At 39.4% G+C, this 288,358-nt stretch overlaps 1 protein-coding gene across 4 annotated transcripts; it reads left to right on the top strand.

The window, feature by feature from the left end:
• Nucleotides 1–62,681: 62,681 nt before the first annotated feature.
• EPHA7 (EPH receptor A7) lies at nt 62,682–232,152 on the top strand. 4 transcript variants are annotated; one of them, XM_038395248.2, is made up of 17 exons: nt 62,682–63,072; nt 67,893–67,957; nt 72,425–73,094; nt 125,551–125,706; nt 126,596–126,931; nt 195,841–195,965; nt 199,154–199,322; nt 204,668–204,776; nt 205,511–205,566; nt 209,974–210,087; nt 213,023–213,208; nt 213,768–213,829; nt 214,808–215,017; nt 215,964–216,113; nt 223,564–223,757; nt 227,642–227,797; nt 230,565–232,152. In XM_038395248.2, exons 1-17 carry the CDS (start codon nt 62,976–62,978, stop codon nt 230,677–230,679), a joined length of 2,970 nt encoding a protein of 989 aa, XP_038251176.1. In that variant the 5' UTR covers nt 62,682–62,975; the 3' UTR covers nt 230,680–232,152. The 4 variants fall into 4 exon arrangements, with proteins under 4 accessions (XP_038251176.1, XP_038251175.1, XP_038251179.1 ...); XM_038395247.2 differs by having other exon boundaries at nt 62,724–63,072; nt 209,962–210,087; XM_043510664.1 differs by lacking the exons at nt 209,974–210,087; nt 213,768–213,829; nt 214,808–215,017; ... (2 more) ...; nt 227,642–227,797; nt 230,565–232,152 and having other exon boundaries at nt 62,765–63,072; nt 213,023–213,160.
• Nucleotides 232,153–288,358: the final 56,206 nt, after the last annotated feature.

The raw sequence follows: 288,358 nt of genomic DNA, 5'->3' as shown, positions 1-288,358 counted from the left end.
ATCCAGAATTTCCTTCACTCCATATTCCTCAGTGAGCCATGATGCTATAAGGGGGGCAAAGGTCCTATCAAACCAAGCAATATAGAAAGACTGTGGAGACTCCAGGGTCCTCAGTGCAGTGGCATGGTTTTCTATGGATTCCGGTGATCCAAACTCCTCACACTAAGAGGAATAAACTGCATTAGGGAAGAATTTTAGCCTTTCTGTACCTTCACACGGTTGTTTTCAGAGAAGGGTATGATATGACCCCTATTTTTCCATTTAAAAATGTTTATATCCACCTCCTTTCTTCTTCCACTCAAACTATTCTTAATTGATTTATTTTAACTGGTACCAGTAAGGGTTGTTTAGCTGTTTCTGCAATTAGTATCATAGAATCATAGAATCATAGAATATCAGGGTTGGAAGGGACCCCAGAAGGTCATCTAGTCCAACCCCCTGCTCAAAGCAGGACCAAGTCCCAGTTAAATCATCCCAGCCAGGGCTTTGTCAAGCCTGACCTTAAAAACCTCTAAGGAAGGAGATTCTACCACCTCCCTAGGTAACGCATTCCAGTGTTTCACCACCCTCTTAGTGAAAAAGTTTTTCCTAATATCCAATCTAAACCTCCCCCATTGCAACTTGAGACCATTACTCCTCGTTCTGTCATCTGCTACCATTGAGAACAGTCTAGAGCCATCCTCTTTGAAACCCCCTTTCAGGTAGTTGAAAGCAGCTATCAAATCCCCCCTCATTCTTCTCTTCTGCAGACTAAACAATCCCAGCTCCCTCAGCCTCTCCTCATAAGTCATGTGCTCTAGACCCCTAATCATTTTTGTTGCCCTTCGTTGTACTCTTTCCAATTTATCCACATCCTTCCTGTAGTGTGGGGCCCAAAACTGGACACAGTACTCCAGATGAGGCCTCACCAGTGTCGAATAGAGGGGAACGATCACGTCCCTCGATCTGCTCGCTATGCCCCTACTTATACAACCCAAAATGCCATTGGCCTTCTTGGCAACAAGGGCACACTGCTGACTCATATCCAGCTTCTCGTCCACTGTCACCCCTAGGTCCTTTTCCGCAGAACTGCTGCCGAGCCATTCGGTCCCTAGTCTGTAGCGGTGCATTGGATTCTTCCATCCTAAGTGCAGGACCCTGCATTTATCCTTATTGAACCTCATTAGATTTCTTTTGGCCCAATCTTCCAATTTGTCTAGGTCCTTCTGTATCCTATCCCTCCCCTCCAGCGTATCTACCACTCCTCCCAGTTTAGTATCATCCGCAAATTTGCTGAGAGTGCAATCCACACCATCCTCCAGATCATTTATGAAGATATTGAACAAAACGGGCCCCAGGACCGACCCCTGGGGCACTCCACTTGACACCGGCTGCCAACTAGACATGGAGCCATTGATCACTACCCGTTGAGCCCGACAATCTAGCCAGCTTTCTACCCACCTTATAGTGCATTCATCCAGCCCATACTTCCTTAACTTGCTGACAAGAATGCTGTGGGAGACCGTGTCAAAAGCTTTGCTAAAGTCAAGAAACAATACATCCACTGCTTTCCCTTCATCCACAGAACCAGTAATCTCATCATAAAAGGCGATTAGATTAGTCAGGCATGACCTTCCCTTGGTGAATCCATGCTGACTGTTCCTGATCACTTTCCTCTCCTCTAAGTGCTTCAGGATTGATTCTTTGAGGACCTGCTCCATGATTTTTCCAGGGACTGAGGTGAGGCTGACCGGCCTGTAGTTCCCAGGATCCTCCTTCTTCCCTTTTTTAAAGATGGGCACTACATTAGCCTTTTTCCAGTCATCCGGGACTTCCCCCGTTCGCCACGAGTTTTCAAAGATAATGGCCAAGGGCTCTGCAATCACAGCCGCCAATTCCCTCAGCACTCTCGGATGCAATTCGTCCGGCCCCATGGACTTGTGCACGTCCAGCTTTTCTAAATAGTCCCTAACCACCTCTATCTCTACAGAGGGCTGGCCATCTCTTCCCCATTTTGTGTTGCCCAGCACAGCAGTCTGGGAGCTGACCTTGTTAGTGAAAACAGAGGCAAAAAAAGCATTGAGTACATTAGCTTTTTCCACATCCTCTGTCACTAGCTTGCCTCCCTCATTCAGTAAGGGGCCCACATTTTCCTTGGCTTTCTTCTTGTTGCCAACATACCTGAAGAAAAGTAAGCACCAGGGAAGGAATTTTCAAAGTGTAATGGAAGAGCTATCCCACTGAATATTTCCAGCGTCTACTTACTAATTAATCTTTATTCAATTACAGCACATATTTCAGCACAATTATTGTTATTCATTATTTCAGGTTCTGGCAAGTTTACAGATAACAGAAATGTGGTCCAAGAATACTTTTCAAAGTCAATATTTTTAAAAGGTTTGGATATTACACTGGTTCTTCTGCAACTATTAATTGTCAAAGCACGTTATTGTAAGAACAACAAGGACAGTTGAAACTTAATCCATTATTTAAAAACAGCAGCAAAAAAATCACATAGCTTTGATTTCATGTATTGTAGTTGCATGCTTGTGCCCTTCTAGACTTGAGTATGAAGAATAAGCTGCATTGACTATGTAGGAGGTTAATTTGATAAAGTATGTATGAAAAGATAGTATTTTAGTGCACTAAATAGTGCAGAGGAAAAATATTTTTTAAGGAATAGGATTTAACAAATGTTAAAGACTGGGAACTGGCTTTTATGTAAGACATTTAAGACATTACTAGTTTTACTGAATCTGTAATTTTGGTTCTGCTTGTGTGGCTTTTATGTAAGACATTTAAGACATTACTAGTTTTACTGAATCTGTAATTTTGGTTCTGCTTGTGTGTCTACAGTAAGAGACCATCTTTGGGAAGACAGAAGTATACTTTGGAAGTATGGAATGTATGCTAAGGAAGCAGATAGGAGAGCTTAATGTACAGAGGAAGAGACTGGTTTCCAGCAATCCCCAAGCTACAATGCCATATCCTACCACCAATTGGTCTTGTGTAAATCATAAGGTAGACCTCTATTTTTCCATCTGGGAAATGGGAATAATACTTACCCTCATCAGAGTTTTGAGGATTAATGTTGTAAAATGCTAAGTATTTAGTTCACTTAACATTTTTATTAAACATCTATTAAGCCTTTAATTAACCATTATGGCCCTGATCATTCCTGAACCTAAGCTGTTTGTGTTTAGGGGAAAGGACTGGGAGAGCCCACCTTCTGTATAGCTTCCCCACACTTTTCATTGTAAAGCACCTTATTTTCATATGTCACTGCAGAGCATCGAACAGCCAATAGGAATGACTGAGCCCCCTGTTTATCTTTCTGTGCATACAGCTTAATGCCATTTTTGGAACAACAATATGGAGAGATGAAAGACAATGAAATAATTGTGTTTAATACAATAACACACTTAAGTGAAGGGAGCTGTTCACAAGTGACAACATAAGGTGACCATCAGCTATAGAAAACTGCACTGTACACTCTGCCAATGCAGCATGATAAATTGGCTGCAGGCATACAACTTTCTATAAGAAGGACATCATATGTCAGTTGCAGTGAATGATGTGTTAATGTCTGAAATTATAAGACAATTATCACATTTTCAATTACATACCACATTTGGCAATTAACATTTTGTTAATCATCTAGTTCCCAATTTGACGTGACTTTCTACAGTAAGTAGCTTACCCTCTACCTGTGAAAAATGACTGCTTCGTCAGTGAATACATAATCAGACTCCAAACTTTGCATCTGGTTTAGATTTGCCTTTTGGTTGTTAATTCTTTCACATCTGCTGAATTGAGAAACTATTTCCTCACCTTGCTTTAGTAGTTTGTAGATATGGGCCCACATTGCTAAGATTCGGTCCTGATTCTGATTTCAAACAGCCCACAAATATGTTGCACCTCTGATCTGGAGTTTTGGTTCCAGGCCCATCTCAAATAGTTTGGGCAGGCAACTGTTGTGGCTGCTTCAAACATTTTGAATTGTTTTCTTCCCTCATAGTTTTCTTCTGCTGTTGGTTGTCTATATTTAATATTACAGCTATTAATAACAACTTACAATCACAGAGTAATAGTATTGTGGACATATCAAAGCATCAAAATATTTTAAAAAACCCAACTAATTAAACCTCAAAATACTCCTGCAGGAGGTACAGCAAATATCATTTTACGGACAGGGAAGCTGGTCTTCTCTGTTGACTTAATCAGGGCTGTCAGCCATCTTGTGACACACTTGTGCACTTCGCATCCCTTTCACACATTCCCTCAATCCAGCTGGATTTAGAGATTCATGTATCCAAACTAGGATCAGCTCTTCCCCAGTAAGTAGGGCCAATACAGCACCTATTCTGCAAGATGTCAGGTGGCCTTTCTGCTGCACTCTTGCATGTCCCTCTGCTGAAGCACCAGAAATTAGAAGCCAGAAGGAGGTGGTGGCTGCAGCAGCAGGGACAGAGCCTCTCAATATTGGCCAGCTCCACCTCAAGCCAGGTACAGCACACAGACATTCCCACCCAGCCTCCTCCATCCTTCTACCACCCATCAATGCCACCCGGTGCCACTTTGGACACCACAGCACCACCCACACCTGACAACCACTCAGATATGCCCAGAAACTCCATCTCCCCTAGCCACCTACCTCACTCATCTACTCCACCCACAGCTACCAAGTTTTGCCATATTCTACCCATCCCACTGCCTAGGATAGGTTATGTGGGGAAAATCTATTACTCTTACCTGTGAGGCATGTCTCACATAGCTGCTGTTTCACATGGCCCTAAAACCCAGTAACACCGTAAATCAATATCAGAGCTAGTTTTATCACCCAGTTCTCATGGCTCTGCACTCCAGCCACAAGACTATGCTGACAAATTCCACTTGCAACAAAAAATTTACATTTCACCATTACCTATGAGACAAATGCTGCAACGTCCCTGGTCCCATCTGTTTCAAATGTCACACTAAGCCACATAGATACAACAACCAGACTTTCAGTGCCCAATCTACACAGGGGGTTTTGTGTGTCTGAGACAAAAAGCTCAGATACTAGGAGCAACTGAAATACTTGAACAAGTCTGACATCCCTGACAGCATAGGACAACTTAATTTGTATTACCATAGCACATAGAAGCCCCAGTCATGATGAACCAGGACCCCATTGTGCTAGGAGCTGTCCAAACGCAGAGCAAAAAGATGATCCCTCATCCAAAAAGCTTACAGTTGAAGTATAATACAGGCAACAATAGACTGACGCAGAAAGATGGAGGAGCACAAGGAAGCCATGAGACATTATTGTTCAGCATGATAGGTAGTGGTATCAATGCACCGACAGCATAACTGTCTTCAAGTTTTTGTAGGCATCATAGCAAAGGAGAATTTTATGGAGGCATTTGAAGGAAGATAAGACACTTCTGTGGATGCTTATAGGGAGCTCGTCTGAAGGGCATAAGGCAGCAGTAGAGAAAACGCGAAGGTGCCTATTTGAAAATTTAACAAATGGGTGATTAAGGCTGGCATCATGGGCTGATCAGAGGCAGGAGGCAATATCTTGCTAATTAATGAGATAATAGATAGGGTAAGGATAGGCCATGAAGGGCCTTGAAAGAGAAGACAAGTAGTTTATGTTTGATGTGATAGAGAAGGGGGAGACAGTGGAAGGATGCAGAGAGGGGTGACATGATCAAAGCAAAGCGCTAGGAAAATGCATCCCATTCAGAATGGATATGAACAGGGAAAGATTTCTTTGTAAAAGCCAGAAAAAGGGAAGGTGCAGTATTCAAGATAAGAGATGATGAGAGCCTGGATGAGAGTTTTAGCTGTTTGGATAGATATGAAAGACTGTATCTTAGAGATGTTGCACAGGAATAATCAGCCAGACTTAGACATAGCGTGGATGTGAAGGCCTAGAAAGAGATCAGATTTGAAGATGATGCTCAGTTTATGGGCCTTGGATGATGCCCAGGTTACAGCATCTCGCCCCAACAACAGGCAGGATAATGGTGTTATCCATAGTGATCAAGAAAGGAGGTGGCGGAAGGGATTGGGAGTGGGAGGAGATTAAGAGCTCTGTTTTAGCTATGTTGAGCTTGAGCTAATGGCTAGACATCCACTAATAGACTTCAGAGAGACAGGCTGAAATTTTAGTAAGACAGGAGACAGGTCTGGGATAGAGAGGCATATCTGTGAGTCATCAGCAAAGAGATAGTAGTTAAATTTGTGTTTGCAGATGAGATGACCCAGGGATAACATGTAGAGGGAGAATAAAAAGGGCACCAGTTTTGCAATAACCATAAAGCATGCCCAGTCACCCCACATTCTGCTCCTTTTGCCGTTGCGGTTCCCAATCTCTGGAGAGCCCTGCAATTCAGTTCAGCAGCTGGTTCCTGGGAGCGGCGAGCCCATGTTCTGCTCCTTTCACCGCTGCAGTTCCCAGGAGAGCCCTGTGGTTCAACAACTGAACCGCAGGGCTCTCCTGGAAACCGCACGGTGAAAGGAGCAGAACGTGGGTCTGCCACTCCCAAGAGCCAGCGCCCTGCACCTGTAGCTCCTCCTTCACAGCTGTACCAGTAGTGCCCCCAGCCCCTCCCTCTGGCAGGGCTATACAGACCCCAGACAGGAGACACAGCTGAGTGGAAGGGCTGGGGGCAGTATAGCCATGCCAGAGGAGCTTCCAGCATGGGGCTGGCCTGGTGGCAGCACGTTCTGCTCCTTTTTCCGGTACAATGTTCTAGCAATAAATATAATGGTATGGTGTACCATACTGTACCGCCCTACTTGCACCACTGTCAACAGCAAGTATGTTATTCCTGGGGGCATTCTGCACCAAAATATTAAAAGTTCTGCACACAATATTTTAAAATTCCACAAAATTCTGAAATGTTTATTTGTCAAAATAACAGTACATAATCACATAAGTTTCAATTATTTTGGTTATTTATTTCAAAATATCTGTCAGCTACTATGTCTGTAACAATACAGACACACACAAAAAATCCCCCCAAGAGTAGAGAGTTAAAGAAACCGCTATGGCAATCCAGTTCCTGTTTCTCTGCCCCTTCCAGAGCCCAGCCGGAACCCCTCCCCGCAGAGTCTAGCCACACACACCCAATCAATACACCCAACCCCCCTTCCCTCCCAGAGCCGAGCCATGGGCCCTTCCCTTGCCCAGATACCCACCACTCCTTTCCCCAGAGTCCAGGGATTCGGAGGGAGAAACAGCCTAATGCTCAGTCCCAGGCTTGCATGAAGTTTCCTGCATGCCGCCCTCTCCTTCCCTCAGGGCATGCTGGGTACTGCAGCTGCTGGGAATCCTCTAGCTGCCCCCCCCCACTGGCAGTGTCTTCTATGTGCAAGCAGGTCTCTTCCAGGTCAGGTGGCCCCTAGTGGTGGCTAGCAGCACTGCAGCACATTTCTGTGGGGGAAAGGAAATTCTGCATGCACATTAATTTCTGCAAAATTCTTCATTGCACAGTGGCGGAGAATTCCCCCAGGAGTAAATATGTGGCAGAGGGAACAGAACTCCTATCTTTTTATTCCAAAACACAGATCCTTATATGCAATAGGCTAAAGATACAATGCCACCAACAGAAATAACTCACACTTTACTAGGTATGACATTACGTTCAGGAGAGATCAACTGGTACACCTACATTGTATTCATAGTCCAATGCATTACCAGTGGGACACAAACAGTCAAAAGCAAACTGAAGGCAACATATATGATTACTTGCCTTGTGGGCAGGTGGCATATATGTGTATTTGGTGCAAGCAATCCATGGCCCTCAGAGACCAAGTATGGGTTCTTGAGACCAGAGTGCTGAACTGGAGGAGCTAAGGGAGACAGAGGTACACAGATGAGACTTTCCAGAACACAGAGCAGTCCCACTCCCAGCCTGACAGCCTCTGTGCCACTGAGGAGGATGAAAGGCTCAGGAAAGGAGAACATCAAGCTGGAGTGGAGGGAAATGATCCCATAGTTTGGATCCTCCCTTCAGATGATATTATGGTATCTTCTCACACTGAGGATATCTCTCCCAGAGAGGGAAGGTAATAGTACCAGGGGATTTGATTATTAGAAATATCAATAGTTTGTGATGTCCAAAAGAACAGTGTGGTGAATTGCCTGCTGGGTACAAAGGTTGTGGACATCTCAAGACATCTAGATATACTGGGGAGGAGCTGGTGCTCATGGTACATGTAGGTTCCAATGACATTGGGAAGGATAAGAGAGAGAGATCCTAGAGGGCAAATTTAGGCTGCTAGGTAAGAGATTAAAGTCCATGACCTCCTTGGTAGCATTCTCTGAAATGTTTCAAGTTCCATGTGCAAGGCCAGTTAGACAGGCAGAACTTTGGGGTCTCAATGTGGGGATGAGACAATGGTGCTGGAATGAGGGATTTAGGTTTATTAGGAACCAGGGAACCTTTGGGGGAAAGGAAGAACCAATATAGGAAGAATGGGCTCCACCCCCCAAAAAAAAAACAGAACCAGATTTCTGACATGAAAAATAAAAGGTCACAGAAGCGATTTTAAACTGAGGGTTAAGGGAAAATGGAGGAGCATACAGTTGCAGAAAAACACATCCTTAGGGGATTATTTATGAAAGGGGATACTCTATATCAACTTGTAGCCTCTCCTCTTTACTCTGAGAAAAGTGCAGGTAGAAACTGAAGAGAAAACATTCAAATGAAAGTGTTCCATTCAATTATATCACATGAAGACAGACAACTAAATATTGATTAATTTTATTAATGCTTGTATGCAAATGCTAGAAGTTTAAAACACGAAGATGGGTGAACTTGAGTGCCAGGTATTAAATTAAGATATTGATACAATAGGCATCACAGCAACTTGGTGGGATGATGCTAATCAATGGGACATGGTAATACCAGGTCACAAAATATATAGGAATGACAGAGTAAGTCACACTGGTGGAGAAGTGTGTGAAAGAAAGCATGGTCAAATATAGTAAAAAGCTTAAATGAATCAAACTTTACCATAGAATCTCTGTAGATAGAAATCCCATGCTTGAATAGTAAGAATTTACTAAAATCTAACAGTACCAGGCAAATTGGTTGAAATTATAGCAAAGAGTATTATTAGCAAAGAGTATTATTCACCAGAACCAGATGGTATTACCCAAGAGTTCTGAAGAAACTCAAATATGAAGTTGCAGAACTACTAACGGGTATGTAACCTATCACTTAAATCAGCCTCTGTACCAGATGACTGGAGAATAGCTAACATAATGCAATTTTTTTTAAAAAAGGCTTCAGAGGCGATCCTGGCAATTACAGGCCAGTAAGTCTAACAGTACCAGGCAAACTGGTTGAAACTATAGCAAAGAGTATTATTAGACACATAGATGAACACAATATGTTGGGGAAGAGTCATGCTTCACCAATATATTAGAATTCTTTGAAAGGGCCAACAAACATGTTGCCAAGGGTGATTCAATACATATAGTGTACTTGGCCTTCCAGAAAGCCTGACAAAGTCCCTCACCAAAGGCTCTTAAGCAAAGTAATCTGTCAAGGGATAAGAAGGAAGGTCCTCTGATGGACCAGTAGCTGGTTAAAAGACAGGAAACAAAGAACAGGAATAAATGGTCAGTTTTCACAGTGGAGAGAGGTAAATAGCAGGGTCCCCCAAGGATCTTTACTGGGACCAGTGCTGTTCAATATATTTAAATGATCTGGAAAAGGGGGTAAACAATGAGGTGGCAAATTTTTCAGCTAATACAAAATTATTCAAGGTAGTCAAGTCCAAAGCTGACTGAGGAGTTGCAAAGGGATCTCAAAACTGGGCAACTGGCCAACAAAATGGCAGATGAAATTCAATGTTGATAAATGCAAAATAATGCACACTGGAAAATAAATCCAAACCATATATGCGATGATGGGGTATAAATCAGCTGTTATCTCTCAAGAAAGATTTTGGAATCATTGTTAATAGTTCTCTGAAAACATCTGCTCGGTGTGCAGAGGTAGCCAAAAAAGCTAACAGAATGTTAGGAATCATTAGGAAAGGGATAGATAATAAAACAGAAAATATCAGAATGCCTCTATATAAATCCATGGAACACCCAACCCTTGAATACTGCATGCAGTTCTGGTCACCCCATTTCAAAAATATATACTAGAATTGGGAAAAGTACTGGAAAGGCAACAAAAATGACTAGGTATGTGGAACAGCTTCCATATGAAGAGAGATTAAAAAGCCTATGACTATTTAGATTAGAAAAGAGATGATTAGGTGGGATATGAGAAGTCTAAAAAATCATGAATGGTGTGGAGAAAGTGAATAGCAAAGTGTTATTTACCTCTTCACATAACACAAGGGGTCTTCCAATGAAACAGGCAACAGGTTTAAAACTAACAAAATTAAGTACCGGTACTTCTTTACACAACACAGTCAGCCTGTGGAACTTAGTGCCTGGAATATGATAAAGGCCAAGAGTATATCTGAACCCAAAAAAGAATTAGATAAGTTCATAGAGAATAGGACATCACCAGCTATTAGCTAAGATAGTCAGGGATGCAACACCATGCACTGGGTGTCCCTGAACCTCTGAGTGACAGAAGCTCAAACTCGATGACAGGGGATGGATGACTTGATAAATTTCCCTATTCAGATTATTCCTTCTGAAGTATCAGCACCAGCCACTGTCAGAAGTCAGGATTCTGGGATAGATGGACCATTGTTCTGACTCAGTGTGACCATTCTTATGTTGTTATTAGAGAAGGTTTATAGTTCAGAAAGAGAGAGAGAGACCATGAGTGGAAATGGTTCTGCATTTTAAGATATCTTGACATATTACGATTAATTTTATAGTCGATGCACGGATGTTTAGTTAGTGAAGGGCTGTAGATAGCCAGTACAATCCATCAAGATGGTAGGAATAAATGGTCACTCCCAGTCTAAGATGTGAACATGTTTATTTATAAGCCATTCTGCTGAAATAGGAAGAGGGGAATCTAGACAGCAATGAAGAGAGGGATATCTGAAATGTTGTATGTTAAAACAGCAGCTAACAGAAAACATGCAACAAAAAAGACACTCAATCTTTTTTTCTATTTACAAAGAGAACACCATCAAGTAGGTGTTTAGGCCCAACATTTGATGAACTTTAGAACTGTTACAATTGGGGTGGGGTAGGAATATATTCTGAATTCAAAATACTAATTAGGTTTGCTTTGTTTTTATTCAAATCAACAGCACTGTTTGTAAAGACAATACTCATTACACCATGTTTGGTCTATTCTTGCAGAAATAGCAATACAACACAAGTTACAATCAAGAAAAACTTCCCATGTAATATAAAAGATTTTCTAAACTCTACATCTAATTATAAAGAGTTATGTACTTCAAAGTGCTTAAATATATTATAGAGCTTTTTGATTAGACACAAGTACAGCCAACATGATTTTAATAGTTGAGTCAATATTTATAGAAGAGCAATAGAAGAGAAATAAAACCTGATGGTTTCTTCTTGGATCATGAGGGTAAACCGCATTTGTAGGGGCAAGGTTCATATTTCCATCAGAATCATAAGTATAGCCTTGTTTAGCCTGGGTCTTTCTTTTAAAATGTTATTACCAAGTGTCTAATTCTATTTTCATCTTTTGACTCAGGTTGTAATTTTAGATTGAACTTTAATAAGAAAACCTCCATTTCTTAATATTGAGGGCAAAATAATGCACATTCTAGGAATCTTTATAGCTTCATAACTTACACAGCCATAAGACAAAGGTAATTTTATCCTGTACAAATGAATACCAATCTGTATTTAACTTGGAATCTAAGGTATTATGAATTTTACACACTCACAAATTGAAGTAACATTAAAGGTTACCTCTTCCAACCACTGAATATTGTTTTAGTTACATAGCTCCCACAGACTTTAAAGGGAGATTCGGGACTAAAATACCACATGATACTTTCAAATTTACCAATAAGTATTAGACTTTCTGGTGGATAATTCTGCTAGTTAATTCTGAAGCTAGAAAATTCTGTCTGTACAGAGTAAAGGAATAGCTTATATATCTGACCACTCTTCTCATCCACCTTTCACTACCATCTCATCCACTTGTCAGTATCAATTGTTGTCCCCGGAATTCCCTTTTGAAGTCCCCATCACTGGATCATCTTGCATGTACTGATCTGTCTCTCCTTTATGTTCATTCATCTCTCACATATTAGAGTCCATTCACACACCAGGGTGAGATTTTTGCTAACGTTTATACAAATGAATCTTTGAATCAGAAGTCTTACCTGGGAAGAAAGTCACATGATTATTGCTTCACAATCACCTCTTGAAGTTTCCCCCAGCCATCCTATCTTCAAGGCTATCATAAGCCCCGTGAGTTTCATTTATTTAAATATAGTGATCAACTTTTAGTCTGCCATTGTTCCATTCTAGAGGAGCTAGCTCATGCCTTCAGATGAATATATACAATCTCCATCACTGATGGTCACAGAGGAAGCTTGGGTATAACCCTTTTAAAAGTTTATTTTACTAATTTCTCTTACCATAAAACAAATTTACAGACCCTAGATCCTCTGCCATATCTATGAACACAAAAAAATCTTCTATGGCACAGGTTGATCTAAAATGCAATGGAAAGGCCCTTTACAGGAAGCCACATCTATGTTCACAGCATTCACAGTTCAGAATGGCCTGGAGAATCATTGCTCAGTATACACATGTATAGTAAGCAATGCATCTCAGTGCTCTGTCAAAAGTTTCTGTGTCTAAATTGAATAGATGAGTCACTTTTCACACAGACATATCTATGCACTATATAAGAAAACACCAACATTGCACAAAACATCACATTATGTGCCATGGGTACATGGCTGAGTGGTTCATATGAGAAACATCTCTTAGCTGTACTGCTTAGGGAGGAAACAACTCAGTTACTATCCTATAGTTGTCACACATATCACAGTTCTGAGACTAGATGCTAATATGTCACAGCAGGAATGCATTTTTGACAGCGCAGTTGCAACCATTGTGGAGATACATTCACCAAGTGCTGCACAGGTGCCTTGTCAATCACTGCACACAGTCCACCACACATCTTGATGATGCCATGTCAACAACACTCATTGAGAGAGGACATGTAAAGATTTGCTGTCATCACATAAGCACTTATATGTGAATTACAAGCTGTGAGCTGCCTTGGCAGTCATTCACTGTTGTCAAGCAATTTGAGAAGTCTGTTCTTTAGGTCTGATACGTGAAATATAAATATACTATGGGAGTAACTGGAGAGTAGACAATAACATGACTGTCATACACCCTATTCATGCATGCTTATAATGTGGTAGTGTCTATAGTTATGTCTACCTATAGGTAGATAGGGGATGTTCCAATGCAGGTGGAGCATGCTATGGCAGACTCCTTGTAGTGACTCTGAAATCTGGTATTACAGGCCAATCTAAGGCTTAGAAGCAAGTTTAGGATCCCAGTGGGAAATTAGGAATCTCACCTTTTCCAATAGCATAATACACCACTTACTACCTTTGTAGGTATTATGTCAGACAAAAAAAAGAAAGATCACGGATGGTATGGGTCTGCTGCTCAATGGAGAAGGTGAGCTGGTAACAGAAAATGATAAGAAGACAGAGTTGTTCAATGCCTATTTTGCTTCAGTCTTCACACAAAAAATAACATGTGACTAGGTGACTAGTGAAGTTACCAGAGACAATAAAAGGGAAGGGATGCAGATCCGGATAAGTAAAGAACATGTCAGAGGTCTTCTGACGAATTTAAAAAAATTCAGTTCAGCAAGGCTTGATCCTATTCACCCCAGCTTGCTGAAGGAATTAGCTGAAAAAATCTAAGAGCAACTGGCAATAATATTTGCAAATTCATGGATGAAAGGAGATGTCCCAGAAGACTGGAGAAGGATTAATGTAGTGCCCATCTTTAAAAATGGGGGAAAGGAGTAGCCGGGGAACTATAAACCTATCAGCCTGATCTTGATACCTAGGAAGCTATTAAAGCAATGTATTAAACACTCAAATTGCAAATATTTGGAGGATGAAGGAGTGATCACTAGCAGTCAGCATGGATTAATTAAGAATCAATTATGCCAAACCATATTGATTTCTTTATTTGACAAGGTAACTGGTTTGGTGGAGAGTGGGATTGTGATGGACATAATATACCTGGACTTTAGTAAAGGTTTTGACACAGTCCAACATAACATTCTCTTAAGTAAGCTGGAGAAATGTTGGCTTGGTAGAACTACCATTATGTGGATACATTATTGGGTAAACAACCTCAAACAAAGAATAATGGAATTATGTCAGATTGGAAGGAGGTCTCAACTGGGGCTCCACAGAGATCTATTTTGGGTCTGGTGTTTTTTAACATCTTTATTAATGACTTGGATGTAGGAATAGAGACCATACTGATCAAATTTGCAGATGGCACAAAGCTAGGGGGTTTGCAAACTGTGACGGGGCATGCCTCACCACTGCGGAATCTCCTGCTGGCTGTCCGGGGAATTAGCACTGACCCCTCTTCTGGTGGTGTCTTGCCTGCTGTCACCTTTGTTCCTGGACCCACATCTCTCCTCAGGCCATGGTGTCCTCTTCAGCAACACTGCCCTCCGGCTGTGCCACACTCCATGTCCCCCTCCCTTCCAAAGGGACCAGCAGTCTATTGTCTGGCCACTCCCTCCAGTGGCAAACTGCAGTCCACTGTCTAGCCACTTCCTTCAGTGGCTCCAGCACTCTCTTAGCCCTTGCATCAGGGCCTCAGTCTGCAGATCCCTGCAGCCTGCCAGGAGCTGCCTTTAGCTCTCTGGGTCTCTGCCTGTAGCACTGTTTAGTCCTGGGTGCTTGCTGCCTTCTGCCTGTAAGGCAGCGAGTCCTCCTCCCTTTTCAAGCTCCAGGGAATCACTCAACTCTGCTCTGGCCTGCAGCCCTTTTTACATGAGCCTGCCAGGCCATGATTGGCTACTCTTCTCGGCCCCTTTCTAATTGGCTGCCTCCTGCGCAGCCTCCCTAGGGCTGCTTTTAACCCCTGTTCTGCCAGTGATGGGCAGCTGACCCATCACACAAACACACTAGAAGATAGAGCTAATATGCAAAGGGATTTTGATAAACTGGAGAACTGGGCTATAGACAACAAAAATTAAATTAAGAAAAAGACAAATGTAAGGTATTACACATGGTGGGGAGGGGGGATCAAATGCACAAATACAGAATGGGGGATAACTAGCTTGGCAGCAGCACTGCTGAGATGGATCTGGGAGTTGTATTGAATCACAACCTCAACATGAGTCAACAAAAAAAAAAAAGCAAATGCAGTTTTGGGTTCCATTAACAAAGGCATAGTATGCAAATCAGGGGAGGTAATAGTACCACTCTACTCAGTGCTGTTTAGGCCTCAGCTGGGCTATTGTGTCCAATTCTGGATGTAGAGAAACTGGAAAGGATCCAGAGGCAAGTGACAAAGATGAAGAAAGGGATGGACTGCAAGCCATATGAGCAAAGGCTGATGGAACTGGTTATGTTTAGTTTGGAAAAGAGGAGATTAAGAGGAGGATATAGTAGCGGTCTTCAAATCCTTGAAAGGCTGCCATAAAAAAAGATGGAGAAAAATTATTCTTTCTTGCCACAGAGGGAAGGACAAGAGGCAATAGTTTCAAGCTATAGCATAGCAGATTTAGATTAAATCTCAGGAAAAACTTCCTGACTGTACAAACAAATTGACTAGGGAAGTCGTGGAAGTTCCTTCTTTGGAGGTTTTCAAAAAGAGGCTGGATAGCCATCTGTCTTGGATGGTTTAGACACAACAAAGCCTACATCTTGGCTGGGGGTTAGACTAGATGATCCTTGTGGTCCCTTCTAACCCTATGGTTCTATGACTCAATAATTCTATTCTATGATTCTACTTGGTACCTAATTTTACCGATGCTGGTGTCAGGCTGGGACAGATTGTTTACATAGCTCAACTAAAAGCCTGAAAAAGTCCATATGTTATACTTAAAATATGCATGCATGCAACATAAAATGGGTATCACACTACACAATGTACTACCCCCAAAACACACATGTGTACACCTCCGTTGATTCCCATCAAATCTATCACTTACTTCCTAGTACACAAGGCATCAATCCACTAATTCTTCCTCTCAGTGCATCCACCCCTCCTCTCTCCACACAATAACATAGAAACTCCTCCCAGCTTCTCTCTCCTTCTGTAGCAGTAGTTCTCTGCTCAGCTTCCTTTAAGCCGCATTAAGTGGCACTAAACAAGTAGCAGTACTATTATGCTCTATAGACTTACTTTACCAGTGTTTCCCCAGCCTCAAAGGCTGTCTTCTTGGAGAAAAGGGATGGGCTGAAGCTGGAGAACAACCTGATTGGCAGGAAAACAATAGGAGGGATTCTCAGTGATTGACCCCATCCATTCTACCAAAAAAGCCCAAGACTCAGCAGGGGAGCCAAAAAGTTGTTAAAAGTTGGAGAGTTAGACAGATAGGTGTTGGAGTAATGTTGGGTGAAATTTCCTATCCAGGAGAAAAAGAAGAAGCATTTCTCTGGTAGGTGATTTTAAAAACAACAGAATGGTGGCTGTTTGAAGCTACTCAGGAGTTTGGAGAGCAAGAATAAAATGCAAGAAGATGTACTGGCATGCAGACTGGTGGTCAAAAGTATATAATGATTTACTGTATAAAATAAATCCCGTATTCAGTGGCTTTGAAATCTCAGAAATCTCAGCTACAACTACCACAAGACTTTGTCTCTCTCGACATAGCTATCGAATCTTTCCCTCAATTAATATTATGCAAATGATTTTGTTTTAGTTAATTAAAAGCTCTGCAGCTTCCCTACAACCTAGGAACCTGTTCCTGCAGACACTTCATCATGAAAGTAATTGCTCTTAATGGGATTACTGGCATGAGTAAAGTTTTTCAGGATCAGGCCCCAGATTTGTTTTTAAAATATCTTGGAAGTGTAAAACAATACACTTATAGCTAAGTCACTGACTAAGTCTCCTGTCAAGTGCTATGGGGAAATTTTTGCATTGAGGAAGAGCCCCATATTATAACAGATATATAAATAAGTGTTTAAAAAGATAAAATATAACAATAACGGATCACACACTCATGGAGGCCAAGTGCTGTATGTTATCCAACTTTTTAACTGCAAATGGCTTTTCAGGTTTAATGTCCAGGGGTTCAGAATCTTAGCTTGTCTGCCCTCAGAAACTGAGAATGTATCTGTTGAAGTTGAGGCTGGAAGAGTTGTGACAGGAATGAATTCTCCATTAGAAGAGAATGGGCAATGTCAGTCCTAGCTAACAGATTCCACAGAAACAACAGAAACCCTTCAGGTTCCTTTTGATAGCATCCCCTCTCAGATGGCTGAAGAGAAATTGAGCAAGGAGGGGAAAGGGCCAAAGAAATTTGAATGGGAGTAACATTGATTGGGATGGTGATGTGGAAAAGTCCTGTGTGGAGAAAACATTATATATAAATATGTAAGTAGTTAAGTTTGTGTTAATTGCTGGCATTAATAGCAAACTTAGTTAAAGCTGAGGCGTGTGTCTCCCAATACTCCCTTTCCCTCCCCATACCAGGTCCCCCATTCCTCCTATCTCCTATGCCAAGGGCTCTGTGTATCCACACATCTCCCCCTCCATCCCCATGCCAGGGTTCCCCATTCTTTCCCCTGCGCTATAGATACCACATCCCCCATCCCCACCCTCTTCCCTTTTCCCTCCCACGCCAGGACCTCAAAACTACTTTTCTTCCCCTGGAATTGGAAGGGATCAGCAGACAGTTGATGTCTTCTGGCTTCTCTTCCCTCCATCCCACCATCCAATATGCTTCCGGGAGGCAGCACAGTAAGAAATGCAGCCTTCTCTTCTACCTCTACAATCCCCTGCTGGGTCAGCAGCCATCCCACAGCAGTTAAAACAATTGCCAGACATACAAGCAAACTCACATTCAGATAGACATACAGAGAAGTGTAATTAAGTTGAGTGTCGGGCCTCACTTTGCTCACCCACTTAAACAGGTTAAAAATGAATTCTCCAAATAGTTATAATATAAGATGAATTGGCAAAGTGGCACTGTATTAACACCATGACAAACTGGAAATATTAGTTATATTTAAAGGATTCATAATCCTATATATTTACAGAAAATGTATACAAAATTATGTAAGCATCACCTTCCAATATTTCTTCAGATCTCACACCTTCAAAGATACCACACAATCTAACATTAAGACAATATTTAGGATTCTTGTGGGATTCAATCCACACTTATTTCAGAGAATTGTTTTGGAAGGATCTGATCCAAAGCCTATTGAAGTCACTGGAGAGACTGTTATTGACTATCTGGATCAGGCTATAAGGCCAGATATTCTCTCTCTGACTTTGTCTCTTCTGGCCATTGTGGAAGATCATTTTTTGAATGGTATAGTGCTGCTAGGCTGAAAAATATAGAACTTAAGAACTTTATCCTGCAAAGCCTTATGCCAGTGGGTAATTGTTACTTACCTGAGGAATCCCATATTAACTTCAAAGATGACTCATATAATAGTTGAGCCAGATGGTTTGCAGGATTTAGAATTTTGTTTGTGTTTAATTTGGATGAGGACAGTGAGGTAGTCATTGGGGATTCAGAAATGTCCTTCCTATGGGCCCAATCCTGGGGACCAGGGGGGTGTCTAAGAAATGCTTGGCACTTTCAACTCCCATTGGTATTTAAATGAGAGTTAAGTGTGTACACCATCTCACCCAAAATTATGGTGTCATGGTCATTTTATATATTCAGTAGTAGGCCCACTGTTCTCAGTGTTTCATTCATGTGCTAAACTACCTGCCTTCTGTTACAAAACTCCTTCCACATGGAAGTTCTCTTGGGTCTTTAATTTCAATCCAAGCTCAGACCACTAAACTCACTCTGTTATTTAGCACTTCAAGCTAGACAGCAACTTGGCTGTAGAAAGGAACAGACAGTGTTTTATTCACCATTAAACACAGACACCTTTTAAACTGTTCACTGTGCATTTTTATTAAAAAAATGGCATTTTACTGGCATAGAGCCATTTTACATAAATATTTCTCGGTCAAGATTTAATAACGTAGAACATCCTGAATAACATTAAAAGAACTATATAACAAGATTTGTATGTCAGATTATATTAAAGTGAGAAATTTAAGGTAGCTTAGTTTGAAAATTATTGTAGTGTATGAACTGAATCTTGCTCAAATATATAAAAAATAAACCATAAATACACACATGCAGAAGTTAGTTATCTATTCCAGATGTATGGTTTTCTTTTCAGTGTTCATAATTTCCTTCTGGTAAACCCAGTCACTTTCCCTCTATTAAATTCTGGAAGGGGAAAGGAGATATATTCACACACTGACAACCTTGTAACTATTAAGTTATCAGTATAATTCAGGATGTCCTCTTGTCATCATTGTGCCCTTGCTATGAGCTGTTGGAAGCCTGTAGATCTGAAGTAGCAAAACATTGAGGCCTGGTCTACACTACAAACTTAGGTTGATGGAATCCGCCTTATGTCAACCTAATAATGTATGTGTCTACACTACCAGGTCCCTTCTGCTGACCCAATTCACCTGTTACATTTGACTTAATTACTCCACTTCTGTGAGAGGCATAGCACTTAATTCAATGTTGATGGGTCAACAGAGGGGCAATTTAATGCAGTGTTTTGTAAGTCAACTGAATTGGCCTCCAGGAGGTGTCCCATAATGCTCCGCTATGACCGCTCTAGTGATTGTTTTAAACTCTGTGGCAGAGCAGTCAGGTACACAGGAAACAGCCCCTCCCCTGTTAAAGCCCCAGGCACTCTTGAATTCCCATTTCCTGTTTGATCAGCATGGAGAGCTCGCCAGCCCAGCTGGTCATGATGACTCAATGCCCCAAACGTGCTCCAGCCTGGCATACACAGGAGGTGGTGGATCTTAGTGATCTGTGGAGAAAAGAGTCTGTGCAGGCACAGTTCTGATCTAGCCATAGAAACATAGACATCTAAACAAAGATCAGGTGGGACATAGGGGAGAAGGGGTACAGCAGGGACACGCAGCAGAGACACATGAAAATCAGAGAACTTTGGCAGGCGTACCAGAAGACAAGGGAGGTGAACACTCATTCTGGTTCTGTACCACAGACATGCCGCTTCTACAATGAGCTGCATGCAGTTCTTGGCGGCTATCCCACCATTACCCCCAAATACAGCGTGGACACCTCCCCGGAGTCTAAGTCCCGAGGTACCTCAGGCAACAATGAGGAGGACATTTTGGATGAGGAAGAGGAGTAGGAGGAAAATGGGAGACAGGCAAGTAGGGCATCCTTTCTCCCTGAGAGCCAAGAACTATTTTTAACCCTGGAGCAGTCCAGCTGGTGGCAGGACAGTATCGTGGCTGAGCATGATGCCAAAAAGGAACCTCTGGTGAGCATGCAACTCCAATCAAACTGCAGGGGTTACATGCTCTTATGTTTTATGTTTAATATGAAGAAAAAGTGAGGTGCAGTGGATATCTGCTTCCCAATGGCTACTCCAGCTATGCGGAGGGTGCCCCCTGGAAAAGACTGTTTATGTGCATTGGGATAGCCTGGGAATCCTCCATGGAGATCTCTAGGAAACTTTTATGAAGGTACTCTGCGATCCTTTGAAGAAGGTTTCTGGGAAGGGCTGCGTTATTTCTTCCACCTTGGTAGGAAACTTTCCCACGCAACTCCAGTATTAATTCTACTGTTATCATTGCAGTATGCAGCATAAGGATCAGTCTGCACCCAGACACTTACAGCATCTGCGGCCTTGCTGCCCTTTTTACCCTCCAGAGACTGATATCAAATAGGGTCACCTACGGGAGATGATGGAAGTTTTCATTACAAGTGCTCATACCACAAACAATAGACGATGTGATCCCAGGTCCCCAGGTTCCTCAACCACAGTTTCCCTAACATGCCAGAGGTTAGGGGGAGGGAGCATTTTTCACCTGCCCACCTGTGCTCCCAACACAGATTGCCCACAAACTGCAACACAAGGCCTGTTGTGCATGCCACTGAGCCATGCTCACCGTGGCTGGAACAGGAAATTGGTTCATTGAATTGTTAGGGATAATGATTATGTTCTGGCTTGCACTTCTGTGCTTTCACAGATAAGCTGACTTGATTTCTCCTCTCCCAATTTTATCATTTGCCCAAGATTAAACTATTTTCCTGGTCTTTCAGTTTCTTTGTTTGTGCAATAAAGTCAATGTTTGAGAATAAAATACTCTTTATTTGTCCCAAGCATTGGAGGGTCGGGGAGGGCAGGAGAGGTACAGGGAAACTGATGCAACCAAGGGGATGGTATGGGAAGGCACAACACAGATAAGCAGTGCACGTTACTGTGGCTCATTGCTGAAACAGGTTTTCCAAGCCTCCTTGAGACACAGAGCTCCTCACTGGGCTCTTCTTATTGCCCTGGTATCTGGCTGCTCAAAATTAGCTGCCAGTCCATCCATCTACACCCCACCCCTGTGGAAATGTGGCCAATCTCATTGCTCAGATATCAAATTCTGAATACTCAATACTTGCAAGGAGTGGCTTGCAAACAAGCTACAGGAAATATTCATTGAAGTTATTAAGTCAATAATTGAACAATACATTTTTAAAAATGTGATCTGCTCATTAACAATATGTAAACATAAGAAGGTGAAACTCATCCAATAAATTAATCAGTACTCACTATTCTCTTACTCTAGTAATTAATGACTCATTGTCAAGTTGGCAAGAGATAGTAAGTTGGGACCTATTCTGGCTCCAGTATTTTTCAATATTTTCATAAATGACTTGGAGGCTGGAGTGGGAAATATGCTAATTGCATTTGTGGATAAATCCAATGCTGACAGGAATTAAAAAGTTGGGGTTGTGGGGCAAGGGCAGGATTAAACTGTATGTTGATGTTCTTAAATTACAAACTATTTTTTGGACAAGGACTGTGTTTACCTTTGTGTCTGTACAGTACCTAGCACAATGGGATGCCAACCCTGACCACAAACTCTGGGCAGGACCTTAATATATTAATATTTAAAAAAATGATAAATTTGTGTAAGTGACTGAAATAAATAATACTCAATTCAATAAGTACTTCAGATAAGAAGAAATAATCAAATGTCCAAATACAAAATGAGAGAATTCCCTAATTTAGGACTACAGCAGAAGATCTAAGCATTTTAGGGTGATAAATTAAATGAGTCAACAATATGACAATTTCAAAAATGGTAAACACTATCGTGGGTTGTAAAAAAAGTAATATTGTAAAACAAGCAGGGCAATTATGCTATATTACATGGTACCTCTGGTTGCAGTACTGTTTTCAGTTCTGGATACAATTCAGAAAAGCACATAGAAAAAACTGAGATATTAGGGGAAGCACCGATTTTATCAAGCTTGGAAAGGAAGACCTAAGTGAAAAGATTTAAGAAGTTGGGCATGTTCAGTGTAGAGAAAAGTTGAGACACAATAAAAATAACAATAATCTGGGAAAGAGGTTTATGGAAATTTATAAAGAACTTAGTACAACAGGACCCCAATTTTTAACTGAAAGGCCCTCCAACAGTAAATAGCAATAACAGAATAAACAAGCCCAGAGATTAATATTAATTATTTATATTACTGTAGTGCATAGGAGCCCTAGGACCATGACCCAAATGTTGTAAGGGCGGCACAAATAAAAATAATAGATTATCCCTGCCCCAAAGAGCTTGCAAGCTTGTGTAAGGCAAGAGACAACAGATGGAGACAGACACTAGAGAATAATGAGACAATATTAGTCAGCATGATAGACAGTTGTATCAGCACACCAGAAGCCTAACCATTGTCAAATATTTTGTAGGCATCAGGGCAAAGAAGAGTTTAAAAGAAGGATGTAAAGGAGGATAATGTGTTAGCTTGGCAGATATTTATGGATATCTCAAGCATGGGGGGAAGCTTGGAAGAAAGCATGAAGGTGCTTGTTTGAAAATTTAGCAAGTGAGCGAGGGAGGATGGCATCATGGGCCAATTGGAGGCCAGAATTGACATATTTATAGTAAATTAGAGATAATCTGTAGGGTGAGAATAGGCCATGAAGGGCCTTGAAAGTGAAGACAAGCTACTTATAATTGATTTGATTGATTTGAAGAGAAGTGGGAGCCATTGGAGGGATACAAAGAGAGGGGTGTGATGGGCTGGAAGAATGATCTTTGCAGCAGCATTCAGAATAGGTATGAGTAGGGCAATACTGCATTTGTTGAGGCCTGAGAAAAGGGTGTTACAGTAATCAAGAAGGTAGATGAGATCCTGGAGGAGAATGTCAGCTGTGTAGATGGATAGGAAAGGCCATGTCTTAGAGATATTATACAGAAAGAATCAGCAAGATTTAGACATAGCCCAGGATGTGAAGACCTAGAGAAATATGTGATTTGAAGATAATACCCAGGTTATGCACCTGAGTGACAGGCAAGGTGGTGGTACATTGATTGAGAAAGGAGGTAGTGGGGAGGACTTGGGCAGGGCAGGGGGGTGGGGTGGGGGAGATTAAGACTTCTATTTTAGCCATATTGAGCATGAGATGATGACATTCTAGACAACAGCTAAACATCCTCTATGAGATGTCGGAGACAGGCTAAGATTTTAGTTTGGAGAGGAGGCGACAGGTCTGGAGCAGAGAGGTAGATCTGTGGAGTCATCATCAAAGAGACAGTAGTGGAATTTGTGTTTGTGAATGAGATAACCCAGAGATAAGGTGTAGAGGGATAAGAGAAGGGAACCAAGGCCAGAGCTCTGTGGAACTCCCCAGAAAGTTGGAAGGTGGATGAGGAGCATCCTCTGAGAACATGCTGAAGGATTAGAGAGGTAGGAGAACCAGGAGAAGAGACTCTTAGAAGCCAAGGGAGGACAAGATTTCAAGAAAAAAAGCATGGTTAGCCATGTTGAAGGCATCTGACAGATCAAGGAGGATGAGGATAGGGTACTGGTTCTGAGTCTTGGGTAGAAGAGGTCATTAGAGACTTTGGCAAGAGCAGTTTCAGTAAAATTCAAGGCATGGAAGTCAGATTGGAGAGGTTCTAGTATAGAATTGGAGGAAAGGAACTCCAGACAGCAGTTGCAAACAGTACGTTCAGTAAGCACTGAAATGGAAGAGAGATGGGGCTGTAGCTGAAAAGGCAAATGGGGTCATGGATGGTTTTTTTTTAAGATGGGAGAGATTAAAATATGATTGTATTGTGAGGGGAACCAGTTAATCCACCTCTCCAAGAAGCAGTATCTAGAATGGAAGAATTCAGTCAACTTCACACTGTCTAAACCAGGAGTTAGGTTGGCTTAACTATCTCTCTGGAGTATGGATTTTTCAGACCCCTGAGAGACATAGCTGTGCTGATGTAAAGTTTTTGTGTAGACCAGTCATTAATCATCAGTCCTCAGCTGTGCCCAATATTTTTTGGTGATTGGGGGAGACATTTGTGGCTGCTTGTTAGGGTGGCTGATTTGGCCCCTACTATATTTTAGAGCAGTCCTCACGCTGCTCTTAAATATACCTCACTGGTGTTGTAATTGGGCCTACACATTCACCTTTGAGCTAAACTGTGAATGAAGTGAATGAAGATTCATAAAATATCACAATAACCTATAACAAATGTTGATGGGAAAAGTTGCAAAAAAGAGAGAGAAAGATAGAATTAGTACAAACAAAAGGGCCTACTGATACAATTCAAAGATAGTGTTGAAATCATCCCTGGTAAACAAGAACAGGATGAGACTAGAAATCAGTGAATCAAAATTTGGAAACTAGTCCTAACTAGCAGACAAAATAATAAAGGGATGAGCTATTCTACCCATCAGTCCTTTTGAGGTCCTTTAAAGAAAGATACTTTAGGAGAAAAATTGGCTACTGGAGTGAGCTTCACCCTCATGACTGCCACCCCCACTACTTCCTGGGACCACAGGCTTTCAAGATCCTAGTCCTGAGAGGCCCTGACCATGCAGAAAACAGGTACCAGATGACATCACCACCACTACTGCCTCTGGCTAAATCCCAATCACCACCAGGAATGTGAGAATGTCTCCCCCACCTAAAACATATACTTTTCATCACTTACCTCATTTCTTCTCTTTCCTATCTCTCTCCTTTTTTCCTTCTATCTAATGAGTGTGTCTTAGGTGGCCAAGGCTGTATATTTTGCAACATTACTGTGTGCCTGTGACCAGAAATACAATGCTGGACAGGGATGATGTCCCTATTCTCTGTTTGACAGAAGCTGGGAATAAGCGACAGGGGGATGGATCACTTGATGATTACCTGTTCTGTTCATTCCCTCTGGGGCACTGGGCATTGGCCACTGTTGGAAGACAGGATACTGGGCTAGATGGACTTTTGGTGTGGCCAATCTTATGTTTGCCTTATATTCTTAATGCTGTAAGCAGCCTGATGCTGGTACAAGTTTGCCAGGTCTTGGAGTGGCTGCTAAGACCATGTGCTGTGCGTGTGTTTTTCTAGCAGCGAGGTTGCAAGTCAGAGCCAACAACAGACACAGAAGCTGCATTTTCTGTCTTTATTATTCTTTTCACCCCCTTTTGTGTGTGTTCATCTTGTTTTGTCTTTTAGGAAATGGGACTGGACTTTAACAACAGCAACAAAGACAGCTCCAGCCCATCTCAACCAACTTCTTTCCCCCCCAGAAAAAACAGTTATTACCGTCTTTAATACCATCCGAGAGACTGCCAAACAAGGGGGTTATTCCTTTTAAAAATTCTCCCCTGCTAAAGGGAACAATTTTAAAATGTAAGGCTTATTTAATAATTTACATTTCAAATACTTCAACTGTTTTTTCCTTCTCGTCTGTATTTTTAATAAAAGGTTAAAGATGTTAAACGGTGTTTTTGCCATGATACTAAGCAGGCTGAAGTCTCTCTATACCAAACCCCAAACCTTGTTGGAAACTGTTTAATGTTGGACAGTGACTGAGTTATGTTAACACCTTGATGCTTTGGGCTCATATATTCCATCTAAATTAATACAACACTGGCTATGCTTTCATAGAGCCATCCATTGTTGTACACTGGTCAGATCTTTTCTTCACAGCCAACCTTACTTCTCTGTACAACTCCTGTATCAAGGCTGCAGAGGGGGTGGTTAGGAGCTAACTGTGACTTCTTTACTTGACTGGGGACTCATAACATGGGAACTGCTTTCCAGCCCCTTTGTACTACTCGGTCCTGAGCTCTGCTCTGAGCCCTTAATTCTGAATGCCTCTGCTCTGAGTTTAAATTGGGCCTTTGGTGTAAATTTTTAGCATGGGTGCAATGAATTTGATCTGCAACAACATTGTTTAATAATTTTTTAAAAAGCCATTTGTTTGGTGCATTTGTGCGCAGCACCAGGTGTTGAAAATGTACTTGTAATTTTACACTTAATTCTTTGACATTCCTTTCTTTTATCTCAGAATTTTAAAGTCAGTGTAGGGAAGCCCTGTTGAAATGCATTGGGTTTTAAGGCTTCTTCACATGCACCATTTTGTCTAATATCAAGCAGATTTTTTTTCTTAATCTCTGTCTCAGGAGTGGTTATTGCACATACCATGACTGTGTATGCACAATAAAATGGAATGGTTATGGTGGATTTGCATCACCTAATGCAGAGTGAAACTCCTTTATGTAAGGCTGTTATTGAGCAAGCTCAGTAGACACTTTTCCAACATCACCATCTTTTATGTTTTATAAATACAAAGAGCAATCTCTGCTATTATTCCTTTGCATCAGAATGGTAATTGCCCCTCCAAACATGGACTTGCTGTGTTGTAATAACAGTATACCCGTAATATTTAATGCACAGTAAACACACCAGTAGAAAACTGAGTGTGCAGTAGCTGCTTTTAAACCTCAACATCTTGTCCAATTTAAATTACCTAAACCGATTATTCTGCATTACAAGCTAATTGCCTGCAAAATTTCATTATAAAAATCACAGCTGTTTTGGGGTGTCGTGGCTTTTTCATTTGCTTGGAAGAGGAAAGAAAGCATCTGAAACATACATATTTGGGATTCCTTTAACTTGAGTCTGCAGAATCAATGTTATTAGAAAATACTGAAAGTGAAAAACAGGGGTGGCCTATATCTGAAGGCCTTACATGCCAGATTTCAGTACAGGTCCTTAATAACACCGAGGAGTAAATATGCAGTGTTATTGTAGTCACGTTGGTCCCAGGATATTAGAGAGACAAGGTGGGTGACGTAACATATTTTATAAATACAAAGAGCAATCTCTACTCATTAAAAGTTGGTCCAAGAAAATATATTACCTCACTCACTGAAGAATAGATGCTATTAGAATGATTATTGAAGAATATACGTGGGTTTTAAGACCATAAAATCAGACAGAGAGCTTGGGACAGGATTTATACTAGAAATTAAAGACAATCATTGGTTTCACACACAAAGATCCATAGACTGACCCTGATATGCAGTGGAACACCTACTGACATCAATTGGAGTTATTCACATAGATAGAACAGCATATGGTTTAATGTTTGTGAGAGATTGAAAATAAATTCTGGTCTATATCTACTGTTTTGAAGATTTACACAAAGGGCCATAAATTGTCCTTGAGTTACATGAACAACGCCTATTAACTGCCAACCATAGTCAGTATTTAACTCACATATGACTTTATTTATATGCTTTCTGATGTTCTCCTCTATCCTGCCTCAAAAGAACTTCCTAGTCCTTTATTTAGCGTGCATATCATGGACAAGCATAAAATGGTGACAAGCATTTTTAAATAAATTACTACAGATTAATGTCTCATCTATATCAGTATCCTGTCTCCAGCAGTCAGCATGCTTCAAAGGAAGGTGAGGAATGTCCATCATGCACCTAATCATGCAATGCTATCCCTTGGGCAGAAGGTGGTCTTTTGCCTGACAATATTTGGTGATCATCTTGACTAAAATTTTCAAAAGTGCCTAAGTGATTCACACTCCTAAGTCCCATTTTCAAAAGAGATTTAGGCCCACATTTTATAGGCATTTAGGAGTTGCTGCACTCAATGTTGTAATGCCTAACTGATTTAGGAGCCTACATCTCATTTTCAAAAGGATTCAGGCACTTAAGAGCCAAACTCCCATTAACAGTCAATGAGATTTAGGATCCTAAGAACCTAAATGCCTTTTGAAAATAAGATTTGGGCTCCTAAATCAGTTAGGCATCATAACACTGAGCACACCACTGTCTAAATACCTTATAAAAATTGAAGTCCAAGGCATTTAGGAAAGTCGATAGGAATTAGGTCTTAAGCATGTTTGAAAATGAGACATAACCTCTGAAGTCATGTAGGTACTTTTGAAAATTTTACCCTTAATGTTTTAGGATTGAGAACATTTATAATTTTATTCCTGCTGGTGTAACTGAAAATTATGGCCTTAGTTGTGTCCCAGAGGCAAAACTAGTTGCACCATCCCACAGGAAGGCATATGCTCCTATAGTTCTTTAAGTGGTTTAGCATACTGATTCATACATTCTGCCACAGAAGGGGAAATGGGACCGTGTCCTACCCTTTGAGCCCTTATGCTCTTCACCTCCTCCCTAGTCAGTTAGGATTAGATTCACAAAAAGACTTGGGCACCTAACTACCACCTTAAGCACCTAAATTCCAAAATTAGGCCCCACTGACATTTACAAAACCCCTACTTAGCTGCTGCCAAACCCTGTAGGTACCTAAACTTGCTCGGTGCCTAATTTTTTTGCAGTAAAATTTCCCTAGGCACCCATGTTTCCGCCTGTCTACAAACAGCAGGCACCTCACACGAAGCCCTGGAGCAATGTCCAAATTGGGAAAAGATAGGCATTCCTTTTCCTTACTCACTTGTGGGGCCTGATCTAGTAAGCATGCTCAGAACTTGCCTACCAGATCCACAGCTTCAACAGGAGAGACTGAGGGAGCCCCACATCAGATTATCCAATAGTCTGCTGATTACTGCACTCAGCTGAGAGGTGACAGATCCCTGTTCAACTCTTTCCTCCCTCCTTCCTGCTCCCCAGGTGGAGGAGTCGGGGACTTGAACCGTGTGTTTTCCACATTCCAGTTAAGTACCCTAGCCACTGGACTCAAAGTCACGAGCCTCTCCTGGCCTTTTACAAAAACCAAAACAAAAAACAAACAAAAAAAAAACCAGTGTAGGAACCCAACTCCAAGAGAGGGTTAGCAGCTGAGAATCCCAAATGCAGTGAGGTGCCTCCCAAAAGCCTCTATTTAAGTGCTGACCTCCCTGAGAGGAGCAAGACTTAGAACATACCCTTCTTCTTGGCATCTCCCATTGGCTACCTTAGGCAGGGAGCTGCCTACCCATGCTGGCTATTGTGAATCCATTCTGAGGCACCTTTCTCTCCCCTTTCATCGTAAAAGGAGTCTAGGTGCTTAATTCAGGCTTTGTGAATCCCAGTGATTTTCTAGGCACCTAAAAGTTAGGCATGGTGATGCTCAGTGTCGGCAGGTCTACATTTCTTTGTGACTGTAGCCCCTACAGCATGAGGGGCCAGAATGATGTTGAACTTCATACTTAGTCTTATAATTCTCTAACCTATTTTTAAAATTTTATAATATGTATTTTATTTTATTCAGTGTTGTAAATTCATATAGTACTTTACAAATATAGAGTAAGTTAAACATCCCTGCCCTCTAGCATCTACAAAGTAAGGACTAGATTCTGTCACCCCCAGGATGAGAAGTGCCTTACTCAGAAAGTAGTACCATTGAAATCAATAGGACTACTTAAGTAACATTCTACTCACCTTGAATAAAGGTGGCAGAATCTGTCCCTAAGTTAATCAAGATCAACAGTGATAAGACACGAGACAACAGTTGGAAGGGAAAGTGCAATGAGATTGGGAAGAAAGGATTCCTGGAGGAAATGGGTTTGGAGAAGGAAAGAGGATGTTTAGTGGGCAGGAAGTGGGAGTTACTTTTATTCTGTTTATAGAATGTGCAGTCACCTTACTATATATGTGAGTCATCCATCAGTGGGACTGTGAGTTGGTGTAAAGACATGCCATGTCTCTGGCAAACAGGGAGTTGATAGGAACTGAGGTGCTGCAAAGAGGTGTTATAAAAGCAGTGTCTCTAGTTATAAGTGGGAGGAGACTGCCTGGAAGAAGGAAGTTCTCTAAGCCCAGGGCTTTGTGTTTGGGCAGGAAACCCTGAGATGGAAAATATAACAGGTTTGTCTATTTTTTTGCAATCAAGGAAAGAGGGATCTGACTAGCTGACTCCGTGGTTTTTGTACAGATTCGGTTTACCAGCTTATGTGGAAGGCTAGCAGGATTTGGCCTGCAAGTTGTAGTCACCAAATTATACTTTGGAAGAAAAAATTTAGTGTCCTTGCAGGCTCCACTTCTGCAGTTGATGAAATAATAGAGAGCTTAAACTCCATCTGAATTGCTTTATTAGCAAAACAAAGCCTCCTTCTGAGAATTTCCATCACTGTCACCTCCACAATGTATACTTTATTTTTTCCATAAAGTAAATCAAAAGTCATGTAAAGTTACAGTAGAGTTCTGTCAATGCCAGTTGAGGATATCACAGAATTTATTATATGTCCATTTTATAATTCTGCAATACAATATGACTTGAACAACCTCCAGTATTGATTTAGATGAGGTGACCCCCAAAGTTTGTGATTCAAGTGTTAGGAGAACTTGCTGCTAATTATTAGAGTAGCTACTGTCAACAATTTTGGCATATAAATTTGAATCTTAGAGGGTCTATATCCTATCCACATACAGTACATTTATACAAGCACTTCTCTTACTAATCTCTTCATTTGCAAAATGGTAGCTGTGATGTAGACATGTGACTTAGCCATCAACTATATATTTGAGTACCCGAATTCCCTTATACCTCTTTAGAAATGTAAAAATTTACCTTCCAAGTAAATATATATTTTTCCACTAGTACTGGACTTTCCATGTCAGTAAGAGAAAATACTGCATGCAGTTTCCACAGGCTACTATACACAGAAGACTGAGTGTTTGAAAATCATATTCCTTCAATCCTTTGTATTATTGTAAGTACCTTATTGGGGCCAGATCTTCCAAACATTTATACGAATACTTTAAATGGGACTACTACTTCTAATTAAAGTTACTCATATACTCATGAGTTTGCAGGACTGGACCTTTATGTGATATAGCCAAACCTTTCCTTCTGTGGTGTATGTGTCACACATGAAAGGGTTACTTTGTAAAAGCCAGCAACTCTCAGTAGTTGCTAGGCAAAAGATCTTGAGATACAATCAACAAAAATGATCAATAAGAATTTGTTCTCTTTCACAGCTTTGTGGTGGGAGAGGTTTTACTGGAACCTTTGTGAACTGGAATTAATTTTTTCCCCTCTCTAGTTTGCTCACGCAGTTTCAGTTAGGCATCTGAATTTACCTAAATATAATTAATATTTTTTCTAATTATTCTTCAGACTCAAAACTTTTACTTCCAACACACAACTTCTGTATTTTGGTGACTGGAAAAATATGCAGTTTTCATAAATGATATTAGAACTTTTCTCCTGAAAGTGTTAGCATGCTCCTACAATGTAAATGTTAACAGAACGACTTTACATTGTTAATCATATACAGTGTTTAAAATGCATTTTTCTTGTATTCTAAGTTTATCGAGAGTTGGCAAGTCACTTAGCAAGGTTATCAAATGGTGCTGTCTAGGCAGTCAATTCCACCTGTCGATCTATGGCACTGAATAGTGCCATTGGCTTGTGGAAATGTCAATGCTTCTGTCATCTACTCCCAAACAGGCAGAGCTGGGAACTGAGATAAAAATAAATCAAGGGGGGAAAATAGATTTTCTCTCATATAACTCACCAAATGCTATGTGCAATAAATATTATAATATTAAAATTGGTAAAATGAGATTTTTTTCAATCATAAAAATTCTGAGACAAAGATCAAATAATTTTCAGAGAGTATGTTTTATTCACTTAAAAATCCCAGATTTTTCTATGACTTGTATTAAGGACGTAAACATCAAACAAAACATTAAATATGCAAAGCTACAGCTTGACCCTATGATGCTGAGCCCTCAGAGTTCCCACTGAGTAGTCCTTTGCTATTATAGTTTATTGGGATACATCTAATAACTGTGCTAAACATTGTTAACAACATTAAATGCACACTTCCCTTCCCTTTTGTACTTAAACTAGTTACTTTTGTTTTATTAAGAGAAATGTCCAGTCAGCCCTCCATCTCTCTATTACACTGAGTTCTAAATGTATGTGGGAATTATATATGGATGTCCCTTTAGCATTAATTAAAAATATAGTTACCTGTGTGGGAATTTCCCCATATTGCCAATTAGAGAATCATTCACTGTAGCAAAGTTTAAGGCAGTGGAGGTTATTCCATGTATAGAATATAGCATGGAAGAAATCATGAAGGTGTCTATAGGTGAGGCAAACAAATAGCAATGGAGGTTGTCATTGTTGGACTGTACGAATTATGCTGGGGCAGGATGGAGTATGGCTGGATCACTGTTATACACTGGCTAGTCTCAGCTGCCAGGTGGCCCTTGGAACCTGGTACCACATGGCATTGTTTTGAGCAGTTCCATGTCATTCTACACTATGCCAGGACTAGTGTAGAGTCACTCTGAGAATTAGGAATCCGTAACTGGCTCCTTTCTGACCCCCCAACCCACCCCTACTCTGCTGCACCCAGTAAAGACTGGATGCAGCAACAAATCTGGACCAATAACTTCTCTACAAAAATTGGTGTTCTCAGGTGGTAAGAACTGGCCAGTTCAGCAGTGCAAAAGACAGAGAATCTGGCCTATTATCATCTTCAATATGTATGAATATTTATTAGATTTTTATGTTCAGCTAAGATGCAAAAACAGAGTTCAGGTCCATCAGTCTGCATTATAATGGACTATGCAATCATTTGATTTGGAAAAAGATCTCTAGTGACTTACATAATCCTTTTTTCTATATGGTAGCTGAACTGATTCTACTACTCACAAACCACCCCTACTAAAGGCAGGTTTAGTTCAGCCTTGCATAGCTGAAAGATATTCCATTGGCAACTGTTTCCATTGCCACTTCTCATATGTAGCTCCTCCCCTGAGGTATTGGCATAAGCTTCCTCCCTTTTATCTCCCAACTGTTTGCTTTCTCCCTTCTCCTTGTGTAAGTTTGGTCCTGGGCATCGGGTGCCTCCACTCAAAGTGGTTCCTCTCTGTGCCAGATACACAGAGATGCTGTCCCTTGAGAAAAAAATGATACTACAAGCTGGCAAGGAGTATAAAGCCCAGCTTACAGGAGACAATAAGGTAAATAACACAAACCCCAGCAAAGGAATGACACATCAAAAATAACTAAAACAAACTGGGAGGAACTTTATTGGGAACAGAATCTGGGGAAGGAAGGGATTCAGAATAAATAATCATTAATAAACATTTATAAATAAGATAATCTGCCTCATAACACTCAAACTTCTCCAAAGCCCAGCTCTCTCCCAGACATGTTGCCAAGGCAGAAGATAAGCTAAGGATGCATGTCCTGAGATGAAGTGTTGTAGCACTGTGGCATTGGCTGGTTTAAAGAAAAGTCACCTTATTTGTTCTTCACCCATACGTGGGGCAGGGGCCTCTCCTGTCTCCAACCAAGTTCACTGGTTCCCTGGTCTGGAATTCTCCTGGCTGGCTCTTGGAGTCAGTGCCGGGTCAGATCTCTCTTTCTGAATGCTGGTCACTACAGTGCTGGAGCTTCCTCATGCAGCTAAAATATCAAGCAGTACAAAAATTCCTTTTGGAGGAAGGGGTCAATCAGCAGGGACAACCTGAGAAGCACAGTCTCTCCAAATTCAAAACTCTCTTTTTTTGTCTAAAGACAGGCTATCACAACACTGGCTTGTTTTTCGACTAGTGTCCAGATCGTTGTGAAGATCAGCTGGAGTTTCTAGTTCCTTCTCTCTCCACTCCTGATTCCAAGCATGCTGTGTATATCAAAGGGCTCTGGTAGTCATCTTAGTTGTAGTCTTTTTAGTAGGGCTCCTTAGAAACTCAGACCCCATTAGCTGGCAAACACAGTTAAAGTTTTCACAATACTTAGGTTAAATTTCTCTCTTAATCCAACAACTTCTTGTTTAATAATAGTTAACATGAGGATTGTGAGCCATTTCCTGTTTACAGATCAGGTGGTTTTTTTTTCTTCTTTCTTTAAGACAAGGAGTTTCCATTCCCCTTCCCCTCAGACTCACAAAAACATAACCACACAGGAGAGAGCTGAAATAGCTCTCTTGGGCTGGGCACCCCAAGTTAGACGGCACATGTTTCTAAGAAGTAGGGATTTTTAAGTGCAGGGAGACATGAGCTCATATCCATTCATTCTCTTTACCCTCAGGTAGTTCTGAGACTCACTGTTGCAGATTTGGTTTTCTTGGGGGACTAGCCATCTGTCTTAGGTTGACCTATACTGTGAATAGGCCAGCCTGCCACAGAGCCATCGTTGTGGCCTTTGAGGGCCTGCATAGCCCACAAAATTATTGATACTTTGGGCTTTTTATTCCTTCTTGCGTGAAACCTGAAATCCTCCCTAACTTTCAAAAATCAAGTTTTGTGCAAATAACTAAAATAGATATCAAAGTTTTATACAAAGGAATTTTGTCAAAGTATTCTTCGGGAAAATTAAATTGCATAAACCTCTAAAGTATCTCCAAGCACTGTATTCTTTATTTAAAAATGTGTACTGTGTTAACCAATTGTGAGTCCGAATGTTTGACTGATATTTTGACTGATATAATGACAATCTTATTTTTAAAATGTCTGGAATATTACTACAGCATTTTTATAGTTAATCCTATTTACCATTACCAGTTATTGGGGGTGAATTAAAGCTAAATTTGGCCAGACCCACAAACATTTCAAGGATCACACCTGATGACCTTTTCCCACTCAACTCCTTCACCATCCCAGAATGTTTCCTCTAATCATTGACTCCACTCCCTTTTGAAGTCCTGAACATGGGTGCTGTCTCATGACAGTTTGGCATTGTGGTATATTTGCTTTAGTTGTCATCTCCTTAATGCAATATGTGCAACACACTGAGTGGGAATTACTCCACATTATCATTCAAATGTCACCTTCCTAGGACTATCATTTTCCTGGTTATGGAGGTGGAAAGGAGTGGGGGATATTCCCTCCTCGATATTTGAAAGCAGAGGGAATGGAAAATTACTTCAACCCCATCCTCCCATTGTCCAGGCTGCTACTTATCTAATTCACTTTGGTATTTCTATAATGCACATCTCTTTGGTAGTAAGTGCCAAACAGTTAAGTAGAAAGCAAAAAGATAACCAATAAGGTGTTCTGTCTGGCAAAGTTTCCACTCCTGGGACAATAGGTAGGATACTAACTTTCCTTCACCCAGCCTTTCAGCCCTAGGAGGACTCCATCCATTCTCCACTCCTCAAAAAATGCTTCCTCCTCTCCCTATGTGGGGTGGTGGGGTGGTCTTGGTGGCTATTTTTCTCTCATTCCACGTGAGGGGTTCTTAAAATCTCATTTTCCTCCATCCTAATTGATTGTGTAGGAGGGGGATTTCCTGTAGCTTCTCACATGGGCAGAAATACTCCTGGTGGCTCCTAGACACTGTTAGGTCTTCTTTTGGAATCTTCTGGACAGGGCTGTCAGGCAGAGAGAGGTGAGCAATGGTCAGCATGTTCAGTATAAGGAGAAACAGCTCCCCAGCATGAGCTACTGCTGAGTGACCATTAGTACAGGAGTGGTGGAACCGCTCTTGCTGCTTCAGGCCTGCAGAATCTGTTAGTGTAATACAATTTATGTATGGTGGCACATATCTATGGAAATCCTCAGGTGTCCAACACTTTTGTCCTCCTTTGTTAAGTTTACCACTGTTCAAATTTAACCATAATAAAAAAAAAGTAAATTATCCATTGGCAGAGGGGGCAATTGTAGCTTAGCATCCTGGAAACGTGGCATCACGTATTATCTAAAATTGTGTGATCCATTACAACATGTAAAAAATGGCTCCCACCAATGACATGGATAAGCAGTCATGTGCTGACTACATCTTCTATCAGCACATATGGATTGCAGAGGGCAACACTTAACAGCTGTGGCCTATAAATCCCCCTCAAATAATATATAAAAAAAGCAGTACCAGGCCGCTTTTATAAAATAAATCAACACATCTGCTGGGAAGGGGAGGCATTGGAATATGCCCCCACTAAGGCCCATGTTTTTACCAATACCTCTGTGTGTGTTTGAAGGACCACCTACCCCAGGGTGTCCCTTGATTTGCTGTTACACTCTCAGACGAAAAATTTTTTGGTGCATTGGACCACAGTTATGCAAAGTATGGTTAATATCTCCAACTATGTTGTGTTTAATTTTTCATAAATTACACCCAATGTTTTCCTGCCCTTAATGCACACCCAAAAACAACTGACCGTATTCCAGAGAGAGGCCTCCTCCTTTAGAGTGTTGCAGCACATGTTTAATCAGAAAAAAGCTGCCTTTGCCACAGCCATTCAAGTGGGGCATCTATGCCAACAAAATATATGCTATGCTATGTTACTAATAAAGCCAGAAGTCATTATTAGCTAGTGTCTACAATTATTGCTGCCCTAACCATTTTATGTATGTTATATTATTTATATAAAAGGCCAACAGTAACCCTACCCACTGTGTCAGAGGGAGGATAAAAACCTAAGTGGTGACCCCTCACAACAAAATGTTGATTCGGGGTCAAGGGGTGGGGATGTCACACCTCTATGGCCCCCTCCCACAGGGAGTCTCCGGGGAAGGCATATCAGCATTGTAGGTGGCTAACACTGGTGCATTTTGGGGAGGGTCAAAGGTGGGTAAGTGAAAGTTTCCTTTGCAGAATATGAGAGGCCGGGGGGGGGGGGGAGAGAGAGAAAGAAGAAGAGCAAAGAACGGGTTAACTCAACACTTCAGCTATCTCCGGGTGAAGATAAGATGCTGGCCTCGGCCCAAGGTCAGGGGCTCGAGAAGAAATCAGCAGCTGCCCAGCCGTAAGAAGAGGAAAAAATAAGTTGAGCAGAACTGCAGAGATAGCAGCGAGAACAGTGAGAGCAAATGAAACGGTGACAGCAAAGGCCAATAGAAGGGAAAACAAAGTCTCCGGAGCTGGGATGTTTTGTGAAACTGAGGAGGCCACAGTAAGCCGGTTTGGACTGGCACAAAAAGCACCAGAAGCAGAGATCCCTGAGTAGAATACCCACCCCAAGGAGCCCAGGACTTAAAATCCTCCTGAGAGCTGGAGCAACTCAGAGATCAACAGCAGATCCTCAGACTGCCTCGGCCCACGACACCACTCCCGTCCACCCTTCCCCACCTCTTCTTCTGACGTTACATCCAGGCCTGGCCAATCTTGGGTAGTGCATGTGTAAGTATGAAAGTGGGTTAGGGCTTGGGGCATTAATGCTTTCTTTCTTCCCCTGAGTGATGTGGGAGCATTTCCAGCACTCTCTGCAGTTATTTTATTATTTTATCAATAAAGCTTTAAAATTTAGATACTTGGTGTGTTAGTCATCTCCTCCCTTAACGATCCTGTGGAATCAGCCTTATCACCTGATGCCCCAGACAAATTGGTAACTTAAATCTGTCACACTCAGCATTCCCAAATCTGGAATGCCTTAACTCCAGGCTCATAGCTGAAAGTCTGAAGGATCCTACCTTAATTTGCCACTGCCAATTATATTAGCTTTCACAATTTCATGGGAAACAGTCTTCCTTATTAAAGGCAAACTTACACAACATATTTCATTATATCCCACTTACTGTAGCAACCAAAGAGATAATCACATTGCTGTCAGCAAACAACAAGAAAACATGGAAAGTTATATTTTCCTCTTCCTTTTTTTTCTTTGTAATATCCAGTTACTCAAACAGCACTTTCCCTTTCATAGTTAAGAACCCTGGTCAATGACACAGCTGAAGCTAAAACTATTTCAAAGAGAGTGCAAGCTTTTGTTGGGATTTGGATGGAAGTCATAGCTTAGTGGAAGGCGAGAGTGCTCCTTGCATTGTAAAGGAACTTTACAAGGCAAGGAACTTTAAAGAGGGTTGACAGCAAAAACTATTGGAAGATTAAGGAGGATCCCCACAGCCTGGTCTTTTATGGATCACCAGTTTCACTTTCATCAGCTATATGTACTGGGCAAGTAAATCTACTGCTAAAAAATATGAAAGGCAACTCCCACAAGCCTGTGTAAAGGTAAGAGTTCCAAAACAAAAAAAAAGAGTTAACAGTATTCTACTAACAATGAAAGCCCTAATAAAACATCATAAAAATAAATACCGAGTATCATCATCATTGTGCCTGCCAATTAGTCATTTTGCTATTCACTGCCATGTAGCTCTGGGACTGTTTTTTCTCAAACATAAATAAGGTAACGTAGGGTGGTTAATCATATTGCTGTATTGATCTTTTATTAAACACTATGCTAAACCTCTAAGATTGTTAATAAAATTATAATGTATTTATGACACCCAGCATTTAAGTACAGAGTTATGACTCAAAGTATATCTAGGCACTGCCACATATTAATGAGGTGAGGCAAGTTCAGATTATTCAAACATATTTATCATGGTAAAAATGTGTAATATATATAAAATCTTAGGAATAGATCCATAAATGGAATTTAGACTCAACATTGCAGCACCTAGTTTTAGGCACCCTGCCACCCAGTGGAATCCACAGCCTTGAGTTAGGCACCCGGCTCCCTATACAATGCATGGAGAGAGCTAGTCACCTAAGTTGCGATCCAGAAAATCCAGCATGCTGAGCAAGGAGCTCTGCCTAAACTAGCCAACGGGATATGCCAAGGAGAGAGTGGGGCTGTCAAGGTTCCTTCCCCACTCTGAACTCTAGGGTACAGATGTGGGGACCTGCATGAAAGACCCCCTAAGCTTATTCTTACCAGCTTAGGTTAAAACTTCCCCAAGGTACAAACTGTTTTACCTTTTGTCCTTGAACCTTTATGCTGCCACCACCAAAGTGTCCAACAAATATAACAAGGGAAGTGCCCACTTGGAAACGTCTCCCCCCAAAAATATCCCCCCCAGCACTACACCCCCTTTCCTGGGGAAGGTTTGATAAAAATCCTTACTGATTTGCATAGGTGAACACAGACCCAAACCCTTGGATCTTAAGAACAATGAAAAATTAAAGAAAAAGTAAAAGAATCACCTCTGTAAAATCAGGATGGTAAATACCTTACAGGGTAATCAGATTCAAAACAGAGAATCCCTCTAGGCAAAACCTTAAGTTACAAAAAGACACAAAAACAGGAATATACATTCCACTCAGCACAACTTATTTTATCAGCCATTTAAACAAAACAGAATCTAATGCATATCTAACTAGATTGCTTACTAACTCTTTACTTTACAGGAGTTCTGACCTGCATTCCTGCTCTGGTCCCAGCAAAAGCACTCCACAGACGAAAAGGACCCTTTCCTCCTCCCCCTCCCTCCAACTTTGAAAGTATCTTGTCTCCTCATTGGTCATTTTGGTCAGGTGCCAGCGAGGTTATCTTAGCTTCTTAACCCTTTACAGGTGAAAGGATTTTTCCTCTGGCCAGGAGTGATTTAAAGGTGTTTACCCTTCCCATTATATTTATAACAGGGGCCTAAGTCCCATCCTTCAAATATAGTTAGTCAACTAATTTTGGGCTGGAGGGAAGCTCTATCTATCTATCTATCTCTGCTCTGGATTCACGGACATGAACTTTCTCCCATAGTTAAGTGCCTAAGAACTTTTTCTCATGAAAAACAAAGGTGGTGGTGGTGCAGGGCTCTCTGCCTCCCCATTATACCCAAGAACCCAGGGATTTGAACTCAGGTCTCCCACCTTACAGGTGAGCATTCTAACCAGTGGGCTTTGGATGTAAGAGTGGGGTGATACTACCACCATGGCTGTATTTTGTGTAGGCTAGGTGTGCTCTGAAAACACCTATGGAATCAGGCCCAGCAGGTGAGATAGCTGGGGGAAAGTCTAGTTTGAGGGACCCACCCGGGTTTAGGCATGAGTAAGAGGCTGGGCATGCGGACTGAGGCAGCTTTGTTCAAGCCCACAGGGAGGGAATCTAGGTGCTTAGGGAATTTAGGTGCCTATAGGTTTAGGGGGAGACTGCACAGGGATTTTGGGGATGTACATATTGGATGTATAATGACAGGTTTCAGAGTAGCAGCCGTGTTAGTCTGTATCCGCAAAAAGAACAGGAGTACTTATGGCACCTTAGAGACAAGTACTCCTGTTCTTATATTGGATGTAGGCACCTAAAGTGGCAGTTAAGCCCCTAAATCCCTTTGTGAATCCAGTCCTTAATGTTTTACCTAGGTCCCGATGTTAACTCATAATAAATTACATTTGTAACTTAGTACAGCAGATTCAATTCAGAATGTGTTATGTAATAGCCCATGGAGACATAATTATATTGCCAGTTTTCTCATCTGTTATTTTCTTGATGGTATAGCAGTTTACACACTGTTTAAAATGATCATATACTTAGTGCAGTACAGACCCCCCAAAGAGCCCTTTCCTCCACCGTCCCCACCTGCATACAGGCCCACACTAGGGCTGAAAGTAACATTTAACACTTACTAGTACAGGGGATGGCTCCGGCCCCTGGAAGGGGTGGGGCCTTGGGCAGAAGGGGAGGGAATGGGGTCAGCATCCTCCAGCCAGCCCATCTGCGGTGCCTGGCCCATTCCACCCAGGACTCCAGCGAAGATTTAAAGGGCCCAGGGCTCTGGCCCTCTGGCCACTGCCACAGTAGCAGTGGCTGGAGCCCTGGGCCCTTTTCAGTTGCGACCCTGGGGCAGCTGGGGGGAAGAAGAAGCAATGAGTGCTTTAAGCAGGGTCCTTTGCCATGGCACCACTTTAAGGACCCTGCTTAAAGCACTGCTGCAGCAGTACTTTAATGTCAGCTGAATACAGTCCAGTACTAGTGGCCACTTTTTACCAGTACACCATACCAGCTTGTACAACCTTACTTTCACCTCGACCCACACCCATAGTGAACATGGCTGTATTTTTCAGCAACTCATCCAATCACTGAGGCCCTAATTCAGCAAGGTACTTAAGCATGTGCCTAATAGTAAGCACATGGATAATCCCATTGAAGCTAACATGACTTAAATCTACTTAGAGACCTGAGGTTCTGGAACAGCCTCCCAATAGGATTTTTGGGAGCAATCATAATTAGTTTCAAGAGAAAGTTGGACAAACGTATGAGTGGGATCGTATGATAGGGTTGCTATGCTTTTCAGGCAGGTCTTCAGTGACTGAGCCCACCAGCCAAGGCACAGTCCATGTGCAAAACAAACCCCTTCAGGGCTACATAATCCAGGGTGTCCCCCAATATCCCACAGCCCCCCTTGGGCTCAGTCTTCTAAAACAGTTCAACACAGCCCATTGCTGTATCCTCAGTTGGTGTATCTTCCTCTGCAGCCATTCCTGGGCTTAGACTTTAACCAGTTCAACATGGCCCATCATGATAGCCTTGCAACCTAGCCAGGGTACTACTTTGGAACTGAGCAACAGCCCCAGGGTTTCTTTCCTGGGGACTCTGCCTCTACTTGAGTCCTCAGTGAGGCCAGCCTTCCTGCTGAGCTACCCGTCTTGGCCTTGGTTCACTGACCACAACTCCCCACTGAGTCCAGTGCAGCCCTCTTCCCTGGGATACCACAGTTATAATTCCCTTCATTAGGGCAAAGCCACTTCTTGCCAGTGGATTGTGGGGGGGGAACCTGGTCCCACCCAGTGCTCTGGGTCCCAACCCAGGGACCCTTTAAGTATAGTAACCTCATGCTGGATCACTTTATTAATTATTGCTCTGGGCCACTTTTCCATAGTCCATCTTAGTTGAGTCCCAGGGGGCAGCCTGTTATACCAATAAAATAAAGACCAGCAGGATCTTAAAGGGGAAAAGGCAAAATGCCACATTTATTGTGAATACAGAAAGAATCATAGTAAGCAGTTATAGCTATAACATTCCATTCAACTTCATATTTATTCACACATTCACACACAGGTTCTGCAAGGTCTTTATCATAGTTACTAGCCTTAGAGTTGTTTATGCAGGCCACCTGGGCAGTGGCTTGGGACATGAGGAGGAAGCAGGGCCTTGTCAGATGCTCAACTGATGCTCCTGGAAGTTGGTTTGCAGAATCAGACCCCAAAGTTCTCACTTTCTAGAGTCCATTTTTATAGGAATTTCTTCCTATGCCAGTCTATGCTGTTTGTCATGCTGTTGCTGAATCAGCAGATGGCACATGCCTGACGGCTCTGTGCTGCCAGATGTTATCTTGTTCTTTGGTTCTCCCATTCTTGAGGCTGTTGGGTGGATTCCAGTCTGCCCTCCGGGGTTCCTCTGGTTATTTCTACTTGACGCCTTCTTCAGCTGATGGACACTGGATTCTTAGGCTGGCACCTCCCTGATCATTCAGTTATCCACACCAAGCATCCATCCACATACATCCTCTCTCTCTATTTTAATCACAATTGTTAACAAAGCGAGATGAATACAACAAAAGGGCGGGGAGTCTCTGGGTGCTGTTTCTGTTGTTACAGAGTATTGCTTAGAGTCTGAGTAGTTGTTGTTACAAAGAATTGCTTTGAGAACAGACTCTGTCTTAGAATGTACTAACACAATTGTCAGCTTGCAAGTTTCACACAGAGGGAGAGAAACAGTACCAAAAACCAAGAGATCTCTTAATTAGTAATACCCTGGAATTTAAACTATGAGGAATCAAACTCATTTGTGATTTTAATACAGAACTTCTTTAATATGATCCAACAAGCAGAAGCTCCTTCCTCACTCTCCCAGTCCCTGCCAGTAACTACCTGCTTTGGCCCTTACAGCCCCCCACCTTCAGCCAGCTGCACCTCTTACTCCTTGAAGTTTCTGCTAACAAACTTAACTGATATGGGACCAGCATTTCTTTATATGGGCCTGCTGGGCCATGATTGGCTGTTCTCTGCAGCCACTCTAGCCCACTTGGCGGACCTCTCTACTGCTCCTTTCCTAGAGCAGATGTGCCAGGACTCTGAGGCCTCTGGCAGGGGGCCTCTGGGCTTAGTCCACCCAATTACATGTCCCTAACTCAAGCCCTCAATATACTAAAACCTTTCACTCAGGTTCAGTGGTGCTTTTAACTCAAGCCGGCTGCCCCAAGAATGAATATAATCTAAAATTCCAGTGAGCACAACTCAGTTGCTAACAGGAGCGTACTGTAAAGTGGATGCAGGCTAGCCCCACTCTTGTGCCTTTAGTTATCCAATGCCTTCCCATAATACCACCCAGTTGCCCAGAAAGAACAGACAAGCTCTCCCACAATACCCTGTGAAAGAATCAATAGAGTGGCTCAGTTTAGTGCAGCACTAAGATGTGCCCCCAGAAGTCCTAGCACCTCACATGAAGTGAGTGAAGCATCTGTGTGGATGGCACAGTGCATGCATTATTTCACAGTGTGACTGCTCTTGCTTAAGCTAGACTAACTCAAGAGGAAAAACTCAAGTGCAGCTAATTAGAGTTAACTCCACAGTGAAGAGTTATCCTACTTTGCCTATCCTTCGATACTGAAGCAGAGGAGTTACTCCAGCTGCACTGTTTAGCTGGAGCACAGTACAGCAATTACTCTTTGCTAAAGCTGCTCAAACTATTGGTTAACAATATTCCATACAAATCTAGACCTCCATTTGGTTAGTGGATCATTGACTGTTTTTGTATTTGTTACTACTCACTAAATAGAAAAGGAGTACTTGTGGCACCTTAGAGACTAACAAATTTATTAGAGCATAAGCTTTCGTGAGCTACAGCTCACTTCATCGGATGCATTTGGTGGAAAATCTCCCTTCTGTATTTTCCACCAAATGCATCCGACGAAGTGAGCTGTAGCTCACGGAAGCTTATGCTCTAATAAATTTGTTAGTCTCTAAGGTGCCACAAGTACTCCTTTTCTTTTTGCGAATACAGACTAACACGGCTGCTACTCTGAAACCTGTCATTATACTCACTAAATAGTTTGAATAAATAATTTTCAGGCTGTGGGTTGCTCATGAACTGCTCACCTCAGCTAGTCAATATAGATGCTAAGTGGTTAGTCATCTAAACCACATGGTATTGATTCCACTCCTGACTGTTTGATTGAAAACAGAGAATGAAGTACAAGGAATAAAAATGCTTATTATGAGTAATTGTGTGTGTAACTTTTAGGATTGACAAGTATTTCCAGAAACAGCAACTGGTTGTCAACACAATAATATAATCCCAAAATCAGAGTGAACTGGGATTAGAAAATATTTCCATGAAAATATTAATGGAACTGATTGAGGAGATTACTATTTGATCAGCTCTGCTTTTAGTTTTCTGCAAAAACACAAAATGGATTTATTGGTCATTGAAACCAAGTAACCATTCCAATTTTGAAAGTTAGAACTAACTGGAGCCTCTTTCCACAAATTTTATTTCAGTTAAAACAATCACAGTGCTGAAATGGCTTTATGACGACATTGGTTAATGAAAGTTGTATTAAATAATTCTCTATATTTGCGGGACTCCTTCTGACATCAATAATTTAGCAATTTGTATTCTCACATTACCTGCAAGTACACTGCTTTTTTTCTACCCCTGATTTTTATATTTTCAGTTTGGTTCCAGTATCCTTTATGCAAATTTTCTAGTGCCCCCAGGACGATATATGCTGTATAAAGAAAATATTCAAGGAATTAAACAAGAAAGAAGAAGTTTCAGTCCAATGATAAAGTTTGCCCTCCATTTGCAGGAGAGAGCAGGGAGAGTATGATAGTTTCAAAGTCTTATTTCAGAAGAAAATAGAAAGTTTTAAGTCTTTATTCTCCACACCGTATTCTGCACCTATAATCCAGGTTTATCATGTCAGACTGAGTTATAGTTTGTAGCGCTCTCTAATACAAAGTCTCCTAAACAGAAGTGGGAATGAGAGATCATGTATTTTGCTATTCACATCCAGTATCTTTTAAGGAAAGACTATAAAATTCATAACTTTCAGCATAACAATAGTAATGCCATCAATAATAAAGTCATCTAAAACAACCCATTTTAAACTTTCAGGCAACAAAAGTTGTTAATCAAAAAAACAAGCTTTCAATCTTGTGATGTTCATCAGATTGTAAAACCATATTCTCTTCAATAACCAGTAAATAGTTTTCTGAGCACTCTGAATGTTTTATTTATATTGCAGAGTTTGTTGAGCCTCCATCTTCTCTTTACTTTTCACTACTTTAGAAGGTTATATTTGTAACATCTTCATTCTATAAGCTCCCTGAGAACTTTCACTTTCTTCTTGTCACCTGTTCATTTTCAGCCTCTTCAGCTCCAGTTTTAAGATCCAGGATCACGTTTATTAGCCATCCATGCCTGCTGAACATCAAGAAATATGGTGCATGCATATGCTTCCACTAAGTTATATTGTTATGGTCATAAGTCAGAGTAGGCAGGCAGAAAGGCCATTTTCTGATAGGGACCTCTGCCCCATTATTAGTGTTTGGTTGGCTCATTCACAAAGCCCCTTGCTTTGCAGATTGGCAGACACAAGCTAAAGACCATGGCCTAAGAGCACAATTCCTTGAACATCTGTGATTCAAAGGGTGTGCCTTGTACTGGAATCACTTTGATGCAGTAGCCATGGGACTGGACAAAGTAGAGCAGAAGGTTTCTGCAGTTTACCCCGTAATAATGTCAGGAATTTGATAAAGTGATCCACAATGATAAGGAAGCTAGATATCCTACTCTGTCTTTGTTCTACATTCAAATGGCTTAAGACTACCAACTTGAAATCTAAGCTGGTCTCCTGTCCTCTGATGCTGGTTTCCTCCTCTTGGTAAAGGCCTGACAGTCCTTCCATCCTTCCTGTACATCTCAGTTCCATCGGAGCAAGTAAAACTGCCTACGAACATCCACTTTAGTCTCTCCCCAGAGTGGTCAGAAGCATTGTAGAAGGCTTCAAGAATCATGCCACCCCCATTTGAAACAATACAATCTTGATAATTTCTTCATTTGTTCCAATATCCATGCTATTATGTTACCCTGCCTCTGACCACCCAGTTGTATAGCTTCCTAGGGCAGCCTGTTCTGGTCAGTAGCAGAGAGTTGTGTCATGTCAGATGATCTTCTGAATTATAGGGTTCTGATCTTGGATCTGGACCACAGGTTCTAGTCTCTCTCATACTCATTTAGAGGTTCCTTCTATGCTCATCCTCATGGGAGACATCAAAAGCTTGAGAATACATCACCTGGGCCTGGCCCAGTGACAAATTATCAGAATCTGAGTCTTTATGTTTGTTGGGTGCATCTGTAGACATGATTATTTTTAAATAGGAAAGCTTAGATTCTTGAGCACAAGATGGCAGCCACAAATGCAAAGTATCAGTTCACTGAACCACAGAAAACTGGACCAATTCACCTCCTACCTTCACACCTGCAGAGATGGTAGAGATTCTGTTCCAAGATCCTGTGTGGTCCTAGATGTAGAGACATATTCTAGGGTGGGGCTTAAGATCAGGGGATTTGGGTGGCAGGTTTCAGACCCTTGATCAGATGTGAAACTGCCAGAAATAATCCATGGGGGCTAGTGGGACTGCATTATAGGACTGTGAGCAGCAATGATACAAGTGAAAATTAATGGTGCAAAAAAAATGCAGCTATTTGGGGGAGAAGAGAAAGAGCCTGAATCTGACCCCTGATTATTAAAATATTCTTATACCTAGCTTCTTTCTGTTGCAAAATTTATTAGATTATATTTTAACTAATCCCTTGAATTTTGTTTTTAATCTCAAAATTCTTTCAGAGTTATGCAAGCATAAAAATAACCCCCATCTTAAATTTCTCAATTCTGATCTCTTTGCAGTGTTCTAGTTCAAAAAAAGGCAAAAAAGGATTTTTAAAAAGTTTTTTTTTTTTTGGAAAAAAAAGGTTCCAGCCTGAACTCTGAATACCAAATTTTAACTCAGCCTTAATTTTTATGGCCCATTTATAAACATCTAAAAATATAGGTTTGAAATGGAAATACCGACATACCCATAGCTATAGTGCTGCTGTAATAAGAAGCCGTATGTCACCTATTATTAATTGGGGACAGTCTTAAACCATCTTTTCTAAAACATCTCCTTCCATCCTACTTTAAATTCTCATAGTACTGTATCATAAAAATAAGTTGCCCAATTTTGTCGAGGGTCAGAGGCATTCTGATTGTTTATCCCTAATGATAATCCAAGTTTGACATGTAATAATTTGCTATGTTCCACTTCAATCAAACTGATTTTCCTGAAAAATCTACAAAAACCGTGGCTGGAAACTTAACAGTGTGTTTCCAACAGCTACAGTATTGCTAATCTGTAAAATATAACTAGACTCAAAATGGATGCATGCTTAATTACATGATTAAAATAAGAATGCAAAAAATTGGTTTAGCTGAAGACTATTTAAAAAGGTTTCCATTCTAAATGCTACTCTTAGTGTATTACCACCACTTTGGGAGTGCAGTTAGTTTACTCTAGCGTAATCAAATTTGGTGGTTAATCTGTTTCCAAAAGGTGTTTGGAGATGCAGCTGTACAAGCAAATGGGATTTTACACAAAATATGAATATTGATGAAGTTCCAGATTTCTTTATTCCCAAGGGAACTGTGAATTTTTACACTAAATCTTTAAAAAATAATTTGTATTTTGCTTATTTTATATATTAGTGATGTGGGTTTCTTATCAATCAATATTTAACAAATTACAGCTGTTTTTAGTCTTACCAAATAACAGATTAATAAATGACCTGAAACTAGTGAAGTGTGTAGAAAGGGTAATGGATTCTTTCCATCAGCACATTAATTTATTAGTAATAAACAGAGTAAGATGAATTAGGAGAATTTGTAGAGTTTCTGGATATTGCAACAAAAATTTCCAGATGAAAGCATTTAATCATTCAGTTTTCCTTCATTTACTTCTCTTCATGTGTTATAATGGTTTGGGATTTGCCTTTCTGAGCTGCATTAAGCAGCCCATCTAAAGCTCTATTTCTACACTATGTAGGTTCACATTGATCCAGGTCATATTGCTACACATCAATTTTACCTACCACTGAAGGTGGTGTAATTTTGATGTGAACTAATTAAATTCTTTCCATTTAGACGAACAGCTTAATGCAGCTCAGCAAAACGCTGCTGAATTAGCCCTGTCTTTCTAAACTACTTTGCATTCCATTTGAAAAGGATACCCAATTGCAGGTAGAAAGAAGCAACTCTAGAAGTAGTCTGATTAACGTGACCTGGCTCTGTCAGGTAAGTGGGTTATCATACATATCTGCATTTCATAGAGATATAATTGTTAAACCCTAAGCAAATCTCGTTTCTTAAAAAAATTATAACCTTTTTATGAACTCCACAGTCAGATATGGACAGACACCTATTGTATTTAAAGTTGCGTGTGAAAAGTAATGCTCAAAATCAACTAATTTCGACTTACTTTTATCAGGTTTGGGTAAGTGTACAGGACCAGCAAATCACCAGATAAAAATAATAGCTGAGAAACCCTACTGTATAGGATAGTAGGCTGGAACTCAGAAGACCAGGGCTCAATTCCGTTGACCCCAGTGGAGCTATGTTGAGATACACTAGCTGAGGATCTGGCCCCGTTACCTTACCTCAGGCTCTGCAGTTCTATGACCAGCTCCTAGCCTACGGCATGGATGCAAGCAAATCTTCTGTTGACTTCTGTTAGACTTACAACAAGTAAATATTAAAAGATCAGATCCCAAAGGTGCGGTGGCAGATGCAGCACTTATTTGGAAGAAGACTTATCAAAAGGAGATACAGGTACTAGGTTCTTCCCTCTGGGGGCTCTGACAGCACTTACTCACAAGGGCTGCAGATGCAGTATAACTTAAAAATATGTATGAGATTTCACTCTGTTAGAATGGGGTGAAATTACTGTTACCCTAATGGGCCTAAATACTCAAAATCTAGCATAATCATGAGATACATGGACCATGCCTATTTACAGCCGCTAAGGATCTGGCTCTTTTTTTGTATATGGTCATGTATGTAGCTTCATTGTGTTTACATTCCTAATATGAACAAGTACACTATATATAACTAAAGATTTTTAATTTGCAATTTTTCACAACTGCAATATAGATTTCCCAAATGCTCAGCCAACAGACATGTATGGATGGCAGCTAGTCCAGCTCAGGATCTGCAGTTGAATAAAAAGCCTCAATCCTTCTTCCTTTATGTAAGACTTCTATGAATGTTCTGTGGGAATTGTGCATGTACTTTGCATGTTATACACATACTGAAAGATCAGGCCCTAAACAGATATGCTTCCGCATTTTTTCTGAAAGGATAAGAAATTCGGTTCTCCTCCAATTTCTTATGAAGCATCCTTCCCTTTCAGTCTTTGATAGCAGTAATGCACAGGTGCAGTAGAAGCAGTACAGAGTTAAAAGATATGTACTGATTTCAGCAAGAAGGAATGTGACCAAATATGTTAATTTGCTGAGCCTGATTAAACTCCCCAAATCTAGCATACTCATGCTTCAACTTCCTATATGCAATGCACATTATATAGCAGGATACAAGGGCTGGAGCCACACAAATGGCCCTGAATCCCTGGTGCAGGCACTATGGAAAACAGCCTTTTTATCACAAGTTTTGTCAAAAAGGGCATGGTGGGGATGGGAAGGGTATGTCAGGGGCAGAGCTTCCACATGAAGATTGCTGCCAGTGCTGCTGCCCTCAGAGCATCCCCTGAAGGCTGCCTTAATTTAGACAAGCTTCCAGTGCCTTTCTAGCCCCCAGAACACTGCAGGATAGGTGAGCCCAGAAGTGGCTGAAAGCTGTCTTAGCCCCCCATTCCCTGGGCTGCAAGTTCTGTGCTGTGCCTCCACATATCTCACCTTCTGGGTGAAAACATTCAGTGTGAACCTTGTTCTTGTTTCATGGGAAGCAAATTCTCCCCTTCCTAATAGGGTGATTAGGAGGAAACACATGTTAAAACTGTATAGGGGACAGTCTAGTCTAGACTTTTATACCAAGTGTTCAGAAAACTAATGTTTAGTGACGTGTTCCTGACAGATCCATTGAGCTGTAAAACTACATTACAACAAAATTAAAAGGTATGAAAAATCGTGGAGACTCAGTTAGGTTTTAAATATATCCCCTATTGGTAGGATAATTATTGCAACAGATTGGTTAATTTTGCTCAATGGTTTGGACCCTAATAGAATATAATACATGGACAAAATACTCTGTAGTAAACTGCAGTATCTTAATTCCAAATTTCCTGGTTCTATAGATTTAAATCTGCCAATTCAGATTATATGAATTCATATTTTTGGTTTCATTTAATACAACTATTTATGATCATATTTAAAAAGAAAAAACAAAATGAAACTCAAAATGAAACAGGAGAGTCCCTCACAGGAGACTATTCCAGAAACTGAGTTATTGCAGAGTGACAGCTAAAATTCTGACAGTTTGCAAATTAGGTAAGAGATAAGAAATAAAGAGTATTAATAAATATTAAATTTCATCACAGAAGCAGGTAAATTATGGGGTGTGCCAAAGTAATATACTATGTCAAACATTGTTTAATATATTTAGTAGTGATCTCCAAAAAAAAAAAAAAAAGAGTGAACAACAACGTGGAAAAAATTGCCAATGACACAAGATTTACAGTACCTTGCATAATGACAGGTTTCAGAGTAGCAGCCGTGTTAGTCTGTATTCGCAAAAAGAAAAGGAGTACTTGTGGCACCTTAGAGACTAACAAATTTATTAGAGCATAAGCTTTCGTGAGCTACAGCTCACTTCATCGGATGCATTTGGTGGAAAAAACAGAGGAGAGATTTATATACACACACACACAGAGAACATGAAACAATGGGTTTATCATACACACTGTAAGGAGAGTGATCACTTAAGATAAGCCATCACCCACAGCAGGGGGGGGAAAGGAGGAAAACCTTCCATGGTGACAAGCAGGTAGGCTAATTCCAGCAGTTAACAAGAATATCAGAGGAACAGTGGGGGGTGGGGTGGGAGGGAGAAATACCATGGGGAAATAGTTTTACTTTGTGTAATGACTCATCCATTCCCAGTCTCTATTCAAGCCTAAGTTAATTGTATCCAGTTTGCAAATTAATTCCAATTCAGCAGTCTCTCGTTGGAGTCTGTTTTTGAAGCTTTTTTGTTGAAGTATAGCCACTCTTAGGTCTGTGATCGAGTGACCAGAGAGATTGAAGTGTTCTCCAACTGGTTTTTGAATGTTATAATTCTTGACGTCTGATTTGTGTCCATTCATTCTTTTACGTAGAGACTGTCCAGTTTGGCCAATGTACATGGCAGAGGGGCATTGCTGGCACATGATGGCATATATCACATTGGTAGATGCGCAGGTGAACGAGCCTCTGATAGTGTGGCTGATGTGATTAGGCCCTATGATGGTATCCCCTAACATTCAAAAACCAGTTGGAGAACACTTCAATCTCTCTGGTCACTCGATCACAGACCTAAGAGTGGCTATACTTCAACAAAAAAGCTTCAAAAACAGACTCCAACGAGAGACTGCTGAATTGGAATTAATTTGCAAACTGGATACAATTAACTTAGGCTTGAATAGAGACTGGGAATGGATGAGTCATTACACAAAGTAAAACTATTTCCCCATGGTATTTCTCCCCCCACCCCACCCCCCACTGTTCCTCTGATATTCTTGTTAACTGCTGGAATTAGCCTACCTGCTTGTCACCATGGAAGGTTTTCCTCCTTTCCCCCCCCTGCTGTGGGTGATGGCTTATCTTAAGTGATCACTCTCCTTACAGTGTGTATGATAAACCCATTGTTTCATGTTCTCTGTGTGTGTGTATATAAATCTCTCCTCTGTTTTTTCCACCAAATGCATCCGATGAAGTGAGCTGTAGCTCACGAAAGCTTATGCTCTAATAAATTTGTTAGTCTCTAAGGTGCCACAAGTACTCCTTTTCTTTTTAAGATTTACAGTAGTCAATTTTAGAAAAGACTGAGGAACTCGAAAAGCCCTAACAAAGCTAGGCATCCAGGCAACATGATGATAGATAAATTCACTGTAGACAACTGCAAGGTTATGCATTTGGAAAGAAAAATGTGAACTACTCAAACACATTGATGGGCTTTACATTTTTTGCAACCACTTAGGAGAAAGATCTAGACATCACTGTAAACACAGCTCAGGGACAACTGCTCATTGCGCCATCACTGATAAAACAACAAAGACATTAAGTTGTATTAAAAAAGTCATACTGAAAATATAATACATAAATTCATGGTGTGCCCTCACATTGAGTACTGTGTTCAATTCCTGCCACCCCTGCCTCAGAAAAGATATATCTGAAATATATAAAAGATCTAGAAAAGAGCAATGAAAATGATTAGTGGCATAGAATGACTTTCATTTGAGTGGGGATTAAAAAAAGATTTGGAGCGTTCTGTTAGGGCCTGATTCTGTCAGTTTTATTCAGATTGACTAGTACAGGGATCAGCAACCTTTGGCACGTGACTTGCTAGGGTAAGCCCCCGGGCGGGCAGGGCCGGTTTGTTTATCTGCCATGTCTGCAGGTTCGGCTGATGGCAGCTCCCACTGGCCGTGGTTCACCACTCCAGGCCAATGGGGGCCTGTGGGAAGCAGTGGCCAGCACATCCCTTGGCCTGCACTGCTTCCTGCAGCCCCCATTGGCCTGGAGCAGCGAACCATGGCCAGTGGGAGCCACGATCGGCCGAACCTGCGGATGCAGCAGGTAAACAAACTGGCCCGGCCTGCCAGGGGGCTTACCCTGGTGGGCCACGTGCCAAAGGTTGCTGATCCCTGCTCTAGCTCTCTCCCCCCCAAGTAGTGTCTACTATGTGCAAGTTGGGGTCTGCTAGGTCCAGTGGCCCTAGTAGCAGCCAGCGGCACTGCAGCCCATTTCTGTGGGGGAAAGGAAATTCTGCATGCACAACATTAATTACTGCAAAATTCTGTATTGTGCAGAATTCCCCCAGGAGTAAATCTCACTTTATCACTTCTCTGCTGTTGCAGGGGCCCTGGTGCACCTCAGTCCCTCCTGTTTTCTGACTGTGGCACATAACAGTTTAGTCTCCTGAGCTGTAATGCATTGATCTAGTTTTGGTTGTTGAGTTTACTGTGCAGCTGCTGGGTGGTGTTGGTAGCCTGTGGGATACAGCAAGTCAGACTAGATGATCTGCTGTCCCTTCTGGCCTTAAGACTATCTTTCTAAAAGGTGAGGGAGAAAGATTGATTTTTGGAAGAAGAGAAAACTGACTTTGTGGAGGAAGACAACTGACTGTGTGCAGGGGTGAAGACTTCAGGGATTGTAGGAGTGATCTGGAGGAGGGGAAATAGGGAGTTATGTAGTGGAAAGTTTTCCTTGGGGGAGCTCATTCATAAATGATAACATTCCTAGAAGAGGATTTACTTTTGTTTGGAGGGCACAGACTTCACTAAGGAGGTGAGTGATGAAAGGGAGTTAGCTGTGAGTATACAAAACTTATACATATCATGTGAACAGCAAAATTAGTGCTCAAGCTTTTCAATGAATTACTGTGGTGAGGGCTGACCCATAAGTGTAGAAAGTGAGAAAGTAAATGGACTTGAAGGAGGCACAGGTAAGTGGAGTTAGAGTGTCTTGGAAGGGAGCAGGCATAGGTTCAGTGGACAGACTGGGATGTTGAGATTGGGATACTGGTTGAAAAATGGGACATTTCTGCTAAAAAAAGCCCCCTTTTGCTATTTAAAGTTTTGACTTAAAAAAAATCTAAATCTCAATTTTGAAATGTTTTAACCATTTCTAGTAAAGATCTGCAGTCAGGACAGAAGCAACCACTGAAGAAACCAGTTGAAGTACCATAGCCTAGCACACACCAATTCATTCACAGCCCCCCAAACACTCACATTTATGAGCCTCCTCTCTAACAACCAATCACTGGAAAAAACAGACCACCATCACACATACTCATCAAGCTCTCCCCGCCCCCAACACACATTAGTTAACCCCTTCCCTAAGATGAATATTCTTTAACCGCACACATACTAACTAGGCAGTGAATCCAACATACCAAATCAACCCCTCTTTTCACCAACATTCAGACCACCTCACTGATATCCCCACATGCCTCTACCCCTCCCAAACCTAGGGAGGAGAGCACAAGAGCTCCAACCACTGGTTCCTGCTCTCTCCCTCACCTAACTAAATAGGTGACTTCTATCACTTGGATCTTCATACTACCCACCACAGGAGGAGTTCAAGAACTGAAGAATAATTTTCCTCCCCTCTCCCCAGCCTACCAGGGCTCCATAGGAACTGAGGGGAGTTTGAGGATGCCTGCAAGAAGAAGCAGTAAGTGGAGCACAGGGCCAGCTATAGTCACTCAATTAGGGTGAACTGCAAAGAATGGGACAGCCAAACCCCCAAAAGGTGGTGGATATGCCAATACCTAGATTCACCAAGCCAGCATAAAATAGCTTCTTTATTATCTTACTGGTTACTCAGAAGTCCAAACAACAGTTTCCTTAAAGTGATCCAGCCTCAGGCCTCCATCCAGCTACTCACATCAAATGATGAAATTTTTTGGTAAATCTTATTTCATCATATAAAAGAAAAAGGTTCTACCAATCCAAAAGGATCAGACACATTACCTCTCAGGTTAAAGAATGTTTCAGGTCTTACCCAAATACACAAAAGAGAGCATGGTTAAAAGATCAATATACATACAGACATGAGTTCAATTCATTGAGGTTCAGATTCACAGAAGAGACAATGTGAGCTTTGTAGTTGAAAGGGTCCAATGTTTAAATCTCACATTCAGGGAGTACCGGTATAACTGGGACCTCAGTCTTGCAACTCAAGCTTCCCCTGATGAAGTCTAAGCAGATCTGAGAGGACAGAATCAGGACCCAAGGATCTTTTATATCTTTTTCATGTCTTTTGACAAGTTGGGATTTCCTCAGGGAACAAGAGATAATCAGGATGACTTTGAAAGAGGTCCATCATCGATACTTAGCTATACAAATTAACATAAGGCCAGAGTCTATGCAAACACCCTGCTCATTCAGGGTAGTACAGTCTAACAGCCAGAGTCCATGAAACACACCCCTACTGTCAGGGCAGCGGGGCCCAGACCCACCCAACTCCACCAGGCCCCGACCCAGGGTGCTAGTAGCGGTGGAAAGACCAGCTACCAGGGAGTCCCACCAAGCTTACCTTTATGGAGACCAGATAGCACTTGTGAAAAATTGGGACTGGGGTAGGGAGTAATAGTCACTTATATAAGAAAAAGCTCTGAATATTAGGACAGTCCTTATAAATCAGGACATCTGGTCACCCTACTTACCTCAATGAAAGACACCACTCTGACACTGCCCCTGAGCCTCTTCCTACCACAGTCTTGAGCATTGTAGTCCAGGAGGCTTTGGGATCTCTTAGTTCCCCAGCACCAGCCACTCCCTGGGGCTCTGTGAGTTGCTGGGGTCCAAGGCTGTGGTCCACATCTCCACTCCCTCTAGCACAGGCTAGAGGTCACCCATCAGTATCTCTCCCTGACTGAGCTGGGTTGCTCTCTTTTATACTAGTACACCTGGAGCATGCCCAGTAGGGAGAAGAGGGCATGGCTTCCTCAGCCCACAATGTGGCGTTAACCCCTTCCTGTCCTGTGTGAGGTGAGTGTGCCTTGTCAAAGGGTACAAAAATTCTTCCAGTATATAATAAACACAGTATGTAAATAGTTTTCTGCACAGAGAAAAGATTATTTGGATTTGGACTAAAATTACAAATAACCAAACTCTTTTCTATCATTTCTATTAATAGAGACTGATTTCTACGCTCACTCATTGTTTTAAAACAGATCAAATGTGACTGTCCTGGCAACTGGTTTTGTGGGCAGTAGCTTGTGTAGATGGACCTGTATTCAGAATCGTTTTCATAAACCATGCCTGAGGATGTTTTTGAACATCTTTGTAACCACAGTTTTGAATTTGATTTAGCCCTGTAAACAATAGCAAACAAAGCATGTTCAAAATCCGCTGAGAGGGGAGCTTTGTGTGAACTGAATTTTGAAACTATTTGCAAATACAGTTTTTTCTCCACTGTAAACTGTACAACCTCGTAATTTGGTCCATTTTTTCTACTTGGCTGCTTTACTAATTCATAATAAATGATGTGGCCAAATGTGCATTTTCACATTTTCAAAGGGGCTGATTTGAACAGTGGACCAAATTCTGCTGTTCGTGCAATGGGGTCAGTCTGTGTAACTCAGTCAGTGTCAACAGAATGAGGCTACATAAGATATACTACATAAGGTATACTACATATACTGGTCAGACCAAAGGTCCATCTAGCCCAGTAACCTGTATTGTGGCAATGACCAATGCCAGGTGCCCCAGAGAGAATGAACAGAACAGGTAATCATCAAGTGATCCATCCTCTGTCGCCCATTCCCAGCTTCTGGCAAACAGGCTAGGGACACCATCCATGCCCATCTGGCTAATAGCCATTAATAGACCTATCCTTCATGAATCTATCTAGTTCTTTTTTGAACTATAGTCTTGGCCTTCACAACATCCTCTGGCAAGGAATTCCACAAGTTGACTGTGTGTTTGTGTGAAAAAATACTTCCTTTTGTTTGTTTTAAACCTGTTGCCTATTAATTTCATTTGGTGACCGCTAGTTCTTGTGGTATGAGAAGGATTAAATAACACTTCCTTTTTTGCATCCGATGAAATGAGCTGTAGCTCACGAAAGCTTATGCTCTAATAAATTTGTTAGTCTCTAAGGTGCCACAAGTACTCCTTTTCTTTTTGCGAATACAGACTAACACGGCTGCTACTCTGAAACCTGTCATTCCGCCTTAGTCATCTCTTTTCCAAGCTGAAAAGTCCCAGTCTAATAATTGCTCCTGATACAGAAGACGTTCCATATGCCTAATCATTTTTGTTGCCCTTTTCTGAACCTTTTCCAATTCCAATATATCTCTTTTGAGATGGGGTGACCAGATCTGCATGCAGTATTCAAGGTGTGGGTGTACCATGGGTTTATATAGATGCAATATGATATTTTCTGTCTTATTATCTATCCCTTTCTTAATGATTCCCAACATTCTGTTCACTTTTTTGACTGTCACTGCACATTGTGTGGATGTTTTCAGAGAACTATCCACAATGACTCCAAGATCTCTTTCTTGAGTGGTAAGAGCTAATTTAGACCCCATCATTTTATATGTATAGTTGGGATTATGTTTTCCAATGTGCATTACTTTGTATTTATCAACATTGAATTTAATTTGCCATTTTGTTTCCCTGTCACCCAGTTTTGTAAGATCTTTTTGTAACTCTTTGCAGTCTGCTTTGGACTTAACTATCTCGAGTAGTTTTATATCATCCCCAAATTTTGCCACCTCACTGTTTACCCCTTTTTCCAGATCATTTATGAATATGTTGAATTGGATTGGTCCAAGTACAGACCCCTGGGGGACACCACTATTTACCACTCTCTAATGTGAAAACTGCCCATTTATTCCTATCCTTTGTTTTGTATCTTTTAACCAGTTACTGATCCATGAGAGGACCTTCCCTCTTATCCCATGACAGCTGACTTTGCGTAAGAGCCTTTGGTGAGGAACCTTGTGAAAGGCTTTCTGAAAATCTAAGTATACTATACTCCCTGGAACACCCTTGTTCAAATGCTTTTTGATCACCTCGAAGAATGCTAATGGATTGGTGAGGCATGATTTCCGTTTACAAAAAACATATTGACTCTTCCCCAACAAATTATGTTCATCTATGTGTCTGACAGTTTTGTTCTTTATTATAGTTTCAACCAGTTTGCCCTGTACTGAAGTCAGGGTTTGTAATTGCCAGAATCACCTCTGGAACCCTTTTTAAAAATTGGCATCTAGATTCACACTACTTTAATTGAGAGCAGAATTTGGCCTAGTAAGTGTAACTTTTCAATCAACAAAAAGGATTAGCTTAATCAACAAAAAGGATTAGCCTTTTGATTTCATTGTTGCAGTTAACCATTTAATTTGATGGTGTTTTAATTGTAACATACTGAATTGAATGGAATTTCCAGTTGCTTTTTTCTCAGAGATGTGTATGCGAAAATTGGTGCTTATAGTCCATTCCTCTCAGGTATTTCAGTTTACTTGTAAGTAATATTTCTTCTTTTATAATCTGTTCTTGTTTGCAACCACTCAGCACAATGAGACAAAGTAACTCTGTACCATCTTACAGAATAAAAGGAACATTACCAAGAGGCAGGGGAGAAGGAAAAATCATATTAATTGAAAAGGATTTCAACTTCTGTGTACATTTCAATTTCCTTGTGGTAGAACCTGAATTCATTAGCAACATTATTTTCTTTCCTATCCATATGACCATAAAAGAGAGGAAGAACAACAGGGGAACTTTAAGATGTTTTATTATCGTATTTTAAAGTTGCTTCAACTTAACTGTGAATAAATCCATTACTATCTTTAGGGTGCAGTAGGTACTTAAAATGTGTAAAGGATTCTGTAAAATTGCCAGATTTAGCCCAACTGCTGATGGTCAGGCAGGCAGGTCAATTTAAAAATGGTGCTATTGAGGAAAAAATAAGTATTTTTAGAAATACAGCAATTTCATTTGTGACAAAGTATACACATATACACACACAAACACACACACACATATTCTTTTTGTTGCCAAATTTTGAAGGGTTTTATGTTCAGATAATTAACATAATATAACATATGCATAAAATATAGTATAGACAATTGTAAGAATGTTTGTATACTGCAGGTGAGACAAAAACACTTATTTTTTTATTATACCCAGGACATGTATATATCTCTTTATCACCGTCTTCCCTAGCTTTCCTCTAAAAAAGCTTTTACCTTTCCTATGCTTAGCCAACCCTAGTCCCAACCATAGGTACGAGAACTACAGAGCCTGGGAGGGCTGCCACACCCCCTGGCTTGAAGTGGTTTCTAGGGTTTACAGTTTGTTTCAATGGATCTCACCACCCCTCCCCCCAAAAAAATGTTCCAGCACCCTTTGTCCAAACTGAAATTCATATATTGTTCTTTTCTTTTTTACAAATGCTATATAGTGAAAATCATCTTTATGACTTAGTGAATCTGAATTAAAATGTTACCACTCATCACAGTTATGCTAGGAAACTCGAAGACTAGCTGATTAAGGACTTTTTCCTATCTGGCTTTATTACAGTTATAGTGTTTGACATTTTGATGCTATATGAAAACCAAATTTACCTGTGAAAACCTGCAGGGAAATTACAAAATACCTGTACATATGGGTTTAAAATAAAATAGCCTTTTAAAAAAATGTACCAGCAAACTCACTGTTTTTCTCTTTCTCTCTATTTATGTGTGTGAGAGAGACAGCAAGAAAATAATAGCACCAGAAAGCATGTCACTATATAAATAACTGTATCTACAATAGCTAAAAATGCTATGTTCAAAAATTTCTTGAATTTACTGGAAAAATATTCCTACTCTCACCAGTGTGTATCAAGAAAAGGAGTACTTGTGGCACCTTAGAGACTAACAAATTTATTAGAGCATAAGCTTTCGTGAGCTAAGTGAGCTGTAGCTCACGAAAGCTTATGCTCTAATAAATTTGTTAGTCTCCAGTGTGTATCAGTTATTCAGTAGATGAAAGGAATACAATAAACTTCACATGCTACCTTAGTATCATTCTCAGAAGTAATAATAAGGCCGCTGGAAAGTGTTGAAAGCATGGAGGATCTATTCCATTTTGGAGGTTCCTTATCAGATGATGATGCATAGATGATTTTTTAAATGTTTAATTTAATTTAAATGTTTAATGTTTTTTAAATGCATAGATGATTTTTTTGGTGTGATGTCCTTTTGGTATGATGTCCATCTGTTTGCATTTGGAAAGGAAGATGATATCTGTCTGTATCTGTATGAGTTTTTTCATGAAGTTGATCGATTTCCACTCCATACGGCTAAATTCAGTGCCTTGCAAAATGGCAGGTTTCAGAGTAGCAGTCGTGTTAGTCTGTATTCACCACAAGTCCTCCTTTTCTTTTTGGGAATACAGACTAACACGGCTGCTACTCTGAAACCTGTCATATAATCTTGGCATTGAATTGTAGTTACATTCCCTGTGTTTCTTTATAATTATCTGCTTCTAAGATGTAATCACAAAAAGAAAAGGAGTACTTGTGGCACCTTAGAGACTAACAAATTTATTTGAGCATAAGCTTTCGTGAGCTACAGCTCACTTCATATGTTAGTCTCTAAGGTGCCACAAGTAGTCCTTTTCTTTTTGCGAATACAGACTAACGCGGCTGCTACTCTGAAAGATGTAATCAGTTATTCAGTTTATATCCTTTAAAAGGACACAGCCAAAATATTTGTATTTAATTATATAAAAACATTTAACGTAACATAAAATAAATCTGTGGGACATATACATTATAAAATCAAAAATACCAACCCAAGAATTTAAGAGAAGGAGAAAGGAAAGGAGAAGGTCATTTAACTATTATGTTATGGTATCCTGCTGTAATCTCATCTGAAGAGTAGAAACTTCACATTCCTTCACAGCACAACCTTGCATATGGCAGTTGTTGACAAAATTAGGTTGTGTATTCCATTAGACAAAGGCCATCCATGGTAACATCCCCATTACAGTCATCAGGAGCACTTCTATTTTCTCCTCACTCCATGTCCAAATCCACCCTTCCTTTTTAAAATTTTTTAAAGCTTCATTTCAGGAACAGAAACTTTGTTTGTTTGATTCACCTTTTAAAAAGCAAGATATAGGTAATAGACATATAAAGGCGAGGAGGGTGGATCTTCTGCTGGAAAAGCACTCTTCAAGTCAGTGGGGGTGAACTTTGACAAAGGGAGATTTGGCAAGTTTCTTTCTTTTTCTTAAAAATAAAAGAAGTACTTGTGGCACCTTTGAGACTAACAAATTTGTTAGTCTCTAAGGTGCCACAAGTACTCCTTTTCTTTTTGCGAATACAGACTAACACGGCTGCTACTCTGAAACCTTTCTTATTCTTATTATCTCATTGTTATTGGATTACCTTTCATTTTGGGTTACACCTGATTGGGAAAAAGCGTCTAATATCAAGCAGATTTATGTTGTCTTTAACTGGTCTCTTCACAGGCTTGTGAAAGCAGGGAAACGAAATATTAGTGTTATGTCTCGAATAATTTTAATTTTTTTTTTACAGAGACTTGTTTTAAGAAATGAAACACAAAACGTACAAAAGTTCTGAGTTTCAGTACCAAAGCGTTTACTTGCTCTGTGTTATGGGTAGCACCACACAGATCGGAAAATATTGTAAACGATTCCCGCAGAGGTCAGAGAGAGAAAAAAAAAGAAGAGAAACTACTCTCAAGGCGAAAAGAAACGGAGGACTTGTGGCACCTTAGAGACTAACAAATTTATTAGAGCATAAGCTTTCATGAGCTACAGCTCACTTCATCGGATGCATTTGGTGGAAAATACAGTGGGGAGATTTATATACACACACAGAGAACATGAAACAATGGGTTTTATCATACACACTGTAAGGAGAAAAGGAGGACTTGTGGCACCTTAGAGACTAACCAATTTATTAGAGCATAAGCTTTCGTGAGCTACAGCTCACTTCATCGGATGCACTCTCAAGGCGGAATGTGCTGAGGAGTGGTTTCGACTTGGCCAGCTTTTTCTCAACAAACCTTCCCTTCCTCTTGGGCGATGCTCATCGTGGCACGGATGCCGCGATCCAAGGGGTTTTTAAATGATCACGTTGTTGGGGGTGGGGGGGGGAGTTGGTCTTTTCCTTCCCCCCCCCCGCTTCCTTGGTCGGGGCTTGTTTAAAACTCTTGCAAACGCGCTATTTCACGGGGCTCAGTACATCACACTGCGTTCATCACCCACTCTGGGCGGTGCCCACTCTGGGGAGCTAATTTGGAGGCGGCCGCGGGGACGCTGCAGGAAAGACAACTAAATGCATCCGATGAAGTGAGCTGTAGCTCACGAAAGCTTATGCTCAAATAAATGTGTTAGTCTCTAAGGTGCCACACGTCCTCCTTTTCTTTTTGCGAATACAGACTAACAGGGCTGCTACTCCGAAACGAAGTAAGCAGGCGAGGCAGGGTCTAACGAGCCGGTGCCCTGAATCACTTGCCCTAGGGGAACGACCAGAGAGTCTCCTCCAGGGCTGGGGCTTGCGCGGCCAAGTCTCCTTTACGCGGATCCTGAAAGAGCTTGTCGTCTTTTCCAACCACTACTGTTGTTTTGGCTTTATTGCGATCCCCAGCGGCAACGAGCCTGCCCGGAGCGCGGCTCCCAGGCCTGCCATGCCCACGCCACGCTCCCAGCCCGGCCCCGGCTACACACTCAAGCGGCGGGGAAGCCTGCGCCAGCGGCAAGCGGACACCTTCCCCGCTCATTGGACAGCGCCGCCGGCCCCGCCTCCACCGCCGGGGCGATTCGTTCCCCAGCTCAGCCTCCCCGCTCTAGCTTGCCGCTCCTCTGAGGCCGGCTGCGGCTGCCACTCACTTTGAGGGACGGCCCGCTCTCCCGGCTCCGGCTCCGGCCCCGCCCCAGTGGATATTATTGGAGTGTGGCGCGGACGGCCGGGCTGCAGTCGGAGACTCGCAGGCAGCAAATACGGTGTGCGGGAAACGCATAGGCAAGAGGAGCCGGCAGCCGTGGGAGAGAGAGAGAGAGAGAGAGAGAGAGCGAGCGAGCGAGCTCCATGCCAAGGCAAAAATAAAACACATAGCAGAGCAAACCCTTTAATCCCCAGCGAGCGAGTAGCAGCAGGGATCGTACAGTAAATATAACAAATATCCTGCTCCTGCATCATGGTTTTTCAAACTAGGCTCCCTTCTTGGATTATTGTATGCTTCCTCTGGCTGTTTCGCTTTGCACACACGGGGGAGGCACAGGCTGCAAAAGAAGGTAAGGTGATGAGAAGACAAAGTTTGGGCTTATTTATTGCCGTGCGCACACATTGCAATGTTTCAGCGTAGGGTCTATTGCACGCTGCATGCAGCCCCGTCCCCTCGTGAAGCAGCTTCTTACTGAGGTGGGGGAGAGGCATCCACCACGGGCAGTGTGTGTGCGAAAGAGGGAGGTCGGGACAAACGGCATTTCATTTAAGGAATTGGGTTTTGCGAGGCAGTGCACTTGAAGAGCTGATGTATTGGGGAGGGGGCCAGTGCAGGGGATGCTGTCTATTGAATTGTTGATGGTACTAATAGTATTACTACTAGTAAGGTGAGGATAAGAATTCCCCCTTCACCCCCCCCCCCCCCGGGGGAAAGCTACTGTAGTTTGTCAGGGGCACGCAACCCGAGTGCCACAGCCAGGACTGCACCGGAGTTTCACGACTCTGGGCGCCCCCCAAAGGGATGGGGGGGGGGGACTGTCTGTTAGTCCCCCAGGCAATCATAAGCTAGCTAATAAAGTCCGCTTCTCCGTTTCCTACTGATGCGGGCCTGCAGGTCTCAGAAGCCGCTGGGATTGAGACGTTACGGGGAAAGGTGTGGCATAGATCGTGTTGGGGTACGATTATATGTATCCGAGGGATGGATCTATAGAATGCTATATACATGTATTATATTTGTGTATATTATCTAGTAATCTGCAGGCATCTCTGACTAGATGTATATAGACAGAGATTTTCTGTGCCATCTGCATATCACAAACAGGGCTTCATAAATCCCATCGCTCCAGCAGCAATCTATTTTACATAAAACAAACGCATAATATTTCCTACTAAAAGAGAGCACGGGCAATTTTCTATCCGAGATTAACATACAAACCAATTCAGAAAGTCAGTCCGGGCATTTCTTTTCGTAGGGGGTGGGGGGGGATCTAAAAAATGAGACCTTTTCACTCTGATAGTGTGGTATCAGTTTCCATCTTTGGGAAGAGGAGGCTTGGGGCTTTTCCCCTCTCCCAGATATGTCACTATTCGTCTCTGAACCATTGGCATAAAGGTAAAAGTACCTTTCTGAGCATCCCAATGCATCCGATGAAGTGAGCTGTAGCTCACGACAGCTTATGCTCAAATAAATTTGTTAGTCTCTAAGGTGCCACACGTCCTCCTTTTCTTTTTGCGAATACAGACTAACACGGCTGCTACTCTGAAACCTTTCTGAGCCTGTAGCTGGAGCTTTACAACTAAGCTCTCTCTCAATTAAGATGTTCTTTGTCCCTAATAGAAGAGAAAAAAAAACAAAACAAACCCACAACCCAAAGGCCCTTCCTGGACGGCATTTCCAAAGTTTATTGGAAGAGGTTTTCAAACTGGAATAATGAACTGACTCCTGGAAGGGCGAGAGAGGCTGCACGGGGGAGGCGAGCGGAAGCGAAGGGGAGCCGGGAGCTGGGCAGCGGCTTTGTGCGGGCTGCGTGGGGAGCGCGCTCGGGGCGGTGACATGCTGCTCGACGGGACAGAGTCCCACGTACGCCTCGAGTTTGCGTTTCCGCCTGTCGCGCCCAGCCGTTCGTGGGCTGTCGGCTGAGCTGACGGGGGGCGGCGGGGGGGGGGGGGGGGTCGGCAGGCAGGGAGGCATTTCGGATCCCTATGGCTGCTGGCCTGCTGCGGGCTCGGAAATCTGCTGCGCAAAAGTAACTTTCGTTGCCACTGGCCCGGCACCGTCTCTGGTGGTGAGAGAATCCGGCCCTCGGCAGGCCCCTGTTTCTCCGTCGGAAAGTAGCCAGGCAAAGGGGCTGGGGGGAAGGGAGGAGAGAGCCGAGAAGTCCCCAGAGGATGAATAGGCGCCTCAAGAGGGAGAGAAGGGGGTGGGGGTATCAGTGGGGCGACGGGAGTTTGCAGGGGCAGAGGGGACCCAGCCAGGCCGGGTGTGAAAAGCTGGGAAGAAAGGGATCCGGAGTGGGGGGGGGGGGGGAATTGAGCCCGGGTCCCGCCGGGGTCAGGGCGCGGGCTGGTTTACACGGGGCGGGGAGGTCGCGGCTTTCCAGCCCGTCGAGGAGTCGCAGCGGCGTGGCTCGGAGGTTATACGCAGGTTAAACACCACGTTTGACACAGCTCCCTCCTGCCTCCCGTGGGCTGCGGCTCATGGGCTGGGAAAGGCGGCTTCAGCCCTCAAGCGCCAGGGGGAAGATCCTGGCCCCGTTGAAGCCAAGGGGAGCCTTTGCCATTGACTTGAAGCGCGGGGGGGGGGGGGGCGACGGACACGATTGCGCCCGTGAGCTGGGCACGGAGATGCCCTGCCAGCGCGGACTGGCGGCATTTGAACCCCAGCCCCGAATGAGGGCCCCGGCGGTGCTTTAGGGGGAGACCTCAGCTCCCCGGAGAACACGCGTGGGTCCGGGGTGCGGAGGAGGCGAGAGGCTGCCCTTGGCTCTCCGCAAACGGCGCGCCCCTCCGGCGGGGTGCAGAGCCCGCCGGGGGAGTCCCCAGCTCGGGAGCTCAGCGCAAGGGGCACCAGGGGAGTGAATGATTCAGGCCGAAAAGGGCGGATTGAAGCCGCCCATTGACTTCCCCAGCAACTTTTCCCTCTCAGCTTTGTCTTGTGTCCGCTGTAACGCAGTGACCCAGGCAGACTCGCCTTTCTTCAAACCTGGGTAGCGTTGCTAGTCAGTTTCTGCAACAAGAAGTTGTTCCGAAGCTCAGCTCCTGCTCACTTTGAGCGCTGCCTACAAGAACTTCAGAGCTGCCTTGGGAAGTAAATGGAGAATGTTTCCCACCTCTTGGGGCAAGTGTCTTTATCTCAGAAACGGGACATGCTGGATCTGGTCTGTAACTGTGTAATAAAAAAGGCTGTCACCCACATAACTTTTAAAACCTAAGCCCGCACTAGGAAATTAGCATTTCATATAACATTTTACCTATTCACGGCATTGTACGAACGTCTGACTAGGAAAGATATTTCCCAGCAAGTTCTAGTGCAGTGAGGAGTACAACCTATGATTATGTAAAGGTCATCTGTGTGGCACTGGTTTTTCATAGTGCTTTTTTATGAAGAATTACTGCCAGATTACAACATGGTGTGGCCATCCACTATTGCATGGGCATGGTGACGAATGGGTTAAACTTGCGCTGTACCTAAATTTTTAGCTTATCAGCATTGTCCTTGATTAGCAAGCCAACACACGCACCATTAACTCTTCTTTAGATAGTTTTACTAGTTAAAGCCCCTTAGATAGTGAGATTAATTAATTAATTAAGAAGATTATGTAAAGAGAGAAGAGCAAATTTAATTGGTTAGCTCAAGCGTATGTTGGCTTACAGAAATGCAAGTTACAGTTTTATCTTTAACATATTTTAGCTATTCCTGTGTCAGCATGAACCTTTATGAAAAAAAGTGTGATCCTTCTACTAATGTTTTAAAAAACTATTATTTGAAATTATATTTGACATGGAGTCGAACAAAAGATATTGCTCAACCTAACAAAAAGCTAATTATACTGAAATCAAGTTTAAGAATTAAAGCAGAAGATCAAAATATATGTAACTACTTATTCATATACAACCTTTTACATTGGTATTGGTAGAGATGTAATAAATTTTTATAAATAAGATGTATATTATGGTTATTTGAAATTGAAATGTGTTTCTCTTTTGTTAAAAATAGAACAATTATTTGTTAAGCAGTAAATATGACTGTTTTTGTTCCAAAAATGTAGCATATATAGACAGATATAACATATATACAGATATAACATTAGGATTTATTTCTTTCCAGTTTACAAGATTATTTTTTAAAATGCAATCTAACAAGTTATTTCATAGAGTTGCTTAGAAATTTTAAGGTTAACTAATGTAAGTGCTTTTTAGAAATTTTGTGAAAATATATGCAATAATATATTCTGAGATTTAAGACTATCATTAAATATAATCTCAAGATAATAGTTAACAAAATATCAATTGGGGGAAAATATGATTTCCCCCAATATGTAATAAAGTGGACATTTTATATTTATATTTAACAATTTGTTTATTGGACTAAGATTGAGAAGTCTGCATTAAATACTTTTACCAGCAAATCACATCTAATTAACAGCTTTGTATATCAGAACTTTTTAGAAGTCTCATTGGATGTGTATAAACATATGAAAATATTTACTTAATAAAATGTTGCACAAGAATTTGTCCTAACTAATATGCGTGTTCAATATTTTGAAAATGCATGATGCTACATTCACAAAGCCTTATTTTGTGGAAGCTTATTTGTCATATATTGACTTATTTAAATTAAGTCTCATAAATATTAAGGGACCATCTTTCCTTGTGCATTACCCTTGACTTCAGATTGGGGATTCAAGAAGGATGTGTCCAACAGTGTCCAAATCAGTCTGGACAATGTTGAAATATTGCTGAATTTCATTTTAAAAAAATCCTAATTTTAATGAAAATTACATGGGAAATATCCTTTGTAAGAAGGCGCAAGAGGAACAGATATTTACGATTAAACGTTAGAATTTTTATGACACTTAGATAATAAGATGGTAAGTATAAATATGTAGACAGGCATAGACAAAGATGCAGTAAAAAAATAAGATTTAAATATTTCTGCTTAATAAAAAATGTGAATATCATACCTTAAATAATATCAAAACTTTTCTAATTACAAACATGCATATTGTGGTGAATATACATAATATATTTATTCCTTTATTAAATAATTTTGACTGATAAAAAGAAAATTTTATATACATTCTTGTTGAATTTCATCACAAAGTTTTTGATTTAGTTTTTTTAAATTATTAAGTTCTTTAATACAGAGTGGATACTTTTTCTCTTGCAGTAATATTGCTGGACTCTAAAGCACAACAGACAGATTTGGAGTGGATTTCCTTTCCTCCCAATGGGGTAAGTACTCAAAACAAACAAACAAAAAAGCCCATCCTCCAAACATTGCTGGGGGTCTCATCGAGAGAAATTTTTAAACATGCTTTAAACAAGCTGGTATTCCCCAAATTTCCCTCAGTAATCATAGTGAGTGTTTACAGCTCTTAAGTTTCTGTTGTGAAAAGAAGCATACCTCAAGTTACAGTGTACAAAAGCAAGCTAATTACAAGGAAGAGTCTCTTCAGTAACTCACCTAAACCCCTTTATTAGCTTTATGCTTTGTAGTGTAATCCTGTGTGGTGTACTAGAAGGCTTTGTGTTCTTGTGACACTGTATTTTAAATATATTTTTCTTTTTTAGAAGCATTGTAGGCAACAAATATATTTGTATATGGAAACTGCCTCAGAGCACGTTATTTGATACTTTCCAAATAAACAGTGATAAGAAATTTATATACAATATATTTGTTGTAATTGAATAGCATAGTATGAAGTGCTCTAAAATATAAATGTCTTTATTAGAGTTAGGTCTAAACCAAAACCCAGACCTGAGCATCCCCAAATTTTAAGGAGTTTGAAATCTGGCTCTAAGTCCAAATTTTGTGGCTTGGGCCTAGTTCTCATTTATATACTGCAAATCCTTTTAGAACAAATGCATCCCAAGATGTTCTATGAAAACTTATCAACATGCAAATACATCATTACACAAATGATAAACTTAGGACATCCTATGCTAATTGCCATGCTTATTGTCTATTAAAAAGTTATCGAATAGCTCTGTCTTCAGCTCTTAATTAGAAATTGTGAAAAAACACATCTCTCATCTCTTGAGGAAGAACATTTCAAGAGAGGAGATATGGCCAGTTGTATTTACCTTAGCGGATCCTACAAACCTGAAGTCATGTGAGTGGTTCTTACTCCTGGAAGCCATCTCATTGACTTTGTTGGGGCTACTCGCATGAATAAGGGCTTGCGAGATCAGGCCCTTAATCTTCAGCGCCTTACGAAATCTGGGGCCAGAAGAGCGTGACATGTGAGTGAGGATATAAAAGTGAAACAAATCCTTTAAATAAGAAGAATGAAAATCTGAAAGTGTCTTAGTTTAAAAGCAAGATCGTAAAATCAGTACAAGCACAAACTGGAAAGAGTCTGAAGACGTGAGAAACTACATAATGTGAGCCTAATGCTTAAGATGGATAATAACTTTGGCATTAGCATTTTGCATTGATTGAAGCCTTTTAATAGAGGTGTCTGAAAGATTAGTTAGAAGAGAATTGCAGTAGTCTAGCCTGGAGGTAATAAAAGTATGAACTTTGCCAATGTATTTGAGGATGAAAGGTGGAAACATAGTTGACTAATATTGTACAAATGGTAAAAAGATGACTTTGTAAGGTTAGAAATATGGATTCAAAGGAACATTGAGAATCTAAAAAAATAATCGTCAGTGAGGATGGCTAAAAAATAGTTTCCTATAAACTAACAAAAAAATCACAATTTATTAATGGTGTTTAAAATTAAAAATATAGTACAATTTTTTGTTAAATTCAGCTGCATTTAATTCTCCCCTATGTAGTACAAATATCATGAAAACATGCACAAATAGAGGAGAGAAACCAATACATCATCGTATGCTTGTTAAATTTCAGTGGCAAATGTACTCTTTGGCTCCGAGTGGCATGAAACATGTTTTAAATAACTAGGCATGAAACATGGCATGAAACGTTTTAAATAAAGGAATTAACATGTAGTATGGTGTAGGTATACAATATGTATTAGCGGGAGAGAACTTCATGTATTTCACTCATATATATATATATAACAATGGGATAAAGAGAAATAAAAAAAGTTAAGTGTCTGAAAAGTCAAATATAGTGTTCAAATCATTCCAAGACGATTTTTTAAGAAGTAGTTTTTAAATATGGTAGACAAATACAATTATGTTCCGAAATATGTATAATGTGTACCTATCGAGGGGAGGAAGTTTGAACTCTTTCAGAGGAATGTTTGAGTAGTACAGCTATTACTACTGAAATTTTTCAGATAAACCTAAAAAGAAATGCATATAAACTATCCTTGTGATCTTCCCCGTGGTTTTAGAAAGATCGGTAAGGTGAGATGATGGGTGTTAGCATAAGAGATGATCTCTACTGGATTGTTTTTTTTCCATCCAAAGGAGTAATCTGAGCACCTCCAAGATTAATTATATTGGTGTGGTAGGATTTTAACACTCATGGAATCTCTGGCTCTTCTTCTGGTTTGTCTTACCCTACCCAATGCAGAGTTTTGTATTTTTATGGTTATTTTGGAGGATTTGGGGGAGGGAAGAAAGGAATGCAGATGATCAGTTGTCTGTATTCTGCTCTTTGAATACGCTAGCGTAACTCATTTGACTTCAAAGGTGTTACACTATTGTAATTTTGGAATATCTGAGAGCAGGATCTCAATCATGATGGGAAAACTGCTTACATGAGATAAAACATAAAATACTCAAAATGAAACTGAGTGTGAGAGCAGCAGAATGAAACTCTTAGAGTGAACTTAGGCTTTGAGCCCTTTTTGTGAACTGTTTTTTATATTGCAGTAATGCCAAAAACCCTGCTCCATGGCCGTGTTTCTCTTTTGTTGTTGTTGTTTTTTTGCTAACCTTATCAATACTAGTCCATACAGGAAAAAAAAATCTTGGTAGTTAAAATCTACTAAATGTATAATGAAGATAAGCTTTCTTCCTTTCTAAAGAATATTAGGTTTTAAAATGTAATAATTTGTTAACTTTAGAAACATTTCATAATATTTTACTATAAGCTAATACCAGATGTATGGTACCATATATACTATATCTATAGTAATTGAAATACTTTGAAATGCATTTTGATATTTACAACTTCTATATATTTCAAAACTTACAGCCATAATATATTTTGTGGTAATAACTTCCAGCATCAGTTCATCAACATTTACTTTTCTTGGAGTAGTGGAGCAACATTAAATGATCTCATTTGCTGTCAAGTAGGCTCCTGAAGTATTGCATGCTGCATGACTTTTGGTCTGGGAAACCAATGTCTGTTCGTGTTTGCCTTCCCTGCCTGACAACTAGTAACAGCACATTCTTTAGGTGTTCAGTCCTGGCAGGTGCTGTGTGCTCTAGCCAATCCAATAAAGCACATGCTTAATGTTAAGCACATGAGTTGTTCCACTGATGTTAAGCATGTTGTTAAGTGCTTTGTTGAAATGGTCTGAGCACTTAGAGGGATTGAGCTCTAGTTGGCTGTGTTATTAGACACCATTTAACTAATTGAACTCTTTAAAAGATTCCCATTTTATTGAAGTTGTAATTTCTGCTATGAATTGAGCACTGCAATACATTTATAAAAGGTGTAAGAGCCAGATTCTGCTTTTAGTTATACCTGTTATACCTGGGTAAATCTGGAATAAGGGTCTAACCTTAGCCCAACTGATGTCAGTGGGAGTTTTGATGTTGACTTCAGTAGGTCTAGGATTTGTTTCCAACTTTGTAAAGACAGTGGAATTATTGTGCATTTACCATTTTAGCGCCTAGATACCATAGTGACTGAGAAATGAAAAAAGAAGGAAAGCAGGCCCTGAACTTGCAGATCCTTATTCAAATGATTAGCCTTTGTTCAAGTATGTAACCCCATTGACTTCAAATGAAATCCCATTGTAGTGAGATGAGATTATTTTACCATTGGTCAGAGAACCTATTCATATGAGTAGCGGTTTGCAGGATCAGGTTTGTAGCTTGTAAATGGGAGATGAAAATGGCCCTAAATGCATAAAGTGACAAAACAGCTGGAAATGTCATCTTCATGATTTCTTTTTTTCTCCATTTTCAATTTTTTTTCCCTGCAAAATGTGATGATGATCATAATAATGGTAATAAATTAAAGTGTAAAAATAATAATTTCAAATGCAGAGTAGTAACTAATAAAGAGTCCGGGCTTTATTGAGTCAGGGCTCATTGCTTGTGCACCAAAAAGTGCCACTGAGGTTTAGGTATACAAGGACTGTAAGATTAAGGGCTCTCAGTTTCTGAGACTTCTTTGTTGATTGTAGATTCATTTCTAGCAGCAAATCATTGACCACCTTCTTCATTCCTTGCTTACCTAAAATTCTGATTGACGTAAGAGAATGTAGGACTGAACTCCAACTATAAGCAGTATTTGAGTATATTGTACAGTACTTTCTAAAACTTGTAATTAATGTAACTGTAAACTGTTGTAATATGAATAATATATTTTGAAGGTTATTTACTTGCTAAAATACATGGAACACAAACTAGAACACCATTAAAATTTGTGCTTTTCTTACACAAAACGTTAGCATTTTAATAGTACTCCACTATTTTTTATGAGGCTTCACTGTTTACAAAGAAGGAAGACCAGATCTGTGTCAGAGTATTTTTATATATGTACGGATTTAGTACAGCAGTAAAATGCTGTCTTGTATTAATAACTGTTTGTTGTTGTTTTAGTGGGAAGAAATTAGTGGACTGGATGAAAATTACACTCCTATACGAACATACCAGGTATGCCAGGTCATGGAACCTAACCAAAATAACTGGCTTCGGACTAACTGGATTGCAAAAGGCAATGCACAAAGGATTTTTGTAGAACTGAAATTCACTCTGAGGGATTGTAACAGTCTTCCTGGAGTACTGGGGACATGTAAAGAAACTTTTAACTTATATTATTATGAAACAGACTACGACACTGGCAGGAATATCCGAGAAAATCAGTATGTAAAAATAGACACCATTGCAGCAGATGAAAGTTTTACCCAAGGTGACCTTGGGGAGAGAAAAATGAAACTTAACACAGAGGTGAGAGAGATTGGACCTTTGTCCAAGAAAGGATTTTATCTTGCATTTCAAGATGTAGGTGCCTGCATTGCTTTGGTTTCTGTTAAAGTCTACTACAAAAAATGCTGGTCTATTATTGAAAACTTAGCTATTTTTCCAGATACAGTGACTGGCTCAGAGTTTTCCTCTCTAGTTGAGGTACGAGGAACTTGTGTCAGCAGCGCAGAAGAGGAGGCTGATAACTCTCCTAGGATGCACTGTAGTGCAGAAGGAGAATGGTTAGTGCCTATTGGAAAGTGTATCTGCAAAGCTGGGTACCAGCAAAAAGGAGACACTTGTGAACGTGAGTAAACCTACACTTTTAATAATATCCTACAATAGCAGTTGGGTTCTACAGTCACATTTCTCTTGTCTTTGCATCAAAATATGTTATCAAGCCCATACTAATACTTTGAGCATTTGAATCTATACTCTTCATACTGGCTAACTTAAATCAATCAGCTCTTTCAGGAATGGAAGTCAACATTTGCATATCGTATTTTCAGATATAAAACAGGCATTTCAGAGCAAAGTTTAATGTAAATACAGTTGCAGAAATTACAGTTCACCCAGAAATAAGCTCAGAATGACAGTCAATGTAGTTTTTCGTAATGCTACTGAACAGATTGTATCTTGCTAAGAAGACCTTATTAACGTTCTTGTCTGTGAGCATTATATAAACTACTTGCTGTTGTTCCATATGTTTTGTGACAGAAAATTATAAGGAAAATAAAACTCGGGATATATGGAATTTGTGCTAAAGCATGTTTATTAATGTATAGCACATACTCCAAATGAAAACTGAGCTACAAAGTTTTGAATCTGCATTTCATTCTCACTCCTGTGCAAATGCAAATTTATTTTAAATCTGTTTCTTTCAAACAGAATATATCAAAATATTGAGTGGCAGAATTTCAGTCTATTTTTTACATAAAATTAATTCAGCTAGAATCTTAAAAATAAAATTTTTGGGTTATTTATGGATTACATTGGGACTAGTTAAATTAGCAGCAAATCCAAGACTTTTTATTTTGTATTTTCAGTATGTAGTTCATCTGGTAGTGTTAGGTTATTGGAAAGCAGTTACGCTTCTGAGTAACACATAGGATTAACATTTTCATTCTGGCTAGTGAATAAAAATCTCAACGTAGTTTGCTTTTTGTAAACAATCTCTTTAGGTCTTGATGCTGTCACCTGTATTCATAAACTTACTCTGCAAGTAAATGGGGCTACTTGGGTACAAAGGCAATTCTGAGCATAAGTGTGACGCAATCAGGCTGTTTTGTTTACAGCGAAGGTTCTAGGATACTAGGTACTTTGTATAGTGAGTAATGGTTTCAAATATATTTAACACAGAAACTGATGTGCCATCAGACTTTTCTTGTAGCATATGATAGAAACATACTTATCTGTTTGTAGTGCTGCAGAAAAAATGATATAAAAATAAATGTGAAAGTGAGAAAAAACCAAAAAGTAAAACCATTACAGGCATTGAAAAATCAAGGGAGTGACGTATATCTGACTTATTTGGGGGTTTGTCTAAGACTAAACGCTGCAGTCAATGAGTTTAATGAGAGTTTTGTTTGTGTAAAGATTGAAAAAGGACTGTAGAATTTGGCTCATACTGAAAGGAAGAAAGCAAGCAGTGTCTGATCCTGAATCCTTAGTCCTCAGGAAATTCACATGATTGCCTTCAGCAGGGGTTTACAATGGAAGATTTGGTACATAGTTGGAGTGTGTGGAGTTGGTCTGGGATCTTTCCAGCACTCTTTCAGCATTGTGGGGGAAGGGCTGAGTTTCTACCGTGTGGAGGGTGATCTCATTAAGAGTTATAATGTGAAAACTGCCCACAAAAATCATTTCAATACGGTGTGTCTAGGTTCTGTTAAAAGTATTAAAATAATTTTGCCCCCATCATAGCACATTCTGAAACCTTCAAAGGTTTTCTCTGGAGACACTGACCTTTTTTTTATAGCATCTTAGTTAACTCACAGTTGATGTGAACCATGGTTAGGTCTATAATTACAATACTAATTTTCTTTGACTTTCAGTAAAGGAGAGAAAGTGCCCATCCAAAGGGAAAGCAGGGGTAAAAGGGGAGGGGGAAGGGAATCAGTGTTTGGTAATTGGAATTCAAGTAAATTGTTTATTAAATAGGCTTCTTAATTTCTAACCACAGCGACGTTGATGAAGGAATTAAACGATAACTTGTACTTGAGTTCATTTGCAAGAACGTTGCCCATTTTTGGCTCGCTTCCAGAGCAATTGCTAAGAGAATACGCAACTCTGGAAGCAGTCCAGAGGCACATTGATAGGATTTCTCCACTTTTCTTTCAGTGATCTTGTTAAGAGTTTGAAAACAAACTCTGGCTCCATATTGAGGCAAGTTAATACATTGAGGCGAGAGAGAGGGTGGGAGGCAGCCACTCACCGAATGAATGCTGTTACCAGCTTGAAGTCCAAATGATTTGGGTGACTCTGTGGCTCTGTAGTAGTTGCATTCTGTGATACTTGTTAAGATTCTCTGCACTTGAAGATGTTATTAAGTATGATCAACTATATAGTGACTGATAATGCAGCTGACATACTGATACTGTCACTGTTTTTGTGACAGATATTGAAAGAAACTTATCAGAATGCTGACACTAATGCAAGTGGCTATCTGTTACTGTCAAACTTTGAAACAGATCAAGCAGAAGCAGGTCGGTGCATGCCTCCTTAATCCAAAGCTTTTGTGGTCCTTCTTAAGGGCTCAAAGCTGCAAAAACCAGGCATTCTGCATTGACTTCATGCTAGTAAGCACTGGACATAAGACCCTGTCTTGATGGGTGAAAAAGATATATCTTTTTTTCCTTTAATCATGGTAGCTCATGGAGTTAATTTAACACCGTTGAAACCCTGCTAAGATGCAGGCTAACGTGTCTGAAGATGTATTAGTTGGCTGGGTTGTAGCCAAGGAGGATGGTTGGTGAGAGCATAGGCTACAACATAGTCATCTAATACATCTTCAGATGTGTTAGCCAGCATCCTAATAGGGCTTTTCGATTGTGTTACACTAACTTATTTGAGCTACACTGGTTGAAAAAGTCATCTTTTTTGTCTCTCATGACATCCCCAATGAGTAAGTATTTGCAGGACCTTAAGAAACAACGTTTATCTTTTAATTTTAATTTAGACAAATTTCACTCCCAATATGTTGGCAGAGGATATTTGTGTCATGTAAACAAATACTTTGCAAATAGTAGTAACTGATAGTACTTATCAAAGATTAAATATTAAACTTGGGCACTAGTTTTTCCCTTGTGTTCTCTCTCCAGTACCAAATCTTTTAATGTGTATCCATATGTAAATGTCCTCATTTTGGATGTACATTGAATTATTCACATAATAAATGTGCATTCTATTAGCATCTAGATGCATAAACCAAGTTAGGGCTACACTGTGCTAGGTACTGCACAGACGTATAATAGAAACTGTCTCTGCCCCCAAAGAATGTACAGTCCTAGTTTAAGGCAAGCCATAACAGCTAGGTGAAATGAAGTGTGTGTGGGGGGTGGGGGGGGAGGAGGGAGTAGTAGTAATAACATAGGCCACGTCTACACTACCTGCTGGATCGGCGGGTAGTGATCAATTGATCGGGGATCGATTTATCACGTCTAGTGTAGATACAATAAATCAATCCCCAATCGTTCTGCTTTTGACTCCGGAACTCCACCAGGGCGAGACGTGGAAGCGGAGTTGACGGGGGAGTGGCGGCCATCAATCCAGTGCTGCGAGGACGCAAAGTAAGTGATTCTAATTCGATCTAAGGTACATCGACTTCAGCTACGCTATTCTCTTAGCTGAAGTAGCATATCTTAGATCGATTCCCCCCGCAGTGTAGACCAGGCCATAGTCTTAGCCTTAGAAAGCTTACATTCTAGGGCTTGATCCTGACAGTGCTTAGGAAATGGTGAGCCCCTAAAACATCCACAGACATACTGTTTCTGCTACTGTAAAAATGAATGGAAATGTTAGCACTCGGGAGCACTACACAGGACCCATTCCTGCAATTCTCACATAGCCTATGACCTGTGCAGTGGGAATTTCACCTATTTTGCCTATACAAGGACCGCATTTGGGATAATATTTGAATAACTGTGGTTTGGGGGAAAGGAGGGAAATTCTTTGTAAAGTCCTACTATAATCAACTTTCCATATGTTTCACATTATTTTAAAGAGAAACTATACCCATTTGCTCCTGAGCAGCAGTATGATATTTCAGAAGGTAGGAAGCACCTTTCAACATGAATGAACTGAAAAAATGTAGATGAAAATTAATTTGGCACCACGTCTGAAAATTCAGATTTCTGGAGTAAGCCAAACAGGTACAGTTTACTCTTATCTGCTTTGTAATACTATGTGCATTAGAAGAACACAACAGAATACAATTTGCTTATCCAAAAAATGGGAGAGGGCTACAACTTGTTATGGAATGCATGTCACTGAAGTGAAGGGTACTTGCAACATGCTACGAACTGCTACAGGAACTACTGATTTTTTTTGGGACATAAACTTTTGGTGCTAGTAAATGTGACTTGACAGAGAGGTCCAGCCTACGAGATATGTTATATATGACAAATTTGCGATATGTCATTTTTAGTTACATTTTCAGGCGTATTCCACTTCAGAATAATTTTTCTGATCAGTCTGTGTTAACACTGAGCTTATGTCCTAGCTTACTGTTAGGAGGGACTGTACTGCTGGAGGAGCCGGCTTCTGAGACTTAAAGATTGGCCATTAAAAATCTCATAACACTTCTAATAAGAGTAGATTGTATGAACTGTAAATCAATGCAGAATTTGGCCCAGGATGTCTATCTGAAGAGTTGTGGCTAACCTGCAGTTTGGGGTAATTATCTCTCATCTACCTAAATTCCATGCTGTTTCAGTTTTCCCTGTTCCTCTTCCTTTGCACTGCTGCAAAGGCTCATACAGAGCCAAACCTTTCAAGTCCCTTGCTGGAGTAGAGCAAGTAAGGTTGGATCCCGTCTCCCTCCCAGTACTCCCAGGCACAGAGCTGTATTAGGTGGGGCATTTCAGTGTGGGGAGGAGGTGTGCTTGGAACACAATGCACTAGCTGTTCTCACCCGTCTATGGTGTGACTTCAAGCAAGCTGTAGCTAAGGCAGAGCACAGGCAATTTGTAACTGGCTCTCTGATGGCCTCTCTCCTTTCTGCACTCAGCAAAAGCTGGATGCGGCAGACTCTGCCCCATGTTCTTTTTAAAGTGTTCTGTAATGTTTTTGTGCACTGTTAAACAGTTGCTGGTTTGGTCCCCAGATGTGACTCTATTTCAGTGGTGGATGCTTCTGTGTATATCAGTTTGTGAAGAATTATGCAGGGTTTAAAAAATGTGGCTGATACCTACTTGCTGGAGGATGAGAAAGGTAAGTGCAGGGCTCTGACCTCCTGCCATCCCCAGCTGTTCAGAGAGGAGCTGGAATTTACATGGGCTTTTCTGAAGATGCTGCTTAGGGACACCATGTTTTTATATTAGTCTTTGGCTAAAAAGTTACTCTAAATTTGAAGCTCCATCCCCTTTCAGTTGCTAGAAGGTAAAAGGATACTGGTTTGTTTTTCTTTTCCAGAGTGTTCTGGCAGCCATTCATGGAGTGGCTAGGTAGGAGAGTGTTTCTCTGCCCTCTATCTCTTCCACAGCATCCTAGCTGTTATGGAGACAAGGGTTTTTTACTACTCTGCTACATCCTTCTGGTCTAACTGAAGGTGGAATGGGTCTTCAGTACTGTCCTGCTCCTCTAGCCTTTTGGGTGCTTTGAGTAGAGGAAGGAAGGGGGAAGAATTTTATTCTATTTTACTACTTCTCCAGCCTTCTCCTGCTCTTCTTTAACCCTCCCCACTCAGAATTCCATGCTTTCCTAAGTTAAAGGAGGGAGAGGGAGTCTTGCTTGTGGTCAGTGGGTGATAGGTCCCCAACACCACCACCCTTTCAGTCACTCAACTACTTACTTACAGGCTATCCCAGGCCTGTTAAGCTGCAAGGCATAGATAGGAGGTTCCCTGAAGCATTTCTCTATGATATCTGCCCCTGAAACTGGCTACTCACCAAAATCCCAGATCCTCAGAATCAATGTAGCCCATTTTACCAATTTTACCGTAAACTACCGCTCCTGCATAACACACAGCACTTGCAATGAAACAAAAGTAAGCTTATTTAAGAAAGAATAGAGATTCCATTAGAAACGAGAGAGTGATGGGAACAAATGGTTACAGTACAAAACAAAATCATAAAACGCAAACTATACCTACACCTATGAAATAGTTCTTTCCTGTCTAGTAGGAACAGGGGAAAATAATAAGCTTCTTCCCCCGCCCCCCAAGTTCAGTCTGTTGCAGAGCTCACCGGCTTCACAGGAACCAGAGTCCAGCCTTTCACAAAAAATACCTCTGCACAACAAAATGTCTGATCGGTGAATGGATTCAGAGTGCCTCTCCTCACTATGTTATACTGAAAGTCTTTTGTCTTTATTCATAGGCAGGGCGACCCCTGTCTGTTATAATGTTTCTTTTTTGTTTCCAAGTGGTGTTGATTGTTGACAGGGGGATTCTGGTGGTTTTCCATTGACTGTTGTGTGATGGGGCAGTGGTAGACAATTGAACCTTGCACTATGTTGTTACTGGCTAACCGGGGAGGGAGGAAGGCAACTCCCTCCTGCTTGAATAGGACATCACCAAGAAAAAAATCACTGCATGGTGACTCCCTTTAACTTTGAGCCCTTAGGACCATAAACTACAATATAGTTACATTATTCCTTCAATATTACCCTTACATAATGCCATGATTATGAACAAGCTTTCAACAGAGACCTTACATGTTACTCTTTGTGGACAATTATGCTGTGAGCAATGTATTTGATGTAATGAGTTTGTCATGTCTGAGATGAGATCTGTTTGCAAAGAACGGGGGATCCTTTGTCAAGAAACCTGTGCCAGAGAAACCTTCCCTGAATAATCAAAATCAGGTATAAATCCAGATTTGTGTTTAGTTGTTGATCAAATGCTGAATATGTTTTTAAACTATGAGGATCTCCAAAGTACTCCCATTGCTGTTCAGCTTTGAGATCTGCACATTGGGGATACATACTTTTGATGTTTTCCTGAGCCTTTTCCTGCACTGTTTCCCCGAGGCTTTCCTCCTTCCCGCTCTAATCCGGAAAGTAGCCACGGGCTCCCTCACTGCAGCCCTTTCTGGTGACAGCTTCCTGGCTTTTTACTAGCCCTGTCTGTTTCTTCTCAGCTGAGCTCCTTCATAAATCAGGGATTACTTAGGCCACCTGATTCTCCTCAAGTGTGGCCTATCTGCTTAGTTGGCCCTGGTCAGTCTCATTAACCTTTTCCAGGCTAGTGTGGAGTGAATACCACATCACAAAAAGAAAAGGAGTACTTGTGGCACCTTAGAGACGAACAAATTTATTTGAGCATAAGCTTTCGTGAGCTACAGCTCACTTCATCGGATGCATTTGGTGGAAAATACAGTGGGGAGATTTATATACACACACAGAGAACATGAAACAATGTGTTTTATCATACACACTGTAAGGAGAGTGATCACTTAAGATGAGCCATCACCAGCAGCAGGGGCGGGAAAGGAGGAAAACCTTTCATGGTGACAAGCAAGGTAGGCTAATTCCAGCAGTTAACAAGAATATCAGAGGAACAGTGGGGTGGGGGGGGGTGGGAGGGAGAAATACCATGGGGAAATAGTTTTACTTTGTGTAATGACTCATCCATTCCCAGTCTCTATTCAAGTTTAAGTTAATTGTATCCAGTTTGCAAATTAATTCCAATTCAGCAGTCTCTCATTGGAGTCTGTTTTTGAAGTTTTTTTGTTGAAGGATAGCCACCCTCAGGTCTGTAATCAAGTGACAGGAGAGATTGAAGTGTTCTCCGACTGGTTTTTGAATGTTATAATTCTTGACGTCTGATTTGTGTCCATTTATTCTTTTACCTAGAGACTGTCCAGTTTGACCAATGTACATGGCAGAGGGGCATTGCTAGCACATGATGGCATATATCACATTGGTAGATGCGCAGGTGAACGAGCCTCTGATAGTGTGGCTGATGTGATTAGGCCCTATGATGGTGTCCCCTGAATAGATATGTAGACAGAGGTGGCAACGTTGACCTGAGGGTGGCTATCCTTCAACAAAAAAACTTCAAAAACAGACTCCAAGGAGAAACTGCTGAATTGGAATTAATTTGCAAACTGGATACAATTAACTTAGGCTTGAATAGCGACTGGGAATGGATGAGTCATTACACAAAGTAAAACTATTTCCCCATGTTATTTCTCCCCCCATCCCACCCCCTACTGTTCCTCAGATGTTCTTATTAACTGCTGGAAATGGCCTACCTTGCTTGTCACCATGAAAGGTTTTCCTCCTGTCCCGTCCCTGCTGCTGGTGATGGCTCATCTTAAGTGATCACTCTCCTTACAGTATGTATGATAAAACCCATTGTTTCATGTTCTCTGTGTGTGTATATAAATCTCCCCACTGTATTTTCCACCAAATGCATCCGATGAAGTGAGCTGTAGCTCACGAAAGCTTATGCTCACATAAATTTGTTCGTCTCTAAGGTGCCACAAGTACTCCTTTTTGCGAATACATACTAACACGGCTGCTACTCTGGTACCCCATCACAGATGCCCAGAAAAATGGGAGTTAAATGTGAGGACTTCCCAGGCTAAAGAATTTTAGCTTTAGAGTGAGCAATTACAAACTTGATGCTCACCTCATAAAATATAGAATTCTGATTCACTGGATAAAATGATTTCTGTTTTCACTTTTTACATTTATTTAGAGTGATCAATGAGTGAGCTAGGGTGAGGGAGACAGGGTGTGTGTGTGGTAATAATGGGGCTAGAAGGAGCTGCAAGCCAGGAGGAAGGCAGCAACAGAGAGGCTGCAGAAGTGTGGGGAGCAGATAGTAGTTGTTTTTGTGTTTTCTCAGGAGGAATGGGGGAGCATGTGTATATATAAGACCTCTGTCACTTTGGAATCCAAGTGCGGATAAATGTGTAACTGTGTTTGGGTAAATTATTTTTGAAATAAAGATGGGGCAGTGGGGGAGTAATAGGGATTTATGGAAACAAAAAAGAAAAGATGGAGGAGGTGGTATTTGTTAAAGTGAGTCCATACCTGTTATGTGTGGCACAGGAGTTGAAGACAACAGAAGTTCCATGTGCAAAGTTTTTGCATGATTGGGCTAGTGTTTTTAGAGTTTTGTTGTATTTCAGAGCTTCAACAGTGTATGACATGAAATCATGTTTTCACTTTGTCCCAGCTGTCAGTTCATTAGTATTGATTAGCTCAGGCATTCTAAGAATACCTGGCTCTTATTACCTGAGAAATCATGGACGTTTTCTTTCTTTGATCTTTATCTGGGCCTGCAGTTGCTATTGTTTTATTACCACTGAAGATTTTTAGAGTAAAAAATCAGTTATTGCTCCCTCACTTTAGGCATTAATAATATATGATTTAAATGTTTTCCCTCCATTCTGCAAGCCCTGTACTGCAGTGGTAGTCTGGTTTATTTAAAACTAAGATGTTCAGAGAGTGTGAATGTATATTCACTTTACCTGAAATACTATGAATTAAACTATTTTAAACTACCGTGTCTGCAAAAGGCAAACTGGAAGTTTTTAAGTTGATTCCCTTACTGAAATATTTCAATAGCTTTTATAAATTGAATAATTTTGTTTTACATTTTATTCTTCTGTACATATTAGAACTCATGCTTTTTAAATATACCTTATTAATCAGAACTAAATTTTTGTTGAGATCAGAAGAGAACTAAGAACAAAACCTGGATTTAAAAAAAAATCTAATGTCGGTTCAAGGGCTCATAATAAATGTGAGAGACCCCATCACTCATGTAATTGGAGAAACTTCATCTTTGCCATTGTAAGTCTTCACTAAAATATGGTGTTATGATTAACTTTTTCATGAAGCCCAAGAAACAATGGCCAGCTCCTATATATAATTCAGTGTTACCTGTCATTTAATTCCCTGATGTGACCTGCTGTTTGCAAGAGTTTCCTTACCAGACAATGAGTGAACTACCCAACTTCTCCTTTGGCCTTGAGCTGGTGCAGTGAAGGTGGAAACAACATGATTCATAGATTCTATGGCCAGAAGGGACTACTGTGTGACCACCTAGTCTGACCACCTGTATAACTCACGCCATAGAACTTCCCCAAAATAATTCCTACAGAATATCTTTTTTTTTAAAAAAGCATTCTATCTTGATTTAAAAACGTTCAGTGATGGAGAATCCACTATGACCCTGGGTAAATTTTTCCAATGGTTAATTACTCTCACTGTTACAGATTTATACCTTATTGCATAGAGATATTTTGAGAGCTGTGTTGTTCTGAGTTTAACATACACATAGAATTTCATTGATAATTTAACAGCTCACTAATTATTAAAGTTTACATCTCATTCAGGAGCTTTCATTCCCTCATAATTCAAACTCCTTTAATTGTCCATGACTGTCATTGAAAGCATTTAGTCTCTTAAGGCAGTAAAATGATTTTCTTAGTGTGTATGTGTATGTGTGAGAGAGAGACCCTCTTTCTCTTTCTTTCTGTTGTAGTTTATAACAGAAAAGTGTTCTCCGAACTTTTCCTCTCAGGACCCTCTTCAGACATGTGCCAAACATGGCAAAATCTGCCCAGAGCTTAAGGGGGCTCTTTTTGCAGGGCAGAAGAGCATTTTTTTAAACCTTTCCACCAGCAACTGCTTGTGCCTCTGCTTGAACCTCTGTAGTACAAAAATGTTGCCCAACGCATTGAACAAATGACCAACAGTTGGGAAAATATACTCATGGCTTCTTGATGACATTATGATTCCCTCATGGAGGTAATTTATTATATCCTTTGAGCAATAATTTTCCTCATACAGTAAAAGCTTCTGTCTTTGGGCCTAAATCTAATCTCACGTCTAGTGGACTAAACTAGAACAGCCCTACTAAAGGCAAAGAAGTGTAAAACTGGTGTAAGTCAAATCAGACTTTGACTCAGTTTTTTTTTACAGCCCCTATGTATTTGTGTGGGTAGCCTCATTGACTTCATTGGAACAATTTATGAGGGTAAAATTAGGCACATGCATAAATGTTTGCAGGACTGGAACTTAATATTGTGGTTTTTTGTCTTACATGTACTGCAGCTGTAGTAATCCTCTGCTGCTGATTCTGTTTTAGATTATACTTCATGTGATCTTTTTAGATAATAGCAGATCTACTGCAATAATAGCATCAGCCATCTTGAATGAACAGGTAACTATTATTTAACATTACTACCAATTGTTATAGTTTCTGGTGCTTCATATTTACTTCAAAATGTGTTTTATGAGAGCTAGGTTATTGTTAATTTTTTTTGTTTTTACGCAGAATATTACTGTGCATATCTCCTGGTGCATAAGAGTACCACAGATGGTGTGACAAGGGGGGAGTAAATGTTACGGTCAGATTTTCAAAACTTGATTTTTGAAATTGTGCACTCAATTAACATTGTGTAATTTTTACTTGAACAATTTTAGAGAGAAATTTTAAAAAGTAATCCCAAAATATTTCCAATGGATTTTTTTTGCCATATATGGTGCAGCTACAGTGGGCCATAATGATTTTTTTTTTGAGGACATTGGAGTTTTGGGTGTATAATGCCCAATCCTACAAACTCTGTATTTAAAGAAATGTAATGATGGGTCAACTTACTGCGGTGTCTACACTGTGCTATGTTGATGGGAGAGCTCTCCTGTTGACGTAGTTTATGCCTCTCATTGAGTCAGATTACAGAAGTCGATGGGAGAGCGCACAGCCATTGACTTAGCATTTCTTAACCAGACTCGCTAAATCTGTGCTGCTGTATCAGTGGCAGTGACACCAATTTAGCGCCGTAATGAAGACAAGCCCTTAGCCATTACCCTCCTATCAGTAGGAGTAGATATAGATTGATAGGGTAAACTCCTGACCCCAATGACTGACATTTTTGCCATTGACTTCAATGGGCCAGGATTTCACCTCTAGATTTTTAGGGCTAGAGGGGACTATTACAGGGATCGGCAACCTTTGGCACACTGGCCGTGGGTCGCCACTCCAGACCAATGGGGGCTGCGGGAAGTGGCGTGGGCCGAGGCATGTAGTGGGAGCTGCGATCGGCCAAACCTGCGGACGCAGCAGGTAAACAAACTAGCCCGCCCGGGGACTTACCCTGGCAGGCCGTGTGCTAAAGATTGCCGATCCCTGGACTATTAAGTTCTAGTCTGACCTTCTGCATAACACAGGACAACGTCAAGTCTAATGTCCTGCATCAAGCCTATAACTTTGGGTTGAGTTAAAGTATATATCAGGGATCGGCAACCTTTGGCATGCGGCCCGTCAGGGAAATCCGCTGGAGGGCCGGGATGGTTTGTTTATCTGCCGCATATGCAGGTTCAGCTGATTGCAGCTTCCACTGGCCATGGTTTGCTGTTCCAGGCCAATGGGGGCTGTGGAAAGTGGCAGTCAGTACATTGCTTGGCCCACACTGCTTCCCACAGCCCCCATTGGCCTGGAACGGCGAACCACGGCTAGTGGGAGCTGTGATCGGCTGAACCTGTGGACACTGCAGGTAAACAAATCATCCCGGCCCACCAGAAGATTTCCCTGATGGGTTGCCTGCCAAAGGTTGCCGATCCCTGGTATATATCTTGGAAAGACATCCCATGTTTTAAAGACTTCAAGTAATGTAATATCCCATGTCCTTAGGTAAATTGTTCCAGTGGTTAATTACCTTTACTGTTAAAAGTTTGCACTTTATCTCTAGTTTGAGTTTGTCTGGCTTTGGCTTCCAGCCATTTGACCTTGTTTTCCCTCTCTCTGCTAAAGTAAAGAGCTCTGTACTATTACAAATGTTATCCAAATGTAGGTATATATAGATTGTGATCAAGTCACCTCTTAACTTTCTCTTTGATAAACTTTATAATTGACAGGTTTCAGAGTAGCAGCCGTGTTAGTCTGTATCCGTGAAAAGAACGGGAGTACTTGTGGCACCTTAGAGACTAACAAGTTTATTTGAGCATAAGCTTTTGTGGGCTACAGCCCACTTAATCGGATGCATGCAGTGGAAAATACAGGAGGAAGAGAACATGAAACAATGGGTGTTACCATACACACTATAATGACAGTGATCAGTTAAGGTGAGCTATTACCAGCAGGAGAGGAAAAAAAAACCTTTTGTAGTGATAATCAGGATGGGCCATAATTGAGCTTTCACTGTAAGGCAAGTTTTCCAGACCTTGAATCATTCTGGTAGCTTTTTTCTGAATCCTTTCCAGTATGTCAACTGAGGCACCAGAACTGGCATAGAGTTCTAGTAATTGTCTCTCTAATGTATGACCTTTGCCATGGAAGTCAAAGCTAGCAAAGGCCTTGGCCCGATATTTAGAAGTATTTAGATGCCTAAAGATACGGAAGTCAATGGGAGTTAGGCACCTAGCCACTTTTGAAAATCCCACTAAGTGTCTGTTTTTATCTTTAGTTGCTTAAATTCTTTAAAAATCTGGCCCTAAGTGCACCTAAAGCTGATGTTTTCAATTTGGCCATATACCGTCCTATTTGTACAGCTATGTAATATTAACAATACTTATTCCAGACTGGATTTTTTCATTTATTTCTTAAAAGCTCCCCTTTCTTTTTTTGTAAAGCTCTCACATGCTCTGACTTGTTTTAATGTTTCTTTCTTAATTGCTGATGAGATATTTTAGAACATGATCCGTCAGCCATTTAATTAAAGTTGTATGTTAGAGCTGGTCATAGTCTTTCAAGTTTCAAAATTTCAACAACATTTGTTGCTGGGTTTTGCCAAAGAATGGGATTGGACAGTTTTCATATTTTTTATTTGTTTTGTTTTGTTTTGTTTTGACAAGCTATATTGGTTGTGTATTATTATGCGTCTGACCCCTATGCAGTAGAATTAAACACTGATTTTTTTTCATACTGAGCGTACTGTCACTAGAAAATATTCTGAGTGTTAACATTACTTATTTTCATGTTTGCTATATATGAACAATATATTTGTAACATTCAAATGGAAAATAAAAATGATGTCAGGTTGCTCTTGGAACTAGGGGGAATTATTATTATTATTTATTATTATTTTTTGCAAGATTTAGAAAGTGGCATTGCTATTTTAACTGGCAGCAAATTCCAACATTCTGTACTGTCAGCTACTAATTAACTCACCTGTAGAATTTTCAGCCAGATCCAACCTGCAGCTTCTTGGGAGACGAAAAAGTATCCTATATATTTAAAATCTTAAGGAAGATAGAAAATATTGTCTTGGCCATGAACACGATATTCTATTGATGAAACATGAATATGCCTTTTCATTCCACTCACTTTTGCCTCTCATTAGTTATATAAGGATATATATAAGGATGTCATTGGCTGAATACAGAGGGATACTCTTCGGCCTTCCAGGGATCATGGTCTGTCAGTTGTTTCAATGTGTCAATTAAAGTGAATCTGTTTATCTTTAAAAAGAAAAGGAGTACTTGTGGCACCTTAGAGACTAACAAATTTATTAGAGCATAAGCTTTCGTGAGCTTTCATGAAATGCATCCGATGAAGTGAGCTGTAGCTCACGAAAGCTTATGCTCTAATAAATTTGTTAGTCTCTAAGGTGCCACAAGTACTCCTTTTCTTTTTGCGAATACAGACTAACACGGCTGCTACTCTGAAACCTGTTTATCTTTGTGACTGGTCTAATGTAAAAAAAAAAAGAAAAAAAAAGTCTTGTCAGTGAGATTGCTAGTGAATTGGGACAAGAAAAATGAAGAAAAGTGGAAGAATAATGTCTTTCTAACGTGTTTTTTTGGAGTGAGAGGGGAGGAGTGACATAATTCCTTTTGATCTTTAGTTTAAAGATTTCCTATCATAAGTACAGCGTTGCAGAGACACAGTATTATGTGTTAGAATGATTTAAAAATGCATATTCAGAAGTCTGAGATTTAAGCTTGTATAACACAAGCTGAGACAAGGTTGCCTTGTTAGAAAATAAAAACATTCATGTTCACAATAGTTCAAATTAAATATGAATCTTTTAACACAGACTTTTCTTTTTTCTCTCTCCTAATACAGCAGGTAGATGAAAACACAATCTAAATTTTCCCTGATCAAGCCACACGTTTAAAGTCCACCATTTTAAGGAGATATAGGTATATTTAAGCAATGACAAAGGTATTCATCATTCATTAACATTCAGTAGATAGCTGACTGCCAGTTGCCAGTCAAAATGATGTCTGGGTGAGTATTGACATTGATTGATGGACATGCTCTGAGAATATGCACAAACAGGCAGCTTAGGTCATTTGAACACATAAAAACCACTGTAGCTGGGCTCCACAGACACAAAAAGACTCTTTGCTTGGGCTTTCCTTTCTTTCTAAAGCATCCCAGAGTATCTGAGATTCATATGATTTGATAAGGTAAACCTTCTTACTCCCTTGTGCAGGTGTACAATATAAGTGACTTGAAGCTGTGGAGTGCTATATAGGCACTACATTTTTGTTATTAGCATTTTCATGCATCTTAACACTTGGTAAAGTCCACTGGCAAAGTGCTCATATTTTGACTTGCACTACGTGACCAAGGTTAAATAGAAAGTGGGCTGTTTTCATTTGTGCCAATTGCAAATCACATCAGCATGATTACATGACAGATAGGATCTAGCAAGATGTTTGTGACCATGCCTCTTTGCGCCTGGCTAGGGACCTACATTGGCCATGATGGAAATGGCATAGGGGTTGTTACACTGGCTGTACTGCACTGGAGGACCAATCTTTTTCTGTCTGGCTACACTGTTTGTAGGATCACTTTGAACCACCAGTGAAGTACACAACAGATGTAGCACAGCCCAAAATCTGGGGCAATGTATGTAAGTGTTTGTGAGAGGCTGTTTCCACAGCGTGTGTAGGAACATAAGTATTGCTGTGTTGGACCATCCGGTCCATTATCTTTTCTGTGGCAGTGGCCGTCTGTGGATGATTCAGAAGAAGGTGCAAGAACCCTGTAAATCTTTCCTCCTCCCTGAAGCATTCTCTTTAACTCTATTCTTTTCATGTTCTTGTACCATGGCCATAACTATGGTCTCAGAATGCCGGAGGGTTTAAATCTCTAATAATGTTTTCTATCCTATCTAACATAACTGTGGATAGTCCCATTCATCTAAATGCTTACCACTTTTTGTGACTCCTACTAAGCTCTTGGCCTCAATGCTATTTGTGTCAACAAGTTCTACAAGGTAATTTAGTGTTTGTGTGGGGGAGATAAACCTGTTTTTACTTACACATTTGTAGCCTTTCAGTTTGATTGCAAACAGTATAAAATAGAATTCTACTGTGTGGACAAATTTCTATACATACAGTTATGAGATTAATAGCAAGTCCTTTATTTTTTGCTATTTTCTGTCTGTGAAATTAATTTGTCTAGCCATTATGTCTGGTATCAAGACAAACATATTGTTCCTGATGGTCGCAAAATTACAATGGTTGTTTCTTGGCTTATCAGCACTTTATGAGATATGAAAGGGTTAAACTCTCCAGGCAAACCACATATCTCTTTCCTTAAAATGCCATTGGGAAACTGAGATAAATGGTGAAACATTTTCTGTGTTGACATGATGTTCGCCTGTCCGATTGCATCCTTCCCAACAGACAGCAGAGAAGCAATTACAGAAAAAGACATCTGTGCCAAGGTTTGGCTAGCCAAAAAGGGCAAGCTCTCGTGTTTAAAAGGTATAGAATTCAATCGACAAAAATGTCTGGACCTGTTAGCACCAATAAAGCTGAAGGCCACTGGGAAGCTCAGAGAGGGTCTTTTGTTATGGAGAGAGAAAGGAGGCTGAAACTGTGACACTTAGGGAGGAATAGGGTCAGCTGGTATGATCATCCATCTTCCGCTGTGGCAGCTTTTTGTCAGCTTCTTACCCTGCTCAGCAGAGGATCTAAACACCTCTATTGTTGACAACAGCCAATTCTCAGCCAAGTGTAAATGAAGTTAATATTCACTGACCTTATGCATAGCCAATGAAGGCCCTCTGATGACATCCTGGAAATAATGTTATCTGACACTTCAAAAAGCAAATATTGGCAAGTTTTGTTTTTTTGTTTTTTGGCTGAGCAAGAAAACAAATATACATTGTTTAGCCACCTCACATTTTAACTGATTTCCATCATAATCACAAATGTCTTTTTGGCCTTAAATCAACTTTGTTATATTTTCAGTTTGTTTCTCATTATATTTTACTCTGAATCTGTGAGAGGTACCTCGGCTTACTTGCATAAGAAATATAGAGGCCAGTGAGCAAAACTGTATGTATGTTGATAACTGAATAGGAAATTAAAATAGCTTTCAAGAGAACATGTGAGCCAAGAGAATGCCTTTTTCAGAACCCAGTGAGTTAAAAGTCCAGACTAGAGTTTATTTGATTGATAGATGTATTCAGAGAAAGTACAGTATTTTAAAACAAGACTGTGAAAGTCTTTTTGAGAGACCTTGTTAAAATTAATCGCTAAGATCTTCCTTTGTCTCCGCTGTTTGTCATGACCAAATCTTGTTGATCTAACAGTATTTTAATTACAGAAAGTCCAGCAATTCTCACAATCCTGCTTTGCCAGAAAATGTATTTAAGAGAAAAATATCATCATAAGCTTTCACAGAAGGATTTATATTTCAGTAAAATATTAGCTAATGAAGAGCCACAGGAAGGAGCATGTATAAACTGTCTTCTTGAATATGTACTCTTGAGTGTTGATTATTATGCAGATAGCTGTATTTATTTAGTAGTTTTCATCCAAATGGATCCCCAAACACCTCACAGACTTACTAATTGAATGCATGTGCACCATCTCTATATAAAATCAATTGGAAAACAGCTACAATAGTTCAAAATTAAACACTGCAACTATTTTTAAAGTAGAGCAATGCTGCACAGCAGTGTATGGCCCTGATTCAAGGAAGCACTTGTGCTTAAGTGCTTTTCTGAATAGCACCTAGCACTGGAGGTGAAAACTACCTTATCTAACAGAAATGCTTATCGCCCCCTCTAGTCTTCCCTGGAGGTATGCCAGCTATCTGCTGTCTCATGTCAGGCATGCTTACTTTATAAGAGATTAGAAGATCACAGTTCGTGGTAGCAAAGTATGGCTTCAGGATGAACAGTTATAATTAATCAAGTATGTCCAGGTGTGTCCAGCAAACTTTGCACTGCTGCTTTCCCCCTGCCATCCCCGCCATGAACAGAAAACAGCAATAGATAACAGAATTATCTGTAAGGATACTATAGGTACCAGTCTTTTTGAAAATTCTGTGGAATGATGATTATCAATGTTGGCTAGAACCCATACCAGTATCTATAAGGAAACAATCCAAAGCTGTCAGGTTTCAGAGTGGTAGCCGTGTTAGTCTGTATCAGCAAAAAAAACGAGGAGTACTTGTGGCACCTTAGAGAGTAACCAATTTATTTATAATTATTTATTAATTTATAAATTGGTTAGTCTCTAAAGTGCCATAAGTACTCCTCGTTCTTTTTAATCCAAAGCTGTGACATTTTTGGCAAAGATTGGGTTAATGGTTGAAGTGAGTACTGTAATCACAGGGATTGCTGGTAGGTGATTATCGGACATGCTGGCTTTCAAAAGAGAGTCAGTCTGATCATGTTCCTGCATTTATGAAATCGCCGACCAGTTTTGTTTAAAATACATCACTGTGTTGCATTAGCTTTTGGATAGTCACCTACAGACTGAGAGAACACATGCAGTCTATCTCACAGAGCAAATAATTAAAAGGTCCACTTTCAATTTTGGACTGATCATACTGACATAGTCAACAAGACAAATTCATACAGACAGATTAATTAAAATAAGACATTTTCACAGTGGTTTTGGGATGGACAATATTATTATTATTCTCGAGTTACCCGGGGAAGCAAGAGAATTGTTGAAATATAGTCAGCCACTGAACTGTGCAATAGGGGGCCTCATCCAAAGACCATTGTAGACCATGGGAGTCTTTTCATTAATTTCATTGGGCTTTGGATCAAGCCATAAAATTACTAAACAGGCAAATTACTACCTATGAATTACTACCTTTAAAAAGATCTATTTATTGTGCAGACAATATCCAATAATAGCTAGATTCTGAGCCTGGTCTTGATTTCCTAAATCTACTGACTTCTGGTACAGTTCTGAAATTCTGTCCTTTTGTCAGGTTTATCCTGGGGAAGGTGTGGAATGCCAAAAACATACCAAAACTTTTTTGGTTTTGCCATTGCTTATAAAATAAACAGATAGTAGAATATGGTGTTTTGTTTAATATTTCTGGCTCAATTCTGTGTTTTGCTTTGAGGGAGAAAAAACGTGTTTCTCTGAATTAAACTATGGGAAAGTTGATTCATTTCTCCTTTTGGTATTGAATATGAGTTCTGTTTTTGTTGAAAGTTTACAAAATCTTAGCTTTCTATAGGCAAAGAACTGAGTAAGTGATCCAAAAATAATGTAAATTGAAAATGTTTGATTTAATGTACCTTTCTGTTTGTTTGTTTTTTCCCAAAAGACAGAAGACAGGTTCTTTGTACTAAATGTCAGGGGAAGATTCATTAGGCCAATAGTGAACTGTGGGTGTCTGAGGAGGTGGCTTTTTCTCTTTGTAGCTGTTTGAAGGGAGAAATAAGCCTGATAGTACCAATAGCTGGTTTAAAGTTGTCACTATGTCCAGCTATTCCTGTGGAGGAAGCCATGCAAAAGAGCATGCAGGGACTGGGGATATAATATTCTCATTGGGAGCTAGGATGATTTTACTATGATTAATTTAACTTGTTGGGGGTAAGGACTTCAGTGACAGGCTTTGGTCTGCTTCTGTTATTCAGAATAATGGGTAACTTTCACCTCCTACCTCTGGGTCTCTGTAGAAAAGATCTGTATGGATCGGTGTTCATTCTGAATTGCATTGTCAGCATAGCTGTGATTTTCTTTGACAGTTACATCAGTGGGGATGAGAAGAAAGGAATTAGGCATGAAAAATTGCTTTGTTCTCTTGAGTTCTAGACAAGATTTTGAATGTGTACCATGCAGTCTTCAACACATCTGCAGATGATTACTTTTATAAAGAATAAACATCAACAATTATTTGAAAAACTTAATAGTGCAGGAAAAAAGAAAAAAAATCAATTTGAAAGAGGAGGCTGAATATTCTATGGTGAGTAGCCTACCCTATTCAATAAAAAAAAAAAACAGATTCTAAAGAATCACCTTGAAGGCTGAGTCGACCAGATAGTCCATCTCTAATTTAACCAAAGCATATAATTTTACAACAAACAAAATTTGAGACACGCAGAAAGGATCTTGGTTAAATCTTAGATATTATTCTTTAATCCTCACATTAATGAAACAGTCCACTTGTTTCCACCAGTAGGACAACTGTAGCATAATGCCTCCAATTGGTTAAAGGGCTTTTCTTTGTTTTCATACTGTAACATACCTACAGTTCAACCATGGTAATGTCCATTTTGCTGAAGATCGGCGCCTGGGGTTAACCACAGAGAGATACAATTTAGTCAATAGGTTTATTTGAGACATTCTTAGAAGTACCTTTTGGTTTTGATTAGTGACAAGTTGGTAAAATGAACACAAAAAAATAAGTTTGGGACCTGATCCTGCTTCTCCTGAAGTCAGTGGGAGTCTTGTCATTAACATCAGAGGGAACAGGGGCAGGCCCAGTTCCTGTTTGACTGTCCCCCTCTCCCTCCCCATACTATTTCCAAAGTACACTTTGTACCTTAAGATATCAGCGATTCCCTTTTTTTGTTTTGTTTTATTTTGGAGACACGTTTTCTGATAGATACAAAGGCCTTAACCTGGAGAACTAAACTTGACAACGAAGGGCTCAATTATGAGCCTTTGTGCGCACCCAGACAGTGAAGTAAGGATGCATGAGGAGCCACTTTACTGTACCGTGTGGGCTGTGCGCATCACTGTACTCTGCACTGGAGGGTGTAGTAGGCACCAGGGTGCTGCTACTGCCCTTCCTGCTCAAATGGATGGGAATGGACAGGCAGAAGTGGATGAAGCTGGAGGCTTTCTCCACATCCTGCCTGTTGCCAGAACCTTTTCCTACTGCCAGAGCTTTTCACTGCTAAAAATAGTGAAGATGCGGCTTGCACTGCGTGGTGCACAGAAAGCTGTGTAGGATATATACCCTGGGGGTTCAGGCATGTGGGGCACTCTACTCTACTCCCTTGAGCTGTGCCTCACTGTCTACACTGTTATTTGTACCCGTGCTAGCTGGGAATGCAGTGTCTATACTCTATACCCCCTCCCCCCCGTATAGGCATACTGTAAGAGAAGCACCAAATATCGCGAGATCCCCATAAAATCATGTGAGTTGGCAACACTGTTAAATAAGTAGATCTTCTCTGAAATTCCTGTGTAAAAATAGGACCTTCTTCCTGAATAGATGTGTTCTATTTGTGTATTCATAGTCAGACCTGCTCACTCTCTTGCTGTTTTTTTAACACGCTTAGCCCTACAGAACCAACACACTTCAGACAGAGTGAGCTGAGGATGCTATTATATCTAATCATCATAAACAACATTATTTACTGAGATTATTATTATTATTTACTAAGACAAATGGGTTGCAGAGGTCTCTCTGAATACAATGGGGTTGCACAGGTATAATTGAGGGTGTAATTTAGCTTGCAGAAACTTCATTGTGCCTGAGATGGAAAGAAGCCAGTTTGGCTTTCACAGTCCAGAAGTCCGGACTGAGTTTGCATGGTTGGCTGCTAGCAAAAATACCTCTTTACTTGCAAACTGAGCAAATCTGATACAGAAATAATTGAAGGACCATAAACATGAATTCACATAATGCCATTTTTAGAGTCCCTTTTTAGAGTAGAACCATGCTTTAAGCAGTGTGTGCTGAATACCCCCAATGGACAAGCTAAATGGGACATTGAACACATAATGGCATGATCGTGCAAATCCTTCTATGGTAAACATCGGAGCACATGATAGTTGCATTCCTTTCCTCATGTAAACGAAGGCTACATGTTGTCTCAAATTGGTTCAGAATTAGGAATATTTCCTCTGCGCTGAGCAGAATAGGCTTTAGGCCCATGGATACCTACTCCTTTGTACTCAAAAGTGCAGGATAAGAAAGGAATGGGGGAAGGGCTGGTGAAAAACAAGCATATCTGAGGAAACATGGGTTGAAAATTGATCCTCAGTTTGCAGATCAAACGCTCAGCTATGTATTTCTCCATTTGGCCTTAATACTGCTGCAAACCTGGAGTAAGTTGGTGGCTATGAGAAGCAATCTAATTATTTTAGGGTTGGTTTCCACTGCTCTCCCTATCCTGCACATCCTCTTTTACATGTACAACGCTGAACTTACACTGTGCAGATCTAGCCCTATATGTTTAAAACTTCTCTTTTATTGTTCTCGTGTCTCACAACATCCAGCCCTGCTTGGATTTTCAATTCCTGCTTCATTCTAATATTTGGCATACCTTGTCCTGGTAACATCACATCACTCCCTGAATCTCCATGGAACAGTGGGTGACATGTGGGGAGGTGGGCAGGTATGTCAGGTAATATAATTTCCAATTCTCCACTTACCACTTCGGTAAATGTGATGCCGTAGCTATGTATACCAGGGCTGAATTTTATTCACTGTGCAATGAACAGTGTTTCCAAATTGAACAGTTTTATCACATGTTTTGTGATATTGTGTGTGTTCCCCCCACCCCCATTAAAAACCCTGTTCCTGGAGCCATGAATCTCAGCTTTCATTTTTGGTTAAGGAGCAAAGCTGGAAAATGTGACCTGTATGTACCTCAGAGGCTTATAAATCTGAGGGAAAAGAAAAAGAACCTTATACGTATTATTTAAAAATCTCATGACTTTTAAGCCAGTTTTATGATTTTGGGGGGCCTAGCTGATTTTTTTTTTTTAATGCTTGATGTGGGCATTAGTGAACATATCTCCTTTTCATTCCCTTGTACAGCATTCTCCTCTCTCTCTCTCTCTCTCTCTCTCTCTCTCTCTGTATGTTAGTACCTGTCAGTTGTTTTTCCCCTTGGTGACAGTGGAACATGAACACTCGGGGTTTGATTCTGATCTCATATCACTTTTACAACACTAACTTCAGCAGGTTACTCCTATTTTTTATGGGTGTAAGTGGAATCAGAATGAGGCTGTTGACATAAACAGATTGTCCCAAAATTCTCAAGTTCGTTTGTTCATCTGAGAGTTGTGCATTTACTATGTGGGGACTATTCTGTGACAGCTGGTCCAAAAATGTGTTTCCAGAATTATTGTACCCCATACACAGAATGTAGGAGAAGTCTGTCATGGGACAGCGATTACATCCCTGTGATGTGAGATGTTATACCATGCTGTGGGAGAAGCTGCACAGAAGTCCTTCTGCCCAGAAAAAAAGAACCCTAGCAGCCTGACTCCTAGAGCACAGGAGCACAAACAGGTGAAGTTACACATCCGATGGCAGGACTTTCTGGATGACTTCCACATCACTAGGCAGGGGCCAGTAGTGTTTGTGAGGTTTAGGTTGGACTAACTCTGCCTACCTTTTGAGCTTCCAAGAGGAATATTTATGCCCTGGAGGGGGAAAGTAACTAATGTTTTGTGGTATTATATTTTTGGATGGAGAAGGAAGGCAGTCTTGTTTTCTGTGGACTCATTTTCCCCCCTTTTCTTTCTAATTGCCTGTTGTATACTTCAGAGGTGGAAGGGGAAGAAAGTTGATTTATTTATTAATAACAAATAATGGATTATATTTGTAGATAGTGCCTGTCAGCAAGAGTATCCTTGATGCTGCCCAGAAGCATCCCTATTAAACTCATTAAAACCACATAGATATGCTTATTCTTACCATCATGTATTAATAGCACTCAGAGCTATTAGTATCTTTCTATTGTGCATATGCAATAAGTTGCATTCTTAGGTCAGCACATACACTACTTTTCTGTGATAAATAAATAATATTAACTATCAGGGCAAGTACAGATTAAAAAACCTTTAGACGTCAGCTTTTTATTTTACATTTCGGCTATTTTCTTTCTGTTGCTAAAATTCTAAGGTAAGTGCTAATTAGATAGTACGTAATGTTGTTCTGGACAAAATGCACCACAAAAACAATGATATCTGTGAGATTCATGAATTATATTTTTATCCTCTGGACAGACAACTTAAAGTCCCTCATAGATTTCCACCATAAATTCAACCACCACCACCTGTCCTTTAAACTCTCTGGAACGTTCCCACACTTAGCATCAACTTCCAGGACATCAAGATCAGCTTCAGCAATGGAGCCCCACAAATAACTATATACAAGAAACCCCCGGATCACCACACCTACCTTCACAGATCCCGTAACCACCCCAAGCACACCAAGAAATCTGTTATCAGAGCCAGGGACTCAGATAACACAGAATGTGCTCTAAAGAGAAAGTCCGTGATATACACCTTAACACACTCAAAACCACCTTCACCAAACAAACAAGGACACTTCACCAGAGAAGTAGACTGCATCATAGAATGGTGCCACACCAAATACCCTTAGAGAACCTGCTACAATTCAGAAATAAAACCCCCTCTGACCACACACCCTTAGCTGTCAACTACCACCCCACACTGGAACCTATTTGGGGTAATATCAAACTACAACCCATACTTGATAAGGTCCTAATCTAGAAAGTAATCTTTCCTGAATCCCCTTTTCAGACCTTCAAACAACCTCCAATCTCTCCAAGCTCACCATCAGATACAAGCTCCCCGCAGATCAGGACACACCAACTCGAAGTGGCACCAAACCCTGCCAGAGCAACAGATGCAAAACCTGCAGACATATCTCCACTGCTACAATGATCAACACCCCACACAACACACCTTTCAAGATCCATGGGTCCTTCATATGCCTATCACAACATGTGGTATACCTCATTCAGTGCACTAAATGCCCCAATAGTAACTGTGTGGGTGAAACCAGACAAACACTATGCTGTCGAATGAACTCACACAGGAAAACAGTAAAAGACAAAAACACACATCACCTGTGGATGAACACTTTTCACAAAGCGATCACTATATCTCACCTATCAATCCTCATTCTCATAGGAAACCTGCACAACACTCTCAAAGCTGAGCCTGGGAGTTTAAATTCATAACTTTGCTAAATACTAAAAATCATGGTCTTTATTAAGACCCTGGATTTATGGCTTATTATAACAAACTCACTTACCACCCCTTTTTGTCCGATAAATATAGGCGTGTTTAAGGGCCACTTCACCTTGAGTGGTCCCTTAATTTAGCATAAACAGCACATATTATTTCTGTTCAATCTTGTATTTAGCTTTGACACACTTAGTATCTTTCCCAGACCTGAAAAAGAGCTCTGTGTGGCATGAAAGCTTGTCTCTCTCTACAACAGAAGTTGGTCCATTGAAAGATATTACTTCTCCCACCTTGCCTCTCTAATTAGATAGCATATCATGTAGGTGTTGTAATTTTAACTCTTTATATTTTGTGTCTGAAAGAATGACAAAACATTTCCCTGCAAATCTACAAAATGATGTGAAATGCTTTAAAAAACAACAACAACAAAACAGTGCTTGCCTCTCCCTTTTCCCTCCACCACACATTCCTTAATCCAGTTCCTTGGTTCAAGGTTGATACAACCTCACCAGCAAAGTGCCCAACATTATTCAAATAGGAGGAGATGTTCAGAGCAAAGCAGAATAATTTTGGATTCTAGAACAAAAAAAGTAACCTTCACATTTATACTGAATGCCCTCACTTAATTTGGCTCTTTGGAGAATTAGCACATTGCTAAAGTTAGAGGGATTGTACAAAAAAGATGTTCAGATCACTTTAAAGATATACTGGTTCCTTATGGAAAGTCTGAAAAACATTACATAGTACACAGAAATATTTCTTCATGTGTGCTGCCATGTATGTGTGCGCGTATTTATTTCTATCACTATTCTACTTACAGGTGATGGGTCTCCTTGTGCTCCCATAGAAATAAATGGCAAAACTATTGGATTCAGTTGGTAAAGGATTGGTCCAAATACTTGCATGAAAATTGGATCTTTGTTGCTCAGTTCCAGCTGATTATTTCTCAGCTAAAGTCAATGGGTAGAATCCTGGCCCCTATTGAGTGCAATGGGGCCAAGATTTGACTTTGAATATTCTGTTTGTTACTGCATAATCATTTCTATGACAACTAATTGATGTCACAGAAGACTTGTGACTTCAGATAAGAAATATCAGCAAGAGCTGAACTTCTAACCAACATAAGATTTAGGTAAATGTGTTTTGTAAAACCAGACAATAAAAAAAAGAGAAGTCCATGACATGTAAAGTTTTTTTTCAAGGTTTTTGATGAGTCAGCAGCTCCTCAGTGGATTATGATGAGAAGTGAAAAGGAAAATTGTCAACTTTTTGAAAGATGTTTAATAGAGTTAGGATATAGGTTACTTTGCCATGTTGAATTTTGTAACTATGAACAATGCACAGAGTACTTGCCAATACATTCATGAACTATTTTTTATTAAAAAGTATTTTCTGTAGTAACAGGAGAAGTGAACTTTATAAGAGATGTGATTTTACTATGCTTCTGTGCAGAAAGTTATTGGTTGTAAAAGGTGGACTTCTGAATGAAACATTTGTCTTCAGCTTCCTTGTAATCTGCATTACACTTAAGCCTGTTAGCTCAGTAGGAATAATGTGCCGATTTTCTAAGGATAAAGAGAATTTTATCCCCTTTCCCCCTTCTAAGGTCTCTGTGCAGTGTTTCCTTAGATTTCACAGTACCTGTTTGGTTTTAGCAGCTCTAATTTCAGTCTATCGCTTTCCCTGACTGAAGTGTAAAAACTGATATGCTCTTCTCCTTGAAGGGGAATATTCAAGAAATGCAATCCCAGTGAGAGTGCCATTTACCAGCAGCAGGGATTCTTTCTTCCTGTCATTTTCTTAATTCAGGCTCTGTTTCAAATCTTTATCAGCACCTGTCTGTTTAAGGAAACAGATTAAAATGTCTGGGGTAAATGGACGATTGATTTGGTGTGAACATAGAGCTTCTGTGCTTTTACAATGCATGCAGTTATAAAAGGGGAACCACATGTTTTAACACTCTTGCTAGCTGTGTAAAATCAGTCTTCCTTGCTTGCTTACTCATGCTGCTTTTAATTCTGCCTTGAACGATTTAGAATTAAACTGCATGTTGTATTTTAGGGGCCGGAAAGATTTTAGGTAAAGTGTAAGAAGAGTTTCCAATTTTGGTTGGACATATTTCTGGAGGTTTCATTATGACTTAGTCTTTAATTCCTGGGACTCCAGGACAATCTTGGAGGGTTGGCAATCGTAAGTGTAAGAGTGGGGATGTTCTATGGAAATACTGAAAAATTCAATCATTGGTTGGTTTTATCTGTTATAAAGATTAATGAAGTATGCAAATTGCAAACAGTAACAAAAATTATATTCCTAAAGGTTACAGAACTCATTTCTGGTTACTGTACCTCAGAATGTTTCAGTGACTCTTTCACTGAGCTAGAGATAAAAGCTCTAGATATACATTTTGTCTATTTGTTCTCATTTAATTTCACTGGAATGAGTCACATAGACATCAAGATTTATTTGAGTTTAATAAGTAGTTGGAACAGAGCATCCAAATAATGGCTGTAGTACTTTCTGGAATTCCATTTCTCCTGACTTTGGTTGACATTGTGACTCTGAATACTGGAAATTAGAAAGGGGGTTGTGGGAAGATCCTAATTCAGAATTCACATTTTATTCATCATTATTTAGCCTGTATGAACAAAATCATATTTAAGTTGAGTTTTCTACATTGCCATATAGGTACAGTATTTTGAGTACACTGTATTCCTTAGCAACAAATTCCCAAATAAGTGCAGTGTATGTTTATCAGACAGCAATTTGAAGAAAATAATTCATGAGCTCTGATTTAAAATATGGCTAGATAACTTCAGACATTACTCATCAACTCAAAGGAATCCTCCATCAGCAATCAGTGGACAGAGTAGCTGAGTCTTATTGACTCACGTGGAAGAAGTGTGTCAAACGTGATCTGTTTATGCTGATGGCACTAATTTTGGTACAACTGATGCTATGAAACCTGCTGCCTCTGTCACCATTGTTGATACCATTATGAATTTTTTAAAGGAAAGCTACAAGGACTTTTACTATAGCTGTAGTGATTACAGAAGAAAAAATTTCACTACAGCCTGATCCTGTGAGGTGTTGAGTGCCTAGTGGATAGAGCACTGACTGAGACTTGCAGACTGGACTCTATTCCCTATTCTGCAATTGGCCTGCTGGAGAACCTTGGGAAAGTCACTTCACCCCCTCTGCCTCAGTTTCCTCAGAATGCAAATAAGTATTTTAAAATTTCTGGAACTATTTCACCTCTTTTATATGAACAAGGAATCTGTGTAGACCCTGGAAGCTGCCATTTTAATGGCATTTCTAAAAGGCAATGCCTTTTGATGAAATGAATTGAGACAGGAATACCAGAGCTGCTGCCAGAGATACAGAAAACTATACTTAAAGCCACAGGGACCAGCAGGAATTTTTCACGCTCTTTGTAGGTAGGAAATGTAAGTATTTCATTAAACCAGACCAGTCAAAATCAGCCCCTCCTTTGTGTGGACATGCTCATGCGTGTGCACACCCCCAGTTACCTAAAAAGATGTGGCCATTGCTCCCTCTTTACTACAGCTCTGATTTTCTTGTCTTGTTACATACATGGCATCAGGCTGACAATATGGCTGCTTCAGATTCATTTTCATATTTATTTTTAAATATATAGGTATAGTATTTAGATCTGCTGACAAAAAGCACCGTGTAAGATTCAAGTATTAGTATTCTTTTAAAGAAATATAGGAATGATTTTTGTAGCTCAGTTTTTCAGTGGATCAACTGCTTAAGACGATTTCTCTGTTCCACTGACATTTTCCTTCAAGCAATAAAAGTGCTTTCTGGAGCTGTATATATTTATTGAAGAAAATTTTGTTTTTAGTTATTACAGAAATATCTTGGCTCACTGTCCTTACTATTGTATGTACACCAGTAAGAGACAGTCTCCGCCCTGAAGAGCTGACAGTATAAACTGGCAAGACAAAGAGGAAAATGAGATGGCAAGTGGCAAACTCAGTGGCACAGCTAGGAATAGAACCCAGAGCTGTTAGGTCCCAGTCTAGTCCCCTGACCACTGGATCTTACTGCCTCACAGTGGTATCAACAACAGTGACAGAAGAGGCAGCAGCTTTCACAGTATCTGTTGTGTCAGCATTAGTGCCATCAGCATAAATGGACAGTTCTCTAAGCAAGTCAATTTATTGTGCAAAAGCAGATCATGTATAACTTACCCAACACCTGTAATATTTAGCTAGCAATGGCGTCTTGAAAGTGAATAAAGAAAAGAAGGTTTAAGGTTGGAAAGCTGCCCCACATAGCCCAGTGTGCTGCACAGAAACAAATGTTGCTTGTATATGCAATCCAGGTAAGATGGTACCTTAGTAATGATTAAAAATTAGTCAAACCGAAAATGTGAGTCACATTTCCATCTATTCATGGGACAGATTCTCTGTTGCTTCCAGGCTAGATGTTTGTTTTTGCTTGTTTGTTTTGCTTTTTGATTTCTCTTCTTTATCTGAGAATCACAAAGGGAGTGAAACTGGGTGGAGAATATGCTCCTGCATGCTTAAAAAAATAGATGTATATGTATCTTTAAAAGAAAAAATCAGTATTACAACTTGCTATGCTTTTTTGTTTGTTTGCATGATATTTAAACGTCTGTTCTTCACATCAAGGCCAATTGGAGCAAGGCAGAGTAAGAAGGCCCAAACCTATTTTTTTAAGATAGGTGTGATACACCTTCTATATGTAGCTTCTGATTAGCTATATTGCCTTCCATAGAAGTTGAGGCTACTCATCACCTTGCAGTATAGAGACCTGAATGAAGGCACTGATGAGCAGTGGAGGAATAATAGGCATGTTTCAACATGAAGGAATTTGCAGTGCAAACTGAAACAGAAGTTCTGTGAATCTAAATGCCAGCTGGACAGTCTGAGGAAGAGTAGGTAAACAAAAGTAGTCTTAAAAGATTTTGCTAGAAGCTCCACTTATAGAACGGGAAGCAAGGAGGGGACAAATCAAATTATTGTGGTCATCATCTTCTAAGAAATAGGGCATTCAAGAGAGAACCCACTCAACACAACAGCAGTAGCTCATTGGAGAGACTTGTTAGACATCTTCAAAGACTGAGAAGTAAAGAAAATAACTGCAATAACTGTAATGTACTTTGCAATCCTGGCTGTTAAATTGTGGTTAAGGAGAAAATGGAAATGTTTAGGTTAATCAAGGAGGTATACTATCTTTATTTATAACGTTGCTTACCCCTCACTGCACCACAATATTTGGAGTGTCTGTATATCATAATTTAGAGTAATTTAAAACTTATGAAATTAAGACTACTCTCGGAAAGCTTAACAGATGCAAATAGTAAATGGGTCTGCTCAGAAAAGACTGTATGGGCTGCATGATCTTCAGTAGAGCAGAAGAGTACTCTTATTTACTGGATTTAACAGGGGTAGTATAAAACCAGTAGTACCAGTAGTATAAAAACATCTATGCATAGGGAAAGGGATGTGTGGATACATGGGCTAGGTTCCTTTCCAGTACTTAGCAGAGCACACAGACCAATTTCTGAAATTTGGCTTTATCCGTAAATCAAAACCTAAAAGGTAACATAAACCTCAGCCTCATCTTCCTTCCTGAGCTTGACTGACCCTTGGCTTTCCGTCCACCTGTTCTTCTACTCTACTTCCTCCTGCCTACAGAGGGACCCTCCCATCCTACCCCCTTTAAGTTGTGGTGGGAGTTAAGTGGACTCACCTGGCAGCAAGAGTCAGCAGTAATTCCCCTGAATCTTAATGTGGGGTTGTAGTACCTGAGCCTAGAGTGACAGAACACAAGGACCCTGCATTCTTTTGCAGGGTCTTACAATCTGCTGACTTGTTATGCAGTGTTACAAAGAGAAGAGGGATAATTTATTCTCCCCTGCCAGTGGTTATAAATAAAGATGCTATGTGCTTAAACTCCAGCAGGAACAATTCACATTAGTTGTTTTTTGGGGAGGGGGTGGGGGGGTGGGATTATAAAAGCAATAATTAATAATTAAGCTGACAAAAGATGTTGTAGAAACTTCATCTTGGAGAAGGTCAGAAATCTAGACTATACCCCTAGTGTGGTAGACTAGACTATAGACATTTTGTAGCAGCTTCAGTCAAACTATAAGATGGTTGTGTCAATGAATTGAATATAAAAACAGATTCAATCAGTACAGGATCCCCTGTGTTACTTATTTTTACATTAAATTCCATTTATTTTACGCTGCCTCCCATTTTCATACTTCTGTGACAGATTTTTCTGTTGATGATGCACACACATTGTGTGGTGTGTGCTGGGGTACTAGTGTGAGGAGGGAGAGCTGGAGGCTTTAGCAGGCATACCTTTGGAGCTTTGGGCACTTGTGGAAAGGTAGGAGGCAGTTTGTGGAGCAGGAGGAAGACTAAAGTCTGTTTAAGAATTAAAACTGGCTGGAAAACAACTCTCTCACAGTTGTGTACATATTTGGTACTGATCCTGAAAATACCCTTAAGCAGAGTTATTCATGTGGAAAGTCTCATTGTTGTCAAGCATGTAAGAGTTTTCAGGATGAGGCCTTCTTCTGTGTGCTTGAGGATTTTAGGTGAGTTTGATGTTCCTTTTTAATCTTAATCCATGTTACAACTAGCCAAGTGTTACTTGGCAAAGTTATTCACTATATATATATATATATATATATAGTGAATAACTTTGCCAAGTAACAGCAAAAATAAACATAAAAATGCTTTGTGATTTGATCAATGGAGTTAATGGTTGGGCAGAGGAGCTGGTAGACTTTTCCATGCAGAATGTGATGGTGAGCTGTTAATTAGGGATTCTCACAACCTTAGTCCATGCTTCCTGCTTATTGTGCCGCATGGACATGATTGCAGAGTCCAATATGTTGCTGTTGCATCTGAGATTTCACAGATGTCGTATGCCTGATGTGTCTCAAAACTTAAAGGAAAATAAAATGGGGAAAACCAATTAGAGTGCTTTACTTTTCTACAAGTGTAATAGTAGAATAATGATAAAGCCTTGGAAACCTGAACTTTTGCAAGGCCAGTAATAGCTTTTAATGTTTAACTGCTCTTGGCTTCATCTCAGTTACTTACTTGTTCCTGTCACGTACCAGTTTAAAAATAAGACCAGAACAGAGCATCATAGCACCAAGTAAAATAGTAATGCATTTTGAGACTCTGTCATTGCTGATGCGTTTTACCATTATATAGTAAATAAAAGAAAGGGGTCTAATGATAGCACCTCTAAAGAAAATACTAGTCAGCCAAGACTAAGGCCCCGATCCTACAAACACGCACGGGCTTAACTTTAGGAACACATGCAAGGGAGTGTAAATAGTCCCACTGATGTCAATGGAACTTGTGTTTTTAAAGTTTTTCATATGTTCAAGTCATAATAGGAACAGCGTTTATTTTTGCTTGTTACCTTGAATATAAACCAGTGGCTAAAACTTTTTTAAGAAAGTTATTGCATGGCACAGCAGTGTTGGTTCTGGGAATTTCAGGAGATCTAATATTCACTATGCGGATTCCACAAACATACAAACAAACATAAAAAAAACAACCAACAATTTTTATTTTGCAGAATATGTCTATTATAAGTAAAACTAATATCATTTTCTCAACATCACACAACAAATATCAGATAATGAGTGAGGTCTGGAAACAAAGAAAATCTGAAATAAAATTTCAGTTTTTCTTGCTTTCTCTAAAATTACTTATACTCCATATAGAAAATTATCAGTTTTATCATCAGATTCTCTTCTGTGTCTTTCCAGTCCTTGGTGTCACTTTCCACTAACTTTATTTAATTAAAATGGTAAGCATTACATAACACTAATGCAAAGACTTTTTTTTTCATTTTACAGTTTAATAACAGAACTCATTTCTTGTAAGTGAAGAACAGGATTCAGGTGTTGAAATCCCTGATAAATCCTTGCTCCCTGAGTATCAATATCTTGTGATGTTCTCTTTCCTAGAATATCTTTCTAGGGTTTAATTTGTTTTTATGCCAAAAATCACTGTATTACATTCTTTTTGATAATCATTAGCTAAAAGATGCTCAGTTCTTTTAATACTTGGTCATCTGGTGTTATTTTCTATTGACTGTTTTCTATAGTAGGATTGGATATGCTCTAATTTCCCCCCTCTATGTGATTTATTACTCAATTCCTGCATTTTACTTTCTGAAAGATAGATATACTTTCAATTATTGCAAAAGCTCATTAAAGGAAAAAGCAAAGCAAAAACCCCTATACATTTTAAACTGTGGCACATAAGTTATTCCCTATAGGTTCAATTCTTCCTTAATATAACCACACACAGAAAATCCTTAATTTAGCATTAAGGTTGCTCAAGTGCATGTTCACTCAATGCAATCACTGAAAATCAAAAATTACCAGCTAAGCCAATGTTCACATTCACACCAAACTCTGTTTTAGTGCCTTACTATAAAATTTAATACCCCCCCAACAGGAAAAAACCCTCTCAGAAGATTCAGCTCCATAACTAACTCACTATCAGTTCCAATAGCCAGCCAGCCACAATGCATGCGACCAGTTCTCCACATGCACACTCAAATATACCAACCTCAACGGATTAAGATCTGTTCTCCACAGTAGACAGATTGTTGGCCTCATTTTAGTCATTGAGATTTTACTGGCATGACAGAGCAATACAAGTGTTACCAAAGTCTGTGTGTGGAAAAAAAAAAACAGACCCCTTCTGGAATTTGTCAGGGGAAAATATTCACAGGATAGCTTTACACTGTTAGGAGATTGGTCCACTATGTCCATTTGTCCTTACTCTCTATTCTTCATCTAGCGGCTCAGGTAAACTTTAAAAAAGGTGTTGTTTGAGCATGAAAAAGTGTAATATTGAGGGTAAGGTTGTGCATTTGAATGTGATTTGAGGAACTTGATGGGTGTATTGTGGTTGGCTATATACATTAGAAGTGACATGAGAAGCTGAGAAACTAGTCTAGAACCTCTAGGCAGCTTCGTAGTGCAGACCATGGAGTTAGTTGTTAGTCTCTCTGCTCCTGAGCTCCCTTGCATGTGTTTATTCATCCCATCCATGCTTCACCATCAACAATCCCCTCTCCCCCAGCTTTCCTGGGAGTGGTCATTGGGCATTCCACTCCATCTCCTAGGCTTGTTAATAAAGGGGTAAGGAGAAAGAGAGGCATTTTGAGATGCAAGTTTCTCAGGAGTGGAGGTTGCAGATCTGTTATGGAGAGACCCTCTCCCTTTGAGCATCCTGTAGTTCTCCAGTGGGCAAACCCATTCAAACAGAAATGAACACGTCTATTGGACTGTATTCCTGCTTTCAGATGTAATAGACATCAGGGAGTCTTAGGTGGAAAGGGGTGAACATAGATGTAGGCGGGGAACTAATAGGCATGAAGGCCACTGTGGGAGAGGGAGGATGAAACTAGAGAGTCAGACTTCCCACTGGGGCCAGGACACTGACTGTGTAGTGGGACTGGGGACAGATGTATGGTGGAGTCCAGAGAGGCAGCACGGAATGCCTTCTGCCAAAATCTGCACGTTGCATCCTGTCCATGCACCTCCAGCCATGCCTATCGCTGCTTCCTTTGGATGTGTTCTAGCCTTTTGAGGCAGTCCACATTTGAGAATGATTCTATGGATTGTCCCCCCGGACTGAAAGATTTAAGAGATAAAACTAAGTTCAGCCTTAATTTTCGAGCTGCTAGGGAACTTCCATAACACAAGAGTAACTCTTTAGGGAATTGCATTTTTGTGATATGAGGGCAGAAGTTAGCCCCATCTATCAGTTAGGCCAGTTGGAGAGCTTTGTGTACCTGCCTTTAAAAAAACAACAACAATTTTTTACTTTGTGAATCAGCTTTCTTTGCTTCTTTGTGACAATTCCATCCAATTCCTCTCAGTTTTTTTCCCTGCTCAGCAGCTAGCAAGCAGACTGTGAACCAAACAAACGTCTTATTGTGACCTAAGAAATCAAAGCTGGTAAGAGTTCTTGTCTGAAACCAGTGACATGGAGTAGCTAGCTGAATGATTATTCCTAAAAGGACTTATGTGGGGGGCAGATTATTCATAAACAGGGCTCTGAGTCATGATTACATTTGTTAGATAAACTTATGAATTGGCTTGGCAATCAAAACTCATAGATGTAGCATGACAAACCATAAAGGGCCCTCCCCCAAATTCAGAACTCTCATTTCTTTACCTCATTGCAGCGTCTTTAGAGCTTTCTCCTCACTTTTCTGATGCCATCTTGAAGCGGAAGGCACAACATATACAAAAATCAGAGCTTTCAGAATTTTAAGTCTGACACTAAAATATGGTAAATACATTGGATCTTTTTAAAGGAAAGCTTTCCACAGCACACCATACAATGTAGATAGTGTGTTTATAGTGTCAATTATCAAGTAAAATCTATATATGGCATTCGAATACATAGCCCTTTGGATACACTATCACAGGGCTCAATCCAAAGCCCACTAAAGTCAGACTCCCATTGACTTCTATGGGCTTAGATCAGGTCTTTAGGGCCCAATGTACTTTACTTATGTGAGTAGTCCCATTTGAGGCTCCAGACGTGCAGGTACACAACCAGTGAATTGTCCTAACTCAGTTGAACTGCTCACGTGCATAGGGTTATCCATGTTCTGCAGTATTTGAGGGATTAGACCCTTAAATACAGTGTAGTGAATGAGTGTGCAATGAAGCATTTTTAATGGTTCAGAAGATTAGTCAAAGCTAGTCATAGTAAATGGCTAATGATATCAGAAGAAAGATTGCAGTTAATTTCAGAGAAGAAGAATGTTAAGTTACCCTCAAAAATGAATTCCCCTGAAATCCCTAAATTGGTTTGCAATTTTTTCTTACTTTACTTTTCTACCCTCTTTTTTTTTTTTTAGGGTTGCCCTTGAAAAGATTACTTCCTGTAGTCTGTCCCAGAGAATGACATAGTTAAAAAGCTTGATTAAGCAGCAGTATAGAACTTTCCAATCCAAGAAAAATATTCTTTTGTTTGGGTTCAGTGAATATTCTTTTGTCTTGTATAACAGGGATAAAGTCTGTTGCTTCAGAGGATGCCATGCTGGCATTAAAATACGTTTTAAGGCATCCAACTCCTCCACTTTATATTGGTGTTTAATCACTTGAAAAAGCCATGTGTTGCTTCATACTCTTCAACCATGCACATTACATTATCCCTTAATTATATACAACTAAGCCCCTCTTGACTATAAGACATTTTGTTTGTTCAAATGCATTTACAAATACATTTTCTTATCAGTTCTTTGTTGAACATTTACACACAGGAAGCTGTTTAAGTATGAAAATAAACCATTTTTTTTTTAAAAAAACCTTGTTTGACCCATCCACCTGGCCTCCATCTGTAATTGTTCTGTTTTCACAATCTGTCATCTGCTTTTCCTCTGCATGCTTTTTATCATTTCAGATGGGTGCTGTCTTTGAACTGCCTTACTACACCTCCCTATTTTCTCTGAGCTGCTTAGTGTGAAGTGACATTTCCATATCCTCAGGATCAGCCAGGCAGATTTGATACATTATCAGCTATAAGATACAGTTGTGATCAGGGTGTGCAATTAGTAGAGATAGCGTCATTTCACAGTATTGAGCCTCTTGCTTTACTATTTGGATCTGCAGAGTTACGAGATTCTGGGAAGTTTCCCTCATGAAAACTTTCAGCAAATAAATCTATCATAGGGTTATCACCCTTTCTATTATCACAGCCTTACTGAAGCAAACCCAGAAAAAGAAATCTGTTCACATTTTATTCTAACTCCATTTCGTACTATTACATTGCCATGATGTCTTTCTTCCTAAATTTCTTTAAAATGGGGGTGTTAGATTTGTTTTTATGTCTTCATAAAATTCATAAAGTGCTGCCTATTTCTTTACTGCTTTTTTTCTTTAGATTATTAATAAATCCTAATCTAATTTAATTTTTTGATGAAGCTCCTGAATTCAGTGGCAAAAGTTCCATTGGCTTCAGTGGGATTTGGAGTGGGTCCATATTTTGAAAAAGTTAAATGTTTTTATTTCCTTTCCCATACCTTCTAGTCCCCCTGCCCAACCAGACCTAGTTGTGGAGTACAGGGAGCTTGTTTACATAAGTTTTCCACCATAAAACACCAGTCCTAAAAAATGCTTATGCACTTCCTTAACTATAGCCATGTGACTATTCCCACTGAAGTCAGTAAGATTCCTACTGCTTAAAGTTAAGCACATCAATAAATATTTGCAGAATTGGAGCTTAAATCAGGTCCTCCATTCCACAGCACCGAGATGCAGAGAATGATCTGTTTTGCTTTTCCTTGTCACAACAGACTGACCTTTCTCTTAGCTAGGCTGGCCTGCTGTATAGTTATGGGGGACAGCCTGGAATCCCCCAGATATGTTCTGCTGGATCAAGGTCTAGAACATTAACAGTAGGTCACACTATTCAAAGGAAACAAAAATATGATATTAAATTATTTTAATTACATTTCAATTGGAAAGCTTATAGAGATGTCTGCTGCTGTTTTACTTTATGAACAAGCCCTCCAGATCTATTTCTTGCTGGTTCGTCATTAAGCATTATTACAATTAAATTAAAAATCTAATTCAAATAGATTGTGTAAAAGCATTATTTTTAAATCTACATTTACTGCTTTTTTTTTAAATTAAACAAAATAGTTTATCCTGAAACAGTCTACCTTAGTTTTCTGAAGAAAATCCTTGTAATTCAATCTATGACAGATTTCATGCAGTGAAGCAGAATTTTGAGATTGTCCTCTGGAGATCTGTACAGGTATGTCAGGGGTGCTGGAACAATTTGTATAGTGGGGGTTCTGAGAGCCATTGAATCAAGCTGTAAACTCTGTATATAATGGAAACCACTTCAAGCCAGGGGGTGTGGCACCTCTAGTTCCAGCACCTATAATGTATGTTGCCGTTTGCATGTGAAATAAGGAGGTCAACAGCCCTGAGACATAATGCTCAGATCCTGCAGAAAACTCTTTGTAGGGATGGGAATCCAGGACTGAAAAGAAGGGGGCCAAATTTGGGGAGGAGTGGGAGTGTTCATAATGTCCATCCCCCACAACTCTGGAGAAATGTGCTCAGAAGTTTATACCTGAGGGTGCATTAATTCTTGAAAGCACTCGTCTGAGTAGTGGAGCCTTCCTTTGCAAGTTGTTCAAGGGGTTGCTGCCTTTTGGGGAAGCCTAGTGTCAATCTGCCTCTGACAGAGCTGTACTAATAAGAGGAGAGCTGCAGTGGACAAGTAGGATGGAGGCACAGGGCATCTGAACACATAGACCTCTACTGCTGGCAGACCCCAAATTATACAGGGCAACAATTGCTGACCAGAATTTACCACCTGGTAACCTATAGTTTCAGCTCTTGTTATGTATTTCTAGCTGAACTTTCTTCCTTAAATAGAAATATTTTAAAGCCATCCTGGGTGAAATTCTATGTCATATCTTTTGCAGGTCAGACAAGAGGATCATAGTGGTCCTTTTGGGCCTTGAAATCTATGGATCTTTTGTAGCTCACTTCAGACAAATACAACAATTGTCAGCGTTGACTGTTTCTTTCATTTTTTCAGAAAATTGAATTATATTATTACTTACTATATACTATTTATTGAGCTCTGGCAGTAATCTTGGTGCTATGTAGGACATAAAAGAAGACAGATCTTTGCCTAAGCTGCTTGCTATCTAAGGCCCTGATTGTGCTTTGCTCATGGACAGACCTCTGTGCGTGGACAGACACTTGTGCCCGCAAAGACCCACACTGATTTTGGTGGAGTTGGAGTTTAATTGCAGTGGAGTTTTAAAAAAGGAGAACACAAAATGTAGCTGGCTTGTGGATCATTCTCATTGGGATGCTTCAAGCAACTTTGTTCATCCCAGCTACGATCAAAGGAATAGCTGATGAATATAATCTATTTTATTGATTTCCTCACTGGTAATTTTGTTGCCTTTTTGTTTGCTTTTGGAGCTATTTCTTTTACAACCTCAGAATAATACACTGAAACAAGTCTGTGACCTTTTTTTCAGCATAAACCTTTCATGAGTCTGTTTAGAAAATGTTGCTGTATTTGTATTGAAAGTTTGAGTTTGTATAGCTAGTTTCATTTCATTATAACAATGTCTAGTGACTAAAACCAGCATGGCTAAATGATCTGTCAGTGTTTGTGTTATACAGTCATACAACTTCACTGTGAGAGCATAATAATCTAGGAGCTGATTGTTCCCCTGAGGTCCTCTGATGGTGGCAGTTGCCCTTTGCTCATGGAGGAACCATACATGCTGCTCTGAATCCCTTTGAAGAGCCTTCAGCAAGGAGAAGGATGGGCCAGTAGCTGAAATGGGAGGGCCAAGACAAAGTTGGGAGGGGAGAGTCTTAGTACATCATTCCCTCTAGTCATTCAGACTTCTCCATGGATAAACCCTCCCCGCCCCACCGGAATATCAGAAATGTCAAGTCTTGTTGGTGTACTTCATTCATGACTCAGAAACATATAGTGGGAGTTTTTTCATCTGTTATTAGAGCTGACCAAGAACAAATAAAATTATTTACAAAAGTCTTGATGATGAAAAATGTGTCCTCTTTTTAAGAAATTTTGACCAAATTTTCTTGTTGAAATATTAACGTTCAAAAATATACTTTTTGTGATTAGAATTTCTAATTGAGTCCAAAAATAATTTGGAAAAGAATCTAAATTCAGAACACTTTTACCAGCTCAACCTTTTGAAAGAATAGGCATGTTAACTAATCAACAATAGTCATTTTTATACCAGGGTTTTTACTTAGCTAAGTAAAAAAACCCCCACATTTTCCATCTCAATTAATCACATTTTTCTTCCATACTTGTAATGTCATAATACCATTAATTCTCCAGTTTAACATAGAATCTTCAGTGGACTCCAGCAGGGAAAAATAAATTTCTGTGAGGAATTGGAAAAACCCTCAACTTTTAGGCACTTTTTTATGGGTATGATTCTGCAAGGTGCTTGAGTTCTGTGTCCCCGATCAAGCAAAGCATTTAGTGTGTGTGATGAACTTCAAGCATTAGAGTGAGCATCTTGAAGGTTGGATCCTTATGTTTTCATAAAAAAACAAAAATGGAAAGAACTAATCTATTTTCCTCTTTTCCCATCCACACTTGCAGGTCATCATTAACGGAGTTTCAGCCTTTCTTCATTTTCCTTTTTTTGTGAGTTTCACACGTTAAATTTTCAAAGCTTTTCATGGTGATTTAGCTGTGCCATTCACATGAAGGTTAATGTGAGGTCACAAGTCTAAATCTTTACATACTTTGAAAATGTAGGGGGTAAGCATTAGGTACTATGCAACAGTAAAATTTGTCCAAGCACTTAATTTTGTTCAAGACTGCACTAGTGTCACTTTAATTGCCATTTAAATGCATTCTTTATTATAGCCTTTTCATTCATAGGTATTTAGGCTCTGAGTAGTTCTGTTGTTGTACTGCAGTGAAACTGTGTATTCTCTGACTTCCCCACTCAAGAAAAAAAGCTTTTATATTCTGTGATTGTTTATGTATAAACCAGCAAAACATTTGAGAGTATTGCTCTATAACTATTGGATTTCTTTGCACCTAGAGAAGTTAAATAAATGATCTGGCATCTTGCTACACTATTTGAATCTTAGATGTATCAGAAGGAACCTCTGATATTTAAGAGGATTTGTAGGAAGGAGGAATTTTTATTTAATCTTAAAAAAACCTCTATAGTATTATTTAAATGTTCAAAACTGAACAAAGTTTATTTGTGCAAACAGCAATATGTGAACATCTCAGAGAAGACATTAGGAAGGCTTTGGACAACAAGGGTTTATTAGGTATGGGAGGTGAATATGAAGTCAGAGAGGTTCTTGACAAGCAACAGCAAACATTCTGCTAGTGATGGTATGCAGTCACAGGACAGTCCTGTTTAGATATGTCATTCACACTATTGCTGATGCACCATTAAAAGTCTTGTGTTTACTCTGGCTAAACCATACAACATAATTCTTTGATTGAAACATACATAATCTTTAGACACTATTGCAGTTAAAAAAATTTGCAAGATAAAATATCTTTTTCAGCTAGACATTTATCACTGTATAGTAGTTAGATAAATGAAATACCACAGTCTGGGATCCTTATAAAACACTATATATTAGGTGCCATAGAAGGCATAACAGATGCCGTCTCTGACTATAAAAGTAATTTACACTGTCTAACTTAGTCATGACTGGAACACGCACATGAATTATTGGAAAAGGGGATCTGGGATTATAAAGTCTCCCTTTGCTGCTGGATGTCTTCCCAGTCCCCCTTTGCACTGAACTGTGCATTTGAGAGTTATTATAGGATGATCTGCTTTCACTTACCTAAACGTTGCAAATAGACTGACTCTAAAACTACCAGTGCTTAATGTTATTATCTATTAGTCAAGTCTATGTTGTAAAAGAGTGAAACTTTTTCTTTTAAAAATTTCTGTTTATAACCATATTTACTGCCCAGGTGATTACAAATCTTATATGTCCTGTGCCAAATTGTCATGTGTTTGCAGCAGGATAATACAGAAGGGGTCTCACAAATCTTAATATAATCATTACACCATGTTGTTTTCATCCTCCCAGTCTGCTGTTCATTTTCATTGTGAAAAATCATTATAGATCAGTGACAGGAGGTCTGGATTTGAGGCTGACTGTTGTAATTACTCCCACTGACGCACTGTCAATAGGATTAAAATAAAGATTCTGGACCTGTCCATCCTAGATGAGGTCAGCAACACTAGCAGTGGGAGTACTCTTTCTGCAAGCTGTGCTTTCAGTTCTGAATGATAGAACAATAGATATTAATATGATACAGATATTCGAAAGCTCCAATATAGAAACGCCAGCCTTTTTCTGCATTAGCAAAGTGTCCATCTGTAATAATCTAGCAATATCAATCCCAGTCCTGAGTAGATATGTATGTTAATTTTAAAATGTATCCGAACCCCAGAGAGTTACAATTACAGAACAATCCATTTTATGTTTTATAATTAATAAGCTCCTTGCAGCTGCATAACTTCAGCCAGGAAACATCTGCACAAACTCCTAGCATATACATAATTTCTACAAGAAGGGTTTAGCAGAATTACCCTTAATGTCTACCAGCTTAGAAAGTGGTCTTGTGATTTGATTTGCATTATCTGAAGAACGGATGTATATGTTCAGTATGTCCACATCAAAACAAAAATTCTAGCCATTGCCTATGGAAAAATAATAATCACTCAACAGAGCAAAACTAAAAGGTAAATGGGAACCCTTATTGATCAAATCAATTTTTATTCAAAATTTACAGGAGGAGAGGATTAAGGGTGAAAAAACTGGCCCCATTTAAGTCAATAGGTGTCTTGCCATTGACTTCAGTGGGGCCAGGATTTCTCCACACATTCATAAGTAAATTATTAGCAGTTTAATCCTCATCTTCACCAAGGTCCGCTTTTTTGATACCATTGGATTATTAACTTCTTAGAGTAGAGGCTACTGTTTTTAACATTACTTTAATTTGCACTGTGTATAAAATTATGGTATTTGTGCCAGTATGATATGCATATGATGGCAGGGTCAATTAAACATGACATATCAAGAATTAATGAATGAGCTCTATTATTCTGATAATGAATGAGCTCTATTATTTTGATAACATAGTGTATATTTATTCGTTTCCTTACACTGATTATTCCAATATTATATATTGGTGACAAACAGTAATTAAAGTTCCAATGCAACATACTAAGTTTTTTGCTATTTTTCATGCAGACTGAGAAGTTATGATCAAAAAATCATCTTCAGTCAAGCGTCCACCATGCCAAAGTGGTAGAAAGGTGGTTGTATGCCCTTTGATTCTCTAATCTAACTGCTCTCCCTAATCTCTCCACATTTCTTCATAACAATAATTCTCCTGAATGAATGATCATTAACGTCAGTCCTATTTGCCATCTTTCCTCCTATTATCTGAACAAGATTTATTACTAATCTATCATTCTTTCCCATATTCTCCAAATTTAAATCCTAACCAAGCTGTTCTAGCACAAAAAAAACACCTCTCGTTTTCCGCAGTTTTTACATTGAAAAGTTTTTAAAGGTGCATCAAAAAATTTATATTACTTATGTTAACACCTTTCTTTGTCTCCCACAAGTGGGACTCCAAAATGCCACATACTGCTTTTCACATCTGCTCCTTTCCCTCTCGTGGAATTTATTGGAAAACTCTTCCTCATATATACAAAGAAATAAAAAGAGAAGAAATTATTTGATCACCATTGGTCCTCGGGTGGCTGAAGCTTGTGCAGAGCTCACTGCAGAGGAGCTGTCATTTTTGTACATATACAACCATAACCAGCATCCCAGGTTATCACTACCAATGCAGAATTGAACTCCAGATGTGGGAGTGGAATTCACAGTGTCTTGGCTTAACACCCTTCAAATTATTGGAGGGGTTTCCAGCATTAATATTTCCATACAGCAAGCTCCGAAAGGCCCCCAAAGACATCGTCTTTGAAACATGCCTGGCCATACTGTCACACATTATGTATATGTGAGAGAGAACACCATATTTTGTCAATGTTGCCTTTCCATTCCATGCACCCTATCATACGAACGCAAAACATAAGTTTTCAGGCTGTGTATGCCAGGTATGCAAGAAAAAAAGAAAGTTACTAATGCCAGGCCAAGAACAGTTACTTAAGCAACCTTCACTGGCTTTAGCATGTGTACATCAGGGTCTTTCATTATATGTGGACTCCACATATGGATGGAATACAGAATGTTACAGGACATGTAAGGTTATTAGAATAGGAGCAGTTTAAATATATATAATCAGAACCCTATTCAATTACAGACCTCAGCTATGCAGGACAAGGATTGCCTGTCTCTTGGGTGGATTCTGCCCTGCATAGCAGAACCACACCAGGTCCTTTTCAGGAGAATTTTTTTCACTTATGGAGGATGTGGGAGGATTTGCTCTTAAGAGCAGGCAAGGCTATCCTAGACACAAGCCTAGGATGCTAGGCCCAAATACTGGTGAGGCTGAGACAGATTTTAAATGAGGAGTTGTGACTCGGCTGGACTCTTGACTTCCTCTCTGTATTTGTTGCGTGATACACAATGAAGCCCTGGTTTGATAATATAACTATTTCAATAATAAGCACAATAATCTTCATGTATTCATCATTTTTAGGGTACTTTTAAAAGTACCGTTTGGAGGCTTGCTGTAGCCTCTGTGCTGTTCAGCAAAGTGGTCTTGCTGCTGTTGGGTTGGAGCCCTCTTCTTGTAATATGCACTTACTAGCTATTACAGACTGGGCTCTGGAGCAGCTGCCTGAACAAAACAGACCCTTCATCTGGGGAAGAGCTATTCTATTCAATTAACAGCTTTGCATAACACACAGAATTGAGTGAAGGCCAATTTGTTTCACTGTTTTCTTGTTTTTCACACCTTTCTGAATGGGCAGTGCCCTGGATGACCTCGTAACAGAACCCCTACTGGACCGTACTTCGCTTAGCTTTTAAAGTTAAATGAGCTCAGACGAGGAGTGCAATGGCTTCAAACATCATAGTGCTGCCCCTTCAGTTAAAATTTACTGTGGCTTTCATATATTATTCATCCCAAGATGCACTGTTATGCAACTTTAATATCACTATTTGCATTTGTGTTACCATTTGATTTAATGGCTACAGGCTGAAACGTACACTAGGGGTTTTATCTTAAGTGGACAATGTTGCTGAGCAGTGCTCTTCCGCAGCGTTCTTTAGGGGATAAGCTTGCTTAGGAAAGTCTCCAAGTCTTTACCTCACCCTTTTACTGTCCCATCTTCCCAGTTATAATTTCAGTGAGAATTACTGATGGCTACGGGTTGAACCTCTCTAATCCGACACTCCATGGTCTGGCAACATCCGTGGTCCAGATAGGCACCGACTTTGTGAGTGCTCCAGGGCTGGAGCATCTATGGGGAAAAATTAGTGGGTGTGGTGATCCACTGGCGTCAAGCTGCCCCCGCCTCCCCTTGCGCCTCATGCACTGGTGGCCCTGTGCTTACCAACTCCTCCCTCCAGGGCTTCCAGAGTGCCATGAATCAGCTGATTCGTGGCGTTCAAGCTCTAGGAGTGAGGGGGAGAAGCAGGGACAGGGCGCGCTTGGGGGAGGAGGCAGGGCGGGGGTGGAGCAGGGATGGGAAGAGGCAGGGTGGAGGCTTGGGAGAAGGGGTGGAGTGGGGACTGGGCCTGGAGCAAAAGGGGGGGTCGATTCCCCTCCCCCGCAAGATGAGGGGTCGGTGCCTAAGCATGATTTTTAGTTAGCCAGATGTCCGCTTATCAGGGGTGGGCCCAAGTTTCCTGTGGTAAGGCAAAGTCCTGCCAGTCCTGGCTCTCAGTGTACTATGCTGTATTTACCTCCAATTTACCCCTAAATATATCTTCTAAGAAACCAGCAAGCAGTGGCAGTGTTGGTAATGCTGCTAATGGTAAGCATGTGTCAATATCAATACAGCAAAAGGTGGAAGTGTTTCAGAAACTGGAAAAGGGCACATCAGTACATGCCTTGTGTGAGTTTAACCATGTAAGGTCATCTACAGTGTATGATTTGAAGAATCAAAAGAAGCATATCCTTAAGTTTTTGCCAAAAGTGACAGTAAAAAAAATATGAGTATTTGTAAGACATTGAAGGAGGGGAAAAGCAGCGATTTAGATAGCACACTTATATATTGGTTCAAGCTTTGTAGGAACAAAGGTGTTTTGAATTTCAGGCGACATGATGATGGCACAAGCAAAGATATTCCACAAAAAACTTAACCTGCAGCATGAGTGTGACTATTTGCAAGGATGGCTTCAGAAATTTAAAAACAGACGTGGTGTTAGTCTACATCGCATGTGCAGTGAAAAAAGAAGTGCAGATACAGAAGCTACCTCTAAGTACGTTGATAAATTTGCAGTTAGTTGCAAATGAGAAGTTATCCCCAGAGCAGGTATACAATGCCAATGAAACTGCTCTCTATTGGGATTGTATGCCTACACAAACGTTGGCTCGTGATGCAAAGGAACCACCATCTGGTATGAAGGAGTCGAAGGACAGGGTAACTGTCCTTGGTTGTAGTGACGCTCTAGGCACGCAAAAATGCAAGCTCATGGTTATTGGGAAAAGTGTGAATCCAAGGACATGCAAAGGGATGAAAATATTCCCAGTGATATACCATGGCAACAAAAAGGGTTGGAAAATGACTAATCTATGTCTCGATGGTTTGAGAAATATTTTATACCAGAGGCAAGATATTTTATACCATTGCACCTCGATAGGTCTGGATCTGAAGTGCAAAATTGTGCTGATTCTCGACAATTGCTCTGTCCACCCTAAAGCAGAGCTGCTTGTCAAAGATAATGTGGTGGGATTGTATTTACCCCCAAACTGTACCTCATAAATTCAGCCTTGTGATCAGGGTATCTTATGATCCCTGAAGTGTATGTACAGGTATGAGTTTATGCACCAATTGCTAGTATTTCTTAATGATGGGAACAGTTTGACAACATTTAGGAAAGAATTTAACCTCAAGATATGATTTGAACACTAGCTAGAGCCTGGGAAAGAGTAACTCCATCTACACTGAAGAATGGATGGCACAAATTGTGACCATCCCTAATGTTCAAGGACAGTCCTGCTGTCAATGATGAGTCTGAGTTCACTGGATTTGCAAAAAGAAAAGGAGTACTTGTGGCACGTTAGAGACTAACAAATTTATTTGAGCATAAGCTTTCGTGAGCTACAGCTCACTTCATTGGAAGTGAGCTGTAGCTCACGAAAGCTTATGCTCAAATAAATTTGTTAGTCTCTAAGGTGCCACAAGTACTCCTTTTCTTTTTGAAAATACAGACTAACACGGCTGCTACTCTGAAAACTGGATTTGAAGTGTCTGAAAACCAAAAAATTGTTAGAGAGTTAATGGAGTATGCCAGCTGTATGTAATGCTGTAGTGCTTGAGCTGGCCAAGGATTTGGGAGAGGAAAATTTACTAGACTGGATGGAAGTCGACAAAGATGCACCAATTGCTAATCAAATGATAGATGAAGAAATTGCACAAATGTATAGCAGGGGAAAAACAAAGATAACGAAGAAGCCAGTGATGGTGATGAAGATGATGAGGAGTACATCGCAGAAAAAATCGATAAATGCATACAGTTGGCAACAAATTTACTAGAAGGACTGGAGCAAAGACGTTTCATTTCTGAGCAAGAGATCATGTCTCTCTACATGATATGAGAAAACCTCATTAAAGAAAAACCAAAATACATGAGACAAGCCCAGCTGGAAGATTGGTTAAAGGTGGCGAAGAGGAGCGGGGAGCAGCACTCTACAGTCAGAAGTCTTGTTGCCTCCACTCATCTAACTCGGATATACCTACAGCAGAGACCCCAGATGTAACTTTAGTTAGCAGTTATTATCACATCACTTTGGAAGTGGAATTCAGAGATAATTTTAGACGAGCAAATTATAGATTTGACTGTATTATTATCTATTTATTTTTCATATTATTTTATTTTTTATGCTTTATCTACTTATTTCCTTGTGCCAATACAGTAAAATTGGGTAACAACACTAATGCTTTGTTCTGAAGCGAGATGGTAAGCCTTGGCTAGGCAGCATTGCAAGCATTGTTCAGTTTATTCACCTCGGTGGTGAGATAAAAATAACAATTGACCCATAGGCACAAGAAGTAGGGGGCCCAGCGTGGCACTCTGCCCATGGTCCTTGTTGCTGCCTGGGGTCCCGGCCGCCGGCCCCCCAACCGGGGGCTCCAATGCTGGCCCCTCGCCCGCGGTCCCAACCGCTGGCCGCTCTGCTGCAGCCCAGGGTCCCAGCTGCTGGCCCCAGGTCCCAGCCACCGCCCCTCTGCTATCGCCCGGGGTCCCAGCTGCCGGCCGCAGGGGCTCTGCTGCTGCCCAGGGTCCGGGCTGCTGGGCTTCGCTCCCAGCCCCAGCCCTGGGCTCTGCAGCTGCCCCCAGCAGTGGTCTCAGCCCGGGGCAATGAGGGGCTCAGAGAGGGATAAGACTGAGACCACAGGTGGGGGCATCTGCGGAGCCCTGTGGCCAGTGGCTAGGACCCCAGGTGACAGCAGAGGAGCCGGCGACTGGGACCTGGGGCCAGCGGCTGGGCTCACAGCCTGGGGGTGCTGCAATAGCCCCCCATCCCTACTTCCCACGCCAATTGAGACCTGCTGGACTCTGCATTGACCTCCCATGGTTTGGTAAATTCTCTGGTTCGGCATCGGTCAGGTCTCGAAGGTGCTGGATTAGAGAATCCAACCTGTATACCCATATGTGTACTAGGAAATACCCAGAGTTACTGCAGTATGGTACACTGGACAGGGCCTCTGGAGACATCAGTTCTGTTCTCAGCTCTGATGAACTGTTTGACCTTGGGCAATTTGCATTCATTCTGTGTGCCTTTGTTTCCCCCTTTCAGGCTTTTTTCTATTATTTCTCTTCAGGAGACAGGCTGTCTTTTCCTACATATTTGTACAGTGCTTAGCACAATGGGGCCCTGAGCTTATGTGGGGCCTCTAAGTGCTAATGTGGCATGAACAATAATTTTGTTGTTTTGCTTATCATTCACCACGTGCCACATTGAAATGTGACTCATGTTATTTTTTTCAAACACGGCAAATTGTCTTTTTCCCATTTAGGACCACCACATATGCAAAATCTGATATTTTAAAACAAAGCTACTTGCTACCTAGGCAAAGTATCAAAATATTGAGAGATACAGGATCAAAAGCAAACTGGGGGTTAAACTGAAATTGTCTCCTCAACCTTAGCTACAGTGTAGCTGTTACAAAAGGATAATACTATATATACAGGTCTACGGATAACATTAGCAATTTCTTTGGCAAATGGTTATTTACAATTAATGAGAGACACAAGTTGGGTAAGGCAATATCTCTTATTGGACCAACTTTTGGTGCTGAAAAAGGTAAGTTTTCCAGCTCCACAGACCTTTAAAATACCATCTGGAGATGTTAGTCATTTTTTCTCCATTAGAGCAAAATATATATTTTTAATTATTTATAATTTAAAAAAAATGTTGACAATTCTGAGAGCTTGGGCCAAGGGGAAAAACAATCAATAGAAAATTTCCTGTCTTAGCTTAAAAGAACAGAAACTATCTCCGACTTAAAAATAAAATAATATTTAGAAAGGAAAAAATAATAATAAGCTAATTTGTTTCTTTAATTCCAACAGAAAAAGAGGAGCATTGCCCTTTTTAATATAATGTATGATACCTTGAATATATCTCTTTTTAAATTTCTTAAAACCTTTTTGTGTGTGATATTGGTAACAATTTGCTATTAAGACTTTGTGGTAGAATCAGTTGAAAGGACCTTTTTAAGGCTGTTAAGGAATGCATTTCAGGTATAATGTTGCTCTATATTTATGGGGTGCTTAAATCAAAGGAATAGTAATTAAATGCCATCACATGGGCCTCTTATTAGAACTAAAGTTGATGGAGATAGTAGTATGATACAATGAGTGTCTGATCCTGCTGCCTCTGGTATGCACTGCAGAAGAATAGAGACTTCACTTAGACTAGTAGCAGACATTCAAATCCTTTGAACTATAATAAGAAATGCACGCTTACTTTAAATAACAAGTGACTGAGCATATAAATGACTAGATCAAGCCATCAGGAAAAAAAATGTAAAGGGGTTTTCTGTTTGTTTTGTTGTTTCTGTCTGAAATCTCTATTTTCTTTTGGCATCTTTGCTTTGAAATGTTCCCTGCTGAGAGGGACAGACTGGATTCACAGTAGGCATCTCTGCCTTTCAAGTTGCTCTTTGCTCTGCAGAGGGCGGCATGCTGGAAGATGCAGTGTGTTTGTCCAGTGCTTTCCTCATCTTCTGAGGAACGTGACTAGCTAAGACAAGACAGGAAACTTATTATTTGGTCAGGTGGCTGGATCTTAATTCAGTGTGTTGGAATAATAGATGTAAGTTTAATGTATTAATATTTATTTATAGTTCATGTTTACAAAACAGTTTAGCGTCAGTGCTCTTCACCCTTGACCTGGAAATCTTAGAATAATCTTGAAAGAGGATGAAAGAGACTAATTCCGCATTAAATTTGAACTCCTAGCATCATCTGAAAACTCAAGAAGTCAAGTTTATCCAAATGTTTGTTCCAAAATGCTCTGATGAATGCATACTAAGGCATTCTTGTTAGATGTTTGGTTTTTAGTGGTGCTATATTTGGCATAATCATGTGTTACCCTTCAGTGATACAATCAATGAAAGAGAACATATATTTTCAAAACATAGGGCTAAATTCTCTTCTGAGGTAAATTAATGCAATTTTATTGAAGGCAAGCAGATAATTTTGGCTTACAACCCCTACATTTAAACAGGACAAACTCGAAAATGTCATTATGATTATTGTCTTTCGGACCTGCTTTTTCTTTAGAAAATTAAAAAAATCAGAAGTAAATCTTCAGAGAATTTTTCATTTGTTTCATCTGTAATGAACTAAATCAAGAGTGGATTTTATCAGTCCAAGTGAGGAAAATTTGACCTGTATAATTTATATCAGAGTTGCATAGTACTCATGGAATAGTATGGCTACTACACTACAATGCACCCGATATAAACCCACTGATGTTCATCTGACTCTTTTTTTCATTGATTCTAATGGGTTTTGAATGAGGCCCAGTGTTTTTAGACTGCACCCATCACTGTGGTATCTGATCTCCAAAACTACATGTAAATATTTTAAGTATCAGTAACTCAATATCTGCTGTGAGACAACCTCACCAATCAATGTGAATGTTACCAGAGCAAATGCTTTCTCTGTGGATTTATAAGGACTATTTAACTAGCTTTTCCCTCTGAAGATTTTAACACCTGATATTAAGCTTCACCCACAATAGATTTTTCACACACATAAGCAGTGTCTTAGAGGTTAAATTGTCTGTGTTGTGGTTGCCTGCTTTATTGGAGAACAGAACTTGAATGAAGCTGTGCAATTGAAAGAGCCTGAGTTTCATTAGAAGCTTCCAGGGGAATTCTGTACTCTTGCGTGTTTTCTGTTGACGGTGGTTGCTATATTAGCAAGTGTCCCCTGTAACCTTCTTCACTTAAGGTGAAATGGGGTCATAATCTGTTTACCACTGGTGGCATTTCCCTTTGTTTAGTATGATGCAGCCATCCTCCATTTGGAACATTCCATCAGGTTTGGGATCAAGGAGGATTACTTAGAAAATAATCTGTTTAATAACCTGTGCAGGTTGTTTTTCCACCTAGTAGTTAACTGAAGTAAAGATTAAAAATATATCCATTAATCACATTCAGGTAGGTTTTTAAATGTTTTTGCTCTGTAAGCCAGAAAACGCATTGTGGTTTGTTTAATAGAAAATAAATGGTGGTGATTGAAAATGTGTTTAAAAATCACAGTTTAATAGTTAGTACAATAAGCAAGCAAGCAAACAAATGTAACTTCACAATGGGCTAGTTTGTCCATAGCCCTTTAGTGGCTGCACACGGGTGGGAGTAGGGATCCAATGAGCCATTCCCCACTCTTTGTATCCCTGGAACAATTGTCCAGGACAGTCACAGACTGCACATGAGGGGGAATGCTCCTTTCGAGTGTTCCCTGAGCTGCTTGCCCAGATAGAGTGAGGGGTGTGAAGGGAAAGCCAGAAGGACCAGGATCCTTTCTTACTGACTTAAGGTGCTTTTTGGGCTCCCTGGTGAAAGCAGAGTGCTTAATCCAAAAGAATGGGGTAGAATGCACATTTTCTCTGTGTACTAGGAAACCCTGGGAGGAACTGTGCCTCTCCTTGAGGTGTGTAGCTAAATACCACCAAATGGACCACAGTGTACCTATAACACAAGTACTGGTACTGTTTGCAGCTGTGATTTTCATTCTATTCTATTAAGACTTTCAATGTATTTTGACTTTTGCTGAGTTAACTCACCCAGGGGGTCATCATGCCTTTAGATATACACTTGTGAGGCCAGATGCTTAGCTGATGTATATTGGAGCTATGCTGATTATACCAGCTGAGGTTCTGGTCCAGTTCTCATTGATTTCTATGTGTCTGAGTGGAGAATTGGGTCCTAGCTGTCTTATTTCTTTTGTCTTCACAGTCAAAATACTTTGCCGACAGCTGCTGGTCCAATTGTAGTGTATGTTTGCATTGCAGCTTATGCCACAAAATCAAGTTAATGGCACACGATGAAGAATAATATATATTTGTCATGATGGAGTTGAGCACAATGCTTTGCTTTTGCTGAAGTAATTTGATGTTGGCAATATCAGTGCCGTAGAAGTGTACACTCTACATATAACTAAAATGGAAAAGAAAGCAGGCCAGATGCACATGCAAATGTATATCTTAGTTTTTCTTCTTCTCCCTTAGCATGTGGCCGAGGATTCTACAAATCATCTTCCCAAGATCTACAGTGCTCTCGCTGTCCTACTCACAGTTTCTCTGACAAGGAAGGATCTTCCCGATGTGATTGTGATGATAGCTATTATAGAGCGCCTTCTGATCCACCATATGTTGCATGCACAAGTGAGTCAGTCATGAATTTAATAGTGAAGGACGTTGCTTAACCAACTGGGTACAGCCATTTGTAGTTTGTTCTCACTAGTCCTTACTATTGGTCTTCAGTATATTTGCAAAGTAATAAATGAAACTGATAAATGAAATTGAACCGCAATGGGAAAATGTACACTGAATATAGAATCAACATAAATATAATTTCATGTTCGCCCGATGTAACCTTGGGAAAGAGAAGTTACTGGGTAAATACATAACTAGACATAATAGAAAGAATGCAAGCATGGTTTTCCTACAATCTTAAAATTGTCACAGACTGTATGCCTAATATGATACTACACAAAAATGAATTGAATGCAAAATGAAAAGTAACCTGTGTGGATTTGGACTTTGATTGAAATGTAATGGGATCTAGCTTAACATTCCATCTGCAAATAGACTAACCTACACAGGTTGGTGGTTCAAGTAATGAAAGTCTCCAAAATCCAAAGCTGTACCCAAATACTCTTGTAAATCATATCAGATCTGATTAAGGGACATCTAAATGCATTCTGTGCTGTTTGTTTAAAAGGGAAAAAAAATCCCCATACTAAAAATGTTGTAAGAGTAAACTTCAGAGGTGTGTTAACTGATCCTTTTAACTGCACAGAAGAAAAACTGCTAAAGTCAGTTGCAGTAAATACACAGACAATTGTTACCCTGATTGCTTAATGGGAAATAAAATAAGTTTCTTGCCAAGTGAGGTCAAGGAGGCTTTTATGTAGCTTGTAGTAAATATAATGAAATGTTTATGTGAAGAAAAATGCTTCATCTAGTTTGAGCCTCAGTAATTAAAACACTAGGTAAATGTTCCTCACTGATTTCATGTATTTACATTGTCCTTTTTGTGTGTTTTACAAAGGACCTCCATCTGCACCACAGAACCTCATCTTCAATATCAACCAGACTACTGTGAGTTTGGAATGGAGTCCTCCTGCCGACAATGGGGGAAGAAATGATGTGAACTACCGAATATTGTGCAAGAGATGCAGCTGGGAGCAGGGTGAATGTGTTCCCTGTGGGAGTAATATTGGATATATGCCCCAGCAAACTGGATTAGTAGAAAATTACGTCACTGTCCTGGACCTCCTGGCTCATGCTAATTACACTTTTGAAGTGGAAGCGGTAAATGGCGTATCTGACTTGAGCCGTTCCCAGAGGCTCTTTGCAGCTGTCAGTATTACCACTGGTCAAGCAGGTAAGTTTTTATGACTCACTGTGAGAGCAAAACAGACTGTGAACCTGCAAAGTGCGGGTGCAGTTTTTCAGGTTTATGTTTGATTGATTCTATCTCGTGAATCTTTTCGTTTTGCCACCTAATTAGCATATGTTTATATTATATCATGATAACCTGCTACCTTTTCTTGGCATGATAATTGCTTTTGGCAAATAGAGTTTTACAGAATGTATTTATCTTCATCCTTTTATATAGGTTCTCTTGGGTCTGTACAAAAATTCTCTCTCCTACTTTCTACGGCATTGGTGCTACAAGGAGCTGAAGAAAAAATACAGTGTGAAGGTTCTTCTGCACGGGATCCCTTTCTGAGTATTTTAAACCTGTATTAGAATGCTGGGTGCCTGGAAGATGACTTGGGTATCTGACACTGTTTTCAGCATTCATGTCTTCTTCCGTCAGGATTACACTTCCAATTTATTCAATGTGTCCAGATATTTGATGATTAAATTCAGTGAGAATGTGACAATTATTCTTTGTTTCTTATTTTTATCATAATCTGACAGGTGAAATGTCAGGGAAAATAATATCAAACTAGCATAACGCCCATAGTGGGAAAATGTTTCAGTTTTCTGCATGTGGAGTAAAAAAAAAACTTGGAAATCTCATATCAGGATAGTGAAATGGTAAATTGCTTGTTGATAAAAAATGGTCTTATGACTCTACTGTATTTTGCTTTCTGACATGATCTTGGGAGAGTGTAGTAACCCTGCTAGGAAACTAACCACCTGAGGTTTAAGCAGAAGTCTTAACTCAGGCAGTAATTACATTTGCTGGGTTTCTGAAGGAATTCTAAATGGCAAATAGGAAATGAATGTGTATAGACTGGTTTAAGAAATATTAAGTAATGTTTTAAAGTACTTCTCATAATTTATATGTCTTTTTAGCACTTTTTATTGATCATCATGATCTGGTTTTTTTTAATGCAGATATTTATTCCTTTCTGTGGAAGCATTCACTAAAGCAGTGCATTTAATCATAGTCTACCCACTTTGGTCTCAATAGTGAATTGAATTCAAGGGCTGTGGGGAGGGGGGAGGGGGAAGGGGTCTGTGGCGATAAGTAAAAAAAACAGCCTTGAAAATGTAAAATTATTATTATCTTTTCAATAAAAGGGGCTATACTTTTTTCTAATGCTGAGATTGTCTGTGACATTTCTAGGTTCTGTGGATCACAGTCCTCAAATTTAGGCTTTGTCAGGTTCAAGTATCTCCACACTGATCTGCCAATATACCTAAGTTCTTGCCTATAGGAAATCTCTGTCTGCATGTTTCTTCAGCCTTTGGCCTTTCAGTTGGGATTATGAACGTAGACTAATTACTGTCCAAAAGTTACCCAACTTTGCTGCCTTTAAATCACTTGCTTATTTTTTTAAGTTGCCACCAATTTAATTAAATGGCTGTCTCATTTCAAGCAAACAGATGGATGGTGTTCAGACTGGATATATATCTATTCTGAGCTATCCTATGGTGAAGAGAATTAGAGTCCTCTGGTATTTAGCTGGCCAAATGGACTTCCATTATATGTACCTCGGTGATCCAGTAGCACACCAAATATATAAGAGGAAGTGTGGTCTATTGGCTGAATTCATAGCTGAGATGGAAAAGACCTATAAGGTCATCTATTCTATCTGTCTGCCAACATAGGATTGTTCCTAGTACATTTTCTAGTATTTTCATAGTCATGGATTTATAGATTTTTAAGGCCAGAGGGATCATTATGATGATCTAGTTTGATATCCTACGTAACAGGCTTTAGAATTACCCCAACTGATTCCTGCATTGAGCCCATAACTTCTGCAATAAATTCTGTAGCTCATCCAGAAAGACATCCGGTCTTAATTTTAAAGCATGTAAGTAGCGGAAAATCCACCATTTCTCGAGGTAAATTTTTTAAGAGCTCAGGAGTCGAGAGTCCTGGATTCTGTTTTTAGCATGCTTGTTCTCTATGGCTTGTTGTGTGATCTTGAGCACTTCACTTAGGCCAACATATTCAAGTGCCCACTAATTTTGAAAGCTCAAATTATGGCACAAAGAGTCTGATTTCAATTGAAGTTTTGGATGCTCATCACTTCTGAAAATCAGGAGCTAGATATCTCTTGTTGGGCAATCAAATAGTGACACATCATGGGTCTGGTTTTGAAAATTTTGTCTTCAACCTCTGCACTGCAGTTTCCCCATCTGTAAAATGGAAACAATACATGCCCATCTTTCAAAAATCACTTTGAGATCTTCTGATTAAAAGTGCTAAATAAATGTAAAGATTTTTTTCTGTCTCAACGACAGAAATCCTTTTAAAGAAAAGACTAGCTTCCTTTGTACATTTTTCACGAACAATTATATTCACAAAAAAGGAATATTCTCATTTATGTTATTTTATAGCAAAATGTTTTGCTGCATAATGCTGATTTCTTTGGTTAAGTGAGGGGGAAATATTTTATATGGAACAGATTGATTATTATAATTGAAAATGGAGAGACTGGTTACACAAAGGAGAATGTAATGCATCTGTGCTCCTGTTTTATTTTTACCATGGAGAGAAGACAAATGTTAGATTTATTTATAGCCAAGTAAACTAGAATTCATGCAGCTCTTATTAGTGACTGTGACTCTTCTATACTACTTGCAAAAAATATTCTCTTTGTATGCTTCTATTGGTTTTTGTTTGTGTAAATGTGTGTATGACTAAACCCTTTGAACTTTCTATTGTGTTGTCACGTTAGGTGGCTATATATAATAATTGGGCATACCACATGCATGGAAACTTGCAGTAAGATTTGCCCTTTTTGTGACTGGATCCCTGAGGCTATCTTCCCAAAATTCAGATAATTGTGTAATGATAATGTGACATTATTTATACAAGAATGGGGTTACAGAATACTTTCTGCTCATTAATCGGCTTTTATTCTCCCACATATAACAGGATCCTAATAGGACAAAGAGATTATGTCAGGGAGGGGGATGCCAAGTTGGCTAGATGTTTAAGATCAAATTATTTGTTTTTGTGAAATAAATATTAGTGGAGGAGGTATGTAAGTGGATAAATGGCAGCATCACAATGCTCGCAATGTGTATGTGTGATGCACAGCTGTTGGATCTTGTGTTTAAAAACTGTGTGGTGGCTAACGGCAGATGCTATGTGACGTCGTTATAGGCTGTATCCACAGCCATGCAGCCTTCTTTACAAAAACAAAAAAGAATAAAGTCAGAAGTGGAGATGCAAAAAGTATGTGAGCCCACAGGTATGAGCTAGCAATTTCCAAAGAACATGAATCTAAATTGAGGTTTACTGGTATGAAATGTGCAAAATAAACTCTGATCCTGCAAGTTGATCTATGCAGACCTCAGCGGCCACCAGTCTTGTAGGATTGGGACCTATTCCTGTATAAACCCCAGACACAGTGGATGAGTGCATTGGCGAGGGATGCAAAGGAGTGGTGCACTACCCACCTTGTGGGGCCTGTAAGAAAGTTTGTCATGGAGGGTGAAATTCACCTATGTTTTTCATAGGGGCCACACAAGGCTTATGCACCATTTAAGACTCCATTAAATCCTCAAAATGGGGCTTAAATGGTGCCTGGACCTCATGTCATCTGTCTGCATGCAGGCACATTTCAACTTGATTCAGCACGGAATACAGGTTGACCAAAGGAGTTGAGAGAAGAAGCAACTATTGTAGCTTTTAGGGTCATCCTACAAAAGAACCCTTATGGAGAACCACTGTAGGTCCTAAATATTAGTAATTACAGTAATATACCATATAATCATATATAAGATTGAAAATGTTACAAAATCAAAAACGTTTATAATAGGTCAAATATATGAACTATGTATTGGTAATTTGTGTATAGCCCTCAATTTCTTTTGCAAAATACATCAATAATTTATTTTTTTATATGTAAATGTATGCCAGTTAACTAGAATAGATACTGATAGAGAATATTGGACCAAAATTTAGTTGCCTGATTCCTGCAGACAATCCCACTGAAGCCCATACAACCCTCTTTTCACTGTTGAAATGCTATTTGGATCCAGGAGCAGACTTGCATTCAACAGCCTGGTGCCACTGAGGGCTCTGTGAGTGCACTTGGGAATGCATTTGTTCAGATGTAAGTTTCAGTAGGGTTGGTGAGCTTCTTTGTCTTACACCATCCTCTTAGTCCCTTTATGACTTCCTGGGCCACAGTTGGTCTTGCGTTAGTGAGAAATTCACCTTTTTGCATACCTGGAATATCTTCTTTCTGACTGATCACAACTCTGATCAGTCAGATCCTCTTCCCCAACCCCCCGATTTCCTACTCTCCCCACCTAGCACCCACAAGACTATAAGGAGTTAGACTCCTTTTGTGCAAACGTGATATTTATCAGGTGTGCAACTTAGACTACTTTGGCACTTAGGCCCCAATATTTACATCACTGATAATTCTATCCATATAATTGGAGTTGTCATTTAAGGGAATTATATATTTAAGCAGTCATCACATTTTTTACCAATGTGTATCATTACCAGTGTTTTTTAAAATTACCTTATTCTTTCTTACCCAATAAACACTGATGGATCACTCTGTATTTTAAGTGACAAGCAGAAGCAATAAATAAGATGTTGGAATTTTAGTGGCCTTCCCACTCCTTGCACAGGCTCCTTGCCCATGTCAGGAATTACCTGCCGAGTGCTTGCTCTGTTCAACAAGCGAAAGTCACCCGGTAGTTTTGTCCCAAACCCATTCCATGTGGCCAGCCCAAAGCATTTAAAAATCCACGAGTTAAGCCCCCCTCTCCTAAAAAAGATTAACTTAAAACTCATGAAATTTTTAAAACTAACAAACTCAGGCTCTTCTTATTTGCCTTTCAATGTTTATGTTTTCAGGATTGATGTTTTCAAGCTTTTCTCTGCAATCATTAGGGCTAGAACTCCCCCCCCCCCATTTTAAATGAAAGCTGAGTTTCTTATGTAATTATATGATTCCAAGAGCTGGGTCTTTAAGAAAAACAAAAAATATCATGATTCACAATACAGTCACGAGAGTTGGCTATTTGACATAACAAGAAATGAACAAACGGATAAAACAATTAAACTGGGTCTAAAATATCCCTCTTGTAAGGTTGTGTGACATGAACTGTTTCTAGCATTCTTAGATATTTTTGCAGTCTCTATCATTATGGGTATATAAGCCTCTGCATTGTCCTTCACTGCTGCTTCCCATCCTTTTCTCTCCTTGCTTCTTCTGACACTTCCCAGAATTGTTGCCCATACCTTTTCCCCGCCCTTTCCGCCATCCGTCCTGTCTCATCCCCTTCAACCTTTCTTCTGTTCACTTTGGAATATCTGCTTCAGGTATAACTATCTCACCACTATCCACATCCTTTTTTGTCCTCCTCCTCCTCATTCTCACTGAAATCTGACTCTCCTTTTTCAACAATGAGCTGTCTCACAGAAGAGGCAGTAAGCAAGAAAAGGTGTACTAGAAGAGCTATTGGTTTCTTGCTCTCCCACTCCGGTCTGTTGCCTACTTCCCTGTGACTCCCTTTCTGCCTTCCTCCCTAACAATGTTTGCTTGGTTATGTACTGCAAATGGCTTCATATATTCAGTCCTTAACACTTACATTCATCCCTCAATTTCTCATCCACACCTTCTGTGACTTCAGCTCTCACCTGGATGTCCTGTCTGACACCTCAACTTCCAACTTGTTGGACCTTACTTATTCATGTATCTTTTAAGCCTGGATTAGGTCTCCAACAATTAAAATGGCCACTCCCTGGACTTTTTCATCATGCAGTGCTGTTCCTTTTCTACATCTGTTCCCAGTTCCTTTTCTCTGACCACTCTCTGATCTCTCAGTATTGTGCAGTAATCCCTAACCCCTTAGCCTTCCATGCTTTAATCCATCAACATCCCTAAATTTTTTGCTGTGTTTTATCCACTCTTTCCCTCCCTCTGCACTGTGGATTGCTTGGTCAGTTCTTTTCTTTCTTCCACTGTTGATTCCTTTGTCCCTCTCTCTTACCACAAACTCCTGCCCTAGCCCGCACTTCACATCATCTTCCTCAGCTCTGCTTATGTGCCTCTGACCACCTCTGGAGGAAATCCAGGGACTATTCAGACTTTCTCCTCTTTATTTTTTCCCTTTTTTAACACTATTTCTCCTCTCTCGTGTTCAGAACTTTCAATCCCCACCACATATAATGTCTTTCAACATCTTCCTCAAGTCTTTATCCTCCATAGCACTGTAATCCCAGATTTTGCTAACTATTAGAGGTGCTCAAATTTTTCCAAATGTTAGATTTTTGGACAAACTGTTTTGTCAAAAAAATTTCATCTAAAGAACAGCTAAATATTTTTTTCAAATAAATGTCCAGCTACAGAACTGGTGGAAATTTTTCAATAATCAAAGTTTTTTGACTTGTTTCAAAAAATTTTTAAAAACCCACAAATTTTGTGGGGTTTTTTGTTTGTTTTTAACTGGATCAGCAACCCGATCTACTAACTATTTTAAGGAAAAAATTGACAAAACCCAGCATGTTCTTTCTCCACCCCTTCCATTCCTCCTTTCCGAGCTATTAAGCTTTGGAATGGAACCAATACATACATACCTTAGTGTACAGCTGTGTTCCCAAATGCTTCACATGTTTAAAGTTGAGGATATACATAAGTGTTTTCAGGATTGGGCCCATTATCACTAAAAATATGACATTTTTTTTTAATAAAGCCCCAGATTGAGTGCAGGGTAACATTAATAAAACAGTTCTGTTGAAGCTAGAAGGATCAGAAGGGTACATGTACTGATGATTATATTTTGGGCTACCATTGTGTTTGGTTTTTGTAATGAGAGTTAGAAAACCACTGCTGCTTCTGTTTATTAAAATAATGTCCAAGGTGTATCCTAATGTCTTTTTGTTTATTTTGCATTTTCTTCAACCTTGCATACACTCCTCTAAGCCAAAGGATGGGCAGGATAGTTCTTTATGAACTTTGTACAGTCTGTGTCTTTACTTGAGTACAAGTAACACTGTAAAAAAAATTATTGTCTCATTGAAGTCATTTTTTCTCACAATTGCTCTTATGCCTTTTCTGTACATTTTAAAAATTTTAAGAAATAGATCAGGTTATTTCCACTGAAATAAAAAAAGTTTTCTAAACTTCAGTATTTTTTGTCAAAATTAGATCTTTTGATGAAATATTGGCATTTTTTTTGCATTTTTTTTGTTCAAAAATGTTTCCCATATTTTGACCAGCTGTACACCTGACAGTTTTCTAGAGTAGGGTGCCACTGTATTAAAGGAATACAGTAAGTATCTGGGCACAGCATATATGAAATTTATATTAACATTAATAATAATAATGGGCTACTCTATCCAATTTATGGGAAGTAGGAGATTGGCTTATAAATTTGCAGCTGAATTCTATGTTGCCAGTTACACAATCAGAAAGCAATGTGAAATAGAAATAATCAGACCTGGCAGTGTGACTGTTAAATGTTCAGTCTTATGCACTGAAGCTACTTTTCACTTACTTTGTGCCTTCATTCTTCCTCCCTCCCCAAATTTATTAACTAAACTAATATAATAAAATGGTGTATATGACGCACAGAGGCAGCATGTGTCAAAGAACATTGGCTTGCTGATGGACTATGCAGTGCTAATACTGAGCAGTGATTTCATGCTGAAAAATGGCTTTGTCCTCAGCCTTGACTTACGTGAATTTAACTGTTGGCAGTCAGATTTCCCATGCCTCAAAGTTTTTTTGCTTTGTCTTTTTACTACATGTTATCTTCCATTCATGTGGGTAGAAGATGACTCTGTATGGAGAGATTAGGAGATGGGTGAATTAGCTTGGGAAGGGAGTGTAAGTAGGATATCTGAAGATATGCCATGATACGCTTGTCTTCACTTAACGGGGGATCTCGGAGTGGCGATTGATGCATCGGCAGTTGATTTAGCAGGTCCAGTGAAGACTCACTAAATTGATCACAGATTGCGCTCCCGTTGACTCCTGTACTCCACATGAACGAGAAGCGTAAGGGTAGTCGATGGAAGAGCATCTTCCGTTGACATAACATAGTGTGGATCCCGCGGTAAGTAGATCTAAATAAGTCGACTTCACCTATGTTATTCACATAGCTGAAGTTGCGTAACTTAGATCGATCTCCCCCTGTAGTGTAGACAAGGCCGATGATTCTCCATAAGGGAGATAAGACTTGGCACATCTTCAGTGAATCCTCTTAGCTCTCTTTGAGAAATTTCCAAAGTGGGAACAAAAGTGGAACATGAAATCAAACTTCTTGGCTGAATAACACCAGCTCTGTTGTGGACAAAGAGAGCGTTAATCATCACTCTGTCATGGAGTATCACACACAGATATTATTTACTGTTTATATTAATTATACACAAGGACTCCATTGTGCCAGGTGCTGTACAAACACAGAACAAAAAGATAGTCCCTGCCCCAAAGAGCTGACAATCTAAGTATAAGATGAGACAAATAGCTGGAGATGGGGAAGTACAAGGAAACAATGAGATAATATTGGTCAGCCTGATAGACAGTGGTCTCTCCGTGCCAGAAGCCTGTTAAGTTTTTTGTAGGTCTTGTGGAAAAAGGAGTGTTTTCAGGAGGGTTTTGAAGGAGGATAATGGATTAGTTTTGTGGATATTCTTCCCAAATGTGAGCCTAGGAGAAACCATGAAGGTGCTTGTTTGAAAAATTAACAAGTGAGTATTGGAGGCAGCTGGCATGTACCACTAAGTTCTGCTTGGATGATGCTGTAGACCCAATTTTAGCATAATTTTGGGTGGTTCCATCTAGTTAATCTATGATCTACCTACTGATTTAGGAAGTAGCTATGTTATTTTCAGCCTTCTTTTAATGCACAAAGTGGCCAGCTGTGGAAATGAGCTTATTTAAATATTTGGCCATTTTCTTTGTTCCTTGGGCAGGATCAAAATGTGTCTAGCTTTGTTGACATATAGACTATTAGGTTATATAAGAGAGAACATGCCTGAGTTGATATTAGTGCTGCTGTTTGGAGTCTGTGCATTATTGATTGTTGCCCATACTTATTAAATTACAGATACTCAGCTACTGCTGTTATTGGTCCTTACATGAGTTCCTCCATTTCAATACAGACACACTATTCCATGCCCACTTCAGGACCACAGTCATTCTTTTTTTTTTCTCTCAGCCTCAGAGACTTATGGATCTGATGGATTTGTGTGTGTATATGTGGTCTCCTAACTGTTGCTGTGGCAAATCAGATTATCCCTTTCAATCAGGTGGTTGGTAAATTCACCAGCATCTCACATTAACTCTGAGTTCTGTAGAAGTCTGTCTCACCACAGTGAAATGTGCAAAACCAAGGCAGGCTTATCAAATACAGAATCAGTGACCACATCCCAGTGCAGCTTATTTTTATGAAGTGCAGCTTCATACTATCTCCTTAGAAAGAAGGTAGCAGTTCCATAGGCTAATGTTTCTGGGAGGGAAGTCATGACCCCACCTCCTTTTCTGCCTGTCTCCTTTACGATGTAATGAGCCACTGGGAATGCAGGGATGGAGCAGTCCAAATAGGTGCCTAAGGCCATAGAATAAGTCAGGGGCTCAAGCAATGACTCTTACTTGCTTGGAATGTTTTACACATATGCACCTGCATCATTATGTAAATAAATTATATATCAATGATCATGAGCTGCATAGAAGTACTTATTCTGAAATGTTGAAGTTCCATAGAACCTGTGTCATATTAGTTAAAGCGTTGTAGTGGTTATATTTATACCTAATTATTGAGAAAAAATAGTATAATGGAGAAAATAGAGGGCTGGGAAACTAGAGATTTGGGTTGTATTCTGGGCTCTGCAACAGACTTCCTGTGTGGCCTGAGTATATACATTTAGTTTCTTTGCCTCAGTATCCTCATCTGTAAAGTAGAAATAATAATACTTAACCTATCCTTCGTTGTAAGGATTTATGTCTCAGGATTTGCAAGGTATTTTGAAATTTGCCAGTGGAAAAAACAATGGGAACTTAAAGTATTATCAATATAATATAATATATAAATATTTTGGTTTATTGTGTTTGAATTATACTAAACTTAAGATACTGTGTTAACATGATTTCAAAGATCTGACTGAAGTACTGGAAAATTTAGAATTAAAATGTTTCACTCATGTTTTTTGCCTAGTAAAAACAAGAGTTTTAAGAGCAGTGCTTGATTATAATTGTGGTTAAAGATGATGTGAAATGTTTTTGACCCAGAATTTCCTGAGTTTTGTAGGTTTTTATCACATCCTTGGTATTGTGGGGGCGGGAGGGGGTTGTAGTTTTTTTTTAATAATAAAAGCTCACAGTCACTCTTAGATAAGCAAATGATCACTACTGCTGAAATATACTATTGCAAATGCATAAGCGCTCTCATATCTGAAAGCATAATTGAGCTCCTGTGTAGTGAATTAAAATTTCTTTAAATGTAACCTCTCTACATAATAAACAATGTGATGATAGAGGCAGTGTACTGTAATGGTCTCTATGGAAGTCTGTAAGTAAAGTAAAGAAGATGGTTCACATAGGGATAAGGAGTTTTTACATTAAGCTTAAATGAGAGAGTATCTGTGTGCTGGGATACCTTCTGAGACCTTTTCTGCTCAGCTTATGCAGAACACCTTGTCGAGTTCTGGGAGAACACTACGTCTACAAGTTCCAGGAGGGATAGATTCCTCATATTGATGCCTATTTAATGGATGCCCACTGTGATGAATTTGTTTGTAGGCCAAATGTGCAATGAGGCAATGGTTTGAGAGTGCTTTGGGTGGAGTGCTTTGTTAAGGTGATAGTCAGACAACTCTCATGAGGATGTTCAGTCACATCATCTAGTTCTTAAAAAGCAGATCCAAGTGTGTTTATCTAACACTTAGTTCAATGAGGTCTAGTCCTGATTAGCCGTACCATATTATAAATAATTCATAATAGTAATAACAATAATAGCGCTGTCGCTGGTTAAAGTTAAACTCTTCTTGCTTACGTGGCAGCAGAGGTGCAACTTCATAGAAAAACAATGTTTTGGCAAGGGATCCAGAAGTGAAAATGCGTGAGTCCATTTTGAGAGAGAGAGTGAATGTTTTCTGGAAGGCAGAGGGGCTATATCATCATTTCTTCCTCCTCTGCTTTCATGAGCACTGAGTGATTGGTATTATAGAAAAAAAAGATATATTAAGATCTGCTGCTTTTGGATCCAGAAAGCAGGTGTTCAAGACCTAGCATGGACAGTTTTCTTCCAGTGCTTTTCTCCAAGCCATCAGACTCAATATACATTCTTTATTGGATAGTGCAGTGATATTGGTGGTTCTTTTATTGGTTTAACTATTTTTGTATAAATTTGCATTTCTATTATAAATTCTCACTGGTAAAGTCAAAATATATCATTGGATCTAGTTCTAGGGCAAAATCTGTGGGCAATCTGAGAAAGCCATGGTGGGAAGCTGTAAATTGAGAACAATAAAACTGTTATCCTGTATTCAGTATTTAATTTTAAGATACTAGATGCTGATTATCTTCTTTGCTTCATTAGTGATGAATGGAAGCAAATCTGATGCAGACAAGCAATCTGGTGGAATGATGCAGAGCCATCTATGAAAACATCTGTACTAATCCACCAATGCAGTAACTTATAGCTACAAGCAAAAGACATTGATCCAGGAGGATCATTAACAGCTTTAAATAACTGATCCAAGTAATAGGGTAAATGAGAGGACATAATCAAGACTTAACTTTTTAGAGCTGTCAATTACAATTGCTAAAATACAGTTTCTACATTGTTTCAATTTCAAATACTTTATGACTTAAGTTCATTGTATTCTATTGTGGGCGCCCAACAAGGTTCAACGGAGTAGTAAAATCCACAGGAAAAAATTATTCAGCCATCCTGCACTCCATTTACCAGGAGGTCAGTCACAAAGGGAGAGATAATTGCTGCAAGCCAGCAAAATTAATTGGGGATGAGCCAGAAAGAATGATGTATGTTCTATGACAACGTACGTGACAGAGATGTTTGTACAAACCTGTAGCTGCTTGCCTTTTTGAGGACACAAGGACAGGAGAAGGAGACCTGTGAAAAACAATTAGCGTGGCTTCAGTGTGAGCAATTCTTAATTATCCATAGCATGTCGACAGCAGATAATTAGTGTCCCAATTTTTAACAATATTTGGTCATTAACTACAGCAGACTAGAGAAGAGCAAGAGCAGAGACATTTGTCTGAGCTAAGTGTTACATAACTGCACCCGCATGTGAACACAAGTCAACTAAATCATGCTGATGATAACAGCATAGAAATCCTGCTATTGTGTGACTGATTCAAATGCACTAAGTTGTAATGTACCATAAACTACATTTTATGTCCCTTTATGGTAAGCTGTTAAAACTGAGATATCAACCCACAAAACAGAGCAGGCTTAAATGAAATTTGTAACTTAAAGATCTCTCTCTAATCCACTGCCTGTTTGTCCTTAACCTGTTAAGTATTCTTGTCAAAGCATACCACGAACAACATTGGCCACTTATCTCAGGTCACTTCAGTATTAACAGATTTTTAAAGGCAATGCTATGAGCTAATTACATGCAAATCCAAATAGTTTATTAATTAAAAAATTGATGAAAAAAATCCTTATAGAACCACAGTTTGGGAATGCCCCCCTTCTTCATCCCATCTCTCTCTCTCTCTGAGATACATACACACACACAAAACCAACATTTTAAAGTATTTTCTGCTCTCGTTTTCTCCTGGGCTCAGACTATATTTCCTGGTTTCTATAGGACAAATTTTTCAGTTTGTTGAAGTTCGTTGCAGACCTCCTAGGATATAGCTCTATATTATAACTATAATTATAACTATAATTTTCTGTTGTTTTCCATTTCTCTTCCTTAGCGCCATATCCTCCAAACCCTTACACATATATGAGGACTTTTGTTGCACACTGTTGTCCCAGCAAGTTGCATGTACCCACTCGGGTGTAAATGTTTGTAGACTTGGACAGAATCATATATATGAAATAAAGAACTGAGTGATAGCATTTCAGAGCCAATGTACTGAAATTACTTCTTTCTCCAGAAGCCTTCAGTGGAATTGCTCCGGACAGTCACTGATATAACTAAGTTTCTTTAGTTGTTATCTGATTAGCAAGAAAGAGGGAATATTGTACTCTTTTGTATCGTACAGGGTATGTGTACAGTGCAATTAAACATTCACAGGGTTTGGGCTGTAAAACTGGGGTGTAGATTTTTGGGCTTGGGCTAGAGTCCGAGCTGTCTCACTTTTTCCCCCTCGCGGGGTCCTGGAGCTCAGGCTTTAGCCAAAGCCCAAATATATAGACTGCAATTTTACAACTCTGCAGCCCGAGCCCCGCAAACCTGTGTCAGCCAACAGGGGTGAGCCGCAGGTGTTTTAATTGTAGTGTAGACATATCCACAGAGGCCCATGGGATAAATCAAGTAAAGAGTTTTAGGGCTACATTCTGCCCTTCTATGTGTGGCATTCCAAGTTGGTTTGTGGACCTTTATCTCAATTCCTGTCACAAACATAACATATTAATTAATTGTAGGTTATATATTTAATATCTTTTGGGCGTTTGCTAAGGTTTCATTAATTTTTGAGAAAGTACTAAAAAAAGAAATAAGTAGACAAGAAAGTTAATGACACATAATCAGTGTTTTAAAATGCCCTAAAAGGCTATTTATTTAATCATAATAGTACATGATTTTTAAGATATTTACTAGTAACTGAACAAAGGGACATTTTATTCAGTATATGCATCTGTGGGGATTAAAAATAAGGATAATTAACTTGAGTATTTAAATATTTAGTTTTATATAAATAGATATGATATATGAATGGTTAAAATGTGAAAAAGAGAATAAAATATTTGTTTTATTCATTTTTTTCTTTAGATTTAAGCAACAATAAAAAGATGCCATATATAAAACTCTAGGTGCCCTAATTAATGAGACCAATACTAATGATTATCCATCTGCAATACAAACAGCCAGTAGTATTAAATAAATATATACAGATAATTGTAGCTAGCCGTTCAATCAGAACCCTTCCTCTCCCCTTCCCCCTTCTCCTGGAACATAGGCTCAGCTTTCTTCTTGCTTGCCGAGAAGTTATCAAGTTCAGGCTACCTTGAACCAAGATGGGGAGCAAGTTCTGAAGGCCTGGGGCCCTTACCAAGAATGTTTTTTTGGTGGCCTCATCTGTTTTAAGTGGGGGGCAATCCATTTTGAGCACCTCTCAGGTGGTCTCTCAGGAAGCCAGGTCTCAGCCAACTTGGGGCTTTATAAGTCAAAACCAACACCTGAGGCACCAGTAGGCAGGGATCCAGAGCACTAGTGTCAAGTATTCCCAGAGAGAGGCCCTGCTCAGTAGGAGTGCTGCGACATTCTGCTCTAACTTTGGTCTCTAGAGTACATTGTAATAGTCAAATCTTGAGGGAGAAAAGAAAGGATAATGCTGGCAAGTTCCCCATCTAAAAATAAAATATGCCAACCTCCAGGTAAGGAATAGATGGTACAAAACTGATCTGGCTCCTGCTGTAATGTGCTTATCTAACAGCAGCTGGAGGTCTAGAATCATCCCTTGGCTGGGAACCGTGGCGACCAATGTCTGACACATTCCCTAAATTAAAGGGTCTGATATTACCTCTGCCAGCAATTGTTTGCTTCCCCAACCCACCATTATCACTTTGATCTTGTGTGATTGAGCTTCAACCTGCTGCCTCTGATCTATTCCCCAGCGTCAGCTAGATATTGACTGAGGCCCTGAACCACATTGCCCAAATTGTATGAGATAGAGACATACAGTTGGGTGTCCTCAGCATACTGATAAGACTGCACCCCATGACTCCTTGCAAAGACTCCAAGTGACCCCATATATGCTTTGAATGAGGGGTGACAGAATGACACCCTGCGGCACTTGATTGCTCTTCAGGAAGAGGAGTTTTTGTCCACAACTTCCCACTGAGATCTCTCCCAAGAGAAAAGAATGAAGCCTCTGGAAGCAGCCCCATCATCTCCCTCTGAGGTCTGCAGATGAGACAACAACACTTTGTGATAAATGGTATTGAAGGCAGCTGATTGGTCTAATAATATCAGCATAGACATGTATGAGCAAAAATACTGACCATAAACATTAGATATTTTAAAGTTGTGAGTGGGCTGCTTTTAGCTTTTTAAAAAGAAGCATTTCATTTGTATGCAGTTGGAATTTTGAATCCTTAGTTGGAGAAAGTCTGTATTCTGCCTTTCTGCTAAGAAAGACTGTAGTCATGTTAGGTGCCACTAAAAAAGATTTCTCCCTCTTGTGAAGCTGCCATGATAATTAAGAGCTTGATCTTGCAAACCCTTACTCACATGAGGCAGACTAATCCTTAATGAAGTCAATGGGATTACTTGAATGGAAAAGGATTATGAGACTCAGATCTTGCAGGATTGGACCCTGGGGCCTCAGTTTTAAACACAAGCAGCAGCAGGATCAGCGCCTAAAAGAGAGAGCAAATTTCACTATGTGAATTAACAACAAAATAAAATTCTAACAATAGCGATAAACGGGTGCTCAGAGTCCAGCTTTCTTTAATATGGAGAGGCAACCATCACAACTACAGATCGTAGCATACATTTACCATCTTGATGCAAACAATTAATCTTAATTTTAATATACAATTGTTTTGTATAATCTTTAAGGCTGTATCTACACTGCCCTGCAGTTAGGACTACAGGTATGTGAATAAAAGGGTGCACCAAAATGCTACACTGTACTGCAGTGTTCCTAGTTTGCATTAATGTAGTCTGGTTTGAAGAGGACTGTGTTAATGCATTCTAGGAACCTTTAGTTTGCACATGCAGCATCTATATGGAGGAGTTATAGTGCAGCACTTTGGTGCACAATGTTGTTGACATCACTGTAGTATGAACTGAGGGGCAGTGTGGACAAACCCCAAGTGAAGTTGAAATTCTAGGACATTTTAAAGTCCTTTAAAGACCTATATAGAAGGTGGTAATTTTGTATCCCTGATTATTCTATAGGCTTAGTCCCTTAGTAAAATTCTGTCTTATAAGGTTGCCTTTCTGTTGAGCTGTCCTAAGGTACTTTGCAAATTTTCAAGTTAGGAATATGTCAAGTCACTCAGCAATAAGTCAGGAAACAGCAAAGGAAATTGATTTTCAACTATTAATGGCCAAGTCCTATCTAGCTGTTTTGTCTCAACTAGATAATCATTTATAGTGAAAATTATGATTTTTCAAATTATTTTAAGCCTAGGAATATTTTTTCTAACTTCTTTTTTCAGATCCGTTATTCCTCCCCAACCCCCCTCCCCCTCTGCTCGTTGTGTCCATGATGGGGAGAAACTCCCTCAAAGAAAGCAAACAGCTTTGACAGAGGGACATCTTAGAACAATGACATTTATTTTTCAATATGAAACATCTGTTTTGTGTGCATCCTTTTAACTCTTGATATTCCACATACCATATCTTAACTGAAAACTGAATACTTTCAGCAACTCTTTTGCATCTGATGTCCTATGAAGAGTAACACAGGCAAGACTGGGATGCCTTCTTATCCTTCCTCCAGAAACAAATAAAGTCCTGTTAAATATTAGTGTCACATTGGCAGACCAGGTGCCAGCTCATGATAAGGCGCTATGTCTCTGCTGACATATACATAACTGGAGCCAGTCTGGCTCACCCATTTGTTAATATTGTTAAGATAAGTATTAGAGTTATAAGAATGTGTTTAATGTTTAGACTTCATTGAATGCTTGTGAGTTGCTTCATGCATAAGCCTGACTTGTAACATCTATATCTCATATTGTAAGGTAATATTTGAGCATTTACTCCTGAGGGCATTTTGTGCTAAAAAATTCTGTGCACAGTATTTTAAAATTCTGCAAAATTCTACAAATTTTATTTGTCAAATACCTGGTCTTGTTGCTTTTCTTTGCTTCCCCGTCAGAAAGTCATTTTTCTGTGGTGAAGCAAAGAAATCAGTGGGAGACATAAATTCTGTACATGTGCAATGGTGCAGAATTTCCCCAGAGTATACATTGTAAATCTCTGTTACTGTGTAGATCACCAGACAGGAGAGACACATTCATTGGAGTGAAATGCTGGTCTCCAGAAGGTGTTATGCCCTGCTTGAAAAGGAAGGCCTATTGACACCAGACAGGCTATAGTGCAACATTAAAGAGGAAAAAAGACTTTGTTTTACTCTGACCTGCTCTCCCAACATGAAGTTAATCCCTCCCATCGGCTGAGTTTGCAGTTCAGAGCAGAATGGGAGAAGGAAATAACTCCTAACAAGGAGAAACTGTATATTCATGCAGCTGGGACTTGGGGGAGGGGGAGCGGGCAAGGATGACTAGACATAAGCGAAAGGTCCTTGGTTAGCCCTGAAAGACATATAGAGCTTGCTTATTACAGAATCTTCTGTTACTTTTTGAAATTTAAAATTGGAACTTGTGGGCATATATGTGTGCATGCTTTAACCATGTAAATAACTCTTATTTCCTTTTCCTATGTAATAAATCTTTAGATAGGTTTATTATAGGTTTGGATACAAGCTTTCTCTTTGGTGTGAGATATAAGGTGCAATTGACGTGGGATAAGTGACTGGTCCTTTGGGATTGGGAGTAACAACACTATTCACGTAAGGGGCCATGTATCACAAAGGCAGGCTTACCTGGGTGGCAAGACAGAATTTCCAAGGGGACTGTCTGTGACTCTGTGTTAAGGCTGGTATAATGCATGTGGAGTTTACACTTGATAATAGGTTGATGAAATTGAGTATAGAACTCACAGCCAATTTGGGGTGTATGCCCTGGTTCTTAACAGTCTACCCTGAGGTTGGTACTCATGCTCTTGAGCTACTGCAACACAGCTTGACAATTGAGTTTTTCCATTTAATGGTTAACAGAATCATTTAATATTAGTATGTTTGCTGCATGACTCTTTTAGGCCTAATCCTGCTTCCACTGAAGACATTGGCAAAATGCTCGTTGCCTTCAATGGGAATGGTATCAGGTCCTTCTCCTTGGTTCAGTTTTTCACTCTTGATATCTCTAATGTCAGAAATAGTGTCATTTAAACAGAGTAGGAAAGTGATGGTTAGTTAATCTACAACACAGAAAGGAAAACACAAAGCAGATACAGGTGTTCCAACTGGAAAGGTGCTAAATCACCACCTGTGAAATGCTGTCTTGTTTCACTGATGTTTCATTATTTTCTCAGAGCCAGGGATGAAATGGACGAATGAATCTTAATTGCAGTGTCCTAGTGGCTAAATATCAGACAGTTCTCTAGATGGGTGCTTGGTAATCTGACATACAGAAACGTTTTTGCTTCAGAGCTTGGTTGGGATCTAGTTATAAGTGAAAACATGTTGGCAGAGGTAAAAAATAATCTCTCATTAGAATGGGTCAAGTGTTTAGAGTGACTGCGTTTTTAATGTAATCAATAACCATTAAGAAAATAGAACTACATACGGTATTGCATACCTAATCAGTAACCCCATAACAGATATCTGGCCAAATGGAGGCCAAATCTTGTATTCCTTCTGCATTCAAAAATCCATTTACTTCAATGTATCCTCCTTCTTCAGTATGTCTCAAGAAGAGCTTTTGGCATGCCAGGAGTCCACAGTGGCTGTAAAAAGTAAAAAGGCAGTGATCTTCTTTAGAATTAATATCCCATTGGGAAATATCACTTGCCCTGTTATTGTAAAACATGATTTCTTTTACTGTTGTTGTTTCTGGACTGTAAATACATGTATTGATGTTAAAGAGTTAATGACAAATTTCAGAAGACTTTATTAAATAGCAATAATGTGAGATACTACTTGTGCCACTTGATTTACCTAATTTATAACCCTGTTTGATTACAACAGCATGTCGTTCATCTGTAAAGATTGTACCCAAGGGACTAGTCAACTTATTAATTCATCACTTGCCTTCTTTTATGGTTGCAGTCTCCTATTATGGCGCAAAAGTAGAGAGATATACTAATCTGAAAACTGCCAGCCAACTGGTTCCACTCTAGTTGACCTTTTGTGTGCAGGTACAATCCTGATAACTTTTCTATTGGTTTCTGTTTCTCTGAGGTTACATTACAATCTATTCTTTTGTCTTACAGTACTATGATGAAAGCAAGACAGCGTGAATTGAATTTAATGTCTGCAGTTACTGTAGCTTCTAAAGAGGAAAGGCTGCCTCAAGTTAACCTGTAGCTCTTTTTTAAAAATGCCTTTTGATTTATCTGTCACCTGATCCATCAGCAATGAATAATTTTCATGGAAGGTGCACTTTAATTACATTCCCATTTGACTTGCATTATCATGCCTTATCTAGGTAATTAATCTCGCCAAGTATCCAATTTCGGCCTTTATTGCAGGCAGGCAGACCTTCTAAATTATGTGTGCTTGAATAGGCATTGGGCCTGTTGTTAAACCAAACAGGCCATGAAACACTATTGTGGGTGCTCCAAATTTTCTTTACAATTTATCTAGTAAGATTTTTTCCTTTTCTGTGGACTGCTGTAGCTCATTGCTGAGGTTGATGCTATCAAGCCTTTTAGAGTTTACAGAAGTTAAACTCTGTAGCAGATACTGACTGAAGCACAAATGATTTAAATAGCAGAATCCCAAGAGCCATGCACTCTTTGAAGTAATAGTCAGCAGGCAGTGAAACTAGGTATAAAAAATAATTCTTTTTGATCCTTGAATAATTTATCGAGTTCATAGGATAACCAAAGGTCTACTTTGTAATTGGTGCATTCAGAGGTCATATTAGTATTCCTCCTTCCACTATGAGATTCGGAATTGCAGTTGTGTTTAATTTTGAGTTTCACTGCTCTGTGGGGTGAAAAATAGAGTTTTAAGAAACATTGTGCCCTGAACCAGCAGATTAATGTACATTTTTTGTTGGGATGGTTATTCTTATATCTTATTCATTGCTACCTAGAAATAGTAGCTAAGGACTCAGGTGCTAGAGACCTACAGAATGTGGGAAGCTGTGGAGAAAATAGTCTTTAACAGTAAAAATGAATAAATAAAAGAGCACAATTAAAACCTTGTAGTTAGGTGTCTACTTTAATGGGGGAAATTCTATATCCATCTAATGAAAAACTTCTTAGTGCTTCTAAAACTGTTTATTTTTCCATCTTGAAAAAGAAAATTATTTGATCTGAGTTTTAATTAAAAGGAATCCAATTCTAGTTGCTCATATTTTAACTAGAGTGACCCAAGCTCCTTAGCTCATATCCAGTTCCAGTCTTCCCCAGAGTTCAAGGTGTCCAGGCGGTCATAGCCATAGAGTTTAAGGCCAGAAGGCTCAAGGTTTTGGACTGTGTTTTAGAACTGCATTTGGAAAGTATCAATATTTCTGAAGTCAAAGACTAGTTCTTAGTGGCAGTTTTTAAATTAGTTGTAGAAGGCGGTTTTAATAACTTTAGCATAATCCCCTAAAAACATAAAGGGAGTTTAATAGAGATGCAATGGAACTTGTAATGCTTTCTCCCCCCCACCCCCCGCCCATTAAACTTTTAGAATAGATATTCTAAAATTTGGTTTCAAGACTTTCTTTAATAGAAATCAGATTGTCTCTTGTTCAATCAGAATAGTCTTATTTTATTTGAAAAAAATCTTTTTTCATTTTATCAAGAGTTCCCCATACACAGAAATCTTATTGAAAATGTAACTTCAGTATCTAAAGTCTGAAAAAAATTAACTGGATCCAATTTTGGGGGGTGAAGGGATAAAATTGGTCTTTTGATTGTTTAACCCACATCACACCCTAGTGTCTCTAATTCTCACCGATAGAGAGAATTACATGGTTGATACAGAGAATTAAAATGTCCAGTTAGCTAACATTTAAACACATTTCCTATAGATTGTAGTCATTGCTTTGTGAATCACTAAAACCAGACCAGTTCACTTAACTGAACATAACAAGGAAAAACTAAAAATAGTTATAGCTTTCTCAGTGCTCTTAGTTTCCCTCCCTTTAATTACCATCTCTCTTAGCAACTATGATTAGTGACAAACTGATCATTTTAATAAGAAAAGGAGTACTTGTGGCACCTTAGAGACTAACAAATGTATTAGAGCATAAGCTTTCGTGACCTACAGCTCACGAAAGCTTATGCTCTAATACATTTGTTAGTCTCTAAGGTGCCACAAGTACTCCTTTTCTTTTTGCGAATACAGACTAACACTGCTGATCATTTTAATGTTACATTTAATCTTGAGTGAACAAATTTTTGAACATGCACTCTCATTTTTCTGTATCTTCAACATATTACCTGTTTTCAAAAGTGCCGTGTATGAAGTAGGCAGACTTAGAATAAAGTCTGAGAAGGGCCCACTGACAGGTTGGGCTGTGAAAGATTTTGAACCTTGCATAGCATGAGGTTTCTCTCGCTGTCTACTGTCTCTGCACCTCTTTGGAGTCAATCTGGTCCCTTTATTGCTGCCTCTGAAGCTAAATGGTTTTCTGATTAAAGCATTGGACTGAGACTCAACGAGATCTATGAAAAATTAGTCAGTCTCACAGACTTTCTGTGTTACCTTGGGTAAGTCATTTAATCTCTCTGCACCGCCATTCTCCATGTGAAGAATGGGGGTAATAGAACCTTCCTACATCAAAGGGGAGTTGTAAAGAAAACTCCAGTATCGATTGTGTGGAGCTCAATACTCAGGTGTGGGGGGCCATATAAGTACTTTGAGAGACTGAAATTCTCAATCTTCCTGCAAATTTTTTGTTTATAACACATAAAATAAAATTGAGCATTTGTGTTTTTTTTCCTAACTTGCAGCTTTTGGCCTCCCCTATTCAATAACAGGCAAATGCTGCCTTGCATAGACCACCCCCCTCACTCTCTCCATAAAGCCTCAGAAGGTCCTGAATGCAGCCTCTACCTGCTGCAGAGTAGAGCTCCATAGAGGTACCCTGAGTTTTAGTGTGCAGAGTTGTAGAGCAGGGTTGGGTGAATATCGCCACAATTATGTGGGGAAGTCTTAGTGATTATCAGTGTCTACTGAAGTCTGAGGACTGTGGTAGAATGCACAGAGTAGCTTAGCTACTGACTGAAGCCTAGAAAGAGGACTAGCCTACTTCCCCTACACATGCCTCTCCCCGTCCGACCCTGAAATAACTCCTCTGCACGCAGTCCATTCTTTCATGCTCTGCACAGATAACGTGATTTAGCGCTAAGGTGGTGGCTTGTTTTTGTTTTTAAATATATTCACTTACCAAAAAATCTTGTGATTGTGACTTTTTTAAAATAGCGTACGGTTTCTGGAACTTTGTTTTTAATCATTAATCATTTTGACACCTTTTTTTTTTTTGGCAACCTGGTCCTTGTGATTCTTTCTATAGTGCTCTAGGTCAGTCTCCCATGGGAGAAAAGTGAATCTTTGAATTGTGGATTTAAAATTGAGGCATTGATGTACTCCACTACTCCCTGTAGGCACTTATTTAAGGGCCCTCTTTTGTTGTGGTTAATAGTTCACCTAATGTACTAAAATAACATCATTGGTCACTTTAAAGTGATCTTGTATGTTTCACTCCCCTGCTCCCTGCCCCCCCCCCCCCCCGTAGGCAAATAATTTGGCTAGGTGTAGAATCACTGCTGTTTATCTTTTGTATGAAAAGGCCTTAGGATGTTATGTACCATAGATGTCCCTAAAACTCAGATATCACATCTGTCACCTTCCTGCTGATTTGCCAAGTAATTAAAAAGCTCAAGAGGTTGTTCAAGCATATGAGTATATATGATCAGTAGCCTGTATCTGAGCTGGTATGAGGCTAGGCAATGTTACATCTACTGCTCTTATAAGATGAGGCAGGTTGTAAAACAGCAGCTAAAATGATTGCAGATTTTTAGCTCAATTTTATAACTTTCATTTTTGCTGTAAGTCTCATTAAAGTGAATTACAGCTTCATAAAACAGATGTGGCAAAATCAGGCTGTAAATATATAGCTGACCATTATGTTTACAAAATCATTGAGTTTTGCTTAAGAAATCATGGAACACCATATTAAAAAGGTGTGCTGTATAAAGAAAAAAATCTTAATTCTTTATTGCATACATCTTGTCCCTTGATTTTGGACAGTAAATCCAAAAATGAGGGGAGGGATGAGAGTGAAAGAGAGTGTGAGGGAGCAAATGCTAAATTGCTTTGCAGTTTCAATGAGTATAGCTTTTCAAACGTCTTTATTCAGAGATCCTCCCATAAGCACTGAGTGGAGGATGAGAAATCTGGCTTTCTCAGTATGAAGACTAAAAAGACGCTAGTTAAGGCATAATGAACGTCAAGTTAATGACCTGACCATAAGCTAGCTTCTCATTGATCAGATTTTTCACTCCAAACTTTCTCAAAATTGTAAGCTCTGCTTCTCTAAGATTAAAAGGAAAGGAAAATAGTAGCACTGGGATGGATGCGGGGGGGGGGGGGGATAATAAAAAACCTGTTCCCAAAGTCCCCATTATTTCTTTGCCATTGCAAAGGAAAATGGGCAAGAATTAATTGCAAGCATTTTGGCTAATTTCCTATCAAATGTGCACAATGTACAATGGGTTCTACTGTGCCTTATTCTCCCAAATGTTTATTTCAAAATATGTTAAACCCTTTAATATGAGCATCTGCTGTGTAGCCTTTTGCTCACAACAAACCTTTTACTATCACACCACCTTGGGACCCAAGAGTGGTTGTGACCATTCACTGGTGTATTTCTAGTCTTTGCTTTTTTCCCCCCTTCACCAAACTGCTAGTTCTCCCAGGCCTTTCTGATGGTGATCTTCTCCCACGCTACAGACTATTTTTAAAGTTCCTCAACTTTATTAATAGCTTCCAAAGGCTGACCAATACGTCAATCTGATTACAAATCAAATTTGAAAGAATTCCAGTACTTGTCTGACCCCCACTTGTGGGTAGGCCTTGAAGCTTATACAGTAGAGCTATACCCAACTATTGTATTCAGTATAGCATATGAAACCAGTTAAAGTGTATATTAAATAAAAAGTGAAATTTTCCTCCTGCTATTTGAAATAAAAGAAACAGAATTTTATCAGTGTAGTAAGTACAACAGTTTTATACCAGTTTTACAAGCCAAGTGAGAAGATGGAGCAAAAACATTATTTTTTAAGAGACCTCTTTATCTTCTCCTCTGCAGCACAGAAATATATTCAACTTAATGTAACGGTATGATCCATTCTTAAACTGTCAGATTTCTAAATACAAGTCATGTATCATGGCAGTGCAGAACAATCTATGTGGTACCAAAGCAGTGTTAATGAAGGAGAAAGTATGTAAATTCTGCCTCGATCATTGGGGAGCTATGTTAATTTGCATTACTCTTTCAACCTGGAAACTGGTAGGTTGTGATCAGGTGATAGGGTTTTTTTAATTAAAAAAATAAACTTCCACCAAAATATATTCAACTACACAAAAAGTTCCTTAGTCTGTTCTATTTGATAGTGTTATCAATATGATTTGTTAGTGCATATACAAGCAATTGAAGATACTAAAAATTCCAGAGAATGTTTATCTTAGTTTTTCAAGGGAACCCATTAAGGGACACATTTTCAGGTCAGCCTTAGCAGGTCTTCATTTTTGTGCTCGTGATTTTGCAGGTGCATACTCTGCCAGTTAGATTATTAATTATTGTACTCACTAAATTGTGGACATAAAGCTGCCTACAGTTGCTTGGACCCACAAATTGCACTGAAATGTAGGCTAGAGTTTGAAAATCTAGTCATAAGTTTTCTATGCAAAATTATAGATTAGTACATTGAGGATCAGCAAAAGTAATTGCACAGTAGAAGTGCTTAAACATACAATCTTTAATTTTATTTAAACTCTTGCCTGATTACAGTGTTAACCATTTATAGCAAATGCATTAGCAATTACAAGTCCATTTTACTAAGCGAAAGTAATTTAACGGTAAGTTTACAGTGGATGAAATATTTAGTTTTTATGTAGGTGATTAGAAATGTGAGGCATAGACAGACAAATCTCTTGCAGCACATTTTGGAAGTAACTGGTCTGTGGTAACAGATTGTGCCTTAAACCACAGCCACTCAAATGTTCTAAGCACACAAAACATCTGTTTACTGTCTGTTGTGAACATATATATTACAGTAGAGCTCAAAAATAAATAAAGTGTTGGTGTAAATTTAATATAGTTTAATATTTGTCGAGATTAGCAGTGATAAAAATAACATAGAAGAGGCTGAATCTTATATGAATTTGACGAAATGTTCCACAATTTTGTGACATTAGATGTTGTTGTTGTTTTGTTGTTTGGGGCTAGTCTTTTTAAAAAGTATTGAAGGACATTTTGAGACTACGACATAATAATGGTTTTATCATTAATGTCAATAATACTGCACCAAATACCAGTTTGATAAATGAGACCTAATAACACTTATGTTTTGGGGTATTTATAAAGGTAAAAATATTTCTTCTGACAAGTACAAGATTGACCACCCTGAAGAATTAAACCGTGTGTTTATATGCAGAATTAAGACAATAGGGGCACCAACACAAGCTTCTCTTTGCTGTTTCACCTGTGTGATTCCATCACAGTTTGGTGGAAACGTAAAATACTTAATCCCTCAAGCACACTCCATGCTGGGCCTGTCTGCTGAGATAAGTCAGGGTACTAGTTGTAATAGTGGTTTTGTGTATACCAGCCCAGCTGACCATCTGTCTATCATGCTTATATGGCTCCTATTACAGCAGTATCTGAGTTCCTCACAATTTCTAGTGTATTTCTTCTCATAAAACCCTGGTGAGGTAGGGAAGTGCTATTATTCTCATGTAACAGATGGAGAACTGAGGCACAGTGACTGTGTGACTTGTCCAAAGTCACACAGGAAGTCTGGGGCAGAGCAGAAACTTGAACCAGGTCCCAAGCTAGTACTTTAACTACTAGACCATTTGTCCCCTCATTGCATTGTCCTCATTCCATATTCCTCTCATATTTCAAAGCTCACTGGATATCCAGCAGATGGCAACAACTTTTAACCACTGCAAATTTGTGAAAAGCTCTCTTGTACCATTCTCCAATTTCACAGATATATACTCCCTATAATACGATGGTGCTATTTTCCAGTAACTTAGAAAGATGGGGCATGTGCTGTTAGAGACCATCTATTTTAAAAGGATGAACATAGAGAAGAGAACTATCTAGTTGAGACTGTGTAAGTTTCTTAGAGCTACATGTGAACAGGGTATTATGAAATAGAGACAAGAACGATATTGTGCACATTAAGAATGTTGAAAACTTATGTATAAACAATGTTGACAGTTTATGTTGCTGTTTTAATATGGATGTCAAAACCTATAATAGCCTAAAATATTTGTTGTTTTTATAGGGTTTTCAAATTCCAATACAAATTCAGAACCAGAACAAAGATTTTTTGCCAGTTTGTTTTTTATTAATGAATGTTACATTTGTTAACCTCTAAAGATTTGTAAATTCTGCATTATTGATACCAAATATACATCAGGCTCTATTCTGACTTCATCCTTTTTCCTGGGCAGATTTTTTTTACAGTATATGGGAAGAAAAGTGCTTGGATTATATTAGAGTAAGTAAAAAGAAATATCCAGAAAACATTACTTCACATCTAGGGAACAGTTAGATGACTTTATATTTGAACTTTCTTTAAGGGTTGCATTAAACCATTTATGAGTCCTTCGCTTTAATCATATAAGAGAACTTTACGAGCCTGAATGTTGAGTGTGTCTTATTAATGTGTTTTTAGGGTTGGCCTAAAGGTGTAGTGCACAGGAACTACTTGGTGTTAGAACTTCTCGGTATAAATACTAATAGTACAGTCTTATGTGGTGTCCAGGTCTAATGCCTTTTAAAGGGAGCATATGTATACTGGTGCTGCTAATGTTTCCATATCTGATAACTGAAAAGCTGCTTTATTCAGATGGTGTGCTGCTAATGGCTCAGCACTGGATGGGGCATTAAAGTATACTAGTATAGTCAGGTGTTAAAATGAGGAAGTTTTTAATCCCATTGTAAGAAAGTTACTCGAGCAACAGATCATTGTTGTTCTATGGCACTGAACTCCTGGAGGAAGATCCAAAAGCTATGGATATTGAAGATCCCACATAGTAGAATTGCCATATGATACAGAATAAAGTATCTAGGCTAAGGTTTTAAAATTTGGTCTGTAAATTTGGGTGCATCCATTTTTGAGTGCCCAGCTATTGATACCTAGGGCCTGATTTTCATCAGTTATTAGAACTGAAGTTGTAGGTCGTCAGCATCTCTGAAAATCAGACTTTGAGGCACAGAAATTGAGGCATCCAAACTTAGAGGTCACATTTGAGAACTTGGGATTCAGTTCATATCCCTTACACTTTATTATCTTTATCATTATTATATATTATCATTTGGCAACTTAAACAGAAAGGGAGAATGGATTTCTCTTGGGTTTTTTTCCCCATGATTATGACGTCTTTGGTGATTAGTAATAGCTTATTGCAGTTTTAAAGAATAATGTATCCTTTTAACTGCCTTGTAATGTTGTCAAGATCAGCAAAATCTTAGGTTATCTGCCAAGAGGTAGCTATAATATTGTACAGCTTTTAAACTTTTTAAAATTATTTTATTTGTTGTGTTTTTATGAATTTTTGTAACCTGCCATTTAATTTTCATTCTTCTGTTTTCTACCCTTATTTAGACTAAAGGCTAATCTATATAGGGTTTTGTTCTGGAATAGCTATTCCTGATCAACTCCTTGTGTGAACCCTCTGCTTCCACATTAGCTTAATCTACTTCAGAAGTGGATTAAACTAATTTGGAATAAAACACTCTTATTCTGGAATAAAAGCAATTGTATAGGGAGTTAATAAAAACTAGCTTTTCTGTTTTAAATTCATATCCTACCTTAATCCAAATTAACTTCTCAGTGTAGACAAGATCTTACTTAACTAACCAGCCTCTATCCAATACATTTTTCAGTGTTCAGACCAATATCTATAGTAGGCTGAAAAATATTGCTTTTGGTATAGTCAAGAGAGATGCTTTTCTGACTAAATTATGGAAAAGTTTGAATGTTGCATGGTGTGTAGATACAGCACCTTAGTTATTATCTCCCCATATCTCATACTGAGTAGAATATTTGCAGTGAGAATTGGAGTATTGAAAGAAGTTGGTGATTCAGCAGATACTAATTTCTCTGTGTATCATACTGACTGAACCCATAGCTCATCATGAGGAAAGGAATTGTGCCATTGGAGTTGCTGCCTTTCAGATGAGAGACAAAACTAAAGTCCTGTCAAATGTAGCCTTGACATTCTTTTCAGGGTTATAGGTGTTAAGCCCAGTGTCATAAACAAATTCTAGTTTGAGTAGTTATGTCTAGCATAACTGTAAATTCAATTAGATAAGCTATTAATTCCCATCCCAAACTTTTGTGAAGTATTTCCATCTTCCAGGTGCTCTTTAGCTGTCTGAACATTTCATCTGAGACCTGATTGAAGTGATCTTTCTCTCTCTCAATCTTTCCCCATACACACGCAAATTAATTGTGAAGACCCTTGCAAGTTCATAGAGAAGCTTGCCAGAAGCCAACTACAAGCTCAAGAAATTGAAGTTAATATTCTAGTCTTTGCACAATCTCTATCTAGGACAGGACATGGAACTGAAACTTCTTTATTGGTACTGATGGATGATCTCCTCCTGTCAGTGGATAGAGGAAAGACAAAGACATCCATTCTCGTCTTCCGGGACCTCTCTGCAGCATTCACTACTGTCAACCATGAGATTCTGCTGTCTCACCACCAGGGAAATGTGGTCAAATGGTTTGGGTCCTACTTGGAAGGATGCATCCAGCAAGTAATATTGAGAAACTGCACCTCCACTACCAGACCTCTCACTTGTTGAATCCCACAATTTTCTCTCTGGTCCTTTTCAACAAATACATTCACCCGGTAGGTGAACTGGTCAGATGTCATGGACTCAAGGGCCAGAAACATGCAAATGACATCCAGCTCTACATATCCTTTACCACACTTGACCACCGCACTCCACCAAGCCCACACAGTGCTTAAACATGATCAACTCATGGATGAGGTACAGCTGGCTGAAGCTGAAGCCAAGCAAATTAATGGTGATACTGGTGGACGGAGGAAAGAATTTGCAGTCATGGTGCAGTCTCTTTTGATTGAAGGTTCACATCCACAATTGGTTGACTCAGTCCATGAATAATGCTTTCTGTCTTCTCCAGCTGGAGACTGTATCCCACCCTGGCAGATGTTGACCTGGCCTCAGTTATTCACAGCTTTGTCTCTTCTCAGATGGACTACGCAATGCAGTATACCTTCACATAAAGACTGTAGTGCTTAGGAAATTCCAGCTAGTACAGAACACTGCAGCATGTCTCCTCAGCAATGTAAACAACCACAAGCACATCAGACCTGTCCTCTTGTTTCTACGCTGACTTTCCATACACTATTGAATTAAATTCAAGGTCCTGGCCCTAATTTCAGGGTGCTCTGTGACCTAGGCCTACACTGCCTAAAGCTATGGACAGGCACTCAGACATTCTGGTGATGAGTGTGCTATAAGAACCTATACAGAATAGAATTGAATTTGGATCTTCCTGGGTGAGAATCCTATAAGGGTTAAGATCCTCAGCTAGTGTGAACTGGCACAGCTCTCAAAGGCCTTCTTTGAAACTATGCTGAATTATAACAGATGAAGATCAAGTCTATAAATCTATATTATAAAACCTGGTTGGATTAGATGGCTCATAAACTTCTCTTCTAAAGAAGTTGATAAACTATCTTTAGTTGTGCCAGTATTCATGAACATAAATAACACATTTACATTGAAATTAAATACCAAAATAATAAACATTGTGATATTCAATAATTTTTACCTAATATTAGTCATATTGCTGTTGTAGAGATATTGGGTTCTCAGGGAAGAGTTTGAAAACCAATCTCTTTATAGTCAATTCTGCCTATAGATATTATTCCTGATATTTTTCTTCAGTTTATCTCTTACGGAAGATAGATGATTCAATTTGTGCACTTTTGCTGCGGTAGTCTATTGGATCTTCTCTACTTGGATTAAAACTCAAAATCTGAAATTAACAGCTTTAAACTAGCAAACATTACAGCAATAAGAATTTAATCCTAGTGTGTCTGACATTAACAACTTTTTTAGAAGATATTAGAATTAATCAAGTTGATCTCATAGGATAATATTCTAGCCCAAGGTCCATTTTCTGTCTAACACGTTATTAAATTTGTTCTAGTCTCGGCACACAAATTAGAGTTGGCTGAGTCAGATAGGATAAAATATACACAAAACTTCGAGCAGAACTCTGCTCCCTTTTTGATGATCTAAAACGCTCCAAGGACTTCTGTATCTGGCACTCACCAGAGGTGTGTAAATTGTAGAGCACTTTAATTGCCCTGTGTAGACCCTGTTGACACATTCTAAAAAGTACCTTGTACACTTTGATGTAGTCCTGATACCTTGTGTAGAGCATGTCACCAAGGTTTTCATGGGGCAGAGAGAGTGCAACATTTTAGAACACTCTACAGTTTACCTCCTTGTGGTGCACATTGCTGCATGTGACAAGCCCTGAGGTGTTTTGTTTTGGTTTTGGGTTTTGGAGTTTTTTTTTTAATCTCTGCATTCTGAAAGACTTTTCTGTCTGGATTTTATACTTGGTAGGAACCAAGAAGTGAAGGAAACATTTTTAAAAAATCTATCTCCTAAGACAGGTTTCAGAGTAGCAGCCGTGTTAGTCTGTATTCGCAAAAAGAAAAGGAGTACCCGTGGCACCTTAGAGACTAACAAATTTATTAGAGCATAAGCTTTCGTGAGCTACAGCTCACTTCATCGGATGCATTCCGATGCAGTGAGCTGTAGCTCACGAAAGCTTATGCTCTAATAAATTTGTTAGTCTCTAAGGTGCCACGGGTACTCCTTTTCTTTTTATCTCCTCAGAGACACACTAAGGAGATTCAGGTACATCTGAATAAGCATCCTCCCTTTTAATTGCTTATCCAAGTATCTTACCCATTATTGCATAAAGCCTATTTGTAAATAATTTCCTTATATCTTTTGGCAATATGGAAATATTTGGAAATATGACTACATCGGAGCCCATGCAAAAAAAAAACCCCAATTTTATAAGAGAAATTTTTGTTTGGTGAGGGGAAAATCAAAATATCCAAAATACTTAATGCAACTTAATAGCATTTTAACAGTTATTTTCATGCCATCAATACTTCTAGTATCTGTGGGCCTGTTCTCTCTTGCAGTGATTTTCAATTGTAGAATTACTCTTTCAGTAGAATTACTCTTAATTTGCATGAGTGTAAGTCAGAGAAGCATTCAACCCTTTATTTTTCTAGATTTCCATCAGGATGTAATTGTGTTTTGATCCAGAATACACCTGCATCTGTGCCCTGCCATTATACTACTTTGTCAGAGATTCTCAACCTTTTTCTTTCTGAGCTCCCCTCCCCTGCCAATATGCTGTAAAAACTCCACAACCCACCTGTGCCTCAATAACTGGTTTTCTGCATATAAAAGCCAGAGTCAGCGTTAGAGGGTAAGAAGCCGGGCAGTTGTCTGGGGCTCCATGCCACAGGGGCCCCCATTAAACTACATTGCTCAGGCTTCAGCCCCGGGTGGTGGGGCTCAGGGACCTGGGCTTCAGCCCCAAGCAGTGGGGCTTTGGCTTTCTGCCAGGTCCCCAGTGAGTCTAATGCTGGCCCTGATGGAGACCCCCTTGGAACCTCCTCGAGGCTCCCTAGGGGGCACCAGACCTCTGGTTGAGATCACTACTTTATACTACTGTATGTGTTAGAAAATCACTCCATACATCCCTGGCCCTGTTTTTTTTTTTTTTCTGTTACAGATGAATTTCAATGTGGATCACTCAGTCAACCATTTTTCTCAGTTTACTCTCCATTAAAATCAGAGATAATGTCAGTTTTCAGGCAAAGTAAATTTAAGGATTTAATGTACTGGTTCCCGAGCACAGGTGTGTTTACCAAGAGAAATATTTCATTATCTTATTGTGATTATACTCTGCTTTCCTTTCTGCCTGGCCCATTGCAATGTTGCTACCTGTCTCACAGTCAGTTAGTACACTCCAACTTATGGAGGAGTTGTCCGACAATACTGAAAGAAGAACAGGAGTCACTTGATAATCAGGCCACTAATTTATTATTAGATGTCTGGAACTACCCAGCGGATAAAAGTATACAGTGCAGGCAACACCATCTTCATTCAATAATGGCCCAGAGGCTTCCGCCAGTCCCCCCTTTAATTTTCCATCCAGGTGCTTCAGCCAACCCATGGCTGGGACCTTACCATCCATCTTGCCCACCTCATAAGAGGGTTAAGGTGAGCTATAAGAAAGGGGGATTGGCTGTCTGCTGTACCAATCATAGCAGCCCCCACCCCATTCCGTTCTTTGAAACAACACCTCCTTCTTAAGTCCTTTACCAGGCCATTTATCCGATCACTGGATGCCTTCTCTATGGAGAATCTGCACTGGACATCCTCGCCACGCTTACATAATGAGTTATTACATATAGCCTAACCCTCTTTCCTCCTCAACAGAATAGGTCCTCCCTGAAATCCGCTGTGGGGAAAGCAAACAAACAAACAAACAAATAAATAAATAAATAAATAAAAAGAGCCCACTCCACCTACGCCAATCTGGTGGAGAGGGGAAAATTACTTCCCAGCAACCCAGCGCAATGCCCACAGCAGGTCCTAGCCAAACCTGATATTCGCCATCTCAGGGGGAGGGAGGGTGGATGGTGCTTTGCCTGCTGCATGGAGAAGGGGTTTCTAGTGCCCAGGCATGCCCGTTTTATAGCCTTCTGCACTTACATTCCCAGGGGATGAGTCAGCAGCACCACACTGACCCCCATCCACCTTTTTGCAGCAGCTTCTGACCTCCTTTCTCCCCCCCTCCCACACACACTACCCATAACTGCTACCCTTCCTCCGGAAGCTGGACAACAGCCCTCTGGCTTCAGGTGTGATGTGGTCATTTGGGCTGTTACATATCTTAATGGTGGGTTAGTGCGTGCACAGTTGAATAGAAAGTCATGGGTACTAGCTGGTACAAGTTAGGTGTTAGCTCTTGCTAACACATGGTTAACCAATTTTTTCACTCCAAAATATTCACAACTGTGCCTCTAAGGGAGCCCTCATTATTGTGGTGGGGCTTTGCTTGATTACATAACTTTCAGTATTCAAACAAACTGAAGCCAAGTTCATGCTTCTGAGCTTTCAGGAACTTGAAAACAAGAAATTAGTTTATCAAGGGAAAAGGAAAAATGGCCATTTTTATCAGTGAATTTCTTTGCACAGTAAAATATAAAGTAAAAATGCCAAAAGAATGAATACTAGGACTAGTGATTTAGACCCTAATCCTTCAAACATTTATGCACATGGTTAATATGACTACTGACATTTGCCCTATTAGTCAGTGGGATTTTTCATGATAATAAAGTTAAGCAAATGTGTATATGCAAGCTTGAGGCCTAAGAAAAGACAGCCTGAAAAAGATTTCATCAGCTCTAGAGTTCTAGATTTGCACATCCGCTCATACTTGCACCAAGCTTCTCCCCATATAGTTCCTTGAATTTTGATAGTTTAAGGCTGGCTGTTATTGCTACATAAATAGCTTGTTGCTTTTACTAAATATATTCATCAGAGGAACAAAAAACTGAAGAGCCACCTGGAGTGAAGATTTTAATATTTCGTTGTTACAAACTAACTCCAAACCAGTGTATTTTTTTCCCCCAGCAGATTTGGTGTGAAAATGTTTAGCGTAGCAGATGGAGCTACAGCTGGTAGTGTACATGTTTATCAGGGTAGCTGGCATTTAGCTGTATCCAAAACTGATATCAAGCTAAAAGAAGCTAAAATGAAGCAGTGATTGGAAGCTGAGATGATACTTTATTTGATCAGTTAGGAGTAAAATTCTTTAATTTTCAGCACTCCAGCCTCAGAGGAATAGTTTCAATCTGGAGAAGTTTTAAATTTAAAATAAAATAGAAAAATATATCAAATAAAATATTTAGATACTCTAACTATATTTTAATAAGTAGCCTGGGACATTCAGATCATAACCTTAGGTACACTGAAATTGAAGGCTTAAGTGACGAATAACATGCATCTGCAAATGTTTAATTATCTTGTATGTTTTGCATGCAGAATACAGAATATGTATGGTATCTTATTATACAGCAGAGTATTTAGATGGAGCTTAAGAAGGGATGCATGACCAGAGAGGAATAGGAACTGAACAATTGCAAATAAATTACTGTCATTATTAGTAGTAAGACATTAGTGCTTAAAGGCTCTTTGATTGGTGCCCCATTGTCCCAAAGAGTTTATAATCTAAATAAAGAGGACACATACGTGAATTGAAAACTTACTTACAAATTGTGTATACAACTGAAAGCTCTTAAGTCAAATTTAAGACATACAAGTGAAAGAAAACTTAAGTTTATGTACCCCGGGCTAAATCCAAATCGGGTGCAAATATGGCTAGAACTGGTCAAGCCAAAGTTACATCCATTTATTAATCCGAATTTGGACCACTGACTTTGGCAGTATTACAGGAATAATACTGTACTCAGAATGACCAGATCAAGCATACTTTCTTCCAGACACAATTATTCCTTCTGTGTTGTTTCTTTTCCTTTGGGTCCTCTGCAAACATAAGAAAGTTCTGACAGGTGTATTAGTTTTCCCGGTCTCTATTAGATACAATATTCCAGAATGTTAAGATGGTACACGACTGTGTTACACAGTGCTATTTTGTACAGGACAATTCCTTATAATTTCTGTGTCTAAGGAGTTATATATTGCAATTGAGATCTGTTCCTCTTATCCTTCCATCCTGTAGACTGCAGTGCTAATTTCCTTTTTTTTTTTTAAACACATGAAGTTCCAGAATATACTACTTTACTTGTTGCCAGTAGCATAAGTAGCAGAGATAAGTGTCTCTCTGGGCATCTGAAGTGGCAACATTATAGATGACTTGAGTTGAGACAGTTCTGCTCTCTCAACCTGAACCATAGCACTAAATTACTCCTACTCACTGCACACGGATGCTTGTTCCCTCTTTGGTGATGAGTAAACTTTCTGTGTCATGGATGTGACATTAAAATGTGACGGTGCCCTCAATAACAAAACAACAAAAAATCTGAAAACCAGGAGCTGATTATTTTATATATTTGGTACAAAGGTGGCAGAGCTGGGGCTGCCAAGACTTGGCCTTTTGTTATTGTCATTGAGATAAGTTAACATAAAAAGCATGGTGAGATCTTCTGGGCCCTTTATACTGGGAAAGGGCCAGAGCAGCATAAAAAAGGAATACTAAAAGCCCCAATGCAGGCACTGTTCTGCCTTCTGAGGACTGCTTGGAAGCCCTAGTGTGGGGGGCATACTGGGGGAGAAGGGCAGGTTGCAGCACACGGCTGTGGGGAGATTCCAGACAGCACTGCAGCTCATAGGCCAGACCTGGGAGGCTGCTATAATTTACACAGACCCCCAGGACTGTCAAAGTTAAACTTGGAACCTCTCTAGCCCCTGAAATAGTCTAGGAATGGGAGGGTGCACTGGTGGCTTAAAGCCACCTTGACAACCCCATTTCCCATTTCTTAAAAAGTTAAGAATGTGCAGGATTTTGCGCCTTTGATTCTCTGTTGTTGAAAAGTCCTTTATAAAAAAATATCTACAGGGCAGTAGGAAAGCCCTTGTGAACATTTAAAAACTGAAAAGGTTAAGTAATTCTATTTCTGTACCAGACATTTTTAAAAATTAGTCAGCTTCAAATAATTCAAAGTGACAGTGTCCCTTTTAAGGACTATGCATCAGACACACTCCTCCAACAGCATTGGGCAATTCTATGCAGTTAAGTTATAATTCTGCAAGACAACTGATGGTGAGATAATACTTTATGATGTAAATAGCCATGATATTTTATAAGGCAATGTCTATGTTTAATATATTCAAACTTCTACTCTTTCCATAGAACATGAACACAGTTACTTGTATTCAGGAACATGTGGAACCCTTTAAAAATGAGACGATGCTGTATGGATATCCAGATTCTTTTGTAACATGTGGCCCAGTAAGCTTATTCTTATCTTGCCTTTTAGCTTTTTAATGTTGTCTCTGAGCTTCACTAATTGTGTTGGGCCATGCTGGCTCCAGAGCAACTAAACATTAGCACAAATATGCAAGCTTTAAATATGAACTTGGCCAAATTATATTTTAGACTAATACTTATGTAATTTAGTATATTATGGATAAATGAAAAGGAATATCCACATTTTTATTTTTTAGTTTTGATAATATACTCTTAATTGTATCCAGATTAGATTTTTTTGTTGAGAAAATAAAATATATTGTAGATATGGTACCTTTAGATGTTCCACAATGTAATTTTCATAATAAAGTAAAGAGAGTTATGTTTCTCCCCGGTGTAACAAACTTGCACTAAAATGCTGTGTGTCCTAACGGTCATGTTATTTTAAAGCAAACCAATATAACTGGTCTCCAGCTACATTGTATATCATAGTAATATAATGTTCACCTTCCTGAAGGCTCTTTTCAAGGAGGAAAAAATGCACAAATGGGTCTGCTCAATAAGCACTTCCACTAAAAACTGTGATATGTTAAAATACAGCTCATTTCTCTTTTCCAATGAAACTAAGCATTTAATAAGCCAGTGTTGAGCAAAAAAACAAGTGCAGGTGTGAAAAAAATATTTATTTCCCAATCTCAGGATGCATCTCTTATTTTATTTTGATGGCAGCTTGCAGTGTACATCATGTTAAACTCAGCAGACGGAACTTGGGTTAAATCCAGATGCTGCTTTACACTAACAGCTGGTTATGAATACTGAAGTCAAAATATATAACAAAATGTTGAGATTTAGGGCCAGATCTTGCTAGCCTGTCTTTCTTTATGGGAGTTTTGCATGGTGACGGTCAGCAGGATTTGGCTGTTACTATAAGAGATCAGAAGAAAAAGAGTATGCTAAAGTGTAGTGTGTAGTAAGGATAAGAAGAATTATTCCAATTAGGTCAAAGCCTGTATTTCACTTAATAGTTTGTAATCCATGATTGTAGGTGAGAAAAATGGACTGGCATAGTGGAAATTTTGACCCTTATAAACAAAGAGATAATAAAAGGCCTTTCATAATCCATTTGTTATTATTAGGAATTGAAGACTAAAACTTAATCGGCAATACATAATTAAATTAGGATTGTCAAGTGATTAAAAAAATTAATCGCGATTAATCGCACTGTTAGACAATAATAGAATAACATTTATTTAAATATTTTTGGATGTTTTCTACATTTTAAAATATATTGATTTCAATTACAACACAGAACACAAAGTGTACAGTGCTCACTTTATATTTATTTTTGATTATAAATATTTGTGCTCTAAAAAAAAAAAGAAATAGTATTTTTCAGTTCACCTCATTCAGGTACCCTAATGCAATCTCTTTATCATGAAAGTTGAACTTACAAATGTAGAATTAGGTACAAAAAATAACTGCATTCAAAAATAAAACAATGTAAGACTTTAGCCCCTGCAAGTTCATTCAGTCCTACTTGTTCAACCAGTCACTCAGACAAACAAGTTTGCTTACATTTGCAGGAGACAATGCTGCCCTCTTCTTGTTTATGATGTCACCTGAAAGTGAGAACAGACGTTCACATGGCACTGTTGTAGCCTGTGTCGCAAGATTTTACGTGCCAGATGCGCTAAAGATTCATGTGTCCCTTCATGCCTCAACCACCATTTCAGAGGACATGCATCCATGCTGATGATAGATTCTGCTTGATAACAATGCAAACTAGTACAGACTGACGCATGTTACTTTCATCATCTGAGTCAGCTGCCACCAGCAGAAGGTTGGTTTTCTTTTTTGGTGGTTCAGGTTCTGTAGTTTCCACATCAGTGTTGATCTCTTAAGACTTCTGAAAGCATGCTCCACACCTCATCCCTCTCAGATTTTGGAAGGCACTTCAGATTCTTAAACCTTGAGTTGAGTTCTGTAGCTATCTTTAGAAATCTCACATTGGTACGGTCTTTGCATTTTGTCATATCTGCAGTGAAATCTGCACGAACAACATGTGCTGGGTCATCACCCGCACTCCTGTAACATGAAATATATGGCAGAACGTGGGTAAAACAGAGCAGGAGACATACTATTCTCCCCCAAGGAGTTCAGCCAAAATTTAATTAACACGTCATTTTTTTAATGAGCGTCATCAGCATGGAAGCATGTCTTCTGGAATGGTGACCGAAGCATGAAGGGGCATACTACAGATTGTGGAACCAGGTCCTCCCATTTCTAGCTCTTAAAATGCAAAAAATCTGTCCAAGGCCTAGATTAGTGTGAAAAACTCAGGATAAAGTTGCCAAATAAAACAACCGTGTTTGCTTTCAAAAATGGTAGTGTTGACAACTTTTGCAATATGACTGTGAGTCTTACAGTATTTAGTGGGTTTTTTCCCTTAAAGCCCCAGCTGTTGGAATCAAGAGATTGTATGAGAATCTAAGTTTTCATTTAAAAACAAATAGTAATTCTTCTTCGAGTGCTTGCTCATGTCAATTCCATGTTACATAGGCGTGCTCATAGCTATCATGGTATGGACATGAGCAACACATCTTGAAGAACAAAGGAATTGGCACCTGAAATTGCAAACCCATTAGCAAGAATTTTTAATGAATCTGTAAACTCAGGAGTTGTACCGTATGATTGGAGAATTGCTAATATAGTTCCTATTTTTAAGAAAGGAAAAAAAAAGTGATCCAGGTAACTACAGGCCAGTTAGTTTGACATCTGTAGTATACAAGGTCTTGGAAAAAATTTTGAAGGAGAAAGTAGTTAAGGACATCGAAGTCAATGGTAAATGGGACAAAATACAACATAGTTTTACAAAAAGTAGATCATGCCAAACCAACCTGATCTCCTTCTTTGAGAAAGTAACAGATTTTTTTAGACAAAGGAAACGCAGTGGATCTAATTTACCTAGATTTCAGTAAGGCCTTTGATACCGTGCCACATGGGGAATTATTAGTTAAATTGGAAAAGATGGGGATCAATATGAACATTGAAAGGTGGATAAGGAATTGGTTAAAGGGGAGACTACAACGAGTCCTACTGAAAGGTGAACTGTCAGGCTGGAGGGAGGTTACCAGTGGAGTTCCTCAGGGATCAGTTTTGGGACAAATCTTATTTAATCTTTTTATTACTGACCTCGGCACAAAAAGTGGGAGTGTGCTAATAAAGTTTGCAGATTATACAAAGCTGGAAGGTATTGCCAGTACAGAGAAGGACTGGGATATCATATAGGAGGATCTGGATGACCTTGTAAACTGGAGTAATAGTAATAGGATGAAATTTAATAGTGAGAAGTGTAAAGTTATGCATTTAGGGATTAATAACAAGAATTTTAGTTATAAGATGGGGCGCATCAATTAGAAGTAACGGAGGAGGAGAAGGACCTTGGAGTATTGGTTGATCATAGGATGACTATGAGCTGCTAATGTGATATGGCTGTGAAAAAAGCTAATGCAGTATTGGGATGCATCAGGAGAGGTACTTCCAGTAGGGATAAGGAGGTTTTAGTACTGTTATACAAGGCACTGGTGAGACCTCACCTGGAATACTGTGTGCAGTTCTGGTCTCCCATGTTTAAAAAGAATGAATTCAAACTGGAACAGGTACAGAGAAGGGCTACAAGGATGATCCGAGGAATGGAAAACTTGTCTTATGAAAGGAGACTTGAGGAGCTTGGCTTGTTTAGCCTAATTAAAAGAAGGTTTAGGGGAGATATGATTGCACTCTATAAATATATCAGAGGGATAAATACCGGAGAGGGAGAGGAATTATTTAAGCTCAGTACCAATGTGGACACAAGAACAAATGGGTATAAACTGGCCACCAGGAAGTTTAGACTTGAAATTAGACGAAGGTTTCTAACCATCAGAGGAGTGAAGTTTTGGAATAGCCTTCCAAGGGAAGCAGTGGGGCAAAAGATCTATCTGGCTTTAAGATTAAACTCGATAAGTTTATGGAGGAGATGGTATGATGGGATAACATGATTTTGGTAATTAACTGATCTTTAAATATTCATGGTAAATAGGCCTAATGGCCTGTGATGGGATATTAGATGGATGGGATCTGAGTTACCCAGGAAAGAATTTTCTGTAGTATCTGGCGGGTGAATCTTGCCCATATGCTCAGGGTTTAGCTGATCGCCATATTTGGGTTTGGGAAGGAATTTTCCTCCAGGGCAGATTGGAAGAGGCTCTGGAGGTTTTTCGCCTTCCTCTGTAGCATGGGGCACAGGTCACTGGATGGAGGATTCTCTGCTCCTTGAAGTCTTTAAACCATGATTTGAGGACTTCAGTAGTTCAGTTATAGGTGAGGTTTTTCGCAGGAGTGGGTGGGTGAGATTCTGTGGCCTGTGTTGTGAAGGAGGTCAGACTAGATGATCAGAATGGTCCCTTCTGACATTAGTATCTATGAATCTATAAATAACAGTTATGAGAGGTAGGTAACCATTATTTTCTAGCCCTCATGGCCATGGAGAAAAACTTGAAAACCTAAAGCGAGTGCACCCTGCTGGCTCAGCAATCAGAAGAAAAACAATCCTAAATTTATTTTATTTTTTTAAATCTCATGATTTTTTGTGGCCTGACTCATGCATTTTTTGGACGTCAGATTTGAAGTTGGCAACATGATGGAGTAGAATACAAAAGGCAGAGTGTTTCTTTAGCTCCCGCAGAAGGTCAAAATGCCAGAAGAAGAACTCTTCCTCATAACAAGGAAGATTCAGTAAATAATTAGTTTCATGCACAAGTACAGTAATTTCAGAATGGAATATATGTAATAATGGGCTTTGAATGGGCACCTACTGAAGTCAATGGCAAAAGTTCTACTATCCTTACAAGCACATTGGTTGGGTGTTTCTTGTTAATATTTAGTTGTGAATAATTAATAATGTGGACTTTGAAGAAATGTTATAAAGTTTCAGAATTAATAGTACACTGAAATGAATAGAAGAAGTTCACACATCTTAAAACTACAGTTTCAGAGTTTCTGCAGATGCAAGAAAACACCACTGCATTGATTTGCATGTTTTTCATATTTAAACATTTTTCTTTGCCATCAGGACTAAATAACAATTGTTTTGAAAATGAAATCTTAAATTCTGGAACCCAATTCTGTAGCATCTTCCCCACTAGAAGAAGAATATAATATTTGGGGTCCTGTTTAAGCACTTTCTGTGTTTTTGTTTTAAAGCATTAAAATTGACCAAAGAAGAGTCACTTTTTCTCTGATCATCTCATATCCTAAATGTATAAGAAATTTCTTAACAACAAAGGCCATAGTAGGTTCCTAAATTTAACCTGTTCACTGATAACCGTAACGTTCATAGAAGGAAACAATATGATGATTTCATTTGACTTGAGCACAGGCCATAGAATTTCGCAAAGTGATCCCTGCTTCCAATTAGATTAATGCTATTTTAGTTCTTGTAAAAAATAAGATATATCAAACATCAAAACAAAACTATTCAAAAACATGAAAATACATATTTTAAATACATTTGTGACAGAAGTAATAAAGCCACCAGAGGTATGAACGCTCGGCATCAAATGTGACTCGAACAGAAAATTGATATATGAAAGGAATAGATATGTTAAAATCTATTTTCTGTGTACCAAACCAAATTATAATTAATAAAAACAATTAAAAATTGAAGGGAAGTCTTAAATAAAGATTTGATTTCAGCATCAGTGTAAGGTATTTAACAGACTTTTTCTGTGCATCCTGCTGCTTTTCTGCTTTTAAAGCACATTTAGTTAATCTGTATTTTTTTTTACCATTAAGTATCACTACAAACTAATTTGACATCTAATAATATCCTGAATGTCATTCAGAAGTACCAGAAGGCTGCAGTCATAATCAAACAAGTTTGCTTTTAATCTCATTTGTCTCTCATTCCTGTACAAATACAGTGATTTAAGGGATGGAACCTCATGATTTCTTTTCGGAATGTTTGCATTATGTCAAACATTTTGCTATGAATAAGGTTCTGGGTTTTCTTTTTGTTTGTTTGTTTGTTTGTTTGTTTGATAACTGGACATTTAAAGTGTTCATGGAGCCTCACCAGTTTAATCCTGGTGGTGTCCTTGTTTTTTTTACAAATGTAAATGAATTTATATTCTCAACATCCCTGTTACGTGAAATGGTTTTATTATCCACATTTTACAAATGGGACATTATAGTGCAGGGAGCCAGATTTTTAAAAGTACTTAGGCACCTAAAGATGTAGATAGGGATTTTCAAAAACTCATAGGAATTAGGTGCTTAAGCACTTTTGAAAACTCCATTAGGTGCCTATCTGCATCTTTAGATAGAGATCAAGATAAAAAATATCCACTAATTTTGGGTGCCCAGTTTGCTGGAGATACACATATAGATCCAGATTAACTCCACTGAGGATTTGACTGAGTATAATTTGGCTCATCATAACTGCATATGGATAAAACAAAGATAAAAAAGTCAATGCAGTTTGTCTGAATATACACCTGATCATTTGTCTTCTGCCTGCCAGATAATTTTTGTGGCAATTCTTTCAATTATAAGAGTTTGGGATTTTGATGGGAATTTGAAATAGGTAATTAAATGTAAAACATTTATTTTAGCCCTTTAGCAAAGCACCTAAGCTAAATTAAGCACATGCCAGGGTCATTATGTGTATTTAATCCTAGCCACTTTCTGAAAATGCATTTTCTCCTTCACACCCCTGTCCTGAAAAACAGACGGAACTCTTTCAGAATTAGTAAGGAGAATGAGATAAGATTTAGTGTTGGAAAACTAACTGTTGAACAGTCATCCAAATATTTTACAGAAGTGAATCAAAATAATAATAGCACTTGCTCTTGACTAGTTATTTTGTACAGGTAAATTGTTTGTGTAGACACCAGGTCCAAAGTCATTCCAAGTGCAACTCAGAGTTCTACCAGAGATGAATTTGGCCAAGTGTGCTGCAGAAAGAAAGTATCATTGCTTTAAGTAGTAATGCTTCTTGATTTTTTAATTATTTTTGTTTCAGAATTAGCATTTCAATAAAAATAAGAGAATGTTTGTGCATAAAATAGTGTTTTCTGGGAGAGACAACGGTGTAAATGTCATCCTCTCTGTATGTTCTCCTACTCTCACTTCATTTGTTGAATTGCAGAGCTAAAGCTGCTTTTCTGAGCAGCCGGCATTTTAGCATATTGAGGAATTTCAGAAATTATAGTTTTTTCTAAATGTAATCTCTTCCAGGAGGAAGGGAGGGAAAGGATCTTGCCAAACATTCATCCTGTTAAAGAATGACTGATTCGTAAAATAGCATTCAAACTGATTTCATTGATGAGGTCGGAGTGGATCACATCCTGAATTTATTGCAGATTAGGCTTGATTAATCCATAGCCCAACATTCCACCAGCTGTGAGTTTTGCTGCAGCTTTTTTATTTTTTAAAGGCAGATTAGTTTTGATTTAGTTTGAAGGGGGAATTGGAAGCCACATTTTTCTTTCGAAAGCATGCTGCTAATAAAGGGCAATGCTTTGACAGGTCTTTCGTTGGGTTTATTGAAACCTCTTGCACTTGCCAGAGCAAGTGATGAAGGAACTATGTGAGCTCAGTTCAGCGAGCCATTGAGAAATATGTTGTAGTTTTCAGAAGCAATAAAGGTTTGGTTTGGTTAGATCCTGAGATGGAGCTTTGAGTTATCAAGTAGCACATCACTCAATAGTGATTAAGCCTCAAAGGTTTCCAAACAGTAACCAGTTCACAAGACAGAAAGAATACATTGTCTTACTAGGACCCCTTCAGTTTTTACTGTGCCACCGATCTTGTTTTCTCATCTGTCTTTTAAAACAATGCAATTAGAAGGCTTCTATCTCACTCTATCCTTTTATATTTCATGGTATGAGAACCTACCAAAAAGTCTATATTCATAAGAAAGTAATATTGAAATTCAAGAGCTAAGGAGAGGATTTCAATATTTTCCTGAGAATAGTGTCCTCTCCCTCTTTTCAAATCCTCTTTCATTCCCTTCATCTCAAAGTATATAAATCAATAGGATAGATATTATGATCTCATTAAAGATAGCACCATAAAACTAGTCAACACTGTGAATATATTTTTACAGCAGTCAGCCTAAATAATAATTGTGTACTATTTGTTTAAGTTGGTTAGTGTGATCCCATGGGAGGAGCACAGAATAAACATAAGATGGACATAATGTGTTTCAGTATTTTTTAGTTATTATTCCATGCTGAAAATGTACATTGCATCAGATTACCCTCCCTTACAGTACTGTTTGTATTATGGAGGGCTAGCAGAAATAATGAAAATGTAAAACAATTAATGTGTGTGAATGAAGTGAAAACAGGAGAATGCTTTTGCTGAGTTATAGCCCGCTGTATTTTTAAGGGTATATTGTGATTTACATGACATGCCCATGCCAGAGAGTAAGAGGGAAGAACCATTCATTTTAGGCCCGCTATACAGGCTATCTGTGTCTTGGGCATTTAGGCCACATGCTTACTTATGTCCTTCCTGGGACAGATGGGTGCAGTAGGGCAGGGAATGGGAGTAGCCTCTACTCTTTACTCCACCCCACTCCACTCACTGCCCCATGCTACTGGGCCAAAGCAGGGTAGTTGCAGGTGGGAACAACTGTGATGTTTGGGGTTCACACAGGCCAGTAAGGGGTTTGGTCACCATCTGCCTTGTAACCTGGGGTGTCTTGTGGCTGTGCACCTTCAGGCCAGATCTCTGACCCCAACACCTCATAAGCCTCACCTTGGCTTTGCCCAATCTGGTTACTCTTTGCAGCTGACTTTAGTATACTTTCTGCCCTGAATTCATCCCAAAATCATCCTACTGCAAGGACCTGTCCCTCTCACTGGACTCTCACAAAGAAAATATTAGGTTCACTACCTTTACAAAGACAGTATAACTCTCCATGCTGTCAGCTTTCTGAAGCTCACACTTTACTGAACTTACACAGTGATGATGATTTATAATGAAAGCAAAACAAGTTCATTAACAAAAGAACATGAATTAATTACACCAAGTAAAGGAGACAAAGATAGAAATGGTTACAAGCAAATCAAAGCGAAAACGCATCTAAAAGACTAAGTCTTAATCTAGCAAGATAGAGTTCGTTCAAGAGTGTTTCTCTCATCCACAGTCTTTCCCAGCATTTGCTAACTAGCTTGGCCTGGACACATCACAGAGACCAAGTCACTTGGTTCCTTTGTCTCACAAGGTAAAGGAGCAAGCTGGAGATTCTCTCTGTTTCTTATATTCTTTGTCTACAGGTCAGGAAGGCCTCTTGGGGACTCAGTCTCCTATGTCTCTCTGGGGTGCAGGAGCCATGGTAATTCTCTGTTTCTCCAGTTGAGGATCGAATAACACTTGCCAGTTTAGCTTGATGGCTTTATTTATGGCTAATATGTAAATTGGGGTAAACTACTATTCCTTTGACTAGGACAGACCTGTTCATCACCTTTACCTATGCTAGGCTGTTCTTAAACATAAACATCATACAGATAGAATTCATAACTTCATATATAATGTTAACACATACATTTTACAAGGATATTAATAATCAGTGTGGTGTTAGCGTTCATATACCCCACAAGGCATATTTTGCACAAATATTATTGCAGCAGGGTGTAGGGTATGAATATAGTGTGCCTAAGACCACACCAGTGTGGTTAGTAATTTATTGTTTGTGTAGGCCAGAAGTAAATTTCTACAACCTCCACCTTTGAGCTAGGAGAAAGCAGGAGAGAAGTTGTGACTCAGAGGGATTTGTCTGAGTAATAGTGCCTTCTAGGTCTACTTCTTGAGGGCTGCAGTTTACACACTACCCCCCTGCTCAGGGCTGTGTCTAAAATTGAAATCTCCCCATACGATCATGAAGAGAATCATTCATTTTTAACAAGAAATGCTCTGTGTTTTTAAGATTGATTATTTTGCCTTGCAGTGTGTGGATGGCTCCTGTTTTACTTTAACCCCTTCCTTTCAGTGACCTTTCATATTAACAAATAAAGCTCATCAACTAAGAAACCCATAATTTTTAGACAGTTTTGTCATTTGATTAGTAGCCAATAACAAATCTAGTTATTTAGTACAGAAGGAATAAAATAAAGTAATAAAGGAATATAATAAAAAACAGAGGCTTAATCCAGCCATGACTCAGATGAAGTCAATGGGACAAGCGGTTTGTGTAAGTGCTGCAGGATCAGACCCCAAAATGAAGACTCATAACTAAGCTGATCATAAACAACAACTGAAACGACTGTATAAAGCCACACCTGTGTGAAACATGTTTGGTTCCATGGCTATGCTAGGGCAAATTGTGGGGTATGGCCCAAAGGTGAGCTGCGAGACAGTCCTGGGTGCAACTGCATTCTCCAGTCAGACGGTTTGGTATCAAAGATCTTGAAGCATTTCTTTGAGTGCATAATGCTAGGGATTTCTGTCACTACAGTTTGTTTACACTAAAATGAAAAGGAAACATACACCTCAGACATGGATGAGGTTCTCAGACATGGGTGAGGTTTTTCATAGGAGTGGGTGGGTGAGATTCTGTGGCCTGCGCTGTGCAGGAGGTCAGACTAGATGATCAGAATGGTCCCTTCTGACCTTAGTATCTATGAATCTATTGTTTATTTACAGTGTTATTGTTTATATGTATGTAATAATTAAAATTAATAATTTTCTTTAATAAACTTCTATGGCTGTAATTTCCAGACCAGGTCTCTGACCAAAGGTAAGTTTTTATTTGTTTTTTTCTTTAAGAAAGAAGGGACTTGACTGTTTAAGGGGAAATGTTTCAGCTATTTGGAGATATAAAAAGAGTGAGTGAGGAAAAATACACTCTTCAGCTTTAAAAAAATAATCTTGCAATATTATTTGAATAGCTCTGGCACCAAAATTACTTGGTGATAGAAAGTTGAAATTGGTCTGGAAAATAACCATGACTAAGGTGACATATCCATGATTATTTTGGTGAAATTTTTCTTTGCTTTGGCAGAGTCATGAGCCTTTGAAAACTCCATGTAATTCATGTGGAATACCTTTTGTGGAGCCCTACTTTATTTACCGCTTATGTTGACATTCATGGACTCTGTCTGGCATACATAGAGTAGTAAATCATAATAAATAGTACACATGTGGTGGGACCTTGCCTTCTTTTTTGTTTGTACAATGCATAGCACGTAGGATCTACTAGAAACAAATAACCATTATTAATAATAATCAGACCAATATTTGGCTCTAGGTTACCACCTATGTTGTTGGTCACCTGTTTTTGTGGATGGTAGAGTAAGATAGAAGAGTGTACTAGTAGAGTCCGTTACACAACTGTTTTGCCTATTTATACCAAATGCAAACATATGGCAGACTTATCCCAAAGGCATAACAGTTTAAAAAATCTTTCATAGGGGTGTAAAATTTAGAAAAGCACACTTGTATTGGAACCATTTCAACTGACTAATAATTGTCCTTTTCTCCACTCCATTTACATTTATTTCAGGTATTTTTGTTTGAATAAGTGCTTTTCCTCCCACAACCCATCTCCTACTGACTGATCCTTCAAGATAGTCAGAATCAAGTTTTCATGGTGGTCTCTTGCTATGAAAATTAATGTAATATCACAAATCAGGTTAGAGATTGCACTGCAGGCTCAAGTCCTGCTAAAAAAGATGGGAAGAGATGTAGACTGTCTTGTTTCAGCACAGATATCCTTGATAAATTGACTAAGTGGGAAGAAGAGTTGTCCAAAACTGGTAAAAATAAACAGATTTGTTTAAGTCTGTTACTTATTCTGCTTTGAATGTGCCTCTTTAAATCCATGGAAATGTGGTTTGAAAAGCAACTTCTTCACCTTGCGTTTGGAAGTGCCAATGAAAATATCACACGTCTGCAAGGCCAAATCAGACCACGCTGCCAGTCTTACATAGAGGGAGAATCCAAGTTCATGATTAGGCATCCTTCATTATTAGTTATTGGATATATGTTGCTTGTGTGGTTGAGTCTTCTGTCGGGTTCCAGACCTCATTATGCCAGGCATTGTGTAGACGTATAAGCAACATAATAATAATAAAAAGGTATCTGACCCAAAGATAGTAAGACTAAGTAACAGTGCTATCCCTCACCAGGGACACGCTGAAGTGCAAGTGTCTTATTTACTGCTCATGCTGCATGGGGAAGATGAGCTTTATGCTTCTTATTTCTTGAGTTCCCTGAGTAATTAGGATATATCCCTCTGTTATGCCACTGTCTGGAGTACATCACAAGTTCCCCACTTTTCCTTTCACCATTTTAAAAGGAAATCTCCATCCCATAGTTAAGTACATATTGCCTCCTTTCTTATCGTTTTCCATGGTACTGATTCCCTTCAGCGTATACAGCAGAAAAATTGGAGTCGGTGAGACAAATTTTAGGCCTTGCTGCGGGGAGCACCAATCAAATGGCTTTCCAGGTAGTCACTGATTTACTTGAACCAGCCTTGATCACCTATATCATCTGTGACAGACCCAAACCAGTGGGGTACAGGAGTCTGGTAAAAAGCAAATATGCTGGCCACTGGATGAATAGTTTTCTGTTCCCTGAGTGACCAGAGCAGGGGCTGCACTAGAGCAATCAGGAACCTGCTAGAACCAATTAAGACAGACAAGCTAATTAAGACACCTGGAGCCAATTAAGAACATACTAGAATCAATTATGGCAGGCAGACTAATCAGGACACCTTGTTTAAAAAGGACCTCCCATTAGTTAGGGGAGGGTATGCAAGGAGCAGAGAGTGAGAAGGCATGCTGCTGGAGGACTGAGAAGTACAAGCGTGATCAGGCTTCAGGAGGAAGATCCTGCGGTGAGGATAAAGAAGGTGTTTCGGGGTGAGGCCATGGGGAAGTAGCCCAGGGAGTTTTAGCTGTAGCTGTCATGCAGCTGATACAGGAGACATAGACAGCTGCTATCCACAGGGCCCGGAGCTGGAACCTGGTATAAAGGGTGGGCCAGGGTTCCCACCATCCCTCCAACTCCTGATCGGACACAGGAGGAGCTGACCTGGTCTGTGAGCAATGCCAGAAGGGAACACCTAATTTGGAAAGGGATCTGGCCTGTCCCCGACCCACTAGGTGGGACAACAGAGACTGTGGAGATTGTTCTCTATTTCCCCCATGCTGGCCAGTGTTGAGGTTAAATGAGTGAATGGCAGGTTTCAGCCTCTAGCAGAAGCAGTCAAACTGAGGGCTGCCATGAACCTCTGAGGTGAGCAAATCCGCCAAAAAGCGCAGGACCCACCAAGGCAGAGGAGGAACTTTGTCACACATCGCATATCTGTGATGTGAAGCATTGTGGGTCAGAAATGTTTGATTTAACATATCCACATAGAACTAGGAAAGCAAAAATGTCATTTCTCTGAAGGATTTAAACTGATGCATTTACCAGCCTGGAGGATAACATCATCATAGACAAGACCACAGAAATATACTTGTCTTTTCTAGAAAAGTTATTGCTTTTAACTGTTCTGGTTGGTGACCTATTTTGAGATTTCTGGATACAGTGAGCAGTAATAATTGCCAGATAAATATTCATAACAATGATTTATAATTTGTCCACAAACAAGTTTACTACAAGAAATGCAGTGGTATCATTGCTTGTATCTCTATTTTTGGCTAAAACAGGAAATATTTAAATAGTATTTATAAAGATTTTTGACAGTTAACCTATTTGCCAGTTTCAGTGTTATGCAAGTTTATTATGACAATACTCTTGTTTTATCGTGCTATAATTATCAATATATGTTTTTCTTCTAAAATAGAATAAAGTCCTTATAGCTTTTGGTAACTTTTTTTAAAATGTATTTAGCAATTGTCTTTCTTTGTGGTTATAGAAGAATACAGATCCATTAATGTAGCTCTGCTCTCAAAGACCACTTTAACATTTCAGCATATGTATTTATCACATATATTGTTAATGATGAGAAACTGGATTAAATTCAAAGAGATGAAGAACACCTAAACGGATTTTTTTTTGTATTCTAATTGAAATTATAATGAAGAAAAAAATCTCCCTTAATCACAGCATCTGTCTGGGGTGGAGCAATATTCTGGTCTCAGTTACTCTGTCAGTAAAGTTGCACTAGTATAACAGAACAGAATTTGGCTCCTGTACTTAAAATAGATCAGTCTTTCACACACATTAGGAATACATATATGTAAATTAATGTATAGTACTTATTGGAGCTATTTACATGAACTGAGGTTCTGCTTTAAGTCTGCATAATGGGAAAGGCAAGAGTACAAGGGCCACAGTCAACCTAGCCATTCTAACATAAGCAGATAAGTAGCAGAGACCACATCCCAGATAACCTTCCCCTACTCCCTAGGGCATCCAATTCATATGGAATCAAAAGACAGTGCCTTCTTTTTTGACTAATACAGAGAATTATAATGGTTGCCATCAACAGATGCTATTTACACAGTTACCACACAGATATCCGAGATATCTCATCACTGTTTTCCTACACTTGGCAAAACTGCCAGTGACTTCAGTGGGAGCAGGATTGTGTCTGTAATAGGAAATAACAAGAATAATCTTGTGTGACGACTGAGGGTAAAAACTGAATGGTTAATATTGACCATTGTTCTATTCATAAGGAAGTGGGTCGTAGGCTAACTTTATCTTCTTCTTGTAGTAACAAGATTCTTTAGACACTGTCAAAGAAGGTAAAGTAGAGTCTTTAATCACCAAGGCAAAGATGAGTATTGTGTTTGATATGTTGAAAAAGGGGGAGCCAATGAAGGGACGCAAAAAGAAGGATGTCACTGTCAGGATGAAGAGCCACAAAGATGCATCTGCATTTTGAATGGACTTGTAGGGACAAGGTTGTAGAAGTCAATGCCAGATTATAGTCCTGACAGATTGTTTTCTTCAGGTCCACTTGCCAAAGTGTCCTTTCTTAAGGACTATCTCACGCAGTCTGTGGCCAGCTTCACCTTCTTAAGCACCACTTCTCCAGGTAGAGCATGTTCTGCAGGTTCACCTAATTGGCTCTACCTGAGTGGGATGGGGGCAGATCCTATCATGGATTCTCCTAAGAAATGTCCCTACTGTGCAACAGACACACAATCTTCCACCTCAGAAAGCTAGTGATGTTTCCCAGGATATCAGAACTACAGATCTTCTCTTGTGAATTGCTGAAATCAAAGCCTTGGCAATAGAGATGTCAGGCAACCCTTACAAATAAACTATTTTGTCATTATTTCAACAGGGATGTAAGGACTAAAAAGATTATTAGTTTTACACCATTTTCTTTGTCACCAAAGCACAAAGTCATTAGTAGCTGTGATTATTTTTGCCAGAAAGCAATATAAAACAGAACAGAAGAACAAAGTTCCATGCCTGGTTGATATTTCAATGAATCAGATTGGCCAATCCTAAACTAAATGAAAAGTAAATTATATATATGTGTGTATATATGTGTGTGTGTGTGTGTGTGTATATATAAATATATATATATATATATATATATATATATATATATATATATGTATATATATATATATGTATGTGTGTATATATAAAAAGAGAGTCAAGCAGTATGTCTTGTACGGAAGCACATTTTGTTATCTCCGTTGTGCTGGAAGTTTGAGTCAAAAAATGTCCTGGTACTTACTTGATTTTTTCTGTCTCAACTAGGGCTATTAAGAGAACACAAATACAAAAGCAAAGTAACATAGAAAGTTAAAAATAAAGGTAGAGTGTCCAAATCAATAAAGAAAAGCATGTCACAAACAGAGTGCAATGGTTTTAGAGAACAAATTAAATTAAAAGCTTGAAAATTACAGAAAACGAATTTGGGGGAAAAAAACAAAGCCTTTGAGACTGAAAAAAAAACGTGAAGAAAAGACAGATTCAGCATAGAACAAACAGAGATGGGACAGACAGGAAAACAAGAAGGGATACAAAATTCAATTTTTTTAGGATTATCATTTCATACCATATGTGTAATTCAGCCTTTTCAATCTATGGTTTAAGGCTGGGTTGGCTGATTCCAATGATTAAAAGACCAGAATTTGTTTTTTAGCACTTGGCAGAGACTCCTGCCTCAGAGCCTGCCTCCTTTTCACCAGTACACACTATCTTCATTTTTCTTCTGGAATGCTGGCATATACCTCCCGTGTCTCTCAATGACTGGTCTGTGGACAGGCACCGGTCCCTGAGATCTTCCTGACACAGTTTGGGAAGGCAGCAAGCCAGTCCCTGGTATCAAAAAGATTGAGAAACACTGCCATAGATCACCTCTGAGTAGCTAGGCTCAGAATGATATTGCAGTTACTGAAAAGATGGTTCCCAGGCTTTGAGGAGTGCAGTGAGATTTTAAATGGAAATGATGAGTTCAAGTGAGAGCAGGTGAAAAACAATGATAGAGTTCAGTTTGGATGGAGGCTGTGCAAATTAGTCTCTTTTGGAAACCCTCTCTGCAATGACCTGCCCAACAGCACTGGCTGCCTGTTCTCATTTGGCTTGACTTCTGGACTCTTCTCTCACTTCGCTCATTGCCTTTCTCTTCTGCAGTCGAACTGGAGGAGAACCAGGACTACACTTTTCCACTTCTCTGTTTGATACTGTAGCTTGGGCCTCCTCTTCCCCTTCTTGCAGTCAGTTTGGCGTAGGGCAAAGGACTCCTTTCCCTGTAGAGTTACCTTGATAGAGCAGGTTTCGGAGTAGCAGCCGTGTTAGTCTGTATTCGCAAAAAAGAAAAGGAGTACTTGTGGCACCTTAGAGACTAACAAATTTATTTGAGCATAAGCTTTCGTGAGCTACAGCTCACTTCATCGGATGCATTCCTCCTTTTCTTCTTGATAAAGCAGGATGAGCGGAGACTCATGACTCTCTTTCGCCACGGTAACTGGGCGCAGATTCTCCAGTGGCGCCTCCTGCTGGTCGTCTCAGGAATTAGCATTCCAGCTTCTGGAGCGCTCTCTTCAGGCCTGTGTCTCGCCTTGCTGCTGGCTCCCGTGTCCCTCCCAGGACCCCGGTGTCCCTTTCACTGGGTTCTGCCCCCTGGCAGTACCCCACAGTTCTGGGTCTCCCCCTCCCAGGGGAACCCCCCACCCACTATCCCTACCTCGCCTCAGTCATAGGCTCCTGCCAGTCACCAGCTAGCCCGCGCGCCCTGGGACAGACTGCAGTATGAGCCACTCATCACAGGCAAGGTTTGGAGCTGCTGCCTCTGCCTACCCATGGCTGCCCCTGCAACCCTCATACCTAATAGGCCTTACCAGGCCCGCAGCCTGTGGCTTTCCGAGGCCGGAGCTCCCCAGCTCCCTTGGCTTATCCCCAGCCCTGCTCCCCTCCAGATACTTGGTTAAGCCCCTGCAGCCAGGCCCTTCTCTCTCTCTCTCAAGGCAGAGAGAGACTTTCTCTGGGCTTCTGGCTCACAGCTTTTATAGAGCCTGCTAGGCCCTGATTGGGGCATGGACCCTAGTTGAGGCTGCTTCCCCAATCGGCCCCGCTGCCTTTCTGGGCCTTCTGGGCCTGAGCAGGTGTCCACCCTGCTAAACCCCCCCTCCGACAATTCCTCAACAGGGGTGAAGCCTAAGATCTTTCTTCTCACTTCATGTAATGGCATCGGTGGGATTCAGTCTCTCAGCTGGGCCCTACTGTCACCAAATTAAAATTCCATGCTCTCTGCTGTTAAATCTCAGAGTGCAACATGCAGACAACTTAAATTTCACATGCTCAGGTGGTCAGTGGCTCAAGAACCACACAGAGGTGGCTAGAAATAATGCATGCAATTCAGTAAAGGAAAAGTAAACAGGGGAGGGATCAAGGATGGACTTATAGAGTTGCAAGGAATCCAGAAGCATCCTATTAGAGAGTCACAGGAAAGGGAGGAGAGAGAGAGAGAGAGAGTAGGAGCTATGTCAATATCTTCTTCCATCTTGTTCTCATTTTTCTGGGGAAGGAGAAAGATGAACATCCTCATACAACACCGGTGGAAGTCAGTGGACTAAGTCTCTGGTTCCAGGCCCTTAGTGACATTTTAATCTCGAAGCTATGAAGTCAGTTCTTATTTGAAATTAATCAGAGAGGGAAAAGAGAAAAAGAGATTTACTCTTTTAACAAGAATGAGTGGAGCAAAGGGTGCCGCTCTAGTCATAAACAGCATTCCTGAAATTATGCCACTGTATGGATAATTAGTGACAGCCGGGCAATCTGGACTGCAAAGAAATGGTAACACAGTTGATCCACCTGTCATTTCAGTAATAAATAGACTCTCAGTTTGTTCCATTTATTTATTTGTGACAATACCATAGTTTTAAAGTTCTATTGATTACATTATTCTTTATTTCATCTTTTTAAAAATTATATTACTGTAATTTAAAAAGAATTTTAAATACACTACTATGCCATTTGTTTTTATTGATGTTTTCACCCTGGGGACTGTATTCCTTTGTGGATAACCTTTGAAAGTAACTCTCTGTTAATGTGTTAAATGCGTTAGGTAATTAGATTGTTCCCTGAAAAGCACTAAAAAACACCTGCAATGTCTTAAGGTAATAACCATCAAACTGTCATAGACTAAGATGACAAGCAAAAATGTTCACAACAAAGGAAAGGAGAAGACAGTTCTAGAAAGGAAAACAAAACATAGTATTTATAAAATAGATTGTAAAAATTGTTAATGCTATACATGTGATGTTTGTGCCAATAGAATGAGTCAGATCTACTTTGAGTGAAATACTGTATTACATGCTGCTGAATGTTACCAGTGTCTGCAGGGACAGTTTGCTAACCCTCCATGGACATATACAGCTAGCTCTTCAAAAGAAATTTCCATTATATAATATTAGAGCTTTAAAGAAGTCCTTTATTGATCGTGTTTGTGTGCGATTTGACTTGTTAAACACTTGAGTCATAGGCAAGGTTCCTCTGATAAATATCAGCACTATATGGGGTAAGGAGAGTTTCTGCAGTCTAACCTATATTAATTGATAATGTGCTCTAGTTATGCTGATTATTTGGCTTTTTTGCATTACATCTCACAAAGCTGCAGTAATCACAATACTATGGTACATATATTTTTAAAAATCCTATGGAAAGGGTTTTCAGGGCTTTGGGTGTTTTAGTGTATAAGGGACGAGAATTGTTTCCAGAGACCTCAGAGAGAAAAAATCAAGGTGGAGGCTTGAGTGAATGCAGAATGAATAAAGTGACATTGTCCATCTATGCTGGAAGACAGGCAGGAGGCAATAGATGTGATTTAATTGGGCCACAACATTATTCACTTAAAATAGCTGGGCTTATCTTGCAATAAATTGCATAGTGCAAATGGTTATCATGTCCTTAATCATTTCCACACAATCCCCAACCTGGTCCCAGCCATCCCATGGCTTGGCACCTGCCACCCTCTCCTCATAAGAGGTTAAGAGGGCTAGAAAAGGACGGGGGATGGCTCCGTGCTGTACCAGAGGTGGGAGCTCAGAACCACACTTCGTAAGCTCCCTTAAGGAATGTTTTCTTTCAAATGCTTTTCCAATCCATTTTCTCCAATAATCATATCCCTTCCATACAAAGTACCTACCCTGGACATCTGCCACGAGGAGGTACCAGCACTTTTGTTTGCTGCCTCCCTCCCATTCCCCACTGGGGTTCCCAGATATTCTGTGGCCTCATTGGGCTGTGCCTCAACTTCCCAAAGCTGAAAGGAAGTTCTGCAGATAATCCAACCCCAGGTAGTGTGCCCACATCCTATTTGTAAGAAGCTCTCTTTGTTGTTACCCAGGAGGCACCTGTTTTATATTTGAACAAAGTATTTCATGCCCCAATATTATCAGACTCCAGATGCACCTTTTCACAAAACCCTTAATTCACTTAGGAAAGGATGGATACAGGGTTAAAAAAAACCCTCAAAGTGATTTAAAATAAGATTTGTCCTTATCCTCATCAGTTATATTTTATGATTAATTGAGCCATTGATGGTTAATTGGAACAGAAGGTGAATTCTTTTGCTTCTTTATTATTTCCGATCCTTGAATGCAGTGAAGCTTTCAATGAGTGGTTGAATAACCATCTCTCTAATTCTGAATCCAGCAGGACTCATGCAAAAGCTAGAGATGGCCTCAATAGAAAACTGCATCCTGAGGTAATGAGTCAGTGAACATTTTAATTACTGAATAGCCAAAGAAGTGTTTTGTCATAGCAACATTCTAAGCAGGGTTTTTACATATGTATCCGAGGGAAAAGAATTAACATGCACTATATTTATTGCCAGTCTGTGTTGCATTGGGAATCATAATTTGTTTTTCCATTTTATAAAAAGAGCAGCAGTGAAAACATTAAGTTTGGTACTTTAAATTCAAATTCAGGAAATAAAAGTTATAGTTGACCATGCAACTTTAAGTCTATCCACGTGTGTGCATTCGTTATGATATAGGGCCTGATCTCACTTACATTGGTGTGAAAAAAAGGAATTCCATTGAAGTGTGGTCACATAGACAGAGCACAGGATTAGCAGTCAGACAACATGGGTTCTGTTTCTGACTCTTCTGTGAGTTACAGTCTTGAAAAAGACACTTAACTTTTCTGGCTTCTAGTTCTGTTAAATGTGGACAATAATGTTTGTTATGTCCACCCACATAAAGCGTATTGAAATCTGTGGATGAGAATTATGGAAGCATTAAATATTATTTGGTTGATATGACTGGTAAACACAAACTTTTTGTGATATATTTTTTTGTATCTTTAGACACATTACTGTTTTGTAACCTTGGGGCCTCTCTGTGAAAAGTTGGTACTTGGAAAGCTGGTATCCTTATACAGTCTACACAGAAAAACATCTTCTGTACTGAAGGAGGGCAGGGAATCCTAGATAATAGGTGAAGGTTGTAGACAAAACTACTTACAGAATAATAACATAATCATACCTTGACAGAATTCACAAGGACATTTTAATCTGGTTGTGAAAAATGAGAGACTAGCTGATTAGTGATGCATCTAGGTTCATGATCAGTGGCAATAATTAAATTTTTAATGGCATGGAAATGCTTCATATTTCATTCATTTTAAAAAATGCAACTCATGCAATAAAGCATCATTTTCACTTCTAGGGCCTGAATCTGATCTTGTTTACAGTGGTGTAAATGAAGAGTAACTCAATTGAAATCAATGCAACTGAACTAGTCTATAATTGAGGTGAGATCAGAATCTGTCTCTGCTTAGAGTGGAACTAATCAAAAAAAGGAAATTGATTTATAATTTGCACAACTGACATTTTGTAATGTATATCAACACCAACTTTGGTGGGGAATAACTGCAGAAAGTAGTTACCCTTTGGGCAGTAAGCTTATGTTCCTCTCAGATCCATGATAGACTACAGTAGTGCATAGGAAAATGTAGCCAATAAGAGGTGTCTAACAATTTTAAAATTTCCTAGTACCCTAAAATCATTCAGTTAAGTCTTTCATGGCATGACTGATTTCTGCCCAATCGTACATGCTTTTACATCATGCAAATGCATGTGTAAACTTCTGTTATAAGCAGAAACTGGAAAGTGAACAGACTTCTGTGTACACTGAAATGATATATTGTAACATTTTCAAAAGCACCTAAGTGACTCAGGAGCCACTGAAAGTCAATGAGACCTAAGAATTTTTGAAGATAGTAGTAGTGTATTGTCTATGCAAGAGGAAGGTCGGATACACTGACAGTAAGAGTATCTTTTAAAATTATGCTAGATAAATTTTTAGGGCTTGTCTACACAGTGCAGTAATGCACATTACTGTAGTATGATTTCTAAAATGCACTAACTGACCCATGTAGACCCTGCTCGTGTGCACTAAAGGTTCCCTAGTGCACTTCAGTGTAAGGCTGTTTGAAACTAGTTGTGAGGTAGGGTTGTGATTCCCAGCTTACGTGCACATACTCGCACTAACTCTCAGACAGCCAGCTCAAATATAAATAGTACTGTAGCCAAGCTGTGGCAAGTGCAAACCCACCTGAAACCAGAGGGTACATACTCAGCACAGCTAAGCTATGCTGCCCTTGCCAGTACAACCTTGCCTACACTGCTATTGGTCCTCAGGCAATGAGGACTGGTGAGAGTATGTGTATGCAGACTGGGATCACACCCCTATCTCGTAGTATAGATGTAGTCTTTGTGCTCACTATCAATGTCTACACAGATCAATTAATGCACAACACATTAGTATACTTTATAAGTCCCCTCCTTCCCCGCCGTAGTGTTCATTACACCACTGTATATATGTATAAGTGTATAAACTAGCCCTTTGTAAAGTTACATAAACCCGGGAAATACGTTATTTTTATCAGTATAATTGGTTGAACATGATTTGTAGGAAACTGAGACAGTATAATAAACTTCAAGTATTTGCATATATTTTGGGCATGACTTTATTAAAGGAATACATATATTCTCTCTTTGAAATATCTATTATTCTGTTTATAAATAGAGATTCTTTTTTAAGATTGAATGCATTTTCTCTGTCTCGGTTTGCCAGATCTAATTTATGGAATAGTTTATGGAAAAAAGATTCTCATGCTTGAAATGACTTTCATTTAACATTTTGTTTTAAGGATACATCAAAGTAACATTGTATCAAATGGAATTTCTATCAATGATCAGGAGGTTTGTACATTCATAGACACAAAGCCAGATGCTGATCACCTTATTCACACCAGAGAGTAATTACTCAGAACGGTAATCTCACTTCCATTAATGGGATTACTGTTGTGATTAACTTTGCATCTTTGTCAGTAAGGAGTTCACAGTCTGGCTTCATTTACACCAGTTTTATAGCTGTGTAGCTTCATTAAGTTCAGCAGAGTTACTTCTGATTTATAAAGGAGAAGAGAATCAGGTCCATAGTGTATACTTGCGAGCCCTCTGTTCCAGGAACTCTCACTGTAATCTCTGGGACTGCCACCTGCTGTGCTTGTATAAATGTACTCACTGTTAGCAGTGCTATTATAATGCATTTCAAATGAATTTGGAAAGATGGAATAGAAATTGTACACATTTTAGGAGTGCTAGCAAAGAAAACTTTTTTTTCTCCAAGCATACAGTTATGTCCTTGAATGTGGCATGGTACTAATTATTGTTTTCCATTGATATCTTTATAGAATATTTATACATTTTGTAGTTAATATTTGATCAGTGATTTTTTTTAATGGCACTCATCTCCAGGGTTTTGTTGGCTATGTCTGAAACAAAATGTTTTTTTCTGAGATTGGAATGTATTCAAGTATCACTTGGACATCGTACTGTAATAAACATAATCATACCAGTGTGCAGGCCTCTGAAACCATTGTTTTAATCGTCAGGCATCATATTTCCCTACAGAAATATTATTCTTGTTTGTGGACAAGTTAAGCTTGAATGGTATTACCAACTATACAGTAAAAATCAACATATATTAAGATATTTTTCCATGACTAACATCCTTGAAGTTAACATCTTCTTGTGACTGAGTAGAGAGCAGCAAGGAATTCAGTTACAGCAAACAGTCTCTGTCATTACACCTATCCACTTCCATAGGAAGTGATTTGTAAATTATGCTTTATTTTTTCATCCCATCAATCTTTTGTCCATAATTGACACTTGTCACTAGAGATGAATAGCAAGAGAAAGAAAACAAAAAGTAGATGAGTAACCCACTGGGAAAACAATGTCTCTGTGTTTGGGAGACTTTTATAAATTGCAGGACCTTTGGGTCAGGGTTTTAATACAGAAGCAGATGTTTTGCTTTTGAAGAGTCAATATAATAGCTGAATCTCAAAAAAAGACAGAACAAAAATAAAAAACCTAATTAATAGAAAAATATTTCTTCTGTGGAAGAAAACAAACACTGCTAGAGAACAAAAGCCTTTCTGTGTTAGTTGTAAGGCTAGTTTATTATTCTAACGCATTTGTAAGAATCCACTTTGTTCCCGACACGTCAAAACTCATTCGGGAAGCAAAAGTGGTGGATGTCTTGGGAATTGATATTGTCACTTGTTACACAAGTCAGCATCAGTTTGGTGCTGATTGATACCCATGTCAGCAGTTTTGAAAAAAACAGGACACACAGATGCCAACATTATTTGTACCAGATGTTAGGCAAAAGAAACAGGGAAGTTCATACAACAGGTCTTGGAGCAGATTATGGCCAGAAATACTTAACAGACAAACATTCAGCTCTTATCTTCAGAAACTGTTTTTGTTTTGTTTGTTTGTTTGTTTGTTTGTTTGTTTGTTTTATGTCTTTTTGCAAGTTGGAGTTTTTGTTTTGTTTGTTCTTTTGTCCTTATAGGTTTCTGTCCCACAATTTTGTCACTGTGGACAGTACACATAACTGATCCCAGGGCTGACTTACAGAGTTTGATCATAGGAATGAGCATTGAACCTCTTTAATTATTCTGAATACATCAGCAATAACAAACAGATGGGAATTTACTAAATTATTGCACATCCAATACTAAATAAGGGCATTTCTTGCAAATTTTAAACTGCATAATTTTAATAAGAACGGTGTTAATATGATCATATTTAGCTAATATGTGAGGTGGAAGGGGAATTAAAGCCATTCGATCAGAATGTAGATACCTTTTAATCTATTTCTGAGTCCTAGCTTTTCCTTAATTGATTTGCAGATATATTCAAACAGCCATTCTTACTGTTATTCCCCATAGATCAGCAGGTAATTTAGGAGCTTTTCAACCACAAAAACAATGAGAAAAGGCTGTAATGGAGTAGTGCAGTCAGCTATTACTTGAGTTTGTTGCCTTTTACCATCTACTACTTAAAAATCCCCAAGTGGTTCAATGAGCTGGTTGCCTCTCTGCCCACAGCTTACAGAGCATTGTAAGCACACAGTGTTATATTTATGAGCCAGAAAGCAAAGTGTGTCTGAGGAGAAGTTAAAGTGGCTTCTCTGTAGGATGTTGTTAGTGTAAAATAACTGATTTATTTGGATATGTTTCTGTAGGCTGCAGCTGGTAAACACAGTGGGGAATTTCTCTGTCATTGATCCAGAGCAATAGGTACTAATGGCATAATACAGTGGTACTCAATAACCTTTTATCACAGGCTGCTTTGTCATGTGGAGACTTAACTGGGGGCCAGAGATATAAGCTGTAACAAAAGTGAGAGTGCTGTAAATTTTTGTCCATCTATTTTAAAATATTCAGTTTAAGAGCTGCCATGGTTTCTACTGCCACTTTTGTATGTATTACTGTGTGATTTTGGCACATTAGCACAAACATGAAGACGAATATACACAAATGTTTCATAACAACCAAACATTCTTAGAGAAAGAGGTAGACCAGATCACTGTCAGAAGCTGAGCATCAGTGTCATACTGGAGCATGGGCTATTTTGCTTTGTTCCTGAAAATGCTTTGCATGTTTGTGGAAAATTTAGTAAACAAATAAGGGAAATATTTACACCGATAAAATTATACAATGCACGCAGACATGGGGCAAGATTTAATTTTAGCTATGCCTGTGTAAACCCAGAGAGACTGTGAAGTCAGTGCCGGCATATCCTCTCTGGGTTAAATTGTGGCATTTAGCTACAGTCTAGCATAAGATATGGTGTGGAGTTGCACCATCTTCCAAAATTACCTAGTTGCATGGGGGGGACAGTAATTTGTTATAGTCCTTACACAGGATTGATAATGGAGAAATGGGGAGATTTTTATTCCCTCCTTGAACAGCCACAAAAGGACTAACAATAATCTAGTCCAGTGGTTCTCAACTGGGGGCACACAGAGGTCTTCCAGAAGGTACATCAACTCATCTAGATACATCCCTAGTTTTACAACAAGCTACATAAAAAGCACCAGTGAAGTCAATACAAACTAAAATTTCATACAGACAATGACTTGTTTGTACTTCTCTATATAAGGAAATGTAAGTACAATATTTATATTCCAATTGATTTATTTTATAATTATATGGTAAAAATGCAAAAGAAAGCAAATTTTCAGTAGCAGTGTTCTGTGCAACTTTTTTATTTTTACGTCTGATGTTGTAAGCAAGTAATTTTTCAGTAAAGTGAAACTTGGGGGTATGCAAGACAAATCAGATTCCTGAAAGGGGTTCAGTAGTCTGAAAAGGCTGAGAGCCACTAATCTAGTCCTGTCCTAATATTTTCCTATTTCAGTTTCTTTCTACGTAGACTTTGCATGCACTGTATATAGTGGGCCACATACTGAGCTCAGATAAAATGGGTATAAATTCAGAGCAATTCCAGTCTACAATAATCTGCACAGAAAACAGATAGGCGATATATATTTGAAAGAGATATTATTTAAATAAATATATTATCGGTACTGGAATGATTGGTACTTCCATTTATGATTTGCATTTTTAGGACTGATACCTGAATACTGAATGCTTCATCAATTGGTACAACATGCCCTTATAGAAAAGCGTTGTTAATATTTCATGTAATTTTATTGTAGCCTAAAATAAATATTTGCAGTGATATAAAAACAGATCTGAACACTTCATGACGAAAAATCTACCATTTCTGAATAATTGCAGCATACATTGGGGATGCAAAAAAAATACAAGGCCAAAAGCCACACAAGAAATTCTGTTCGGATGCTGTACAATTAAAGCGAATGGGAGTTTTGCGACTGACCTCAATGAGTATAGCATCAAGCCCTAATTGTCCCAAGTATCTTATTTTTGTCATAAAATAAAGGGATATATCAACTCTGTTCACTTACTTATTATGGCAACCCTGATCAGGAAAGCCCAGTTGCATCCACAGATCCACTATCATTTTGTAATAGGGATCCCCCAGTTTTGCAGTATCTATTGTCATCAATTCAACAGGACTTCTTCACATAATCCATAGCTGCAGAATTAAACCCCTCTTTCCTTAAGGATTTGAGCAGTTTTGTTTAATGCAAACTCCACTTCTACATGTATATTTGTTGGCTGGAAATGTTATTTCAAGACAGATTTCTCACAAAGCACATCAAATGAAAAGTTTCCGTGACTGGTGTTCCAGTGCATTGATGTACGGGACTTGAAGTCTAACAAATCTTGGAGAAACGGCTGAGTAGCTGTCTTTTGCAAAGTATTTTTATGAAAGCTGCATTTCAGTTGATTTTGTACTAAAAGTGCTCATGCAATACCTTACTTGCTGATACACAGCAAACTCCAACTTCCCATACTTTCAGTTTTTCAGCTGACATTGTTTTGGTTGTTTGTTTGTTTTTTTTTAATTCTGGTTTCAGGTTAATATAAAGAGGAAAGCATTTCATTTCACATCAGTCACTGTGCTTTGGAAATGTTATCACATTGTATTGAGGAAAATTCTAGGACTGAGAATTGTAGAGACTAAGTACATTTATTTAGCTCAGGATGTAGGTTAAAGGCCTGGGCAAGTAGCATGTTTTTAAAAAAAAGTGTTAAAAAAAGTTGGGTGTAAAGGATTAGTTTCTAACACTGTTGTTTTCTGTCTATAAGTATTCATATATATTATTAATAATGTGTCATGTGGTTGGTTTAGGGAGATGGTTGTAACATGTTGCCCTACCAAATGCAATGTTCTCTCCATAACAGAGTATTTCCTTGGAATATCTTGCTCCTTTTGACATTTCAGTTTTAATTTTTTCTACAGCCTGATCTGAAATGATGACCAGCTTGAAATCCATATAACTTGAAGGCTTTATCAGCAAAGCCCAGCAAAGTTATATTTCTCTATGGCTAAGATGTTGAAAACCAGTGAAAAATCAATTTTTTCTTGGGCTGAATGGTGTATTTGAAACACTTAAAAAACGGTGAAAGGGTGTGCTGAGTGCCTGGCATGCTATCAGTGCTTTCTTCTGCAGCATGTGTAGGGACATCCACCTGTCAGCCCTGGTAGGCTGTGACAGTTTGATGCACTGGTTGTTGTGTCCTCACAAAGGAAAGAAACGGGAGGTGAGGAATGTCAGAAAGAAAGTTGGTAGCAGACAGTGTTCTGAAGAGCATGGCTTCCCCGATAGAGCACATCATCGAAATAATTAGCTGGATTCTGAGAAATGGTGACTCTTGGGAGCAATGGTGCACTGGGAATTGAAGAGCGCACAGCACACCACCCTACCATTAGGTTCCTAACTGACTGGGAGTGCTGTCAGGGATGGATTAACATGCTTTGACAAATTTTCAACTCACAGAAATGTGGATTAAAAAATTCTATTGGTTTGTTAATGAATGTTCACGTCCTTCAAGAGAGACTGTGGGGAGGTGTCTGGGCATGGGTTTTAGGATCACAAAGAAGCCAGAAAGAGGTGGGGGGGAATCAATGAAAACTTGAATACAAAACAGATAGTATTAAAAGAGAGAGACTATGGGGAAAATGACCATAGAGAACAAGAGAGAAAAATTATAATGGAAAAAAAATGCAGAGACCCTGATTCTGAGCTGCATCTTACACAAAGAGCTCAGAAAATGCAGCCCAAAAGCCCAGGTAAAGGTGGCTTAAAGTCACCTCTGTGCCTGTTGAGTTTGGGACCAGCACCCAGACAAAGTTGGAGCAGCCCACGTTGTTGCTCTAACTCACAGTGGTTTCCTAGAGGCACCAGTGAACTGCTCTGCCAGCCCAGAATAGCGAGGGTAGAACACTCTGGTTAGTCAGTCCCTTACCAACATCCCTCCCACCTTCCCCTGCTCTATGTCAGGGGCTTCAGGCAGAGCTACAGTGTGTCTTGGGGCCACCTACACCAATCTGGAAACCACTTTGCACCAAGGGAATTACTGATTGTGGCTTTTTTTTAGCACTAGTACACAGCACAGTCTTTCCTTTAACTAGGAAAAAAAACATATTTTATTTTGCTTTTAAATCAAATCAGTCTTAGGAGATAATAGGGCTTCCAGTTAAGAGGAAGTAAGGTTCCCAACTCAAACTACTTTTGCACACCTATAATATAACTTGGAAGTTTGCAAAATAATCTAATTTTCCTCCTCTTAATTTTTTTCACTAAAGGAAAAGATGAAATAATCCCTTTTTTGTTGTACGCTTTGTCCAGAGGTTAAGTGGGAGCCATGCATGGCACACACTAGTTTCCCAATATCCCCAGATAAGCAAGGTTAACTAATCCCAAAGGGGGTTGTTCATGTTGCTTCCTTGGTTAAAAGAAAAATAAATAGGATGACCAATGGAATGAAAAAATTAAATCAGATAAAACCAAAGGGAGTGAACATTGAGAACAATTTCAGATGATCTCAGTACTATATAATTGTATTGAATAAGTATGAACATTAACAGTTTTGGACATCTAAAATTTTAAATTAACAGCCTGAAAACATTTTACTGGATGAAATAGAATATGATACATGGAACATAAGGATCCCTCTGAAATTCAGCCAGTATGCTGTTGCTACTCATTTAGACAAAGAAGACAACTAGTTAATCATCACAAAGAAAATTAGACAGAGTAAATTGGTTTGCTGCATTCCAGAGTCTTAGCTACCAAAGGAGTATATGCCACTAATTAGAGTGAAAATACTCCAAGCATGCAGTTATCGAGAGAGAGAGATTTGGAATGCTTCTACTAAACCATGAAGTTTGTGTGATACAGTTATAAGATTTTATCAGTTCAGCAGCCTATGTTAAGGGACTTCAACTTTGATTATATTGACTAATGACATAATAGGTTATAATGAAAATTATCAGGCATGCTTTGAATCCTTTGTTTCCCTGGATTCTCTGAGCCCTTTAATGAAACATAAATAGGTTGCATTTTAAAAGGTATACTAATGCGCAATTAAAATAAAAAGAGATTGGGAAATGCAGAAATTGAGTTTCCTAGAGCAACATTAACTTGGCCATGCTGGGCATATTTTGACTTTTTCGTTATATTTATACAACATTTAATTTTGAATTAACTTAAATGTTAGAGTTTAACTTGCATATTCTTTAAATTAAGAGAAGAAAAATGCCCATGCTTAATATTGGAATGGAAGCGGTTCAAATTAGGCTTTGGGTGAAGGAAAGCAGAGTTCGCCCATTTGCTGCAGCAAAAGGCCCCAGACCTTCTCGGGGTTCCTTATGGATAGAGCCTGAATCCAATGAAATCAGTAGGATCAGGCCCATTAGTTGTCTAGAGATACAGCCATCACAGTGTGAAATGATGCACTATCTGCATATCTGAAAACAAAGCTAACTTTTTTTCTCTGACTAACGGGTTATGACTTTCAGAATCTTAGAGAATTCAGGAGAACTTGTGGAAAACTCCTAAAAATCATGGGATACACAATACTTTTTTCACTGATGATTTTCTCCTGTTGCTGATATTAAGCAGTCATTTTTTAAGGCTTGACTTTTGTGCATTTCCGTGAGAATTTTACCATTTCCCCTGTGCAGCAGCCTCTTCTCCTATAATAGAAGAGAAACTTTATGATATCATAAAAGGTGTGGGTTTCATCTAAAAAAAACCCTTAGATGCCAAGGAGCATGCTCAGAAGTGATATTCTCCTTTGTTCTCGCTCCTTTGGAAGGGTGTCATAATTCATGGTATTCATGTTCAGCTCAAGTGAATGGAAGCAGAATTCCTTTTTTAGGAATTAGGAATTCCTCCTGCCTGTTAGCATACTTACTACATCTTCCTCATTTTTATCTTCTTTCACAAAGTTATTTTAAACTCCCATTAGAGACTTATTCTGACAGGCATATGCAACACCTTGGGTGGGTAACATTTTAAGCCTGGTTGTCAATATATGCTTTTTCTAACAATGGCAAAACTGAGTTGCTAGTTTCTTTGGATGCAAATGCTAGATGTCAGATCCTTCAGTCTGTTCTAAGTGCCTTGATTTCAGGTTGAAAAATTGTGATATTTAAAGAAGAAATGAAATTTACATATTATGTAATTTTATGCATAAAAAAGCGGGGGCAGGAATTCTTCTGGAAAACAATATTTTTTTTAGTTTCAGAACTAGTTGAATAGTCTTTACTGCATCTTTTAAATTTCCGACTATTTCCATCTTCTGAAAGCGTTACTAAGTGATTCTTTTTCTGTGCCCCAGAGCCACCCCGTTACCTTTGTTGGTAGTGATTATTTTTGTGGTTGTTTGCTATTTTATTACTTTCCATATATAGTTGGTCACTTCTCATGAATTATGACATCTGACCAAAGCAGTGGATCCTGTGTCTGACAAAGGTAAAATCAATTTTATTTCTAATTTTGATTTCTCCTAATATGTATGGATCCATTACTCTGAATAGATTTTCTGGATCTGATCCAACTCTCAGAACAACAGTGGGAATCTCACCGTTGATTTCAGTGGGAGGAGGATTAGACCCTCTTAATAACCTTACTCTACATGAACTTGATCCTGCACCATTAGAGTTAATGGTAGCCTTTCCATTGACTTGAACAATAGTAGGATCCAACTCTGATTGTGCTTGGTATACCATGGGAATGTTGTAAGGACAAGAGGTAACATCAAACAGGGCTAAAATGTCATACAACTGACATTTGCGAAGTGGTTATATTTGGGTAGTTTTCTATTCCACGTTGTAATTTTTTGTCTCCACACGTTTGGAAGTATCCATTAGTGGGATGAAGAAAAGGAGTCTCTATCACCTTAGAGACTAACAAATTTATTTGAGCATAAGCATTCGTGATCTACCGCTCACTTGTGTTACTAGATCCATTTAATAATAAATAAGAAAATCTGCCACCTTTCAGTATCTTAGACAGGATTATCCACAAATTATTATTTTTACCCAGAACTTGGATCTGTTGTAAGAAAAATCAAAATGACTTGTGCAAAAACTTTTTCAATCACTTATAACTTAATTATCACTTTATTACCTGACCAATATATTTTCAAAGAGACTGTGGTGTCACATTGTTTGCTCACCATGCTTCAAGTTCCAAAATTCACCTGGTTTTTGTAGCATGTTTGTCGAAAGAATGGTGCAGTAGAAAAAACATAGAGTATGGGGTTTGGGGGTTTTTTTGGTTTGCTTGTTTGGGGGGGTTTGTTTTGTTTTTGTTTTGTTTTACCTCTTCACTCCACAAAAACATACTGTATTAATTAATTTGTCAAACGTTCATAAAGCACTGAGTTCAATCCTTGAAAATTTCACCCCAAAAGGAAAAATGTTTCAGAATGTTTTGAGTGAGTGAAAACAAAGGATTATAATTGAAACAGGTTTGTGATGTTTACTATGTAGTTTTCACTACCAAGCAAATGCAGTCATGAAAGAACATTGCTGGCAATTGTTTGAACTGGATCTGGAAGCAGCAGTTTGAAATCAGCCTGAATATGATAGTCTTTTTGTTTCTTTCTCTTAATTTTTCTTTTCTTTTTTTTTATGTGTTGTCAAAACACGTGTAATAAATATTTAGACTCTTAATTTACCACAGGAGATTAATCTGAAAACCTACTTTCCTGGCTTAATTAGAATTCATTTGCTTAATTGTCATTCTGATCCTATCAATTCCAGTTTTGCACTATCTTGAACAATGATATCTTATTGCTGTTTGCACTTTAATTTAGATTTCTATTATGGTTTATGAACGGTAATAAGGTTCTGCTTGAATATTCATTAACTTTTGAATTGTGAGCTATGAAAAGGTGCTTTCCTTTACCTTAATGAAAGTGGCACAGCATGGGACTGATTGGTAGTGACGTTTGATTTGAGACATCCAGCAAATTTGCTCATGGTTTATTGACACATCTCGTCCAAACAGCTCCCTCGCAAGTTAGCGAAGTAATGAAAGAGCGAGTGATGCAGAGGAGCGTGGAGCTTTCCTGGCAGGAACCAGAACATCCTAATGGAGTCATCACTGAATATGAAATAAAGTATTACGAGAAAGTAAGTGCATGTGAAATGCACAACAATGTGCTGTTTGCATCATGTCATCCCACTCTTCCATGGGCAAATTTTAATGCCATGGTAATTATACCAGCTATTATCTGTTGGTATCATTTCAGGATGTAGTTGATTTTTAATAACCGTCTTCCTATCCCATTAATTTATTATCATGATAGGTTCTGTATATTGTATTTGTATATTACACAAATGAAAACATTCACTCAATAGCATGCTTATTTTGCTTGTTTTTATATGATTACAATAAGCAGGACTGTGAATGTTTTTACAAGAGACTTGTGACTTTTCTGTCTCTTATCCCTTGTTTTTAATACTTCTAGGCTGTTGGAAATGTGCTGTTGAGATCAGACATAAAACAAAGCTCCAGATCATTTTTGCTAATAAAATAACCTATGGCACTTTTGCAGAATTGGGCATGTTAGACCTGATGCTTCAAATCTTCATCCATTTTCCCTGAAATTTCAGCTGGATGAATTATTTTTCACTTGCTCCCCTAAAAGCTCTCAATAATGTGTTGGTAGAAAGTGGTTGCATTTCCATGGTGGGTGGAGTTAAATTGTATATGTAGCGTGAACTCCTGGCCCCAGTGAAGGTGAAGGTTGTTTTGCCATTGACATCACTGAGGCCAGGATTTTATCCATAATCTGTTTTTAAAAAATGCTCTATGCATGCAAGATATTAATTAATGCTATAAAAGCTTCTAAAAAAAGGCTGAATTAAGATATAATAAAGGAAGGAGCTCTTTTGTGATCACTGTTGAGGATGTATTTTAACTCCATATCTAAGCTAATCATTATATTTATTTCAGAGCTGAGTATGTCAAGTTTCTAGGTAACATACAATAAAATTGAGACCATATTGTATCCAATATCAAATGTCTCATCTAGTTTTCTGTGCTGACTAACTCAAATATACTTGTCTGATTACTTTTATATAGATTAGAATGGAGAGTAAAAAGGTAGATAGCTGAATGATCACAACTCTGAGTTACTTGGTTTAATTACTCTTATTACAACACTTGTCAGAGAGCTGCATACCTCAATTTTTATAGCTTGTAACTTGTACTGTTTCTACAAGTTAATTCATTTTTTCACAGACACATAACAGTGAAATTCTATCTTGGAATAAATTACAAGTCTTCAAATGTTTAACAATGATTAAACATTGTTATTTTTTACATCCTAAATAGTTTCTTGCCTATAAAAATCATCATTGGTCTTTGTAAAACACTGAAAATGCTAGATGAAATCACAAAACATTTAGCTTTTTGTGAATAGGGCTCATGAGAATATGTTTTTTATAATTTATTCAATATATTTGTGGTGTTAGTGAGTTGTGCAAACAGGAGATTGGCAATAAATGTATTAAATCACTGCTATAAGGGAAATATCTGCCAGTCATCAATTAAAATTAAATTAATTAATGAGAATTCAAGACTAAGGATCTGATCTTGCAGATATTCACTCAGAAACTAAACTTTGCATCTGTGAGTAGTCTTTTGAATTCAATGGGACTGCTCACATGCATGTACAAATAAATGTATTTTAATTTGAAATGTGTGTCTGACTCTTGCTTACAGGAAGAGTCACACAGTTATATAACTTCCTGAACTTTCACCTTGTTTTAGAACCAAACAAAAGTTTCAAAGGTTCTGAAATGTTCTGATAAGTGTTTCTTCGTGTCTGATTTCTGGCTAGGGCTGGAACTGGAAGTGCCAGAAATCTCACAGGTAAGTCTGTTCTTGTGAGATTTCTAGCCCAGTTTTTCCCCTCAAATTCAAGAGGTTTTCAAAGTTCAAGTACGCTCAGTTTATGTTCGAACCCAAACTCTGAACTTCTGAAGTTCTACTGATGTTTACAGTACTATTCACCATTTCCTGGTATTTCTGCTTCCTTCTCCTTCTGCATCCCCTTTCCTCTCCTTCCCCCCACATACACACACATTTCACCATCCCTATCCATGCTTAGAGATGATTGATTTCCTCTTGGGGAAGATATGAAAAAATATTTCTACACTAACTGACATGCTCACTCAAAAGACAGGGTGGACAAACTATGGGAGAAGGCATTATCACATCTTGTACAAGAAATCTGACACATCATATGAAGAGCTATATTTCAACAAAAGGGCTTTGTTGTTATACTGAAATACAGTGGACAGAATCCTCCACTGGTATAGTTGGGCAAAATGCCATTGAAATCAACAGAGTTGCCCATAGCTACACGGAAAGAGAATTTGGCCCAGCAAATGCCTTGTATGGGTTGCTATTTGAATTATTTTATAGTTTCTGATATAGTTTGTGTAGTATTTAAAAAATGAATAATTATGTATAGATATTGGTATTTTTTTATTTTTTATTTTTTTCCAAATCCTGAACTCCTTATTCAGTTTTTAATCTGTTTTACCTTATGAAATGGAATCAATGTCAATTTGCCTGAGTGAAATCTGTGTTAATAGTCAAGGACCTCCATGTTTGGCCCAGTATCTGGTATATCGCTATTGGCACTAAAATAGATGTAAAAAGCTGTAGAAAAGAAAGCAAGTAGCACTGCTCTGATGAAAATAGAGCACTTCCTATCTCTTTTGAGGACAGTCAGAATTGTCTGAATAAGGGGTTCAGGATAAAGACTATTTACTATATAACAATACGAGAAATTGTTTTCATTAAATGTAGGAGCTGAATTGTGAAGATATCATTTTAATGTTAGGTTTCAGAGTAGCAGCCATGTTAGTCTGTATTCACAAAAAGAAAAGGAGTACTTGTGGCACCTTAGAGACTAACAAATTTGTTAGTCTCTAAGGTGCCACAAGTACTCCTTTTCATTTTAATGTTGTTCCTCAACCAACAGAGAACTTCTTTGGAGCTCACTGATGATCAAACTGTTCGTCAGAATCTGAGGAAATGAGGCACAAAGGCAATCATTTTATCTCTGGATTTCTATGACTAACAGCATGTGCTTCCCATTTAAATTTTCATGTCATTTTAAGAACCCCTGAATGAAGTGACACTGTGTTGTAATGCTCCACAGTGTGTGCTACATTCTTTATAAGGGGGAAAAACCACAGCAAGTTGAAATAAACTGCCAGGACCAGTTGTCAGTTGCTTGTGTACAAAAATAATGAAATCTGATTTGGAAATATAACTTCATCCTTTGTCTTATTGTTTCTAGGATCAAAGAGAGAGGACTTATTCAACAGTAAAAACCAAGTCCACTTCAGCTTCCATTAATAATTTGAAACCAGGAACAGTGTATGTTTTCCAGATTCGTGCTTTTACTGCTGCTGGTTATGGAAATTATAGTCCCAGACTAGACGTTGCCACATTAGAGGAAGCCACAGGTAAAATGTATTCACGTTTGAAGGCAATTAACATTTTTAGTAGGAAAAAATGATATACTATAGTGTTATCTGAACTAGAAAGGATGGAGTTTGTACTAACTTAGTATTTTCTGTGGATGAAATCTTATACTTTGGGAAGACATGAATTATTACCATTGTATTTTGGTGGGTGATGAGCTGCCTATTGTGTTTTACCATAATACTAGTAATTATAGTGCTATAGATAGCCAGGGAAGAATTGTAAGTTATTGGGCTACCCCTGTCTGATGGCCCCATTCTATAGAGAGAAGGGATGTTTAGCCCTAATACTACCCTTCGCTCTCCCCACATAAAAGGAGATTGGTGGAAAGAGGGAGGACCCCACAGGACTTTCCAATAATAGGGAGTGTGTCTCTACTCACACTTTGCCAGATCATTTAATTTTTTCTAAGAAGTACATAGCCTTCTTTTCCTCCTAACCCCTCACCACCACATAGCTACATATAATGAGGACTGCAGGACTACAGCAGTTCTTGCATGTTTTGTGGGACCAGATGGGAGAGGAAGCAGAAGAATGAGGAGCCTGAGAATGTTAGTTACTGAGCTCTAGAAACAGTGAGATCCCTTACACAAACTACCTACTGACAGCTCCACAACTCTGCTGCCTCTAAAGCAAAGGTTTCTCTGTTTTGAGTCATCTGCTTTAGGCAGACCTTTCTGCCAAACAGGTCAGCCTCATGGAGCCAGAATATGTAGCCTGCATTGCTTGCAAGGTAAAAAGGCCATGGATTTAGTATGCTAAATGTGATATTTCTTTATGCTTTGCAGAATTTCTGTACCAAGATACACATTCAGTGCCTGACTTTAATTGTATTTAGGTATTACAACCATGAGACAGAGGAAGTTTATAGTTAGGTCTTGCCGCTGACCTTTATTTGTTTGAAAAAATGGAAGACTGTGAAAATGAAGTTCAATGCAAATTATAACACATCATATTCTTTCCATTTTAGCCAGTCTCTTGATTGATTTTGCTTTGAATATATTTTTGGCAAATAAATTCAATGTTTAGTCCTTATTTATGATTCTCTCTGTTTTAGGCACCCATCACCTTGGTATTTAAGTTCTAATTATCAATGTCTCTAATTTAGTATCTGTAATCTGTTTCATTTTGGTTGACCAATCAAGAAGAGGTTCTCCATGTTTATAGTCCATGTTGTAGACCAGAATAGTCACTGAGATTAGCATAGATTATTTTAGGAGTAAACATTTTTGACAGGATCTACAAGTACCAGTAAGTATGCCAGTGGTTCTCAAGTTACTTATCATTGTGTGCCACATATGTCGCAGGAGCCGGGTGACAGGGCAGCAGCAGCCCGGACTCCTCCCGCTGCGCAATGTGGGCCGACTGGCTGGCTGGCTGTCCTGGATTTCTCCCGCCATGCGGGGCCTGCCTTTAGCATGTAGCTGAGCTGGGCTGCAGCTGTGTGATAATGGGGACACATGCAGCCAGTGGGCCACGGGTGGAGAACCGCTGATGTATGCCAACATTTGACAGACCAGGAAAAACAATAGTGTAAATATTCCATAGGCTTCTTAATGTATCCCATTTTTGACTCTTATAATGAGAAATTTCAGACAGACTAACAATCCAGTATGCACTGAAAAACTTTGAAATTAGGCTGGGCAAAAACGTGTCACAAGGTAGTTTTCTGTTGTGACATACCACATAAACTGCCTCATTCCTCAATTTAAAAAAAATTGGTTTTCACTTTGAGAGGGATTTTTTTCTCCCCCGATACATTTAGGGTTTATTTATGTTCTTTCTCTGAAGCAGGGATAGCCATATGTGAACATGGGGCATTGGGTGGGGTGGGCCAGGGCTCTGAAATGGCATTGAGCATTCTTTCTCTCAGGTGCTTAGCTGGCAGGTTTTTGTTCACATGATCAGGGTCTGACTGTTTGCCATATGTGGGTTCTGGAAGGAATTTTCCCCAGGTTAGAATGACAGTGACCTTGGTGAGTAGGGGTTGCCTTTCTCTGCAGCATGTGGGTACGGGTCACTTTCAAGCGTTATCTGAGTATATCTTACTTTATCATTTCCCTGCCATTGCTGGGGCCTTGGGCATCATGCCCCTTGGTCCCTCCTGTTCTCTGCCTATGGACAGAAAAGTCTAGTCTCCTGTGGGTTGTAGCAATTTGGTTTCACTTCTGTTGTTGGGTTTAGTGTGCGGGTGCTGGGTGATGTTGGTGGCCTGTGATGTACAGAAGGGCAGACATATTCTTGTGGTCCCTTCTGGCTTTAAACGCTGACTCTATTTCATAATTTAGTCTAATTGAGGCTTTGGCAGGATTTAGAAGGGAGACCTCCAAGAAAACTCACAATACTTCAGGGAGCTGAGTAGATAATTTTGTATGTGACTCCCATCAAAGCAAGAAGCACACCAGTGTTCTGTAATAGTGGTAGTGGACCACTGTCAGGGTGGTCCCTGATTTTTCACACTTCCTATCTGGTCACCCTAGCCACTCTACTGCTGGAGGTGCCATCTTCCACATGATTTCTGGAGCTGGTTTTTGGATCTGGCTGAAGAGATCAGATCCCGTGAATGACATTTTTGAAATAGTGATGTTGATAACCCTAGTGTTCAGCATCCACATTCAGATAAATATATTTTGCCCACCTAAATTTTCCATCAAGTTTCAAATGTGTTTTCACTTATTATCACAAACTGTTCAGTGAGCAGTGGTGCTGTACTCATTAAAACCGGTATTATCTTCCTTTCTGGATGGCAGCATTTCAGTATTGGGAGAAGGAGACCCTTTATATAGTAAACACACACACATTTTTATGCTGTATATATTTGTATAAAAGAAGTTTAAGATTATCTGTAAAGCAAGATATGTGTGTTCTGTATGTCACAGATCAAAGTGAATGAACCATTATTCATTGGTTTGTAGAGACACAAGTCCCCAGGGGAGTGTTATAAATCTACACGATGTCCCTCAAATGATCATTTTGTCTTTTGATTTGTTGGATTTATTTGAAAGATGGTTTAAATCAATTACAGTCAGCATATCTGAAGAGGTTCATGTGCACTATTTATTCTAATAAGTATATGAAATATATTGTGCTCCTGAATTGTACTCTTGAGTTCAAACAGAAGTATGTAGCAAGCTGGTTGAAAAACTGGATATATTGGTATTTTTATCAAAATTTTGGTAGGAAAAAAAGAAACAAAATATTTGTGAAAGTATACAGTTATCTGTGAAGTAGAGCTATAACCTTCCTGCTTTTATCAGACCACACACTGTTTGAGGACTCTTTCACCACAGATAGAGCATTAGACAGGGATGTCTATTCTTAGATGGGGATATACTCACTTGAAGACTTCAGTATCAAAGAAGGATTTTGTGGGGAACCTGTTTTAACCCTTCTTACACATGATTCCACTGTGTGTGGGGGGAGAGGAGGGATGAACTGGGATCAGAATCAATTATTTAATATTCCAGGCATCCAAATGCAGTTTGGAATGAGTTACCTATCTCACAAGCATGCAAAGTGGAATATATTTGGTCTAGAATTAGCATTTCAAAATTATGGGCTTTAATAGGAAACTCTATCATCTTCATAACTGTGGCAATCAAGGAGTGGTTAGCGCAAATAACTACTCCATAATCGGCAGTTAGAAGTTTAAGTCCATCTCCATATATTCCTGTTATCCACTAAAGAGGTAGTCCATTAGGCATCTCCATAATTTTTCAGCCCTTTAGCTTGTCAAAGCTTACCCAAATCATAGTTACCCATGACTACCTTTAATAACATCTCATCCTTATTTAGCGCTTTTTATCCATAGATCTGAAAGTACTTTACAAAGCAGGTTAGTATCATTATCCCCATTTTACAGGTGGGGAAAGGGAAACCCAGAGAGTTGAAATGACTTGCTCAAGGTCTCCCAACAAGGCAGGGGTAGACCCAGGAATAGAACCCAGGTTTCTTCAGTTCCAGAGCAGAGCTCCCAACATGAGGAGTCATTTCCTCTCTTTAAAAGTTATGCACTTGCAACAGATATTTCATGTGAGTATTTCATATTTCATTAAAGAGTGGACATGTATACGAATAATGAGATCTTCCACAGTTATATCAGATAGGAAGTTTGAAAAATATAGTTTGGAAGGGGTTTGTATCCTCATTGTTTGGGGAATAAACATTCTCCCAACTTAAGAGGGTTAGGAAGAAAGTTCCCTTATTGGCAGTTTATTCCATAACTGCCTACTGAGTGGTTTCTTACACCTTCTTTTGAAGCAACTAATACTGGCCACTGTAAGAAGCAAAGGAATCATGCTGACTGTCTCGCCTGCTACCAAACAGAGCAAAGAATATGTGAGTTTTGTTTCCGTGGGAATTCTGGAACAGGAACCTGATTTTGAGGTTATTTCAGTGGCCCCAGACCTGTGGAACTCAAAGGGCCCTGACTCCAGCCATTCTTTTTTAGTTAACAATACAAAGTCTTAATCATATAAAAATACCACCTCAGATGTATTTAATGAGCCAGTGCCACACTTGCTTGCTCTTATCCCTTCACAGTCTCCAAATGACTCACTTCCAGAATGTTTTTTTCAACAATGTTGCCTGACATCTGTTACTTGAGTCTAAAGTTCATGGGCCAGATCCTCAGTGGGGTAAATCAGCAGAACTCCATTGACTTCAGTAGAGCTCTGTTGATTTACCCTTTCTGAGCATGTGGCCCCCTCAATATATGGCGAGCAAGCTACATATGTTTCAAACAGAGGTTCCTCAAGTAGGGTGCTTATATCCTCAGTTTACATTAATGTGACATGTATATTAACAATAGTAGAGTCACTGCGTAAAAAAATAATGGAATAATGTGCAGATTTCTTGGAATGTAAGTCCTTTGAAGCAAGGATTGTGTTTTCTCTTGCATTTGGAAAGCACCTAGCATGGTGAGTGCATCTGGAAACAAATAATAAATAATAGTAACAATAATTATAGCGATGAAAATGATCAACATGTGACAAAAATATGATGATTCAGAAATTAATGCACATAGGGCTCCTTTAGATTGGGTCCAGTCCTAGAAAATAGTTATTTTATAACTATTCAACTAAAACACCTCTCTTCTAAAGTCCTGTTCCCCTTGGATACTCATTAACTCAGCCAACATTTCTGATGAACTTAGGATAGATGCCTTTCTTTTAGACCAACGTTATCGTGACATTTAATGTATGTACAAAGTTTCAGGTTACAGAAGAGGTAAACTATCTGTGATTTATGAGGGTTTATTTAACCTTTGCAGTTCCTTTCTACAGTATATTTTGAGTTAATCTTTAGCTCTTTGCTCTGTTTGTAGCCACAGCCGTTTCCAGTGAGCAGAATCCTGTCATTATCATAGCTGTGGTTGCTGTGGCAGGCACCATCATTCTGGTCTTCATGGTGTTTGGATTCATCATTGGACGAAGGTACTGTACATTGTGTAGCTGTCGGCATTTCTGGCCCGACTGTTGTACATTCTTTGGAATTATACCAGCCTGTATCTTAGAATCTGTAAATGGAAATGAAAGCAATGTATAATCTAATATGGACAATTTAGATCTAAATTCATTATAGGATGACAAATTAGCCCACTTATTTTACATTTGGAAGGACTCTGTTAGCTTAAGAAATGCTTTGTGTCTTATAATAGGTGTCTTCTAAATATTTATAGCTTCTCTGATCTTTTTCCTTGAAGTGTGCTATTTCTGTTGAATTGTTCACACATGGAGAAGCTTGACATTTTACCTATTCAGCCATTAAAATAACACTTGCATTTGGGGACAAGAGCTGGAGAAGTAAATTTAAAAGCAGCATCATGTCAAAAATGCCAGCCTTGTCACTCCTTCTTCAGACTATTTAATCTTCAGGCTATTTTGCTCATAGAATCACAGAAAGTTTCTAATGAGGACTGCAATTTTGTTGTTTAAGCCTTTAGGACTCTTCCCAGCAATTATTAGATACAAAAGCCTTTTGATTGGAATTGTTCGTGTTTTGTTTTAAAACCTGTTATCGAAAGAATTACAGCTGGGATATTTTTTAAATGCCTACTGGAGTTAGGCTGCTAACTTCCAAAAATTCCAATCTGGTAGAACTTTAAATATGAGGGAGTAAATCATTATATTCCTGTAAAACTGACCTGCTTTTATTTTATTTTTTTCAGGCACTGTGGGTATAGCAAAGCTGATCAAGAAGGGGATGAAGAACTTTACTTTCATTGTAAGTGTTTTGCTTCCTCCCCTGCCCCTCAGGAATTCCCAACCCAATTATAAGACATTTGGACTGGCAGTACTGGAATATAGACAATACCAAAACCACATTCATATAAAGAAAGGGCTATAATAAATCTGAAATGCTGTGTAAACAGCAAGTGTGAATTAAAAAACATAAAAATATATGACCTACACAAAAAAGGAGACAGATATCAACATTGTTCATGCCATGCATTTTATTTCTATACATTTGTGCAACATACTGTTGTTCCCATTCTGAATTTTTCTTTTGAATAATTGTTTCACACCATCCTAATGATCCCCCTGGAGATGCTGTAAATTGATAGGTCCTTGGTCAAGTGGCTGTGTGAGCTTTCCCTCAGGCAAGCTTCTGATTAAGAAAGTAAGGGTCACTGTGTCACCCCAATAGTGAAACTGTTCTGGTCAAGCATTGTTTTCTGCTACTGTGAACTTTGCATCACCAACATTTGTGGATCATAATATTAATAGAAAATAAAATAAAATGATGTGAGAAAAGGCTCATCTCTGTAATTCCCATTCTCTGCATTGAGTTGCAAAAATAGCACTAAAAACTGTTCCCACTGAAATCAGTGGTGAAAGATTGGCCTAATACCTGTTCACCCAGTATTAAGGAATGCTGTCAAGACAACAAAAAGGTTAATAGATACTCAGTACATTTTGTTTCTTTGCCCATTTCTCATACTTGTCATTAGGCAGACTATTATAAGACTTATTAGAACCATGCAAAAATAGTTTGACCATCTGTATCAGTTCAAACAAGTAACATAAAATCATGAAATACAGCATAATTGCTTTTCAGTAGCGCTTTCAGGAATCTTTTGACATTTTTTTTCATCGGAAAATGCCAGTTTATCAAAACCAAAACTTTTCATAGATGGTTCTAACAAATGTCTCAACTCAAAAAATCTGAAAAAGTTTTAAAATTGTCCAAATGTTTTGTTTCAGCATTTTCTAAACAAAAAATTCTAGTTTGGGAATTGACTTTTTATTTTAAAAACATAAGCTAATTGTAGTAGAAATAAATTCAAAAAACTTTAAAAATGATCAGAATGGGAAGAAAATGTTACAACTGATGCAAACAGAATTTTTTTATGATTATTATTTTCAGTTCACCATTTCTTTTTTTAAAATTGTCTTTTTGTTACAATTTAGGACAGGATTTTTTAAAAAAAAAATCTCAAATTTTTTCACAGGACGCAAAAACCATTTCCTATCCAGCTCTAATTTTAAGTTGTTATACAAAATAATGTTCTGACTATGCCAGTATCCTCTCATACCTTATAATTTAAATATCAATATAATACACTGCTGATTCTTACCATGCCACCAATTATCTTTATCACTTACTGTCACTGCAGCCATAGGTTAATTCTTACAAATGACTGCCAACAAAAATACATATTTTAATCTTGTATTGCTTTGTGTTAAAGTTACTGTGTCAGTAGTTTATCAGGGTCTGGTATCACATAGTGGATGAGGCAGTTACTAGCCACAAACCTTACTTTCTAGTAAGGCTAGCCAAAGACTGAGGTCAAAGTTGTGTGAAGATTTCTGTCTGACCTTTATAGCCTGATAATATTAGGTCAGCCTGGACTCCCTGAGTTCTGGATGTGTCACTACCTTAAGTCACTTCATTTATGTGCAGGGTGTATTAAATCAAATGGTGACATCATTACAGCCTTAGTCAGACAACCTATTATATTGTACATAAAAAGTGGAGAATAGAAATGGGAGAAGGATTAATTATCACATAGCCTGCACTCTAGTTTATTTTTAAAAAAAACACATCCGAAATCTGATGCTATTTAACTGTAGCTACTCTAGACGGTTACAGATTTGAAAATTGCTTCTTTTAGTTTACAATATAGGCTTTATACATCTACAAAAGAGCCACTTCTTTTTTATCTGGGAGGGGAGAAATCAATTGCATTTTCTTTTATTTGTCTGTAGAGAATATACCAGCTAAAGAATTCCTTTCCCCAATCTAAATTATGAATGATCATTTTCAGATTCTAAGTTTCAGTGAAAATGTAAATAGGTTGATGAGGAAGCTAGTGCTGAAGCTAGTGCTTAATAATATTCGGCAGCTGGTCAGGAAATTCTTTCTTTCTTTCTTTCTTTCTTTCTTTCTTTCTTTCTTTCTTTCTTTCTTTCTTTCTTTCTTTCTTTCTTTCTTTCTTTCTTTCTTTCTTTCTTTCTTTCTTTCTTTCTTTCTTTCTTTTTAGAAATCTAGTTATATAATATTCAATAACTAGAAAATATGTCAGAACAATTAACATACACTGCCTTTATTAATACTGTAGCATGAAATATTAAAAAATATTTTTACCAAGCTACTTTTTAATGTTTTTGATGGAAAGTTTGGTATTTAATTTGATCTGATGACTAAATCCCCAGTGAGATGAAACACTGTGGTCACCAGCTATTTACAATTTGTTGTCCTTTTGTTCCTTTTAGTATCCAGACAATTTTCTTATGTGCTAAGACACAGATTCAATTTTCACAGTAACTTGAAAGGAACCATTTAACTAGTTTTTAGACCACTGCATTTAATGGAATGTCCAATCTTTTATTTCAGTCCTCCTCAACTTTCCATGGCCCCAAGTGCTACACTTAAAGATGTAAGCACAATGGAGGAGTTTTGTCAAGCAATTCCAATTTACATTTTGTTTCCTCCTACCATTTCTTTTAACAATGTGTTCGAATCCACAGCAGCACTATTTCAGGTTGGTATGCCAAGATAGCTTTGGCCTGTCAAAATGTTTTATGACAGCTTGAATAAAGAACCATCAGAGCCCCATTTGAGATTCACAAGGTTACCTCCAGTTCAGGCCCTTATCACAGACTCAAGAGGATGGCTCATTCTCCATCTGCCTGCCTGAAAGCACAATATAGGAGGTTAACCTATTGTTTTCTTTTCTTTCTTTCTCTGATCTTCTTGTTTCATTTAAATGACAAATAAATGTTTATCTGCTCAGAAACTTGAAATGTAATTAAGATTAGAAATAAATCTGTCAAAATACAGATTATAGCAAAAATTAACTTCTAGATGAAATCTTAAATTATTTCTACAGGAATTTGGTATATTCATTTGGCTTTTCAAGCTTCCTATCTCTGGTTTTGTCTTTTATCCATTATATGATTTTTTTTTCAATTATTTTATTTGAAACATATTAACACATAACACTAACTGAGCTATTATTAATTACATTTCAAAATATGCAATAGATTCACATATAACTAAGAGGTTGCATAGCACCCTTACATTATCTGTTTTGTATTGACTTCTGATCCAATTCCTACATCTCAATAATTCAGCAATTCAATACTGTTAAAATGAGAACATTCTTTCTTATTTTCATATAGAGAACAATTATTATATCTTTTTAAATAGGCTGATTTGATTGCAGCCCATTATTGTAATAGTTGAGATCCAAACTTCTTCCATAACAATAATTTAGTTAACTGACTTTTAGTATGGACCCTCAAATTTATTTTGGCTTTACCACAAGTCCTGAACAAAGGGCAACGTGTAGTTGTGTTGCCCCAGGAGGAAAGCAGAAACTGATTCTCCCTTGGTTACCCGTCTGCTCCAGGAAGGAAGCAAACTGCATCAGCCATATAACTGGTGCCCCCTACTTCCTCAACTGAGATAGTTGGTGCATACGGGGGGAGGAGCTCAGGTTCCACCCACTTACTCCCTTGCTTGGAAAGGGAAGTATTTGTCCCATAGAATCTGCTCTCCCATCCTGTGTTTCGTCCATTAATGTGGGTAGCCCACAGAGAGTAAGGACATTCCTGCTGTCCCCTTGCACACCAGCTCAGGAGCGTAGCCAGCCTTCTAATGTGGCCTATGAAATGATGATTAGCTTCTGTAACCGTAGCCTATAAATACTGTTAAATTCTGCTAAATATTGAAACAGGAGCGGGAGCTCTCATCTCCAGTCCAACGACAAGGAGTAGCTGTGGGAGAGTGCTGCTTACCCAGGCTAGGATAGGAGGTGGTGGTCCCCTCTACTTTTTTGGGGGGAACTGTCCCTTCCTTCCTCCCAGTTCCCTCTTACTTTAATTCCTGATTACATTTTACCCATTGAAAACTATTTAATATTCATTACTTTTATGAAAGACTTCACACTTCCAGCCACAGATATAGTTGCTAATGACAAAGGATCAAGCACTTGTGTGAGGAATCTTACAGATGATGCCTCAGACTAAAGTTGTCTCTTAAAGCTGCTCTGATTCAGGTGGCATGGAAGCAGGTTCACTGTTCCAAGGAGCATTCTGCATAATGAAATTCCTGGGCTGACTGCACAATAAGTGCTTTGCTTCATCACAGTCATGCTTTCTTACATCATTACAGTTAAATTTCCAGGCACCAAAACCTACATTGACCCTGAAACCTACGAGGACCCAAATAGAGCTGTCCATCAATTCGCCAAGGAGCTAGATGCCTCCTGTATTAAAATTGAGCGTGTGATTGGTGCAGGTAAGTCTGCTGTGGCTTCTATATTCAGCTGTTCCATTTAGCTGGGATCAAAGCTCATACATCATAATGACAGGCAAATAATTATATCTCAAGTATAGAACTTTTTGCATTTACCAGAGCGGATAGAGCAATGAAGCTGCATTTGCTTATAAAATGTAAAAAATAATTATAGAAAAATAAAGATGCTTGTGTGGGATTAAAAGCTTGTACGAGCCATTTAAAACAATTGCAAACAACATTTTTTTTAAGTAATTTTTTTACCTGTTCATTGTCGGAGTAAAGAGGTTGGATGTTAGTGTAAATCTTGCTCGCTTTACTCACATAAGTAGTTCCCTTGACTTCCATGCATTAAGAAGGCAGGATACAGCCTGTAATGTATGGTCTAATGAGGTCTTTTTAATAGAACAGAATCCTCTTTTTTACAACTTTTTGTTGTAACCATTCTACCTTTTTAAAAAATAAATAAATATATTTTATTAGTACAAAAAAGTTCTTGTTTTACCTCTCATGCCGGATTGTAATTGTACTGGCATTACATTGTTTTTCTTCCTCTTGAACTGTCTACCACCTACTTAAGTAGTGTGATGTTCATACTCTAAAAAAGCAGTTTCATTTGTTTGCATTAATGAGATATTTGACATTTTTATTGCACTAGTCGATGTAGTGAAATTAAGTTTCCATGGGTAGGAAAAATATCAAATGCTTTGGATTCCTGGAAGAAACGTTCCTTTGCCTTCCTGTTCTTTTTATCAAGTATTGTTAGAATACTTTATAAATCACCCTGCTATGGTTTGTCAAGCACTGTATATTATGTGTAACATTGCTATTTAAAAATAATATCTACAAATATTAAGTTTTAGGCTATAAAAAGGAATGACAGCACTTAGAATTAGCTGATATTCCAGTTTCAGAATCACGTTCCTTAGGTACCCTTACACATGATGAATGTTACCTTACTTCAGGTGTAGCCCCACTGAAATTAATAGAACTTCTTACACAGAAAGCTGCTACTCAAAATGAGTAAAGGCATCCGAATCAGGTTCTTAGACTGGGTCTACACTACCACTTTCTTCAGTATAACTTATGTCACTCAGGGGTGTGAATAAGCTGCCCTCCTCCGCCGCCCCCCAAGTGACATAAGTTACACCAACCTAAGCACGAGTGTGGACAGCACTATGTCAGGAGGAGGTCTTCTCCTGCCAACATAGCTACTGCCCCTTGTGGATTTATGTGCAGTTGCGCCGATGTGGCACTTCTAGTGTGGACTAGCCCTAAGTAAGTGGCATTTAGCATGGTACTAGAACAGCAGTATCTCTTTCAATACAGCATTACTCTTTATATTTAACTCTTTAAAATTCTAGATTGGCACAGTACAATCAATAAACATGGTCTTTGCTGGTGTGCTAATCCATTGTTTGAGATGAGAGACTAGCACATCAACAGTTTAGAGTAAAAGTGCTCCTCCTTTGATTAGGCTGAAATGCTATTTGTCAAGTCACTTTGAGCGAAATCTTGAAAAACATCAGATGTAAACGAGGTGGAATTTAGCACAGAAATCCAGTTCTGCTCTCACTTACAACAGTGTAAATCCAGAATAACTGTTGGCATCCCTGGAGTTACTCTGGATTTGCACACACATAAGCAAGAGGAGTTTGTTTTCAGTGTGTAAAATGGGCTTTCTGGAGCATGTAAATTAGAAGCAGAGTTGTGGTTTAAGTGTCATTTTTTTGCTGTGTTTAGCTCTGGTCCAAATCAGGGGATGCGATTAGCTAGCAAGATTGAAAGGGAAGGTATACCTCTTACAGCAGGCTGACAGAGACACAAAGGAACTGCTACACTACACAGCAAAAAAGACTATAGAGCGTCTGCTAGGGACATTTAGAAAAGCAGCATAGAATTCTCAGTGTGCCTCAATTATTATGGTAGGATAGAATACTGAGCCGGCCTTGGATGAGTGCTGTGTGAGCATGTGTTTGTTGATTTTCACAAGGGTTATGGGATTTTTCTTGCTAACTTTGTCATTGCCATCCTGCTGATGCCACCTGTTATATGCAGGAATTGGTGCCACTGTGGTGAGTCTTTGTTCTACACAATAGCCTTTTGTTTCTACCCACCAGTTCCCTGGTGTCATGCTGAGCCAGTGGATGCTTGGCTGTGAGTATTACACACTCTATGACATATCTTCTGGGGCCATCTATGAGCATGGCCTTGAATGCCTATGCCAGATGACCAACTTTAGCAGTCATTATGGTTGTACAAGCAGTGTTTGTGAAGGCGTTTGGACTTTGCCAGCCCTTGCTGTTTTATTATGTGTGCGTGTGTTCCTATTATGCTGACTGGTAGAGCTGTTTGGAACAAATATGCACTTTCATCATGTAATCAAACAGAACATTTTGGTTTCTATGAAACTTTCATTAGAAAGGTTTTGATGTTGGGTCATGGGAGAGAGAATTTACCCATTTTATTGATTCATTAAATTAATATCTTCCATTTCATAAACTTCAGTGTGATTATTCTATTTTTGACAATCCTTTACAGTCTGATTCTGACCTCATACCAATATAAATTAGAAGTAACTCGAAAACAGGTGTGAGTTAAGGATCAGGCCTAAAAAAAGCAAGAAAATCCATCATCCTTTACAAAACTATTTTATTTTATTTTACATATTTAAAGAAAACATTACTGATATTTTATAAAGACATAAATATCGGGGCGGGGGGAGGGGCTGACATAAAATGTTTGCTGTTTAGGCCCAATTCGTCAAAGAACTTAAAGCATGTACCTAACTTTAAGCTCTTGAGTAGTTCAGTTAAAATCAGTGTGACTATTCATGGGATTAAAGTTAGACATGTACTTAAGTGCCATGTTGAATGAGGGCCCAGAGAGGATATTATATAAATGAAATGTCATTCGTAGTCAATCTGCTTTATTTTAGGAGAGTTTGGTGAAGTGTGCAGTGGGCGTCTGAAACTTCCAGGCAAGCGAGATGTTTCAGTAGCCATCAAAACCCTGAAAGTTGGCTATACAGAAAAACAAAGGAGAGATTTCCTGTGTGAAGCAAGCATAATGGGACAATTTGACCATCCCAATGTTGTTCATTTAGAAGGGGTAGTTACCAGAGGTAAGTAGTGGCTGGATGTATCAGTCAGATAATAAGCTAACTGTCAAAATTGCTATAATATGTCCATGGTCAAAGATTCAAATTAGAAATGAAGTGCATACTCTTAATGGATTTTCTCCTGAGGCATAAATAACTAAAACAATACTCACTTAATGCTACAACCTGAGGAAAAAATTAAGATGCACACATGATTAAAAGATGGAGTACTTTGAAATACACTATTTTTCTACTTTCAATTAGCCTCAAAGACCTTGCTGGAAGATAAGGTTTCTTATGTCTTTTCATATTATCTGAAGTGTCATTTTCTCAGAGTCCTCGTCACACAGCAGGAGTCAGGAGAACACGCTGACATTTTGATTTGTAAAGTTTAATTTTGCGAATCATGACCATGCTTCATGCAGACATTTAAGGACTTAGAGCTCAGTAACGGTGCTAGAGGCTTCAAGAAGTTGGTCTCAACTATTCAACCCTTTTATAGGAGCAACATGTGTTTTATCAGAAAAAGGAACTCAGTTCAGATTCTGGTTTTTCAAACAAAATGTCCCTTCTTTTTCTTTAGGGAAACCAGTTATGATTGTAATAGAATACATGGAGAATGGGGCCCTAGATGCATTTCTTAGGGTGAGTACCTAAGGGAAATATGTACAGTAATTCAAAATATATTATGTATGTTACCAGTTTAGCATAATAAAACATTTTCTCAGTCTGAAATGTGAACATGGCAAACACCAATAGATCTTTAAATTGTCCCAGCAAAATCAGATTAGAAATCAGAAGACCAGGCAGGATCAAACTGATACATTTCTTGGCATTTAAGTGATCCAATGTGGTACAGAAATCATGGTTTTGATTATCATCGAAGATTGACATTAATACCACGATACTTGAAGCCCTGTCATGTTAATGCATTTGTTTAGAGGAATAATTTATTTTTTTTAGCATGGTCCAAGTCACTGCACAGGAATCCCTAAATGAAGTACAGTACTATTTCAGAGAAGAATGAAGGGAAAAGAAAAACTATTTTGTGACAATTTAGCATTTGCTGAGTGAGTGCTCAGAACTGCCAAGCAATGTCTTCACCATTTTAGCATTCCACATGTACAAGCCATAAAATGTAGACCGACTTGCTAAATGGTAGAGAAAGCAGAAAGATAATGATGTTTCCTTGATAAATTCTGTGCAGTAAATATATCTTCAGTATTTAGGATAAACAGAGGCTTTGATCCCAAAAGTGTAATACAGTTTATTTTTTATATATATTGATCATTGTAAAAGGTGAAGAACATGGAAGTGAGTACAGACAGTGCTATATAAAGTAGTTTAAAAAAAAAGAACCTGTCATGTCACAGGTTAATTAGGCTTTTATAATTTTCAGCAGGTTCCATTAGTTTTAAGAATTTAGCTATTCAGGCCTTTCTCAACCAAGTGTCCTGCTTTGTGGCTAAAACACATACAATTTTCTTTAAAATGGATTGCTTTGCCTCGAGATGCATTGCCTTTGGGGTAAGAAGTGACTAGAATGAAGAAAGTTTGCAAAGCTGATTTTCTTTTTCCCCCTCAAGTGCATTAACAAGTATGCTGCTCCTGTCTTCCCTTCAGAAACATGATGGGCAATTTACAGTCATTCAGCTAGTGGGAATGTTGAGAGGAATTGCTGCCGGAATGAGATATTTGGCTGATATGGGATATGTACACAGGGACCTAGCAGCACGCAATATTCTTGTCAACAGCAACCTTGTTTGTAAAGTGTCAGACTTTGGCCTGTCCAGAGTTATAGAAGATGATCCAGAAGCTGTCTACACCACTACAGTAAGAAACACAGCCATTTGACAATATTTCTTAGGGGTTAGGAGATCTTATTACAAACCAGGCAATAGCCTCTTGAAGATATGGTTGAGGGAAATACATTAAGGGCCAGAGAGGTGCTAAGTAGTCCAAGGGAGTTACAAGTTGTCTTCAGAAACCTGGCTTTAAATAACTTTCAGTAAATGTCTAATAACATAATCCTCTAGTGAGGAGAATTCTTGGAAAGTTTTACTGGTTTTAGTGTCTCATTCATATCTTTATAATTTTCTGAATGAATGGATATGGAAGTTTGATTTATAAAACTGTTTATCTCCTCTTTGAGCTACGTAAAAGTATTTACATGGAAATCCAGGGGTACTTATTTTTCAGAGGTGAGAATTAATCTCACCTGAAAGCTAACTAATGTAAGGCATGACTGAAACATTGCTGCTACTCCCATATAAGGTGTAACAATTCCCCCCTGGATCTTCCCTTATTCCTGGTTGGGATAATTTTGCCATAGCTGTTCATAGAACATAGCTTACTCCTCTATTCTTTTGTCTAGCTAGCTCCACTTCCCATTCCTCCCTACCTTCAACCCTGCTCACTTATGGTGTTGATAATAGCTGCCTCATGGAGCTGATCCCTGGTGCCTCACTGGAACAGCAATCCAGAGAGAACATGCAGGATGCTAGAGCTGACACTTATGCCACAGTAATATTAATGACAATCTGGCCCTACATGATCAGACATGGATTTCGAAGGAGCCTTAAGAAATTTCAATGTGATTTGAACACCTAATTCCCTGAGAGTCAGACTTATTTGAAACTCCTCTGAAAATTCCAACATCGATCAACGTTTGAGAATGGCATAATTTTGGTGCTAAGGTTAATGAAATAATTGTAAAAATAATTGTAAGAAAAACACTATGGACATTTTATTTATAAGCAAATCTTTTTTTTTTAAATAGGGTGGGAAAATTCCAGTACGATGGACAGCTCCAGAAGCCATCCAATATCGTAAATTTACATCAGCAAGTGACGTATGGAGTTATGGAATAGTTATGTGGGAAGTAATGTCTTATGGAGAGCGGCCTTACTGGGACATGTCAAATCAAGATGTAAGTTATACATTTGCTATATTTGTATGATTGCATACATGAGTACATATAAATAATGGTCATATCAATTTTTTCTTTCTACACACACAACTTGTTTTAACTCATAATAATTTTAGTAAAAAAGTCTAGGATTTTTATATAGTGAAAAAATAAATATATGATTATCTAGCCAACAACATTAAAACTGTCATCTTATTAGACACAAGTATGGATTTTAGGTTTATATCATGAGACTGAAACAAGATTGGGGCTCCAGAAATGATAAGACAGACAAGTACTTCTTATTTTATTACATTAAGCTTAGCAAGAATGACATGTTTTCATTCAAACAAGAATTCTTAGTTTCTTGAAATCATAATTATGGTTAGTCAAGTGGAAAAAGTTGTCCAAAGTCCAAGTCAACAGTTAATGACATACTCTAGCAATTTCACTATATTTTAACAATATTCTTGTTTGTATAACATGTGACCTAAAGCAGTAGGTTATCAGTAATCACACAGAATAGTATTAATCTTGACTTTCTTACAAGGATATCTGTTCACACCGACTGTATACATAAACATATGCCAGAATTGTTAATCTATCCAACTATACTCTTAGCCCAGCAGAAGAATCTGTCCTATCTCGGGGCCTCTCCTTTTGCCCCTCCACCCCCACGAACATGATACAATTCTGTGGTGACCTAGAATCCTATTTTCGACGTCTCAGACTCAAGGAATATTTCCAACACACCTCTGACCAACATATTAACCCACAGAGACCTTCCTGCCAACACTACAAAAAGAAGGATTCTGGGTGGACTCCTCCTGAAGGTCGAAACAGCAGCCTGGATTTCTACATAGACTGCTTCCGCCGACGTGCACGAGCTGAAATTGTGGAAAAGCAGCATCGCTTACCCCATAACCTCAGCCATGCAGAACACAGTGCCATCCACAGCCTCAGAAACAACTCTGACATCATAATCAAAAAGGCTGACAAAGGAGGTGCTGTCGTCATCATGAATAGGTCGGAGTATGAACAAGAGGCTACTAGGCAGCTCTCCAACACCACTTTCTACAAGCCATTACCCTCTGATCCCACTGAGAGTTACCAAAAGAAACTACAGCATTTGCTCAAACTCCCTGAAAAAGCACAAGAACAAATCCGCACAGACACACCCCTGGAGCCCCGACCTGGGGTATTCTATCTGCTACCCAAGATCCATAAACCTGGAAATCCTGGACGCCCCATCATCTCAGGCACTGGCACCCTGACAGCAGGATTGTCTGGCTATGTAGACTCCCTCCTCAGGCCCTTCATTACCAGCACTCCCAGCTATCTTCGAGACACCACTGACTTCCTGAGGAAACTACAGTACATTGGTGATCTTCCTAAAAACACCATCCTAGCCACTATGGATGTAGAAGCCCTCTACACCAACATTCCACACAAAGATGGACTACAAGCCGTCAGGAACAGTATCCCCGATACTGTCACGGCTAACCTGGTGGCTGAACTTTGTGACTTTGTCCTGATCCATAACTATTTCACATTTGGTGACAATGTATACCTTCAAATCAGTGGCACTGCGATGGTTACCCGCATGGCCCCACAGTATGCCAACATTTTTATGGCTGACTTAGAACAACGCTTCCTCAGCTCTCGTCCCCTAATGCCCCTACTCTACTTGCGCTACATTGATGACATCTTCATCATCTGGACCCATGGAAAGGAAGGTCTTGAGGAATTCCACCATGATTTCAACAATTTCCATCCCACCATCAACCTCAGCCTGGACCAGTCCACACAAGAGATCCACTTCCTGGACACTACGGTGCTAATAAGCGATGGTCACATAAACACCACCCTATATCGGAAACCTACTGACCGCTATTCCTACCTACATGCCTCTAGCTTTCATCCAGATCATACCACTCGATCCATTGTCTACAGCCAAGCGCTACGATATAACCGCATTTGCTCCAACCCCTCAGACAGAGACAAACACCTACAAGATCTCTATCATGCATTCCTACAACTACAGTACCCACCTGCTGAAGTGAAGAAACAGATTGACAGAGCCAGAAGAGTACCCAGAAGTCACCTACTACAGGACAGGCCCAACAAAGAAAACAACAGAACACCACTAGCCATCACCTTCAGCCCCCAACTAAAACCTCTCCAACGCATCATCAAGGATCTACAACCTATCCTGAAGGACGAGCCATCACTCTCACAGATCTTGGGAGACAGACCAGTCCTTGTTTACAGACAGCCCCCCAATCTGAAGCAAATACTCACCAGCAACCACACACCACACAACAGAACCACTAACCCAGGAACCTATCCTTGCAACAAAGCCCGTTGCCAACTCTGTCCACATATCTATTCAGGGGATACCATCATAGGGCCTAATCACATCAGCCACACTATCAGAGGCTCGTTCACCTGCGCATCTACCAATGTGATATATGCCATCATGTGCCAGCAATGCCCCTCTGCCATGTACATTGGCCAAACTGGACAGTCTCTACGTAAAAGAATGAATGGACACAAATCAGATGTCTGGATTATAACATTCAAAAACCAGTTGGAGAACACTTCAATCTCTCTGGTCACTCGATCACAGACCTAAGAGTGGCTATACTTCAACAAAAAAGCTTCAAAACCAGACTCCAACGAGAGACTGCTGAATTGGAATTAATTTGCAAACTGGATACAATTAACTTAGGCTTGAATAGAGACTGGGAATGGATGAGTCATTACACAAAGTAAAACTATTTCCCCATGGTATTTCTCCCTCCCACCCCACCCCGCACTGTTCCTCTGATATTCTTGTTAACTGCTGGAATTAGCCTACCTTGCTTGTCACCATCAAAGGTTTTCCTCCTTTCCCCCCCCTGCTGCTGGTGATGGCTTATCTTAAGTGATCACTCTCCTTACAATGTGTATGATAAACCCATTGTTTCATGTTCTCAGTGTGTGTGTATGTAAATCTCTCTTCTGTTTTTTCCACCAAATGCATCCGATGAAGTGAGCTGTAGCTCATGAAAGCTTATGCTCTAATAAATTTGTTAGTCTCTAAGGTGCCACAAGTACTCCTTTTCTTTTTGCGAATACAGACTAACACGGCTGCTACTCTGAAACATATGCCAGAATGATTTTCATTTCGAGTTGTTCATTTTTTTTATTGAATGCTCGACAACAGAGTTTAAAAAAAAGCATATGAAAGTGTAAATGATGAGTCAGTTTGGCAGAGTGCAAAGTTGTTAATATTTGACAGGTCTCAGTGTCAAAGATTTCATGGACTGCCAAATATGGGCAAACAAGTCCTTGGGGCAAAGAAAAAGAAATATTTACATTCCCTAGATGCCCAGCGGAGTTTCATTTCTTTTGACACCTTCCTTCTGTACTCAAGTCGAACATAAAAGGGGTCTGACAGGAATATAAGATGCCTCAAAGGCAAAGCTTACCTGTCTTTCAGGGAAGAGTAAAGAAAAACTTTAAAACTGAAAAAAAAAATCCAGTATCTTCTTGCTGAATTTTTGAATTTTTTAAAATTTATTTCCTTATATTGTAAACAGCTGAGGGAATCATGTAATATTATCCTTGTTCATAAAATTACTAATCTCAAATCCTTACAGTGACAAAAGAAATGAAATGACAAGTTATATCCCAATTAGCACGTACATTAAGGATTTATAAATTTCTGGTAAAATAATTTCAAACACTGATGTGTATTGTGATATGCAGGTGTGCCCTAAAATGCATACACACTGCGCACATGCACACCAACTAACCTTGGAGACTCACCCATGTGGCAACATTTTAAAAACTGCTTCTAATTACCCAGAATGAATTACAATTACAATTAACCACAGACAGAAATGATAACACTTAAAATGTGCCTTCACCAGAGTTGCAGACACTGTCAGCAGTTTGTTCACTTAAAATCATCATTTGTGCCTACAATTGAGTGTGGATGCAGAATTACAGGCCATGCTGTTGTTCCTTTAAAAATATGCCTCATTGAGTTTTCTGAGTTTGAAGGTGGTTGTTTTTTTAATCCCCTACTATACTGTTTTATCCTATACTAACAGTTTTGGTGCCTTTGGATAGATTCGTGCGTAGCAACGCAATCATGACCATCTAAGCACATTCCTGTATTCAATGGATATATCCATACAGCGCTGAGAAATACTAGCTGAGTATTCAACCCAAGAGCCATCCTGCAGTTGCACAGCAGGATGGCTCAGGGTGAGTGGCACAGAACCCTGCTCGCTGCCTTTCTGCAGGCACAGTGCCTATGAGTTCCTAACCCTCGCTGCCAAAACTAGTGAACAGTAGTCACTAACTAGCTCAACTACTGTGCATAACACTTCTCTGGTACCCATTAGAGCTTTGGTGTGTTTCCCGTACAGGGCTACTGGTCCCCATATTTATGTGGAAGGAGAAGTTCACTACACTCCCTTTTCTCCATATTTGTGTTCCTCATAGGGCAGGATGTAGCCATGCAAATGATGATTTTCCTTCAGTTACTCAACTGTTTTCTGTTGTGGCATTTTAAAAAGGGAGTTTCTCTGGCAGTGACCTGTTACAACAAACAAATCATCACAGTACCCAATTAACACAGCTCTATCCCCAGAGCTGGTAGCTCCTTATCTGAAGCCTGGACTAGGCAGGTCCTCAGGCAGCCTGGAAATTTGGGAAGCACAAAGGTGTCTAAAAGAAACAATGGGCCAAGCACAGAAATGGAGGAACAGAGAATTGAGGCAAATGTAAATTATACGAATCTATGCTATTAGCATGAATCCTTGCTGTATCTGATTAGCTATACTTGTTTCTATAAACTATATGATTATAGTTTATAGAAAAAAATCCCTTCATTCATTTTTATTTATTGTTTGTTATCTAGTTTAGAACTGTTTTTTCCCTTTACATAATAGTAATATTTTAAAGCCACCAAAAATTTTAGCTATTAACCGTCAATTTGGTTCTTTGAATCTTGAACACGCATAGACTACATTTTTAATCTTTTGAAAATCACCTTCTTCCTACTCCCACCATTCTGGCTATAGCCAAATCCATTCTTTTTTGTTTCCCAATTTGATCCTTCAGACTTGTTTGCTCACACCAGATGTCAAGGAAACTGGTCCTGCTGCATCCCTAAGGCCTTTCTAAAAATAATGCCATTATCATAGTCACTCCCTATCTTTTGGGATCTCTCCAGAACACAGTGCGCATGTAAAAATACTTGCTAATGTGCCTCTCATTTCATTTGCCACTTCCTCTAAAGCTTTTGAATGGATGTTGTCATTCCGAGGAATCTTGTCAGTTTTAAATCCCTTTAACCTTTTAATGGCTGTGGTGGTGTTGTCTGGATGCATTTTTTATTTTTCACTGATTGTCTCTACAAGCCTGATCTAAAACTGATATTTTTATAATGATAGATAAAAAAAAGATTTCGATGTGTATTTTTCTTCTGTCTGTAATTCCTGTATTCATTCTTTAGCATATCAGAATAGCACTTATTTTTTTCATTTTGAATCATTTGTTTCTTTTAAAAGTGTAAATCTTACTAAGGGATCTTATCTTTTACTCTTTAAAATATTTTCCTTGTGTGTATACAGTGTCCATTATTTGTCCCCTCACCCTCCTGTTATCTGAGTGGCACTTGTACTATCTCTGAGTATTCTTTGTCACTGTCTATCTTAGGTATTTATATAGCCCCCATTACTGAAGGGGCTGAGAACTTCACAGTTTTTAATGTATTTATTCTCACAACACCCTTGTGTGGTAGGGAAGTGCTACTCTTTATTTTACAGATAGAGTATGTAGGCACACTGAGGCTGGGTGACTTGCCCAATGTCAGAAAGGAAGTCTGTGGCAGAGCAGGGTATTGAACCTGTCTCTGATGAGAGCCATTTCCACTAGACCAGTGGTTCTCAAAGCCAGTCCGCCGCTTCTTCAGGGAAAGCCCCTGGCACGCTGGACCGGTTTGTTTAGCTGCCACATCTGCAGATTCGGCTGATCGCGGCTCCCACTGGCCACGGGTTGCCGCTCCAGGCCAATGGGGGCTGTGGGAAGGGCAGTCAGCACATCCCTTGGCCTGCGCTGCTTCCGGCAGACCCCATTGGCCTGGAGCAGAGAACCGCGGCCAGTGGGAGCCCCGATCAGCCGAGTCTGAAGATGTGGTAGGTAAACCAGCCCGGCGCGCCATGGGCTTTCCCTGAACAAGCGGCAGACCAGCTTTGAGAACCACTGCAATAGACCATGTTTCCTAGGGCTTCACTCCCCCTCTGTAAAAGATTCTGATACAACCATTGAGTCCAATCAACTTTCTGAAGTTCATTCTGCATTCTTTGCAGTTGCCTTTAGTTTGCAGTCCAGTGTTCTTGCACTTTCTCACACATCCTATGGAGTATTTTATAGATGAAGTTATTGTGTTGACTAAACCTTGGATATTCACCAACTTTTATTTATCATGGCAGATTTATTTCATAGGGCTAAGCCCAGACCTGATCTTGGTTTTTCTACAAACTGAGAGGAAACGGTCCTGTGTACTCCCCGTCAAGATTCGACACCCTTCCTTAGCAATTCTAATACAGTTATGTCAGTCAATGTCACTGCACTTGAAATCTCCCACAAACAGTTTTTTCGTCCTTTTTACAAGCCTTTCTTATCTGCATTGTTTCCTGATATGCTTTCTTATCCTGCCTGCAAGGTGCATAGCAGTTTCCTGTGATTTTTCTTTAATCATTTCTATCTTTCTCTTAAATCCAAATGGACTTGACTGAGGAAGTCAAACAGTGGGTGTAATTCTTGCTTCAGACATTATGTCCTCCCTCATATCAGCATGTGCCACCTTCTCATATTAAGTCTGACCTTGCTTTAGACTGTTACATTAATATATCACTCAGCCAGGCCTCACTTTCCCATATCACATTGTATTCAGATTGCTTGTTTGCCTCTAATAACGTGGATTGGCATAATATGCAAGTTTTTCTTCCTAATAATTTCTGTCCACTAAATATTTCCTGATTTTTTTTAAAGTCTGGGGGCTTTGGGGATTTTGTGGGTAAATGCACAGACTCATATCCATTTACAAATCAGTGCTTCAACTGCATCCTCTCTCTTAAAGGCCTTTGGGCAAATAATATTGCTTTCTAGAATATCTCCATCTATCCATTTATCTATTGCACCCTAGGTGCATTTAATTGTTGCTCCCTGCTGCTGATTTGACTAGGTTATACAACTGTGTTCTGCACACCATAGAGTAATATGTTTAATAATCATGGAAGATAAAAATCAAGGGTATTGTATGAAAACAAGAATGCTAGTATCAAAACAACAGACTCTGCTTTCATAATGCTTTGACTGTTTAATTTAGTTGCTTGATTTTTTCCCAGTGATTAAAATTCATTCTCTAAATATTTCTGCCTTGACGAAATCCTCTTGTTCTGGCCATTAGGTTATAAAAGCAATTGAAGAAGGCTATCGTTTGCCAGCACCCATGGATTGCCCAGCAGGTCTTCACCAGCTCATGCTGGACTGTTGGCAAAAGGAACGTGGTGAAAGGCCAAAGTTTGAGCAGATAGTTGGTATTTTGGACAAAATGATTCGGAACCCTAATAGTTTGAAAACCCCTCTTGGAACCTGCAGCAGGTAAGAAAACTGCCAGTGAGGGTTTATAATTCTCTGAACATATATTGACTCTGAATGTGTTCTGATTAGCTGCTGGATCCAGCTCCCTCCAGCTGCTCATCCCTCTACTCTCCTTTCTTCCTTCCCTTTTTGTTCCTTCTCTCCCCATTTCTTCCCTAGATGCCATTCAGTAAAAATAAAATCCACCCAAAAATGAGTTACCTAAAACAAAAATACCAAATAAAAGAAAAAAAAATTCTTGCCATTAACGTTCCTCCTGTTGGCAAACCATGAACTCTGTTCACTCTGCTTGTATGTTCTATCCAATTTCCACACCCCTCCCTTTGTATGTCTTGTCTATGAGACTATAAATTCCTCAGGGCAGGGACCATCATTGTCTCTGTGATTGCATGACGGTGTCCTGGCCTCTATGCACTGCTGCAATAAAAATAATGGTAGTAATACAGTTAAGCTCAGAAGAATTTGATTTTTATCAGTAAACTTCAATTTCACTGTGCTTACACGCAAACGGATGACAAAATATTTCCATCAATAATAATCAACGTTTACAAATGCAAAGTGAGAAAAAGGCTGCTTGAGAACTTAATTAGGGTTTGATTTAAGGATAATTATTTTGACATGTGATGTTGACAATTTTTGTTTCAGTGGTTAAAAAGCTTTAACTTTTTGAATCTCAATGTCGGCTGTCATTAAATAATTATTGTCTGATCTTACCATTGTCTGAGACCCCCCTCCAAATTTCCCAGAACTGTGAAAATGTAATCAATAAAAATTGCTTAAAAATAAACATTGTTTTCTGTCAAAATTATAAAAAAGAATCAAATTCTGCCAAGCTTAAATAAAGTGTCTATATAGCCAGCCTTTTTTCATTGTGCTACAGAGGGACCACTCCTTTTTACCCTGACGACTCTATTTTTAATTCCATTCAGCCATTTCATCTTACTTAATTTTTTGGTATGACTTCAATGTTTTCTTCTTATAACTTGCCTCCTCCCATGAGTTACTCAGTCACAGTTATCTTGTGTCAGGAGTCAGGAGCCATGTTCAGTTTCCAGCTTTGACACTGACCTCATGTGTGACCTCAGGAAAGTCACTGCATCTTTCTCTCTTTCTGTTTCTTTCCATCCTTTGTCTGTTTTATCTATTTGAATCACAAGCAATTTGGGGCGGGGACTCTGTTTTTGATGATGTTCTTGTACAGGGTCCAGAACAATGGGACCCTGATCTTGTTTGGTGCTACTATAATACAAATAATTAGGGCTGTTGATTAATCGGTTAACTCACACGATTAACTCAAAAAAATTAATCGTGATTTTAAAAAAAATTAATCGCAGTTTTAATCGCACTGTTAAACAATAGAATACCAATTGAAATTTATTAAATATGTTGGATGTTTTTCTACATTTTCCTATATATTGTATTCTGTGTTAACTAAAATCAAACTGTATATTATTTTTATTACAAATATTTGCACTGTAAAAATGATAAACAAAAGAAATAGTATTTTTCAATTCACCTCATACTCTTTATCATGAAAGCGCAACTTACAAATATAGGGTTTTTTTGTTACATAATTGCACTCAAAAATAAAACAATGTAAAACTTCAGAGCCTACAAGTCCACTCAGTCCTACTTCTTGTTCAGCCAATCGCTAAGACAAACATGTTTGTTTATATTTACAGGATATAATGCTTCCATGCTGATGATGCTCATTAAAAAATAATGCATTAATTAAATTTGTGACTGAACTCTGTGGGGGGGAAATTGTATGTGTTCTTCTCTGTTTTACCCGCATCTGCCATATATTTCATATTATAACTACTCGTGGGGGAATTCTGCGCAAAAAAACTAATAATTCTGCAGCAGAAACTTAAAAATTTGGTGCATGATATTATAAAATTTTGCTTTCTTTATTTGTCAAAATAATGCAATATAATCAGTCTGGTTTCAATTATTTTGGTAATTTATTTAAACTACTATAAAATGGATGAAGAATTGAGATGGGGAGCATTAGAGAAAATTCCCAAACCCCCTTGCCTAACAGTAATGTACATAGGTTTGATCTTTATTTTTAGTTATTAATCAACAGATATATGCAGCCACTTGCTCAGTATTGCATCATAGCCAATTGAAGACCAAGTGAGGGCTGAGGAACCAAACTCACAATTTAGTCCAAAAATTTAGACCAATTCTGATCATTAAAGCACCATAAGCATTTATAAGCCATACTGTCCTTTATACCACTCTGGCAATGTAAAGGAGCTTTAAAACTTTTACACCTATTATACCCCTGGGGGAATTCGCAAAGAGAATGGGAACAATTCATTAAGCAGGCAGGCTGCTATGTTCTGCTCTGCCTGAAAGGACAGTGCTTGTCCCAAGACCTAACTTCTCAGAAACACCCCGAAGCCCTGCCTCTCCATGTCAAGCATGCTGCAATAGCGAGCGAGAGGGCCAAAGTGTTTCTCTCTCTCTCACACACACATGACTGTGGTGATTTACATCTCTATTGGCTGCTCCGGTGCCTGAACCAACCTGCCTGAGCTTCCGGAAAAGGGCGTGTGACCACTCTTGCGGCTTCCTTTTGCTTTCCTATCAGAAGTCATTTTTCTGGGGAGAAAGCAAAGAAATCTGCTGGGGGCATGAATTCTGCACACACTCAGTGATGCAGAATTCCTCCAGGAGTAAAAATTTTAAGAACATTTTCACTGCAGATTTGACAAAATGCAAAGAAGGTACTAATGTGAGATTTCTAAAGATAGCTGCAGCACTCAACCCAAGGTTTAAGAATCTGAAGTGCCTTCCAAAACCTGAAAGGGATGAGGTATGGAGCATGCTTTCAGAAGTCTTAAAAGAGTAACATTCTGATGCAGAACCTACTGAACCTGAACCACCAAAAAAGAAAATCAACCTTCTGCTGATGGCATCTGACTCAGGTAATGAAAATGAACATGCGTCAGTCTGCGCTTCTTTGGATGGTTATCGAGCAGAACCTGTCGTCAGCATGGATCCATGTCCCCTGGAATGGCGTTGAAGCATGAAGGGACATATGAATCTTTAGCACATCTGGCACAGAAATATCTTGCAATGCTGACTACAACAGTGCCATGAGAACACCTATTCTCACTTTCATGTGAATTTAAACAAGAAGCGGGCAGCATTATCTCCTGCAAATGTAACAAACTTGTTTGTCTGAGCAATTGGCTGAACAAGTAGGACTGAATGGACTTGCAGGCTCTGAAGTTTTACACTATTTTATTTTTGAATGCAGGTTTTTTTTGGTACATAATTCTACCTTTGGAAGTTCAACTTTCATGATAAAGAGATTGCACTACAGTACTTGTATTTTTCAATTAACTTAATACTATTTTTTTTATTTTTTACAGTCCAAATACTTGTAATCAAAAACAAATATAAAGTGAGCACTGTAATCTGTGTATTCTATGTTGTAATTGAAATCAATATATTTTAAAATGTAGAAAACATCCAAAAATATTTAAATACATGGTATTCTATTGTTTAACAGTGCAATTAATTGTGATTAATTTTGTTAATCACTTGACAGCCCTACAGATAATAAAAAAGAATGTTGATTTCCAGTGGATAACAGTAGCCCATCAGGTTGATTTCACTCTTAATGAACTTTTGTCATGCATTACAATATGCTAAGGGGAATGCTACCAAAAGCTGCAAAATACTCTTACATATGTGATTGCTAGCCATAGCAAAGCAATTAACAGAACAGGTGAAACTGCATATTTGACCCTATTATTTTCTATTACTATTTCTATCCTCCACCTTCTCTGACTCTGACTCTCCCAAATACTCCCTTTATGGTTTATTATTTTAGGAAACAATTTATGTTACTGTTTTCTTCTGCCTAGACCACTTAGCCCTCTTCTGGACCAGAACACTCCCGATTTCACCACGTTCTGCTCCGTAGGAGAATGGTTACAAGCTATTAAGATGGAAAGATATAAGGATAACTTCACAGCAGCAGGCTACAACTCTCTTGAATCAGTAGCCAGGATGACTATTGAGTAAGTTGGCACTGGGCATGTTTGACCTACATTTCGCAACCTTCTAGGTAAAAGCCAAATAATATTAAGCTGCAAAATACTAGACCCAAATAGTACAAACTCAGTTCATAAGGCCAGATTCTGTCCTCACTGACGTTTACTCAGCACAGGAGAGTGAGTCCAGGAGCAGTTCCTGGCTTCTTGATTCTCTGCCCTACACAATTAGTGTAGTTTAGAGCAGCCCAGCAGCATCTCTAACCTATTCCAGTTGGTAACAGTCATTTTAGGACTGTCTGCCAGCAGAAAATTGGCAGAGGACATCAATAGAACAGGAACAGCCCCCTTCTCCTCCCTGGCATGTACTTATGCTAGGCTGAGGAGGCAGGAGGCTTAGAAGCTGGCCGTGCCAGCTGAGAGCTCCCCCTAAAAGGGGGAATTCTCAGCTGCCCAGATATGGCCAATGTTTGAATTTTTGGGCCACCTGAGTAGTACATATGTACCGGACTCTCAGAGAGATTGTAGCCCATTTTTTTAATATATATGAAAATCACCACCACCACCATCCCCAGATCACTCCCTGCTAACAAGCATATCTCAAGGACTGGAAGATATTGACAAAATAACGAGGAGTCCTTGTGGCACCTTAGAGACTAACACATTTATTTGGGCATAAGCTTTTGTGGGCTAGAACCCACTTCATCAGGTACATGGAGTGAAAATACAGGAGCAGGTATACATAAATACATGAAAGGATGGGGGTTGCTTTACCAAGTGTGAGGTCAGTCTAACCAGATAAATCAATTAACAGCAGGATACCAAGGGAGGAAAAATAACTTTTGAAGTGGTAAGAGAGTGTCCATTACAGACAATTACATTTTATTATACATTTATACATTTACAATTACAATTACAGACAAGAAGGTGTGAGTAACAGTAGGTAGAAATTAGTATTGGGGAAATTAAGTTTAGGTTTTGTAATGACGCAACCACTCCCAGTCTCTATTCAGGCCTAATCTGATGAAATCCAGTTTTCAAATTAATTCTAGTTCTGCAGCTTCACATTGGAGTCTGTTTTTGAAGTTTTTTCCTGAAGAATTGCCACTTTTAGGTCTGTTATTGAGTGACCAGAGAGACTGAAGTGTTCTCCTACTAGTTTTTGACTGTTATGATTCCTGATGTCAGATTTGTGTCCATTTGTTTTTTTTCATAGAGACTGTCCGGTTTGGCCAATGTACATGGCAAAGGGACATTGCTGGCACATGATGACATATATTACATTGGTAGATGTGCAGGTGAATGAGCCCTTGAAGGTGTGGCTGATGTGATTAGGTCCTATGATGGTGTCCCTTGAATAGATACGTGGACAGAGTTGGCACCGGGGTTTGTAGCAGGTTTGGTGTTTTTGTTGTGTGGTGTGTGGTTGCTGGTGAGTATTTGCTTCAGGTTCGGGGGCTGTCTATAAGCGAGTACTGGCCTGTCTGCCAAGGTTTGTGAGAGTGAGGAATTGTCCTACAGGATAGGTTGTAGAGCCTTGATGATATGCTGGAGAGGTTTTAGTTGGGGGCTGTAGATAATGGCTAGTGGCGTACTGTTACTTTCTTTGTTGGGCCTGTCTTGTAGTAGGTGACTTCTCGGTACCCTTCTGGTTCTGTCAGTCTGTTTCTTCACTTCACCAGGTGGGTATTGTATTAAGAATGCTTGATAGAGATCTTGTAAGTGTTTGTCTCTGTCTGAGGCATCAGAGCAAATGTGGTTGTATCTTAGAGCTTGGCTGTAGACAATGGATCGTGTGGTGTGGTCTGGATGAAAGCTTGAGGCATAGGCATAGCGGTCAGTAGGTTTCCGGTATAGGGTGGTGTTTATGTGACCATCGCTTATTAGCACCATAGTGTCCAGGAAGTGGATCTCTTGTGTGGACTGGTCCAGGCTGAGGTTGATGGTAGGGTGGAAATCGTTGAAATCTTGGTGGAATTCATCAAGGGCCTCCTTCCCATAGGTCCAGATGATGAAGAGGTCATCAATGTAGCGCAAGTAGAGTAGGTGTGTAAGGGGACAAGAGCTGAGGAAGCATTGTTCTAAGTCAGCCATAAAAATGTTGGCATACTAAGGGGCCATGTGGGTTCCCTTTTTTCATGTTGTCTGTGTTGTGGAGAAAGGGATTTGCATCCTTGCAAAGGAAGCAGGTGGTTAGTATGAGGCACAAAGGTTTGCTGGAGGTCGAGTGTGCCTCTATATTGGCTCTGTGGTCTCTCATAGGTCTTCTTGGCTTTCAGGAAGCAGAGCCACAGGCCCTGCCCATTCCACCCTCTTCCCAGAGAGGCTTTGCAGGTCAGAATGTAGTGGGGATGGTTTTATGGAGACAGCTCCATCCTACCTTCCACCTATATGGCAACAATAGGTCCTTATGCAGAGGTTCCTATGTGCATGTCTCTAAAGGGCACAATGTGGTCACAGTAATCTTCCTTTTATACAGTGACTTTATCCTGAAAGAATCCCAGTAGGAGTGTTTTCCTACATTGAATTTTCTTCATAGGTACAGTTACACATGATAAGTGATGCAAAATAATGTCATCTCACTCCCAAAACTAGGGAAATATGTACATTTCTGATTAAAAGATTGAGTAGGGTTTTAGGCACGATTCACAATATTGATATTAGGCTCCAGTATAGCTTTGGTATATTCAAACATGGTTGCCCAGAGTACTACTCAGTTTTAAGTGACTGCTTTATCCCATATAAATTTACTGTACATTGAATAATTAATACTGTACACATTTCTCTTTCCCAGTGATGTGATGAGTTTAGGGATCACGTTGGTTGGTCATCAAAAGAAAATTATGAGCAGCATTCAGACTATGAGAGCACAAATGCTACATTTACATGGCACTGGCATCCAAGTGTGATAGATATTTCTCCCTTATGAGGGAGGTGACGGACTGAGAGAACAGCACTGGCCTTCCGTATACATGAAGTGCTGCTAGAAGACACTTGATCTCCTGGGTCCTTCCTGCAGTGAAGAGAAGATCTACAAGAAGCACCTATAGACTTGAACTCCTAAGTGCCACCAGAGGTTAATAAAAGGGAATTGGGATCCACCACTGATGGCAAGGAAAACAGCAGTGACAATAAACAAAGTACTACCTGAAACACATACAAACACCTTGAGCTCTCTAACCTCCTTTTTATCTAATAGACTTTTTAAAATGTACATAAAGAATTTAAAAAAGAATATATTTGTCAGATCAAATCATGATACTATTGTTAAATTCAGCAAAATATTTTCCTTAAATCTTGATTTAAGAATCTTTTTTTAATCATTTGTGTTTATTCTTCATAAAGACCTTCTTTTAGTATGATGTTTATATCTCTGGACCTTTCTAGGGCTAATTCTATGACACATTACTACACTGGGTACCTCTGAAAGGTTACTAGAAATTTTAGAAATGTAAGAAGCATGACTGAGCAACATATATCTGTCCAAACATTGGTATCCTCTTTTGTGCCATTTTATTCTGTTAAATCAACACTGTATTGACATGGTTTGCTAACTGGCAGGGAGTCAAGAAAATGCAAGTTGCTAAGAGCTCTGATATTTTTTAAAGAATTTTTTAAGGTTAAACATATATTATCTTTTAAAGGAAAAAAGGAAAAAAAGCAATAATGACCCCTAAGTAATCCTAGGCACTTTTAACAAATTGTTTGCAAGATGATTTTAATGGACTAGATTTAAGATGAGATTTTTTAAGGAGTAGATCCATAACTGTAAACCTACTGAGGTGTTTTATGGAGTGGATGACAATAGGAGTGCCTCAGAAGTCAGGTGCAATTCTCCAGTGTTACCTATCTTAATCTGAGCACATCACATTTTTTTTCAATGCTCTGCATTAGCAAATCTGAGAGAAATGGCTGGCATATATTTTATATGCATTTCAGTTGAGTACAGTCCAGCTGTGAGAATAAGAATTTACCTTTTATATTAGAACTGTAGAGCATGAGGCAAGGGGCAGTTCAGAATTTTCACATTTTTTACTAGCTTTCATTGCTCTCAACACAAACACCATACACACTCACACACATTCATTTGGGAACTCGAGTGCAAAAGTACTTGTTCAATTAAAAACTTTTACACCATTTTTATTTATATATGTACCTTATTTAACTAAAATGTTAAACTACCATAATTAATAAGAAAGCGTGGCTTCAGATATTGCAGGAATGTATACACATCAGAGAGATGCTTTCAGAAATTATGAAAATTGTGAACTACCCCTTCAGTGAAATGCTGAACTTCCAAAGAGAATTGGGCTGCTTCCATTGATTTTGATAGAGAAAGATCCCAGGGATCAGTCATGAATTGGTCTTGTTTGATAATGTGGGCATCCACAAAAATACTGTAAATGTTCCTTTGTAAAACTTGTAAATTTAATTTATACTGTCTGTTTTGTACACACATTTCTGTGTAGTGAGCTCTGAATACATTGAAAATGCACTATATTTTTCTATTTTACTTGCAGAGCATCACAAAAGAACATGTATTTTCAGTGCTACATAATGTGTTTTCCCACATTTAGACCAAAGACAGCTACAGAAAACTCAAATGGATCATTCCTCTCCCCACCCCACCCCACCCCTTTTTTATCGCTGTACAGTGTTACATTTTCCATTTTATTTATTTGTTTGATTAGAAAAATCAATTTGATTATACCAATTTTTTTCTCCTTCTGCCTTTGTTGAAGAAAATCTGTAAAAAGCTTTTAATTAGCATAATCCCGTTACATAGACACTTCCATTTGTAATCTTTGTAATAGACTGTAAATATATTTTTGGAACTATAACACAATGTTCACAAGGATTATTTTTCAGTGTCCATATATGATCGTTTATACAATTCACAACCCTTTGTGAAGCATGTTGAGAAGCATACTTTATGGCCTGGTTTGGCTATAAGAAAGAATGGCGAAGTTTCTTATTTACTAATAGATTATCAACTCAGAAGAAATGGAGTTATTTGCATACACATAAGTCAGCAGGCTTTTTTTATTATTAATTTTTTTTAGAAAATTATTAATAGTAGAAGACAAAATGCACCGCAAGCCCAAATTTTCAGACTAATGCACCTAAACCTTCAGGCACTTAAGTTAGCAATTGTGTTGTAGGCAGCCAGTTTTGAAAATCTTGACACTAAATCTACAATAAGGAACCTAGTCTGGACTTTTCAAAGGGGCCTAATGTACTCAGCTGCCCACATCCCATCATATTGCAATGGAATTTGGGTGCCTAACTCCACTAGGCTATTTTGAAAGCCCCAGTTCTAAATATACACATCTCATGGAAGTTGTGGACAAACCCTCTTTAAATGGAAAATGAGGCAAACACCTGTATGTGACTGTGTTCAAGAGGCACAAACAATGGAACACATCATATCTGAGCATCCCCTTTGTTCTTTCACCAAGGGCCTGAAGTACATTCACCAGCTCACTGCTGCGGCAATGTGCTGCCTATCAAATCTAGATACAAATTTGTAATCATTGCTACCTAGCCAAGCCATACGAAAGAAGAAGTTCTAAGTGGTCTGACTTTCAAAAGTGTTGAGCCTCCTCCAGCATTCAATCCTTGATTCAGCAAGATATCATTCATAAGGATTCACTTTGTAGACCCTTCATGGGACTTGGACACATGTTTAACCTTAAGCACATCTTTAAGTGCCTTGCTGAATAAGGGTTAACTTAACATGTAATTAAATGCCTTGCTATATTGGGGCCTCATAGTCTAGAAGCTGTAGGATGATCAATTATTTTCCATATCAAGCCACTTACTTAAGTACCTAACTATGGATTTAGGAGTTGAACTTCAAGCATCCACTTTTGAAAACTTTTGGGTTCAGGGGCTCGATCATGCAAGGTGCAATGCTACTCCTTTTTAATAAGAGTTGAGGGCCACTCTGCACCTTTAGGAGTTGCTGGGCCGCATGGACTTATCAATGCAGGTTTGAAATCTTTACTTTAGGCAAAGAAATTTTAAAATGAGGCTCATAATATTGATTATGTCTACCTTATCTTTCCCCTTTACGGTCATAGCCAAGTCAGATGCTTTGAATAGATAATAAAACATTGATTGTTCGTCTATATATCTTGACTGTCTTAAAGTTGCTACATATTCGTATGTCTTTGAAAGGGGCAGGACAGACCTTCAAAGCACAATCAATATTCAAATACCTAGTCTATCTTTCTGGCTAGAACATTATTGCAATTAGGAGTATATGTATGCATATCCAATTTTTAGCTGGCAAAGCATCAACATTAGACTGTTGCTTTCAATTCTCTATGTTTGAAGAGAGATGGAACAAGGTAAGGAAAACAATGGCAGAAAAAGGTTGGAATCCTCTATTGAGACTCAAGCATTTGGAGAGCAATGGAAGAAAAAGTGGAAATTAAAAAAAAGTTTCCAATTATTTAGATAATGAAACAAATCACTCAGGTCAAATTCTAGTCCTGTACCCCATCCAACTAAATTGAAGTCACTGGGGTTGTACAGGCTGTAAATCAGATTAGAATTTCTCCTTGTGTGTGCTTGACTGCTAGAAAGTTATTTTTTCCCCAATGAACCAAATTTTCATTTTATAATTAAATAAGCTCTTCCATCACGAATATCTTCCAGATTTTCTTAAAACACACTTGTCACTTCCAACAATGTGCAATGGATCATCTACTGCAATTGTTAAATAGGGTATTAATTCTTTATTGCTCTAATTGTGTTGATGTTCCAGTGAAAGACCCAACTGGCCCACTGGTAAATAGCAGTTCTATAACATCTAAAATAAATTGAAATGTTCATTTACATACAACTTCACTCAAGAGGCTATGTGATCATATATGATAGTTATTGTTTGGATAAAATCATATTTTACTGAAACCCTGACATGGCAATGTTAAAAAACTCCAGGAAGGAAAAAAATGCTTTTATGTATCTAAAACTGGAATGTTGTTCTTAATATCTCAATAATTCAGCTCTGTTTGTATTCTCCATTTTAAAATTAGTTTTTGATACGTTTAAACTGGAGTCATTTGGCATCCACTGAGTTAGTTTAAAGAAATTATTTTAAATTACACTTGCTTTTCTACACTAATAATTCACAGAAAATAATTTCCCAGTGTTTGGAATGTTACAAAAATTATTAGTTTAATGTAGGGAATGAGTTTTACTTTACATTTGTCAGGTAAGTGTTGAAATAAAGCAGAATTTGTCCTTAACTTCCAAAAGGATTGATATATAGCAATATAACAATAGTATAACAAAGTATATTACTAATTTAGGGTAGATTTGTGTAATTTATGCATAGCCCGTAATTAGAAGTGATGCAGAAGTACATTGGCCCAGGGTGAGTTTCAGCAGGCATTCTACCTCTGAGAAACAGAATGGATCAGATAATGGGCAGTAAGCATGGAGTATGATGTTACTGAGCCAAAATAAGAGTATGTCCTTTTGTCACTTCACTTTAAAAAAAAAATGCTCAAAAAGTTAGAGGTTAAAAACTATCTTTTTTAAAAAGCCAACCATTCCATTTCTGAAGTTAAAAATGATATAACTCTTTTCACAAATGTCTGTTGTTTTTCTATTTCAAAATTATTTATTTAAATAAAGCATATATGGAAGGCAGGGGAAGAGACCAGTTCCCTGGTCCAGGTTAGAAATCCCGGTATAAGAAATATGTGATACAAATGCTTGCCACAATAACTCTGACACCTGAGCTGAGGCTGCAGTAATACCAAACTCAAGTTTCAGGGGATTGGCCCAGGAAAGTTATTGTGTGTACTCAGATGAATTAAACAAAGTCGATACACAGTGACAGAGTAATTGTTTTTATCAAATTTGGTAGCCACCTGAAGATGGTAGATTCCGGATTTAGGAGACAATTCAAAATGTCTCAGCTTTGAGGTAGCACATAGGACCAGAAGGGACCTCCTAGGTCATCAAATCCAGTCCCTTGCTAACACAGGCAACCCGGTCATAAATCCTGTATATAATTTTTTCTGGCAAAAACTAGTTAGATTGTTTGCCCCTACAGCTATTGGAAGACTGTTCCAAAATCTAACTCCTCTGATGGTGAGAAACTTTCTTTTAATTTTCAACCTAAATGTATTTGTGGCCAGATTTTACCTGTTCCTGTGCCAACATTGTACTTTATCTTAAATAGCTCTCGTCCCTCCTTGCTGTTTACCTCTGTGATGTATTTATAGAGAGCAGTCATATTCCTTCTCAGCCATCATTTTAGTAAGCTAAAACTCAAATTCTGGGCAGCAGCATATTTTTCCCCATTATTCCCCTAAGAATCAGAAGTCTGGCCAACAATTACTTTCAAGCAAGAATCTTTATTGCTTGCATAGTGCAGCCTGCCATCTACTTAGGCATATACAGACTTAAATTAAATTTCCCTTGAAAAACAGTGGTTTGAAGGGGAAAAAAAATAAGAGGTTGGTGAACGTACAAAAAATATGACCAAAAAAAGAGACCATAAATGTCACAAAACCCAAAATATTACTGAGTTCTCCTGTCCTTATTGGTATTGCATTCTATATAGTCCTTTGCAGAACATGTATAATTACTGAAGGATATTACATACCAGATTAAAAGATGGAAATAAAAATGCATTGTATCCTAGAACTGAATGGAAGCAGTAAGCAAGCTAGATAGTTGTTTTTGTTTTAAAGAATATATTTAAAATGTGTTAAGTTGTGTGGCTTACACATGTTAAGGCAGCGATTCTCAACCAGGGGGGTACATATTTGCCCAGTTTTAAAATAGAGTCCATAAAAAGCAGTAGTGAAGTCAGTACAAACTAAAATTCCATACAGATAATGACTTGTTTATACTGCTCTATATACCATACACTGAAATGTACGTACAATATTTATATTCCAATTGATTTATTTTATAATGATATGGTAAAAATGAGAAAGTTAGCAATTTTTCAGTAATAGTGTGCTGTGACATTTTTGTATTTTTATGTCTGATTTTGTAAGCAAGTAGTTTTTAAGTGAGGTGAAACTTGGGGGTATGCAAGACAAATCAGACTCCTGAAAGGGGTACAGTAGTCTGGAAAGATTTAGAGCCACTGTGTTAAGGTACAGGCTTCCATAACCTAAGGGCCACAACAGTGAATGTGTGATACCCATGAAACTGCGGGTGGGCATTTAGGACAGATACATGGTGTACAGTTTAAGAGTGATGGGTACTATTTGAAATTTATGAGATTAAGAGACCTGGTAGGTTATGTGCAGTAAGATCATGAAAAGCATTAAAAATTAAAAAGCAAAAATCTTGTCCTGCACTTGACTGGAACCAGAAAGTGAGTGCAACAACAGGGGGAAATGTGAAGATGTTTAGAATGTGTGACTCTTAACGGTGTGGAGTTCTATAATGTCAAGTTTCAAAAGCTTGCAGGGAGGCCAAGAAGCATCAAAATTTATTTTTAAAGTCTCATAGTTAATAAAATATGGCTAATAACCTTGAGTGGAGTGTTTTTAATACTATGATTTTTCTGAAGGCCAGATTGGAATTTGTCAAAGAAACTAAATTGAGACAGATGGGAAAGCAACTGGTAATACACAGCCCATTGAAGCAGACTTGAAAAACACATGAAAGGAAACTTTTACATTAAAGGCATGAAAATAAAATGTGAAGTATGATGATATTTCATCTCAGAGGAATCTAGAATGCCTTTCTTTGACTGGTATAATGATGGCATATTTCAGTACTGATGGTATGCAAATTGGGCAAAGTGAACTCTTGATTAGACTTGATTAGACCAGGAAAGAACCCCAAGTCAAGGAAGAGTCAATCACAGTCATCATAGGATAAGACGTGATATAGCCATGCCAGACTAATCCAGTCAGCCAAATGCATATTGGATGAAGACAAGGGAACATAATTTCTAAAACCTGAGAGGCTAAATCAAGAATGGCAAATATAGTCATCTATGGACCAAACTGCCCATGTTAAATTGAATTGAGCACCTGATTGTAGAAAGGTAAGAGTTAGTAATGAATAAGAAGCAATAATTTAGGGGTCATCTACAATAATGTAGTTAACAAGGGAAAACACACCCAGTGGTTAGCTTGTGTTACAGTCAAAGGCCTGCCTGTGCCACTGATATTAAAGTAGGATGTCAGAGCTCTCAGATGCTTTAGTCTAGTTGTGCACTAGAGAGATACCCAGTTAATCAACAATAAAATAATTAAATACTTAAAGTGTGGGGGGGGGGATGAGGGAAGAGCACATTAAAGAAATCACTAATGCTCTGAAGCAATATACATTTGACTTTACCTAATACATTGAAAGGCAGGGTCCCTGTCCCAGAGACCCAATCTAAGTCACAGGGCAAAATATGGCTCCTATAGAACTCAGCAGGAGTTTTGCCATTTTCTTCAACGGGATCAAGATTTTGCCTGGAGAGAGGAGATCTGTAAACAGAGGGGAAGAAAGAAACATGACTATTGTAATGAGAAGCATTTTGTGCAAGGAGATATGTTACTTAGGAAACTAGTGTTTATTCAACATAGGATTATCCTGGTTTCCACTGGCTTACTGCGGGACTATCTACAGGCCGTCTTTTGAGGTAAGTCTATGTGAAGGCAAGATTCACTGGCTCAAGGTACCAAACCCCTGGTTCGACAAGAAAGTAACTACTGCCAACCAGGGACCCAGGTTCACGGGTTAGATCATTAGCTTAAAACTTGAGAGAGCTGGGTTCAGTTCCTTGCTCTACTACTGATTGTCTGGCTGGTTTTGAGCAAGTCACTTAACTTCTCTGTGCCTATGTTCCCAGTCTGTGAAATGGGAATTGCATCACTTCCCAACCTTACAGAAGTGGTATAAAAATAAACACATTAAAGATTGTGCGGTACTCAGATGCTAGGCTGATGGCACCCATAGAACTATCTTAGAGAGATGTTGCGCACAAGACACAGAGATTCTGTTAATTTGTCAGCTAGATTTCATCAATGGCGTTCGACTGGTGCCATGGTTGCAAATTAAAGCTGCTCTCCCATTGAGGTTACATGTGAAAGAGCTGCAGTGTCTGTCCTCATATAGAGGTGATGCAGGAAGATGAAAATTGCACCACTCTGCACCACTGAGGAGTGAATGGTAGCCCTATGAGTTTAAATTTGAGTTCCCCTCCAAGGGAAAAGACAAAGAGCGTGGCCATCCAACTGAGTATGTCCCTCCTGCTGAATCAATAATTTGGGATCCCTCTAGGTCTTGAAATAATTTTTGTTGGGCTCAATAATGAGGGCAACAAACTCTTTGCACCACTGTCTTGTCTTCCTTTTAGCCAGGGTGACAGTGCTGGCATTAATTACCCAACAGAACCTGTGGTCTAGGGCTAGGAATAGGAACCATGGTAATGGAAAATAGAAATTCCCCAATGGAAGTTAATACTGCTGCTCACTATGGTATTAATATTTTTGAGTTGAGTTAGGTGTTTTGTACCATTCCCTGCCACTCTGCAAAACACCAGACCTGACTGCTTCCTTCAGTGGGATGTCCATAGACTCTGGACAAGAGGGATATTACTGCTGGGACCCCTATATTTGTCCATCATCCATTCCATGCAAACACTATGTTTGTGTGTGTCAGGGGAGGGAAGGATAGCATGGCCCTAACTAGGAACAGAAACAGTTAGCAGATTGGCAACATGAGAAGGCAATGACAGGAACAGGTTGAATATTGCGTGGTTAAAACAACAATGAATGTAAATGAACATTTAGAGGAACAAGAGCCCTGATAAGATAAGATAATATGACACCTTTAGAAATAATACCCAAATCCACCACCCCATCTGAAAATGTTATTTAACACAATCAAAGCAATCTCACTACAGTTAAGGCTGAAATGAAGAAAGCAAGACATTGTGGGGGCGATTATTTATTTAACTTTCTTTAGTTTTTATACATTGCAGATCAGCACATTTGTAGCTGAATTTAATAGGCGGAAAAGCTCTTTCCTTCATTTTCTCTAGGCCTGCACTAGTATCACAAACTTATTGCTTATGCATTTCAGAATATGTAGATGGATTAATGAAAACTGTATGGAAACTCTCTCTCTCCCTCTGTTATCTCTTTCTGAATTATTTTCTGAAGAAAAAGCAGTTTGCACTAAAATTATTTTTTTAGCTTGAAGATATCTATAGAAAGGACCATACTCTATGGATATCAAAGTCGTCTAATAACTATGCAAAACGTAGGAGCAAATCATTATAAAATAAGTCAGCAGAGAATCCAATGCTGCTCTTAATATCAATATTTTGGAATAGGATCATGTAAACCTGGATAATTTTTTAAGATATTGTGAAATAATTTAAAAGGAAAATCCTAGGCAGATGGATATTTTATATTTTCTCTTCCACATTCAAAAGTGTGTATGATGCTTAAGGCTGATTTTTCAAGTTCTAAACTCACAATGTTTAACTTCAGATATGAGGAAAGTAGAAGTCCTGTGTCATTATGTGTATCTGTATAACATTCCTTGACTGCATGAAACCATCTCAGCATGTTCTTCCTGAGGAAAAGTTAACATTAGATAGTATTAATCTTCTTTTTTTCCTGTTTTTGGTTATTTCCCCCCCTAATTTATTACTTGTTTTATTTTTAAATTATTTTTTAATAGTTTAAGATAATATTCATTGTCCTTTTGTGAGTCAAAATCCTCAGCCCTACATCCAACCCATGTCACTGGTCTCCATGCCTAGTAGATGTGCAGGGGCTGAGGTCAGTGGAACCCTCTCATTCTAAGTGTGGAGCCATTCCATGAAGGATACTTTTGCCCAGTCGCTGAATCCCGGGGTTCTAGGTGTGAGAACCAGAGTACAACAACAGAGCCTCTGGCCCCACCCACATATAACAAGAACATACATAAGAAAGATTGCACCCTTCCCTACAAAGTCCAGCATTTCTGGCCCCAGTACTGCTCTGTGGTCCTACTACATAAATCTTTGTATCTATGCCATGCCCCACTGACTTTGCTGCCTAGATCAGGATATATTGTGGAACTACAAGGGAAACTACAAAAACAAGGTGTAAGTTTCAAGGTTGCACAAATAAGATGACATGGTAATTTAACTTGGTCATATCCACTTAATAATTCAGGGTTTGTGTATTTGTCTGTAAGCCATTGCACTCAGTACCTGGCCGTGAAAAAGGCTAATGCAATCCTAGGATGCACCAAGTGAGACATTTCCAGTAGATATAGGGAAGTGATATTACCATTATACAAGGTAATGGTGAGCCCTGATCTTGTGTGCAATTCTGGTCTCACATGTTTAAGAAAGCTGAAGTCAAACTGGAATAGATGCAGAGGAGGAATAGAGGAATAGAAAACCTACCTCAAAAGAGGAGCTTGACTTGTTTAGCCTAACCAAACGGAGGCTGGGGGATAAATACCAGGGAGGGAGAGTAAATGTCAATGTTGACACAAGAACAAACAGATATAAATTGGTCATCAGCAAGTTTAGGCTTAAAATTAGGTGAAGATTTCTAACCATCAGAGGAGTAAAGTTCTGGAAGAGCCCTCCAAAAGGAGCAGTGAGGGAAAAATTGCTAATTGGCTGCAAGACTGAGCTTGATATGTTTTCGGGGGGAGGGGGGATGGTATGATGAGACTGCCTACAATGTTATGTTGTCCATTTGCAACCAATAGTAGCAAAAATCTCCTATGGTCAGAAATGAGGCAGTAAATGGGGAGGGCACTGAGTTAGCACAGAGAATTCTTTCCCAGCTGTTGGGTCTTGCTGAAATGCTTAGGTTCAACTGATCTCCATATTTGGGGTTTGGAAGGAATTTTCTTCCCAGTCTGATTGGCAGAGACCCTTTGGGTTTTTCACCTTCCTTTGCAGAGTGGGACATGGACCACTTGCTGGCTAAATGGTAGATTCTCTGAAACTTGAAGTCTTTAAATAATTATTTGAGGACTTCAGTAACTCAGCCAGAGGTTATGGGTCTATTACAGGAGTCAGTGGGTAAGGTTGTGTGACCTGAGAAATGCAGGAGGTCAGACAAGATGATCATGATGGTCCCTTCTGGCCTTGAGGTCTATGAGTATGTAGTATTAATAAATGGAGAATAAATAAAATTTGTCTTAACTGGGGGAAAATAACCTTTTCAGATAAAGGAGAGCTGAGGAGGGTGAGGTAATATATTTCATTGGAACAAGTTCTGTTGGTGAGAGAGAGATGCTTTTGAGCTTACAAGCGTTCTTCAGGTTTTGGAAATGTACTCATAGTATCACAGCTAAATATAAAGTAGAACACATTGCTTAACATAAGTAGTTAACACATATTTCTAGGAACCATTCAAGGTGAAGTGGCCTGTTAATACTTCTTCAGTCATAGTGGGGAAAGAAGGAAAATAAAAACTGGGGGGGACATTGGTTCATGGGTTACATATTGTTGTAATAAGGCATGAATCCAATGTCTCTATTCAGTCCATGACTTTTAGCATCTAGCAAAGTTATGAAGTTGAGCTCCAAAGCTTGTCTTTTGAAGATGCTATGCAGGTTTCCTTTTAGGATGAGGACTGAGAGGTCATATATAGAGTGATGACTTTATATTGTTCACCAAAGATGTTATGGTGTTTTTGTCTTGTATCATACTTCTGTGTGAGTACATTTGAGAGCATAATTATTGTGTCGTTTCACCCACATAGTTGCTATTGGGGCAATTAGTGCATTGAATGAGGTAAACCACATGTTGTGACAGGCATATGTAAGACCCAGGTATCTTGAAAGGTGTGTTGTGGGGTGTGATGATCTTCATAGCAATGGAGCTATATCAGCAGGTTTTGCATCTGTTATTCTGACAGGGTCTGGTGCCATTTTTAGTTGGTGTGTCCTGATCTGCGGGGAGCTTTTGATAAGCTTGGTGAGGTTGAAGACCAGAAGAGGGGGGGAGTCAGTAAAGGTTACTTTCAGGCTGTGGTCTCTGGGTGATACTCCGCATGGATTCCAGTGTGGTGTGGTAGGTGGCAACTAGAGGTCTGTGGTCAGAGGTTGTTTTATTTCTGTAGTGAAATATTCTCATGATATATGGATGACCTGTCTATGAAGTGATCTACTTCTCTGATGGAAACTCCCTGTTTATAAGGTGATTTAAAATGTGTTGAGGTGTATATCCTTGGAACATATTCTGTGATATTTGAGTGCCTGACTGAAGGTAACAGATTTCTTGGTGTATTTAGAGTGGTTAATGGATCTTCAAAAAGTCATGGAAGATGAGAAAGATTCCAGAGGACTGGAAAAGGGCATATATTGTGCCAATCTATAAAGAGGGAAATAAGGGCAACCCAGGGAATTATAGACCAGTCAGTTTAACTTCAGTACCCGGAAAGATAATGGAGCAAATAATTAAGCAATCAATTTGCAAACACCTAGAAGATAATAAGGTTATAAGTAACAGTCAGCATGGATTTGGCAAGAACAAATATGCAGACCAACATGATAGCTTTCTTTGAGAGGCTAACAAGCCCTGTGGATGGGGGGAAGTGGTAGATGTAGTATATCTTGACTTTAGTAAGGATTTTGATACTATTTCACATGACCTTCTCATAAACAAACTAGGGAAATACAACCTAGATGGAGCTACTATAAGGTGGGTGCATTACTAGTTGGAAAACCATTCCCAGAGAATAATCATCAGCGGTTCACAAGCAAGCTCAAAGGACATATCAAGTGAGGTCCTGCAAGGAACAGTTCTGGGTTAGTTTCTGTTCAATATTTTCAGCAATGATTTAGATAATGGCAGAGAGAGTACACTTATAAAGTGTGCGGATGATACCAAGCTGGGAAAAGCTGCAAGTGCTTTGGATGTTAGGATTAAAATTCAAAATGATCTGGACAAACTGGAAAAATGGTCTGAAATAAATTGAATGACATTCAATAAGGACAAATGCAAAGTACTCCACTTAGAAAGGAATAATCAGTTGCTCACAGACAAAATGGGAAATGACTGCCTAGGAAGGAGTACTGTGGAAAGGGATCTGGGGTCATAGTGGATCACAAGCTAAATATGAGTCAACAGTGTAACACTGTTGCAAAAAAAGCAAACACCATTCTTGGATGTATTAGAAGGAGTGTTGTAAGCTAGACACAAGAATAATTTTTTTTTCCTCTACTCTGCGATGATTAGGCCTCAACCGGAGTATTGTGTCCAATTCTGGGTAAGGATGTGGACAAATTGGAGAAAGTCCAGAGCAAAACAACAAAAATGATTAAAGGCAGGGCAGAAAAGGTGGGGGAGTAGCACTGTATGTAAGGGAGCAGTATGACTGCTCAGAGCTCCGGTACGAAACTGTGGAAAAACCTGAGTGTCTCTGGATTAAGTTTAGAAGTGTGTGCAACAAGAGTGATGTCATGGTGGGAGTCTGCTATAGACCACCGGACCAGGGGGATGAGGTGGATGAGGCTTTCTTCCGGCAACTCACGGAAGCTACTAGATCGCATGCCCTGATTCTCATGGGTGACTTTAATTTTCCTGATATCTGCTGGGAGAGCAATACAGCGGTGCATAGACAATCCAGGAAGTTTTTGGAAAGCGTAGGGGACAATTTCCTGGTGCAAGTGCTAGGGGAGCCAACTAAGGGGAGCGCTTTTCTTGACCTGCTGCTCACAAACCGGGTAGAATTAGTGGGGGAAGCAAAAGTGGATGGGAATCTGGGAGGCAGTGACCATGAGTTGGTTGAGTTCAGGATCCTGACGCAGGGAAGAAAGGTAAGCAGCAGGATACGGACCCTGGACTTCAGGAAAGCAGACTTTGACTCCCTCAGGGAACAGATGGCCAGGATCCCCTGGGGGACTAACATGAAAGGGAAGGGAGTCCAGGAGTGCTGGCTGTATTTCAAGGAATCCCTGTTGAGGTTACAGGGACAAACCATCCCGATGAGTCGAAAGAATAGTAAATATGGCAGGCGACCAGCTTGGCTTAATGGTGAAATCCTAGCGGATCTTAAACATAAAAAAGAAGCTTACAAGAAGTGGAAGGTTGGACATATGACCAGGGAAGAGTATAAAAATATTGCTCGGGCATGTAGGAAAGATATCAGGAGGGCCAAATCGCACCTGGAGCTGCAGCTAGCAAGAGATGTCAAGAGTAACAAGAAGGGTTTCTTCAGGTATGTTGGCAACAAGAAGAAAGCCAAGGAAAGTGTGGGCCCCTTACTGAATGAGGGAGGCAAGCTAGTGACAGAGGATGTGGAAAAAGCTAATGTACTCAATGCTTTTTTTGCTTCTGTTTTCACTAACAAGGTCAGCTCCCAGACTGCTGTGCTGGGCAACACAAAATGGGGAAGAGATGGCCAGCCCTCTGTAGAGATAGAGGTGGTTAGGGACTATTTAGAAAAGCTGGACGTGCACAAGTCCATGGGGCCGGACGAATTGCATCCGAGAGTGCTGAAGGATTTGGCGGCTGTGATTGCAGAGCCCTTGGCCATTATCTTTGAAAACTCGTGGCGAACGGGGGAAGTCCCGGATGACTGGAAAAAGGCTAATGTAGTGCCCATCTTTAAAAAAGGGAAGAAGGAGGATCCTGGGAACTACAGGCCGGTCAGCCTCACCTCAGTCCCTGGAAAAATCATGGAGCAGGTCCTCAAAGAATCAATCCTGAAGCACTTAGAGGAGAGGAAAGTGATCAGGAACAGTCAGCATGGATTCACCAAGGGAAGGTCATGCCTGACTAATCTAATCGCCTTTTATGATGAGATTACTGGTTCTGTGGATGAAGGGAAAGCAGTGGATGTATTGTTTCTTGACTTTAGCAAAGCTTTTGACACGGTCTCCCACAGCATTCTTGTCAGCAAGTTAAGGAAGTATGGGCTGGATGAATGCACTATAAGGTGGGTAGAAAGCTGGCTAGATTGTCGGGCTCAACGGGTAGTGATCAATGGCTCCATGTCTAGTTGGCAGCCGGTGTCAAGTGGAGTGCCCCAGGGGTCGGTCCTGGGGCCCGTTTTGTTCAATATCTTCATAAATGATCTGGAGGATGGTGTGGATTGCACTCTCAGCAAATTTGCGGATGATACTAAACTGGGAGGAGTGGTAGATACGCTGGAGGGGAGGGATAGGATACAGAAGGACCTAGACAAATTGGAGGATTGGGCCAAAAGAAATCTAATGAGGTTCAATAAGGATAAGTGCAGGGTCCTGCACTTAGGATGGAAGAATCCAATGCACCGCTACAGACTAGGGACCGAATGGCTCGGCAGCAGTTCTGCGGAAAAGGACCTAGGGGTGACAGTGGACGAGAAGCTGGATATGAGTCAGCAGTGTGCCCTTGTTGCCAAGAAGGCCAATGGCATTTTGGGATGTATAAGTAGGGGCATAGCGAGCAGATCGAGGGACGTGATCGTTCCCCTCTATTCGACACTGGTGAGGCCTCATCTGGAGTACTGTGTCCAGTTTTGGGCCCCACACTACAGGAAGGATGTGGATAAATTGGAAAGAGTACAACGAAGGGCAACAAAAATGATTAGGGGTCTAGAGCACATGACTTATGAGGAGAGGCTGAGGGAGCTGGGATTGTTTAGTCTGCAGAAGAGAAGAATGAGGGGGGATTTGATAGCTGCTTTCAACTACCTGAAAGGGGGTTTCAAAGAGGATGGCTCTAGACTGTTCTCAATGGTAGCAGATGACAGAACGAGGAGTAATGGTCTCAAGTTGCAATGGGGGAGGTTTAGATTGGATATTAGGAAAAACTTTTTCACTAAGAGGGTGGTGAAACACTGGAATGCGTTACCTAGGGAGGTGGTAGAATCTCCTTCCTTAGAGGTTTTTAAGGTCAGGCTTGACAAAGCCCTGGCTGGGATGATTTAACTGGGACTTGGTCCTGCTTTGAGCAGGGGGTTGGACTAGATGACCTTCTGGGGTCCCTTCCAACCCTGATATTCTATGATTCTATGATTCTATGATTCTAAGGTCTAGAAAACATGACCTATGAGGAAAGATTGAAAAAAATGGGTTTGTTTAGTCTGGAAAAGATAAGACTGAGAGGGAACGTGATAACAGTTTACAAATACATAAAAGGTTGTTACAAGGAGAAAGGAGAAAAATTGTTCTTATAAACTGCCAAGGATAGGACAAGATGTAATTGGCTTAAATTGTAGCAAAGGAGGTTTAGGTTGGACATTAGGAAAAACTTTCTAACTGTCAGAGTAGTTAAGCACTGAAATAAATTGCTCAGGGCGGTTGTGGAATCTCTGTCATTGGAGATTTTTAAGAGCAGGTTAGACAAACACCTGTCAGGGATGGTCTAAATAGTACTTAGTCCTGCCATGAGTGCACAGGACTGGATAAAATGACCTCTTGAGTTCCTGACAATTTTAGGATTTTATGAGGTTAAGGCAGCCAGACTTCAAGGTCCAGCTGCCCAAGAAAAGTGTCAGACATTGAGAGTGTGCCTGAGAGATCCAGAGGTAAGAACAATGACCACACACTGTCCAAGCCCAAGGGGTTGTAAGAACTTGGGATCCAGCACTTGTGTCTATGCAGAGAGGTGGACTGAGCCAGGCTGGAAAAAATGACATCTATTTAATCCATTTTGGGAACACAGCACCACCATATAATTACAAAAAATCAAAATGCATATAGAATACTTATGCCTGTTAGACATTAAGGATAGGATTTTCAAAATGCCTTCAGCACTGAAAATCCAACTACAAAGGACTTTCAGAATTCCCTCAAGGTGTTCCAGAATGCATAGAATCAGGAGACTTAGCTTTAGCCGTCACTTCCAGAGCAGCTCAAGACTGATTAATTTTTCCCTTGATATACTTTTTATACAGCCATAATCAAAAAGCTAAACCTAAACACGTTTTGCAAGTGACTTAGTTTTTAACTGTGCCTTAGAAGTATAAAAGATATATAGGGAGTTTCTTAATTAAATTTCCCTGCCAAGAAAAAAGGAAGTTGATCTTCTTTGTCCAGTTCATCAGGGATATGTTCAGAACTGGCAAAAGACTGTTATTGTATAGAGTGTATAAATTAGAAGAATTCTTCAGCATCACTTGGACTTGTAGCTTATTTCCCCTTTGGTTGCTCTGCTAGTACAGCACAGACTCAAGAAATGTAGTTTCCAAACTTCCCTCTGTTAGTGTAACTTTAAGGGGATCATGTGTGATATAACAGCTCTGCCATGGTGATATGTCTGCATCCAGACAAAAGACAATTTTAATTGTGTAAGTATGGGTTCATTAAAGAGGGTCTTTCTCACTGAAAAACTTTTCCATGTATCAGACTGAACAAATACATCTACTTTCTCACTTTTTTTAATTCTTGCCCCGCCACCCCTCAATTTTGCTTATAATCAGAATTATTTTCTTAGACAAATTTCTGCTCTTGCAGTGAAGTCATCATTCTCTGCATGTGTTATCAGCTATTTCCAAGTAAATAGACCTTGGTGTTACAAATTCAGGAGGGTAATGAAGTAACAAACAGAAGGAGAAACGGGACTCTCAGGGAGGGCAACCTTATTCAAATGCAAATATCCCCACAACAGCTGAAGAATAGAGATATATACAAGAAAAGTAATATCCTATACAGCTGTTCCCCTAGTTCATCTCTTTTGTACATCTTTACATTTCCTTTGATATTTTCCAAACTGTGGTTTCCATTTGTTTCAAAGAAAGTAATACGACTTTTTCTATTTTGTTACGATACCTGTGGCCACCACTGTGCTATCTGAGTGCCTCATTTATCCTTATATATGAATAAATGCATACATCAGTCATCTTTACTAATTCAAGGAGTAACTCGTTTGCCTTCAAACTAAAAAGAAAGCTCTCACTGTCAGGGGCAATGTTGTGTTTGTGATTTCTTTGCCACACTTTTCTCCAATTCATTTTCTATATTACCAGTATTTCAAGGGCAGCTGCAAAACAATAGAAGAGGGATTTATCTTAGCTACAGCCTTCTAATGTACAATTAGTTAAATTATGGCACCTGGGTACATAAAAGTTCTCTCTTCATCAGATCACTTCCTACGGCTGTTGCTGAACCTCAAACATGTTTGGCTATTAATTCTCTTCTGAACTTCTAATGAAACATCTGCTATCTTTTGTCCAATCTGGTGATTGGGATGTATAGCATGTTATAGAATATTAATAATGTTCTTTTCTTTTATTGAATGAAGATCTTCCCTTTGATTCACACCGTTAAATAATCTTCTAATCTGTGAGCCAGAATGACAACCAATACTTTGGAAACAATCCTAAGCATATTGGTTGGGCTGATGAAGGGGGAAATGGAGGACATTCCTTTCCTGGTTTATTTTTCTTTAGTATTAGTGTTACATTGGCTCGTCTCAAAGTCTGTAATAAATTGCTTTTCTCTCAGGAATTTGCAAATAATTTAGTTAGGGGATTGCTAACCATATGTATGGGGTTTTTTTTTATTAAGTCCTGGCCTGAATCCATCACTCCTTGAGCTATATTGTTTTAAAGATATTTGGCTAGCCTGTCACTAGAAGCAGAATAAAATCAGCTTCTTTTCTTGGTTTTTGTTTCTTTTGGCAATGTAAGCAGTTTAAAAAGTTTGTAGACTGTCTGATATAATGTAGTGATGAGACAAGTCAGTCGGCTAAGGTTTTTGATAGTTTCTGATCACATCTTCAAGAAAATTGAGATGTTGCCCTTTTGGTAAATATGCACTGCTAAATGCCAATAGTGTGTGTGTTTTAAAGTGTGATCTAGCCTAGTTACTACACAGTAAATAGGCAGACCTTTCCCCATTTTTTAAATGAAATACATGTTTGAAAAACATTCCTAACCTCATAGATATCATTCACTTCAAATATTCAAAGTGTCATGTGAGATTTCAGCCATTTTAGTAATTAAAGTCTAACTCAAGATACACAATGGAAATCCTTACAATATACCAGTTAGGGTCAATTATTTGGGGATCTTTGGTTTCTATCAATATTTATCCAGTGAATCAATGAGAACTTTTAATGAAATTTTGGTTTATTTATCAAAGTTGGTGAGTGGCAATATGTACACAGAATGACAGAAATAATGTAATTTGCCCCTACTTCTTCCTGATATCAGTATTCTGCCAGGCTGCCAGTTTCATATCTATTATTATTTGTTTGTTTGACAGCACCCAAAAGCATGCCAGGTGCATTGCAAAACATGCAGAAAGATCCATTTCCCGAGGAGTTAACAGTCTAAATAGAGATAACATGATGCCGAAGATGATGGCAAAGAGAGTAGCTAAGGGGCAACAGAACAAGATTTACAAACATAAGATCATGAGCTTTCTTTGGAGGCTCAGTGAATGTCTGGGGGTGTGTTTCAAGCGTACAAGTTATGTATTAAAGGGGATGATTGAGATCAAAAGGCAAGTAGAAGAAGGGTGTGAAGGGAGGAACACAAAGCTGTGAAATAAATGGTTGGCAATGGAAGATGAGGGAGGAGATGAGGAAAAGAAGGATGGAGCGGAGCACAGAGGACAAGAAGGATCAGATTGGCAGCTGGGGGAAAAATGTAATTAACATTGATGGGTGGTTGAGAAGCGAGACCACACAATTGACCAACCACTCATTGTGAAATATGGTAAGAGTCAACGTAGAAGTTTGAAGACTTTGAGGATTGCATTAGGACAACAAAGGTGCGATCTCCTGCTGATGACAGGGGAAAAAGATGCAACAAACTGGGTTTTTAAGGCTGTCACTGGAACTCATTCCACTTAGTTACTCCCTTCACATTGGTTAAGAATTGGGAGGGAAAGGGGAGACTGCTGGATTAGTGTTTCCAGGCAGCTCCCACATGAACTGGTGGGCAGAAAGCTGGACTGCTGCTTCTGCGAGCAAACATGTAGGTGACATTCTACTTATCTTAGTCATGCAATCAGTGTAAGTGAGGTCACTGGGATTAGTAGCAAATAGAGCTCGCTGGAAAACAGAATCTGCTCTGAGGAAGATTCTAACATTTCAAAATTTCCTTTCCTTCAAAATCAGATTGAAAAGGTGAAATTTTGAAACATACTGTGAAATTTGCTGCAATTCTGAAATATTTCATTTTGGAAATATATATATTGAAATGTTTTGATTCAATGATGATTTGACTGGGGTGAGTTTGTTGTCTGTTGTGTGCTTGCTGTTTGCCTATGGTATATACTGTGGTCTGTTTGGGGTGGCTTTGCACGAGTCTAGCAGCCTGCTAGGCAAAGCTGAGAGCTTCTTAATGAGGCTTTGATCCCTAAGTCCTTTAAGAACCATTAACTGTTAACCAAGGGGTGGGGGCTATTTAGGGAGAATAGGGGTTTAAAAAGCCACTCCCTAAGTAACTAGAGGAGCTAGCAAACAGGGGAGTTTAGAGGGGGAACATGAGAGCTAGGTACACCTAATACACATTCTCTAAAAGTAGGCCAATAACAGCTCTTTCCCCCTCCTTCCAAAAAAAGAAAAAACACCAAAAAAGGCAAAGGAGTTAAAAATAATGCTGGCAGACATCCAGCAGCAGAGGGGACTATCCAGTTTATTACACTCAATGCAGCATGCATGATTACCTGCCTTGTGGGCAGGTGGTGAATGTGTGCATTCGGTGCAAGGAGTTCATGGCCCTCAGAGACCAAGTACAGGCTCTTAGACCACAGTGATGAACTGGAGGAGCTAAGGGAGACAGAGGTACATAGATGAGACTTTCTGGGATACAGAGTAGTCCCACCCCCAGTCTTACAGTGCCTGTGCTGTTGAGGAGGATGAAAGTCTCAGGGAAGGAGAACATCTTACTGGAGCGGAGGAAATTGATCCCATAGTTGGGAGCCTCCTTCCAGATGATGTCATGGTTTCTTCTGACACTGAGGATACCTCCCTGTAGAAGGGAATCCTTGTTTTTAGGAAGAGACAGGTAATAGTAATAGAAACACAGATACAATGTAGACAATGGATCGTGTGGTGTGGTCTGGATGAAAGCTGGAGGTATGTAGGTAGGCATAGAGGTCATTAGGTTTCTGGTATAGGTTGGTGTTTATGTGACCATTGCTTATTAGCACCGTAGTGTCCAGGAAGTGGATATCTTGTGTGGACTGGTCCAGGCTGAGGTTGATGGTGTGATGGAAATTGTTGAAATCATGGTGGAATTCCTCAAGGGTTTCTTTTCCATGGGTCCAGATGATGAAGATGTCATCAATGTAGCACAAGTAGAGTAGGGGCATAAGGGATGAGAGCTGAGGAAGCGTTGTTCTAAGTCAGCCGTAAAAATGTAGGCATACTGTGGGACCATGCAGGTATCCATAGTAGTGCTACTAATTTGAAGGTATACATTGTTCCCAAATATGAAATAGTTATGGGTGAGGACAAAGTCACAAAGTTCAGCCACCAGGTTTGCTGTGATATTATCGGGAATACTGTTCCTGATGGCTTCTAGTCCACCTTTGTGTGGAATGTTGGTGTAGAGGGCTTCTACATCCATAGTGGCTAGGATGGTGTTTTCAGGAAGATCACCAATGGATTGTAGTTTCCTCAGGAAGTCAGTGGTGTCTCAAAGATAGTTGGGAGTGCTGGTAGCCTGTAGGGACTGAGAAGGGAGTCTACATAGCCAGACAATCCTGCTGTCAGGGTACCAATGCCTTAGATGATGGGGCATCCAGGATTTCCAGGTTTATGGATCTTGGGTAGCAGATAGAATACCCCAGGTCAGGGTTCTAGAGGTCTGTCTGTGCGGATTTGTTCTTGTGCTTTTTCAGGGAGTTTCTTGAGCAGATGGTGTAGTTTCTTTTGGTAACCCTCAGTGGGATCAGAGGGTAATGGCTAGAGTGAAATCCCTGCAAGCTGCATGGACCCTTTTCAAAGACACCATAATATAGGCTCAACTTAAATGTATACCCCAAATTAAAAAACATAGTAAAAGAACTAAAAAAGAGCCACCTTGGCTTAACAACCTTGTAAAAAAAAGCAGTGAGAGATAAAAAGGCATCCTTTAAAAAGTGGAAGTCAAATCCTAGTGAGGTAAATAGAAAGGAGCATAAACACTGCCAAATTAAATGTAAAAATGTAGTAAGGAAAGCCAAAAAGGAGTTTGAAGAACAGCTAGCCAATAACTCAAAAGGTAATAAAATATTTTTAAGTACATCAGAAGCAGGAAGACTGTTAACCCACCATTGGGGCCCCTGGATGATGGAGATACAAAAGGAGCACTTAAAGAAGATAAAGTCATTGTGGAGAAACTAAATGAATTCTTTGCTTCAGTCTTCACGAAGCAAACCTGAGCCGTCTTTTGTAGGTGACAATCTGAGGAATTGTCACAGATTGAAGTATCACTAGAGGAGGTTTTGGAATTAATTGAGAAACGTGACATTAACAAGTCACCGGGACCAGATGGCATTCACTCAAGAGTTCTGAAAGAACTCAAATGTGAAATTGTGGAACTATTAACTATAGTTTGTAACCTGTCCTTTAAATCAGCTACGTACCCAATGACTGGAAGATAGCTAATGTAACCCCAATATTTAAGAAGGGCTCTAGAGGTGGTCCTGGCAATTACAGACCAGTAAGTCTAACGTCAGTACTGGGCAAATTAGATGAAACAATAGTAAAGAATAACATAGAAGAGCATAAATTTTTGCACAAAAGTCAACATTGTTTCTGTAAAGGGCGATTATGTCTTACTAATCTATGAGAGTTCTTTGAGGGGGTCAACAAACATGTGGACAAGGGGGATCCAGTGGACATAGTGTACTTAGATTTCCAGAAAGCCTTTGACAAGGTCCCTCACCAAAGGCTCTTATGTAAATTAAGTTGTCATGGGATAAGAGGGAAGATCTTTTCATGGATTGAGAACTGGTTAAAAGACAGGGAACAAAGGGTAGGAATAAATGGCAAATTTTCAAAATGGAGAGGGGTAACTAGTGGTGTTCCCCAAGGGTCAATCCTAGGACCAATCATATTTAACTTATAAATGATCTGGAGAAAGGGTTAAACAGTGAGGTGGCAAAGTTTGCAGACTTTACTAAACTGCTCAAGATAGTTAAGACCAAAGCAGACTGTGAAAAACTTCAAAAAGATCTCACAAAACTAAGTGATTGGGCAACAAAATGGCAAATGAAATTTAATGTGGATAAATGTAAAGTAATGCACATTGGAAAAAATAACCCCAACTATACATACAATATGATGGAGGCTAATTTAACTACAACTAATCAGGAGAAAGATTTTGGAGTCATCGTGGATAGTTCTCTGAAGACATCCACGCAGTGTGCAAGGGGAGTCAAAAAAGCAAATGGGATGTTTGGAATCATTAAAAAAGGGACAGAGAATGAGACTGAGAATATCTTATTGCCCTTATATAAATCCATGGTACACCCACATCTTGAATACTGCATACAGATGTGATCCCCTCATCTCAAAAAAGATATACTGGCATTAGAAAAGTTTCAGAAAAGGGCAACTAAAATGATTAGGGGTTTGGAATGGGTCCCATATGAGGAGAGATTAAAGAGGTTAGGACTTTTCAGCTTGGAAAAGAGGAGACTAAGGGGGGATATGACAGAGGTATATAAAATTATGAGTGGTGTGGATAAAGTGAGTAAGGAAAAGTTATTTACTTGTTCCCATAATATAAGAACTAGGGGCCACAAAATGAGTTTAATGGGTAGCAGATTTAAAACAAATAAAAGGAAGTTCTTCTTCACTCACAGTGCACAGTCAACCTTGCCTGAGGAGGAGGAACTCCTTGCCTGAGGAGGTTGTGAAGGCTAGGACTATAACAGGGTTTAAAAGAGAACTGGATAAATTCATGGAGGTTAAGTCCATTAATGGCTATTAGCCAGGATGGGTAAGGAATGGTGTCCTTAGCCTCTGTTTGTCAGAGGGTGGAGATGGATGGCAGGAAAGAGATCACTAGGTCATTACCTGTTAAGTTCACTCCCTCTGGGGCATCTGGCATTGACCACTATTGGTAGACACGATGCTGGGCTGTTTGGACCTTTGGTCTGACCCAGTATGGCCATTCTTATGTTTTTAAATAAAAACAGACACATTTTATATGTGCTTTGTATACACACCCTAGAAGTCTAAAGACTAAGATGGGTGAACTTGAGTGCTTGATATTAAATAAGGATATTGATATAGTAGGCATCACAGAAGCTTGGTGGAATAATGATAATTAATGGGACACTGTAATACCAGGGTACAAAATATATAGGGATGACAGAATAGATGGTGGGGGAGTGGTACTATATGTGAAAGAAAGCATAGAGTCAAATATAATAATCTTAAATTAATCAAATTGTACCATAGGATCTCTATGGATAAAAATTACATGCCTGAATAATAAGATTATAGCAGCAGGAATATACCACTGACCTCCTGACCAGTATGGTAATGGTGATTGTGGAAATGCTCAGGGGAATTAGAGATGCTGTAAAAATAGAAAACTCAGTAATAATGGGGGATTTCAACTATCCCCATATTGACTGAATAGGATGCAGAAATAAAATTTCTAGACACCATTAATGACTGCTTCTTGAAGCAGCTACGCCTGGAACCCACATGGGTTCTAAGTGGAGCACAGGATCTGGTCAACAGGTTATTATATCTAAACTATTTGATAACAGTGACCATACTATAATTAAATTTAATATGCTTTTCAGTGCAAATCCCAATGCAGTAAAATTTAACTTCAGAAAGGGGAACTTCACAAAAATGAGGAATCTAATTGAATGGAAATTAAAAGAACAGTCACAAGAGTGAAATGCCTGTAAGGCACATAGAAACTTTTTTTAAAACACCATAATAGAGTCCCAAATTAAAAACAATAGTAAGAGGGCCAAAAAGTTCCCCCTATGGCAAAACAACAGAGTATAAGAAGTGGTTAGAGGCAAAAAAGGCATCCTTTAAAAATTGGAAGTCAAATCCTACTGAGGAAAATGGAAAGGAGCTTTAAGTCAAGTATAATTAGGCAGGCCTAAAAAGAATTTGAAGAGCAACTAGCAAAAGACAAAAAAACTAACATCAAAAAATGTTAAGTGTATCAGAAGCAGGAAGCCTGGCAAGCAATCAGTGGGACTACTGAGATGCTAAAAGACCATTCAAGGAAAACAAAGCCATTGTGGACAACCTAAATTAACTCTTTGCATCAGTTTTCACTACGGGGAGGTGGGGGAGATTCCCACACCTCAGTCATTCTTTTTAGATGACACATCTGAGGAACTGTCCCAGACAGAGATGTCAATAGACCAATAAAAGAGGTTTTGGAACAAATTGATAAATTAAACAGTAATAAATCACCAGTACCAAATGGTATTCACCAAGAGTTCTGAAAAAATTCATACAAAATGGCAGAATTACTAACTGGTATGTAACCTATCTCTTCTGTATCATAGGACTGGAGGATAGCTAATTTGGCACCAATTTTTAAAAAAGTTTCTGGAGGCAATCCTGGCAATAACAGGCCTGTAAACCTAACTGCACTAACAGGCAAATTGGTTGAAACTATAGTAAAGAGCAGAATTATCAGGCACATAGATGAACACAATATGTTGGGCAAGAGTCAAAATGGCTTTTGTAAAGGGAAATCATGCCTTACCAATCTATTAGCGTTCTTTGAGGGGGGTCAACATGCATGTGGACAAAGGAGATCCAGTGGCTATAGCGTACTTGGACTTTCAGAAAATCTTTGACCATTTCCCTCTCCAAAGGTTCTTAAGCAGAGTAAGCAGTCCTGGAATAAGACGGAAGGTCCTCTCATGGATCAGTAACTGGTTAAAAGTCAGCAAACAAAGGGTACGATTAAATGGTCAGTTTTCAGAATGGAGAGGTAAATCGTGGTGTCCCCCAGGGATCTGTACTTGGACTGGTGCTTTTCAACATATTCATAAATGATCTGGAAAAAGGGTAAACAGTGAGATGGCAAAATTTGCAGAAAATACAACTTTACTCAAGATAGTTATGTCCAAAGCAGATTGTGAAGAATTACAAAGAGATGTCACAAAACTGGGTGACTGAGCAACAAAATGACAGATGAAATTCAAGGTTGATAAAAGCAAAGAAATACACATTTAGAAAACATAATCCCAACTATCCATACAAAATGATGGGTTAGCTTCTACCACTCAAGAAAGAGATTTTGGAGTCATTGTGGATAGTTTTCTGAAAACATCCACGCAATGTGCAGCAGGAGCCAGAAAATCTAACAAAATCTTAAGAACCATTAGGAAAGGGATAGATAGGAAGACAGTAAATATCAAAATGCCACTATTTAAATCCATGGTGTGCCCATACCTTGAATTCTGCCTGCAGCTCTGTTTGCCCCTGTGACGTTGCATTCCATATGTTTTATGGAAATATGCTTATGAGTGTAAATATGATGTAACTGTAATATGCTTTATGCAAAAGGATTTTTGTAAAGTATAACAAAGGTTATAACCTACTGAATATATTCCTCCTATCTGTATGTATTGTGACAAAGTTCATCCTCTGCCTTGGTGCGTCCTGCACTTATTGGCGGATTTGCTCACCTCAGAGGTTCAAAGCAGCCCTCAGTTTGGCCACTTTTGCTAGTGGCTCAAACCTGTCATTCACTCAGCTAACCTCATCACCGGCCAGCATGGGAAAAGGAAGGAGAACAATCCCTGCAGTCTCTGCTGATCCACCTAGTGGGTCGAGGGACAGGCCAGGGACCTTCTCCTCTGGTGGGACCCACAGTCAAGGTCAACTCCTCTTATATCCAATAGGGGGGAGGCAGATGGGGGAAACCCAGGCCCACCCTCTACTCTGGGTTCCAGCTCAGAGCCCTGTGGATCACAGCAGTTTACTGTATTTCTTGTAACAGCTGTGTGACAGCTACAACTCGCTGGGCTACTTCCCCATGGCCTCCTCCCAACACCTTCTTTATCCTCACCACAGGACCTTCCTCCTGATGCCAGATAGTGTTTGTACTCCTCAGACTTCCAGCAGCACACCCTCTCACTCTTAGCTCCTTGCACACCCCTCACTGACTGAAGTGAGGTCCTTTTTAAACCAGGTGCCCTGATTACCCTGCCTGTCTTAATTGATTCTAGCAGCTTCTTAATTGGCTCCAGGTGTCCTAATTAGCCTGCTTGCCTGAATTGGTTCCAACAAGTTCCTGATTGTTCTGGAACCACCCCTGTTACCTTACCCAGGGAAAAGGGATCTGCTTAATCTGGGGCTAATATATCTGTCTTCTATCACTCTCCTGTAGCCATCTGGCCTGACCCTGTAACAGTATGTATCATTCTTGTATCTGAAGCTAGAAATATAAAGTATAACTCTAAGGTCATATTGTAATTATGCAAAGTGTGGGCCATTGACAATGATTTAGAATCTTGATGGTTCCCATTGACTAGGACAATTTGTTGTAAATGGCTCTGTTTACTTGTAAGCCTTCCTGTGTTTGTGTGAGCCAGCCCTGTGACCAAGTCACATGATACTGTAATCCATCTTCAACCTGGTGCTTTTCCATTTAGAAGGAGGGGTGGGGACCCAGCGAATCAAAGGAGTTCTGCCTTGTGCCAAAGCTATAAAAGAGGGTAGAGCAGGACAAAGAGGGTCCCAGTCATGAGAAAGCCCCTGATTTTCACCTAAGATGCCTGCTGGAACTAACAAGGACTGTACCAGGGGAAAGGATTGGGCCCAGACTAAGAAGAGGTCGAGTCTGTGAAAGAAGCTTATTGGAACATCTCTGAGGGTGAGATTTTACCTGTAAACAGTTTCTGAATGTATTAGGCTTAGACTTGCATGTCTTTGCTTTACTTTGCTTGGTAACTTGTTTTGTTCTGTCTGTTACTACTTGAAACCACTTAAATCTTACTTTTCATACTTAATAAAATCACTTTTGTATATCAATTAAGCCACAGTAAGTGATTAATACCTGGGGGAGCAACCAGCTGTGCATATCTCTCTATCAGCATTATAGAGGGAGGACAATTTATGAGTTTACCCTGCATAAGCTTTATACAGAGTAAAACTAATTTATTTGGAGTTTGGATCCCATTGGGAACTGAGTGTCTGGGTACTGGAGATAGGAGACCTACTGAGCAGTTTTTGGTTACAGTCTGAAATTTTGGGGGCATGGATCAGGCCTGGGTCTGTGTTGCAGCAGGCTAGCGTGTCTGGCTTAATAAGGCTAGGTTCTGGAGTCCCAAGATGGCAGGAAAAACAGGCTCAGAGGTAATCTCAGCATGTCAGGTGACAGTCCCAAGGGGGGTCTCTGTGACCGAACTCATCACAGCCCAATCTCAAAAAAGATATATTAGAAATAGAAAAGGTATAGAGAAAGACAACAGAAACTAGACGCAGGGTGTGGAACAGCTTCTGTATGAGGAGAGATTTAAAAAGACTGGGATTACTCATCTTGGAAAAGAAAAAAATTAGGGGGGATATGATAGAGGTCTATAAAATCATGACTGGTGTGGCGAACGTGAATAAGGAAGTGCTATTTATCCCTTTACAAACACAAAACCAGGGGTTACCCACTGAAATTAATAGGCAGCAGGTTTAAAACAAACAAAAGGAAGTATTTCTTCATACAATGCACAGAGTCAACCTGTGGAACTCATTTCCAGGAGATGTTTTGAAGACTACAACTGAATTAAAAAAAAAAGAATGAATTAGCCATTGATGGACTTGTTCTCCATGAGCCAATTAGCCAAGATAGTCAGGGATGCAACTCCACGCTCTGGGTATCTCTAATCCTCTGACTGCCATATATTAGGAGTGGCTGACAGGGGATTGCTCACTTGATGATTGCCCTGTTCAGTTCATTGCCTTTGAAGCACCTGGCATTGGCCACCGTCAGAAGACAGGCTACTGGGCTAGATGGCCCATTGATCTGACCCAGTATGGCTAATCTTATGTAATTTATAACACAAGAAAAATGATAATATCAAAATGAAACATTTTAACCTTATGCAAATGAAATGTTTCAAAAATGTTCAACTGAAAAATGTCAAAATCATACTCTCTCATAAAACACTTTGATTTCATCAAATCAGCCTTTTTCTACAGAAAACTGTTCTGTCAGAACATTTTTGACCATTTTAGATTATAAGCGTTGCGGGGCCTGTGGGGAGAAATGAGAAAGCCCCAGAACAGTCAAGCCTGCCCATCCCTTTCCCATGCTCTCATGATCTGAGGGGCTATCTTTTCTTTTCCAGACCAATCAAGCATCTGTCCCGCAGCTAATATGGCAGGCGAAAGGGATCACCATTGACAATGTCTCCCTGGGGAACAGCAAATGGCCAGCTTCTTAAAGAAGCATTTGTTAGACCATTGGACAATAAACTATTTACTGTCACAGACAGTTTCTCTTCTACCTTCCCATCTCAAGTCTCCTTTTTGGGTGGGGAAAATGACTGAGAACTTTATGGTGAAATATTCCCAGACATATTTGTAATCTTCACATCTTTTTCTGAATCAAATTGTTTTTAGATGTGGTTATAGTTTGGAAACTGCACTGATTAGATGGTTGAGGGTCGATTTCTACTGCTGGATGTGTGTCCATGCTGACTCCGTTAACTGTCACAGATTCCTTTGGTATTGACTGCAAAGTGTTGATGCTTCTGTGGACCCTAGCAGAGGCCAATGAGGTCACTTGCATTGCTCCAGTCTTCTTTCTCAGAACTTCCAGATTGCAGTATCGGGCAGCTGCTCTTTTCTTCCAAAGGGCTGTATGTGTCACTCATCTTGTTCAGTGTATATATGGTGACTGAAGGAGAGATACAGGTTGCTGTGTTTCCTCATGCAGTTGATGCCCATCTTTAAACTTATGTATCTTCTAGCAGTGGAACAATTTACCCATTGTCTAATGGACATTAGGGTTTAGATAGAGAGACTGCCTGGCCGAACCTCATTTCAGATGGGTCTCAATATTTACATATTGGGGATAATAAGTGAAAAAATGGCTGAAATTATACCACCCTCTGACCCCTGAATGACTGGTTTTCTCTGTCATTTGTTTCAAGGTTTCATAAAATGGTGGTTTATTGGATTCCCAGATAGCAGCAGCTGCCAAGAACACTTTTTATCCCCTGCTATTTGAACTTTGGCATAGCTGTCTAAGCTCTTTTCACCTCAGGGTATGATTCCAGCAATGAGATTTATGAGGGCCAATACCTTCAAACTGAAGTAATACACAGTAAATACAGAAGATATGCACAACACCCAGTAGTGCTGCAGGACCAGGGCCCTAAACAGAAACTCATCTCCTCAGTCAAGAGTTATTCCAAAAAAGTACAGGTAAGTCACATCATACGCGCATTTAACTTATGCAAATTCAACTATATACGCTCAGAAAAAAAAATTAACAAGATACCTGTAAATAGTGCGATGATTCCGCGCACCATTCCACTCAATAACCATATGCCCCAGAGTGAGGATGAGATGGGAGATGTGAATCTGCTGTTCCCTCAGTTGGTCTCAGTTCCCACGTGCCTCTCATAGTGTGAGCATCTTGCTGCGCTAAGTGTGATTCTAGTGTTAAAAGATACTGTACGTATTTTTTGTACAATATGGTCCCTAAACGCAAGCCAACTACTTCCCCTGCTGCTCAACTGAAGAAACAGTGATCTGTTCCAAAGCTGGAGGAAAAATTGGCTGAGTTGGACTTATTGAGAGATGGTACGTTGGTCTCCAACGTGGTGCTTAAATATGGCCGCAAAGAATCTAGAATCCATTCCATCAAGATTCGAGAGACAGAAATTCGTCAAGCCGTGGCATCAAGTGCTCCAATAATTGTTAAGGTGACGAGCCAGGTGTGTGATAAGACTTTAGTGAAGACTGAAAAGGCATTAAACTTATGGCTGGAAGACATGAACCGTAAACATGTGCCTAGTGATGGCAACACGTTGTGAGAAAAGGTTCTTAGTCTCTATGCTCTGTTCAAACCTCCCACCAAAGAGGGACAGCCTTCTGATGAGAAGGAATTGTGCCATGTTTGTCTTTCTTCCACAGGACAGAAGCGACTTTGTCTGTACAAAGTGCAAGCTGGTCTCCATATTGGAAGAGAAGATTGAAGGTCTGGAGCAACAGGTAACGACCCTGCGTTGTATACGAGAGACTGAGGATTTTCTGGACCAAACTCAGGATAGCCTTCTAGGGGCACAAAGCTCTAAAGATATAGAGCAGGTTGCACAGAGGAGCCAAGAGGCCAGTGAAGAAGCTTGGCAACATGTGACCTCCAGAAGAGGTAAGCGGAATGTCCGGGTTCCAGTAACACAGACACAGGTAACTAACCGCTTTCATGTTCTCTCCACAGGTACCAATGCGGAGAGTGGACCAGATGATATGTCTGGGGGGAGAAAGCAGAAGGAGACTCCGCTGGTTGGGAGGCATGAGATGCGATGTCCTGAGGTTGGGGGTTCCACGACCACCACTCCCAAGAGGAGAAGGCGGGTGGTGGTGGTCGGGGACTCTCTCCTCCCGGGGGACTGAGTCATCTATCTGCCGCCCTGACCGGGAAAACCGAGAAGTCTGCTGCTTGCCAGGGGCTAAGATTCGTGATGTGACGGAGAGACTGCCGAGACTCATCAAGCCCTCGGATCGCTACCCCTTCCTGCTTCTCCACGTGGGCACCAATGATACTGCCAAGAATGACCTTGAGCGGATCACTGCGGACTACGTGGCTCTGGGAAGAAGGATAAAGGAGTTGGAGGCTCAAGTGGTGTTCTCGTCCATCCTCCCCGTGGAAGGAAAAGGCCTGGGTAGGGACCGTCGAATCGTGGAGGTCAACGAATGGCTACGCAGGTGGTGTCGGAGAGAAGGCTTTGGATTCTTTGACCATGGGATGGTGTTCCATGAAGGAGGAGTGCTGGGCAGAGACGGGCTCCATCTTACGAAGAGAGGGAAGAACATCTTTGCCAGCAGGCTGGCTAACCTAGTGAGGAGGGCTTTAAACTAGGTTCACCGGGGGAAGGAGACCAAAGCCCTGAGGTAAGTGGGAAAGCGGGATACCGGGAGGAAGCACAGGCAGGAAGGTCTGTGAGGGGAGGGCTCCTGCCTCATACTGGGAATGAGGGGCGATCAACAGGTTATCTCAAGTGCTTATATACAAATGCACAAAGCCTTGGAAACAAGCAGGGAGAACTGGAGGTCCTGGTGATGTCAAGGAATTATGACGTGATTGGAATAACAGAGACTTGGTGGGATAACTCACATGACTGGAGTACAGTCATGGATGGTTATAAACTGTTCAGGAAGGACAGGCAGGGCAGAAAAGGTGGGGGAGTAGCACTGTATGTAAGGGAGCAGTATGACTGCTCAGAGCTCCGGTACGAAACTGTGGAAAAACCTGAGTGTCTCTGGATTAAGTTTAGAAGTGTGTGCAACAAGAGTGATGTCATGGTGGGAGTCTGCTATAGACCACCGGACCAGGGGGATGAGGTGGATGAGGCTTTCTTCCGGCAACTCACGGAAGCTACTAGATCGCATGCCCTGATTCTCATGGGTGACTTTAATTTTCCTGATATCTGCTGGGAGAGCAATACAGCGGTGCATAGACAATCCAGGAAGTTTTTGGAAAGCGTAGGGGACAATTTCCTGGTGCAAGTGCTAGGGGAGCCAACTAGGGGGAGCGCTTTTCTTGACCTGCTGCTCACAAACCGGGTAGAATTAGTGGGGGAAGCAAAAGTGGATGGGAATCTGGGAGGCAGTGACCATGAGTTGGTTGAGTTCAGGATCCTGACGCAGGGAAGAAAGGTAAGCAGCAGGATACGGACCCTGGACTTCAGGAAAGCAGACTTTGACTCCCTCAGGGAACAGATGGCCAGGATCCCCTGGGGGACTAACATGAAAGGGAAGGGAGTCCAGGAGAGCTGGCTGTATTTCAAGGAATCCCTGTTGAGGTTACAGGGACAAACCATCCCGATGAGTCGAAAGAATAGTAAATATGGCAGGCGACCAGCTTGGCTTAATGGTGAAATCCTAGCGGATCTTAAACATAAAAAAGAAGCTTACAAGAAGTGGAAGGTTGGACATATGACCAGGGAAGAGTATAAAAATATTGCTCGGGCATGTAGGAAAGATATCAGGAGGGCCAAATCCCACCTGGAGCTGCAGCTAGCAAGAGATGTCAAGAGTAACAAGAAGGGTTTCTTCAGGTATGTTGGCAACAAGAAGAAAGCCAAGGAAAGTGTGGGCCCCTTACTGAATGAGGGAGGCAAGCTAGTGACAGAGGATGTGGAAAAAGCTAATGTACTCAATGCTTTTTTTGCCTCTGTTTTCACTAACAAGGTCAGCTCCCAGACTGCTGTGCTGGGCATCACAAAATGGGGAAGAGATGGCCAGCCCTCTGTAGAGATAGAGGTGGTTAGGGACTATTTAGAAAAGCTGGACGTGCACAAGTCCATGGGGCCGGACGAATTGCATCCGAGAGTGCTGAGGGAATTGGCGGCTGTGATTGCAGAGCCATTGGCCATTATCTTTGAAAACTCGTGGCGAACGGGGGAAGTCCCGGATGACTGGAAAAAGGCTAATGTAGTGCCCATCTTTAAAAAAGGGAAGAAGGAGGATCCTGGGAACTACAGGCCGGTCAGCCTCACCTCAGTCCCTGGAAAAATCATGGAGCAGGTCCTCAAAGAATCAATCCTGAAGCACTTAGAGGAGAGGAAAGTGATCAGGAACAGTCAGCATGGATTCACCAAGGGAAGGTCATGCCTGACTAATCTAATCGCCTTTTATGATGAGATTACTGGTTCTGTGGATGAAGGGAAAGCAGTGGATGTATTGTTTCTTGACTTTAGCAAAGCTTTTGACACGGTCTCCCACAGCATTCTTGTCAGCAAGTTAAGGAAGTATGGGCTGGATGAATGCACTATAAGGTGGGTAGAAAGCTGGCTAGATTGTCGGGCTCAACGGGTAGTGATCAATGGCTCCATGTCTAGTTGGCAGCCGGTGTCAAGTGGAGTGCCCCAGGGGTCGGTCCTGGGGCCCGTTTTGTTCAATATCTTCATAAATGATCTGGAGGATGGTGTGATTGCACTCTCAGCAAATTCGCGGATGATACTAAACTGGGAGGAGTGGTAGATACGCTGGAGGGGAGGGATAGGATACAGAAGGACCTAGACAAATTGGAAGATTGGGCCAAAAGAAATCTAATGAGGTTAAATAAGGATAAGTGCAGGGTCCTGCACTTAGGATGGAAGAATCCAATGCACCGCTACAGACTAGGGACCGAATGGCTCGGCAGCAGTTCTGCGGAAAAGGACCTAGGGGTGACAGTGGACGAGAAGCTGGATATGAGTCAGCAGTGTGCCCTTGTTGCCAAGAAGGCCAATGGCATTTTGGGATGTATAAGTAGGGGCATAGCGAGCAGATCGAGGGACGTGATCGTTCCCCTCTATTCGACACTGGTGAGGCCTCATCTGGAGTACTGTGTCCAGTTTTGGGCCCCACACTACAAGAAGGATGTGGATAAATTGGAAAGAGTACAACGAAGGGCAACAAAAATGATTAGGGGTCTAGAGCACATGACTTATGAGGAGAGGCTGAGGGAGCTGGGATTGTTTAGTCTGCAGAAGAGAAGAATGAGGGGGGATTTGATAGCTGCTTTCAACTACCTGAAAGGGGGTTTCAAAGAGGATGGCTCTAGACTGTTCTCAATGGTAGCAGATGACAGAACGAGGAGTAATGGTCTCAAGTTGCAATGGGGGAGGTTTAGATTGGATATTAGGAAAAACTTTTTCACTAAGAGGGTGGTGAAACACTGGAATGCGTTACCTAGGGAGGTGGTAGAATCTCCTTCCTTAGAGGTTTTTAAGGTCAGGCTTGACAAAGCCCTGGCTAGGATGATTTAACTGGGACTTGGTCCTGCTTTGAGCAGGGGGTTGGACTAGATGACCTTCTGGGGTCCCTTCCAACCCTGATATTCTATGATTCTATGATTCTATGATAATTCAAAGCTAGTCAAGGTTGGCTTAACAGTTTTCGGAACTGCTTCAACCTCAAAAACATGCAGATTACTGGTGAAGCTGCATCTGCCAATAAAGAGGCAGCAAAAGCCTACCCCAAACAATTAAAGAAAATCATAGAAGAAAAGGGCTATCTTCCGGAACAAGTTTTTAATGCTAACGAGACTGGGCTCTTCTGGAAAAAAATGCCCAACCGCACTTACACTTCTGTCAGGGTTCTTTCCTCACTCTGAACTCTAGGGTACAGATGTGGGGACCTGCATGAAAGACCCCCTAAGCTTATTCTTACCAGCTTAGGTTAAAAACTTCCCCAAGGTACAAATTTTGCCTTGTCCTTGAACCGTATGCTGCCACCACCAAGAGTTTAAACAAAGAATAGGGAAAGAGCCCACTTGGAGACATCTTCCCCCAAAATATCCCCCCCAAGCCCTACACCCACTTTCCTGGGGAGGTCTTGATAAGAATCCTCACCAACTTGTACAGGTGAACACAGACCCAAACCCTTGGAACTTAAGAACAATGGAAAATCAATCAGGTTCTTAAAAGAAGAATTTTAATTAAAGAAAAGGTAAAAGAATCACCTTTGTAAAATCAGGACGGTACAGGGTAATCAGATTCAAAACATAGAGAATCCCTCTAGGAAAAACCTTAAGTTACAAAAAAGACACAAAAACAGAAATATACATTCCATCCAGCACAGCTTATTTTACCAGCCATTAAACAAAAGGAAATCTAACGCATTTCTAGCTAGATTACTTACTAACTTAACAGGAGTTCTGAGGCTGCATTCCTGATCTGTTCCTGTCAAAAGCATCACACAGACAGACCAAACCCTTTGTTTCCCCCCTCCAGATTTGAAAGAATCTTGTCCCCTCATTGGCCATTTTGGGTCAGGTGCCAGCGGGGTTACCTTAGCTTCTTAACCCTTTACAGGTGAAAGGATTTTGCCTCTGGCCAGGAGGGATTTTATAGCACTGAATACAGAGAGGTGGTTACCCTTCCCTTTATATTTATAACAACTTCAAAATCAGAAAGACTAGCCCCTGGCTTCAAAGCAGCTAAAGACCGTGTGACTGTGCTGTTTTGTGGCAATGTGGCTGTGCATTTAATAAAGCCGGGCTTGCTCTACAGGGCTGCAAATCCCCGTGCCCTAGAAGGCAAGAATAAAAATCTCCTTCCTGTGTTCTGGCAATCAAATAAAAAGGTTTGGGTGATGGCAGCATTATTTCTGGATGGTTCCACAAGTGTTTCATTCTGGAGGTCAAGCGGTACCTCAAGGAGAAAGGACTTGACTTTAAAGTTTTGCTGATTGTAGACAATGCTCCTGGCCACCCTGCAGCATACTGGTTTGCTCATAATGACATTGAAGTTGTCTTTCTCCCACCCAATACCACCTCCAAACTCCAATCTCTTGACCAAGGCGCGATTCGCTGTTTCAAGGCCATGTACACGAGGCTTATGTTCTCATGGATATGTAGCGCTATGGATGCTGATCCCAATCTTAATGTGTTGGAGTGAAGTCCTTCAACATTGCCGATTGCATCACTTATATTAAACAGGCAATGGATTCAATCAAGCCTGAAAGAGTCAATGCATGTTGGCGAAACCTATGGAAAGAATGTGTGAATGATTTTAAGGGTTTCCCAACCATTGACAAAGAAGTGAAACACATTGTTCAGGTGGCCAGACAAGTGGATGGTGATGGCTTCGTCGACATCCCTGAGGAAGAAATTGAAGAATTAACTGAGAGCCATAGAGAAACATTGACTAACGAGGAGTTAGAGGAACTGATAAAATTGTCTTCAGAAGACGAAGATGATGATGACAAACAAGAAGAGCCAGCCAGTTGGAATCCTCATAAAAGTGCTGAAGTAGCGAAACACTTGAATGATTTAATTTCTGAATATGATCCCTCTATGGAACGAACTCTCAAAATCACACATAGTATTATGGACGATTTCAGACCGTATCAAGAAAAGTTTGAGCAGCTCAAGAGACTTCTCGAGTTGAACTAGAGCCAACCACTTCATCTACAACTCACTCTCCATCACCCAAGCTCTCCGTCACTCCATCTCCTGGATCGACATCAAGCCCGGGAATTACCCCTTGTAATTATCTCCTGTAATCAAAAATACAGTACTGTAAAATTATATTTGGCATATGTTCTCTTTATTATATACTGTACATTAATGTATACATTATACATTCATACATATTACCGTACAGGGTTGTATACCCCAAACCATGTACAGTATACTGTACTTTATGGGTGATTTAAGGAATTTTCAATGGTAATTTTGACTATATGTGATTTTCGCCTTACGCACTGACTTTAGAACCTAACCCCCGCATAAAATGTGACTCCACTGTATTGTTGAAACAAGCCAGGTCATTAGAGTTAAAACATATGGCAAATACTCATTTTGCAAAATCTACCTTAGTTAGATTCCTGTCTCTTACAGTTCATAGTAACCCAAAAGGACATTACAGTCTACATATCCTGGGGAAAAAAGATGACAAGGGAATGTCATAACATGTCATAATAATGCAGTTAATAATTATATAGACTTGACAGGAACCTATTAACATATCAGCTACATACCTGCAGTGCTTGGAATAACAGAATTAGCATAAAGCAATATTATATTTTCAACATTTCTACCAATTATATTTAGGCAAAAAATGCATAATATTGTCTCCACTGACTCACCTGGGCCTTGGGCAGGTCACTTTACATCTGCCTCAGTTTTTCCATCTGAAAAAGAGTAGATAACTATATTTACTCAATTACCGCATAGGAGTGTTGAGAATTATTTAGTTAATATCTGTACAGTGTTTGAACATTTATAGTGCTACATAAATGCTAAGCATTATTGCTATATATTAAACTAAGTAACGAGGGTTCCCTCTCTATTTGTACTGAGATCTCCATTATTATTATTAATTATTATTATTATTTTATTTATTATGCAGTTGTTCTACAGCATCTGTTCTTACCAGTGAATCTTTGATAACACTTTCAAGTAGGAAAACTCTGCACTTAAACATGAAGGTAGAAATCCTGGCCTTATTCGTGTCAATGGCAAAATTCCTACTGACTTCAGTGGGGACAGGACTTCACCTGGAATGTTGAACTGTGGGCTGGGACTAGAAGAGCTGGTAGAAGTTTTATATTTATATATACACATCATACTGGAGTCCATATCACAGGAAGAGGATGCAATTGAAAAGCACATTATATCTCCTCAGACATATATTTTTGTAGTGTTCCTCTATATTCAAACTAAAAGCCTTAGCTAACTCTCACTGTAGTTAGTGTTTCTCCATTGATTTTTATGGGCCTAGATTTAGTGACATGCAACACACACAAAAAAAAAACTGAAGAGGTCAAAGTCTACTAATATGTGCTCCCTGCAATCACAAGAAATTTATCATGTGTTTGCCCATCTTATCCTAATGGATGAACACCATTCTATTTTTTAAGGAAAAGTCCTTACTAATATACCTACGAAAAAGGGTGAAAACGCTGTTGAAATGCTGACTCGGCAAATCAGCTTAACCCAATATCTTATTTATCCTGAAATACCACTGTAGTAATTGTCCAAGACCTAATTGTGCACTCCAAGTTAAATAGATTATACTCAGCTACCCTAGTTACCACATACAATATCTGAAAACGCATAAGTCCATAGAGGTAATAAGAGCCCATGCTGTATTAACAACATATTTAAAATACTCACGTAGTGGAGAATGTAAGTGGATGGTGACTGACATTCGGAATTTGCTGAGCTGTGTCTTGGGATATTTGATGTGAGGAATGAAGAGAAACCCTTTCATTTTATGAGACTAAAAAGCAAAAGAAGAAAAGTAGTATTAGGTCTATTTCCTCTTAGTTACAAAAATGATTATTTCAAGAGCTGCAAAAACTTCACTGACTTGTAACAAAAGAAGACTAGCTCTCATGGAAGATCTTTGACTTTGCTAGACAAAGCATTATGAATTTTGGTCTGTTCCATTACAAGCTATAGGCATTGTTTGAATTCAGCTGAACTCTGAAAAATAATGTGCAAAAATTGATGACTCTACAGATTAATGGGTCATCCAACTGCCATGTGCCTTCCTTTTTTAACTCTTAATGATCTTTTAAGTGTATAGTCATAAATAATTAAGTGTGGGTAACTCCAACATTCAAAACTAATCTTGTATCCCCTCAGTTTATTATAGAAGTTTATTGTCTCAGTCTGAACACCGCTTCTACATTTTGTTTTCCTTCTAAATCTTATGTTCGATCTAGTTCGTCCCACTTTTAAATGTGGTGCATATAAATAGTGCAGCAAATAAATACAACTATAAAAATACAGGGGCGGGGGAGAAGGATGAGAGAGAATCTGAGAATAAAGGAAGACCTGAATCAATCTGTCTGTCTTTTGTGCGTGTATTGCATGTGAACTTTGGAACTTTTTGCAGTACAAGAATGATCAATAAAATTGATATTTATGTACCCTTAGTATCAAGTTTCTGTGTTTTGAGTGAATAAGATTCTAAATAACCTTGCCTACAAGTTGGATGTGAAATATATCTCTGTCACTGAAAGATGAACATAATTATCAATTCACTGTTTGATTACAAGAATGTGGTTTTGATGAAGTGATGCAATCTTTGAAGAAAAGGAAATAATTGTTTTCCTCTAGGTTTACAAAAACATATACATTTTTATTGGCATTTCCTGGAATGTGCATGTGGGCCACGATTTTCAAAAGTTACTAGCAACTATGGGAGCCTCCATTTTTGGGTGCCCAACTTGAGACACTTTAAAGGGATCTGTCTTTTTTTTTTTTTTTTTTTTTTTTTTTTTTTTAAAAGACCTGAGTACCTGTCCTCTGAAGTTTAGGCTTCTTCAAGGTACCACAAGTTGAGCATTCAAAAATTATGTTGCCCCAAATCACTAATTACTTTTGACAGTCATGGTCTTGATTTGTTGCAACATACACTCACTCTCATATAGATTCACATACATATTTCTGCACCCCTGAAAACAGAAGGCATGATTCCCTCTCCCCCACCTCCCTCCTCACTTTGTTAACATTACATGTGAAACTTCAGCCAGTAGTTAGCTATTTTATGAAAGCTGGCATATCCAGAAAAAAATCGAGATGGCTGGCTTGGAGGCAGGATTTCTAATTAATTCTAAAGGTTGGCTTTACGCTTCATCGGATACTTGATCAGCTGTGGAACTCTAAAAGAGGATTCACCCTTGTCAACCACTATTAGTATTAGTTTGGATAACAGTAATTCAAACCCTTCTGTGACCCAGTATTCAAGCTACTATTCCCATGAATAAATAATGCAATAATAATTTTTTTCATAATTTGATTAAAAAAGGCAGAGTCAACATGACTCTTGCAGAAAATTTAAGGTCTGCATTTTTTAGAACATTTAAACTGTCAAAGACTTACCAAGTAATCTGTGAAAATATAGAACACATCATATATAGCTATATCTTTGTGAAAACTTCAAGCTATAGTACTAACTTCCATCAAAAAGTCACAGTTTGAGCATAATTTGTATAAACAATAAGCAGAGACTAAATGCTGAGTGTTTGGAGGAGAGCAGTTTAATGTAGGTATAACACATTAACATGTTTCTGTCATAGGAATACAAGAATTGCCATACTGGAACAGATTCATGGTCCAACTAGTTCAGTATCCTGCCTCTGATGGTGGTCAGAACCAAAGAGTTCAGAAAATGGTACAAGGAACTTCAGAGGTGGGATAATCATGCCCCCCCCCATTCTAATGCCTACTAATTAGATATGGTCTTAAATGCTGAAGCATCTATCTATATAGTCCTCACCACCATAGAATTTGAGCTCCTTACAATATTGATGAATGAATAGATGCCTTTCTGGGAGATATACTATAGCCAAACACAAGGTTATTGGGCTTTCTATAGGATGACTGTAAGAAAATGTATGGCTTGTATTATACAGGAGGTCAGACAAGATAACCTAATGATCCCTTCTGACCCTCACATCTATGAATCTCAGAAGTTATCCTCACAATGACCTTATGACGTAAGAAAGTAATAGTCCCATTTTACAGATGAGGAACAGAGGTACAGGGAGACTAAATAACTTGCCTAAAGTCACGCAGGAAGTCTGTGGCAGAGCTAAACTGAACGTAGGTCTCCTGAATCTCAATTTAGTGCCTAACTTGCAAAGACTATTATTTTTCCTCCTTATGTTGAGATTTATTTCTTCCTGTGCCTATGTGGGGAAATAATTCTTATCTATGATTCCATTCTTATATCTCTGGTTGTGCAATGCACAAAGGAAGTGAGAATGAAATCTAGAAAACAAGCCAAACTTCAAATAAATATGCCTCTAAACCAAATAGGAAAAAATGCAACTTTTATGAACAAAAGCTAGCCCCATACAGACTAATTTCCTCACTAATAAATAAGGTGGTAGTTAATCTGCTATTCACTGATAATAGTTCTAATTACTATTGCTCATGTACATTTATCTCACTCATATATCAAGAAAATACAAGATGAGTTCAAATATAGAAAGGTTTTTTTATCAGCATTATTTTGATAATAACCGAGAAAGAACCACTGTCACCCTCTTCAGATATATGCTGAAGGATTTTCTTTATTCTGGACATCCATTTTCCCAAAAGAGATCCTTGAAAACAGTAGTGCATGGCTGGATGGACTACCATCAAATGCTTTTCCCATCCTTATTCTTGACTTCAACTATAACTTAATCATGAACTCTTCTTACATGATGATTCCTTCAATCATTCCAGCCCCAGTATCTCTCAGGGAGCATTGCAAGAAGTTGCCATTTAGCGGTCTGCTTTTATGTATCTGTAACAGGGTATATTTGCCCTTTAAAAGAGGGGGCGTGGGAGTCTGGGAGGGCAGGTTACCCCACTCCAGGAATTCTGGAACAAATGAAGGCCTAGGAAACGGCAGAAGCAATAGTTCGGAGAAGAAGTGGTCACAGGATGATAAATAGGTTTCAGAGTAGCAGCCGTGTTAGTCTGTATTCGCAAAAAGAAAAGGAGTACTTGTGGCACCCTAGAGACCAACAAATTTATTAGAGCATAAGCTTTCGTGAGCTACAGCTCACTTCATCGGATGCATTTGGTGGAAAAAACAGAGGAGAGATTTATATACACACACACAGAGAACATGAAACAATGGGTTTATCATACACACTGTAAGGAGAGTGATCACTTAAGATAAGCCATCACCCACAGCAGGGGGGGGAAAGGAGGAAAACCTTCCATGGTGACAAGCAGGTAGGCTAATTCCAGCAGTTAACAAGAATATCAGAGGAACAGTGGGGGGTGGGGTGGGGGGGAGAAATACCATGGGGAAATAGTTTTACTTTGTGTAATGACTCATCCATTCCCAGTCTCTATTCAAGCCTAAGTTAATTGTATCCAGTTTGCAAATTAATTCCAATTCAGCAGTCTCTCGTTGGAGTCTGTTTTTGAAGCTTTTTTGTTGAAGTATAGCCACTCTTAGGTCTGTGATCGAGTGACCAGAGAGATTGAAGTGTTCTCCAACTGGTTTTTGAATGTTATAATTCTTGACGTCTGATTTGTGTCCATTCATTCTTTTACGTAGAGACTGTCCAGTTTGGCCAATGTACATGGCAGAGGGGCATTGCTGGCACATGATGGCATATATCACATTGGTAGATGCGCAGGTGAACGAGCCTCTGATAGCGTGGCTGATGTGATTAGGCCCTATGATGGTATCCCCTGAATAGATATGTGGACAGAGTTGGCAACGGGCTTTGTTGCAAGGATAGGTTCCTGGGTTAGTGGTTCTGTTGTGTGGTGTGTGGTTGCTGGTGAGTATTTGCTTCAGATTGGGGGGCTGTCTGTAAGCAAGGACTGGTCTATCTCCCAAGATCTGAGAGAGCGATGGCTCGTCCTTCAGGATAGGTTGTAGATCCTTGATGATGCGTTGGAGAGGTTTTAGTTGGGGGCTGAAGGTGATGGCTAGTGGCGTTCTGTTGTTTTCTTTGTTGGGCCCTATCTCGGGGCCTCTCCTTTTGCCCCTCCACCCCCACGAACATGATACAGTTCTGTGGTGACCTAGAATCCTATTTTCGACGTCTCAGACTCAAGGAATATTTCCAACACACCTCTGACCAACATATTAACCCACAGAGACCTTCCTGCCAACACTACAAAAAGAAGGATTCTGGGTGGACTCCTCTTGAAGGTCGAAACAGCAGACTGGATTTCTACATAGACTGCTTCCGCCGACGTGCACGAGCTGAAATTGTGGAAAAGCAGCATCGCTTACCCCATAACCTCAGCCATGCAGAACACAGTGCCATCCACAGCCTCAGAAACAACTCTGACATCATAATCAAAAAGGCTGACAAAGGAGGTGCTGTCGTCATCATGAATAGGTCGGAGTATGAACAAGAGGCTACTAGGCAGCTCTCCAACACCACTTTCTACAAGCCATTACCCTCTGATCCCACTGAGAGTTACCAAAAGAAACTACAGCATTTGCTCAAGAAACTCCCTGAAAAAGCACAAGAACAAATCCGCACAGACACACCCCTGGAGCCCCAACCTGGGGTATTCTATCTGCTACCCAAGATCCATAAACCTGGAAATCCTGGACGCCCCATCATCTCAGGCATTGGCACCCTGACAGCAGGATTGTCTGGCTATGTAGACTCCCTCCTCAGGCCCTTCGTTACCAGCACTCCCAGCTATCTTCGAGACACCACCGATTTCCTGAGGAAACTACAGTCCATTGGTGATCTTCCTAAAAACACCATCCTAGCCACTATGGATGTAGAAGCCCTCTACACCAACATTCCACACAAAGATGGACTACAAGCCGTCAGGAACAGTATCCCCGATACTGTCACGGCTAACCTGGTGGCAGAACTTTGTGACTTTGTCCTGACCCATAACTATTTCACATTTGGTGACAATGTATACCTTCAAATCAGCGGCACTGCGATGGGTACCCGCATGGCCCCACAGTATGCCAACATTTTTATGGCTGACTTAGAACAACGCTTCCTCAGCTCTCGTCCCCTAATGCCCCTACTCTACTTGCGCTACATTGATGACATCTTCATCATCTGGACCCATGGAAAAGAAGCTCTTGAGGAATTCCACCATGATTTCAACAATTTCCATCCCACCATCAACCTCAGCCTGGACCAGTCCACACAAGAGATCCACTTCCTGGACACTACGGTGCTAATAAGCGATGGTCACATAAACACCACCCTATATCGGAAACCTACTGACCGCTATTCCTACCTACATGCCTCTAGCTTTCATCCAGATCATACCACTCGATCCATTGTCTACAGCCAAGCGCTACGATATAACCGCATTTGCTCCAACCCCTCAGACAGAGACAAACACCTACAAGATCTCTATCATGCATTCCTACAACTACAATACCCACCTGCTGAAGTGAAGAAACAGATTGACAGAGCCAGAAGAGTACCCAGAAGTCACCTACTACAGGACAGGCCCAACAAAGAAAACAACAGAACGCCACTAGCCATCACCTTCAGCCCCCAACTAAAACCTCTCCAACGCATCATCAAGGATCTACAACCTATCCTGAAGGACGAGCCATCGCTCTCTCAGATCTTGGGAGATAGACCAGTCCTTGCTTACAGACAGCCCCCCAATCTGAAGCAAATACTCACCAGCAACCACACACCACACAACAGAACCACTAACCCAGGAACCTATCCTTGCAACAAAGCCCGTTGCCAACTCTGTCCACATATCTATTCAGGGGATACCATCATAGGGCCTAATCACATCAGCCACGCTATCAGAGGCTCGTTCACCTGCGCATCTACCAATGTGATATATGCCATCATGTGCCAGCAATGCCCCTCTGCCATGTACATTGGCCAAACTGGACAGTCTCTACGTAAAAGAATGAATGGACACAAATCAGACGTCAAGAATTATAACATTCAAAAACCAGTTGGAGAACACTTCAATCTCTCTGGTCACTCGATCACAGACCTAAGAGTGGCTATACTTCAACAAAAAGCTTCAAAAACAGACTCCAACGAGAGACTGCTGAATTGGAATTAATTTGCAAACTGGATACAATTAACTTAGGCTTGAATAGAGACTGGGAATGGATGAGTCATTACACAAAGTAAAACTATTTCCCCATGGTATTTCTCCCCCCCACCCCACCCCCCACTGTTCCTCTGATATTCTTGTTAACTGCTGGAATTAGCCTACCTGCTTGTCACCATGGAAGGTTTTCCTCCTTTCCCCCCCCCCGCTGTGGGTGATGGCTTATCTTAAGTGATCACTCTCCTTACAGTGTGTATGATAAACCCATTGTTTCATGTTCTCTGTGTGTGTGTATATAAATCTCTCCTCTGTTTTTTCCACCAAATGCATCCGATGAAGTGAGCTGTAGCTCACGAAAGCTTATGCTCTAATAAATTTGTTGGTCTCTAGGGTGCCACAAGGATGATAAATAGTATCTGGGTATTTCTGGGATACTATTATTTTGAGGGCCTGGGACCAGAAGTTTTGTGGTGTAGGGTGGGGGCAAGGCTTCCCTCTCTTCCAGCCAACCAGAATGAGTCCTGATAAGGAGGATGGCTTATAACCTGTCTCTTCTCTCATAGGAAGAGAACCATCAGCAGGGGAAGGCCTGCTGAGCTGCTCCTTCAGCCCAGAAAGGAAAAGAAGTGAACTACAAAGGAGGACAGCTGTGGAGGAACTGGTTTAAGATTCCAGGGAGGCTGAATTAGCACAGCAAGAAGGAGGGCTGTGGGATCCGTAAGCCCAGGTGGTGGTATCCCTTTAACAGTATCACACACACAGGATCCCTTTGAGTGATGTAAAACCCTGCTACCTTTGTCAGCAATAAAAACACACCTGCAACAATACAGGAGAGGGCACAGATGCACATTTAAGGCACAAGTGATTGGATTAACTAAATTTATTAATGTTTTCTATATGTAACAAATTCCTGTGTCGTCAGTGGTGAGAGAACCTAAAATCATCAGAACCAAAAGCTCAGGCTTCTACCACTTGAGCTAAAGGGATAATAATCTCTCAGCTGGCAGCAACAGTAAGCTTATTTTATGATGACCAACCAGCAGAGGATGAGACAACACAGCTATATATAAAACACAATAGCCAGTCCTTGTGTTTGATCTCTCCTTGATGTGTCAGACTACTTTGTTCTCCTTCCTTTTGTAATTTTGTAGGAAGAATGAAAGCTGCCATTAATCAAATCCTTCTTCTTTCTCACCTTTTCCATCAAGGTAATCTTCCCTTACCCCTTAAAAATCATGTTTTGGAACCACTTTTTACACCAGCATAGATTCAGGGGAAGGAAAGAACAAATATCATATGCTAAGTATGCTATGTGACAGTCCCTGAGTTGAGTATAAGTACAGTGTTGGTATGTGTAGCTTCATATTTTATAACAGTGGTCACACAAAATCCAAATCTAATTTTCCTTAGGTTAATTGCTTAATAACTCACTTAGTCTTTAGAATTGTGTAGTGGTCAACCTTGATTTCTAGTTAATGCATCCAAATAATCACAGTTCTACCTCAAAATTTTCCTGTGAATAGCAGCCTTCAAACTGTCTATGGCTATCCAATAGTCCTTTTATTTTGTCATTTTAAAATGCACCCATGTAGTGCTGAGGGTATGTATAATTTAAATATATTTACAAATCAGATACAATTTGGAATAAGTTTTGACAGAGAGACATATAATTCTTACAAACCACTGCTGGTATTTCAATGGAGATCAAACTTAAACTAAGCTGGTTTCAAATGCTATTCTGATTCAAGTTCAGCATTTTCATATCTATAGTTTTGGCCATATGCATGTTACATGCTTATGCCTGGTTTTCTTTTTTGTCATTGGTGATTCCCAAAAGACCATGTTCCAATACTTTACTGATTTTTTAAAAATGCCTTTCTTCTTCAATTGTTCCATAAGTCAATAGGCCGCTTATGGGATAAGACTCTTTCAGCATGAGTAAGGGAATTACTTATCCTTTGAAATTATACAGAAACCTTATATTAATGATGAATGAGGAGGTAGTTTTTTGGAATGCTGGAGCAAAAATGAGCACGAAGAGATGTAATCTTCGTTCTTGCTGTTCTATATCTGAATACATCTTCTGCTTTTTTCCCACTTCTATCTCTGGAGAAGAAGCATAGAATCACAAAATATTCACCCTCATCTATATTTTCATAATGAAATATTCCCAGAGTAAATACTGCATAAATTCTAAAAGTCAGGTATTTTTCTTTTCCATTGAGGCTACCAATAGGAATGGGCTTGGGAGAGAATTCAACCAGGAATAAAAATATCAAATGCTATTAAATGTAATGAAATCTCAAGGTCAAGTTAATTTCTTAGCTTTCCTTATCACCTATTACTATGTTTCAATAACTGGCACCAGTACCTACGATAAGAAATCTTGGCTAATTACTAATCAGTCATGTCAGTTGGTTTGATCTCATCCAGTCTAACTCCTGAACTTTAAAAGGAATGCAAAAAAGTAAATAGAAATATTTTATGTCTATGTGCTTAGTCCACTTATCTTCAGCAGTGACATAAGCTTGCAGTTCAACCTTTCATTATATTATGCTAATAGGTATGTGAATTTTATGGGGTTGGTAGTTATTCATTTAGGAATGTTCCACAGCACTAAAAAGTAAGACATTTAGCTACTAGCCAAACAACCTCATCAAATTCTAAAAGATAAGATTTCATAAAAGTTGAACAGTACTAGGGCATGAACAGAACACATTTAATGAAATTCTGAGTCAAGAATCATATTTCAATATTAAGTATCAACATAGGAACCTAAATTAAGAATGCATCAGAGAGAAAGCCAACATTGCAAGCAGGGGTGGGCAAACTACGACCTGTTTTAAGCCAGCCCGAGGGGTATGGGGCTTGCCCCGCTTCGGCACTCCAGCCAGGAGTGCCGGGTCAGGGGCTGCACCATGTGGCTCCGCCCCACTCCAGCATGGCAGCCAGGGTGCAGCGGCATGGCCCTGCTCCAGGGCACAGGGTTGGGGGCTGCACCACACAGTTCCTGGAAGCAGCTGCATGGCCCTGCTCCAGCGCTCTAGTAGAGTCAGGGGCTGCTCCACGCATAGGAGCTGGAGAAGGGACATACCACTTCTTCTGGGAGCCACTTGAGGTAAGCATTGCTCAGAGCCTGCACCCCTGAACCTCTTCCCAGGCCCCAACCCCCTGCCCCTGCCCAGCCCTGATCCCACTCATGCTCTCCAAACCCCTCGAGCCCAGCCTCCAGCATCCTCCTGCACCCCAAACCTCTCATCCCCAGCCCCACCCCAGAGCCCACATCCCCAGCCAGAACATGCACCCCTTCTTTCACCCCTGCCTCAGCCCCAATCCCCCTCCCACTCTCTGAATCCCTTAGTCCCAGCCCAGAGCACCCTCCTACACCCCAAACTCCTCATCCCGAACCCCACGCCAGAGCCTCCATCCCCAACCAGAGCCCTCACTCCCTCCCAGACCCCAACCCCAATTTTGTGAGCATTCATGGCCCACCATACAATTTCTATTCTCCTATGTGACCCTCAGGTCAAAAAGTTTGCCCACCCCGATTGCAAGGATATGATCCAGCAAAGCACATAAGCATGTGCATAAATTTAAGCACAAGAATAGTCCCACTGAAGTTAATGGGACCACTCACCTGCTTCAAGTTACACAAGGGCTTAAGGGCTTTGCTGTACAGGGGCCTAAAAAAAGATCCTTTTAAGATCAGCACTCACATGAAAATAAAAATATGTACAAGTCTATTTAATAACTGACATTCAAATAAAAAAATCAAGACTTTTGAATTCAAATATTTTATAAATGAGTTACTTTCCAAAGAGATAACACTAGAAATTAATTGATCATTTTGTTATTGGACTAATCAGTCTCCAGTTCCAAATAAACAAAAGTAAATCAATGAAGAAAACTTGTTTATGTGCAGTAATCTCCAGAGGATTAGCATTTCAGTGGATCAGATATCCTAATCCCCCTTCATTCCTGATAACAGCCACCACAGTTAGGTGACACACCAGAAAACATAAATTATCTACAGCTGTAGATAAGTAGAGGCCATCTGGGGGTTCTGAGTGCAATATAAATAGATGCAAAACAGTAGGACAACTGGTGTTCATCACAAACCTCAAAAGGATTAGCAGTTTAAACTCTGATTTCCTAGCTGTGATTTATTATCAGACAATGAGTGAAAGGCTCTGTCTTATTGGTGATAATTTAATGACTTAATGGCAGTCTCTTTATCTGGAGGTCACAATTAAGCTTGTTTGATCAGCACCCAAACAAGGACCTAGCTGGTATTTTTAGCTAGTCCTATTTTTTTGTTGGGGTGTAGAAGTATTTTTGCTAATTATTATTAACAATATTATTGTTAACAATTATTAGTGATGTTAACTAATTATAGCAGTGACATTGCTGTATACGGTTAGAAGAAAAAAGAGAACAAAGAAATTGCAACACACTGAATTAAATAATTTCTAGAGAATTTCACTTTTCAAAGTCTCAATCACTCAAGTTCGGCTTGTCAGTTTCAAGTCAACCTCAGAGGTAAAATTGAAAATGAAAAAAGGCTGTGTAAAGTCATCTTCATAGAAAACCGCTTTACAGAGCAAAATTAATATCAATTTGAAAGAAAACATGCCTTCTACCGTCGTGTACATCTGCACTGTCCCAACCTGCCTCTTTAAAAAAATCTTTTTCTGTTAAACAAACCACCAAAGAAAAGGAAAGTAAAAACTCTGTGAAAGCAATGTTAACATTTTTTTAAAAAGGAAGGTCATGCAGAAGATAGGTGTCTTACAGCAATTTTAATTTTGCCATGTTTTATCCCATATGTTTTTATTGTTTGTTTTATAGATAGATAGATAGATAGATAGATATACATTAATGTGTTAAGTTCTGTACAAACACGAACATAAAAAGTAGTCTTTGCCCAAAAGGCTTACAATCTAAGTATTTATCTATTTAACAATATGAAACATATTACAGCTCTATGCCTCAAAACTTCAAGGAAAATGGTGTGGGTGGTTTGGGACCTGTATGTGGCTGCAGTGGGCCCACCCAGATATATTCACTTAAAGAACTGGGGCCCTTATGTATGTTTGCACTGAGATTTATAATAAGGATATATTCTTTTGGTAGAACTCTTATCAATACAAGGATACAAACTACTAGGATTAGAAAAGAGTAAAAATGAAAAATTCTTGGATCAGGTCTTTGGGTAGCTCAAAAATTGCAGGCTATTGTACACATGGAGGATTTTATTTAACAGTTTATTTGTATTTCTTTACTCTATTCCATGGCCCCAGCTTATTACAGAACTTACTTTTAAATCTTTTATTAAAATATTGGAAGAGGGCACCCAAACAGTTTTATGGGCCAATGGACCAAAAAAATTCCCCCCTGGCCCGCAACCAACCAGCCAAAAAGCAACATACCCTATAAATCAAAAAACAGACAAACCCCAAAACTCAGAAATTCCTATAATATCTTACCAGCCTAGTCTTCACTATTTCTTTCAGCCAGCCTCTTCCCCCAAACCACTATACTATTTCTCCAGGAAATGCCTGGGAGAACAAGCAGTATGTTTTGAAATTCTTGTAATTTACTCAATGCCTAGACTCTTCCTAACCAATACCAGATCTGAATTTCAAAGCCAAAGACACACACCTTGCCCTGACCAAGAACTCAATGCTACTGCCTTCCTTCAGTTTGAATTTGGAAAGGGTTGTTAACTTGAACTTCTCATGTCCACGTCAATAACTTTGGTAAAACAGGAAGAGAGGACGTTTTCCAAGAGAGCTATGATGCAAACTGTTTAAAGCCTGATTTGTCAGAAGGCAGCGCCAGCTGAAGTCAATGGAAGCGGGGGCACTGAACACTTCCGAATATTAGGCCCTTAGGACTTAAAAGATCAAAACAAACAGCTCAAATGGCACATGGAAATCAGTCAGTGGCCAGTGTAGCTCATGTAGCTCCAGTGTAATGTGTACTTTATTTAAGAAGCAGGACACTGCATTCTACATGAGCTGCAGCTTCTGACTGATCTGAGCCCTATTTAGAGGAAGTTGCACTGATTTAATCAACTGTGCAGATAATCATGTGCTGGATTGATACATAATTTTATTGTATATTAGCTAATGTGTTTTGGGTTGAGTTTAAGTCTAGTATTAATGTGAATATGTAATAATTTAAACTACTTATATTTTAGAAAATATTACATTTATGATAGATAGGTATTGAGAAAAGAAAATATCAGATCAAAATCTTATAATAATTTTGTCAAACTGAAGTTTTATTTAATCATTTCTCTGATGAAAACTGTGAATATCTGAAAAGAGAACTAAGGGAAAAATTCTATACTGTATTAGCATGTTTCATGTTTCAAAAAAAATACTGACAGAAAAAATACCCACACCTTATTATGGAACGAAGCTCCTTTGAGTCACTTGTAATATCCCACCAGTCCCTTCCAACATGTATCAGAGTAGCAGCCATGTTAGTCTGTATCCACAAAAAGTAAAGGAGTAATTGTGGCACCTTAGAGACTAACAAATTTATTTGAGCATGTAGTATCAGACATGCTGTCGTGATGAGTAGATAGTTTCACAGAGAGACACAGAGTAAGAAAAAAAATTCTCTATTCAGTCCCCTTCTCTACTCAAGTAAAGCAACTGACATTTGGTAAGTGGATCAGAAGTGGCTCATGTTCAGTTGTCTGTCGCTATCAGATAGGTGAATGATTTTGAGTTTATCAATCAACCAACAGCAGATACTATATGTTAGGGGGCAGTCGGTTGGAGTATTATAGGGGAAAGATTCAAGCAAGCATTCTTCCACAAAGGCCCCGATCCATCATTCCGCTGATTTCAATGGCTGCTGGATTGGGCCCTCAACTATGTTCCAACACCAACTGGCACTGATGTGAGGCAACTGATGTGTTTCACTGAATATGAAACAAGGAAAATATGTGAAAGGGACAAGGTGGTACAGTAGCTTGCAGTGTCACATCATGAAATCTTTGCCCAACTAAGGCAGACGTTGCCAGGTACTTTGCTGATCATAACATTCTGGCTAGACAAGCCCACACAATTACCAAGAAATCTGCTCTGTGCATCTAACATCTCAAATAACTTTCCAAAACCAATAAGAACCCAAAGTTTATTTATGATTATTCTTTTGTTCATGGCAGTGTGTGACAAGGTTAGCTGGATTTTTTTGTTCATCACTAGAGCAAATTGGGAAGGAACATAAAATAAGAATTCCTGCCCAGTTCACAGTTAGAGTAGAGACAATGACTTGCTCTCACTGTTGTGCTGTGTTGTCAGCTGCATGCCTGCTACTGCCAGACATAATATAACCAAATACATTTCCAGAACAAAAACATCATAAAGCACATAAAATGCTGTTCTACTTTTATTTTAAGCTCACCAAAGGCTTCATCTGGGTCTGATTGTTATCAATATAAGAAAATAAATACATTTCTAAAATGCACAGAGTTGTTTTAGTTTGGTCCCTTGCTTCCAAAACCCTTTCTCCTTCCAAAGAGGTCACAGCTAATATAAAACAACCTGTACTAATTACCGGGGGGAAATAAAAATACCTCCACAATTTCAATTAGTTTTACATTTCATTATGAATACTTTGGACATCTCCCTAGTCAGAATTGACTGTTTCCATTTCCCAGTTCTGCCACTGACTCAGTGTAAGAGTTTGGACAAACCACTGAATCTCTCTGGACTTCAGTGTACGCATCTGCAGCAGAGATGCTGAGGTTGATTTAATTCATGTTCTTAAAGCTCGTTGCCCTCCTATGATAAAAGGTCTAACAGAAGAGAAAAATATTCTAAAAACTGCTCTTTTGGGTCTCATATGTTCCTCATCTATTTCTCCCTTTACTAGCCTGCGAGACAATCATAATATATTATACACACAAAGTTGATTTATATGCTAGATCTATACTCCATAAGAACACAGGACTGGAACAGACATCCTGGGTTATTGAGTCCAGTCCACTGCTATCACAGGTAACCCTGTCATATCATCCCATTCATAAACTTTCTTCTGTCCCAACAAACTTTCAGGATACTGCTGAACATGTTTTGTGTGTTTCTATTCACCAGTTTCTCCAAAAAATGCAAAATTTCCCAACTATGAAAAATGATCGCAATAAAGATATAGACAACTCTTCATGAAACAGTACCCATAACTTTATACAGCCTTTATTAGGCCCCAAATACTGCAATTTTTGGTGTGTGGGCAGAATTCTGCACCCAACCAGAGCCCTACTGAAAACCCCTTGTTTGGAATTGGACATGCAGGCAGCTATCTCTGGTTGTACATTAAAAGGAAGCCTCAAGAAAAGGTTAAAATAACAGTATTAGAAACCAAATGCTGCTGTTTTTAAAACAATTAAAGCTTTATCAAACTTTAGTACAAGGTAGAAGCAGAGCTGGTATAAAAACAAAAGATTCCTCAGTGTTGTACAATAAAAGATGAGCCCTTACTGGAAAATCATCCTATATATTATTGAGAAAAGACATATAATACAGTACTAGTTATCCCATAGTCCTTTTCACAAAAGTATGGGTATGATCTTAGCTTCTCAACTGGACTCTAATTTGGCAATTACATCCTGCTTATAACTGGTGTTTAATAATAAAAAATAATAATTAATGAGAATAAATAACAAATAAAGTAATAGCAATTGCTCTTGAAGTCCTAATTGGATGCATTATTCTTCACTGCCCTCCCTAAACTGCTGTGTAATGTTCTTGTGTTTTTGCCTAGAGATGAAGTCACATAAGTGAAGTAATGTGCATATGTGTATTTGTATTGGGCCCAAATCCTGATGTGCTTATTCAGGGCAGATAAGGAAGTGGAAACTTACAGTTTACCTATAGGAAATTTCTATTGCATTCTTCCACTGAAAGATAGTATTACTCTTCTCTCCCATGTAAGGTGAGGGTTTGGCCCTCCCTCCTCAAAACCTTTGGATCTTCTGAGACCTTCAGGAGGTAAGGGTCTGCGCCTTGGCTCTGTTACCTCACTGTCTCTACTGAGCAACATATTTTATGCTAGAGATGTGCTTTCAGGGGCTATTCCAATCACAAGCTTCAGACTAAAAGAAAAGGAGTACTTGTGGCACCTTAGAGACTAACAAATTTATTAGAGCATAAGCTTTCGTGAGCTACAGCTCACGTAGCTCACGAAAGCTTATGCTCTAATAAATTTGTTAGTCTCTAAGGTGCCACAAGTACTCCTTTTCTTTTTGCGAATACAGACTAACACGGCTGCTACTCTGAAACCTGTCAAGCTTCAGACTGTTTGTAGGGAACCCGTAAGTTATTACAAGTTCTTGGCACTTGTGCTGGTTTGGAGGTTTTGCTTTGTTATTTGTGTGGTGGGAAGGTACACTAAGATCTACTAGCCCATTCACTTCCATGTAAAAATAATAGGACTGATCTCCCACAAAAGAAAAATTCTCCACTAACTCAGTAGCTCCCAAACTGTGGCTCACAGAGCTCTTGCTGATAGTGTAAAGGGTTTGTTGATCCCATGGGACTTGATCCGAATCCAGTTGAAATCAGTTGGTGTCTACCCATTCACTTTGATGTGCTTGGATGAGACTCATGAGGCTGGGTCTCTCCCTTGTTGCCAGCTGTTGTCACATTTAAAGAAGCTAAAATCCAGCAAGTCCATTTCCTAATAAGGCTTTTCTATGTTATTTCTTCACTATAAGCAAGGGAGTTGGATCATGAATGGGAAAAGTCATTCCCAAGAAAATCTGTCTATTAACATGTGGTCCAGTATGAAAAGGTTTGTGTACCCTTGTGCTAATTTATCTCAATCATCATTGCTTGCTATGCTATTGTGGAGTATGAGTTGTGTATGGTCTTTACAGTGGTCTTTCATTCTAGCTGATAAATAGTTAACCAGGAGGCCATTAAAATAGGCAGCCATGGTGTATATTTTGGAACACTCAAAATATTGCAGCAGAATCAAATGTCATCAAAACACAGACACACAAATGACTTGTAAAAAGGCCCAATTTCTGTAATTACACAATTATACAGGTTAGACTCTTGCAGAGCCACTGATCATTTCATATATACGTGTAGGTCTATTGATCACAAATCTGCTTCACTGTTAAACTAAGAGATGTACAGTTATTAATCTTGGAAAAGATCCATGTACACTTTACAGAAAGATCAGAGAAGCCAGTTAGAGGATGAAATGGCATCCTATGTACAGGAACAGCTCTATCCTTCCACTATACAGACTCAAATAAATGCCAGAGCCTGGAGGAAAATAACAGAAAAAAAATCTGTTTTCAGTATTCTTGTCTGTCATTTTAAACCAACATTGTCCTCAAACTAAACTTTTAAAAATCTTTGAAAGTTTTTGATACCTGCTAACTAGTCTCTTTCCCCTTCCAAAATGTTCATATGCCAGCCTCTAAGCTCCTCTAAAACAATGTGCAAAAAAAATAATAATCAAAAGTTGCTATAAAAGAACTAGTAGTTCAACCACAGAAAGCAGGGGCATTCAACAACATCCTAAGCGTTGTAGGGGTTATTAGGAAATATAAATAAATTAAATTGAATGTGTACTCATAATAGATTTTTATTTAAAATTTTAGGACATGATAATGAAGCAATGACTATACAAAACTTGTATATTCATATTACAAGGTGAAGTTCTAGCACTACTGGTAGAATTGCCTCAGCATATAATACTGAAACAATGTGTTTTGGAAACAAATCATGATTATTACTCTCTCTCTTATCGGAACATAAGAATGGTAATTGTGAGTGATCTGTCTCCTGCCATCCAGTGCCAGCTTATGGCAGCTGGAGGCTTAGGGGCACCCGGAGCATGGGGTTGCATCCCTGGCCATCTTGGTCGATAGAGGATAGGTCCATCCAATGGCGATGGACTTATCTAATTCTTTTTTGAACCCAGTTATACTTTTGGCCTTCACGACATCTCCTGGCAACAAGTTCCACAGGTTGATTCTGTGTTGTGTGAAGAAGTACTTCCCTTTGTTTGTTTTAAACTTGAACTGCCTATTAATTTCTATGGGTGACCTTTAATTTTTGTGTTATGTGAAGGGGTAAAAAATATTTCCCTATTCACTTTCTTCACACCAGTCATGATTGTCTAGACCTAAGTCATATTCCCCCCCCACCCACGAGTTGGCTCTTTTCTAAGATGGAAAGTCCCAGTTTTTTTAATCTCTCCTCATTTGTAACCTAATAATTGCCATTGTCCTTGTCTGCACCTTTTCCAGTTTTAATATATCTTTTCTGAGATAAGGTGACCAGAACTGCATGAAGTATTCAAAATGTGGGAGAACCATAGATTTATATAGTGTCATTATGATATCTTCTGTTTTACTATCTATCCATTTCCTAAAGGTTTCTAACATTATATTAGCTTTTTTGACTGTTGTGCACATTGCACGGATATTTTCAAAGAACTATCCACAATAACTCCAAGATCTCTTTTTTGAGTGGTAACAGCTAATTTTGAACCCATCATTTTGTATGTATAGCTGGAATTATTTTTTCCAGTGTTTATTCCTTTGCACGTATCAATACTGAATTTCATCTGCCATTTTTTTACCTCACTAGCCATTTAGAGAGATCCCTTTGTAATTCTTCGAAGTCTGCCTTGGACTGAACTATCTGGAGTAATTTTGTATTGTCTGCAAACTTTGCCCTCTCACAGTTCATCCCCCTTTTTTTTCATCATTTATAAATATGTTGAACAGCACAAATCCCAATACAGATTCTTGGGGGATCCCACTATTTACCTCCCTCCATTGTGAAAACTGACCATTTATTCCTACCCTTTGTTTCCTGTCTTTTAACTAAAGGAGTTACAGATCGTAACAAGAGTGACCAGGAAAGGTGAGCTATTACCAGCAGCAGAGCGGGTGGTGGGGGGGAGGCCTTTTGTAGTGATAATCACTTGATCACTCTTGTTACAGTCTGTATGGTAACATCCATTGTTTCATGTTCTCTGTGTATATAAAATCTCCCCACTATATTTTCCACTGTATGCATCCGATGAAGTGAGCTGTAGCTCACAAAAGCTTGTGTTCTAATAAATTGGTTAGTCTCTATGGTGCCACAAGTACTCCTTTTCTTTTTACGGATACAGACAAACACGGCTGCTACTCTGAAACCTGTTTTTTAACTAGTTATAGATCCATAAGAGGTCCTTCCCTCTTACCCAAGACTGAGAATCTACTACTGAGAATTTGGCTGTCCTCTATTTTATTATTTACCTAAACCTTTGCATATTGTCTTGAAGACTAACCCTTGAAAGTCCTGACAACAAGGCAAACAACTGTCTAAAAGATTAGATGGGTTTTTTTTAATAACTAAGCAAGGGAATTAATTTATGGGCAGTTTTGCCCACCATTTTGGTCATTTATCACAGAGTCATGTGGTGAGGGTCACCTTTTTTTCCTTCTTCATCTTTTCTGTGATGAAATAAAACAGTGCAGCTCATGTTACACTAACCTGGCAAAATCTGGGCTGCAGGGAGAGATAAGGGATTATGCTTATTATAG

The sequence above is a fragment of the Dermochelys coriacea genome, chromosome 3, assembly GCF_009764565.3.
Source record: "Dermochelys coriacea isolate rDerCor1 chromosome 3, rDerCor1.pri.v4, whole genome shotgun sequence".
Lineage (NCBI taxonomy): Eukaryota > Metazoa > Chordata > Testudines > Dermochelyidae > Dermochelys > Dermochelys coriacea.
Note: the sequence above shows the minus strand (reverse complement) of the source record. Positions and strands in the feature narration are given on the sequence as shown.

What these genes read in the sequence shown, in the direction of transcription:
- EPHA7 (XM_038395247.2), top strand. Translation starts at nt 62,976, where the DNA reads ATGGTTTTTCAAACTAGGCTCCCTTCTTGGATTATTGTATGCTTCCTC. An exon ending in CACATTAGAGGAAGCCACAG is followed by an intron (nt 199,323 to 204,667) that starts GTAAAATGTATT and finishes CTCTGTTTGTAG; the next exon opens with CCACAGCCGTTTCCAGTGAG. An exon ending in AAGCTGTCTACACCACTACA is followed by an intron (nt 215,018 to 215,963) that starts GTAAGAAACACA and finishes TTTTTTAAATAG; the next exon opens with GGTGGGAAAATTCCAGTACG.